At 48.6% G+C, this 235,256-nt stretch overlaps 6 protein-coding genes and 5 long non-coding RNA genes across 35 annotated transcripts; 5 read left to right on the top strand and 6 right to left on the bottom strand.

Moving 5' to 3' along the window:
- Nucleotides 1-21,055: 21,055 nt before the first annotated feature.
- On the top strand, nucleotides 21,056-61,266 carry LOC149122058 (uncharacterized). 2 transcript variants are annotated; one of them, XR_016221023.1, is made up of 3 exons: nucleotides 21,056-21,274; nucleotides 34,399-36,170; nucleotides 59,685-61,266. It is a non-coding gene; the product is annotated as an uncharacterized LOC149122058 (long non-coding RNA). The 2 variants fall into 2 exon arrangements; XR_016221022.1 differs by lacking the exon at nucleotides 59,685-61,266 and having other exon boundaries at nucleotides 34,399-39,670.
- Nucleotides 36,137-44,659, bottom strand: LOC149122060 (uncharacterized). Of its 2 annotated transcripts, none has more exons than XM_089313535.1 (3): nucleotides 44,306-44,659; nucleotides 39,828-40,019; nucleotides 36,137-38,721 (listed from the first exon to the last, which is right to left on the bottom strand). In XM_089313535.1, the coding sequence occupies exon 3, from the start codon at nucleotides 38,653-38,655 to the stop codon at nucleotides 37,534-37,536; it is 1,122 nt and encodes a 373-aa protein (XP_089169661.1). In that variant the 5' UTR covers nucleotides 38,656-38,721; nucleotides 39,828-40,019; nucleotides 44,306-44,659; the 3' UTR covers nucleotides 36,137-37,533. The 2 variants fall into 2 exon arrangements, with proteins under 2 accessions (XP_089169661.1, XP_089169660.1); XM_089313534.1 differs by having other exon boundaries at nucleotides 39,841-40,019; nucleotides 44,306-44,655.
- On the top strand, nucleotides 48,971-59,378 carry LOC149122059 (uncharacterized). Its single transcript, XR_016221030.1, has 3 exons — nucleotides 48,971-49,532; nucleotides 50,748-50,851; nucleotides 57,912-59,378. It is a non-coding gene; the product is annotated as an uncharacterized LOC149122059 (long non-coding RNA).
- A 3,180-nt stretch (nucleotides 61,267-64,446) lies between the features above and the next one.
- On the top strand, nucleotides 64,447-134,601 carry LOC127482741 (transmembrane protein 254). Of its 9 annotated transcripts, XR_016221012.1 has the most exons (5): nucleotides 64,775-65,032; nucleotides 66,252-66,355; nucleotides 67,156-67,215; nucleotides 72,446-73,370; nucleotides 133,461-134,601. XR_016221012.1 is itself a non-coding variant. In XM_089313587.1 (4 exons), the coding sequence occupies exons 1-4, from the start codon at nucleotides 64,558-64,560 to the stop codon at nucleotides 90,714-90,716; spliced, it is 264 nt and encodes an 87-aa protein (XP_089169713.1). In that variant the 5' UTR covers nucleotides 64,447-64,557; the 3' UTR covers nucleotides 90,717-90,959. The 9 variants fall into 9 exon arrangements, 8 of the variants coding, with proteins under 8 accessions (XP_089169713.1, XP_089169712.1, XP_069914041.1 ...); XM_089313587.1 differs by lacking the exons at nucleotides 64,775-65,032; nucleotides 72,446-73,370; nucleotides 133,461-134,601 and adding exons at nucleotides 64,447-64,653; nucleotides 90,713-90,959; XM_089313586.1 differs by lacking the exons at nucleotides 64,775-65,032; nucleotides 133,461-134,601 and adding an exon at nucleotides 64,447-64,653 and having other exon boundaries at nucleotides 73,137-74,417.
- Nucleotides 107,352-117,262, bottom strand: LOC149122057 (cytoplasmic polyadenylated homeobox-like protein 2). The gene is made up of 3 exons (XM_089313547.1): nucleotides 116,936-117,262; nucleotides 112,494-112,672; nucleotides 107,352-111,331 (listed from the first exon to the last, which is right to left on the bottom strand). The coding sequence occupies exons 1-3, from the start codon at nucleotides 117,012-117,014 to the stop codon at nucleotides 110,486-110,488; spliced, it is 1,104 nt and encodes a 367-aa protein (XP_089169673.1). The 5' UTR covers nucleotides 117,015-117,262; the 3' UTR covers nucleotides 107,352-110,485.
- Nucleotides 124,658-134,601, top strand: LOC103352281 (transmembrane protein 254). 9 transcript variants are annotated; one of them, XM_070057928.2, is made up of 5 exons: nucleotides 124,959-125,239; nucleotides 126,459-126,562; nucleotides 127,360-127,419; nucleotides 132,626-132,748; nucleotides 134,147-134,601. In XM_070057928.2, exons 1-4 carry the CDS (start codon nucleotides 125,135-125,137, stop codon nucleotides 132,744-132,746), a joined length of 390 nt encoding a protein of 129 aa, XP_069914029.1. In that variant the 5' UTR covers nucleotides 124,959-125,134; the 3' UTR covers nucleotides 132,747-132,748; nucleotides 134,147-134,601. The 9 variants fall into 9 exon arrangements, with proteins under 9 accessions (XP_089169700.1, XP_069914027.1, XP_089169701.1 ...); XM_089313574.1 differs by lacking the exons at nucleotides 124,959-125,239; nucleotides 132,626-132,748; nucleotides 134,147-134,601 and adding exons at nucleotides 124,658-124,861; nucleotides 129,764-132,314; XM_070057926.2 differs by lacking the exons at nucleotides 124,959-125,239; nucleotides 132,626-132,748 and adding an exon at nucleotides 124,660-124,861.
- A 20,825-nt stretch (nucleotides 134,602-155,426) lies between these two features.
- On the top strand, nucleotides 155,427-195,518 carry LOC138845397 (uncharacterized). Of its 2 annotated transcripts, XR_016221031.1 has the most exons (3): nucleotides 155,439-155,841; nucleotides 185,810-185,913; nucleotides 192,587-195,518. It is a non-coding gene; the product is annotated as an uncharacterized LOC138845397 (long non-coding RNA). The 2 variants fall into 2 exon arrangements; XR_011382475.2 differs by lacking the exons at nucleotides 185,810-185,913; nucleotides 192,587-195,518 and adding an exon at nucleotides 169,206-174,098 and having other exon boundaries at nucleotides 155,427-155,841.
- LOC149122056 (uncharacterized) lies at nucleotides 171,957-179,603 on the bottom strand. Of its 2 annotated transcripts, none has more exons than XR_016221011.1 (3): nucleotides 179,396-179,595; nucleotides 174,941-175,132; nucleotides 171,957-173,838 (listed from the first exon to the last, which is right to left on the bottom strand). XR_016221011.1 is itself a non-coding variant. In XM_089313553.1 (3 exons), the coding sequence occupies exons 1-3, from the start codon at nucleotides 179,472-179,474 to the stop codon at nucleotides 173,116-173,118; spliced, it is 981 nt and encodes a 326-aa protein (XP_089169679.1). In that variant the 5' UTR covers nucleotides 179,475-179,603; the 3' UTR covers nucleotides 171,957-173,115. The 2 variants fall into 2 exon arrangements, 1 of the variants encoding a protein (XP_089169679.1); XM_089313553.1 differs by having other exon boundaries at nucleotides 174,954-175,132; nucleotides 179,396-179,603.
- LOC138845394 (uncharacterized) lies at nucleotides 195,338-202,966 on the bottom strand. 2 transcript variants are annotated; one of them, XM_089313537.1, is made up of 4 exons: nucleotides 202,497-202,966; nucleotides 198,030-198,208; nucleotides 196,628-196,912; nucleotides 195,338-196,558 (listed from the first exon to the last, which is right to left on the bottom strand). In XM_089313537.1, exons 1-4 carry the CDS (start codon nucleotides 202,573-202,575, stop codon nucleotides 195,725-195,727), a joined length of 1,377 nt encoding a protein of 458 aa, XP_089169663.1. In that variant the 5' UTR covers nucleotides 202,576-202,966; the 3' UTR covers nucleotides 195,338-195,724. The 2 variants fall into 2 exon arrangements, with proteins under 2 accessions (XP_089169663.1, XP_089169662.1); XM_089313536.1 differs by having other exon boundaries at nucleotides 195,338-196,912; nucleotides 202,497-202,965.
- A 4,573-nt stretch (nucleotides 202,967-207,539) lies between these two features.
- Nucleotides 207,540-215,510, bottom strand: LOC149122055 (uncharacterized). Its single transcript, XR_016221026.1, has 2 exons — nucleotides 215,046-215,510; nucleotides 207,540-212,672 (listed from the first exon to the last, which is right to left on the bottom strand). It is a non-coding gene; the product is annotated as an uncharacterized LOC149122055 (long non-coding RNA).
- Nucleotides 215,511-218,229: 2,719 nt separating this feature from the next.
- LOC149122054 (uncharacterized) lies at nucleotides 218,230-231,139 on the bottom strand. Of its 4 annotated transcripts, none has more exons than XR_016221017.1 (3): nucleotides 230,673-230,777; nucleotides 221,173-221,432; nucleotides 218,230-218,370 (listed from the first exon to the last, which is right to left on the bottom strand). It is a non-coding gene; the product is annotated as an uncharacterized LOC149122054 (long non-coding RNA). The 4 variants fall into 4 exon arrangements; XR_016221018.1 differs by lacking the exon at nucleotides 218,230-218,370 and adding an exon at nucleotides 220,527-220,788; XR_016221019.1 differs by lacking the exon at nucleotides 218,230-218,370 and adding an exon at nucleotides 220,527-220,788 and having other exon boundaries at nucleotides 221,201-221,432.
- Nucleotides 231,140-235,256: the final 4,117 nt, after the last annotated feature.

The raw sequence follows: 235,256 nt of genomic DNA, 5'->3' as shown, positions 1-235,256 counted from the left end.
TTCTCTCTGTCTCTCTCTCTCACTGTCCACTCTGCCTGTCAAAAAAATAAATTAAAAAAAAAAATTAAAAAAAAAAAAAGAAAGAAATGGATTAATTTAAATAAAATGCTGTGAGTTATCTCTTCAACCAAGTGCTTTTTTGTGTTTCTCAGTTTTGATATATTATCACATATTTGATTCTGTCTCAAATAGACTTTATGGGACTGTTTGTACGGTTCAAATATCAGTTTTTCACTGACAGAGAAATGCAGAATGCTGTGGTTTCGGGGTATATCCCTCTTAGGTTTATAGAGGCCCACTTTTTTTTTTTTTTTTTTTTTTGACAGGCAGAGTGGACAGTGACAGAGAGAGAAACAGAGAGAGGTCTTCCTTTGCCGTTGGTTCACCCTCCAATGGCCGCCGCGGCCGGTGTGCTGTGGCCGGCGCATCGCGCTGATCCGATGGCAGGAGCAGGTACTTATCCTGGTCTCCCATGGGGTGCAGGGCCCAAGCACTTGGGTCATCCTCCACTGCACTCCTGGGCCACAGTAGAGAGCTGGCCTGGAAGAGGGGCAACCGGGACAGAATCCGGCGCCCCAACCGGGACTAGAACCTGGTGTGCTGGTGCCGCAAGGCAGAGGATTAGCCTAGTGAGCCATGGCGCCGGCCAGAGGCCCACTTAACTCTTGCACACACACTGAGGCACTGGGGTGGACACCAGTGTATTTGAATTATAGGACTTCCTCTTGTTTTCATTTCATTCAGCATTTGATAGAAACTCTGCAGCAAGTGAAGAATGTTCAGGCATTTTCTTTCAGTGCCAGAAGTATAAAATCATGCCATCTTATGTGGGATTTTACTATGGTGGGGTCTTAGCAGATGGTGCTGGCTGTTCAGGTCATAGACCCATCCACAGCCTCACAGTGAGGGGAAGTCACACAGCAGCATCACACAGGAAGAGGCCGATTCTGGGCCTTGGGACGCTCCCTCCCTTGCAGCCCAGGAGCTTTGATGTCTGTGAAGGAAAAAATAAAAATGGAGGCATCTTTATGTTGTAGTCTTAGCAATGATATGAGAAAAAAAAAAAAAAAAAAAAGCTTTGAGTCTGAGAAAAAAATCAGAGGCATCTTACTGGAATCGACTTGGAAGGCAAATGGACTAAATTGTTTTCTTCCCCACCCTAAAGATTTTCAGAGCGTGCATACTTTGGAAAAATAGAAAAAAGGACCAAAGCAAAACAAATTGCTTCACAATTTACTAACAGGCCCGATTTATAAACTAACAGTATTTCCTACATTCAATATGCTATGACTCAATAGAGCTCAAGTCTAAACATGTTTGATCAGCCACAGTGTTAACAGCCTTGAGTTTAAGAGGTCGTGTTCCAGATAGGTGAAGTTTTTGTTTTAGCAAACAGCTTGCTTTTCAGAGGCCCTTTATGTCTTTACACTGAGAGTCCGAAAACTGCAGAGAAGTTAGGGAGCCTGCAGTTGAGGTATAAAACAGTGGAACAGAAGAAAACAGCCCAGAAATAAACCTGGACATTTAGCAGTCAATGGATCATCGACAGAGAGGCCAGGAACACACAGGAAAGGACAGTCTCTTCACTCAATGCTGCTGAGAAGAAATGGATGTCCACATGCTGAAGGATGAAATTGGTCCCTTGCCACATGCCATTTGCAAAAATAAAAATGCATTGAAGACTTAAATCTAAGATCTCAATTACTAGAGGAAAATAGAGGGGGCAAGTTCTATAACGTTAATCTGGGTGATGGTTTTATGGCTCTAATCCCAAAAGTCCAGGCAACAAAAGATAAAATAGACAAACTGAAAAGCTTCAGCACAGCCAAGAAAATGATTAACAGAGCAAAGAGAAAAACCTACAGAATGGGAGAAAAATTTTTGCAAAGCATACATCTAATAATATCCAAAATATGCGGGAACTATACAACTCAATAGCAACAAAGCATGCGCCAGTTACTAACGGTCAAAGGACCTGGATAGACATTTCTGAAAAGAAGACATAGAAATGGCTCAGCATCATTGTTCTAAACACTGATAATAAAATATCCAAAGCCCACAGCTTTTTAAGGCAACCATTGTCCCCATTTTACAGTTAGTGAGTTAGAGACATGAAGGGAGTTCCTGCCAAAGATGACTGACTAGCTCAGGTGGAGGACTCCCCCGCTCCTGCGATGGACCTGAAGAAATAGAAGCTTCAGGTTGTAACCTGATCCTTGCACCTCGTTAGCGACAGCACAGGCCATGTGCGTGAGTGTTAGCAACATAAAACCCCACTGGGGATGGGATGTAGTTTATAGAAACAAATAGGCAGCCCTCAGGCATTTGCTGCACCAGGCTCCCAGCCCAAATGTGGATTGTATTATTATTTTTCCTTCAGGGTTTAGAGGTGAAAATCTCTGGACTAGTGGATGGGCCTCAAACAGGGACACACTAGTGGGGTTCACAGGAGCCTGGAACTCCATCCAGTCTCCCACATGGGTAGCAAGAGCCCAGGTACTTGGGTCATCTTAGTCTGTTTTACCAGGTGCATTAGCAGGGAGCTGGACTGGGAGTAGAGCAGTGAGGACTGGAACCAGCACTCTCATGGAATGCCAGATCACAGGTGGTGGCTTAGCCCACAGCGCAATGGTGCTAGCCCCTAATTCCACTTTTCTATAAGCTTTTTGAAGTATCCTGGTAGGCAAGGGCCTGGCCTTGGCCCTGTCCCAGTGCCGAACATCAGATATCGTGGTTGATTCCCCAAGGGCAGTAGGTGGATTGGCCTCACGAGAGGAGCTCTGAGGACATCAAGTCGGCTCACTGACTTAAGCCAATTTTCACTTAATTCTTGACAATTTGCCAACAAGCATTGGGTTGCCTACATTCCATGTTGCTCTTTTAGGAGGAAAAAATCTGAATCCAAAACAGTGTGGAGAGCCAACTGAAATCTACACGGGTTTGTAAACATGACAAGTCATTACCAGGGGAGAGAAAGGCCCAATCTGGCCAACTGCGGAGCTCAACTTGGATGCCTTAAAAAGCTTGCTTTATTTCACTCAACGTAACTAGAAATGCATTAGACTCCACAGGATTTGAGATGATATCATGTTTGCTGTTCACTTTAGAATACTGAGAGAGACTGCAGAAACCCACACACACCGCCTCGTTTTACTCTGGGAGATGATCGGAGGACGTTGAGGATAGCAGTCACCAGTGTAGTGGTGGCAGACCTAGGTCCCAGACCCCTTGCTGTTTCACCAAGCTGCAGTGTTGCATGAGACATCCAAAGTAATACTCTCAGCTCCCAAATATTCTACAGATGCTGTCCAAGAATGATGCATTCAGAATGAGAATAGTTTCTGTCATCGTTAGCTGCCTCAGACCCCCACATCCTGTTCATGTTATTGACATCTGCCTTTCCTATGCAGTGTCCATAGCAATGCACAAATATTGGAAACCCTCCTCAGACCCTGGGGTTTTCTTGCCGTTGGATAACGATGCAGCAGTACTATGTTGCACATGTACACAGAATGGGGGGTATTTATAGCATTTATGGAGCTTTACCATCTGCACAGCCAGGGAGTTTGAAAGCTGGGTTCTGGGTGTTACAGAGTATTTCCTAGGAAACTGAAAAATAAATACATTATGAAATTTTGGTTTTCAATGTGTTACTGATGGTGTCTTGGCATCCCGTCAAGCCTGCTGCAAAATACACTTTGCACCAGAAGGGGCATTTCTTGTGTAATCCATTGTGTCCTTGGAATCCGCAAGAACCCCACCAAATGACTTCTGTGTTAATAAGAGCATATAATAATTGAACACTCACTGTGTGCGAGGCATTATGCTAAGAGTCTTGGTTGCATTCTTCCATTTAATCTTCACTTTAACCCCTGGGAGGTAGGTGATGCTGTCCCTTTTTTCCTAGTTAGAAAACAGGCCTGGGCTGGTGCCACAGCTCACTAGGCTAATCCTCCGCCGGCGGCGCTGGTACCCTGGGTTCTAGTCCTGGATGGGGTGCCGGGTTCTGTCCCGGTTGCTCCTCTTCCAGGCCAGCTCTCTGCTGTGGCCCAGGAAGGCAGTGGAGGATGGCCCAAGTGCTTGGGCCCTGCACCCGCATGGGAGACCAGGAGGAAGCACCTGGCTCCTGGCTTCAGATCGGCGCAGCGCGCCGGCCGTCCATAGCAGCCATTTAGGGGGTGAACCAACGGAAGGAAGACCTTTCTCTCTGTCTCTCTAACTCTGCCTGTCAAAAAAAAAAAAAAGAAAAGAAAAGAGAAAACGGGCCTGATAAATGAAGTAGCTTGTTTATTTCAGAACTAGTGAATGGTAGCACCAGGATTCAAACCTACATCCCTGTGACTCCGAAGGGCCTGTTTGTAACATGTGTCCAGAGGCTACATAAATAACAGAGGCAACCACAGCATAAAATCACTCTGCAATATCAATAGAGTTACAGTGAAGTATGTTTTCCTGGGAAATACACTTTTAAAACGAACTCTAACCTCTGATTCCTTCTATGACTATAGAAATTATTCCATCTCTCCCTCAAACAACAGATCCATTTGAAATGTCTCTCCAAAATGGCATCTGTTAAGAAACTACAGCACTTTACTTTGAGCATAAACAAAGTTCTTACCAGAAGGGGTTAATGCAAGAAGAGGAGGAAAGGTCAGCCCAGGAATACAGGGTTGGGTGAGAGGTTTGCTATGGCTAGCAGGCATCAGTGGCACTGAGGGCCTCTGGTTGGGCATGATCAGGCCTTTCCCCTGAGCAGATATGTGTGACATTCCCCCACCCCACCCGGGCTCTGTCACTATGGGGGAGATTGGACTGAGCAGGTCAGTTGTAACTGCCCACCAGGTGTGTCTATCCAGACTTAGTGGGGCAAGTCAGTAAACGGACGTTGACCTTTAGGGAAGGTGAAACAGACACCAGGTATCTTCAAATAAGATCAAGGTGGAGAGTAGGAGGCTGCTAAGCCTGGAGGTGGCGCGGCAGCCAAAGCCGTGTGCCCAGGAGTGGGCGGACTAAGTCCTCCATGGGGCAGCACGGTGTGGGGCGAAGCCAGTTAGCTTGCAGCAAGCTAACTCGGCCTCCATATTTAGAAGTTCTAAAGCAAAGGTTCTTACCCTGGGGTCCACTGATGGGTCAGCAGACCTGAGGATTGGTTTGTTTGATGAAACCCCTCTACATTCTTCAAACATGAAGGGCAGCTCTTTCTATGATTATCATTGTTGTTAATTACTCTATTAGAAGTTGAAATTGAAGGGCCTTAAGCTGCCGCCTTCAACACTGCCATCTCATTTGAGCTCTGGCTGCAGACCCAGCTGCTCCACTTCCAAGCTGACGATCCACCTGGGAAAGTGGAAGAAGGTGGCCCAAGTCCTTGGGCCCCTGCCACCCACATGGGAGACCCTAGTGTAAGATCCTAATGTAAGTTCCAGGCTCCCACGTTCCAGGCTTTGGCCTGGTCCAGCCCTGTGCATTGCAGCCATTTGGGGAGTTAACCTGTGAATGGGAAATGGATCTCTCTCTCTCTCTCTTTCTTCATAACTCCACTTTTCAAATAATTAACAAGCAAATCTTTCAAATCTTTTAAATATTTTAAGAATTGAAACTGAGAACATTTTTAAAAGCTTGTTTAATGATTCATTTGAAAATAGCAACAGTGAATGAATTGCCATGAACACATCTCAGCAGTAGTATGAAATTAGCTCTCACCTAATGGGCCCCTTGAGATCGGCCTTAAAGTACAAGTTGTAGGATATGAAAGGGCATAATGAAATACTTAAGATAAAGTTTGCTATGCTTTATAATATCTGATGTAAAGTGTGTTAACCACTATGGAATATGTTAAAAATCTTATAAAAATTTGTTTTTATTACATGATGTATTTTATCATATAAAATATTACTATATATAAAATACACATAAAATATACCCTGAATTTTGATATTATGAAATGTGTTAAATATCTTAGAAAAGTTTGCCTAATATGGACAGCTTTGTTTCCTTGGTTAACTGTTTACTGTCTCCACCTACTACAGAAAGAGTTAGTTTTTTTTCCTATATAATCTGCCTAGAGAGCAAAGATCCTGTTTCACCAGAATAATTTTCTGGCCTTTGTGTTGATTTTATTATGCAGCTGATTATTTGATTTAAGAAAACAAGATTTTTAAATTAGGAGACAGCTGAAGTTCATTCCACTCATGTTACTCTCTGGGTTTATTTTTAATTGTTTTATTTTTCCCTTTCAAATGGGTAGACAAATATCATTTCTCACAAGTACCTATGATCCTAATGTAAGTGTTCAAATGCCCTGTTGGTTTTGGATTATTGCTCTCCCAAAATCAATCCTAAATATTAAATAAAATTTCAAGGATAGCTTTCCTAGGAAGTCCACTGGAAATCCAGAAAGCTTTGATACTGAATCCCCATAGAAAGAGAGGTGCCAGAAATAATTAGATTTATTTGGTGTTACCATTGATGAATTTCACAGGAATAAATAAAATTAGTTTTGATCAAAAGAAGAAACTGTAGGACAAACTTGCTTTCTGTGGCCAACTAAGCATTGTCTGCAGCACACCCTACCTGCTGATGCCTTGGGAAAGTAGCTGATAGAAATGCAAAATAGGCCGGCGCCTTGACTCACTAGGCTAATCCTCTGCCTAGCGGCGCAGGCACACCAGGTTCTAGTCCCGGGCGGGGCGCCAGATTCTGTCCCGATTGCCCCTCTTCCAGGCCAGCCCTCTGCTGTGGCCAGGGAGTGCAGTGGAGGATGGCCCAAGTGCTTGGGCCCTGCACCCGATGGAAGACCAGGAAAAGCACCTGGCTCCTGGCTCCTGCCATCGGATCAGCGCGGTGCGCCGGCCGCGGCGGCCATTGGAGGGTGAACCAAAGACAAAAGGAAGACCTTTCTCTCTGTCTCTCTCTCTCACTGTCCACTCTGCCTGTCAAAAAAAAAAAAAAAAAAAAAAAAAAAGAAATGCAAAATAATTCTTGTCTCTAGACACATCCCTTCTGTCCTCACCAGTGAAGCTTCTATTGACTTCCTGGCCCTACTCTGAAAGAAGCTGGCTTGGGCTCCATGTGTACATTGGTTTCAACATTCCTTTGCTTCATATGAATTCCCACTTTTTTTTACTTCCCTTTTGAGTTAGTTATAATCTGCCTGGTTCCCTCATTGATTCATTGAAATTAAATCCTTAGCACATGTTTTGTTAGAGTAGACCACCCGAAAAACATCACCAAGAGACATGTCTCTTATGCAAACAGCACGGGGAAGTTTTATTGATTATCCAGCATGCTGGGGCTGTCTGATCATCATGAACACAGCAGCCCCGAATAACCAAAGGTTAGGGTTTATAAAGGGAAAAACCGCAAAACCAGGAAGGGAGGAATACACGGTTGCTATGCACGGTTGCTATACACAATTGCTAAGATCAAAAGAGAGTACATAAAATCAAAAGAGTATATGGTTACTGGGGTCAACATAACCTAAAACCTAAGTGAAATTAATATTCATCATAATCTTGACAATACCAGTTACAATCTTACAATTAGCAATTAGGACTTGACATTAATGTAAGACACAGACAAATCACATCTTCATTATGAACCCAGGTAACCCAGGGGCAACTTTTTGTGCTTGTAAGCTTGAGCAATCATGCTAGGGGGGTTTTGTGCTCTGCCAAGGGTGATATAGTGTACTGCTATTGTTTGACTATTTGAAACCATAGTTTCAGACCAGAGTCTCACGGTGGGGGGGGGGGGTGTTGGAGTCTCAAGGACTCCAAAATGGAGTCCCTACTGTCAGGGGGCTACTTCAGTTTGTTTTATATCTGTTTGAGAGTCATAATTTTACTTTAAAAAAAAATCTTAATGCATAGAATAGACATCAGTTCTGTATAAACAAGGGAAGCCCTGGGCATCAGGGTTTAATTCTTTCCCTTAACCATGGTTGAAAATACATAGAAGACCAAGATTACGTGGAAGGCAATAACTGGGAACTGGCATTAACTTTCAGCAGTTCAATTATTTGACCTTCTCTGCATGCAGTAGCCTTGGGGGTAGGTTGCTCTCCTCTCCTACACCTGTGTACCCTTCTTAGGTGGAGCTCAAATAATCCCTTCTCACCTTATAGCAGCAGGCAGGACTGAGTTAAAGATACAGGCCTGGAAGAGTAATATCAAAGGTATGTGGTATAATCAAGGAAGGCTCAGAAACAGGGTGGGCTAAAGGTCAGTCCTGGGTCAGGCCTTTGGGCTCCCGGGTAAGTCATTGGTTAGGACGCCCAGTGTCTCAGACCTGAGTGCCTGGGTCCAATGCCCGCCTCCATGCTGACCGCAGCGTTCCTGCTAAACGCAGGCCCTGGGAGGGGGCGGTGATGGCTCAGGAGGTTGGGTTCCTGCCATTCATGTGGAAGACCAAGATTGCACTCCAGCTCCCGGCTTTCGCCCCAGCCATCAAAGGCACTAGGGAGTGAGCCAGTGGATGGAGTTTCTCTCTCCCTCCCTCCTTCCTCCCTCTCCCTCCCTCTCAAATAAATAAATAGTTAATCAAAAATAATGATAAAGGTTGGTCCTATGCAGTTAAGCAGTTGCTATAGCACTGAGTTAAAATGAAGATAACACTGAGGTTTAAAGACAGGTTTAAATACTGAGGTTTAATGAATTCTTTAAAAACTTTTTACTGAAGTATAACATATATACGTTTAAAGAACTAAATTCACCAAAGGAACCAGCAGTGTCTGGTGCTATGATACGGCAGGTTAAGCCAACACTTGGGACACCCACATCCCATATTGGAGTGCCAGTTTGAGTCCTGGATACTCCACTTCCCATCCAGCTTCCTGCTAATACACCTGGGAAGGCAGCCAGGATGAAATTCTTGGCTCCTGGCTTCAGCCTGGCCCAGAAGTCGCTGCTGTGGCCATTTGGAGGGTGCACCAGTAGGTGGAAGATCTCTCTCTCTCTCTCTCTCTCCCACCCCCACCCCCACTGCATCCTCCCATTCCCCATCCTGCCTTTCAAATAAATACATCTTTTTTAAAAAGTTGAATTATAGATTTTTTTTGTGTGAAAGTCTTTCATTAATTATACTTGCATCCATAATGTTGTATGTAGTGGTGAATCATTCATTACCTAATCTGATGTTGGTGGGAATTTAGATCGTTTCTAGTTTAGAACTATTATGGTGGGTAAAGCCGCCACCTACAGTGCCGGCATCCCATATGGCCGCTGGTTCAAGTCCGGCTGCTCCACTTCCTTCCAGCTTTCTGCTGTGGCCTGGGAAAGTAGTGGAAGATGGGCCAAGTGTTTGCACTCCTGCACCCACGTAGGGGACCAGGAAGAAGCTCCTGGCTCCTGGCTTCGGATCAGCCCAACTCCGGCCATTGTGGCCATTTTGGGAGTGAACCAGGGGGTGGAAGCCCTTTCTGTTTCTCTGCCTCTGCCTCTCTGTAACTCTGCCTTTCCAATAAATAAATAAATCTTTTTATAAAAAAAGAACTATTATGATAGTGCAGTTATAAACATTCATTTTTTTTCTGAGACTTAGTTATTTGAAAGGCAGAGTGACAGAGAGAGATAGAAAGAGATCATCTGCTGCTTCACTCCTCAAGAGGCCACAATGGCCTAGGCTGTGCCACGCCAAAGCCAGGAGCCTGGAATTCCATGCAGGTCTCCCATGTGGGTGGCAGGGGTCCAAGCACTTGGGCCATCTTCTGCTGCTTTTCCAAGGCCATTAGCAAGGAGCTGGATCAAAAGTGAAACAGCCAGGACTTGAACGGGCACCCATATGGGGAGCTGGTGCTGCAGGTGGTGGCTTTACCTGCTACACCACAGCACTGAACCCACAGAAAAGTTTTTTGAACCAAAACAAACTCATACTTTTAATTCTATTTTGCATGTATACTTAGGCTTGGAATTGGTAGAGTGTTTTTATTTATTTATTTATTTTTAAAGATTTATTTATTTATTTGAAAGACAGAGTTACACAGAGAGAGGAGAAGCAGAGAAAGAGAGAGGTCTTCCATTCGATGGTTCACTCCCCAACTGGCTGCAACAGCTAGAATTGTGCCAATCCAAAGCCAGGAGCTTCTTCCGGGTCTCCCACGCGGGTGCTGGGGCCCAAGGACTTCGGCCATCTTCTTATTGCTTTCCCAGGCCATGGGGAGAGCTGGATAGCAGAGAGCTAGATCAGAAGTGGAGCAGCCAGGTCTCGAACCGGCGCCCATGTGGGATGCCGGCACTTTAGGCTAGGGCGTTAATCTGCTGTGCCACAGTGCCGGCCCCAGTAGAGTGTATTTATATCCGTATGTATATTAAAAATCTTGTGCTAGAGTTGTGGTACAACAGGTCAAGCTGCCACCTGCAAAGCTAGTCTCATATAAGCATGGGTTTGAGTTCCGGCTGCTCTACTTCCAATTCAGCTCTCTGCTAATGTGCTTGGGAAAAGCAGCAGATGATGGCCCAAGTGCTTTGGCCCAGGCCACCCATGTGAGAAACCCAAGTGGAGTTCCTGGCTTCTGGCTTCAGTCTGGCCCAGCCCTGGCTGTTGTAGCCATTTGAGGAGTGAACTAACATATGAAAGTCTCTCTCTCTCTCTCTCTCTCTCTCTCTCTCTCCCCTCTTCCCCCTCTCTTCCTCTCTTCCTCTCTTCCTCTTTCTCTGTAACTCTGCATTTTAAATAAATAAATAAATCTTTTTTTTTTTTTTTACCGTCTTGTATCTCTGAGTCTAATCCAACATAGCAGGGTTCACTTTATCCTTTTCCCTTTCCTTGCTGTGGTTTCTGTGACAGAAACCAAGCATATTTATTTTCTCCATCCTAGAATATCCATATTACGAAGCCTCATTCCCCAGCTCTGTCTGCTGAAAGGGCCTAGAGCCGGGACAGCCCAGGTCTGGATTTCCAAGAGGAAGCAGGCTTCCTTGGAGCCATGGCTGAGTCCAGGATGGAAGCTGGGGAATGACAGGATGAGTGCTGAGTATCAGAAAGGAAAGAAGCACTCAAAGTGGGGATAACTCAGACAGACAGGAACCCTCTTACCTGGCCTTATCTGGGACAGTTTGACCAAAAAACAATGTTAGGAATAGATTATAACTGGCAAACTAACTTCCCATAAGGCTGAAATAGACAAGGGAGCCCATATATGGAGAGAAGAGAGTTCTTTACAGTTGAATTCCAACTAATAAATGTAGAAGAAATTATGGAAATAGAAAATCGACCACCAGAGAATGCAGTGGGAATGAATGTTGCAAATAAAGAGCCAAATGAATGCTCAAACTGGTGAAAGTGTGATGCTAAACAAGATATTTGCATAATGTACTTACAGGTGTATTTCAAAAAGATTGTGGAAAATGGAATTAAAAGGTACATTTTCATGCAAAAAAGTCTGTGAAACCATGCACTTGTATTAATCACAGAAGAAGAAGAAGAAAAAAAAAACAGTGATTGTATAGTGAAGAAATGTGACAGACATCGTATTCCAGGGCTCATGTGGGACACAGTGTCCTGGAGGGGTGCAGTGGGAAGGGCGCATGTGGGACACAGTGTCCTGGAGGGGTGCAGTGGGAAGGGCGCAATAGCACTTCTGTGGTGTTCCCACACAAAACGCAGCTCTTGAGGTCATGAGCAGGGCAATCCTGGCAACGTCCCAGGCAGACCTGTGACTTTCCAATAGTATTGTACTAATGTCAGTTACTTGGCTTTCCCAACTCCTGTGAAGTTATGTAAGGTGTTAATATTTGGGAACACCGGTGGAGTGTATATAGGAATCCACTGTCTGGTTTTCGTAAGCATAAAGTTACTTCAGAAGAAAAAGAAAGAGAGGAGTCAGTTGTGATTGTGCCATCCTTAAGACAGAAACCCTGGCCAGCACCTCTGCTGCAGGTACAAAGTGCTCCCCTGACAGAGGCAGTCAAGGTCCTCAATAATGAATCCAGACTTTTCCCCACATTTATATTAGCTCCGCCCACGTCCATCAGCCGCCCATGCCCTGCCAATTTCTCTGGCACAGGCTTAGAAAAGCCTGACTCATGTCCTAGGACCCCTTTCATGGGGCCTTCACCTTACACCCAGAGTCAGCTGCTAGGCAACCCTGCAGTGCAGTCAGCCCTGGGTCGTGACCTTGGAAACCTTGAACTCCCTTGGGGGGTTGGGGATGTAGGCTCTGCGGGTCTGTCATTCCCTACACCCTGTCTGCCCTTAGGAAGCTTCTGACTTGCAAATAAACACAGCCAGGAGAAGGGAAAGCAGATCAGAGGTGGGTAGGGTGGGTAAGGGAGCCTGCACAGCTCTTCGGGGCTGTGGTTTTCCTTTGGCCTCTTCTGCTCAGAGCGGGCTGGTCTGCCCAAAGCTATGCAGCTGTTAAGAACAAAAATCCCCATTTGAACACAGCCTTCTGCCTCCTTTACTAAGGGCTGCTAGCTCCAAAAAGGCTTGGAATAGCCAACCATGTAGCATCTTCATACAGTTTTCATTTCACCCTGACACACCTCAAGGTCATCTCTGGGGACAGCCTTGCAGAGAAGGTTCCCAAAGAGCTGGCAGGAAATGCGACTGACTCCCCTCTCCCCAGGCCTGCAGAGCGTCCCAGTATCACAGCTGAATGCATTCTGGGGAAACAGCCACGGACGTGACAACGAACTGAATGCACACTTAACAGTGTGAACCTGCAGCAAAGTCATCTCAACCCTGAGCAGCTAGAATACCAGCACCACAGTGGGCTGGGGCTGAGCTCATTTGCTGGACCCCTTTATTCCTGATCCCGCTCCTTGAAATGTGGATTTATCGGGGCTGAGGCTGTAGCATAGTAAGCTAAGCCACGGGTTTGTGTCCCGGCTGCTCCTCTTCCGATCCGGCTCCCTGGTAATGGGCTCCCTTGGAGGCTTCAAGTGATGTCTCAAGTGCTTAGGTCCTTGCCTCCCTGCCATCCATGTGGGAAACTCTGACTGAGTTCTGGGCTCCTGGTTTCACTGACCCAGCCCCAGCCGTTGTGGTTACTTGGGGAGTGAACTAACAGATGGGAGATTTCTCTGTCTCTTTTCCTCTCAAATGAATTAATTAAGTAAATAGAAACAACATCTTAAAACCACTGGCTGGGAAACTTCTCTTGCCAAGCTCTAGAATAACTACAGAAGCCATCCAACGCCTGCAGTATTGGCTGAGGTCAACTGAGAAGCTAACTACACAGTGTTTCACAGGGTGTTGAAATCCATGAACGTTAGCTGCTAGGACTATCATTATTGATATCCTAATGGGTAATAGTGAACCGCTGCCCTCACCCTGCACCTCCCTTCTCCCTGTACCAAGCAGACCTACTCATCTACATCCTCTGTAAGCTGGGAGGATTTGGGACTGCCTGCAAGAAAGGCAGAGGGCTCAAAAACAAAAAACTTCTTAAATACCAACTTGTGAAGACACCACACTGCTTTTCCTGGGACCCAGCAGAGAGATCCACATCACATTTTCCTGGTTCCCTTTCTCTGGCTATGATCCGTGCACCGCGTGCTAGCAGTCCTCTCCATCTGTGAGAGAGGCAGTGGGCCTTGGCCACGGGGCCTGGATCTTTCTGCTGGTGGCTCTGGAAATACTGGCTGGTGCCAGAAGGAGAAGAGAAAGAGGCTTTGTGCAGCCCAGACCCTCCCAGCCAGCGAGACTGGTCCAAGTGGCCTCCATCTCCATCCCCAGAGGGGTGGCCAGCCCCTATTTCCTGTTTCCTTGGCCCCTCGCCCTTGGAAATGCCAACAGAACCTGCCAGCTCCTCAGCACAGCCAGCCTCAGAGGATGCAGCCCACAGCCCAGGGACTGGCACGGGCACACATCCCAGATTCCTAAATGGCCCCTGTGTACCTTGGGCCACCTCCTCAGTTCTCCAAGCCTCACATGGTGTTCAGCGTGGATCCTGGTGCTACCTGCCAGGGTAAAGGGAGCACTAAACGAGAAGGAAGCTCCTGCACATTGGGGCACATCATTCATGCAGCCGGTGCTGGGTGTTCCCCCTAGCTACAGCAGTTGTCACCCTGAGCCCCTAAGTAGCCCACTTGCCCCTTCTCAGCACACCCCCTGCTCCAGAACCCCTCACTATCTAGAGACTTTGCTGAGGCCTCAGAGTCAAGAGGTCTGGGAATATTGAAGAGCACAGATTATGCAATTAGCAGCTGGCACTGCAACGCAGCAGATTAAATTGCTGCTTGAGACTGGAATCCTATGTCAGAATGCCTGTTTGAATCCTGGCTGCTCCACCTCTGATCCAGCTCCCTAAACATGCTCCTACTTGGATTCTTGCAACTTATATGGGAGACCTAGATGGAGTTCCTGGCTCCTGGCTACAGCCTGCCCTGGCTGTTATGGCCATTTGGGGAGTGAACCAGTAGATGGAAGATTCTCATTCTCTCTCTCTCTCATTCTCTCTCTCTCTGTCTCTCTACTCCTCCCCCTTCTCCCTCCCTCACTGTTGTTCAATCAATCAATCAATCAATATTAAAAAAAAAAAAAGATCCTGGCTGCTGCTGCGGCTCACTAGGCTAATCCTCCACCTGCGGCACCAGCACCCCAGGTTCTAGTCCTGGTTGGGGTGCCAGATTCTGTCCCCGTTGCTCCTCTTCCAGTCCAGCTCTCTGCTGTGGCCTGGGAAGGCAGTGGAGGATGGCCCAAGTGCTTGGGCCCTGCACCCGCATGGGAGACCATGAGGAAGCACCTGGCTCCTGACTTCGGATCAGCATAGCGCGCTGGCTGTAGCAGCCATTTAGGGGGTGAACCAACAGAACGAAGACCTTTCTCTCTGTCTCTCTCTTTCTGTCTAACTCTGCCTGTCAAAAAAAGATCCTGGAACCAGATCCACCTGTAACCCTGGATGAAATATATTTAACAAATCTTATCTGAAAGATGCACATGAAGAAACTTAAATATAATTAGTACTGCAAAGACTAATAAAGATATTGCATATACAGCCTTTGAAGAATGCCTGGTTCAGAGATAAGTTCAGTTATTCAGGGATAAGTTTAGCAAATCACAGAACAAAAGTAAATAATGAAGCTCTTTTATAATTAGCCCCAGCTGGCCATCAACATGCTTTGAAGCCCAACATATGGTTGGCATATTTCCCTGATTCCTGCTGCTGGTTCCAGTGCCCCTATTAATTTCACTGTTCGTTTCCCGTTTCCTTTCTCTTGCCATGATCCGTGCACCGTGTGCTAGCAGCCCTCTCCGTCTGTGAGAGAGGCAGTGGGCCTTGGCCACGGGGCCTGGATCTTTCTGCTGGTGGCTCTGGAAATACTGGCTGGTGCCAGAAGGAGAAGAGAAAGAGGCTTTGTGCAGCCCAGACCCTCCCAGCCAGCGAGACTGGTCCAAGTGGCCTCCATCTCCATCCCCAGAGGGGTGGCCAGCCCCTATTTCCTAGGACATAGTGAACTGGATCCCTGTTATCTTCTTGCTCAGTTTTCTTCTACATGTTTGGGCTGGTTTCCATTGGCACAAGGAAATAAGTTGATTTCCAAATAGCTATCTCTCTCTCTTTTTAAGATTTATTTGTTTATATATGTAAGAGTCAGAGCTACAGAGAGGGAGAGACAGAGAGAGAGCTCTTCCATCTGCTGGCTCAGATAACGCTCCTGGCTCCTGACGTTCGCCTGGCCCAGCCGCAGTCATTGAGGCCATCTGGGGAGTGACCCAGCAGCTGGAAGCTCTCTCTGTCTCTCTCATTCTGCCTTTCAGATGGATAAATATATACATATTTTTTAAAAAGGTAACATTAATTATCTTAGTAAGAAAATGTCCCTTTATTTCTATTTTTAAAAGATTTATTTATTTATTTGAAAGGCAGAATTACAGAGAGGCAGAGGCAGAGAGAGAGAGGGAGAGAGGTCTTCCATCCGCTGGTTCACTCCCAGATGACCACAACGGCTGGAGCTGTGCCAATCCAAAGCCAGGAGCCAGGAGTTTCTGCTGGGTCTTCCATGTGGACGCAGGGCCCAAGGACTTGGACCATCTTCTGCTGCTTTCCCAGGCCATAGCAGAGAGCTGGATCAAAAGTGGAGCAGCCAGGACTCAAACTGGCGCCCATACGGGATGCTGGCACTGCAGACAGCGGCTTTACCCACTAGGCCACAGCGCCAGCCCCTACTTCTACATCTTTGAATTTGTTGTTTTACTGTCGGGGTCTGCTCATCAGATAACACTTTCAGGATTAATTGAAAATATAAGGCTATGTTGATTTTTGTTTCTTTGACCTTAGCACAGATGTGATGACTTTTTTTCCAGTCCTCACTAAATAGCCAGCCAATAATTTATGTCATGTTCAAATTAGTGGCTAAATGAGACAGGATGTGATAAAGCATATTAGGATATTTGGATGTCCATTTGGGAAAAAATGTTTTATGTTTGAATCTTTCCTCCCAACCACATAGAAATTCTAGATGGGTTAGAGATTTTGTCTTTAAGAAACCTTAAAACTATTTGGAGAAAATATTGGAAAATATTTTTATAGTCTCGATGTGAAGAATCATAAGTAAGTTGTGATAAACTTATATAAGCCATAAAAGAAAACACAGAGATTTCGCCACATGATATCTAAAACTTCTCTATGATGAAAGAGACCACAAAGTTCACGACAATGGGAGGCAGAAAGAAAACATTGCCAACATATAGGAGAGGACTTAAAAAAGTTTGTGGAAAAATGGAATTAGAAAATAAATTTGTTTGGCAAAACAAATTTTGAAATCCATGCAGTTTTTTTCATAATATGCATAATATCCATGAGCTTTTCAAAGATGCTTGGAACAACAGGCAGTAGACTAATAATCAAAGTATGTAAAGGGGAGAAGTGGGGGGAAAAAGAACATTTGAATAGGCAAATAAAGCTCAACCCTCACTCTAAATAGCAAATAAATAAAAACAAGGTAAAATCATCAAAATCTCAAAACGTAAATATCCGGCACTGCAGAATGCACAGGGCCACAGCTCTTCCACCTCCAGGCTCTTCCGCGCCAAAAGTATTGTCTGTGAATGGCACTCCTGCAGTGCGGTTCCAGTACAGGTTCCCATGGAGCGGGGTGCACCTGGAGCTCAGTTCTCTGTGCCCTGCCACTCCAGTGTTTGGGGGACAGTTTGTGATATATTCAGCAAAATATCAAAGACCCTCTGACTCAATGATTCTTCTTCCAAGAATCTAGCCTTTCAGAAATATATGAATATCTAATAGTGCATAAAGATATATGCAAAAAAGATATTCTTTGAGGCACATTTTATTTTGGGGAGAAAAAGGAAATACCCTATGTGTCCATCATGAAAATAAAAATAATGATGTAAATAAGGATGCATCTACTCATGGGATATTTTGCAACTCTTCCTATTCTTAAATGTTTGTTTTCATATATTTGGAAGGTAAAGTGACAGGCAGGGAGAGAGAGCTCCCATCTGCCTGCTCACTCTCCAACTACCTGCCACAGCCTGAGCTAATCAAGGCTGACACCAAGCACCTGGAGCACCATCCAGGCCTCCCCCAAGCTGCCGGAGCCCAAGCACTTGAGCTATCTTCTGCTGCCTCCCAGGATGCACTAGCAGGAATCTGGATTGGAAATGCAGTAGCCAGGACTCAAACTGGTGCTCTCAGGGAGATGGGAGCACCCTGGGCAGCAGGCTAACATGCTCCAGATAATTTGCAACTCTTTAAAGGATTTGTACTCACGTTCAACAATCTTCAGTATTTGATGCTACAGCAGAGATAAACATGAACATAAAAAATATTAAAATTATCTCGTGTCGGAGCCAGCACTACAGTGTAGAAGTTTAAAGCCGCCATCTGCAGTGCCGGCATCCCATGCAGGCGCTGGTTTGAGACCCGGCTGCTCCATTTCCTATTCAGCTCCCTGCTGACCTGCCTGGGAAGGGAGAGGGGGATGGCCCAAGTGCTTGGACCCCTGCACCCCCATGGGAGGCCAGGAAGAAGCTCCTGATCCCTGGCTTAGTCCCCCAGCCATCGAGGCCATTGGGGGAGTGAACCAGCAGATGGAAGATATCTATGTGTGTGTGTCCCCCTCTCTCTCTGTAACTCTGCTTCTCAAATAAATAAAATAAAATTTTTTAAATAAAATCTCATGTTGCATTCCAATGTCTACATGTTTATGTCTTAATCTGCATTATACAGATGGGCAACACAAGATGGGTAAGGAAAAGCCTGCTAAACCAAGAGGCCTGAACGGGACCCTTGAGCATGGGGAGTGTAGTGAGTGGCAGTTTTCATGCTATACTCCATATACTCACTCCGTGCTCCACCACAAGGAAGCATTGTATACAGTTTTATAACATTAAATTCAAAATATTTTCTGAAGCCCACTGGCTGTGTGCGTTGTAAGAATCCTTGTGGGTTTGGCTGTTCTTTGACAACTTTCCACCTGGCTAAACTACCCAGGAGTGTCCTACCACATTCTTGGCATTCCTGGAATAAACCGTTTCTTTTTCTAAACCAGCTCATCTGGGCATCATAATTCCCAGGAGAATTTTTTTTTTTAAATTGTAGATCCAAATCTCCTTCACTGACTCAGAATTTCTTATTTTGCTGTGGAGGAGGAAGTGCGAGTTACGGTTCATGTGGCAGCCACACAGCCACAGCCACGGCCACGGCCACAGCCACAGCCACAGCCATGGCCACAGCCCAGGAGAAGGTGGAGAGGGAGGCTGGATCCTCAGGGCCGCCCCAAGGCATGAGATGAAAGTGCTCCATTTGGAGCTGCAAAACAACAACAGATGCATTAGGGCTGGGCCTTTTGTTTTCCCCAAAACTCAACCTTTTCTAATGCATTTGTTGTTCTGTAAAGGGGGTGGGGAATTTCCACTTGTTCTCTTCTAAACCACTGCAGGATGCTTTGAAGCTGCCTTAAAATCCCATCCAGTTCTTAGAATTAAGAAACCCACAAAGTCTGCTTCCAGAGGAAGAAGGTAACAGAGTTGCAAGGTGTGTGTGTGCTTTGTATTGTTATCTCAGGGCTTCAAATCAGACTGCACAGCTGATCTGTAGAAAGGGGCCTGTGAGGGTCTCCAGGGCAGATCAGAGAGGCCAGACATGCATACTCCTACCCTAGGTGCATGCATACTCCTACCCTAGGTGAGGTCTGTTAAGATTATAAGCCTTACTGCTTTGTGAATGCCCTAAAGGCAGATGTGAGTTTACCTATCTAATGCAAGGCTTAAGCCTCTGCTGAACACTCTGATTTTGATTGTATTGGGGCCTTTTACTTTTACAGAGCTGCAAACTGTCCACAACTGATAGCAATGCAAAATAGTTCTTTTGTCTCTAGATAGGCCAGTCCTGCCACTTGTACAGGTTCAGGTGACTCCAGGCCTTCCTGCCTCTATTTGCACCATATCACAGTCTATATCAGATAAGGTACAGGGCAGCAGGTGAGGCCCAACTGTTGCCCTTGAGGCCATATAGGGAGGGAAGATCTCTCTCTCTCTCTCTCACTCTGCCTTTCAAATAACTAAACAAAAACTTTGATGAAAAGTATTTCAGGCTGGCACCGAGGCTCAATAGACTAATCCTCCACCTGCGGCGCCAGCACACCGGGTTCTAGTCCCGGTTGGGGTGCCAGGTTCTGTCCCGGTTGCTCCTCTTCCAGTTCAGCTCTCTGCTGTGGCCTGAGAAGGCAGTGGAGGATGGCCCAAGTGCTTGGGCCCCTGCACCCCATGGGAGACCAGGAGGAAGCACCTGGCTCCTGGCTTCGGATCAGCGCGGCCATTGGGGGGTGAACCAACGGGGGAAAAAAAAAAAGGAAGATCTTTTGTTAGAGTCCGAAAAAGCCCACCACCCGAGGAACGACTCCAAGAGACCTTTCTCTCATGCAACCAGCAAAGGGTTAAAGATTTATTGATTATCCAGCATGCTGGGGCTGTCCGATCATACATGAGCAGAGCAGCCCCGAATAACCAAAGGTTAGGGTTTATAAAGACAAAAACCACAAAACCGGGAAGGGGGGGAATACATGGTTGCTATGCATGGTTGCTATACACAGTTGCTAAAATCAAAAGAGAGTACATAAAATCAAAAGAGAGTATATGGTTACTGGGGTCAACATAACCTAAAACCTAAGTGAAATTAATATTCATCATAATCTTGACAATACCAGTTACAAGATTACAATTAGCAATTAGGACTTGACATTAATGTAAGACACAGACAAATCACATCTTTATTATTAGCCCAGGTAACCCAGGTGCCACTTGAGCAATCATGCTAGGGGGTTTTTGTGCTCTGCCAAGGGTGATGTAGTGCACTGCTATTGTCCGACTATTTGAGATCATAGTTTCAGACCAGAGTCTCACGGTGGGGGGGTGCTTTCTCAGAATGGAGTCTCAAGTGCTCCAAAATGGAGTCCCTACTGTCAAGGTGCTACTTCACTCTGTCTTATTTTTACAGCTGTACCAGGAATGTTATAACCTGTAAGCTTAAGCTTAACTTTTTACACCCGCACATATACAATTTTAACTTTTCACTTTCTCTCTGTCTCTCTCTCTCACTGTCCACTCTGCCTGTCAAAAAAATAAAAATAAATAAAGAAAAATATTACAGATCTGTGTCTGTTTTTTGGACTGATAGTGACTTTCTAGGGTGCATCCCTTATTAATGAGTTCGATAAAATCTTTAGCTCCTGATTTAACGTTTTTTTGGAAAAGCATCTTTTCACATCACTGTCCCTTCTTTCCCGGAAGAAGGACTTCCTACAGAAGACCCAACAGCAAGCCTGCGATCCCACAGACGCTGTCTGAGGCCATCGGAGCCCTTTCTTGTTCCTCGTGGAGAAAAGCTTCTTCGCACCTGGGGGGAGGGGGGGGCTTTGGCGCCTGTGCCACAGCTGTGGGTGACAGCGGACTCAGTCTACCCGTCTGTGCAAGGAGCTCACAGCGACTGCCTGAACCCCGGAGCTGCCGCCCAGCCTCCCCTTGCGCCCTGCACCCCGCGCCCGGGGCCCCGGCATGCAGCCGCTGCCTGGGAACGCTCCCAGTCCCGCACGACTGCCCCTCCGCCCGCGGGGGGTCTCTGGGCTCCGCGCCGCTCCTGGGGTGCGGAGGGACTCGGGAGGGGGCGGGTTCACTCGAGCCAGAAAGCCCGGAGCCGCCCAGGAATTTTGGCTCGGGCTGGGAGCATTTCCTCCCGGGCTGGCCCGGCGCGATCCCGCGGAGGGCTGTCGCTGGCAGACGCGCACAGCGCTCGGTCCCGCCGGCATCATGCGGCCCCTGCTGTGCGCGCTGGCCGGGCTCGCCCTGCTCCGCGCCGCGGGCGCTCTGGCCGGTGAGTAGGGGCCGCGGGCCCGCGATGCGGGCAGGGGACTGGGAGCCCGGGAGGCCCGCCGAGGGCAAGGTGGGGATGAGCGAGTGAGAGAGATGCCAGGCAGGGAGGGAGGGAAGGAGGGAGTGACAGAACTGAACCGGCGGGGAACAGAGGCACAGAGAGAGACAGGGGAGAGGGGAAATAAGGGATTAGAAAGAGGTTTTGGAGAAACACAGATACCAGTTAGGGCAGAAAACAAAAGCAGTTGAGAGCAACAGAGCAAGAAACAAGGATTGAAATGGAGAGAGACGGAGACCGATGTTTTCAGAAAAACCTATTGAGAAAGTTGAGAAAAGCTGGGGGGGGGGTGCCAAACTGCTGGTGAAAGGAGACAGGAAGGGGTAAAAGGTCAAGTTTGTAGGGTGGGGCAGCCCTGAGGCCAGCTGGGAGCAGGCCTGGCTTTCCAGGGCCATGCACTGGAAGCTGAGCTCCAAGGCCAGTGACCCAGGCAGGGCCCCACACGGCCATCCGGCCATCCTGGAGCCAGGCAGACGGCCCCTGCCGTGTGGGGACAGAGTCAGATTCCAGGTTTGTTTCTTTAAAAGATGTATTTATTTATTTGAAAAAAGAAGGAGATCTTCCATCCACTGGTTCACTACCCAGTTGCCTGCAACAGGCAGAGCTGGGCCAGGCCGATGAGGAGCCGGGAACTCCATCGGGGTCTCCCATGTGGGTGGCAGGGACCCAAGCACTTGGACCAATGGTCCACTGCTTTCCCAGGCTAGCAGGGAGCTTGTTTGGAAGTGGAGCAGCCAGGATTCAACCCGGCGTCCTGATATGGGGTGCTGGCGTCACAGACAGCACCTTAATCCATAATGCAGGCCCCCAGGATCCAGCTTGCCGGAGAGCTTTCCTGAAGGCTGAGCTGCCTTGAGTGGAGGAACAGGGAACGAGCACCCCCACCCCCACCCCCATGCGTGCGCCCCTGGCTGAGTTCCAAGCTTTGCATTGTCCGCTTAATTCCCCTTCTCATGCCGGTGGTCTTCAGGCTGCCCCTGCACAGGTGGGGCACAGACAGGATGACAGTGACAGAGAGGTCACTCCAGAACTGCACATTCCACAGCACTGTGCAGGGTGCAAGCCAGAGAGTGCTTGTGGCTCATCCGAGTGCCCAGGGGAGGGAAGGCTCAGAGCCCTCACCAAGCACCCAGCCCTCCTGTCCCCTCGCTGGGCCCTGTGCTGGGACAGAAGCCTCCCGGGGCCCTGTTGGGGCCCCATGACCTGTGTAGGTGGGCACTCCAGGAAAGGCCCCGGGCCCTAGGCAGGGCTCATCGAGGAGGAGTGACACACACCTGCTGCTGACCCCGGGATGTGCCCGGCCAAGAGCAGGCATCCACACACAGGACGCTGGCTCTCTTGGACAACCCCAGGGCTCTCTCTGAGCCTCCGTTTCTGCACCTGTTCAGGAGAATCAGCCGTTTCATCACAAGGCTGCCGACGAGTGCCTGCCCAGGCCCTCGGTACAAATCCTCCTTGGCCCAGCTCCTCTCTGCCCGGCCTCACACTCCCAGAGCTGAGGGCACCCAGCAGAGCCTGCGACTGGCTGACTTTCTGTGGCCCCTGTAGCCGCAATTGGTATATACACTTTAATGTGAATTTCCTTTAAAATATTTTTTTTCTTCTGATTATGTATGTTTAGAAGCTACAGATTAAGAAAAAATAAAGAGGAAAGTATAAATACATGCATGAATATAAGTTCACTTTTTAAAGATTTATTTATTAGAAAGGCAGAGCAACATAGAGAGAGGGGAGGAGAGAGAGAGACAGAGACAGAGAGAGAGAGAGAGAGAGAGAGAGAAAGAGAGAATCTTCCATCAGCTGGTTCACTCCCCAGGCCTGCAAGAATCCGGACTGCGCTGGGTTGAAGCTATAAACTTGGAATTCCATCCAGGTCTCCCACATAGGTAGCAGGAATAAAGTGCTTGAACCTTCATCCGTTGCTTCCCAAGAGCATCAGCAGGGAGCTGGACCAGAAGTGGAATAACCAGTACTCAAACTGGCACTTCCATACAGGAGGCAGTGGCTTAACCACTGGACCACACCACTCACTCCTCTATTCACACATTTCGTGTATAACCTTCAGGTTGAAGATAATATCCATTTTTTTCTTACTTTTGTTTATAAAATTTTCTAAAAGATTTTATTTATTTATTTATTTATTGAGAGGTAGAGTTATAGACAGTGAGAGGGAGAGACCGAGAGAAAGGTCTTCCTTCCGTTGGTTCACACCCCAGATGTCCGCAACAGCCGGAGCTGTGCTGATCTGAAGCCAGGAGCCAGGTGCTTCCTCCCAGTCTCCCACATGGGTGCAGGGGCCCAAGCACTTGGGTCATCTTCTACTGCTTTCCCAGGCCATAGCATTGAGCTGGATCAGAAGAGGGGCAGGTGGGACTAGAACCGGCGCCCATAGGGATGCAGGCAGAGGATTAACCTACTGCACCACAACACCGGCCCCTACAAAAAAATTTTTGATTCAAAAATATACTGCACAGGGCTGATGCTATCGTGTAGTAAGGTAAGCTTCTGCCTGCGGTGCCTGCGTCCCATATGGAGCCTATTCTTGTCCTGGCTGCATCTGTTCTAATCCAGCACTCTGCTAATGCACCTGAGAAAGTAGTAGAAGATGGCCCAAGTGCTTGGGCCCCTGCACCTGCATGGGAGACCCGGAGGAAGCTCCTGGCTCCTGGCTTTGAATGGTCTCGGCTCCAGCCATTGTGGCCATTTAGGGAGTGAACCAGTGGATGGAAGAACTTTCTCTCTGTCTCTCTCTGTCTGTATCTCTACCTCTCAAAAAATAAACAAATTTTTTAAAAAATGTACTACAAAAAATAGAACAGTATAATGTATCTGCCAACCCTGTTTCAACAAGTACAATTCAGGTTGAGCATTCCTAATCTGAAAATCTGAAATCCTCCAAAAATCTGTAATTTTTAAAAAAGATTTATTTACTTATTTGAAAGTCAAAGTTGCAGAGAGAGGGAGGGAAAGGCAAGGAGAGAGATCTTCCATCTGCTGGTTCATTCCTCAAATGGCCACAATGTAATTCCAACCCCAAGCATTTAGGTAAGGGCCTCCCAACTTGTATAATCTCTACTCTGTCTCATTTCCCTTAGATATTATAAAGGAAATTCAGGCACACATATTTTCATCTATAAATATGTCTTTGTGTATTTCTAAAAGATCAGTACTCTTGTAATGAACATAACTGCACTACCATTATCACTCCAAAAATGGACGATAATTCCTTAGTATCATCAAATACTTAATCAATATTCAAAAGCATTCTGGTTGTGCTATATATTTTAGCATTTCATTTGTTTGGTTCAAATAAGGTGTGCGTTTGGTAATATGTCTGTTAAATCTGTTTAAATAAGTTCTCACTCCATTCTTTTTCCTTAAAATCCATTTGTTGAAGAAGCTAAGCTTGTCCTGTAAATTTCTCCACATAGACTTGGCTAATTGCAACCCCATGTGGTCATTTAAGTGTTTCTGTGCCCCTTGTGTTTTCTAACTTATAGCTAAATCTAGAAGCTGGAACTAATTCAAAAGAGTTTTCATTTGTTTGTTGTTCATTCATTCATTCATTCATTCATTTGAAAGGCAGAGCAACAGAAAAGGAAAGAGAGACAGACAAACGGACAGAAAGATCTTCCATATGCTAGTTCACTCCCCAAATGACCACAACAGCAGCTGGGGCTGAGCCAGGCTGAAGTCAAGAGCCTAGAACTCCTTCAGTCTCCTACGTAGGTGGCCAGGGCTGAAGGACTTGGACCATCCTTTGCTGCTGTTAGACCGGTGTCGGATCGGACTCAGTTAACCCAACGAGAGATTTGGTGATGCCAAAGCAAAGAGGTTTATTGTTCTGGCCCAGGCTAGGGTCCACACCTCCAACTGTCCCGGCAGTCTTCTGACAAGGACCCATCCCGTTTCCTTTGCGGGGTTTATATAGGGTTTTCAGAGACATTCTATACATTATAGCACCATTCAGCAAATCATCTCATCCCGTGGGAAATTCAAAAAACCTCTCTTAAGCTGATTAGTGCGTCCAGTGGTGGGAATGGACCTAGTAAAGGTGGTTAGATGGCTTTGGGGTTGATGCTTTTTAAAATGATTGGCTAAAGTCTAGGGTCCGAGCCGCTAGGGTGAACCTGCCAAACTGCAGGGTCTCGGGATAGAATCAGTCACCTTAACTGCCTGAAAAGACACCTGGAACTTTAGAGATTTCCCTGCTATCTGCTGATTGGCTGTTGCTAGGGGAGCTTATCACAAGGAGAGTTTATTTCTCTTTTATTAGGAGCTTTTAGCTTAGGGTCCAGGGCCCGGTTAGGCCTAGTCTAAAATAGCTGCACCTTGATCCGGGCAGGTTCTTCACTGCCTTCTCAGGTGTATAAACAGGTAGCTATATTAGAAGTGGAGCAGCTAGGGGCCAGCGCTGTGGCGCAGCAGGTTAAAGCCCCAGCCTGTGGCACCAGCATCCCATATGGGTGCCAGTTCAAATCCCAGATGCTCCACTTCCAATCCAGCTGTCTGCTATGACCTGGAAAAGCAGTAGAAGATGGCCCAAGTCCTTGGGCCCCTACACCCACATGAGAGACCCAGAAGAAGCTCCTGGGTTTGGATCAGTTCAGCCCTGGCTGTTGTGGTCATTTGGGGAGTGAACTGGTGGAATGGAAGACCTCTTTCTGTAACTCTTTCAAATAAAATAATTCTTAGAAGAAGAGGCCGCCACCACGGCTCACTAGGCTAATCCTCCACCTATGACGCCGGCACACAGGGTTCTAGTCCTAGTTGGGGTGCCGGATTCTGTCCTGGTTGCCCCTCTTCCAGGCCAGCTCTCTGCTGTGGCCCGGGAGTGCAGTGGAGGATGGCCCAAGTGCTTGGGCCCTGCACCACATGGGAGACCAGGAGAAGCACCTGGCTCCTGGCTTTGGATCAGTACAGTGCACCAGCTGCAGCGGCCATTGAGTGTGAACCAATGGAAAAAGGAAGACCTTTCTCTCTGTCTCTCTCTCTCACTGTCCACTCTGCCTGTCAAAAATAATAATAATAATAATAATAATAATAATAAAATAATAAATAAACTGCAAAAAAAAAGAAGAAGAAGAAGGGGAAGAGAAGCAGAAGAAAAGTGGAGCAGCTACAGCGCATAGTGGCCCTCTGGTTTGGGATGCTGCATTGTAAGTGGCTGCTTAACCCTCTGCACCACAGTGCCAGCTCCTGGAGTTTTTGTGAGAATACTTTAGAGTCTTTATTATTTTTATTTGTATCTCTTTGATTGTTACTGGAGTTGAACTTTTTTTAAGCTTTATTTATTTATTTACTTATTTGAAAGAGTTGCACAGAGAGAGAAGGAGAGGCAGAGAGAATGAGAGAGAGAGCGAGAGAGAGGTCTTCCATCTGCTGGTTCACTCCCCAATTGGCTGCAATGGCTGGAGCTGTGCCGATCTGAAGCTAGGAACCAGGAGCTTCCTCCAGGTCTCCCATACAGGTGCAGGGGCCCAAGAATTTGGGCCATCTTCTGCTGCTTTCCCAGGCCACAGCAGAGAGCTGGATGGTAAGTGGAGCAGCAGGACTGGAACCGGTGCCTATACGGGATGCCAGCCCTGCAGGCAGCAACTTTACCTGCTACGCCACCGTGCTGACTCTGGTGTTAAATTGTTTTTTTTAATTAAAGGCATACTGGTCATTTCTATTAATTCTCACTAATTGTCAGTTTTCTTCTTTTGTGCATTGGGATTTTTTCTTATTGATTTGTACATGCTCCTTACATATTAAGTGAAGTAAAATGGATTGTGTGTTTCTTGAGACCTTTTTTGAAGGTAAAGCTTTAATTGAGCTCCTATTTTGCTATCAGAGGGATCTTAAATCCTGAGATCCTAGATCTTTTAACTAGTGTAGCCATTCCCACGAGCGTCTCAGGTTCCACTGGGGAAGCTGTCAGGGTCCAGCACCATCCAGGTCCCCAGGGACCAAAATCAGGCTTCTGCTTTTGTTTTGGGTGAAAGAGGATGATGCAGTGGCCTGTGGTGAGGATTGTGGTATTTCTTACAAAAATGGGTATATCTATCTATATATATATAGATATAGATATAGATATCCACCAAAATCCATACACACACACACATATACACACACACAGGCAGCATCCTGCGGTGTTTTTTGTTTGTTTTGTTTTGTTTGTTTGTTTGTTTTGACAGGCAGAGTTAGAGAGGAAGAGATACAGACAGAAAGGTCTTCCGTCTGCTAGTTCAGCCCCCAAATGGCTGCTACAGCCAGCACGCTGTGCCAATCCGAAGCCAGGAAGCAGGCGCTTCCTCCCGGTCTCCCATGCGGTGCAGGGCCCAAGGACTTGGGCCATCCTCCACTGCACACCCAGGCCACAGCAAGAGCTGGCCTGGAAGAGGAGGAACTGGGAAAGAACCCGGCACCTCAAGCGGGACTAGAACCCGGTGTGCCGGCACCGCAGGCAGAGGATTAGCCTAGTGAGCCGTGGCGCAATCCTGTGGTTTTTGAAGTGTTTTACTACATTGTAACTCATTGGAACTCATTCAGTGGATTAAGATCAATGTTTCAGGGCAGGTGTCTGGCCTAGCTGTTCAGATGCCTGTGTCCCATACCAGAGGGGCTGGGTTCTGTTCCCGATTCCAGCTTCCTCTAATGCACACCCTGGGAGGCAGCAGGGGATGGCTCAAGTAATTGGGTCCCTGCCATCCATGTGAGAGGCCTCGATTGAGTTCCTGGCTCCTGGTTTCAGCCTGGTCCAGCCCTGACCATCGCTGGCCAAGAGTAAACCAGCTTGCTCTCTCGCTCTCTCACTCCCTCACTAAGTACCCTAGGTTTCCTGTATGTTCAGAGAGCAAACTGCCTCAGCAGCCCCGGCCACCAGCTGATCTGCCTCTGCATTGACGGAAGGGAAACTAATGCAGGTAACCGAGGCAGGCTCTTCGTCAGGGCAGCTTTCTCGTGCCCTGAGTAAAACATCGGCACAGCAGACACTCACTGTGCTGGAGTGACATCCATAAGCGCTCAGAGCAGTCTGCAAGGCTCATAGCAGGTCTAGAAAGTGACACAAGGGAGAGACCCCTTCCCTCCCCCAGAAAACGCAACACAAATGCTCCTCCACTCCCAGCTCGCCCGTGGGAGGCTTAAGCCTCCTCCTCCAGCTTCAGCCAGGACAGCTGTCTGTAGATTGGAGTTCCTCATGCAATCACTTGAATATGCTTCAAAATGACACTGATGGTTTGGATCGAATCACAAGTGTTTATGCAGACAGTGGATGTGGTGAGTGCTATTATCCTATGACATCAAATGCGGTCAACGGGAAGTAGGCCCCAGGTGGCCCCAGGTGGCCAGAGCTGCTGGCCAGCGCAGGGCGTGACTGGTGATGCTGAGGTCTCCCGACACCTTTCAGAGTCGCACCCAGTACACAGAAATCTTTTACGTTGCGGGCATGTCCTTACTGACCGGGTCCCAGACACAAAAGATCTCCCCCTAAGACCTGGAAGCAGGAGGGGAGCCGCAGAGGACAGGACCCAGGGCCACGTCTCAAACTGGGGCAGCCAGCCCGGCGCCTCCCCCGACCCCGGCCCCTGGGCTCCGCCCTGCAGTCTTCCCTCACCAGCGCCCAGTGCTGCTCCTCCACCCGTGGCCACTGTCCAGGGCGTACATCAGGAGCCAGGGCAGAAACAACCCAGCACCAGGGAGGTCCGGGGTGGGGAGGGGAGGCTGGGGAGCCTCGGGCTTAGCTGCTCAGGGTCCGTCCTAGTAATCCTTCTGCCGCTCCCATTCCTCTTGTTTCCTGACAGCCTCGTGTGTGTGTGCACGCACGTGCACGGGGAAGGCCCCCAGTTACGGTCTTGCTGGAATTTCTGGTCCTAGAAGCAACCTCTCCTTTCCTTTCTCTGTCTCTGTCCTGGGAGCTCCTCCCTGAGGCTTCTCAGCAGGCTCCGGAAGCCCAGGGAGCCTCCTGGGGGAGCCACAGCTGGGAGGGGGCGCCACGCGGCCACCCGCACGCTGAGACAGCAGAGGCTGAGAGAGGAGAGGACAGCTGCTCCCCACCCCGCAGTGAGAGGCTGTCGTAATGCCTCCCAGCCAGTGCTGGGGGGGGCCCCCCGGGGAAGGGGAGGTGGCTGGGGAAGGGGCTGCTGGCAGGCTGGCTTGTTAGGGCCCTGTTCCAAGCCTTCTCTCTCAGATGACCTCCTGGGGCCTGGCTGAGCTCATCGGCAGTTGCACCTGGGTGCTCAGCGCGCAGTTCTGTGCAGATGTGAGGGGTTCGGCTGTGCCTCGGCCCGGCCTTTTCCCTGGAGGAATTTGGCGGCCAAGTTAGAGCTCATCGCAGACACACAGAGCACAGGGTGTTTTCAGCCGAGGAAGAGGAATGAATTCACGTTGTGGGAGACTGCCAAAGCCAGCTGATCCCCACTTGACCGGCAGGGTTGCTAAGCCGGGGATAGGGTATGAGCGGGAGGGCTATGGGGGCTTGGGCGGACAGGTGTGGCTCCAGGGAACAGATGAGTGAGAGGCTCTTGGGCACAGCTGCAGAGGTGTGTACATACCCGGACTCACACCAAGGAGGCCCCTCCTCCCCCCAGCTGCCCACCCTGCGGGTGAGAACAGCTCTTCCCGCTCCTTGGAAGTCTCCCCTACAGGCTGCGCACCCCAGCTCCAAATGAGACAAATGAGTCACAGCATGGCTTCCCTTCACCACAGCCACCTCCAGACCTGCCCCAGTGGGGTCTCTCACACCTCCTCCTCCCCCCTAGTTCTGAGCATTTTATGTGGGTGCACTCCGCCCACGATTGTGTGTGCTTTTTGCCAACAATCCCATCAGACAATTGGCTTTTAGAATGGAACATTCCAGAGCCGGCGCCGTGGCTCAATAGGCTAATCCTCCACCTTGCGGCGCCGGCACACCGGGTTCTAGTCCCGGTTGGGGCGCCGGATTCTGTCCCGGTTGCCCCTCTTCCAGGCCAGCTCTCTGCTATGGCCAGGGAGTGCAGTGGAGGATGGCCCAGGTGCTTGGGCCCTGCACCCCATGGGAGACCAGGAAAAGCACCTGGCTCCTGGCTCCTGCCAGGATCAGTGCGGTGCGCCGGCTGCAGCGGCGGCCATTGGAGGGTGAACCAACGGCAAAGGAAGACCTTTCTCTCTCTGTCTCTCTCTCTCACTGTCCACTCTGCCTGTCAAAAAAAAAAAAAAAAAAAAGAATGGAACATTCCAGACCATACAAGGAGCCTTCAAAAAGGTCATGGAAAATGTGTATTAAAAAAAAAAACCTGGCCGGCACCGCGGCTCACTAGGCTAATTCTCCGCCTTGAGGTGCCGGCACACCGGGTTCTAGTCCCGGTCAGGGCGCCAGATTCTGTCTCGGTTGCCCCTCTTCCAGGCCAGCTCTCTGCTGTGGCCCGGGAGTGCAGTGGAGGATGGCCCAAGTCCTTGGGCCCTGCACCCCATGGGAGACCAGGAGAAGCAACTGGCTCCTGCCTTTGGATCAGCGCGGTGCGCCGGCCGTGGCAGCCATTGGGGGGTGAACCAACGGCAAAGGAAGACCTTTCTCTCTGTCTCTCTCTCTCACTGTCCACTCTGTCAAAAAAAATTAAAAAAAAAAAACCTGCAGAATTCAAAATTTTTTGCACGCAAACAAATTTACCTTTTCATTTCCATTTTCCACGAACTTTGTGAAGTACCCTCGTGCACGCAAAAACAGAATGGTCGGACCATCCATCCTCACGCTCTCATCACACAGCTTCAACAACAGGCAACTCTCGGCCAATCTCATTGACCTTTTACACCCACCCACGCCTCTCTCCCAGCCCCATCCCAGGCCTGCATTATCCCCAAGTAAATCCAAGACATCATAGCATTTCTTCCATAAATATTTCAATATGGGTCTCTAAAAGACTCACTTTAACAAAATAACCAAAGAGCCATTATTACATACTCTTCCCTCCCCAAATTCCACAATAATACTGTCGTCTTTTGACCGGGCTTCTCTCTCTTTTTAGAAATTTGTGTTTATTAATTTTGGGCAAGATCTCCCATCTGCTGGTCACTCCCCAAATGCCCACAACAGCCAGGACGAGGCTGAGCCGAAACTGGGAGCCAGGAATCCTGTCCGGGTCTCCCACGTGGGTGGCAGGGACCCAACTGCTTGAGCCATCCATCGACTTTTGCCTCCCAGTGTCCGCATCAGCAGGAGACTGGAACTGAGGGTGGAGCCAGGACTTGAAGCCTAGCACCAGTGTCATATGGGATGGCGCTATCCTAAGTGTCCCAACCATTGCACCAAATGCCAGGCCCACCACACTGGTGTCTTTCGAAGAGGCTTTTATCTTTTTAAATTTTTATTTATTTGAGAAGTAGACAGATGGTGGCTGAGGGCAGGGACTCAATCCTGGTGGCCCACATGGGTGGCAGGAATCCAGTGACTGAAGCTATTACTGCCACCGCTCCCTGCCCACGGTCTGCATTAACAGGAAGCCAGAGGCTGGTGCCACGGCTCAATAGGCTAGTCCTCCGCCTGCAGCGCTGGCACACCAGGACCTAGTCCCGATCGGGATGCCGGATTCTGTTCTGGTTGCCCCTCTTCCAGGCCAGCTCTCTGCTATGGTCTGGGAGTGCAGTGGAGGATGGCCCAAGTGCCTGGGCCCTGCACCCCATGGGAGACCAGGAGAAGCACCTGGCTCCTGGCTTCGGATCAGCGCAATGCGCTGCTGCAGTGTGCTGGCCATGGCGGCCATTGGAGGGTGAACCAATTGCAAAGGAAGACCTTTCTCTCTGTCTGTCTCTTTCACTGTCCACTCTGCCTGTCAAAAATAAATATATAAATAAATATTAAAAAAATTAAAAAACAGGAAGCTAGAATTGCGAACAGAGTCAGTTATCAAAACCAAGCACTCCATAATGGGGCACTGGCACCATAACCACTAGGCTTAGCAGTCACTGCTGAAGGCAGCGGAAGATGACCCAAGTGCTTGGGCCCTTGCACCCATGTGGGACACCCAGAAGAAGATTCTGGCTCCTGGCTTTGGTCTGGCCTAGTTCTGGCCATTGCAGCCTTTGAGGAGTGTACCAGCTGAGGGAATCTCTCTCTCTCTCTCTCTCTATATCTGCCTCTCTCTGTCTGTAACTCTACCTCTCAAATAAATAAAACTCTTTGAAAAAATAAAATAAAAAATAATTTTTCCCCACGGGTTAGCAAAGTGTCCTGGCTCCTCCACTTCCCATCCAGCTCCCTGCTAATGGTTTGGGAAAGCAGAGGAAGATGGCCCAAGTCCTTGGGCCCCTGCAGCTGTGTGGCAGACATGGAGGAAGCTCCTGGCTCCTGGCTTCGGGTTGGTGTAGCTCCGGCCATTGTGAAAATAGAGAGTGAACCAGCAGCTGGAGGACTTCTCTCTCTCTCTCTCTCTCTCTCTCTCTCTCTCTCTCTCTCTCTCTGCCTCTCCTCTCTCTGTATAACTCTGATTTTGAAATAAATAAATAAGAATCTTAAAAAAAATAAAAGAAACTCATGCCTTTGTCACGTTCCGGCTGGCTGTTGCTTAGCCTTTCTGCATCGGTTTCCTTCCCCATCAAGGGAGATTAGCCTATTCCTTGTAAGACCTTTAAGAGGATTAAATGAACTACTCCACTGAATGCCCCAGCATAGGGCCAAGCAAAGAAATGTGAGCTTCCCTTCTCCCCCTGTAATGTGTTAGGGAAAACCCTTTTGATTAGGCCTGAGTGTTTGCCCACTTTTCATGTGGTGAAGTTTAATTAAATATTGAAGATATTTAACACTCTGCGTAGGCATCATTTAGTCAATGAACACCTGTTAGCTATCTGAAAAGGGCTCTAGAGGGCCCTAAATATCAGTAATTTACCAACTATTTGGGGTAATTTACTATTTGCTTGTTCTTAGGGAGGGAGCCAGCTGGGGCCTTGGGGAGGAACCCGGAGGGTTGGGTGATACAGGGAGGCAGTTGGGGGCTCAGGAAGGCTGCTCACTTGCCAGCCGATGGAATGGACATGGTGCTGCAGAAGAGGGAACCAACCCCCTGGAAGGAAGATCCCATCTCCGGGTTTTCCGTCACAAGCTATCCAGATGGGCTGGATTGGTGACAATTCCAACGCCCACCCCGCCCACCAGGACAAGCCCTGGTCCCAGCTCCACCTGGATCCCCCTTCTCACCCTGGGGGCCCTCTCTGCCATCCTGTCCATCTCGACCAGGAAGGCTGTCTTCCACTGGGCCACACATGACCAGGGTGCAGGCGTTGCTCACTGTCCTCTGGGAGTAGGTCCTCATCTCTTCTTCCAGGCATCCCCGGGGCTGGGCACGCAGGAACAGTGGGGTCAGGAGGAGGAGCAGCATGGCCTGGGGAGAAGAACAGAGAGGAAAGGACATGATTTCGGCTCTAGGACACGGTATAGGGCATGGCCCAGCTCCTGAAGGTCAGAAGCAGCCACTCCTTACCCCTCCCACTTCCTGCTATGGAGCTCAAAGCAGCCAGATGCTCAAAGTGGTTTGGAGACAAGATGGGCACACGGTCCAGCCTCGGAGAGCACTGGGACTCTCACATGGGTTGATCACAATGTCCTCGTTCTCACGTCCCCCATGCCATCCTCCATTCTGCCTTTTCTTGGGCACTGCCATTGAAACAGTGGCCAGCATGGACAGTCCTCACTGAGGCTGTGTGTTCCATCCCCAAGGACCCAATGAGTGCTCCCTCCAGGCAGGACTTTTGCCTTCTTGGACTCCTTCACCTTCTCTGTAACAGGAGGTGGTTGGCTCAGCTCAGACAGGCAACCTTCTACTCCCTCACTGACTTGCTGCCTTGAGTGGGTTAGCAATGGCAACTCACAGTGTTGTTGGAAAATGAATGGGGGAGGGGGGTGGGGTGGGAGGGAAGGGCACTGTGGCATAGCGGGTAAAGTCTGGCTGCAGTGCTGACATCTCACATGGCAGCCGGTTCAAGTCTCAGATACTCCACTTCCGACCCAGCTCTCTGCTGTGGCCTGGAAAAGCAGATGAAGATGGCCCAAGTCCATGGAAAGTCCAAAGAAAGGTGGTTTTAAAAAATATTTATTCTCTTTTTTTGAAAAGCAGAGTTACAACAGAGGCAGAGACAGAGGAAGAAGTCTTCCATCCACTGGCTCACTCTCCAAATGGCAGCAATCACCGGTGCTGGGCCAGGCTGAAGCCAAGAGCCAGGAGCTTCTTCCAGGTCTCCCACAAGGATGCAGGGGCCATCCTCTGCTGTTTTCTCAGGTGTATTAGGAGGGAGCGGGATCAGAAGTGGAGCAGCTGGGACTCGAACCCAGGGTCCACTCTGGCGCACGGCTCAGGTGGGGTGGCCTTGAGGATGGGTGGCAGTGGCCAAGTCTTCTCAGGAACTACTTTCCACTGGAGGACCAGGAGCTGAGCCCTGAGGTGGCCCCACAGGCGTCCATGCCCGATGCTTCGATGGGGCTCAGTGTGATTTTGGGACATTGTAGGAAGGGCATGCAAAGAGGAAGATGTGCCCCCCACCCCCACCCAGACTCTCCTGTGGGTCTGGATCACACAGTCTCTGTTGAGGAAACCATCAGCATGTCTGTGGCTGCAGTGAATCTACTGTGGTGGCGATTGGACAACCAGGCTCACCAAGCTAAGGGGGACCTCGGTGGAGACGGAGCACTTAAAAATACCTTTGAAATGTCCTCTAGGAGTTGATTTTGACCACATCTCACCTGAGTCAATGAATAATGCATTTCTAAGGTACACTATGTCACCTGAAAATTCTGCAGTACAACCACCGGCCAGCAGAGGTCGCAGAGGAACATCAAAGACCTTAAAGGGGAGGCACAGAGCTGACCAGAAACTGCCCCAATCCCCCAGCAGGTCAACACCGCAGCTGCCCTGACACCTGTCACCCTGCTGTTCCTGATTCTGGCTCCCTGCTGGAAGTATTGCACTGTGCCGCACTGCACAGTGGGCCCCTTGGAGCCTCCACACACCAGACAGAGTGAAGGTCTGTAGTAGCCAGACACAAAGTCCCAGTTCCCACCAGAAACAATGCTTGGGCTTTTCTCTGCACAGTTTCAGATGCAAGGTGCTAGAGCCAGAGACTGGGTGCCCGCTGCCAGATTCGGTCACTGGGTGGTGCCTGACAACCAAGTGACCAGGACTGGACATGACACACTTGCATACTTCCGGTCCCCAGTCCTGCTTTGAAAGAGGTCGCAGGAAATGACTGGCTGGCTTTCCAGGGTTCTGGGTGTAGGGAGCAACTGTGTATTGAGAAGGCCCCAAACTACAGGACAAATATGGCCGCATGCCCACCCCTCTAGCTTGGAGTGGACACTTCTCATCAAGTCCTAGAGCAGCTCCCCTGCCCCTCCATATATCAGACAAAAGGGGTCCATTTGCCTGGGGAGTCAACAAATGATCGGTCTCCCACGGCAGTTCAAAGGAGAGCTTTATTGTGCCAAAGAGACTGGGAAAGTACAGCTCCCTAAAACTACTGCCTCTGTGAGAAGCCATTTTTGAGGGATTGTAGAGTGAGGGCGTGGCTGGGATAGAGGAAAAAGAGAAGCAAGAGGGCCCTACCTGCTCAAGCAACCCACAGCAGCACGCATCGTGTGTTCAAAACCCAACTCCTGCTGGGCTCTTGCAGCTCTCCTTGCTGTGAGGCCCAATCCCTGGGGGTACAGCATTGCAAGATCACCCTTCTTGGAATATTCTTGGGAAAACAAGCCAAGAGAATAAATTGTTAGATGCTGTGCCCCTGCCCATGCCCCTGCCTGTTGTCTAAATCCTACTCTCTGAGTTACAGATTTTTTTTTAAAGATGTATTTATTTGAAAGGCAGAATGACAGAGAGACAGACAGGCAGACAGAGTCTTCCATCCACTGGTTCACTCCCCCAAAAGGCCGCAACAGCTGGAGCTATACCAGGAGGAGGAGCTTCTTTCGGGTCTCACACATAGGTGTAGGGGCCCAAGGACTTGGACCATCTTCCACGACTCTCCCAGGTGCATTAGCTGGGAGCTAGATCAGAAGTGGAACAGTTGAGACTTGAACTGGCAACCATATAGGATGGCGGCTTTACCCGCTGCACCAGAGCACCAGCACCTGTAGAGATCTTTTTTTTTAATATTTATTTTTTATTTGAAAGTCAGAGTTTCACAGAGAGAGAGAGAGAGAGAGAGAGAGAGAGGACTTCCATGTGGTGGTTCACTCCCCAGTTGGCTGCAATGGCCTGAACTGTGCTGATCCAAAGCTGGGAGGCAGGAGTTTCTTCTGGGTCTGCCACACAGGTGCAGGGGCTCAAGGACAAGGGCCATCTTCTGCTTTCCCAGGCCATAGCAGAGAGCTGGATTGGAAGCAGAGCACCAGGTTTCATACCGGTGCCCATATGGGATGCCAGTGCTCAGGCCAGAGTGTTAACCCGCTGTGCCACAGTGCCGGCCTGGGAAGTAATGTTTTTTCACATTTCCCTACTGGGAGGCAGCAACATACACTGCTCAAGACCAGGGACCGCACCCATGGTGAAATTTAAAGGACTCCATGCAATCTGGGTTTTTCTCCAAACTTTTCTTCCAAGGGACAAATAGCTGGCAATAAAACACCAAGATTAGAAGATGCGAGTCTAAAACTTGAAAATGACACATTTTACATACACAAATACTCTAGGAATGAAAGCCCTAATGGTACTTCAGATGATTTATAGCAGTAAATTTAAAACCCTAGATGAAATGGAATTAGTATTAGCAAACATAATCACAAATTTTACTCAAGGAGAAATGATAGTTTTCTAATCACCTATAATGAGATCAGGAGGCAAAATCTCCCTATAATGAATCTATCAGAGCCGTCATTGTAAAATCCAAATGTTTAATGAAGGGCTAAGTGCAGTGTTGTACAAAATTATAGAAAATAGTAAGAAAGGTAGCATAATTGACTCCTTTAATCCTAGTTTAACGTGACACAAACCCCTACAATAACTACCAGTACAAAATGTCCTTCAAGAATATAAATGCCAACATGATAGAAAATACGTCCAAAACCCTAACCAGCCACACACACAAAGGATGTACACTATGAGCTAGTTCCTTTCTTTCAAGAACCTTCGACTCCCAGGTACACAATTGTAGTATGACAGCCATCTGCTGACTCAAAAGCCCAACGCCATTTCCTGCAGCCACATTTCTAGTCCCAGAAGTTGGCACCGGTGTGTTCCTCTTTCAAAATGTCCTGGATTTCAGAACTGGGCATCTCGGGCACCTTCTTGCTGCGTATCTTGCTCGTGAGGTTCTGTTGGAGAACCGAGTACCCACAGAGCTGTGCTCAACACCTGCAAGAACGTGAGCTCTCCATCACCTTGACGATCTCCAGGCTGCTGCTGGGACAGAGGAAAAGGCACCCTGTTCTCTGCGCTGTTGTGATTCGGCTGCATTGGAAACTGGTCCTGGGAGGGCAGCTCCTGCCAGTAATCCGGAGGCTGCTGGGGCTGCTGAGGGTGTGTTCCCCAGCCATTCTGCTGCCATTCTTCACATGGTGGGTAACGAAAAGAGCTCTGCTCCTGCAGCTGTTGCATTGCTCCCTGAGCACTGGGAACACCGGGTAGCAGGGAAGGCCAATCAGGCTGCATGACCCTCATCTCTGACCTGGAACTCCCAAAATACGGTGCGTATGAAAAAGAATGAATAAACCTTGCTCCTGGAATGCCACGGGGAAAAGATCCACCTCCTACGTTCCCTTGATTCTCCAGAGCATAGCTTGGTGCCTCTTGAGCACCTCGAACCCCAGAATCCCAGGAGCCGTAGAGCGGGCTGGAAACCTCCCATGTGGGTGGAGTGGAGTAGACAGCTCCGCCCAGCAGGGCTGCCTGGGCAGCGTTGGGAGACCAATCCTGGGCACGTGGAGTGGAGTAGACAGCTCTGTCCAGCACAGCTGCCTGGGCAGCGTTGGGAGACCACTCCTGGGCACATGGAGCGGTGTAGACAGCTCCGCCCAGCACAGCTACCTGGGCAGCGTTGGGAGACCACTCCTGGGCATGTGGAGTGGGGTAGACAGCTCCGTCCAGCACAGCCACCTGGCCAGCATTGGGAGACCACTCCTGGGCTCGTGGAGTGGTGTAGACAGCTCCGCCCAGCACAGCCACCTGGGCAGTGTTGGGAGACCACACGTGGGCACATGGAGTGGTGTAGACAGCTCCACCCAGCACAGCTGCCTGGGCAAAGTTGGGAGACCACACCTGGGCACGTGGAGTGGCGTAGACAGCTCCGCCCAGCACATCCGCCTGGGTAGTGTTGGGAAACCGCTCCTGGGAATTCTGCAGTCTTACACCTGGGGGACCTTGGACAGGGAGTGCATACGGCATTCTGACTTCAAGCACTTTGCGTCTCTTCTTGGCTGCTAGTCTGGCTCTTTTATTTTGGAACCAGTTCTAAAAAAGAAACAAAACAGAAATTACTTTCGAGTCTATATATTCGCCAATGTAGGAGAATTTTGTAGTTCATCTTAGGATCAGCGTCATCACTGATTTCCTTCGTGACCTTGAATAAGACATGAAAAATGCAAGCACGCTTTCCAGGGGCTTCCTGTGTTATTATATTTATAATATGAGAATGCATTTATAGTAAATATGATATGTAAATGTATATATAAATATACGTTTTTAATAATTAAAATCGTAATTGTGCACAATTCTGGATTCCCATCTGACTTCAAAGGAGGCACGGGCCCTTATGTATGAGCAAATCCCTACTTTTCCAAATCTTCTACCAACCTATTTGCACCCTCTGCATTTAGACGTGAAGCAGCTGTTCTCAAAATATGTTCCCTTAGCTTGCTTATTTTACTCCAACTGCTTTTCCAGAATGAATTCCTAATTCAACGTATTCTAAATCGTATTCTAAATGTCATTTTCTTCAAAGGCCATACCCAAAACAAACAAGCGTCTGCCATAACTTAGCGGTATTACTTTATACCTTACCCTAAGTGTTTTGTGGAACCTCTACTCTACTTTTTCTCCTTTGTAAAGTGAGAGTAATTGGGGCCAGTGCTGTGGCATAGGAGGTAAAACCGCCACCTGCAGAGCCGGCATTCCATATGGACACCAGTTCAAGTCCTGGCTGCTCCACTTCTGATCCACCTCTCAACTATGGCCTGGGAAAGCAGTGGAAGATGACCCAAGTGCTTGGGCCCCTATACCCACATGAGAGACCCAGAAGAAGCTCCTGGCTGCTGACTTCGAATCAACATAGCTCCGGCCGTTGAGGCCAGGTGGGGAGTGAACCAGCAGATGGGAGACCTTGCTCTCTCTCTCTGCCTCTCCTTCCCTCTCTCTGTGTAACTCTGATTTTCAAATAAATAAATCTGTTTCAAAAATAACACATAACATGCTTTAATATAGTCACATCCACAATGACATGAAGAAGAAATGGGAACAAATGTCAACGCTGTCTTATGTGATGAAATGCTGTTATACTTTTTCATAATTAGTTGCTTTTTTATTATTGTCCACAAAGACATATTCATGTAAATACCTACGTAGTTTATGTACCTCAATTGTGTAAAACGAACAATGGAGTTTTTTGGCCAGTTCCTCCTTGGTCGTAAAGTCAGGATAAGGACTCTCTGCAAATGATTGATTCAGTATGTGCAGTTCCTCAGGTGTAAATTGATGGCGTGCTTTTCCTTTTCTTCTTCCATGTTGTGTTTCTATGTTGTCATGACCATCTCCTGAAAAATACAGAGAGAAAAAACATGAGAATATTAGCAAGATCCAGAAAAACAAAAGACCTCTGTGATAGAGTAAAATTTTAGAAAGGTGATACCTTCCCTCTTACCTAGTCATAATAAAATGAATAATGGACTGTGGGCATATCTTTTGAAACTTATGGTGAGAAGATGATAGTATTTAGGTCATAAAGGTAACAGGAGTGAAGAAGGTTTTCTTTAGTGAAAATTGATATACTACAAAGACAGAGATGGTGGGAAAACACTCAGCCACACTAGTAATTGAGGTAATGCAAATAAACCAGCTGACAACAATCTGGTAAACAATAATTTAAATATATGGGGGCAAAGTGCAAAAGGACTGAAACAGATTGACGAGGATAGGTCTGGTACCCCTATTGCTTGTTATCACTGCGTGGGCTTTTTTGCTCAATGGAATGAAGTCGAAAGTGGCCATACCCTCCACTGTGTCAATCAACTAAATGGCGCTAGAAGATTTAACACCAAGTCCACAGGTCATATCCTTCACCCATGTCAGACATGCCAGTGGGAGGAAAGCACCGAAGGTCTAATCCTGTCCTCCGGTATGTGCTCATCTCCTGGATGCTGGAAGGGGAGAAGACCTTATGGACAAACCAACGTTGGCACAGTTCTCTACTGCAGAGGCCACCAGAAGAACTGACACGAGGCAATCCTGTTTTTCTTAAATCAGAATTTAAGTGAAAAAACTTACAAGGACTGCAAACCAAATTCACAACCTTCATATGTCTGCTTCAAAGGGTATAACCTAGCTGCTGGGGGTTGGGCTGCAGTATGTTAAGTTGCCCCTGAGGACATCAGCATCCCATATGAGCAATGATTTGAGTCCATCTGCTCTACCAGTCCAGCCCCCGCTGAAGCCCCTGGGAAAGCAGTGGAAAACTGGCCAAGTGCTTGGGCCCCCACCACCCATGTGGGAGACCCAGATGGAGTTCCATGCTCCTGGCTTCTGCCTGGCCCAGCCCTGGCCATTGCAGCCATTTGGGGAGTGAACCAGAGGATGGCAGTTCTCTGTGTGTCTCTCTCTCTCTGTCACTCTGTCTTTTAAATAAATCTTTTTAAAAAGGTCAATCTGAACATACTATAGACTACCTAAGGCAAAACCGGAGACACTTCATCACAGAAACTGTGACATTCAAAATATAGTGTGGACATCGCTAATGAGCAGGTGTGGAGAGAGACAGACAGGGAGAGAGGGAGAGAGGGGGAGAGGGAGGGGGCAGGGGAATGAAGAAGGAGAGATAAGGAGATGGGGAGAGAGGGAGAGACAAAAAGGGAGAGGGGGGAGAGGGAGAGAGGGAGAGAGAAGGGGGGAGAGCGAGAGCAGAGCTGAGGAAAGGGTCAGAAAGTCAGCCACCAAACCTCCAAATACACAAATCCCGAAAGCCCCTTGCTGTTCTCCTCGACTCCCCTTCCTTCAGCTTTCTCTAGCCTCTGCTCCCAGAGCACACCTGCACACCTGCACACCGAGTAGCTACCAGAGCAGGACTGTGGGGGACAGCATGACAGAGAGGTGCCTGTAAGAAGTGCTGGATTGGGCTGGCACTGTGGAGTAGCAGGTAAAGCTGCTGCCTGCAGTGCTGGCATCCCATATGGGCACCGGTTCAAGTCCCAGCTGCTCCACTTCTGATCCAGCTCTCTGCCACAGCCTGGGAAAGCAGATGATGGCCCAAGTCCTTGGGCCCCTGCACCCACATGGGAGATCTGGAAAGAGCTCCTGGTCAGGTTGGCACAGCTCTGGTCATTGCAGCCATCTGGGGAGTTAACAAGCAGATGGAAGGACCTTCACCCTATTTTCTTTCTCTCCCTCTCTCTCTGTCTGCCTCTCTGTAATTCTGCCTTTTAAAAATAAAATAAACCTTCAAATAAAATTTTAAGAAGTATCTTAAGCATTTGGCAGTGAAATGGAGCTATGTGTATTTTTTAAAAATATTTATTTATTTATTTGAAAGAGTTACACAGAGAGAGGAGAAGCAGAGAGAGAGAGAGGTCTTCCATCCAATGCTTCACTCCCCAAGTGGCTTCAATGGCTGAGCTGTGCTGATCCGAAGCCAGGAGCCTGGAGCTTCTTCCAGGTCTCCCACGTGGGTGCAGGGGCCCAAGGACTTGGGCCATCTTCCACTGCTTTCCCAGGCCATAGCAGAGAGCTGGATTGGACGTGGAGCAGCCAGTTCTCAAAATGGCACCCATATGGGATACTGGTGCTTCAGGGGAGGGCGTTAACCCACTGTGCCACAGCGCCAGCCCCCCCAAAATTTTCAAAAATTGTGATAGTGCTAGGGCCCGAGGCTCACTTGACTAATCCTCCACCTGCAGCGCCGGCACCCCAGGTTCTAGTCCCGGTTGGGGCACCGGATTCTGTCTCCATTACCCCTCTTCCAGTCCAGCTCTCTGCTGTGGCTCGGGAAGGCAGTGAAGGATGGGCCAAGTGCTTGGGCCCTGCACCCACATGGGAGACCAGGAGGAAGCACCTGGCTTCGGATTGCAACAGCGCGCCGGCCGCAGCGCCCATTTTGGGGGTGAACCAACGGAAAAGGAAGACCATTCTTTCTGTTTCTCTCTCACTGTCTAACTCTGCCTGTCCAGAAAAAAACTTATACATTCAGGGCTGGTGTTGTTTCATGGCAAGTTAAGCCTCTGCCTCCAGTCCAGCATCCCATATGCTGTCAGTTGAAGTCCCCCCAGTTGCTCCACTTGCCATCCAGCTCCCTGCTAAAGCCCTGGGAAAGCAGCAGAGGATGACCCGAGTGCTTGGGCCCCTGCACCCATGTGGGAGGCTGGGAAGAAGATCCTGGCTTTGGCCTGGCCCAGCCCTGGCCATTTGCTGCCATTTGGGGAGTGAACCAGTAGATGGAAGATCCCTCTCTCTATCTCTCTGTAACTATGCCTTCCAAATGAATATAAATAAATGTTTTTAAACATATTGATTATATGAATAATTGGTGTAAAGCATTTTGTATAAACCCAAATTCAAACAGAGAACACACTGTTGGTTGGAACTCTTTCCTTCAGAACAGGCAAAGAGGGGATAAGAGCGCTTTCTGCTCCCAGCAAAACTTCCCTGGGGAGCATCTATCGCTGAGGTGCTCCAGGGTATCTGGTCCCTACCCCCAGCCCGGCCACTCACTAGAACTCCACAGGAAAAGTTCCCAGTATTTCTGACCAGCAATTTGTATACCTAAACACACATTTTAAAAATACACTGGTTGTTGTTTTGTTTTAAATCAAATTTGTTTGTTTAAATAAAATCTCAGCAGTAAAACTGGCAGCTGAGCCCACAATCTTCACCTGGGAGGCCCCTCCCTCCCCTGTGGTCCAGAGCAGCTTCTGGAAGGGCTTCACACCCTAAGGGCACCATTGTTCTGGGGCCTTGGATTTTGCCTCCAGGACAGAGTGAGGAGCTGAGAGGGCTCCCCCTCCACCATGGGCACTTTCCAAGGATTTTCTGAAGACCTCCTAGAGCTGGGAGGCCTCTGAGAGTTGATTGAGATGTCACACTCATAAGCTGCAAGACAGACTGGCGCTGACCCAGGACTTCTCTCACCCAGTGCTTGTTTAGAGAAAGAAGTCAGGGCCAGAATCCAAGACTTCAGAACTCCAGCATTTATATTATTTTATTTTATTTTTTGACAAGCAGAGTTACTCAGTGAGAGAGAGAGACAGAGAGAGAGAGAGAGCGTGAGCGAGAAAGGTCTTCCATCTGTTGCTTCACTACCCAAATGGCCACAACGGCCGGTGCTGCCTGAGAATCTAACTCGGCTCCTATAGAAGAAGTCCTCAGAGAAATGAATATCATGAAACACCTATTCTTGGTTTCAAAGTGTTTTTTTGCATGAAAACATTTCTGAATTCCACTTTTCCACCGACACTGTGAAGTTCCCTGCTCCAGCATTACACGACCAAAGCTGGTTCCTCCCCCTACCCTTCCCATCTTTCCCCACACCTCCCACCCCTTCATTCTGAAGGGAACCCAAGACACTGTTCTACCTAAACTACTTCCAGGTACATCTTTAAAATGCAGAAAACTTTTTAAGGCAACCCCAAGTTGGGTTAATTTTTTAGCACCTGAGCCTTTGGGAAATCCTACCCCTGCATTCAGCCATTCGGTTGCCAGAGACAGTGACACCTGTGACACTAGTGGCCCCTGGACCACGAGCCTGCACTTCTGAAAGAGGAAAGCTCAAACCCCCACAGAACACCAGGACAGAAAGAACCCAGCCTTGCTGACAAAGCCGCACATGGAAACTCACCATTGGAAGCCATGTCTGGGAGCCCTCCTGAGACACTCTTCCTGGTTAGTGAAGTGAGGGCTACTGGCACAGCATTCATTTAATATAAACCTGAGATGGCCACCCTAGGCACGTCTTAGACCCAGCCCTTCTCCAGCACCTGCCACACCCTACACACAGCTCCCCCTAGGCACAACTGGCTTTCCAGAATCTCCATTTTTAAATCCTAGCTTCCATTCACTGAACACCCATGGTAACTAATTTTCTCATTTAGCCCTGGCCAGGCCCCAGGTGATCTGCATCACTGACAGCACTGATAACTGAGAGTTTGGAGGCTGCTGAGGCCAGAGACTCACAGCGAATGAGGACGTTAAAGAATATAAGACTGCAGGCATTGTGGCAAAGCTTGTTAAGCTGCCACGTAGGATGCCCCCAGCCCATAGCAGAGTGTGGGTTCCAGTCCCAGTTACTCTGCTCCCAATGGGCTTCACACCAAGTAGCCGGGGAAGCAGCAAGTGATGGCTCAGGTGCATGGGCCCTATAGCCTACACTGGGAGACCTGGATGCATTTCTAGGTTCCTGGCTTCAGCCTGACCCAGCTTTGGCTGTTGTAGACATTTGGGGAGTGAACCAGCAAACAGAAGGTTTCTCTCTCTCTTGCTCTCTCTCACTCAGCCTCTCAGGTACACAAAAATAAATGGTTTTCAGAAGTCAGCATAAGGGGCCAGCATTAAGGTATAGTGGGTATGGCAGCATCCCACACGGGTGCTGGCTCATGTCCTGGCTGCTGCACTTCCCATGCAGCTCCCTGCTAATGGCTTGGGAAAGCAGTGGAAGATGGCCCAAGGGCTTTGGACCCTGCCACCCACATGGGAGACTCAGAAGAAGCTCTAGACTCCTGGCTTTGGCCTGGCCCAGCCTTGCCTGTTGCAGCCATCTGGGAAGAAGATCTCTCTCTCTCTCTCTCTCTCTCTCTCTCTGTCTTTCTCTGTGTAACTATTTCAAATAAAAAGAAATCTTAAAAAAAGTCAATATAAGTCTAACATCATACAGTAATTAAATCATTGAAATAATTCATTTTATTCTCAAAACAGTCACCTCCATAGAATAGTTTGAGAACTGGATGTCTGAAAGGAGACAGCGGCTCAGACAGAACAAACTAAAATTATGTTGGGGAGCCGATGCGTAGCGGGTAAAGCAGTGGGTGAAGCTGCCGCCTGCAGTGCCGGCATCCCATATGGACACTGGTTCATGTCCAGGCTGCTCCATTTCCGATCCAGCTCTCTGCTATGGCCTGGGAAAGCAGTAGAGGATGGCCCAAGTGCTTGGGTCCCTGCACCGCATGGGAGGCCTGGAAGAAGCTCCTGGCTCCTGGCTCCTGGCTCCTGGCTTCAGATCAGTGCAGCTCCAGCCATTGCGGCCAGTTGGGGAGTGAATCAGAGGATGGAAGATCTCTCCCTCTCTCTCTTCCCCTCTTCTTCTCTCTCTGTGAAGCTCTGACTTTCAAATAAATAAATAAATCTTTAAAATATTAAGTTGGCCTAGCCTGGTTTCCCTGGCCTTTTTTTTTTTTTTTTTAATTCCTGTTAAGTCAAAGTTCAGTACCTCAGCACCATGAATTTCCACTAGATGGTGCCTTTCCCTCTTTCATTAAACTTGTTTCAAAGAATATTTTGACCAGGTAAATTCACTTGCTTTTATGCTCTCCCCAACTCCAGGCAGTCACTTCTATTCTCATGCCATTATTTAGACATCACTGGCAAAGGTCAACATACCAGCTCCCACACTGCCCAATCGTAGGGTTCACCTTTTAAATAACAACCTTTATTGGACAATCTCTCTTTTTCTTCCTGAACAACTCAGGAGAGTTTACATATTTTTCCTGTGGACCTTCGCTTCGCAGGATGTTCACGGAGTAGTGCATTGACCTTGCTTTGTTAAGATTTACAGGTGTTGCTGGGGCATAGTAGGCTGAGCCTCTACCTGCATCACCAGCATCCCAGTTCCAGTCCCAGCTGCTCATCTTCCGATGTGGATCTGTGCTGTGGCCTGGGAAAGCAGTGGAAGATGACCCAAGTGCTGGGGCCCCAGCACCCGCATGGGAGACCAGGAAGAAGCTCCAGGCTCCAGGCTTTGGATTGGCACAGCTCTTGGTGTTTCACCCGTTTGGAGAGGAAACCAGCAGATGGAAGACTTTTCTCTCTGTCTCTCCCTCTCTCTGTCTGTAACTCTGTCTCTCAAATAAAGAAATAAAACCTTTAAAATTTTATTTATTTATTTATTTGAAAGCCAGAAAGAGAGAGAGAAAGAGATCTTGCCTATGTTGGTTCACTCCCCAGATGTCCACAGCAGCTGGAGCTGGGCCAAGACAATGCCAGGAACCAGGAGTTTCTTCCGTGCCTCCCACATTGGTTGCAGGGGCGCAAGCACTTGGGCCATCTTCCACTGCTTTTCCGAGGGCATTAGCAGGGATTTGGATCAAAAGTGGAGCAGCTAGAACTTAAACCGGTATTGACATAGCATGGAAACTTTACCTGCTACATCAAATGGTTGGCCCCCGTACTGATTTTTTTTAAAAATAGCTCTTACACCAGTAAGATCCCAAGGTAATCAGAGACAGACCTCTTAAAGGTCCCATCTGAGGTGCCATCTTTTATTGGAGTAGGGGGTGCCAATTATATTACCATTTGCTTCTTAATGAATTCACAATATTAATGAGCATCATGGGTTCTTGCCTAAGAAATCTGGATTTATACCAAGTACCAGGAGCCAGCCATGTCGAGGAAAATGTCTGCCAGAAAGCAAGGAGCAGGTGGCCCAAAGACGATGTGCAAGCCTGCAATGGTGAAAGAGACAGAGGGCCAAAAATGGCTGGGCCCACCAGGTCCCAGGCCTTTAATCAACTTCCAAAGGGGAGTGGTTAATTACCCTGATAGGCAGGTGGGCACAGGGGTGTGGTCAGGTAGGGGCATACCCATCCTGTTCTGCAAACATCTCATCACAACTGCTGTGGTGCTACTGCACAGCCCTCTACTGCTGCACTACGTGTGAATTTACATGTGGGAGAGGAGAGTTCGAGTCCTGGCTGCTCTGCTTCCAACCCAGCTTCCTGCTAATGTGCCTGGGAGGCAGCAGAGGGTCCAAGTACTTGGGTTCCTCTTCTCCACATGGGAAACTCAGATGGAGTCTTCCTGACTGTGGCTTCAGTCTGGTGCTGGCCCCACCCCAGCTGTTGTGAGCTTTTGGGGAATGCACCAGAAGATGCAATGGTTGTCTCTCTCCCTCCTCCCATCTCTGTCACTCTGCCTATGGTAACTAAGAGTACCTAAAACGTTATCTATAGAAGTGAAATTGCCACTTTGAGATGCAATGATGGTTTACAGCCCTTGTCTCTACTGTTTGTTGAACTCTTTACTTAGTGTAGGGATAATGAGTATAAAGTAAACTGAAAATAAATCTTTGTAAAAATTAAGACTGGGACTAGGAGAGGGAGGAGGAAGAAGTGGGAGCATGGGTGGGAAGGATCACCATGCTGCTAAATCTGTATATATGAAATACATGAAATTTGTATACCTTACATAAAATTAAACTCGTTGCTGGAGGCCAGCCTTACCCTGAACTCAAGCCAGACAAGAATACAACAAGAAACGATAGGTGAACATCTCTGATGAACATATATGGAAAATTTTTAACATACTGCCAAATCAAAACTGACAGCAATCATAAAGATCCATCATGGTCAAGTGGTCATAGTTCTGTTAGAGTCGACCGCCCGAAAAACGTCACCAAGAGACACGTCTCTTATGCAAACAGCAAGGGGAAGCTTTATTGATTATCCAGCATGCTGGGGCTGTCTGACCATACAAGAGCAGAGCAGCCCTGAAAAACCAATGGTTAGGGTTTATAAAGGGAAAAACCGCAAAACTGGGGAAGGGGGAATACACGGTTGCTATGCACAGTTGCTATACACAGTTTCTAAGATCAAAAGAGAGTACATAAAATCAAAAGAGAGTATATGGTTACTGGGGTCAACATAACCTAAAACCTAAGTGAAATTAATATTCATCATAATCTTGACAATACCAGTTACAATATTACAATTAGCAATTAGGACTTGACATTAATGTAAGACACAGACAAATCACATCTTCATTATTACCCCAGGTATCCCAGGTGCCACTTGAGCAATCATGCTAGGGGGTTTTTGTGCTCTGCCAAGGGTGATGTAGTGCACTGCTATTGTCCGACTATTTGAGATCATAGTTTCAGACCAGAGTCTCATGGCGGGGGCGGGGGGGGGGGTGCTTTCTCAGAATGGAGTCTCAAGTGCTCCAAAATGGAGTCCCTACTGTCAAGGTGCTACTTCACTCTGTCTTATTTTTACAGCTGTACCAGGAATGTTATAACCTGTAAGGTTAAGCTTTACTTTTACACCCGCACATATACAATTTTAACTCTTCAGTTCAAGGATGCCTATATGTGGATGCCAGGGCCACAGGTGGTGGCCTATTCCACTGCACCCAGCGCCGGCCCCTATTTATCTTTCTTTAAAAAACATGTATGTATTGGAAAGACAGCGTTACAGAGAGCGACGCTTGGAAAGGGTGTCCCCTACAGATAATGACCAGGCCAAGACGGGGCTAGTCGGGCCACCCCCTTGCTTGGCAAGCCCGGGGCCCTCCTCCCTCCTCGCGGGTTGGGCGGAGCAGCCGCCCAGGCCCGCCCCTGCTGGTCCTACATCCACTGCACTGGGAGCAGAGCCGGCCGCGCACCCCAGAAAGGAGCTGCAGCGATGGCGATGGCGATGGCGATGGAGGCAGGCAACGCGGCCTACTTCCAGAGGGGCAGTGTGTTCTGGTTCGCGGTCCTCACGCTCTCCTTTGGCTACTACACGGTTGGGACAACCGCCTGGAGAGAGCACTCCTGTCACCCAGGCCTCCGCCTCCACTTAGAGGAGAGGCCGCGCAGGCGCAGTTCCAGCTCGTGTGCCTGGGAGCAGAGGGAAAGACGGGAACCCAGAAGGAGGCGCAGGCGCAGTAGGCTGCCAAGGCTTTTGGCAGGTGTTCCAGGCCTTGGGAAACCGGTTTGCCTGGCTTTCCTCACGTGGGGGCGGGAACGACTCCCCACCTGACCACTGAGAGCCATGGTGCTTGCGAACACGAAGGCCGGAAGGGTTGCTACCGCCTACTTCGCTACGGCCAGACGTTTGCCCTCGCTGGTCACGGGGCTGAGGCTGGGATACTTTGCGGTGAGGGGCGCGGGCGCGGGCGCCTGTGTTTGGGCCTTCCGGGCTGTCGTAGCGCCAGGGGCGCCGTGGGAACGGGGTCGGTGCGCATGCGCACCGTGCGGTTGCCTAGGTTACGAATGCCTGCGGACGCTAAGCGGGGTTTTAGAAGCTTTAGAGTGTTTGAAGCAGGGGGAGTTGCTTGGAAAACAGCGGATAAACCCAAGGGACGGCTAGGATTTCACTGGTGAGCAAGAACCGGTGTGACAGCAGGAGGACAGCTCTACTGCGGGGAGGAGTGACTTTCGTCTCACTTCCAGGATAACGAACGGGAAAGACGCCCGGAAACAGGTTGGGGTAAACCGGTATCATGTAGGAGGAAGGAGAAGCTATTTTGGATCTTTCCCGGGAGATCCTGGAACCTGGACGGGTGTCATTTCCACAGCGGCGTCGCTCTGACCACCTCCGCCCTCCTTTCGCCGTGTGCAGGATGGAGGCGTGGGACTCTAGTTTTCCCGAGTGCCCTTTCTGTGCCAGGATCCCGCGACCCTGTTCGAACAGACAAGCTGGGAAACTGAAGATTCGAGTTGGAATTTAGTGGAACTGGCAGATGCCAGCCCCTCTCCACCACGCGGTTAGGAGGCCGCAGTGATATGTTGTAGTTTATTGGAATATTGACTTTAAACAGCATCCTGGGAGAAGTAGTGTTGCCTTTGGTGCAGATCTAAGTGGAGCACTAAACTTTGGAGGGGTTGACAGTGATTCACAGAAAGGCTTGTAACAGAGCCTGAGGAGGAGTTGGTAAGGTCACCACAAAAACCTTACATGAACGAGGAGTTGCTGTTAAACCTTCGCGAGTCTGATTTTCCGAGTGTGTCTGCGTGGTGTGCAAGAGTGGAAGAGCATGATTCTAACTGCGAGATTGAGCTCAAGCCACCGTTTGCAGGACAGAAGCTGGCCAAAGCACGCAGACTCCTACAAGTCTAGGAAATAATGTTTGGGGTGGAATTCATGAAAAATCGGATCCGTTCCGCCAGTGCACGGAGCCTGATCATCACCTCGTTTCTTTGTGGCATACGTCCATTGGAGCTGCTTTTTAGAAATAGAGGATGGAGATTCAGGTGTCCTCCTTCAGACCCTCTTTCCCCGGAAGTTACTTTGGTAGAATCGGTGTTCTTTCCTACCTGCTGGTCTTTCAGGTGCCCTAATGGTTTCTTTGTGCCTCTGGTTCTCTTTCAGTGGGTTGTCCTCTGGCCGCAGAGCATCCCTTATGAGAGCCTTGGGCTCCTGGGCTCGTTCACTCAGTCCCTGGTGGACCATCATCACACCCTCCTGCACAACAGGTAAGGAGAGCTGCAGAAACGACACGCTGGTCTCGCTGGAGACCTTGAAGGCCTGCAGTTGCCTTTAGGTATTGAAAATGGCACTAGTTCACGTTTAGGAATCTTTCCAGATTTCTGTTAGATTTTATCATTAGAAATCCCCCTTAAACTAGACTGTTTCCTGCTGCCACTCTAACCGCAGGTGAAACTTCAAGCAGATGCATAGGTAATCCCAGTCACTCTGAGATGTCAGGAAGTCCAGTTGGTAAAGCCATAAACTTTTTTTCTTTTTCTTTTTCTTTTTTTTTTTTTTTTTTTTTGACAGGCAGAGTGGACAGTGAGAGAGAGAGACAGATAGAAAGGGCTTCCTTTGCCGTTGGTTCACCCTCCAATGGCTGCTGCAGCCAGCGCACTGCGGCTGGTGCACCGTGTTGATACGAAGGCAGGAGCCAGGTGCTTCTCCTGGTCTCCCATGGGGTGCAGGGCCCAAGCACTTGAGCCATCCTCCACTGCACTCCTGGGCCATAGCGGAGAGCTAGCCTGGAAGAGGAGCAACCGGGAGAGAATCCGGCACCCCGACTGGGACTAGAACCCAGTGTGCTGGCGCCGCTAGGTGGAGTATTAGCCTGTTGAACCATGGCACCGGCCAACTTTTCTTCTAAAATAGATAATGCAATCTCATCCAGGAGGGGCTGAGGAGCCTGGCTTGGGGAACAGGGTGCAGCTGGTGCCTTCTCTCTCGTTCTTTTTTCCCTTGTTCCCCAGCAACAGCTGCTTTTGGACCCCTTGGAATGGTGGGAATAGTTAGGGGAAGGTGGGTGTAGTCTTCAGTGGGTGCTGCCTGGGGACCAGGCGTCTGGGAGCTGGGTATGTTGCAGACACAGTGCTGACTGTTTGTCTCTGGGAGGTCCTCAGAGGGATCCTCCTGTGCAGTTCTCTATGGCTGCTGCACGTGCCTCCTCCAGCCTGCCTCTTGCAGTTCCATCCTTGGCATTTGTGTTTAGGGGAAATCATCCTCTTAGTGAGGTTACCTTTGTGTTGGGCCTCCAGGTCGGATTACCTTTTAACCCTCCCCACCCCCCATATCAAGTGCCCTCCTGCAAGACCTGCAAGGCTCACAGTAAGCAGCCTCCAGTTCTCCCCCCGGACCATCTACAAGTGGGGTCCTCAGGGTATCACTGTTCCTTTGCTCTCCCTCTGTGCAGGCTGAACCCATCTCTATGCTTTGGAGTGACACAGTTGCCCTTTGCCAGAGTGCAAGTGGATTTCCAGGTGGCTTGGTTGAAACTGTTCTCTGGGCTTGAGACTGTGGTAGGAAAGCCCAAGCGTTCTGAGACTCCTTCCCAGTGGCCTCTTGGGCCTCCCTGAGGTCTTAGCCGAGGATGTTTGGCCCAGCCCTGCAGCTTGACAGCTGTTGTGACTGGCATTTGGAGCCTCTAATGAAAACCAAAAGACTGTGTTGTGTTGTACACTTCTTTGAAGGGAGAAGGAGAACAAGCCCAGGGAGGTTGCGTCTCTCTTACTGTGTTCCTAAAATCAGTGCTTTAAGGATCTAACGTGTTAGAATGTGCCATAGCTCACTATAAATCAGAATTAATACTCCTTTTGATTTGTGAGATCAATGAAAGAGTAAATAAATTTGAATGCATGAATACATGAAGACATGGTATAAATTTGGAGCTTCCTAAATCCTACTGCCCAGGAATAACTACTTGTAATATTTTGTTGAGTTCCCTTTTGTTTTAATCCATACCTGGTAATTTTTAATTCAGTCATCATCCTGTAGGAAAGAGTACTTTGTGCTGTATGTAGATACAGAACTGACCTTGGAGGTGGCAGGAAACTAACATTTACTAAGCACCTTCCATGTGCCAGTCCCTAAACAGGAGCTCACGGACACAATCAGGCTATAAAATAATCTCTTAAATCCCATGTTTTAAAAATACATACCTTTCTGTATTTCTTTTAACCAGAGATAAGATTGGACTATATGTTTGACTTTATATCTGCTATCATCATACAATTAATGACTATGCCATTGTTTTGTTTTGCTTTGTTTTGTATTTCATTTTAAAGATTTATTGTATTTATTTGAAAGAGTTGCACAGAGAGAGAAGCAGACACACACACACACAGAGAAGGGTTTTCCATCCTCTGGTTCACTCCCCAGTTGACTGCAATGGCCAGTACTGCACTGATCCAAAAAAAGGAACCAGGAGCTTCTTCCGTGTCTCCCATGTGGGTACAGGCCCAAGCACTTGGGCCATCTTCTACTGCTTTCGCAGGCCATAGCAGAGACCTGTATGGGAAGTGGAGCAGCAGGGACACAGCACCGGCCCTGCCATGGTGTTTGTTTTTGTTTTTTTCCATCGTGCCATGTTTTTAAAATAACCTTGAAGGCAGGCACTTGGCCTTGCAGTTAAGATGCTACTTGAGGGACGACACTGTGGTGTAGCAGGTAAAGCCTTCGAGACCTGCAATGGCAGCATCTCATATGGGTGCTGGTTGGAGTCCTGGCTCCTCCACTTCCGATCCAGCTCCCTGCTAATGGTTTGGGAAAGCAGAGGAAGATGGCCCAAGGCCTTGGGCCCCTGCAGCTGTGTGGCAGACATGGAGGAAGCTCCTGGCTCCTGGCTTCGGGTTGGTGTAGCTCCGGCCATTGTGAAGATAGAGAGTAAACCAGCAGATGAGGACTTTCTCTCTCTCTCTCTCTCTCTCTCTCTCTCTCTCTCTCTGCCTCTCCTCTCTCTGTATAACTCTGATTTTGAAATAAATAAATAAGAATCTTAAAAAAAATAAAAGAAACTCATGCCTTTGTCACATTCTGGTTGGCTGTTGCTTAGCCTTTCTGCATCAGTTTCCTTCCCCATCAAGGGAGATTAGTCTATTCCTTGTAAGACCTTTAAGAGGATTAAATGAACTACTCCACTGAATGCCCCAGCATAGGGCCAAGCAAAGAAATGTGAGCTTCCCTTCTCCCCCTGTAATGTGTTAGGGAAAACCCTTTTGATTAGGCCTGAGTGTTTGCCCACTTTTCATGTGGTGAAGTTTAATTAAATATTGAAGATATTTAACACTCTACGTAGGCATCATTTAGTCAATGAACACCTGTTAGCTATCTGAAAAGGGCTCTAGAGGGCCCTAAATATCAGTAATTTACCAACTATTTGGGGTAATTTACTAACTATTTGCTTGTTCTTGGGGAGGGAGCCAGCTGGGGACTTGGGGAGGAACCAGGAGGGTTGGGTGATACAGGGAGGCAGCTGGGGGCTCAGGAAAGCTGCTCACTTGCCAGCCGATGGAATGGACATGGTGCTGCAGAAGAGGGAACCAACCCCCTGGAAGGAAGATCCCATCTCCTGGTTTTCCGTCACAAGCTATCCAGATGCGCTGGATCGGTGACAATTCCAACGCCCACCCCTGCCATCAGGACAAGCCCTGGTCCCAGCTCCACCTGGATCCCCCTTCTCACACTGGGGGCCCTCTCTGCCATCCTGTCCATCTCGACCAGGAAGGCTGTCTTCCACTGGGCCACACATGACGTGGGTGCAGGCGTTGCTCACTGTCCTCTGGGAGTAGGTCCTCATCTCTTCTTCCAGGCATCCCCGGGGCTGGGCAAGCAGGAACAGTGAGGTCAGGAGGAGGAGCAGCATGGCCTGGGGAGAAGAACAGAGAGGAAAGGACATGATTTCGGCTCTAGGACACGGTATAGGGCATGGCCCAGCTCCTGAAGGTCAGAAGCAGCCACTCCTTACCCCTCCCACTTCCTGCTATGGAGCTCAAAGCAGCCAGATGCTCAAAGTGGTTTGGAGACAAGATGGGCACACGGTCCAGCCTCGGAGAGCACTGGGACTCTCACATGGGTTGATCACAATGTCCTCGTTCTCACGTCCCCCATGCCATCCTCCATTCTGCCTTTTCTTGGGCACTGCCATTGAAACAGTGGCCAGCATGGACGGTCCTCACTGAGGCTGTGTGTTCCATCCCCAAGGACCCAGTGAGTGCTCCCTCCAGGCAGGACTTTTGCCTTCTTGGATTCTTTCACCTTCTCTGTAACAGGAGGTGGTTGGCTCAGCTCAGACAGGCAACCTTCTACTCCCTCACTGACTTGTCGCCTTGAGTGGGTTAGCAATGGCAACTCACAGTGTTGGAAAATGAATGGGGGAGGGGGGTGGGGTGGGAGGGAAGGGCACTGTGGCATAGCGGGTAAAGTCTCCGGCTGCAGTGCTGACATCTCATATGGCAGCTGGTTCAAGTCTCAGATACTCCACTTCCAATCCAGCTCTCTGCTGTGGCCTGGAAAAGCAGTGGAAGATGGCCCAAGTCCATGGGCCCCTGCACCCATGCAGGAGGCCCAGAAGAAGCTCCTGACTTCGGGTCATCACAGCTCTGGCTGTTGCATCCATCTGGGAAGTGAACCAGCAGATGAAAGACCTCTCTCTTTGTCTCGGCCTCTACCTCTCTGGAACTCTGCCTTTCAATTAAGGAAGAAAGGAGGGAGGGAGGGAGAGAGGAAGGGAGAGAGGAAGGGAGAGAGGAAGGAAAGAAGGAAGATGAACCAGGGTTCTCAATGCCTAGTGACGTCTGACTGAGCTCAGTCTGCAAGTGCAGCAGCATATGCCAGGCGATTTGCCAGTTCTGAACCAGAGGTGGCCCCCAAGCAGAAGAAAGCCCCCGAGGGAACCCAGGGCACGTTTTCACCCAAGTTTCACCCACCAAGTTAGCAGCTGCAGAGACTCAGCCCCTGCAGTTCTTCCCAGTGTACCTGAGAGGGCTGGAAGAGGGGACTTATGAGGGAAGGTGATACACCAGGTGGCCCCGGCCAGGGGAAAGGGCTTGTGGGACGTATGAGCAACTACCCAACAGGACATCCAGTTACCACCTGACAGGAGATGGTAACAGAGCACAGGGTAAGTGCAGGACCCGGGCCACTCTCTGCATCTGGGTGTCTTCCTGCCAAAGAGAGAAACCGTGAAGTAATGAGGGTGGAAGTGGGAGTCTCAGAGGCTGGACACAGAGCCAAAGGGTGCCCTGCAAAGAAAAAAGGGTCAGCAGGCCAGCTCGGTCAATGTCAGGAGAGGGGCTACCTGGCCAGAGGCGCGCCTCTCCAACAGCTGATGATGCGCCGTGTAGGCGAACCCTGTAACTCACGAGCCTCTTGCGCTGTTGAATTTGCCACCTCCTCAGGTGCCCCGCAAACCTCTAGAAACACTAAGCTGAGCTCACAGGCTTGCACTCATCCCTGTAGAGCCTTCCTGATCACTCAGGGGCCGACCCAGGCCAGTACGTGAGCAATGTCCCCTGTCCCACAACTGCGTCAACTCTGGGACCTTGAGACTGATTTGGGGAAAAAATGAAAGCAATACACCTTCTCCCACCAGCTCAAGACGGCTCAGAAATGCCATCACCCATTGCTGAAGGAAGGATCCAGACACAGGCAGGCTCAGAGGTCTCAGACCTGAGATTCAGATGGATAAGGCAGCCACCGCCCCTCAACCCATGCAGGGTTCACTTTAAGCTAAGCCTCCAGAGTAAGATTTTATAGGAAAAAAAGGACACCTCTGGACACATGGTTGGAAAGCCAGAGTCCTAATTCATTAAGAATCATTTTAAGTCAAGTCTAGAGGCCAAGAGAGAAGCATCGGGATGGGTGTCGAACCCAAGCCTGTGAATGCCGGATCTGTTTCTCCTCCACTTCTCTTTCTGAAGAAACCAGGAGCAGACAAGGAGCCAAGAGAGAAGGTGGAATTGCACTGCCCACCTGAGGCTTCCAGGCAAGAGCATCTAAGAGAGGGTGTCCCATCCTACTCACCCACCGCACCCCCGTTCAGCAAGTAGGTGCCCTGCTGGTTCCATGCCGCTTAGTGGAGGGCAGACGGGCACCTCCCCACCCCGTGTGCCCCCACCTCCCAAACCCAACTACAAGACCAGAAGAGCTGCAGACCCTCCTCCCTTCAACTCCAGCATGGTACACTGTCCAGATGGCCACAGGATATTCATAGGCCACAGGGAAAAGAAAACGAGACACTCACAGGCTGCTTCCTCTGGGGCCCCAGGAGCTCCAGACAAACTGGTGCTGGCTTGGCAGGTGCGCACTCTTTATGCCTGTCCTGTAAGCTGAGCTGCCAGGCCCTGGTCTTCTGAGAACTCCCTTCAAGAAGTAGAGGAAGTTTTCTTCCTTGTTGACTCACTCCCTCTTACCCCCAACTGTGTGCTAAAACCCTGATGCTGAGAAACAGAACACTTCCCACATCATCACGTTAGGGTGATTCCCATCTGCACCCCACTGAGGCTCTGGGAGCCCAAAACAACCCCCTCAGTGTCCGAATTTTAGAGATGTCCATGAATCTGAGGTCCAGACATTACTGAGTTGCACAATGACCTAAAGTGACTTCAAAAAGGAAGCTCACATCTGCAGATCTCAAGAGCCAGGGCCTGCCGTGTGCAATTTCTCTTCTCCATCTCAACAGCCCGGATTGTGAAAGAGCTGCTTGGCATATCCGGGCAGGGGTGAGGCAGGTGCAGGAGCTGCAGAAGCAGCAGCCTTGGGTGGGGGGAGGGGAGTGACTCGTGGAGCTGCCACCTGTCCCTCTTTGGCAACCTGCTCCAGGCCTCAGAGAGCCCCCGTTTTCCTCTTGTGAGAGTGACTTCACAAGCAGGCCTTGACCTTGCCTTTGTTCAGACTTGTATTTTCCACTTCCTCCCCTGGTGTCTGCCTTGTGCGTTGAGATAAATTAGGACCCCTGAGCTGTGAACACTCTTGTCACAGACCTGCGGGAGGGAGCTATTAACTTACAGTGCTTGGGGGGTAGTGGTCCACCCTCTGCCACTGCTGTCATCTTTGCTCCTGTCTTGAGTCTTGTGACTTGATCTTTTGCGTCAGTTTTGCCTAATTTTGCATGCAAGCAGACCTATTTCTCCAATATCCTCCCTTGACCACCCACAGGTGCTGCTCACTTGCTCCTGCCTTTGGATACTCCTGGTAGCATCTCCTTGCATAATGTTAAATCTACAATGTCACATTTCCCAGACTGGCAAAGAAAGGTGGTTTTAAAAAATATTTATTCTCTTTTTTTGAAAGGCAGAGTTACAACAGTGGCAGAGACAGAGGAAAATCTTCCATCCACTGGCTCATTCCCCAAATGGCAGCAATGACCGGTGCTGGGCCAGGCTGAAGCCAAGAGCCAGGAGCTTCTTCCAGGTCTCCCACAAGGATGCAGGGGCCCTCCTCTGCTGTTTTCTCAGGTGTATTAGGAGGGAGCGGGATCAGAAGTGGAGCAGCTGGGACTCAAACCCAGGGTCCACTCTGGCGCACGGCTCAGGTGGGGTGGCCTTGAGGATGGGTGGCCGTGGCCAAGTCTTCTCAGGAACCACTTTCCACTGGAGGACCAGGAGCTGAGCTCTGGGGTTGCCCCACAGGTGTCCATGGCTGATGCTTTGATAGGGCTCAGTGTGACTTTGGGACATTGTAGGAAGGGCATGCAAAGAGGAAGATGTGCCCCCCACCCCCACCCAGACTCTCCTGTGGGTCTGGATCACACAGTCTGTGTTGAGGAAACCATCAGCATGTCTGTGGCTGCTGTGAATCCACTGTGGTGGCAATTGGACAACCAGGCTCACCAAGCTAAGGGGGACCTCGGTGGAGATGGCGCACTTAAAAATACCTTCAAAATGTCCTCTAGGAGTTGATTTTGACCACATCTCACCTGAGTCAATGAATAATGCATTTCTAAGGTACACTATGTCACCTGAAAATTCTGCAGTACAACCACCGGCCAGCAGAGGTCGCAGAGGAACATGCAAAGACCTTAAAGGGGAGGCACAGAGCTGAGCAGGGACTGCCCCAACCCCTTAGCAGGCTCCCCAGTGCAGCTGCCCAGACACACGTCACCCTGCTGTTCCTGATTCTGGCTCCCTGCTGGAAGTATTGCACCGTGCTGCACTGCACAGTGGGCCCCTTGGAGCCTCCACACACCAGACAGAGTGAAGGTCTGTAGTAGCCAGACACAAAGTCCCAGTTCCCACCAGAAACAATGCTTGGGCTTTTCTCTGCACAGTTTCAGATGCAAGGTGCTAGAGCCAGAGACTCAGTGCCTGCTGCCTCAGGTTGTCACTGGGTGGTGCCTGACAGCTCAAGTGACCAGGACAGGACCTGACACACTTGCATACTTCTGGTCACCATTGCTGCTTTGAAAGAGGTCGCGGGAAATGACTGGCTGGCTTTCCAGGGTTCTGTGCATAAGGAGCAACTGTGTATTGAGAAGGCCCCAAACTACAGGACAAATATGGCCAAATGCCCACCCCTCTAGCTTGGAGTGGACACCTCTCATCAAGTCCTAGAGCAGCTCCCCTGACCCTCCATATATCAGACAAAAGGGGTCCATTTGCCTGGGGAGTCAACAAATGATCGGTCTCCCACGGCAGTTCAAAGGAGAGCTTTATTGTGCCAAAGAGACGGGGAAAGTACAGCTCCCCAAAACTACTGCCTCTGTGAGAAGCCATTTTTGAGGGATTGTAGAGTGAGGGCGTGGCTGGGATAGAGGAAAAAGAGAAGCAAGAGGGCCCTACCTGCTCAAGCAACCCACAGCAGCACGCATCGTGTGTTCAAAACCCAACTCCTGCTGGGCTCTTGCAGCTCTCCTTGCTGTGAGGCCCAATCCCTGGGGTGCAGCATTGCAGGATCACCCTTCTTGGAATATTCTTGGGAAAACAAGAAAGAGAATAAATTGTTAGATGCTGTGCCCCTGCCCATGCCCCTGCCTGTTGTCTAAATCCTACTCTCCGAGTTACAGAATTTTTTTAAAGATGTATTTATTTGAAAGGCAGAATGACAGAGAGACAGACAGGCAGACAGAGTCTTCCATCCACTGGTTCACTCCCCCAAAAGGCCGCAATGGCTGGACCTGTACCAGGATGAGGCGCTTCTTCCGCGTCTCACACATAGGTGTAGGGGCCCAAGGACTTGGACCATCTTCCACCACACTCCCAGGTGCATTAGCTGCTGGTGCATTAGCTAGATCAGAAGTGGAACAGCCGAGACTTGGACTGGCAACCATATGGGGTAGTAGCTTTACCCGCTACACCACAGCACCGGACTCTGGAGAGATGTCGCTTTTTTTTTCATATTTATTTATTTATTTGAAAGTCAGAGTTTCACAGAGAGGAAAGTCAGAGAGAGAGAGAGAGAGAGGTAACAAATGAACTTGAGATTCTGGTGCTCTACAGAGTGGACTTGTGTTTCCTAAATGTCTTTTCTCTGGACTTTTTATTATTATTATTATTTCCCAGAAGTTTGGAATTTTTTCACTTTTGGGATCAATGACTTATATATTCATTTCCCCCATTGTTTCTGTGATGTCAACAGTTTAACTTAAAGTCCAAACCTATGTTCAGTTCTTGGTTTACCTGTTCAAAATGTAGCATTTTCAGGGCTAGAGTTGGGTGCAGTGGGTTAGGCTGCTGCTGTCTGCAATGCCAGCATCCCACATGGACATCAATTTGATTCCTGGCTGCTCCACTTCTGATTCAGCTCCCTATTAATGTGCCTGGAAAAGCAGTGCAAGAAGGCCCAAGGCTTTGGGCCTCTGCACCCACTTAGGATACTAGAAGAAGCTCCTGGCTTCAGCCTGGCTCAGCTCTGGCCATTGTGCCCATTTGGGGCATGCACTGGTAGATGAAAGATCTCGACCTCCATCTCTCTCCCTTCCCCCCGCTTCGTCTCTGTAACTCTGCCTTCAACTAAATAAATAAATCTTTATTATTATTTGAAAGGTAGACTTACATAGAGAGAGGGAAAGACAGATCTTCCATCTGCTGGTTTACTCCTAAAAGGCTGCAACAGCCAAGCCTGGGCCAGGCAGAAGCCAGGAGCTTCATCCAGGTATCCCGTGTGGGTGCAGGTGAAGTAACACCTTGACAGTAGGGATTCCATTTTGGGGAACCTGAGACTCCATTCTGGGAAGGTGCCCCACCCACACACACACACACCGTGAGGCTCTGCTCTGAAACTATGGTCTAAAACAGTTGAACAATAGCAGTCCACTACATCACACTAGGCAGAGCATAGAAACCCCTAGCATGATCGCTCAAGCTTGGAAGTGGATAGGCTGCACCTGGGTTAATAATAAAAATGTAATTTGTCTATGTCCTACATATGATTAAAACCAATACCTGGATTAATGTCAAGATTATAATTGAAATTGTTAAGATTGCAACTGGCATTGTCAAGATTATAATTGATACTCGTTTCGCATCGGTTTTAGGTCAGCTTGATCCCCATAACCATGTATTCCCCCCGATCCTAGCAACCATGTATTCCCATCCCAATTTTCAGTTTTTACCTTTATAAACCCTGTTGCTTTGGGCTTCAGGGTCAAGAGTTCTTTTGGGCATGAGCCCACTCTCCACCGCCGGCAATAAAGGACCATCAAATTTTATCAATGTGTGGTGCTCCTTTGTTTACACTCACTCAGGTACAACACAGGGGCCCAAGCAACTGGATCACCCTCTGCTGCTTTCCCAGGCACATTAGCAGGGAGCTGGATCAGAAGCAGAGTTCCAGCTGTTGAGGCCATCTGGGGAGAGGACCAGCGGATGGAAGACCTCTCTTTCTCTCCCTCTCTGCCTCTGCCTCTCTGCCTTTCAAATAAATAAATACATCGTTAATAATAAGTGGCACCACTGGGAAACAAATGGATGCCCATATGGGATGCGAGTATCACAAGCAGCAGCTTAACCTAGTGAACAACACTGGCCCTAATAAATCTTTTTTTCTTTTAACGTAGCATTTTTTTTCCATGACCTGACATGTTAAAGCCACAGCCCATCAGTTTGGTGAATCTGGTAAACTGTAAACTGGTGATTCATCAAACTGACTTTCAGCACACTGAGTTTTCCTAATGATTTTCTGTCAAATGCCCACTTAATGAGATTGGAGTTTCTTTTTCTCTTTCTTTTCTTTCTTTTCTTATTTTTTTTTTTACAAGCAGAGTTAGACAGTGAGGGAGACAGAGAAAGGTCTTCCTTCCGTTGGTTCACCCTACAAAGGCCACTACAGCCAGAGCACTGCGCCGATCCAAAGCCAGGAGCCAGGCGCTTCTCCTGGCCATCCTCCACTCTCTACTCGGGCCACACCAGAGAGCTGGACTGGAAGAGGAGCAACTGGGACAGAATCCGGCACTCCAACTGGACTAGAACCTGGAGTACCAGCGCCACAGGCAGAGGATTAGCCTAGTGAGCCGTGGCGCCAGCAATGAATGTGCATTTTCCCAAACCGAACTTTAGCTACCTGCTTGACCCTTTCTCAGACATCTCAATGCTTAATCCACTAGACTGCAACAATAGTAAGAACAACAGCCAACATTACTTTTTTACTCTGTGCCGCCTCTCACCTAACCATGAAGCAGTTATGAACGAATGTCCTCTATACCCAATTCCTGCAGGAAACCTACTGAGCATCATCATCATCAGTCATCACAATGATTTGAGCTTTACACCCTTGGGCAAGAAACCGCCCTGGTCCCACCCACATCTCAATACCACCTCCTGGGGCCAGCGCTGTAGCACAGTAGGCTAAGGACCTGGCCTGGAGTGCAGTATCACATATGGGCGCCAGTTTCAGAACTGGCTACTCCACTTCCGATCCAGCTCTCTACTATGGCCTTGGAAGGCAGTGGAGGATGGAGCAAGTCCTTGGGTCCCTGGACCCGATGAGACTGGGGGTGGGGTGTTGGGGGAGATTCTGGCTCCTGGCTTCATATCAGCACAGCTATGGCCATTGTGGCCAATTAGGGAGTGAAACCAGCAATGGAAGCTCGCTCTCTCTCTCTCTCTCTTTCTGCCTCTCCTCTCTCTGTGTAACTCTGACTTTCAAATAAATAAATAAATAAAATTGAGAAATAAATAAAAATTGATCACATTTGTGAGCTGGAAGATCAGGCCTCCACCCCACCCCGAGTGACCTCATGCCCCTATCTGACCACACCTCTGTGCCCACCTGCCAATCAGGGTAATTAACCTCTTGTCTGGAAAGGCAGGGACAGCCCTGCATTGAGTGGAATATGGAATCAGAAGAGTTTTGATCTGCAGACAATTTCACAGTTTCTTCTAGCAACGAAATTTAATTTCACATTGTTTCTTCTGGCAACCAAAAACTACCCTAATTCTCCAGATGCACGATGCTTTCTTCATGTTGTTCTCCCCATCCGATGACACTGGGAGAGTGTGGGGTGTTTGCTGTGACTCAGCACATGCCCATCCTGCTCTGTAGACATCTCATCACACTCCTCTGGCGCTACTGGACAGCCCTCTACTGCTGCACTACGTGTGAATTTACATGTGGGAGAGGAGAGTTCGAGTCCTGGCTGCTCTGCTTCCAACCCAGCTTCCTGCTAATGTGCCTGGGAGGCAGCAGATGGTCCAAGTACTTGGGTTCCTCTTCTCCACACGGGAAACTCAGATGGAGTCTTCCTGACTGTGGCTTCAGCCTGGTGCTGGCCCCATCCCAGCTGTTGTGAGCATTTGGGGAATGCACCAGAACATGGAATGGTTGTCTCTGTCTCTCTCTCTCTCCCTCCTCCCATCTCTGTCACTCTGCCTATGGTAACTAAGCATACCTAAAAGGTAATCTATAGAAGTGAAATGGACACTCTGAGATGCAATGATGGTTTACAGCCCTTGTCTCTACAGTTTGTTGAACTCTTTACTTACTGTAGGGATAATGAGTATAAAGTAAACTGAAAATAAATCTTTGTAAAAATTAAGATTGGATGGCTGGCGCCGTGGCTCACTAGGCTAATCCTCCACCTTGTGCGCCGGCACACCGGGTTCTAGTCCCAGTCAGGGCACCGGATTCTGTCCCAGTTGCCCCTCTTCCAGGCCAGCTCTCTGCTGTGGCCAGGGAGTGCAGTGGAAGATGGCCCAAGTGTTTGGGCCCTGCACCCCATGGGAGACCAGGAAAACTACCTGGCTCCTGCCATCGATCAGCGTGGTGCGCCAGCCGCAGTGCGCCACCTATGGCGGCAATTGGAGGGTGAACCAACGGTAAAGGAAGATCTTTCTCTCTTTCTCTCTGTCCACTCTGCCTGTCAAAAAAAAAAAATTAAGATTGGGACTAGGAGAGGGAGGAGGAAGAAGGATGGGAGCGTGGGTGGGAAGGATCACCATGCTCCTAAATCTGTATATATGAAATACATGAAATTTGTATACCTTACATAAAATTAAACTCGTTGCTGGAGGCCAGCCTTACCCTGATACTCAAGCCAGACAAGAACACAACAACAAAAAACTACAGACAAATATCTCTGATGAACATAGAATGAAAATTTTTAACATACTGCCAAATCAAAATTGACAGCAATCAAAAACATCCGTCATGGTCAAGTGGTCATAGTTCAGGGATGCCTATATGTGGATGCCAGGGCCACAGGTGGTGGCCTATTCCACTGCACCCAGCGCCGGCCCCTATTTATCTTTCTTTAAAAAACATGTATGTATTGGAAAGACAGCGTTACAGAGAGCGACGCTTGGAAAGAGTGTCCCCTACAGATAATGACCAGGCCAAGACGGGGCTGGTCTGGCCACCACCTGTGCTTGGCAAGCCCGGGGCCCTCCTCCCTCCTCGCGGGTTGGGCGGAGCTGCCGCCCAGGCCCGCCCCTGCTGGCCCTACATCCACTGCACTGGGAGCAGAGCCGGCCGCGCACCCCAGTAAGGAGCTGCAGCGATTGCGATGGCGATGGCGATGGCGGCAGGCAACGCGGCCTACTTCCAGAGGGGCAGTGTGTTCTGGTTGGCGGTCCTCACGCTCTCCTTTGGCTACTACACGGTAGGGGCAACCGAGTTGGGACAACCGCCTGGAGCGAGCGCTCCTGTCACCCAGGCCTCCGCCTCCACTTGGAGGAGAGGCCGCGCAGGCGCAGTTCCCGATCTCTCGCCTCCCAGCGGGGAGCGAAGACAGAACCCGGAAGGAGGCGCAGGCGCAGTCGGCTGCCAAGGCTTTTGGCAGGTGTTCGAGGCCCTGCGAAACCGGTTGGCCTACTTTCCTCAGGTGGGGGCGGGCACACTCCCCACCTGAGGACTGAGCGCCTGGGTCTTTCACGATGGTGCTGGCGAACTCGAAGGCCACAAGGGATGCTACCGCCTACTTCCGGACGGCCAGCCCTTTGCCCTCGCTGGTCACGGGGCTGGGGCTGGGATACTTTGCGGTGAGGCGCGGGGCGCGGACGCGGGCGCCTGTGTTTTGGCCCTGCGGGCTGTCGTAGCGCGAGGGGCGCCGTGGGAACGGCGTCGGTGCGCATGCGCGCCGTGCGGTTGCCTAGGTTACGAACGCCAGCGGACGCTAAGCCGGGTTTTAGAAGGTTTAGAGTGTTTGAAGCAGGGGCAGTTGCTTGGAAAACAGCAGATAAAGCCAAGGGATGGCTAGGATTTCACTGGTGAGCAAGAACCGGTGTGACAACAGGAGGACAGCTCTACTGCGGGGAGGAGTGACTTTCGTCTCACTTCCAGGATAAGGAAGGGGAAAGACGCCCGGAAACAGGTTGGGGGTAAACCGGTATCATGTAGGAGGAAGGCGAAGCTACTTTGGATCTTTCCCGGGAGATCCTGGAACCTGGACGGGTGTCATTTCCACAGCGGCGTCGCTCTGACCACCTCCGCCCTCCTTTCGCCGTGTGCAGGATGGAGGCGTGGGACTCTAGTTTTCCCGAGTGCCCTTTCTGTGCCAGGATCCCACGACCCTGTTCGAACACACAAGCTGGGAAACTGAAGATTCGAGTTGGGATTTAGTGGAACTGGCAGATGCCAGCCCCTCTCCACCGCGTGGTTAGGAGGCCGCAGTGATATGTTGTAGTTTATTGGAATATTGACTTTAAACAGCATCCTGGGAGAAGTAGTGTTGCCTTTGGTGCAGATCTAAGTGGAGCACTAAACCTTGGAGGGGTTGACAGAGATTCACAGAAAGGCTTGTAACAGAGCCTGAGGAGGAGTTGGTAAGGTCACCACAAAAACCTCACATGAACGAGGTGTTGCCGTTAATCCTCGCGAGTCTGATTTTCCGAGTGTGTCTGCGTGGTGTGCAAGAGTGGAAGAGCATGATTCTAACTGCGAGACTGAGCCCAAGCCACCGTTTGCAGGACAGAAGCTGGCCAAAGCACGCAGACTCCTACAAGTCTAGGAAATAATGTTTGGGGTGGAATTCATGAAAAATCGGATCCGGTCTGCCAGTGCACGGAGCCTGATCATCACCTCGTTTCTTTGTGGCACACATCCATTGGAGCTGCTTTTTAGAAATAGAGGATGGAGATTCAGGTGCCCTCCTTCAGACCCTGTTTCCCCGGTAGTTAGATTGGTAGAATCGGTGTTCTTTCCTACCTGCCGGTCTTCAGGTGCCCTAATGGTTTCTCTGTGCCTCTGGTTCTCTTTCAGTGGGTTGTCCTCTGGCCGCAGAGCATCCCTTATGGGAGCCTTGGGCTCCTGGGCTCGTTCACTCAGTACCTGGTGGACCATCATCACACCCTCCTGCACAACGGGTAAGGAGAGCTGCAGAAACGACACGCTGGTCTCGCTGGAGACCTTGAAGGCCTGCAGTTGCCTTTAGGTAGTGAAGAATGGCACTAGTTCACGTTTAGGAATCTTTCCAGATTTCTGTTAGATTTTATCATCAAACAATCCCCCCCCCTTAAACTAGACTGACTTGTAGAAATAGGTTTGGGGCCGGCATTAGCAGGTAAAGCCGCCACCTGCAGTGTCGGCATCCATTATGGATGCCGGTTGGAGTCCCGGCTGCTGTACTTCCAATCCAGCTCTCTTCTATGGCCTGGGAAAGCAGCAGAAGATGGCCAAGTGCTTGGGCCCCTACACCCATGTGGGGGACCTGGAAGAAGCTCCTGGCTCCTGGCTTGTGATTGGCCCGGTTTCAGCTATTGTAGGTATTTGGAGAGTGAACCAGCACATGGAAGGCTTCTACCTCGCTCTTTCTCTCTCAGCCTCTGCCTCTCTGTAACCCTGCCTTTCAAATAAATAAATAAATCCTTATAAAAATTTTCTTTTTCTTTGGTACAGAGAAATTTTCCATACACTGATTTCGCTCCCCCTGATGCCCACAACAGCCAGAGTTGGACTAGGCCAAAGCCAGAGCCAGAAACTCCATTCAGGTCTCCCACGTGATGGCAAGAATCCAAGTACTTGAGCCATCACCTGCTGTCTGTCAGGGTGTGCATTGGCCAGAAGCTGAATCAGAAACAGAGTTACCGAGACTCGAATCATACACCTGAATGTAGGATGCTGGTGTGCCAAGGGCAACTTAACCTCTTTGTTGTTGTTGTTTCAGGTATTGGTTTGCCTGGATGATTCACGTGGCAGAGTCCTTGTATGCCATGGTGCTGTGCAAGTAAGTCATTATTTAAGTCCTGGTCACCTTTCTCGTGGTATCTGGTAGAAGCTGAGCCACCACATTTAAATAATTCATGCACGCCTAGGCTGAGAGCACTCTGAGGTAGTGTGGAGTACCCATGCCTGATACTGGGCCTGACGCAGGAATACTCAGTAAATGTTCGGTGAGTGAGTCCATTTAGTTTGTGGTAGTTATTATTTACTCCGTTAGTGCATTAGGCTGACTGTTATTTTGTTTTTTTTTTTTTTTAAACTTTATTTAATTGTCTGTACAGCAGCACCTAGAACAAAAGATTAGGAGTCTGCCTCCTAGTGTGCGAAAGAGCTGAGTTACTTTCCTAGGCCGGTAATCTCCTATCTTGATGCCACAGTGAACCACCTGAGGAGCTGTTTCACTGTACATGTCTGGTTTCCACCAGAAAAATTGATCTGGCAGGTCTTGCTTCAGACCTACAAGTCTGTTCTTTCTGGAAGGTCTGCAGGTAATTCTGGAGCTAAATGCAAGTTAAAAGCCCCCAAACAGACCCTACTCAGCAGATGCTACTGTAGGTGACTACTATGTGAGAGTACTGAAAAAGATTCTTTGTACTTTTGGACAATTTGTTCTCCCCTCCGGGACCGTCTGCTAGTGGGGTCCTCCGTGAAGTCCTGTTCCTTTGTTCTCCCACTGGGCAGGCTGAACCCATCTCTACGCTTTGGAGTGACACAGTCGCCCTTTGCCAGAGTGCAAGGGGATTTCCAGGTGGCTTTGTTGAAACTGTTCTCTGGGCTTGAGACTGTGGTAGGAAATGCCCAAGCGTTCTGAGACTCCTTCCCAGTGGCCTCTTGGGCCTCCCTGAGGTCTTAGCCGAGGATGTTTGGCCCAGCCCTGCAGCTTGACAGCTGTTGTGACTGGCATTTGGAGCCTCTAATGAAAACCAAAAGACTGTGTTGTGTTGTACACTTCTTTGAAGGGAGAAGGAGAACAAGCCCAGGGAGGTTGCGTCTCTCTTACTGTGTTCCTAAAACCAGTCCTTTAAGGATCTAACGTGTTAGCATGTGCCATAGCTCACTATCAATCAGAATTAATACTCCTTTTGATTTGTGAGATCAATGAAAGAGTAAATAAATTTGAATGCATGAATACATGAAGACATGGTATAACTTTGGAGCTTCCCAAATCCTACTGCCCAGGAATAACTACTTGTAATATTTTGTTGAGTTCCCTTTTGTTTTAATCCATACCTGTAAACTTTTAATCCAGTCATCATCCTGTAGGAAAGAGTACTTTGAGCTGTATGTAGATACAGAAATGACCTTGGAGGTGGCAGGAAACTAACATTTACTAAGCACCCTCCATGTGCCAGTCCCTAAGCAGAAGGTCAAGGACACAATCAGGCTATAATATAGTCTCTTAAATCCCATGTTTTAAAAATACATACCTTTCTGAATTTCTTTTAACCAGAGATAAGATTGGACTATATGTTTTACTTTATATCTGCCATAATCATACACTTAAGCACTTTGCCATGTTTTTATTTTTTTGTTTTTCTTTTTAAAGATTTATTGTGTTTATTTGAAAGAGTTGCACAGAGAGAGAAGCAGACACACAGAGAGAGAGAGGGGTTTTCCATACTCTGGTTCACTCCCCAGTTGGCTGCAATGGCCAGTACTGCACTGATCCAAAAAAAAAAAGGAACCAGGAGCTTCTTCCGGGTCTCCCATGCGGGTGCGGGCCCAAGCACTTGGGCCATCTTCTACTGCTTTCGCAGGCCATAGCAGAGACCTGGATGGGAAGTGGAGCAGCGGGGACACAGCACCAGCCCCGCCATGTTTTTTTTTTTTTTTTCCCTGCCATGTTTTTAAAATAACCTTGAAGGCAGGCACTTGGCCCTGCAGTTAAGATGCTACTTGAGGGACGACACTGTGGTGTAGCAGGTAAAGCCTCCGAGACCTGCAATGCCGGTGTCTCATATGGGTGCTGGTAGGAGTCCTGGCTCCTCCATTTCCCATCCAGCTCTCTGCTCTGGCCTGGGAAAGCAGTGGAAGATGGCCCAAGTCCTTGGGCCCCTGCAGCTGTGTGGGAGACCCGGAGGAAGTTCCTGGCTCCTGGCTTCGGATCGGTGCAGCTCCGGCCGTTGCAGCCAAATGAGGAGTGATCCATCGGATGGAAGACCTCTCTGCCTCTCCTCTCTCTGTGTAACTCTGACTTTCAAATAAATACTTTTTTTTTTAAATGATGCTACATGGGACAGCCCCATCCTATATCAAAGTGCCAGGAATCAGATCCTGGCTCTGGTCTTAATTCCAATTTCCTGCTGATGCACACCCTCGGAGGCCTCAGATGATGCCTCAAGCCCATGGGTCCCTACCACTCATGTGACAGACCCAGATACTGACCGAGTTCTCAGCTCCTGGCTTCAGCCTGCTCCAGTCCTGGCTGTTGGTGGCATTTGAGAGTGATCCAGCAGGTAGGAAATCAGTTTCTTTCTCTCTCTCCCTCTCAGCCTTTCTGCCTTTATTTCAAATAAAATAATTTTTTATAAAGTTTGGTGAATAGTTTTAAATTTTGGAAACTATTCCTCTAGTTGTATATTCCAGAATTCATTTAGCTAAACTAGCAGTGAATATTTAACTTTAAAAAACATTTTTCTTTTGTTAATGATTGTTTAGTTTTATTTGAGAGAGAGAACTCCACTCCACTCACTCATGCTCCAGATATCTCCAGTAGCTGGAGCTGGGCCAGGGCCAAAGTTAGGCTCCAGGAAAGCAATCCAGGTCTGCCTTTGCAATCCAGGTCTCCCACAAGGCAGGGACCCTACTGCTTGAGCAATCAGCACTGTGATGTGGGAGGCAGATTTTTTATCACTGGGCTAAATGTCTACTCCCTGGGTCTTAGGTCTTTAATCTACCTGGAACTGACTTTTTGTGAGAGACAAGTATTCAACATTATCTTGATATTTCTATATGGATGCCCTGTTTTCCCCAAGCCACTTCTTGAGACTTTCACTCTTCATTAATGTGCTGTGGCTTATAGCCACATATATGTCTGTGTTTCTGAACTCACTGTTCTTTTCTGTTGGTTTGCTTCTTTGTCTTGGGCCAGCATAACATTATCTTACAGTAGTAGCTTTGTAATCACTGACACCTGATGGAGCACGTCCTCTCACCTTGTTCAGAGTTACCTGTTCCTGGGCCTTTGCACAGCCTTATGCATTGTCATGTGCTTCAAAGATGAAAAATTTATCTGTTGGCATTTTTATTAGATTGACCATATGAATTAATTTGTAGCAGAATGGCATATTTCCGTTATTAAGTCTTCTAAACCAGGAAAAATGATTTGTCTCCATTTCCTTAGAGTTTTGTGATGTTTTTCCTATTCTTTATTTGGTTAATATCCAGCTTCCTGTACTTTCAGATGTTGTTATAAGTGACTTTTCCTTCATTTTATCATTGTTTGATGGTAGCATATATGCATATAGTCAGTTTTATATATTGACCTTATACGTAGCAACCTTAAAAATTCATTTATTAATTCTAATAGTTCATCTATAGATTATTTTTAGTTTTCTAGTCATCATTCAAGTGTCTCTAGAAACAGTTTTATTTTTTCTTCTCAGTTCAGTCCCTTTGCTTTGTGTTTCTTCCCTGTTGTACTAACTCATACTTCCAGTGCGTGTTGCCTAGAAGTGGACATGATGCCTGGTTCCTGATCGCCAAGCTGTCAGTGTCCTTGCATCATGTTTATTCTAGAGTTTCATAGATCTCCTCTGTCAAAATGAGGATGTTCGACTGTATATCTAAGTCTGCTAAGAACTTTGAAGAATGGATGTTGAAACTTATCAGATATTTTTGCATTTTTTTGGATTTATTAGTTTATTTGAAAGTCAGAGTTACACAGAAAGAGAGGCAGAGAGAGAGAGAGAGAGTCTTCCATCCGCTGATTCACTCCCCAGTTGGCCACAACAGCTGGAGCTGGGCCTATCCAAAGCCAGGACAGGAACTTCTTCTGGGTCTCCCACGTGGGTAAAGAGGCCCAAGGAGTTGGGCCATCTTCTACTGCTTTCCCAGGCCACAGCAGAGAGCTGGATCTGAAGTGGAGCAGTCGGGACTCCAACCTGTGCCCATATGGGATATCAGCTCTGCAGGCGGCAGCTTTACCCACTATGCCACAGCACTGACCCCTATTTTTTGCATTATTAAAATGTATAATCTTTATCCTTTAATTTATTGATAGAAAAAACCATTTGTATATATGCATATAAAGTTTGCTTTAAATAAAAGGTTTATGCAAGTGAGACTTAATTACATACACATGAGCCTGCAGCAAGCCGTTCACTTAAGCTGAATCATTTTCTGTTGAGCTTTCAGACAGTTGAATGACTGTATAGTAACACTATGTTCCAGTTTCTTTCCTAAGCACTTTGTGTATATATCTCATAAACCAAGTGGGACAGATACTACTACTATGACTGTTTTTCACATGAGAATACTGTTTCTGAGAGCTACTAGTGATGTGCCCAGGAAACAGCTGGCGGTGGCCAAGCTGGGATTCACATCTGGTACAAATCTTCACATCTTCAGACACTTGCTCTGAAGCCATACCAGTGCCCATCTCCTTTCAGTCATCTCATGAGAAACCGTGTTATAATGCTCTACCCTGCTCTACCTGGACAGTAGCCAGACTAGTTCCAAGGAATAGTGTACCATCCTAAATACATTTATTAGGAAGCAAGGAAGAGAAAAAATAAATTGCCCCTTTAAGTTAAAAAACCAGGGTGGGGAGGTGGTAGACAGATGGAAGTATAGAAAAAGTATAAAAATTAAAAAAGAATAAGGCCAGCGCCGCAGCACACTGGGCTAATCCTCTGCCTGCGGTGCCGGTGCCCCAGATTCTGGCCCCAGTCTGAGCGCCGGTTCAGTCCTGGTTGCTCCTCTTCCAGGCCAGCTCTCTGCTGTGGCCCGGGAGTGCAGTGGAGGATGGCCCAAGTGCTTGGGCCCTGCGCCCACATGGGAGACCGGGAGAAGCACCTGTCTCCTGGCTTCGGATCAGCGCGGTGCGCCCACCGCAGCGGCCATTGGGGGGTGAACCAACAGAGGAAGGAAGACTTTTCTCTCCGTCTCTCTCTCACTGTCCACTCTGCCTGTCAAATAAATAAATAAATAAACAATGCTTCCTGTGAAACCATAAGATCAAAATTATGGTGCTTATATTTTGTTCTTCTTTTTTTTTTTTTTTTTTTTTTTAGGTATAAAGGAATCACAAATGGTCGGGCTCAGCTACTCTGGTTCCTACAGACTTTCTTCTTTGGGATAGCATCTCTTTCCATCTTGATTGCTTACAGACCAAAGCGCCAAAAACAAAATTAAAAGCAAATATACAGAAGTTTCCTCTACTTAATTCAGACACCTTTCCAGGGTGACGGGGACTGCCATTTTCACTCAATGATATTTCTGTTTTGTAAAAAGTTTCCCTCAAAGCTATCTAGGACCCTGCAGTTACTCATTTTTCGTATAATATGCTGTGGTTGAGCTTGAATAGACCAGTTAGTTAACAAGGAAATAGGAAAAGTAAATACAAGTTTACAAGTAAATTAAGGAACTAGGAAAAGATTTTAGCCTTCAGCTCTGCATACTCAGCACAGAAGAGGGCTTCCCCCCAACCTTCTTAAGGGCCTCTGGCATTGTGGGCTCTGCTGTCATCTGGGCTGAGACACACGCTTGCTAGATTTGCTTGTTGGTTTTTCTTTGCTCCTTTCCTTCTTGTTAAAACATCTTGGCCGCACTACCACCATGTTAGCTCTCCTTCCCTTAAATTCTCTCCATCTTTCTGGACCAAGATGTAGGGACACTTCTACAATACATCAGTTCCTTATACATTTGTTAGGCACCTCTAAGGCAGAATCTTACCCTTTCAAACTTCTGTTTCTCAAATTACAGAGAAAAATAAGGAAGTTGGAACGGGCAGACTGAGTGATCACATAGAGGCACGCTGAGAATCAGGGCTGGTGGCCTTCCCTGCTGCTGACCGAAGTGTCCTTTCCCTACACTGGACCCCGGGACACGGTGCCCTGTGGCTCGCAGGGGTTGATTGCTGCTCCAGCTCAGGGTGCAGCTTAGCTCTACTTCCCCCACCTTACCTGTCCCCCTGCCGTGCACGGAGTTGTTTGACCAGTGTTGATTGCTGACTTCACTTTCTACTCGTTCATTATCATTCCAATTTTTATGTGAAAACTACAGGACTCATTGCATACACTGTCCTCTCAAAAGACAGCCGCAAGACCTTTGGCTAACTGTGTCACCGCTTGGTGAGACTCCTGGTGGGAAACCTGTCTCTTTTTCATGCTTTCATGTTCTCCATCACTGTCTCCAGACTCCAAGTGTCTTCCTCCAGCTCTGAAGAGTCTAGCTCACGGTTTATCCATCAAGTTAGTGTCTTCCATTCTGGTGGATATATCTTACTACTGTTGACTGGTGGGATGACTCTGTCACCATTAGGAGCCATTAGGCCTCCTTCCCTAGAGGATGGCTTACTTGTTCTCTTTGGACTAGTCTTCATACCCCTTCCATAATATGGGGAGGGGGCAAGTTATTTGTATTAAGCAGACATTTATGAGAAACAACTACCTCCCCCAAAAGAGAGCTTCCAATTGAAACCACAATATAAAAGATTATGGACTGGGGCCACCGACCCTGTTGCATAGCACGTTAAACCTCCACATCACACATGGGCACTGGTTCCAGACCCAACTGCTCCATTTCTGATCCAGCTCTCTGCTAATAATGTGCCTGGGAAAGCAGCAGTGGATGGCCCAAGTCCTTGGCCTGCAGCCTCGTGGGAGACCCAAAAGAAGTTCTGGGCCTGGCTTCAGCTTGGCTCCGCCCCAGCCACTGTGGTTATTTGAAGAGTGAACCAGTGGATGGAAGATTGCTGTCTTGCTTGCTCTTTTAAAGAAAAAAGAATATGGACTATGAATTGTTTCTGGTGGTATTTGTCTTAAAGTTTTTCTCTAGTTCTCTTGTGATTATGAGTTGCTTTTCACTAAGGAACCCCATTTTTGACCATGGAGTTAAGCATCATGGAAATCAAACCCAGTTTTTAAGAAGTCCTTTCCAAAGAGAAATAATAATGACTAATATTGGTGGTGCTGGGGACCGTGCTATCAGGTTATTGAAAGAAATGGATTAATTTAAATAAAATGCTGTGAGTTATCTCTTCAACCAAGTGCTTTTTTGTGTTTCTCAGTTTTGATATATTATCACATATTTGATTCTGTCTCAAATAGACTTTATGGGGCTGTTTGTACGGTTCAAATATCAGTTTTTCACTGACAGAGAAATGCAGAATGCTGTGGTTTTGGGGTATATCCCTCTTAGGTTTATAGAGGCCCACTTTTTTTTTTTTTTTGACAGGCAGAGTGGACAGTGAGAGAGAGAGAGACAGAGAGAAAGGTCTTCCTTTGCCGTTGGTTCACCCTCCAATGGCCGCCGCAGCCAGCGCACGGCGCTGATCCGATGGCAGGAGCCAGGTACTTATCCTGGTCTCCCATGGGGTACAGGGCCCAAGCACTTGGTCATCCTCCACTGCACTCCTGGGCCACAGCAGAGAGCTGGCCTGGAAGAGGGGCAACCGGGACAGAATCCGGCACCCCAACCAGGACTAGAACCTGGTGTGCTGGCGCTGCAAGGCAGAGGATTAGCCTAGTGACCCGTGGCGCCGGCCAGAGGCCCACGTAACTCTTGCACACACACTGAGGCACTGGGGTGGACACCAGTGTATTTGAATTATAGGACTTCCTCTTGTTTTCATTTCATTCAGCATTTGATAGAAACTCTGCAGCAAGTGAAGAATGTTCTGGCATTTTCTTTCAGTGCCAGAAGTATAAAATCATGCCATCTTATGTGGGATTTTACTATGGTGGGGTCTTAGCAGATGGTGCTGGCTGTTCAGGTCATAGACCCATCCACAGCCTCACAGTGAGGGGAGGTCACTTACGCAGCATCACACAGGAAGAGGCCTATTCTGGGCCTTGGGACGCTCCCTCCCTTGCAGCCCAGGAGCTTTGATGTCTGTGAAGGAAAAAATAAAAATGGAGGCATCTTTATGTTGTAGTCTTAGCAATGATATGAGAAAAATAAAAAAAAAAAACAGCTTTGAGTCTGAGAAAAAAATCAGAGGCATCTTACTGGAATCAACTTGGAAGGCAAATGGACTAAATTGTTTTCTTCCCCACCCTAAAGATTTTCAGAGCGTGCATACTTTGGAAAAATAGAAAAAAGGACCAAAGCAAAACAAATTGCTTCACAATTTACTAACAGGCCAATGCCATCTCACTACTCCAAGTGATCAATTTCAGTTCACAATTGATCATAATGAAAGGACTAAGAGTCAAAGGGAGCACATAAACAAGTCTAGTATCTGCTAACACCAACCGATAGAATAAATAAAGGGGAGAGTGATCCAACATGGGAAGTGAGATACTCAGCAGACTCATAGAATGGCGGATGTCCTAAATAGCACTCTGGCCTCAGAATCAGCCCTAAAGGCACTCGGATCTGGCTGAAAAGCCCATGAGAGTATTTCAGGCATGGAAAGCCAAGACACTCTGGCAAAAAGATCTCTGTGAGTGAGATCCCAGTGGAAAGAACAGGTCTTCAAAGAGGGAGGTGCCTTTCTCTGAAGGGAGGAGAGAACCTCCACTTTGACTATGACCGTGTCTAAACAAGATAAGAGTCGGAGAACTCAAGGGGCTTCCATAGCCTTGGAAACTCATAACTGGTGCATAGGGAGATTACTGATGCCATAAACAGGAGTGTCAATTGGTAAAGTCAACAACAGGAGTCACTGTGCACTTACTCCTCATGTAGGATCTCGGTCCTTAACGTGCTGTACACTGAGGCTTAATGCTATAACGAGTACTCAAACAGTATATTTCACTTTGTGTTTCTATGGGGGTGCAAACGACTGAAATCTTTACTTAATGTACACTAAACTGATCTTCTGTAAAAAAAAAAAAAAAAAAAAAGAAAGAAAGAAAGAAATTTTCAATTCCCAACTTGACTCTCACTGGGATTAAACATGACAATAGTTCTGATCTGATTTCATCATCATTTTAAAAAAATCATCTATTATTTTTCACTTTATGTTTCTGTGTGGGAGCAAACTGTTGAAATACTTACTTAAGGTATACTAAGCTGATCTTCTGTATATTAAGATAATCGAAAATGAATCTTGATGTGAATGGAAGGGGAGAGGGAGTGGGAAAGGGGAGGGTTGTTGGTGGGAGGGACGGTATGGGGGGGGAAGCCATTGTAACCCATGAGTCGTACTTTGGAAATTTATATTCATTAAATAAAAGATAAAAAAAAAAAAAAAAAAAAAAAGAAACAAATAGGCAGCCCTCAGGCATTTGCTGCACCAGGCTCCCAGCCCAAATGTGGATTGTATTATTATTTTTCCTTCAGGGTTTAGAGGTGAAAATCTCTGGACTAGTGGATGGGCCTCAAACAGGGACACACTAGTGGGGTTCACAGGAGCCTGGAACTCCATCCAGTCTCCCACATGGGTAGCAAGAGCCCAGGCACTTGGGTCATCTTAGTCTGTTTTACCAGGTGCATTAGCAGGGAGCTGGACTGGGAGTAGAGCAGTGAGGATTGGAACCAGCACTCTCATGGAATGCCAGATCACAGGTGGTGGCTTAGCCCACAGCGCAATGGTGCTAGCCCCTAATTCCACTTTTCTATAAGCTTTTTGAAGTATCCTGGTAGACAAGGGCCTGGCCTTGGCCCTGTCCCAGTGCCGAACATCAGATATCGTGGTTGATTCCCCAAGGGCAGTAGGTGGATTGGCCTCACGAGAGGAGCTCTGAGGACATCAAGTCGGCTCACTGACTTAAGCCAATTTTCACTTAATTCTTGACAATTTGCCAGCAAGCATTGGGTTGCCTACATTCCATGTTGCTCTTTTAGGAGGAAAAAATCTGAATCCAAAACAGTGTGGAGAGCCAACTGAAATCTACACGGGTTTGTAAACATGACAAGTCATTACCAGGGGAGAGAAAGGCCCAGTCTGGCCAACTGCGGAGCTCAACTTGGATGCCTTAAAAAGCTTGCTTTATTTCACTCAACGTAACTAGAAATGCATTAGACTCCACAGGATTTGAGATGATATCATGTTTGCTGTTCACTTTAGAATACTGAGAGAGACTGCAGAAACACACACACACCCCGCCTCGTTTTACTCTGGGAGATGATCGGAGGACGTTGAGGATAGCAGTCACCAGTGTAGTGGTGGCAGACCTAGGTCCCAGACCCCTTGCTGTTTCACCAAGCTGCAGTGTTGCATGAGACATCCAAAGTAATACTCTCAGCTCCCAAATATTCTACAGATGCTGTCCAAGAATGATGCATTCAGAATGAGAATAGTTTCTGTCATCGTTAGCTGCCTCAGACCCCCACATCCTGTTCATGTTATTGACATCTGCCTTTCCTATGCAGTATCCATAGCAATGCACAAATATTGGAAACCCTCCTCAGACCCTGGGGTTTTCTTGCCTTTGGATAACGATGCAACATGTACACAGAATGGGGGGTATTTATAGCATTTATGGAGCTTTACCATCTGCACAGCCAGGGAGTTTGAAAGCTGGGTTCTGGGTGTTACAGAGTATTTCCTAGGAAACTGAAAAATAAATACATTATGAAATTTTGGTTTTCAATGTGTTACTGATGGTGTCTTGGCATCCCGTCAAGCCTGCTGCAAAATACACTTTGCACCAGAAGGGGCATTTCTTGTGTAATCCATTGTGTCCTTGGAATCCGCAAGAACCCCACCAAATGACTTCTGTGTTAATAAGAGCATATAATAATTGAACACTCACTGTGTGCGAGGCATTATGCTAAGAGTCTTGGCATAATTTAATCTTCACTGTAACCTCTAGGAGGTAGGTGATGCTGTCCCTTTTTTCCTAGTTAGAAAAAGGCCTGGGCTGGTGCCACAGCTCACTAGGCTAATCCTCCGCCGGCGGCGCTGGTACCCTGGGTTCTAGTCCCGGATGGGGCGCCGGGTTCTGTCCCGGTTGCTCCTCTTCCAGGCCAGCTCTCTGCTGTGGCCCGGGAAGGCAGTGGAGGATGGCCCAAGTGCTTGGGCCCTGCACCCCATGGGAGACCAGGAGGAAGCACCTGGCTCCTGGCTTCAGATTGGCGCAGTGCGCCTGCCGGCTATAGCAGCCATTTAGGGGGTGAACCAACGGAAGGAAGACCTTTCTCTCTGTCTCTCTCTCTCTAACTCTGCCTGTCAAAAAAAAAAAAAAAAAAAAAAAAAAAAGGAAAAGAGAAAACGGGCCTGATGAATGAAGTAGCTTGTTTATTTCAGAACTAGTGAATGGTAGCACCAGGGTTCAAACCTACATCCCTGTGACTCCTGAGGGCCTGTTTGTAACATGTGTCCAGAGGCTACATAAATAACAGAGCTAACCACAGCATAAAATCACTCTGCAATATCAATAGAGTCACAGTGAAGTATGTTTTCCTGGGAAGTACACTTTTAAAACGAACTCTAACCTCTGATTCCTTCTATGACTATAGAAATTATTCCATGTTTCCCTCAAACAACAGATCCATTTGACACGTCTCTCCTAAATGGCATCTGTTAAGAAACGACTGCACTTGAGTCTGAGCATAAACAAAGTTCTTACCAGAAGGGGTTAATGCAAGAAGAGGAGGAAAGGTCAGCCCAGGAATGCAGGGTTGGGTGAGAGGATTGCTATGGCTAGCAGGCATCAGTGGCACTGAGGGCCTCTGGTTGGGCATGATCAGGCCTTTCCCCTGAGCAGATATGTGTGACATTCCCCCACCCCACCCGGGCTCTGTCACTATGGGGGAGATTGGACTGAGCAGGTCAGTTGTAACTGCCCACCAGGTGTGTCTATCCAGACTTAGTGGGGCAAGTCAGTAAACGGACGTTGACCTTTAGGGAAGGTGAAACAGACACCAGGTATCTTCAAATAAGATGAAGGTGGAGAGTAGGAGGCTGCTAAGCCTGGAGGTGGCGGGGCAGCCAAAGCGGTGTGCCCAGGAGTGGGCGGACTAAGTCGTCCATGGGGCAGCATGGTGTGGGGTCAAGCCAGTTAGCTTGCAGCAAGCTAACTCGGCCTCCATATTTAGAAGTTCTAAAGCAAAGGTTCTTACCCTGGGGTCCACTGATGGGTCAGCAGGCCTAAGGATTGGTTTGTTTGATGAAACCCCTCTACATTCTTCAAACATGAAGGACAGCTCTTTCTATGATTATCATTATTGTTAATTACTCTATTAGAAGCTGAAATTGAGGGGCCTTAAGCTGCCGCCTTCAACACTGCCATCCCATTTGAGCTCTGGCTGCAGACCCAGCTGCTCCACTTCCAAGCCGGCACCCTGACGATCCACCTGGGAAAGTGGAAGAAGGTGGCCCAAGTCCTTGGGCCCCTGCCACCCACATGGGAGACCCTAGTGGAGTTCCAGGCTCCCACGTTCCAGGCTTTGGCCTGGTCCAGCCCTGTGCATTGCAGCCATTTGGGGAGTTAACCTGTGAATGGGAAATGGATCTCTCTCTCTCTCTCTCTCGCTCTCGCTCTCGCTCTCGCTCTTTCTCTGTCTCTTTCTTCATAACTCCACTTTTCAAATAATTAACAAGCAAATCTTTCAAATCTTTTAAATATTTTAAGAATTGAAACTGAGAACACTTTTAAAAGCTTGTTTAATGATTCATTTGAAAATAGCAACAGTGAATGAATTGCCATGAACACATCTCAGCAGTAGTATGAAATTAGCTCTCACCTAATGGGCCCCTTGAGATCGGCCTTAAAGTACAAGTTGTAGGATATAAAAGGGCATAATCAAATACTTAAGATAAAGTTTGCTATGCTTTATAATATCTGATGTAAAGTGTGTTAACCACTATGGAATATGTTAAAAATCTTATAAAAATTTGTTTTTATTACATGATGTATTTTATCATATAAAATATTACTATATATAAAATACACATAAAATATACCCTGAATTTTGATATTATGAAATGTGTTAAATATCTTAGAAACGTTTGCCTAATATGGAGAGCCTTGTTTCCTTGGTTAACTGTTTACCGTCTCCACCTACTACAGAAAGAGTTAGTTTTTTTTCCTATGTAATCTGCCTAGAGAGCAAAGATCCTGTTTCACCAGAATAATTTTCTGGCCTTTGTGTTGATTTTACTATGCAGCTGATTATTTGATTTAAGAAAACAAGATTTTTAAATTAGGAGACAGCTGAAGTTCATTCCACTCATGTTACTTTCTGGGTTTATTTTTAATTGTTTTATTTTTCCCTTTCAAATGGGTAGACAAATATCATTTCTCACAAGTACCTATGATCCTAATGTAAGTGTTCAAATGCCCTGTTGGTTTTGGATTATTGCTCTCCCAAAATCAATCCTAAATATTAAATAAAATTTCAAGGATAGCTTTCCTAGGAAGTCCACTGGAAATCCAGAAAGCTTTGATACTGAATCCCCATAGAAAGAGAGGTGCCAGAAATAATTAGGTTTACTTGGTGTTACCATTGATGAATTTCACAGGAATAAATAAAATTAGTTTTGATCAAAAGAAGAAACTGTAGGACAGACTTGCTTTCTGTGGCCAACTAAGCATTGTCTGCAGCACACCCTATCTGCTGATGCCTTGGGAAAGTAGCTGATAGAAATGCAAAATAATTCTTGTCTCTAGACACATCCCTTCTGTCCTCACCAGTGGAGCTTCTGTTGACTTCCTGGCCCTACTCTGAAAGAAGCTGGCTTGGGCTCCATGTGTACATTGGTTTTAACATTCCTTTGCTTCATATGAATTCCCACTTTTTTTACTTCCCTTTTGAGTTAGTTATAATCTGCCTGGTTCCCTCATTAATTCATTGAAATTAAATCCTTAGCACATGTTTGTTTTATATCTGTTTGAGAGTCATAATTTTACTTTTAAAAAAAAATCTTAATGCATAGAATAGACATCAGTTCTGTATAAACAAGGGAAGCCCTGGGCATCAGAGTTTGATTCTTTCCCTTAACCATGGTTGAAAATACATAGAAGACCAAGATTACGTGGAAGGCAATAACTGGGAACTGGCATTAACTTTCAGCAGTTCAATTATTTGACCTTGTCTGCATGCCTTGGGGATAGGTTGCTCTCCTCTCCTACACCTGTGTACCCTTCTTAGGTGGAGCTCAAATAATCCCTTCTCACCTTATAGCAGCAGGCAGGACTGAGTTAAAGATACAGGCCTGGAAGAGTAATATCAAAGGTATGTGGTATAATCAAGGAAGGCTCAGAAACAGGGCGGGCTAAAGGTCAGTCCTGGGTCAGGCCTTTGGGCTCCCGGGTAAGTCATTGGTTAGGACGCCCAGTGTCTCAGACCTGAGTGCCTGGGTCCAATGCCCGCCTCCATGCTGACCGCAGCGTTCCTGCTAAACGCAGGCCCTGGGAGGGGGCGGTGATGGCTCAGGAGGTTGGGTTCCTGCCATTCATGTGGAAGACCAAGATTGCACTCCAGCTCCCGGCTTTCGCCCCAGCCATCAAAGGCACTAGGGAGTGAGCCAGTGGATGGAGTTTCTCTCTCCCTCCTTCCTTCCTCCCTCTCCCTCCCTCTCAAATAAATAAATAGTTAATCAAAAATAATGATAAAGGTTGGTCCTATGCAGTTAAGCAGTTGCTATAGCACTGAGTTAAAATGAAGATAACACTGAGGTTTAAAGACAGGTTTAAATACTGAGGTTTAATGAATTCTTTAAAAACTTTTTACTGAAGTATAACATATATACGTTTAAAGAACTAAATTCACCAAAGGAACCAGCAGTGTCTGGTGCTATGATACGGCAGGTTAAGCCAACACTTGGGACACCCACATCCCATATTGGAGTGCCAGTTTGAGTCCTGGATACTCCACTTCCCATCCAGCTTCCTGCTGATACACCTGGGAAGGCAGCCAGGATGAAAATCTTGGCTCCTGGCTTCAGCCTGGCCCAGAAGTCGCTGCTGTGGCCATTTGGAGGGTGCACCAGTAGGTGGAAGATCTCTCTCTCTCTCTCTCTCTCTCTCTCTCTCCCACCCCCACCCCCACTGCATCCTCCCATTCCCCATCCTGCCTTTCAAATAAATACATCTTTTTTAAAAAGTTGAATTATAGATTTTTTTTTGTGAAAGTCTTTCATTAATTATACTTGCATCCATAATGTTGTATGTAGTGGTGAATCATTCATTACATAATCTGATGTTGGTGGGAATTTAGATCGTTTCTAGTTTAGAACTATTATGGTGGGTAAAGCCGCCACCTACAGTGCCGGCATCCCATATGGCCGCTGGTTCAAGTCCGGCTGCTCCACTTCCTTCCAGCTTTCTGCTGTGGCCTGGGAAAGTAGTGGAAGATGGGCCAAGTGTTTGCACTCCTGCACCCACGTAGGGGACCAGGAAGAAGCTCCTGGCTCCTGGCTTCGGATCAGCCCAACTCCGGCCATTGTGGCCATTTTGGGAGTGAACCAGGGGGTGGAAGCCCTTTCTGTTTCTCTGCCTCTGCCTCTCTGTAACTCTGCCTTTCCAATAAATAAATAAATCTTTTTATAAAAAAAGAACTATTATGATAGTGCAGTTATAAACATTCATTTTTTTTCTGAGACTTAGTTATTTGAAAGGCAGAGTGACAGAGAGAGAGAGAAAGAGATCATCTGCTGCTTCACTCCTCAAGAGGCCACAATGGCCTAGGCTGTGCCACGCCAAAGCCAGGAGCCTGGAATTCCATGCAGGTCTCCCATGTGGGTGGCAGGGGTCCAAGCACTTGGGCCATCTTCTGCTGCTTTTCCAAGGCCATTAGCAAGGAGCTGGATCAAAAGTGAAACAGCCAGGACTTGAATGGGCACCCATATGGGGAGCTGGTGCTGCAGGTGGTGGCTTTACCTGCTACACCACAGCACTGAACCCACAGAAAAGTTTTTTGAACCAAAACAAACTCATACTTTTAATTCTATTTTGCATGTATACTTAGGCTTGGAATTGGTAGAGTGTTTTTATTTATTTATTTATTTTTAAAGATTTATTTATTTATTTGAAAGACAGAGTTACACAGAGAGAGGAGAAGCAGAGAAAGAGAGAGGTCTTCCATTCGATGATTCACTCCCCAACTGACTGCAACAGCTAGAATTGTGCCAATCCGAAGCCAGGAGCTTCTTCCGGGTCTCCCACGTGGGTGCTGGGGCCCAAGGACTTCGGCCATCTTCTTATTGCTTTCCCAGGCCACGGGGAGAACTGGATAGCAGAGAGCTAGATCAGAAGTGGAGCAGCCAGGTCTCGAACCGGCGCCCATGTGGGATGCCGGCACTTTAGGCTAGGGCGTTAATCTGCTGCGCCACAGTGCCGGCCCCAGTAGAGTGTATTTATATCCGTATGTATATTAAAAATCTTGTGCTAGAGTTGTGGTACAACAGGTCAAGCTGCCACCTGCAAAGCTAGTCTCATATAAGCATGGGTTTGAGTTCCGGCTGCTCTACTTGCAATTCAGCTCTCTGCTAATGTGCTTGGGAAAAGCAGCAGAAGATGGCCCAAGTGCTTTGGCCCAGGCCACCCATGTGAGAAACCCAAGTGGAGTTCCTGGCTTCTGGCTTCAGTCTGGCCCAGCCCCCCTGGCTGTTGTAGCCATTTGAGGAGTGAACTAACATATGAAAGTGTCTCTCTCTCTCTCTCTCTCTCTCTCTCTCTCTCCCCTCCTCCCCCTCTCTTCCTCTCTTCCTCTTTCTCTGTAACTCTGCATTTTAAATAAATAAATAAATAAATTTTTTTTTTTTTACCGTCTTGTATCTCTGAGTCTAATCCAACATAGCAGGGTTCACTTTATCCTTTTCCCTTTCCTTGCTGTGGTTTCTGTGACAGAAACCAAGCATATTTATTTTCTCCATCCTAGAATATCCATATTACGAAGCCTCATTCCCCAGCTCTGTCTGCTGAAAGGGCCTAGAGCCGGGACAGCCCAGGTCTGGATTTCTGAGAGGAAGCAGGCTTCCTTGGAGCCATGGCTGAGTCCAGGATGGAAGCTGGGGAATGACAGGATGAGTGCTGAGTATCAGAAAGGAAAGAAGCACTCAAAGTGGGGATAACTCAGGCAGACAGGAACCGTCTTACCTGGTCTTATCTGGGACAGTTTGACCAAAAAACAATGTTAGGAATAGATTATAACTGGCAAACTAACTTCCCATAAGGCTGAAATAGACAAGGGAGCCCATAACTGGAGAGAAGAGAGTTCTTTACAGTTGAATTCCAACTAATAAATGTAGAAGAAATTATGGAAATAGAAAATCGACCACCAGAGAATGCAGTGGGAATGAATGTTGCAAATAAAGAGCCAAATGAATGCTCAAACTGGTGAAAGTGTGATGCTAAACAAGATATTTGCATAATGTACCTACAGGTGTATTTCAAAAAGATTGTGGAAAATGGAATTAAAAGGTACATTTTCATGCAAAAAAGTCTGTGAAGCCATGCACTTGTATTAATCACAGAAGAAGAAAAAAACAAAACAGTGATTGTATAGTGAAGAAATGTGACAGACATCGTATTCCAGGGCTCATGTGGGACACAGTGTCCTGGAGGGGTGCAGTGGGAAGGGCGCATGTGGGACACAGTGTCCTGGAGGGGTGCAGTGGGAAGGGCGCAATAGCACTTCTGTGGTGTTCCCACACAAAACGCAGCTCTTGAGGTCATGAGCGGGGCAATCCTGGCAACGTCCCAGGCAGACCTGCGACTTTCCAATAGTATTGTACTAATGTCAGTTACTTGGCTTTCCCAACTCCCGTGAAGTTATGTAAGGTGTTAATATTTGGGAACACCGGTGGAGTGTATATAGGAATCCACTGTCTGGTTTTCGTAAGCATAAAGTTACTTCAGAAGAAAAAGAAAGAGAGGAGTCAGTTGTGATTGTGCCATCCTTAAGACAGAAACCCTGGCCAGCACCTCTGCTGCAGGTACAAAGTGCTCCCCTGACAGAGGCAGTCAAGGTCCTCAATAATGAACCCAGACTTTTCCCCACATTTATATTAGCTCCGCCCACGTCCATCAGCCGCCCATGCCCTGCCAATTTCTCTGGCACAGGCTTAGAAAAGCCTGACTCATGTCCTAGGACCCCTTTCATGGGGCCTTCACCTTACACCCAGAGTCAGCTGCTAGCCAACCCTGCAGTGCAGTCAGCCCTGGGTCGTGACCTTGGAAACCTTGAACTCCCTTGGGGGGGTGGGGATGTAGGCTCTGTGGGTCTGTCATTCCCTACACCCTGTCTGCCCTTAGGAAGCTTCTGACTTGCAAATAAACACAGCCAGGAGAAGGGAAAGCAGATCAGAGGTGGGTAGGGTGGGTAAGGGAGCCTGCACAGCTCTTCGGGGCTGTGGTTTTCCTTTGGCCTCTTCTGCTCAGAGCGGGCTGGTCTGCCCAAAGCTATGCAGCTGTTAAAAACAAAAATCCCCATTTGAACACAGCCTTCTGCCTCCTTTACTAAGGGCTGCTAGCTCCAAAAAGGCTTGGAATAGCCAACCATGTAGCATCTTCATACAGTTTTCATTTCACCCTGACACACCTCAAGGTCATCTCTGGGGACAGCCTTGCAGAGAAGGTTCCCAAAGAGCTGGCAGGAAATGCGACTGACTCCCCCCCTCCCCAGGCCCGCAGAGCGTCCCAGTATCACAGCTGAATGCATTCTGGGGAAACAGCCACGGACGTGACAACGAACTGAATGCACACTTAACAGTGTGAACCTGCAGCAAAGTCATCTCAACCCTGAGCAGCTAGAATACCAGCACCACAGTGGGCTGGGGCTGAGCTCATTTGCTGGACCCCTTTATTCCTGATCCCGCTCCTTGAAATGTGGATTTATCGGGGCTGACACTGTAGCATAGTAAGCTAAGCCACGGGTTTGTGTCCCGGCTGCTCCTCTTCCGATCTGGCTCCCTGGTAATGGGCTCCCTTGGAGGCTTCAAGTGATGTCTCAAGTGCTTAGGTCCTTGCCTCCCTGCCATCCATGTGGGAAACTCTGACTGAGTTCTGGGCTCCTGGTTTCACTGACCCAGCCCCAGCCTTTGTGGTTACTTGGGGAGTGAACTAACAGATGGGAGATTTCTCTGTCTCTTTTCCTCTCAAATGAATTAATTAAGTAAATAGAAACAACATCTTAAAACCACTGGCTGGGAAACTTCTCTTGCCAAGCTCTAGAATAACTACAGAAGCCATCCAATGCCTGCAGTATTGGCTGAGGTCAACTGAGAAGCTAACTACATGGTGTTTCACAGGATGTTGAGTTGAAATCCATGAACGTTAGCTGTTAGGACTATCATTATTGATATCCTAATGGGTAATAGTGAACCGCTGCCCTCACCCTGCACCTCCCTTCTCCCTGTACCAAGCAGACCTATTCATCTACATCTTCCATAAGCTGGGAGGATTTGGGACTGCCTGCAAGAAAGGCAGAGGGCTCAAAAACAAAAAACTTCTTAAATATCAACTTGTGAAGACGCCACACTGCTTTTCCTGGGACCCAGCAGAGAGATCCACATCACATTTTCCTGGTTCCCTTTCTCTGGCTATGATCTGTGCACCGTGTGCTAGCAGCCCTCTGCATCTGTGAGAGAGGCAGTGGGCCTTGGCCACGGGGCCTGGATCTTTCTGCTGGTGGCTCTGGAAATACTGGCTGGTGCCAGAAGAAGAGAAAGAGGCTTTGTGCAGCCCAGACCCTCCCAGCCAGCGAGACTGTTCCAAGTGGGCTCCATCTCCATCCCCAGAGGGGTGGCCAGCCCCTATTTCCTGTTTCCTTGGCCCCTCGCCCTTGGAAATGCCAACAGAACCTGCCAGCTCCCACACCGGCTGTCTTCTCAGCACAGCCAGCCTCAGAGGATGCAGCCCACAGCCCAGGGACTGACACGGGCACACATCCGATTCCTAAATGGCCCCTGTGTACCTTGGGCCACCTCCTCAGTTCTCCAAGCCTCACGTGGTGTTCAGCATGGATCCTGGTGCTATCTGCCAGGGTAAAGGGAGCACTAAACGAGAAGGAAGCTCCTGCACATTGGGGCACATCATTCATGCAGCCGGTGCTGGGTGTTCCCCCTAGCTACAGCAGTTGTCACCCTGAGCCCCTAAGTAGCCCACTTGCCCCTTCTTGCACACCCTGCTCCAGAACCCCTCACTATCTAGAGACTTTGCTGAGGCCTCAGAGTCAAGAGGTCTGGGAATATTGAAGAGCACAGATTATGCAATTAGCAGCTGGCACTGCAACGCAGCAGATTAAATTGCTGCTTGAGACTGGCATCCTATGTCAGAATGCCTGTTTGAATCCTGGCTGCTCCACCTCTGATCCAGCTCCCTAAACATGCTCCTACTTGGATTCTTGCAACTTATATGGGAGACCTAGATGGAGTTCCTGGCTCCTGGCTACAGCCTGCCCTGGCTGTTATGGCCATTTGGGGAGTGAACCAGTAGATGGAAGATTCTCATTCTCTCTCTCTCTCATTCTCTCTCTCTCTCTGTGTCTCTCTACTCCTCCCCCTCCTCCCTCCCTCTCTGTTGTTCAATCAATTAATCAATAAATATTAAAAAAAAAAAAAAAGATCCTGGCTGCTGCTGTGGCTCACTAGGCTAATCCTCCACCTGCGGCACCAGCACCCCAGGTTCTAGTCCTGGTTGGGGTGCTAGATTTTGTCCCGGTTGCTCCTCTTCCAGTCCAGCTCTCTGCTGTGGCCTGGGAAGGCAGTGGAGGATGGCCCAAGTGCTTGGACCCTGCACCCGCATGGGAGACCATGAGGAAGCACCTGGCTCCTGACTTCGGATCAGCATAGCGCGCTGGCTGTAGCAGCCATTTAGGGGGTGAACCAACAGAAGGAAGACCTTTCTCTCTGTCTCTCTCTTTCTGTCTAACTCTGCCTGTCAAAAAAAAGATCCTGGAACCAGATCCACCTGTAACCCTGGATGAAATATGTTTAACAAATCTTATCTGAAAGATGCACATGAAGAAACTTAAATATAATTATTACTGCAAAGACTAATAAAGATATTGTATATACAACCTTTGAAGAATGCCTAGTTCAGAGATAAGTTCAGTTATTCAGGGATAAGTTTAGCAAATCACAGAACAAAAGTAAATAATGAAGCTCTTTTATAATTAGCCCCAGCTAGCCATCAACATGCTTTGAAGCCCAACATATGGTTGGCATATTTCCCTGATTCCTGCTGCTGGTTCCAGTGCCCCTATTAATTTCACTGTTCGTTTCCCATTTCCTTTCTCTTGCCATGATCCGTGCACCATGTGCTAGCAGCCCTCTCCGTCTGTGAGAGAGGCAGTGGGCCTTGGCCACGGGGCCTGGATCTTTCTGCTGGTGGCTCTGGAAATACTGGCTGGTGCCAGAAGGAGAAGAGAAAGAGGCTTTGTGCAGCCCAGACCCTCCCAGCCAGCGAGACTGGTCCAAGTGGCCTCCATCTCCATCCCCAGAGGGGTGGCCAGCCCCTATTTCCTAGGACATAGTGAACTGGATCCCTGTTATCTTCTTGCTCAGTTTTCTTCTACATGTTTGGGCTGGTTTCCATTGGCACAAGGAAATAAGTTGATTTCCAAATAGCTATCTCTCTCTCTTTTTAAGATTTATTTGTTTATATATGTAAGAGTCAGAGCTACAGAGAGGGAGAGACAGAGAGAGAGCTCTTCCATCTGCTGGTTCAGATAAAGCTCCTGGCTCCTGACGTTAGCCTGGCCCAGCCGCAGTCATTGAGGCCATCTGGGGAGTGAACCAGCAGCTGGAAGCTCTCTCTGTCTCTCTAATTCTGCCTTTCAGATGGATAAATATATACATATTTTTTTAAAAGGTAACATTAATTATCTTAATAAGAAAATGTCCCTTTATTTCTATTTTTTAAAAGATTTATTTATTTATTTGAAAGGCAGAATTACAGAGAGGCAGAGGCAGAGAGAGAGGGAGAGAGGTCTTCCATCCGCTGGTTCACTCCCCAGATGACCACAACGGCTGGAGCTGTGCCAATCCCAAGCCAGGAGCCAGGAGTTTCTTCTGGGTCTTCCATGTGGATGCAGGGCCCAAGGACTTGGACCATCTTCTGCTGCTTTCCCAGGCCATAGCAGAGAGCTGGATCAAAAGTGGAGCATCCAGGACTCAAACTGGCGCCCATACGGGATGCTGGCACTGCAGACAGCGGCTTTACCCACTAGGCCACAGCGCCAGCCCCTACTTCTACATCTTTGAATTTGTTGTTTTACTGTCAGGGTATCTGCTCATCAGATAACACTTTCAGGATTAATTGAAAATATAAGGCTATGTTGATTTTTGTCTTTGACTTTAGCACAGATGTGATGACTTTTTTTCCAGTCCTCACTAAATAGCCAGCCAATAATTTATGTCATGTTCAAATTAGTGGCTAAATGAGACAGGATGTGATAAAGCGTATTAGGATATTTGGATGTCCATTTGGGAAAAAATTTTTTATGTTTGAATCTTTCCTCCCAACCACATAGAAATTCTAGATGGGTTAGAGATTTTGTCTTTAAGAAACCTTAAAACTATTTGGAGAAAATATTGGAAAATATTCTTATAGTCTTGATGTGAAGAATCATAAGTTGTGATAAACTTACATAAGCCATAAAAGAAAACACAGAGATTTTGCCACATGATATCTAAAACTTCTTTATGATGAAAGAGACCACAAAGTTCACGACAATGGGAGGCAGAAAGAAAACATTGCCAACATATAGGAGAGGACTTAAAAAAGTTTGTGGAAAAATGGAATTACAAAATAAATTTGTTTGGCAAAACAAATTTTGAAATCCATGCAGTTTTTTTCATAATATGCATAATATCCATGAGCTTTTCAAAGACGCTTGGAACAACAGGCAGTAGATTAATAATCAAAATATGTAAAGGGGAGAAGTGGGGGAAAAAGAACATTTGAATAGGCAAATAAAGCTCAACCCTCACTCTAAATAGCAAATAAATAAAAACAAGGTAAAATCATCAAAATCTCAAAATGTAAATATCCGGCATTGCAGAATGCACAGGGCGACAGCTCTTTCACCTCCAGGCTCTTCCGCGCCAAAAGTATTGTCTGTGAATGGCACTCCTGCAGTGCGGTTCCAGTACAGGTTCCCATGGAGCGGGGTGCACCTGGAGCTCAGTTCTCTGTGCCCTGCCACTCCAGTGTTTGGGGGACAGTTTGTGATATATTCAGCAAAATATAAAAGACCCTCTGACTCAATGATTCTTCTTCCAAGAATCTAGCCTTTCAGAAATATATGAATATCTAATAGTGCATAAAGATATATGCAAAAAAGATATTCTTTGAGGCACATTTTATTTTGGGGAGAAAAAGGAAATACCCTATGTGTCCATCATGAAAATAAAAATAATGATGTAAATAAGGATGCATCTACTCATGGGATATTTTGCAACTCTTCCTATTCTTAAATGTTTGTTTTCATATATTTGGAAGGTAAAGTGACAGACAGGGAGAGAGAGCTCCCATCTGCCTGCTCACTCTCCAATTACCTGCCACAGCCTGAGCTAATCAAGGCTGACACCGAGAACCTGGAGCACCATCCAGGCCTCCCCCAAGCTGCCGGAGCCCAAGCACTTGAGCTATCTTCTGCTGCCTCCCAGGATGCACTAGCAGGAATCTGGATTGGAAATGCAGTAGCCAGGACTCAAACTGGTGCTCTCAGGGAGATGGGAGCACCCTGGGCAGCAGGCTAACATGCTCCAGATAATTTGCAACTCTTTAAAGGATTTGTACTCACGTTCAACAGTCTTCAGTATTTGATGCTACAGCAGAGATAAACATGAACATAAAAAATATTAAAACTATCTCGTGTCGGAGGCAGCACTACGGTGTAGAAGTTTAAAGCCGCCATCTGCAGTGCCGGCATCCCATGCAGGCGCTGGTTTGAGACCCGGCTGCTCCATTTCCTATTCAGCTCCCTGCTGACCTACCTGGGAAGGGAGAGGGGGATGGCCCAAGTGCTTGGGCCCCTGCACCCCCATGGGAGGCCAGGAAGAAGCTCCTGATCCCTGGCTTAATCCCCCAGCCATTGAGGCCATTGGGGGAGTGAACCAGCAGATGGAAGATATCTATGTGTGTGTGTCCCCCTCTCTCTCTGTAACTCTGCTTCTCAAATAAATAAAATAAAATTTTTTAAATAAAATCTCATGTTGCATTCCAATGTCTACATGTTTATGTCTGAATCTGCATTATACAGATGGGCAACACAAGATGGGTAAGGAAAAGCCTGCTAAACCAAGAGGCCTGAACGGGACCCTTGAGCATGGGGAGTGTAGTGAGTGGCGGTTTTCATGCTATACTGCATATACTCACTCCGTGCTCTACCACAAGGAAGCATTGTATACAGTTTTATAACATTAAATTCAAAATATTCTGAAGCCCACTGGCTGTGTGCGTTGTAAGAATCCTTGTGGGTTTGGCTGTTCTTTGACAACTTTCCACCTGGCTAAACTACCCAGGAGTATCCTACCACATTCTTGGCATTCCTGGAATAAACCGTTTCTTCTTCTAAACCAGCTCATCTGGGCATCATAATTCCCAGGAGAATTTTTTTTTTTTTTAAATTGTAGATCCAAGTCTCCTTCACTGACTCAGAATTTCTTATTTTGCTGTGGAGGAGGAAGTGCGAGTTACGGTTCATGTGGCAGCCACACAGCCACAGCCACGGCCACGGCCATGGCCACAGCCACAGCCATGGCCACAGCCCAGGAGAAGGTGGAGAGGGAGGCTGGATCCTCAGGGCCGCCCCAAGGCATGAGATGAAAGTGCTCCATTTGGAGCTGCAAAACAACAACAGATACATTAGGGCTGGGCCTTTTGTTTTCCCCAAAACTCAACCTTTTCTAATGCATTTGTTGTTCTGTAAAGGAGGTGGGGAATTTCCACTTGTTCTCTTCTAAACCACTGCAGGATGCTTTGAAGCTGCCTTAAAATCCCATCCAGTTCTTAGAATTAAGAAACCCACCCAGTCTGCTTCCAAAGGAAGAAGGTAACAGAGTTGCAAGGTGTGTGTGTGCTTTGTATTGTTATCTCAGGGCTTCAAATCAGACTGCACAGCTGATCTGTAGAAAGGGGCCTGTGAGGGTCTCCAGGGCAGATCAGAGAGGCTGGACATGCATACTCCTACCCTAGGTGCATGCATACTCCTACCCTAGGTGCGGTCTGTTAAGATTATAAGCCTGACTGCTTTGTGAATGCCCTAAAGGCAGATGTGAGTTTACCTATCTAATGCAAGGCTTAAGCCTCTGCTGAACACTCTGATTTTGATTGTATTGGGGCCTTTTGCTTTTACAGAGCTGTAAACTGTCCACAACTGATAGCAATGCAAAATAGTTCTTTTGTCTCTAGATAGGCCAGTCCTGCCACGTGTACAGGTTCAGGTGACTCCAGGCCTTCCTGCCTCTATTTGCACCATATCACAGTCTATATCAGATAAGGTACAGGGCAGCAGGTGAGGCCCAACTGCTGCCCTTGAGGCCATATAGGGAGGGAAGATAACTCTCTTTCTCACTCTGCCTTTCAAATAACTAAACAAAAACTTTGATGAAAAATATTTCAGACTGGCACCAAGGCTCAATAGGCTAATCCTCCACCTGCAGTGCTGGCACCCTGGGTTCTAGTCCTGGTTGGGGCGCCGGGTTCTGTCCCGGTTGCTCCTCTTCCAGTTCAGCTCTCTGCTGTGGCCTGAGAAGGCAGTGGAGGATGGCCCAAGTGCTTGGGCCCTGCACCCGCATGGGAGACCAGGAGAAGCATCTGACTCCTGGCTTCGGATCAGCGCGGCCATTGGGGGGTGAACCAACGGGGAAAACAAAAAAAAAAAGGAAGATCTTTTGTTAGAGTCCGAAAAAGCCCACCTCCCAATGAAAGACTCCAAGAGACCTTTCTCTCATGCAACCAGCAAAGGGTTAAAGATTTATTGATTATCCAGCATGCTGGGGCTGTCCGATCATACATGAGCAGAGCAGCCCCAAATAACCAAAGGTTAGGGTTTATAAAGGCAAAAACCGCAAAACCGGGAAGGGGGGGAATACATGGTTGCTATGCATGGTTGCTATACACAGTTGCTAAAATCAAAAGAGAGTACATAAAATCAAAAGAGAGTATATGGTTACTGGGGTCAACATAACCTAAAACCTAAGTGAAATTAATATTCATCATAATCTTAGACAATACCAGTTACAATATTACAATTAGCAATTAGGACTTGACATTAATGTAAGACACAGACAAATCACATCTTTATTATTAGCTCAGGTAACCCAGGTGCCACTTGAGCAATCATGCTAGGGGGTTTTTGTGCTCTGCCAAGGGTGATGTAGTGCACTGCTATTGTCCGACTATTTGAGATCATAGTTTCAGACCAGAGTCTCACGGTGGGGGGGTGCTTTCTCAGAATGGAGTCTCAAGTGCTCCAAAATGGAGTCCCTACTGTCAAGGTGCTACTTCACTCTGTCTTATTTTTACAGCTGTACCAGGAATGTTATAACCTGTAAGCTTAAGCTTAACTTTTTACACCCGCACATATACAATTTTAACTTTTCACTTTCTCTCTGTCTCTCTCACTGTCCACTCTGCCTGTCAAAAAAATAAAAATAAATAAAGAAAAATATTACAGATCTGTGTCTGTTTTTTGGACTGATAGTGACTTTCTAGGGTGCATCCCTTATTAATGAGTTCGATAAAATCTTTAGCTCCTGCTCATTTTATATCTGTGTGAGTCCTGATTTAACGTTTTTCTGGAAAAGCATCTTTTCACATCACTGTCCCTTCTTTCCCGGAAGAAGGACTTCCTACAGAAGACCCACCAGCAAGCCTGCGATCCCACAGACGCTGTCTGAGGCCATCGGAGCCCTTTCTTGTTCCTCGTGGAGAAAAGCTTCTTCGCACCTGGGGGGGGGGGGCTTTGGCGCCTGTGCCACAGCTGTGGGTTTCAGCGGACTCAGTCTACCCGTCTGTGCAAGGAGCTCACAGCGACTGCCTGAACCCCGGAGCTGCCGCCCAGCCTCCCCTTGCGCGCTGCACCCCGCGCCCGGGGCCCCGGCAGTGCAGCCGCTGCCTGGGAACGCTCCCAGTCCCGCACGACTGCCCCTCCGCCCGCGGGGGGTCTCTGGGCTCCGCGCTGCTCCCGGGGTGCGGAGGGACTCGGGAGGGGGCGGGTTCACTGGAGCCAGAAAGCCCGGAGCCGCCCAGGAATTTTGGCTCGGGCTGGGAGCATTTCCTCCCGGGCTGGCCCGGCGCGATCCCGCGGAGGGCTGTCGCTGGCAGACGCGCGCAGCGCTCGGTCCCGCCGGCATCATGCGGCCCCTGCTGTGCGCGCTGGCCGGGCTCGCCCTGCTCCGCGCCGCGGGCGCTCTGGCCGGTGAGTAGGGGCCGCGGGCCCGCGATGCGGGCAGGGGACTGGGAGCCCGGGAGGCCCGCCGAGGGCAAGGTGGGGATGAGCGAGTGAGAGAGATGCCAGGCAGGGAGGGAGGGAAGGAGGAGTGACAGAACTGAACCAGCGGGGAACAGAGGCACAGAGACAGGGGAGAGGGGAAATAAGGGATTTAGAAAGAGGTTTTGGAGAAACACAGATACCAGTTAGGGCAGAAAGCAAAAGCAGTTGAGAGCAACAGAGCAAGAAACAAGGATTGAAATGGAGAGAGACGGAGACCGATGTTTTCAGAAAAACCTATTGAGAAAGTTGAGAAAAGCTGGGGGGGGGGGGTGCCGAACTGCTGGTGAAAGGAGACAGGAAGGGGTAAAAGGTCAAGTTTGTAGGGTGGGGCAGCCCTGAGGCCAGCTGGGAGCAGGCCTGGCTTTCCTGGGCGATGCACTGGAAGCTGAGCTCCAAGGCCAGTGACCCAGGCAGGGCCCACACGGCCATCCGGCCATCCTGGAGCCAGGCAGACGGCCCCTGCCGCATGGGGACAGAGTCAGATTCCAGGTTTGTTTCTTTAAAAGATGTATTTATTTATTTGAAAAAAGAAGGAGATCTTCCATCCACTGGTTCACTACCCAGTTGCCTGCAACAGGCAGAGCTGGGCCAGGCCGATGAGGAGCCAGGAACTCCATCGGGGTCTCCCATGTGGGTGGCAGGGACCCAAACACTTGGACCAATGGTCCACTGCTTTCCCAGGCTAGCAGGGAGCTTGTTTGGAAGTGGAGCAGCCAGGATTCAACCCGGCGTCCTGATATGGGGTGCTGGCGTCACAGACAGCACCTTAATCCATAACGCAGCCCCAGGATCCAGCTTGCTGGAGAGCTTTCCTGAAGGCTGAGCTGCTTTGAGTGGAGGAACAAGGGGCGAGCACCCCCCACCCCCGTGTGCACGCGCCCCTGGCTGAGTTCCAAGCTTTGCATTGTCTGCTTTATTCCCCTTCTCATGCCAGTGGTCTTCAGGCTGCCCCTGCACAGGTGGGGCACAGACAGGATGACAGTGACAGAGAGGTCACCCCCGAACTGCACATTCCACAGCACTGTGCAGGGTGCAAGCCAGAGAGTGCTCGTGGCTCATCCGAGTGCCCAGGGGAGGGAAGGCTCAGAGCCCTCACAAAGCACCCAGCCCCTCGCTGGGCCCTGTGTTGGGACAGAAGCCTCCCGGGTCCCTATTACGGCCCCATGACCTGTGTAGGCGGGCACTCCAGGAAAGGCCCTGGGCCCTAGGCAGGGCTCATCGAGGAGGAGTGACACACACCTGCTGCTGACCCCGGGATGTGCCCGGCCAAGAGCAGGCATCCACACACAGGACGCTGGCTCTCTTGGACAACCCCAGTGCTCTCTCTGAGCCTCCGTTTCTGCACCTGTTCAGGAGAATCAGCCGTTTCATCACAAGGCTGCCGACGAGTGCCTGCCCAGGCCCTCGGTACAAATCCTCCTTGGCCCAGCTCCTCTCTGCCCGGCCTCACACTCCCAGAGCTGAGGGCACCCAGCAGAGCCTGCGACTGGCTGACTTTCTGTGGCCCCTGTAGCCGCAATTGGTATATACACTTTAATGTGAATTTCCTTTAAAATATTAAGTTTTTTCTTCTGATTATGTATGTTTAGAAGCTACAGATTAAGAAAAAATAAAGAGGAAAGTATAAATACATGCATGAATATAAGTTCACTTTTTAAAGATTTATTTATTAGAAAGGCAGAGCAACATAGAGAGAGGGGAGGAGAGAGAGAGAGAGAAAGAGAGAATCTTCCATCAACTGGTTCACTCCCCAGGCCTGCAAGAATCCGGACTGCGCTGGGTTGAAGCTATAAACTTGGAATTCCATCCAGGTCTCCCACATAGGTAGCAGGAATAAAGTGCTTGAACCCTCATCTGTTGCTTCCCAAGAGCATCAGCAGGGAGCTGGACCAGAAGTGGAGTAACCAGTACTCAAACTGGCACTTCCATACAGGAGGCAGTGGCTTAACCACTGGACCACACCGCTCACTCCTCTATTCACACATTTTGTGTATAACCTTCAGGTTGAAGATAATATCCATTTTTTTTTCTTAGCTTTTGTTTATAAAATTTTCTAAAAGATTTTATTTATTTATTTATTTATTTATTGAAAGGTAGAGTTATAGACAGTGAGAGGGAGAGACCGAGAGAAAGGTCTTCCTTCCATTGGTTCACACCCCAGATGTCCGCAACAGCCGGAGCTGTGCTGATCTGAAGCCAGGAGCCAGGTGCTTCCTCCCAGTCTCCCACATGGGTGCAGGGGCCCAAGCGCTTGGGTCATCTTCTACTGCTTTCCCAGGCCATAGCATTGAGCTGGATCAGAAGAGGAGCAGGCGGGACTAGAACCGGCGCCCATAGGGATGCAGGCAGAGGATTAACCTACTGCACCACAACACTGGCCCCTACAAAAAAATTTTTGATTCAAAAATATACTGCACAGGGCTGATGCTATTGTGTAGTAAGGTAAGCTTCTGCCTGCGGTGCCTGCGTCCCATATGGAGCCTATTCTTGTCCTGGCTGCATCTCTTCTAATCCAGCACTCTGCTAATGCACCTGAGAAAGTAGTAGAAGATGGCCCAAGTGCTTGGGCCCCTGCACCTGCATGGGAGACCCGGAGGAAGCTCCTGGCTCCTGGCTTTGAATGGTCTCGGCTCCAGCCATTGTGGCCATTTAGGGAGTGAACCAGTGGATGGAAGAACTTTCTCTCTGTCTCTCTCTGACTGTATCTCTACCTCTCAAAAAATAAATAATTTTTTTAAAAAATGTACTACAAAAAATAGAACAGTATAATGTATCTGCCAACCCTGTTTCAACAAGTACAATTCAGGTTGAGCATTCCTAATCTGAAAATCTGAAATCCTCCAAAAATCTATAATTTTTAAAAAAGATTTATTTACTTATTTGAAAGTCAAAGTTGCAGAGAGAGGGAGGGAAAGGCAAGGAGAGAGATCTTCCATCTGCTGGTTCATTCCTCAAATGGCCACAATGTAATTCCAACCCCAAGCATTTAGGTAAGGGCCTCCCAACTTGTATAATCTCTACTCTGTCTCATTTCCCTTAGATATTATAAAGGAAATTCAGGCACACATATTTTCATCTATAAATATGTCTTTGTGTATTTCTAAAAGATCAGTACTCTTGTAATGAACATAACTGCACTACCATTATCACTCCAAAAATGGACGATAATTCCTTAGTATCATCAAATACTTAATCAATATTCAAAAGCATTCTGGTTGTGCTATATATTTTAGCATTTCATTTGTTTGGTTCAAATAAGGTGTGCATTTGGTAATATGTCTGTTTAAATAAGTAAGTTCTCACTCCATCCTTTTTCCTTAAAATTCATTTGTTGAAGAAGCTAAGCTTGTCCTGTAAATTTATCCACATAGACTTGGCTAATTGCAACCCCATGTGGTCATTTAAGTGTTTCTCTGCCCCTTGTATTTTCTAACTTATAGCTAAATCTAGAAGCTGGAACTAGTCCAAAAAGAGTTTTCATTTGTTTGTTGTTCATTCATTCATTCATTCATTCATTTGAAAGGCAGAGCAACAGAAAAGGAAAGAGAGACAGACAAACGGACAGAAAGATCTTCCATATGCTAGTTCACTCCCCAAATGGCCACAACCGCAGCTGGGGCTGAGCCAGGCTGAAGTCAAGAGCCTAGAACTCCTTCAGTCTCCTACGTAGGTGGCCAGGGCTCAAGGACTTGGACCATCCTTTGCTGCTGTTAGACCGGTGTCGGATTGGACTCCGTTAACCCAACAAGAGATCTGGTGATGCAAAAGCAAAGAGGTTTATTGTTCTGGCCCAGGCTAGGGTCCACACCTCCAACTGTCCCAGCAGTCTTCTGACAAGGACCCATCCCGTTTCCTTTGCGGGGTTTATATAGGGTTTTCAGAGACATTCTATACATTATAGCACCATTCAGCAAATCATCTCATCCCGTGGGAAATTCAAAGAACCTCTCTTAAGCTGATTAGTGCGTCCAGTGGTGGGAATGGACCTGGTAAAGGTGGTTAGATGGCTTTGGGGTTGATGCTTTTTAAAATGATTGGCTAAAGTCTAGGGTCCGAGCCGCTAGGGTGAACCTGCCAAACTGCAGGGTCTCGGGATCTAATCAGTCACCTTAACTGCCTGAAAAGACACCTGGAACTTTAGAGATTTCCCTGCTATCTGCTGATTGGCTGTTGCTAGGGGAGCTTATCACAAGGAGAGTTTATTTCTCTTTTTTTAGGAGCTTTTAGCTTAGGGTCCAGGGCCCGGTTAGGCCTAGTCTAAAATAGCTGCACCTTGATCCGGGCAGGTTCTTCACTGCCTTCTCAGGTGTATAAACAGGTAGCTATATTAGAAGTGGAGCAGCTAAGGGCCAGCGCTGTGGCGCAGCAGGTTAAAGCCCCAGCCTGTGGCACCAGCATCCCATATGGGTGCCGGTTCAAATCCCAGATGCTCCACTTCCAATCCAGCTGTCTGCTATGACCTGGAAAAGCAGTAGAAGATGGCCCAAGTCCTTGGGCCCCTGCACCCACATGGGAGACCCAGAAGAAGCTCCTGGCTTTGGATCAGTTCAGCCCTGGCTGTTGTGGTCATTTGGGGAGTGAACCGGTGGAATGGAAGACCTCTTTCTGTAACTCTTTCAAATAAAATAATTCTTAGAAGAAGAGGCCGGCACCGCGGCTCACTAGGCTAATCCTCCACCTACGACGCTGGCACACAGGGTTCTAGTCCCAGTTGGGCGCTGGATTCTGTCCCGGTTGCCCCTCTTCCAGGCCAGCCCTCCGCTGTGGCCAGGGAGTGCAGTGGAGGATGGCCCAAGTCCTTGGGCCCTGCACCCCATGGGAGACCAGGAGAAGCATCTGGCTCCTGGCTTTGGATCAGCGCGGTGACCCGCTGCAGCGGCCATTGAGTGTGAACCAATGGAAAAAGGAAGACCTTTCTCTCTGTCTCTCTCTCACTGTCCACTCTGCCTGTCAAAAATAATAATAATAATAATAATAATAAATAAACTGCAAAAAAAAAGAGAAGAAGGGGAAGAGAAGCAGAAGAAAAGTGGAGCAGCTACAACGCACAGTGGCCCTCTGGTTTGGGATGCTGCATTGTAAGTGGCTGCTTAACCCTCTGCACCACAGTGCCAGCTCCTGGAGTTTTTGTGAGAATACTTTAGAGTCTTTATTATTTTTATTTGTATCTCTTTGATTGTTACTGGAGTTGAACTTTTTTTAAGCTTTATTTATTTACTTATTTATTTATTTGAAAGAGTTGCACAGAGAGAGAAGGAGAGGCAGAGAGAATGAGAGAGAGAGAGAGAGAGAGCGAGAGAGAGGTCTTCCATCTGCTGGTTCACTCCCCAATTGGCTGCAATGGCTGGAGCTGTGCCGATCTGAAGCTAGGAACCAGGAGCTTCCTCCAGGTCTCCCATACAGGTGCAGGGGCCCAAGAATTTGGGCCATCTTCTGCTGCTTTCCCAGGCCACAGCAGAGAGCTGGATGGTAAGTGGAGCAGTCAGGACTCGAACCGGTGCCTATACGGGATGCCAGCCCTGCAGGCAGCAACTTTACCTGCTACGCCACAGTGCTGACTCTGGTGTTAAATTGTTTTTTTTTTTAATTAAAGGCATACTGGTCATTTCTATTAATTCTCACTAATTGTCAGTTTTCTTCTTTTGTGCATTGGGATTTTTTCTTATTGATTTGTACATGCTCCTTACATATTAAGTGAAGTAAAATGGATTGTGTGTTTCTTGAGACCTTTTTTGAAGGTAAAGCTTTAATTGAGCTCCTATTTTGCTATCAGGGAATCTTAAATCCTGAGATCCTAGATCTTTTAACTAGTGTAGCCATTCCCACGAGCGTCTCAGGTTCCACTGGGGAAGCTGTCAGGGTCCAGCACCATCCAGGTCCCCAGGGACCAAAATCAGGATTCTGCTTTTGTTTTGGGTGAAAGAGGATGATGCAGTGGCCTGTGGTGAGGATTGTGGTATTTCTTACAAAAATGGGTATATCTATCTATCTATATAGATATAGATATAGATATAGATATAGATATAGATATCCACCAAAATCCATACACACACACACATACACACACACACAGGCAGCATCCTGCGGTGTTTTTTGTTTGTTTTGTTTTGTTTGTTTGTTTGTTTTGACAGGCAGAGTTAGAGAGGAAGAGATACAGAAAGAAAGGTCTTCCGTCTGCTAGTTCAGCCCCCAAATGGCTGCTACAGCCAGCACGCTGTGCCAATCCGAAGCCAGGAACCAGGCGCTTCCTCCCGGTCTCCCATGCGGTGCAGGGCCCAAGGACTTGGGCCATCCTCCACTGCACACCCAGGCCACAGCAGAGAGCTGGCCTGGAAGAGGAGGAACTGGGAAAGAACCCGGCACCCCAAGCGGGACTAGAACCCGGTGTGCCGGCACCGCAGGCAGAGGATTAGCCTAGTGAGCCGTGGCGCAATCCTGTGGTTTTTGAAGTGTTTTACTACATTGTAACTCATTGGAACTCATTCAGTGGATTAAGATCAATGTTTCAGGGCAGGTGTCTGGCCTAGCTGTTCAGATGCCTGTGTCCCATACCAGAGGGGCTGGGTTCTGTTCCCGATTCCAGCTTCCTCTGATGCACACCCTGGGAGGCAGCAGGGGATGGCTCAAGTAATTGGGTCCCTGCCATCCATGTGAGAGGCCTCGATTGAGTTCCTGGCTCCTGGTTTCAGCCTGGTCTAGCCCTGACCATCGCTGGCCAAGAGTAAACCAGCTTGCTCTCTCGCTCTCTCACTCCCTCACTAAGTACCCTAGGTTTCCTGTATGTTCAGAGTGCAAACTGCCTCAGCAGCCCCGGCCACCAGCTGATCTGCCCCTGCATTGACGGAAGGGAAACTAATGCAGGTAACCGAGGCAGGCTCTTCGTCAGGGCAGCTTTCTCGTGCCCTGAGTAAAATCGGCACAGCAGACACTCACTGTGCTGGAGTGACATCCATAAGCGCTCAGAGCAGTCTGCAAGGCTCATAGCAGGTCTAGAAAGTGACACAAGGGAGGGACCCCTTCCCTCCCCCAGAAAACGCAACACAAATGCCCCTCCACGTCCCAGCTCGCCCGTGGGAGGCTTAAGCCTCCTCCTCCAGCTTCAGCCAGGACAGCTGTCTGTAGATTGGAGTTTGTCATGCAATCATTTGAATATGCTTCAAAATGACACTGATGGTTTGGATCAAATCACAAGTGTTTATGCAGACAGTGGATGTGGTGAGTGCTATTATCCTATGACATCAAATGCGGTCAACGGGAAGTAGGCCCCAGGTGGCCAGAGCTGCTGGCCAGCGCAGGGCGTGACTGGTGATGCCGAGGTCTCCCGGCACCTTTCAGATCGCACCCAGCACACAGAAATCTTTTACGTTGCGGGCATATTCTTACTGGCCGGGTCCCAGACACAAAAGATCTCCCCCTAAGACCTGGAAGCAGGAGGGGAGCCGCAGAGGACAGGACCCAGGGCCACGTCTCAAACTGGGGCAGCCAGCCCGGCGCCTCCCCCCGACCCCGGCCCCTGGGCTCCGCCCTGCAGTCTTCCCTCACCAGCGCCCAGTGCTGCTCCTCCACCCGTGGCCACTGTCCAGGGCGTACATCAGGAGCCAGGGCAGAAACAACCCAGCACCAGGGAGGTCCGGGGTGGGGAGGGGAGGCTGGGGAGCCTCGGGCTTAGCTGCTCAGGGTCCGTCCTAGTAATCCTTCCGCCGCTCCCATTCCTCTTGTTTCCTGACAGCCTCGTGTGTGTGTGCACGCACGTGCACGGGGAAGGCCCCCAGTTACGGTCTTGCTGGAATTTCTGGTCCTAGAAGCAACCTCTCCTTTCCTTTCTCTGTCTCTGTCCTGGGAGCTCCTCCCTGAGGCTTCTCAGCAGGCTCCGGAAGCCCAGGGAGCCTCCTGGGGGAGCCACAGCTGGGAGGGGGCGCCACGCGGCCACCCCCACGCTGAGACAGCAGAGGCTGAGAGAGGAGAGGACAGCTGCTCCCCACCCCGCAGTGAGAGGCTGTCGTAATGCCTCCCAACCAGTGCTGGGGGGGCCCCCCGGGGAAGGGGAGGCGGCTGGGGAAGGGGCTGCTGGCAGGCTGGCAAGTTAGGGCCCCATTCCAAGCCTTCTCTCTCAGATGACCTCCTGGGGCCTGGCTGAGCTCATCGGCAGTTGCACCTGGGTGCTCAGCGCGCAGTTCTGTGCAGATGTGAGGGGTTCGGCTGTGCCTCGGCCCGGCCTTTTCCCTGGAGGAATTTGGCGGCCAAGTTAGAGCTCATCGCAGACACACAGAGCACAGGGTGTTTTCAGCCGAGGAAGAGGAATGAATTCACGTTGTGGGAGACTGCCAAAGCCAGCTGATCCCCACTTGACCGGCAGGGTTGCTAAGCCGGGGATAGGGTATGAGCGGGAGGGCTATGGGGGCTTGGGCGGACAGGTGTGGCTCCAGGGAACAGATGAGTGAGAGGCTCTTGGGCACAGCTGCAGAGGTGTGTACATACCCGGACTCACACCAAGGAGGCCCCTCCTCCCCCCAGCTGCCCACCCTGTGGGTGAGAACAGCTCTTCCCGCTCCTTGGAAGTCTCCCCTACAGGCTGCGCACCCCAGCTCCAAATGAGACAAATGAGTCACAGCATGGCTTCCCTTCACCACAGCCACCTCCAGACCTGCCCCAGTGGGGTCTCTCACACCTCCTCCTCCCGCCTAATTCTGAGCATTTTATGTGGGTGCACTCCGCCCACGATTGTGTGTGCTTTTTGCCAACAATCCCATCAGACAATTGGCTTTTAGAATGGAACATTCCAGACCATACAAGGAGCCTTCAAAAAGGTCATGGAAAATGTGTATTAAAAAAAAAAACCTGGCCGGCACCGCGGCTCACTAGGCTAATTCTCCGCCTTGAGGTGCTGGCACACCGGGTTCTAGTCCCGGTCAGGGCGTCAGATTCTGTCTCGGTTGCCCCTCTTCCAGGCCAGCTCTCTGCTGTGGCCCGGGAGTGCAGTGGAGGATGGCCCAAGTCCTTGGGCCCTGCACCCCATGGGAGACCAGGAGAAGCAACTGGCTCCTGCCTTTGGATCAGCGCGGTGCGCCGGCCGTGGCAGCCACTGGGGGGTGAACCAACGGCAAAGGAAGACCTTTCTCTCTGTCTCTCTCTCTCACTGTCCACTCTGTCAAAAAAAATTAAAAAAAAAAAACCTGCAGAATTCAAAATTTTTTGCACGCAAACAAATTTACCTTTTCATTTCCATTTTCCACGAACTTTGTGAAGTACCCTCGTGCACGCAAAAACAGAATGGTCGGACCATCCATCCTCACGCTCTCATCACACAGCTTCAACAACAGGCAACTCTCGGCCAATCTCATTGACCTTTTACACCCACCCACGCCTCTCTCCCAGCCCCATCCCAGGCCTGCATTATCCCCAAGTAAATCCAAGACATCATAGCATTTCTTCCATAAATATTTCAATATGGGTCTCTAAAAGACTCACTTTAACAAAATAACCAAAGAGCCATTATTACATACTCTTCCCTCCCCAAATTCCACAATAATACTGTCGTCTTTTGACCGGGCTTCTCTCTCTTTTTAGAAATTTGTGTTTATTAATTTTGGGCAAGATCTCCCATCTGCTGGTCACTCCCCAAATGCCCACAACAGCCAGGACGAGGCTGAGCCGAAACTGGGAGCCAGGAATCCTGTCCGGGTCTCCCACGTGGGTGGCAGGGACCCAACTGCTTGAGCCATCCATCGACTTTTGCCTCCCAGTGTCCGCATCAGCAGGAGACTGGAACTGAGGGTGGAGCCAGGACTTGAAGCCTAGCACCAGTGTCATATGGGATGGCGCTATCCTAAGTGTCCCAACCATTGCACCAAATGCCAGGCCCACCACACTGGTGTCTTTCGAAGAGGCTTTTATCTTTTTAAATTTTTATTTATTTGAGAAGTAGACAGATGGTGGCTGAGGGCAGGGACTCAATCCTGGTGGCCCACATGGGTGGCAGGAATCCAGTAACTGAAGCTATTACTGACACCGCTCCCTGCCCACGGTCTGCATTGACAGGAAGCTAGAGGCTGGTGCCACGGCTCAATAGGCTAGTCCTCCGCCTGCAGCGCCGGTACACCAGGTTCTAGTCCCGATCGGGATGCCGGATTCTGTTCTGGTTGCCCCTCTTCCAGGCCAGCTCTCTGCTATGGTCTGGGAGTGCAGTGGAGGATGGCCCAAGTGCCTGGGCCCTGCACCCCATGGGAGACCAGGAGAAGCACCTGGCTCCTGGCTTCGGATCAGCGCAATACGCTGGCTGCAGTGTGCTGGCCATGGCGGCCATTGGAGGGTGAACCAATTGCAAAGGAAGACCTTTCTCTCTGTCTGTCTCTTTCACTGTCCACTCTGCCTGTCAAAAATAAATAAATAAATAAATATTAAAAAAATTAAAAAACAGGAAGCTAGAATTGCGAACAGAGTCAGTTATCAAAACCAAGCACTCCATAATGGGGCACTGGCACCGTAACCACTAGGCTTAGCAGTCACTGCTGAAGGCAGCAGAAGATGACCCAAGTGCTTGGGCCCTTGCACCCATGTGGGACACCCAGAAGAAGATTCTGTCTCCTGGCTTTGGTCTGGCCTAGTTCTGGCCGTTGCGGCCTTTGAGGAGTGTACCAGCTGAGGGAATCTCTCTCTCTCTCTCTCTCTCTCTGTATCTGCCTCTCTCTGTAACTCTACCTCTCAAATAAATAAAACTCTTTAAAAAAATAAAATAAAAAATAATTTTGCCCCAGGGGTTAGCAAAGTGTCCTGGCTCCTCCACTTCCCATCCAGCTCCCTGCTAATGGTTTGGGAAAGCAGAGGAAGATGGCCCAAGTCCTTGGGCCCCTGCAGCTGTGTGGCAGACATGGAGGAAGCTCCTGGCTCCTGGCTTCGGGTTGGTGTAGCTCCGGCCATTGTGAAAATAGAGAGTGAACCAGCAGCTGGAGGACTTCTCCCTCTCTCTCTCTCTCTCTCTCTCTGCCTCTCCTCTCTCTGTATAACTCTGATTTTGAAATAAATAAATAAATAAGAATCTTAAAAAAAATAAAAGAAACTCATGCCTTTGTCACATTCTGGTTGGCTGTTGCTTAGCCTTTCTGCATCAGTTTCCTTCCCCATCAAGGGAGATTAGCCTATTCCTTGTAAGACCTTTAAGAGGATTAAATGAACTACTCCACTGAATGCCCCAGCATAGGGCCAAGCAAAGAAATGTGAGCTTCCCTTCTCCCCCTGTAATGTGTTAGAGAAAACGCTTTTGATTAGGCCTGAGTGTTTGCCCACTTTTCATTTGGTGAAGTTTAATTAAATATTGAAGATATTTAACACTCTACGTAGGCATCATTCAGTCAATGAACACCTGTTAGCTATCTGAAAAGGGCTCTAGAGGGCCCTAAATATCAGTAATTTACCAACTATTTGGGGTAATTTACTATTTGCTTGTTCTTAGGGAGGGAGCCAGCTGGGGCCTTGGGGAGGAACCAGGAGGGCTGGGTGATACAGGGAGGCAGTTGGGGGCTCAGGAAAGCTGCTCACTTGCCAGCCGATGGAATGGACATGGTGCTGCAGAAGAGGGAACCAACCCCCTGGAAGGAAGATCCCATCTCCGGGTTTTCCGTCACAAGCTATCCAGATGCGCTGGATCGGTTACAATTCCAACGCCCACCCCTGCCATCAGGACAAGCCCTGGTCCCAGCTCCACCTGGATCCCCCTTCTCACCCTGGGGGCCCTCTCTGCCATCCTGTCCATCTCGACCAGGAAGGCTGTCTTCCACTGGGCCACACATGACCAGGGTGCAGGCGTTGCTCACTGTCCTCTGGGAGTAGGTCCTCATCTCTTCTTCCAGGCATCCCCGGGGCTGGGCAAGCAGGAACAGTGGAGTCAGGAGGAGGAGCAGCATGGCCTGGGGAGAAGAACAGAGAGGAAAGGACATGATTTCGGCTCTAGGACACGGTATAGGGCATGGCCCAGCTCCTGAAGGTCAGAAGCAGCCACTCCTTACCCCTCCCACTTCCTGCTATGGAGCTCAAAGCAGCCAGATGCTCAAAGTGGTTTGGAGACAAGATGGGCACACGGTCCAGCCTCGGAGAGCACTGGGACTCTCATGTGGGTTGACCACAATGTCCTCGTTCTCACGGCCCCCATGCCATCCTCCATTCTGCCTTTTCTTGGGCACTGCCATTGAAACAGCGGCCAGCATGGACAGTCCTCACTGAGGCTGTGTGTTCCATCCCCAAGGACCCAATGAGTGCTCCCTCCAGGCAGGACTTTTGCCTTCTTGGACTCCTTCACCTTCTCTGTAACAGGAGGTGGTTGGCTCAGCTCAGACAGGCAACCTTCTACTCCCTCACTGACTTGTCGCCTTGAGTGGGTTAGCAATGGCAACTCACAGTGTTGTTGGAAAATGAATGGGGGAGGGGGGTGGGGTGGGAGGGAAGGGCACTGTGGCATAGCGGGTAAAGTCTCTGGCTGCAGTGCTGACATCTCATATGGCAGCCGGTTCAAGTCTCAGATACTCCACTTCCGACCCAGCTCTCTGCTGTGGCCTGGAAAAGCAGATGAAGATGGCCCAAGTCCATGGAAAGTCCAAAGAAAGGTGGTTTTAAAAAATATTTATTCTCTTTTTTTGAAAAGCAGAGTTACAACAGAGGCAGAGACAGAGGAAGAAGTCTTCCATCCACTGGCTCACTCTCCAAGTGGCAGCAATGACCGGTGCTGGGCCAGGCTGAAGCCAAGAGCCAGGAGCTTCTTCCGGGTCTCCCACAAGGATGCAGGGGCCCTCCTCTGCTGTTTTCTCAGGCGTATTAGGAGGGAGCGGGATCAGAAGTGGAGCAGCTGGGACTCGAACCCAGGGTCCACTCTGGCACACGGCTCAGGTGGGGTGGCCTTGAGGATGGGTGGCAGTGGCCAAGTCTTCTCAGGAACCACTTTCCACTGGAGGACCAGGAGCTGAGCCCTGAGGTGGCCCCACATCGTCCATGCCCTATGCTTCGATGGGGCTCAGTGTGACTTTGGGACATTGTAGGAAGGGCATGCAAAGAGGAAGATGTGCCCCCCACCCCCACCCAGACTCTCCTGTGGGTCTGGATCACACAGTCTGTGTTGAGGAAACCATCAGCATGTCTGTGGCTGCTGTGAATCCACTGTGGTGGCGATTGGACAACCAGGCTCACCAAGCTAAGGGGGACCTCGGTGGAGACGGAGCACTTAAAAATACCTTCGAAATGTCCTCTAGGAGTTGATTTTGACCACATCTCACCTGAGTCAATGAATAATGCATTTCTAAGGTACACTATGTCACCTGAAAATTCTGCAGTACAACCACCGGCCAGCAGAGGTCGCAGAGGAACATCAAAGACCTTAAAGGGGAGGCACAGAGCTGACCAGAAACTGCCCCAATCCCCCAGCAGGTCAACACCGCAGCTGCCCTGACACCTGTCACCCTGCTGTTCCTGATTCTGGCTCCCTGCTGGAAGTATTGCACTGTGCCGCACTGCACAGTGGGCCCCTTGGAGCCTCCACACACCAGACAGAGTGAAGGTCTGTAGTAGCCAGACACAAAGTCCCAGTTCCCACCAGAAACAATGCTTGGGCTTTTCTCTGCACAGTTTCAGATGCAAGGTGCTAGAGCCAGAGACTGGGTGCCCGCTGCCACATGCGGTCACTGGGTGGTGCCTGACAACCAAGTGACCAGGACTGGACATGACACACTTGCATACTTCCAGTCCCCAGTCCTGCTTTGAAAGAGGTCGCAGGAAATGACTGGCTGGCTTTCCAGGGTTCTGGGCGTAGGGAGCAACTGTGTATTGAGAAGGCCCCAAACTACAGGACAAATATGGCCGCATGCCCACCCCTCTAGCTTGGAGTGGACACTTCTCATCAAGTCCTAGAGCAGCTCCCCTGCCCCTCCATATATCAGACAAAAGGGGTCCATTTGCCTGGGGAGTCAACAAATGATCGGTCTCACACGGCAGTTCAAAGGAGAGCTTTATTGTGACAAGGAGATTGGAAAGTACAGCTCCCTAAAACTACTGCCTCTGTGAGAAGCCATTTTTGAGGGATTGTAGAGTGAGGGAGTGGCTGGGATAGAGGAAAAAGAGAAGCAAGAGGGCCCTACCTGCTCAAGCAACCCACAGCAGCACGCATCGTGTGTTCAAAACCCAACTGCTGCTGGGCTCTTGCAGCTCTCCTTGCTGTGAGGCCCAATCCCTGGGGGTACAGCATGCAAGATCACCCTTCTTGGAATATTCTTGGGAAAACAAGCCAAGAGAATAAATTGTTAGATGCTGTGCCCCTGCCCATGCCCCTGCCTGTTGTCTAAATCCTACTCTCTGAGTTACAGATTTTTTTTTAAAGATGTATTTATTTGAAAGGCAGAATGACAGACAGACAGGCAGACAGAAGTCTTCCAACCACTGGTTCACTCCCCCAAAAGGCCGCAATGGCTGGACCTGTACCAGGATGAGGCGCTTCTTCCGCGTCTCACACATAGGTGTAGGGGCCCAAGGACTTGGACCATCTTCCACCACACTCCCAGGTGCATTAGCTGGGAGCTAGATCAGAAGTGGAACAGCCGAGACTTGAACTGGCAACCATATGGGGTAGTAGCTTTACCCGCTACACCACAGCACCGGACTCTGGAGACATGTCGCTTTTTTTTCATATTTATTTATTTATTTGAAAGTCAGAGTTTCACAGAGAGGAAAGTCAGAGAGAGAGAGAGAGGACTTCCATCTGGTGGTTCACTCCCCAGTTGGCTGCAACGGCTGGAACTGTGCAGATCTAAAGCTGGGAGCAAGGAGTTTCTTCTGTGTCTCCCATATAGGTGCAGGGGCCCAAAGACAAGGGCCATCTTCTGATTTCCCAGGCCGTAGCAGAGAGCTGGATTGGAAGTGGAGCAGCCGGGTTTTAAACCGGTGCCCATATGGGATGCCGGCACTCAGGCCAGAGTGTTAACCCGTTTCGCCACAGCGCCGGCCCGGGGAGAGCTGTTTTTTCACATTTCCCTCCCTCCCTGGAGGCAGCAACATACACTGCTCAGAACGAGGGACCGCACCCATGGTGAAATTTAAAGGAGTCCATGCAACCTGGGTCTTTCTCCAAACTTTTCTTCCAAGGGACAAATAGCTGGCAATTAAACACCAAGATTAGAAGATGTGAATCTAAAACTTGAAAATAACACATTTTACATACACAAATACTCTACGAATGAAAGCCCTAATGGTACTTCAGATAATTTATAGCAGTAAATTGAAATCCCTAGATGAAATGAACTTAGTATTAGAAATCATAATCTCAAAAGTTACTCAAGGAGAAATGATAGTTTCTAATCAACGATAATGAGATCAGGAGGCAAAATCTCCCTCTAATGAATCTATCAGAGCCGTCATTGTAAAATCCAAACGTTTAATGAAGGGCTAAGTGTAGTGTTGTACAAAATTATAGAAAATAGTAAGAAAGGTAGCATAACTAACTCCTATAATCCTAGTTTAACATGACACAAACCCCTACAATAACTACCAGTACAAAATGTCCTTCAAGAATATAAATGCCAACATGATAGAAAATACGTTCACAACCCTAACCAGCCACACACACAAAGGATGTACACTATGAGCTAGTTCCTTTCTTTCAAGAACCTTCGACTCCCAGGTACACAATTGTAGTATCACAGGCATCTGCTGACTCAAAAGCCCAACGCCATTTCCTGCAGCCACATTTCTAGTCCCAGAAGTTGGCACCGGTGTGTTCCTCTTTCAAAATGTCCTGGATTTCAGAACTGGGCATCTCGGGCACCTTCTTGCTGCGTATCTTGCTCGTGAGGTTCTGTTGGAGAACTGAGTACCCGCAGAGCTGTGCTCAACACCTGCAAGAACATGAGCTCTCCATCACCTTGACGATCTCCAGGCTGCTGCTGGGACAGAGGAAAAGGCACCCTGTTCTCTGCGCTGTTGTGATTCTGCTGCATTGGAAACTGGTCCTGGGAGGGCAGCTCCTGCCAGTAATCCGGAGGCTGCTGGGGCTGCTGAGGGTGCGTTCCCCAGCCATTCTGCTGCCACTCTTCACATGGTGGGTAACGAAGAGAGCTCTTCTGCTCCTGCAGCTGTTGCATCGCTCCCTGAGCACTGGGAACACCGGGTAGCAGGGAAGGCCAATCAGGCTGCATGACCCTCATCTCTGACCTGGACCTCCCAAAATACGGTGCAGATGAAAAAGGATGAATAAACCTTGCTCCTGGAACGCCACGGGGAAAAGATCCACCTCCTACGTTCCCTTGATTCTCCAGAGCATAGCTCGGTGCCTCTTGAGCACCTCGAACCCCAGAATCCCAGGAGCCGTAGAGCGGGCTGGGAACCTCCCATGTGGGTGGAGTGGAGTAGACACCTCCGCCCAGCACAGATGCCTGGGCAGCGTTGAGAGTCCGCTCCTGGGCATGTGGAGCAGTGTAGAGAGCTCCGCCCAGCACAGATGCCTGGGCAGCGTTGGGAGACCACTCCTGGGAATTCTGCAGGCTTACACCTGGGGGACCTTGGACAGGGAGTGCATATGGCATCCTGGCTTCAAGCACTTTGCGTCTCTTCTTGGCTGCTAGTCTGGCTCTTTTATTTTGGAACCAGTTCTAAAAAAGAAACGAAACAGAAATTACTTTCAAGTCTATATATTCCCCAATGTAGGAGAATTTTGTAGTTCATCTTAGGATCAGCGTCATCACTGATTTGCTTCGTGACCTTGAGTAAGACATGAAAAATGCAAGCATGCTTTCCTGGGGCTTCCTGTGTTATTATATTTATAATATGAGAATGCATTTACAGTAAATATGATATGTAAATGTATATATAAATATACATTTATAATAATTAAAATCATGCAATCGTGCACAATTCCAGATTCCCATCTGCCTTCACAGGAGGCACGGGCCCTTATGTATGAGCAAATCCCTACTTTTCCAAATCTTCTACCAACCTATTTGCACCCTCTGCATTTAGACGTGAAGCAGCTGTTCTTAAAATACATTCCCTTAGCTTGCTTATTTTACTCCAACTGCTTTTCCAGAATGAATTCCTAATTCAACATATTCTAAATCATATTCTAAATGTCATTTTCTTCAAAGGCCATACCCAAAACAAACAAGCGTCTGCCATAACTTAGCAGTATTACTTCATACCTTACCCTAAGTGTTTTGTGGAACCTCTACTCTTTACTTTTTCTCCTTTGTAAAATGAGAGTAATTGGGGTCAGCGCTGTGGCATAGTAGGTAAAGCTGCCACCTGCAGAACTGGCATTCCATATGGGCACCAGTTCAAGTCCTGGCTGCTCCATTCCAATCCAGCTCTCTGCTATGGCCTGGGAAAGCAGTGGAAGATGGCCCAAGTGCTTGGGCCCCTGTACCCACATGAGAGACCCAGAAGAAGCTCCTGGATCCTGGCTTTGGATCAACATAGCTCCGGCTGTTGAGGCCAGGGGGGGAGTGAACCAGCAGATGGGAGACCTTGCTCTCTCTCTCTGCCTCTCCTTCTCTCTCTCTGCCTCTCCTTCTCTCTCTCTGCCTCTCCTTCTCTCTCTGTGTGTAAATCTGACTTTCAAATAAATAAATCTTTTTCAAAAATAACACACACTATACTTTAATATAGTCACATCCACAATGTGATGAAGAAGAAATGGGACCAAATGTCAACGCTGTCTTAAGTGATGAAATGCTGTTATACTTTTTCATAATTAGTTGATTTTTTATTATTGTCCACAAAGACATATTCATGTAAATATCTACGTAGTTTATGTACCTCGATTGTGTAAAACGAACAATGGAGTTTTTTGACCAGTTCCTCCTTGGTCGTATAGTCGGGATAAGGACTCTCTGCAAATGATTGATTCAGTATGTGCAGTTCCTCAGGTGTAAATTTATGGCGTGCTTTTCCTTTTCTTCTTCCATGCTGTGTTTCTATGTTGTCATGGCCATCTCCTGAAAAATACAGAGAGAGAAAACACAAGAATATTAGCAAGATCCAGAAAAACAAAAGACCTCTGTGAGAGAATAAAATTTTAGAAAGGTGATACCTTCCCTCTTACCTAGTCATAATAAAATGAATAATGGACTGTGGGCATATCTTTTGAAACTTATGGTGAGAAGATGATAGTATTTAGGTCATAAAGGTAACAGGAGTGAAGAAGGTTTTCTTTAGTGAAAATTGATATACTACAAAGACAGAGATGGTGGGAAAACACTCAGCCACACTAGTAATTGAGGCAATGTAAATAAACCAGCTGACGACAATCTGGTAAACAATAATTTAAATATATGGGGGCAAAGTGTCAAAGGACTAACACGGATTGACAAAGATAGGTCTGGTACCCCTATTGCTTGTTATCACTGCGTGGGCTTTTTTGCTCAATGCAATGAAGTCGAAAGTGGCCATACCCTCCACTGTGTCAATCAACTAAATGGCACTTAAAGATTTAACACCAAGTCTACAGGTCATTTTTCCTTCACCCGTGTCAGACATGCCAGCAGGAGGAAAGCACTGAGGGTCTAAACCTGTCCTCTGGTGTGTGCTCATCTCCCGGATGCTGGAAGGGGAGCAGACCTTACAGACAAACCAACGTTGGCACAGTTCTCTACTGCAGAGGCCACCAGAAGAACTGACATGAGGCAATCCTGTTTTTCTTAAATCAGAATTTAAGTGAAAAAACTTACAAGGACTGCAAACCGAATTAACAACCTTCATATGTCTGCTTCAAAGGGTATAACCTAGCTGCCGGGGGTTGGGCTGCAGTATGTTAAGTTACCCCTGAGGACATCAGCATCCCATATGAGCAATGATTTGAGTCCATCTGCTCTACCAGTCCAGCCCCCCGCTGAAGCCCCTGGGAAAGCAGTGGAAAACTGGCCAAGTGCTTGGGCCCCCACCACCCATGTGGGAGACCCAGATGGAGTTCCATGCTCCTGGCTTCTGCCTGGCCCAGCCCTGGCCATTGCAGCCATTTGGGGAGTGAACCAGAAGATGGCAGTTCTCTGTGTGTGTCTCTCTCTGTCACTCTGTCTTTTAAATAAATCTTTTTAAAAAGGTCAATCTGAACATACTATAGACTACCTAAGGCAAAACCGGAGACACTTCATCACAGAAACTGTGACATTCAAAATATAGTGTGGACATCGCTAATGAGCAGGTGTGGAGAGAGACAGAGAGGGAGAGAGGGAAAGAGGGGGCAGGGGAGAGAAGAAGGAGAGATAAGGAGATGGGGAGAGAGGGAGAGAGAGGAGGGAGAGGGGGGAGAGGGAGAGAGGGAGAGAGAAGGGGGGAGAGCGAGAGCAGAGCTGAGGAAAGGGTCAGAAAGTCAGCCACCAAACCTCCAAATACACAAACCCCGAAAGCCCGTTGCTGTTCTCCTCGACTCCCCTTCCTTCAGCTTTCTCTAGCCTCTGCTCCCAGAGCACACCTGCACACCAAGTAGCTACTAGAGCAGGACTGTGGGGGACAGCGCGACAGAGAGGTGCCAGTAAGAAGTGCTGGATTGGGCTGGCACTGTGGAGTAGCAGGTAAAGCTGCTGCCTGCAGTGCTGGCATCCCATATGGACACTGGTTCTGATCCAGCTCTCTGCCACAGCCTGGGAAAGCAGATGATGGCCCAAGTCCTTGGGCCCCTGCACCCACATGGGAGATCTGGAAGGAGCTCCTGGCTTCAGGTTGGCACAGCTCTGGTCATTGCAGACAACTGGGTAGTGAACCAGCAGATGGAAGGACCCTCTCCCTATTCTCTTTCTCTCCCTCTCTGTTTGTCTGCCTCTCTGTAATTCTGCCTTTCAAATAAATAAAATAAACCTTCAAATAAAATTTTAAGAAGTATCTTAAGCATTTGGCAGTGAAATGGAGCTATGTGGGTTTTTTTAAATACATTTATTTATTTGAAAGTCAGAGTTACACAGAGAGAGGAGAAGCAGAGAGAGAGAGAGGTCTTCCATCTGATGGTCACTCCCCAATTGGCTGCAATGCCTGAGCTGTGCTGATCCCAAGCCAGGAGCCTGGAGCTTCTTCCAGGTCTCCCACGTGGGTGCAGGGGCCCAAGGACTTGGGCCATCTTTCACTGCTTTCCCAGGCCATAGCAGAGAGCTGGATTGGACGTGGAGCAGCCAGTTCTCAAAATGGCACCCATATGGGATACCGATGCTTCAGGATAGAGCATTAACCCACTATGCCACAGCGCCAGCCCCCCCCCCCAAAGATTTTTTTAAAAGTATTATAGGGCCGGGGCCCAAGGCTCACTTGGCTAATCCTCCACCTGCAGAGCCGGCACCCCAGGTTCTAGTCCCAGTTGGGGCACCGGATTCTGTCCCCATTGCCCATCTTCCAGTCCAGCTCTCTGCTGTGGCCCAGGAAGGCAGTGAGGATGTCCCAAGTGCTTGGGCCCTGCACCCACATGGGAGACCAGGAGGAAGCACCTGGCTCCTGGCTTCGGATTGGCACAGCGCGATGGCCGCAGCGCCCATTTTGGGGGTGAACCAAAGGAAAAGGAAGACCTTTCTCTCTGTTTCTCTCTCACTAACTCAGCCTGTCCAGGAAAAAAAAAAAAATTATACATTCAGGGCTGGTGTTGTTTCATGGCAAGTTAAGCCTCTGCCTCCAGTGCCAGCATGCCATATGGGTGCCAGCTCAAGTCCCAGTTGCTCCACTTCCCATCCAGCTCCCTGCTTAGCCCTGGGAAAGCAGCAGAGGATGACCCGAGTGCTTGGGCCCCTGCACCATGTGGGAGGCCGGGAAGAAGCTCCTGGCTTCAGCCTGGCCCAACCCTGGCCGTTTGCTGCCATTTGGGGAGTGAACCAGTAGATGGAAGATCCCTCTCTCTATCTCTCTGTAACTATCCCTTTCAAATAAATATAAATAAATGTTTTTAAACATATTGATTATATGAATAATTGGTGTAAAGCATTTTGTATAAACCCAAATTCAAACAGAGAACACACTGTTGGTTGGAACTCTTTCCTTCAGAACAGGCAAAGAGGGGATAAGAGTGCTTTCTGCTCCCAGCAAAACTTCCCTGGGGAGCATCTATCGCTGAGGTGCTCCAGGGTATCTGGTCCCTACCCCCAGCCCGGCCACTCACTAGAACTCCACAGGAAAAGTTCCCAGTATTTCTGACCAGCAATTTGTATACCTTTAACACACATTTTAAAAACACACTGGTTGTTGTTTTGTTTGAAATCAAATTTGTTTGTTTAAATAAAATCTCAGCAGTAAAACTGGCAGCTGAGCCCACAATCTTCACCTGGGAGGCCCCTCCCTCCCCTGTGGTCCAGAGCAGCTTCTGGAAGGGCTTCACACCCTAAGGGCACCATTGTTCTGGGGCCTTGGATTTTGCCTCCAGGACAGAGTGAGGAGCTGAGAGGGCTCCCCCTGCACCATGGGCACTTTCCAAGGATTTTCTGAAGACCTCCTAGAGCTGGGAGGCCTCTGCGAGTTGACTGAGATGTCACACTCACAAGCTGCCAGACAGACTGGCGCTGACCCAGGACTTCTCTCACCCAGTGCTTGTTTAGAGAAAGAAGTCAGGGCCAGAACCCAAGACTTCAGAACTCCAGCTTTTATTTTATTTTATTTTATTTTATTTTATTTTATTTTATTTTATTTTATTTTTTGACAAGCAGAGTTACTCAGTGAGAGAGAGACAGAGAGAAAGGTCTTCCGTCCATTGGTTCATTCCCCAAATGGCCACAACGGCCGGTGCTGACTGAAGAATCTAACTTGGCTCCAATAGAAGTCCTCAGAGAAACGAATATCATGAAACACCTATTCTTGGTTTCAAAGTTTGTTTGCACCAAAACATTTCTGAATTCCACTATTCCACTGACACTGTGAAGTTCCCTGCTCCAGCATTACACCACCAAGGCTGTTTCCTCCCCCTACCCTTCCCATCTTTCCCCACATCTCCCACCCCTTCATTCTGAAGGGAACCCAAGACACTGTTCTACCTAAACTACTTCCAGGTACATCTTTAAAATGCAGAAAACTTTTTAAGGCAACCCCAAGTTGGGTTAATTTTTAAACACCTGAGCCTTTGGGAAATCCTACCCTTGCATTCAGCCAGGCGGTAGCCAGAGACAATGACACCTGTGACACTAGTGGCCCCTGGACCACGAGCCTGCACTTCTGAAAGACGAAAGCCCAAACCCCCACAGAACACCAGGACAGCGAGAACCCGGCCTTGCCGAAAGCCGCACATGGAAACTCACCATTGGTAGCCATGTCTGGGAGCCCTCCTGAGACCGTCTTCTTGGGCAGTGAAGTGAGGGAGGCTGGCACAGTATTCATTTAATATAAACCTGGGATGGCCACCCTAGGCACGCCTTAGACCCAGCCCTTCTCCAGCCCCTGCCACACCCTACACACAGCTCCCCCTAGGCACAACAGGATTTCCAAAATCTCCATTTGTATCTCCAGTCACTGAACACCCATGGGAACTAATTTTCTCATTTAGCCCTGGCCAAATGATAACTGATAACTGAGAGTTTGGAGGCTGCTGAGGCCAGAGACTCACAGCGAATGAGGACGTTAAAGAATATAAGACTGCAGGCATTGTGGCAAAGCTTGTTAAGCTGCCATGTAGGATGCCCCCAGCCCATAGCAGAGTGTGGGTTCCAGTCCCAGTTACTCTGCTCCCAATCCGGCTTCACACCAAAGTAGCCGGGGAACCAGCAGGTGATGGCTCAGGTGCATGGGCCCTATAGCCTACACTGGGAGACCTGGATGCATTTCTAGGTTCCTGGCTTCAGCCTGACCCAGCTTTGGCTGTTGTAGACATTTGGGGAGTGAACCAGCAAACAGAAGGTTTCTCTCTCTCTTGCTCTCTCTCACTCAGCCTCTCAGGTACACAAAAATAAATGGTTTTCAGAAGTCAGCATAAGGGGCCAGCATTAAGGTATAGTGGGTATGGCAGCATCCCACACGGGTGCTGGCTCATGTCCTGGCTGCTGCACTTCCCATGCAGCTCCCTGCTAATGGCTTGGGAAAGCAATGGAAGATGGCCCAAGGGCTTGGGACACTGCCACCCACATGGGAGACTCAGAAGAAGCTCCAGGCTCCTGGCTTTGGCCTGGCCCAGCCTTGCCTGTTGCAGCCATCTGGGAAGAAGATTCTCTCTCTCTCTCTCTCTCTCTCTCTCTCTCTCTCTCTCTCTCTCTGTAGCTCTTTCAAATAAAAGAAATCTTAAAAAGTCAATATAAGTCTAACATCATACAGTAATTAAATCATTGAAATAATTCATTCAAAACAGCCAAAACCTCCATAGAATAGTTTGAGAACTGGACATCTGAAAGGAGACTAGGGCTGAGAGAAAACAAACTAAAATTAAGTTGGGGAGCCGATGCTGTGGCATAGTGGGGAGAGCTGCCGCCTGCCGTGCCGGCATCCCATATGGACACTGGTTCATGTCCAGGCTGCTCCACTTCTGACCCAGCTCTCTGCTACAGCCTGGGAAAGCAGTAGAGGATGGCCCAAGTGCTTGGGTCCCTGCACCGCATGGGAGGCCTGGAAGAAGCTCCTGGCTCCTGGCTTCAGATCAGTGCAGCTCCAGCCATTGCGGCCAGTTGGGGAGTGAACCAGAGGATGGAAGATCTCTCTCTCTTCCCCCCTTCTTCTCTCTCCGTGTAGCTCTGACTTTCAAATAAATAACTAAATCTTTAAAAAAATTAAGTTGGACCTAGCCCGGTTTCCCTGGCTTTTTTTTTTTTTTTTTTTTTTCATGTAATTCAAAGTTCATTACCTCAGCACCGTGAATTTCCACTAGATGGTGCCTTTCCCTCTTCCATCAAACTTGTTTCAAAGAATATTTTGACCAGGTGAATTCACTTGCTTTTATGCTCTCCCCAACTCCAGGCAGTCACTTCTATTCTCATGCCATTATTTAGACATCACTGGCAAAGGTCAACATACCAGCTCCCACACTGCCCAATCTTAGGGTTCACCTTCTAAATCATCAACCTCTATTGCACAATCTCTCTTTTTCTACCTGAACAACTCAGGAGAGTTTACATATTTTTCCTGTGGACCTTGACTTCGGGGGATGTTCACGGAGTAGTGCATTGACCTTGCTTTGTTAAGATTTACAGGCGTTGCTGGGGCATAGTAGGCTGAGCCTCTACCTGCATCACCAGCATCCCAGTTCCAGTCCCAGCTGCTTCTCTTCAGATCTGGCTCTGTGCTGTGGCCTGGGAAAGCAGTGGAAGATGACCCAAGTGCTGGGGCCCCAGCACCCGCATGGGAGACCAGGAAGAAGCTCCAGGCTCCTGGCTTTGGATTGGCCCAGCTCTTACTGTTTCAGCCATTTGGGGAGGAAACCAGCAGATGGAAGACTTTTCTCTCTGTCTCTCCCTCTCTCTCTCTGTAACTCTATCTCTCAAATAAATAAATAAAACCTTTAAAATGTGATTTATTTATTTGAAAGCCAGAGAGAGAGAGAGAAAGAGATCTTGCCTCTGTTGGTTCACTCCTCAGATGGCTGCAATGGCCGGAACTGCGCAGATCCAAAGCCAGGAGCCAGGAGCTTCCTACAGGTCTCCCACACTTATGCAGGGCCCAAGGACATGGGCCATCCTCCACTGCTTTCCCAGCCCACAGCAGAGAGCTGGATCAGAAGTGGAGCAGCCAGTTCTCAAACTGGAACCCATATGGGATGTCAGTGCTTCAGGCTAGGGCGATAACCTGCTAAGCCACAGCTTATCCTATATGCCTGCCTATGACACCAACACACACCCAATCCTGTGTATTGAGCCCTGCCGTGTAGGTGTGACCAGCACAAACATAGTCCTTGAAATCAGTATTCAGGTGAACTTTAGAAACACATGCCTCCCAATTATCACCTACAAGGAAAAGCCAGAACTTGGGGGAACTCCTGGCAGCTCTATGACCTGGCTCCCACTCCCGTTCAGCTTGGCCTTGGAGAATCCCCACTGGCCAACTGTGAGCTCCCACCAGGCTTGTACATGTCTGAGAACTGAAAAACTCTGTCCTGCCAGCCTGACACCTGTTTCAAGTGCTACAGGAAGAGTTCCCAGTGATGCTGGAAGAAAATGCTTTGACCACAATCAAGTTATCAGCATGACAATTTTGATAAAGATCATCAGTTTAAAAAAGAATAGCTGGCGCCGCGGCTCACTAGGCTAATCCTCCGCCTTGTGGCGCCGGCACACCGGGTTCTAGTCCCGGTCGGGGCCCCGGATTCTGTCCCGGTTGCCCCTCTTCCAGGCCAGCTCTCTGCTGTGGCCAGGGAGTGCAGTGGAGGATGGCCCAAGGTGCTTGGGCCCTGCACCCCATGGGAGACCAGGAGAAGCACCTGGCTCCTGGCTCCCGCCATCGGATCAGCGCAGTGCGCTGGCCACAGCGAGCCAGCCGCGGCGGCCATTGGAGGGTGAATCAATGGCAAAGGAAGACCTTTCTCTCTGTCTCTCTCTCTCACTGTCCACTCTGCCTGTAAAAAAAAAAAAAAAAAAAAAAAAAAAAAAAAAAAAAAGAATAAAACAAAGTGCGGTAACAAATGAACTTGAGATTCTGGTGCTCTACAGAGTGGACTTGTGTTTCCTAAATGTCTTTTCTCTGGACTTTTTATTATTATTATTTCCCAGAAGTTTGGAATTTTTTTCACTTTTGGGATCAATGACTTATATATTCATTTCCCCCATTGTTTCTGTGATGTCAACAGTTTAACTTAAAGTCCAAACCTATGTTCAGTTCGTGGTTTACCTGTTCAAAATGTAGCATTTTCAGGGCCAGAGTTGGGTGCAGTGGGTTAGGCTGCTGCTGTCTGCAATGCCAGCATCCCACATGGACATCAATTTGATTCCTGGCTGCTCCACTTCTGATTCAGCTCCCTATTAATGTGCCTGGAATGCAGTGCAAGAAGGCCCAAGGCTTTGGGCCTCTGCACCCACTTAGGATACTAGAAGAAGCTCCTGGCTTCAGCCTGGCTCAGCTCTGGCCATTGTGCCCATTTGGGGCATGCACTGGTAGATGAAAGATCTCGACCTCCATATCTCTCCCTTCCCCCCACTTTGTCTCTGTAACTCTGCCTTCAAATAAATAAATAAATCTTTATTATTATTTGAAAGGTAGACTTACATAGAGAGAGGGAAAGACAGATCTTCCATCTGCTGGTTTACTCCTAAAAGGCTGCAACAGCCAAGCCTGGGCCAGGCAGAAGCCAGGAGCTTCATCCAGGTATCCCATGTGGGTGCAGGTGAAGTAACACCTTGACAGTACGGATTCCATTTTGGGGAACCTGAGACTCCATTCTGGGAAGGTGCCCCCCCCCACACACACACCGTGAGGCTCTGCTCTGAAACTATGGTCTAAAACAGTTGAACAATAGCAGTCCACTACATCACACTGGCAGAGCATAGAAACCCCCTAGCATGATCGCTCAAGCTTGGAAGTGGATAGGCTGCACCTGGGTTAATGATAAAAATGTAATTTGTCTATGCCCTACATATGATTAAAATGAATACCTGGATTAATGTCAAGATTATAATTGAAATTGTTAAGATTGCAACTGGCATTGTCAAGATTATAATTGATACTCGTTTCGCATCGGTTTTAGGTCAGCTTGACCCCCATAACCATGTATTCCCCCCGATCCTAGCAACCATGTATTCCCATCCCAATTTTGCAGTTTTTGCCTTTATAAACCCTGTTGCTTTGGGCTTCAGGGTCGAGAGTTCTTTTGGGCATGAGCCCACTCTCCACCGCCGGCAATAAAGGACCATCAAATTTTATCAATGTGTGGTGCTCCTTTGATTACACTCACTCAGGTACAACACAGGGGCCCAAGCAACTGGATCACCCTCTGCTGCTTTCCCAAGCACATTAGCAGGGAGCTGGATCAGAAGCGGAGTTCCAGCCGTTGTGGCTATCTGGGGAGAGGACCAGCGGATGGAAGACCTCTCTTTCTCTCCCTCTCTGCCTCTGCCTCTCTGCCTTTCAAATAAATAAATACATCTTTAACAATAAGTGGCACCACTGGGAAACAAATGGATGCCCATATGGGATGCTAGTATCGCAAGCAGCAGCTTAACCTAGTGAACAACACTGGCCCTAATAAATCTTTTTTTCTTTTAATGTAGCATTTTTTTCCATGACCTGACATGTTAAAGCCACAGCCCATCAGTTTGGTGAATCCGGTAAACTGTAAACTGGTGATTCATCAAACTGACTTCCAGCACACTGAGTTTTCCTAATGATTTTCTGTCAAATGCCCACTTAATGAGATTGCAGTTTCTTTATCTTTTTCTCTTTCTTTCTTTCTTTCTTTCTTTCTTTTTTTTTTTTTTTTTTTTTGACAAGCAGAGTTAGACAGTGAGAGAGGGACACAGAGAAAGGTCTTCCTTCCATTGGTTCACCCTACAAAGGCCACTACAGCCAGAGCACTGCGCCGATCCAAAGCCAGGAGCCAGGCGCTTCTCCTGGCCATCCTCCACTCTCTACTAGGGCCACAGCAGAGAGCTGGACTGGAAGAGGAGCAACTGGGACAGAATCCGGTGCTCCAACCAGACTAGAACCTGGAGTACCAGCGCCACAGGCAGAGGATTAGCCTAGTGAGCCGTGGCGCCAGCAATGAATGTGCATTTTCCCAAACCCAACTTTAGCTACCTGCTTGACCCTTTCTCAGACATCTCAATGCTTAATCCACTAGACTGCAACAATAGTAAGAACAACAGCCAACATTACTTTTTTACTCTGTGCCGCCTCTCACCTAACCATGAAGCAGTTATGAACGAATGTCCTCCATACCCAATTCCTGCAGGAAACCTACTGAGCATCATCATCATCAGTCATCACAATGATTTGAGCTTTATACCCTTGGGCAAGAAACCGCCCTGGTCCCACCCACATCTCAATACCACCTCCTGGGGCCAGCGCTGTAGCACAGTAGGCTAAGGACCTGGCCTGGAGTGCAGTATCCCATATGGGCGCCAGTTTCAGAACTGGCTACTCCACTTCCGATCCAGCTCTCTACTATGGCCTTGGAAGGCAGTGGAGGATGGAGCGAGTCCTTGGGTCCCTGGACCCGATGAGACTGGGGGTGGGGTGTTGGGGGAGATTCTGGCTCCTGGCTTCAGATCAGCACAGCTATGGCCATTGTGGCCAATTAGGGAGTGAAACGGGCAATGGAAGCACTCTCTCTCTCTCTCTCTCTCTCTCTCTCTTTCTGCCTCTCCTCTCTCTGTGTAACTCTAACTTTCAAATAAATAAATAAATAAAAATTGATCACATTTGTGAGCTGGAAGATCAGGCCTCCACCCCACCCCGAGTGACCTCATGCCCCTATCTGACCACACCTCTGTGCTCACCTGCCAGTCACGGTAATTAACCTCTTGTCTGGAAAGGCAGGGACAGCCCTGCATTGAGTGGAATATGGAATCAGAAGAGTTTTGATCTGCGGACAATTTCACAGTTTCTTCTAGCAACAAAATTTAATTTCACATTGTTTCTTCTAGCAACCAAAAACTACCCTAATTCTCCTGATGCACGATGCTTTCTTCATGTTGTTCTCCCCATCCGATGACACTGGGAGAGTGTCGGGTGTTTGCTGTGACTCAGCACATGCCCATCCTGCTCTGCAGACATCTCATCACACTCCTCTGGCGCTACTGCACAGCCCTCTACTGCTGCACTACGTGTGAATTTACATGTGGGAGAGGAGAGTTCCAGTCCTGGCTGCTCTGCTTCCAACCCAGCTTCCTGCTAATGTGCCTGGGAGGCAGCAGATGGTCCAAGTACTTGGGTTCCTCTTCTCCACACGGGAAACTCAGATGGAGTCTTCCTGACTGTGGCTTCAGCCTGGTGCTGGCCCCATCCCAGCTGTTGTGAGCATTTGGGGAATGCACCAGAACATGGAATGGTTGTCTCTGTCTCTCTCTCTCCTGCCTCCCATCTCTGTCACTCTGCCTATGGTAACTAAGAGTACCTAAAAGGTAATCTATAGAAGTGAAATTGACACTCAGATGCAATGATGGTTTACAGCCCTTGTCTCTACAGTTTGTTGAACTCTTTACTTAGTGTAGGGATAATGAGTATAAAGTAAACTGAAAATAAATCTTTGTAAAAATTAAGATTCGATGGCTGGTGGCGCAGCTCACTAGACTAATCCTCCAGCTTGTGCGCCGGCACACTGGGTGCTAGTACCGGTCAGGGCACCGGATTCTGTCCCAGTTGCCCCTCTTCCAGGCCAGCTCCCTGCTGTGGCCAGGGAGTGCAGTGGAAGATGGCCCAAGTGCTTGGGCCCTGCACCCCATGGGAGACCAGGAGAAGTACCTGGCTCCTGCCATCGGATCAGCGCGGTGTGCCACCTATGGCGGCCATTGGAGGGTGAACCAACGGTAAAAGAAGACCTTTCTCTCTTTCTCTCTGTCCACTCTGCCTGTCAAAAAAAAAAAAAAAAATTAAGATTGGGACTAGGAGAGGGAGGAGGAAGAAGGATGGGAGCGTGGGTGGGAAGGATCACCATGCTCCTAAATCTGTATATATGAAATACATGAAATTTGTATACCTTACATAAAATTAAACTCGTTCCTGGAGGCCAGCCTTACCCTGATACTCAAGCCAGACAAGAACACAACAACAAAAAACTACAGACAAATATCTCTGATGAACATAGATGGAAAATTTTTAATATACTGACAAATCAAAATTGACAGCAATCAAAAACATCCGTCATGGTCAAGTGGTCATAGTTCAGGGATGCCTATAATATGTGGATGCCAGGGCCACAGGTGGTGGCCTATTCCACTGCACCCAGCGCCGGCCCCTATTTATCTTTCTTTAAAAAACATGTATGTATTTGAAAGACAGCGTTACAGAGAGCGACGCTTGGAAAGGGTGTCCCCTACAGATAATGACCAGGCCAAGACGCGGCTGGTCGGGCCACCCCCTTGCTTGGCAAGCCCGGGGCCCTCCTCCCTCCTCGCGGGTTGGGCGGAGCAGCCGCCCAGGCCCGCCCCTGCTGGTCCTACATCCACTGCACTGGGAGCAGAGCCGGCCGCGCAGCCCAGTAAGGAGCTGCGGCGATGGCGATGGCGATGGCGATGGCGGCAGGCAACGCGGCCTACTTTCAGAGGGGCAGTGTGTTCTGGTTGGCGGTCATCACGCTCTCCTTTGGCTACTACACGGTAGGGGCAACCGAGTTGGGACAACCGCCTGGAGCGAGCGCTCCTGGCACCCAGGCCTCCGCCTCCTTTGGAGGAGAGGCCGCGCAGGCGCAGTTCCAGCTCTCTCGCCTCCCAGCGGGGAGGGAAGACAGAACCCGGAAGGAGGCGCAGGCGCAGTGGGCTGCCAAGGCTTTTGGCAGGTGTTGGAGGCCCTGCGAAACCGGTTGGCCTACTTTCCTCAGGTGGGGGCGGGCACACTCCCCACCTGAGGACTGAGCGCCTGGGTCTTTCACGATGGTGCTGGCGAACTCGAAGGACGCAAAGGATGCTACCGCCTACTTCCGGACGGCCAGCCCGTTGCCCTCGCTGGTCACGGGGCTGGGGCTGGGATACTTTGCGGTGAGGCGCGGGGCGCGGACGCGGGCGCCTGTGTTTTGGCCCTCCGGGATGTCCTAGCGCGAGGGGCGCCGTGGGAACGGCGTCGGTGCGCATGCGCGCCGTGCGGTTGCCTAGGTTACGAACGCCAGCGGAAGCTAAGCCGGGTTTTAGAAGGTTTAGAGTGTTTGAAGCAGGGGTGTTGCTTGGAAAACGGCGGATAAAGCCAAGGGATGGCTAGGATTTCACTGGTGAGCAAGAACCGGTGTGACAGCAGGAGGACAGCTCTACTGCGGGGAGGAGTGACTTTCGTCTCACTTCCAGGATAAGGAAGGGGAAAGACGCCCGGAAACCGGTTGGGGAAAACCGGTATCATGTAGGAGGAAGGCGAAGCTATTTTGGATCTTTCCCGGGAGATCCTGGAACCTGGACGGGTGTCATTTCCACAGCGGCGTCGCTCTGACCACCTCCGCCCTCCTTTCACCGTGTGCAGGATGGAGGCGTGGGACTCTAGTTTTCCCGAGTGCCCTTTCTGTGCCAGGATCCCGCGACCCTGTTCGAACACACAAGCTGGGAAACTGAAGATTCGAGTTGGGATTTAGTGGAACTGGCAGATGCCAGCCCCTCTCCACCGCGCGGTTAGGAGGCCGCAGTGATATGTTATACTTTATTGGAATATTGGGCTTTAAACAGCATCCTGGGAGAAGTAGTGTTGCCTTTGGTGCAGATCTAAGTGGAGCACTAAACTTTGGAGGGGTTGACAGTGATTCACAGAAAGGCTTGTAACAGAGCCTGAGGAGGAGTTGGTAAGGTCACCACAAAAACCTTACATGAACGAGGAGTTGCTGTTAATCCTTCGCGAGTCTGATTTTCCGAGTGTGTCTGCGTGGTGTGCAAGAGTGGAAGAGCATGATTCTAACTGCGAGATTGAGCCCAAGCCACCATTTGCAGGACAGAAGCTGGCCAAAGCACGCAGACTCCTACAAGTCTAGGAAATAATGTTTGGGGTGGAATTCATGAAAAATCGGATCCGCTCCACCAGTGCACGGAGCCTGATCATCACCTCGTTTTTTTGTGGCACACATCCATTGGAGCTGCTTTTTAGAAATACAGGAGGGAGATTCAGGTGCCCTCCTTCAGACCCTGTTTCCCCAGTAGTTACTTTGGTAGAATCAGTGTTCTTTCCTACCTGCCGGTCTTCAGGTGCCCTAATGGTTTCTCTGTGCCTCTGGTTCTCTTTCAGTGGGTTGTCCTCTGGCCGCAGAGCATCCCTTATGAGAGCCTTGGGCTCCTGGGCTCGTTCACTCAGTACCTGGTGGACCATCATCACACCCTCCTGCACAACGGGTAAGGAGAGCTGCAGAAACGACACGCTGGTCTCGCTGGAGACCTTGAAGGCCTGCAGTTGCCTTTAGGTAGTGAAGAATGGCGCTAGTTCACGTTTAGGAATCTTTCCAGATTTCTGTTAGATTTTATCATCAGACAATCCCCCCCTTAAACTAGACTGACTTGTAGAAATAGGTTTGGGCCGGCATTAACAGGTAAAGCCGCCACCTGCAGTGTCGGCATCCCTTATGGTTGCCGGTTCGAGTCCCGGCTGCTGTACTTCCAATCCAGCTCTCTTCTATGGCCTGGGAAAGCAGCAGAAGATGGCCAAGTGCTTGGGCCCCTACACCCATGTGGGGGACCTGGAAGAAGCTCCTGGCTCCTGGCTTGTGATTGGCCCGGTTTCAGCTATTGTAGGTATCTGGAGAGTGAACCAGCACATGGAAGGCTTCTACCTCGCTCTTTCTCTCTCAGCCTCTGCCTCTCTGTAACCCTGCCTTTCAAATAAATAAATAAATCCTTATGAAAATTTTCTTTTTCTTTGATACAGAGAAATTTTCCATACACTGATTTCGCTCCCCCTGATGCCCACAACAGCCAGAGTTGGACTAGGCCAAAGGCAGAGCCAGAAACTCCATTCAGGTCTCCCACGTGATGGCAAGAATCCAAGTACTTGAGCCATCACCTGCTGTCTGTCAGGGTGTGCATTGGCCAGAAGCTGAATCAGAAACAGAGTTACCGAGACTCGAATCATACACCTGAATGTAGGATGCTGGTGTGCCAAGGGCAACTTAACCTCTTTGTTGTTGTTGTTTCAGGTATTGGTTTGCCTGGATGATTCACGTGGCAGAGTCCTTGTATGCCATGGTGCTGTGCAAGTAAGTCATTATTTAGGTCCTGGTCACCTTTCTCGTGGTATCTGGTAGAAGCTGAGCCACCACATTTAAATAATTCATGCACGCCTAGGCTGAGAGCACTCTGAGGTAGTGTGGAGTACCCATGCCTGATGCTGGGTTTGACGCAGGAATACTCAGTAAATGTTCGGTGAGTGAGTCCATTTAGTTTGTGGTAGTTATTATTTACTCCGTTAGTGCATTAGGCTGACTGTTATTTTTTTTTTTTAACTTTTTTTAATTGTCTGTACAGCAGCACCTAGAACAAAAGATTAGGAGTCTGCCTCCTAGTGTGCGAAAGAGCTGAGTTACTTTCCTAGGCCGGTAATCTCCTATCTTGATGCCACAGTGAACCACCTGAGGAGCTGTTTCACTGTACATGTCTGGTTTCCACCAGAAAAATTGATCTGGCAGGTCTTGCTTCAGACCTACAAGTCTGTTCTTTCTGGAAGGTCTGCAGGTAATTCTGGAGCTAAATGCAAGTTAAAAGCCCCCAAACAGACCCTACTCAGCAGATGCTACTGTAGGTGACTACTATGTGAGAGTACTGAAAAAGATTCTTTGTACTTTTGGACAATTTGTTCTCCCCTCCGGGACCGTCTGCTAGTGGGGTCCTCAGGGAAGTCCTGTTCCTTTGCTCTCCCACTGGGCAGGCTGAACCCATCTCTGTGCTTTGGAGTGACACAGTCGCCCTTTGCCAGAGTGCAAGGGGATTTCCAGGTGGCTTTGTTGAAACTGTTCTCTGGGCTTGAGACTGTGGTAGGAAATGCCCAAGCGTTCTGAGACTCCTTCCCAGTGGCCTCTTGGGCCTCCCTGAGGTCTTAGCTGAGGACATGTGTTTGGCCCAGCCCCACAGCTTGACAGCTCTAGTGACTGGCATTTGGAGCCTCTAATGAAAACCAAAAGACTGTGTTGTGTTGTACACTTCTTTGAAGGGAGAAGGAGAACAAGCCCAGGGAGGTTGCGTCTCTCTTACTGTGTTCCTAAAACCGGTCCTTTAAGGATCTAACGTGTTAGAATGTGCCATAGCTCACTATAAATCAGAATTAATACTCCTTTTGATTTGTGAGATCAATGAAAGAGTAAATAAATTTGAATGCAAGAATACATGAAGACATGGTATAACTTTGGAGCTTCCCAAATCCTACTGCCCAGGAATAACTACTTGTAATATTTTGTTGAGTTCCCTTTTGTTTTAATCCATACCTGTTAACTTTTAATCCAGTCATCATCCTGTAGGAAAGAGTACTTTGTGCTGTATGTAGATACAGAAATAACCTTGGAGGTGGCAGGAAACTAACATTTACTAAGCACTCTCCATGTGCCAGTCCCTAAGCAGAAGCTCAAGGACACAATCAGGCTATAATATAGTCTCTTAAATCCCATGTTTTAAAAATACATACCTTTCTGAATTTCTTTTAACCAGAGATAAGATTGGACTATATGTTTGACTTTATATCTGCAATAATCATACACTTAAGCACTTTGCCATGTTTTTATTTTTTTTGTATTTCATTTTAAAGATTTATTGTATTTATATGAAAGATTTGCACAGAGAGAGAAGCAGACACAGAGAGAGAGGGGGGGGTTTTCCATCCTCTGGTTCACTCCCCAGTTGGCTGCAATGGCCAGTACTGCACTGATCCAAAAAAAGGAACCAGGAGCTTCTTCCGGGTCTCCCATGCGGGTGCGGGCCCAAGCACTTGGGCCATCTTCTACTGCTTTCCCAGCCATAGCAGAGACCTGGATGGGAAGTGGAGCAGCAGGGACACAGCACCGGCCCCGCCATGTTTTTTTTTTTTTTTTTCCCCTGCCATATTTTTAAAATAACCTTGAAGGCAGGCACTTGGCCCTGCAGTGAAGATGCTACTTGAGGGACGACACTGTGGTGTAGCAGGTAAAGCCTCCGAGACCTGCAATGCTGGCGTCTCATATGGGTGCTGGTTGGAGTCCTGGCTCCTCCACTTCCCATCCAGCTCTCTGCTCGGGCCTGGGAAAGCAGTGGAAGATGGCCCAAGTCCTTGTGGGAGACCCGGAGGAAGTTCCTGGCTCCTGGCTTCGGATCGGTGCAGCTCCAGCCGTTGCAGCCAATTGAGGAGTGATCCATCGGATGGAAGACCTCTCTGCCTCTCCTCTCTCTGTGTAACTCTGACTTTCAAATAAATACTTTTTTTAAAAAATGATGCTACATGGGACAGCCCCATCCTATATCAAAGTGCCAGGAATCAGATCCTGGCTCTGGTCTTAATTCCAATTTCCTGCTGATGCACACCCTCAGAGGCCTCAGATGATGCCTCAAGCCCATGGGTCCCTACCACTCATGTGACAGACCCAGATACTGACCGAGTTCTCAGCTCCTGGCTTCAGCCTGCTCCAGTCCTGGCTGTTGGTGGCATTTGAGAGTGATCCAGCAGGTAGGAAATCAGTTTCTTTCTCTCTCTCCCTCTCAGCCTTTCTGCCTTTATTTCAAATAAAATAATTTTTTATAAAGTTTGGTGAATAGTTTTAAATTTTGGAAACTATTCCTCTAGTTGTATATTCCAGAATTCATTTAGCTAAACTAGCAGTGAATATTTAACTTTAAAAAACATTTTTCTTTTGTTAATGATTGTTTAGTTTTATTTGAGAGAGAGAACTCCACTCCACTCACTCATGCTCCAGATATCTCCAGTAGCTGGAGCTGGGCCAGGGCCAAAGTTAGGCTCCAGGAAAGCAATCCAGGTCTGCCTTTGCAATCCAGGTCTCCCACAAGGCAGGGACCCTACTGCTTGAGCAATCAGCACTGTGATGTGGGAGGCAGATTTTTTATCACTGGGCTAAATGTCTACTCCCTGGGTCTTAGGTCTTTAATCTACCTGGAACTGACTTTTTGTGAGAGACAAGTATTCAACATTATCTTGATATTTCTATATGGATGCCCTGTTTTCCCCAAGCCACTTCTTGAGACTTTCACTCTTCATTAATGTGCTGTGGCTTATAGCCACATATATGTCTGTGTTTCTGAACTCACTGTTCTTTTCTGTTGGTTTGCTTCTTTGTCTTGGGCCAGCATAACATTATCTTACAGTAGTAGCTTTGTAATCACTGACACCTGATGGAGCACGTCCTCTCACCTTGTTCAGAGTTACCTGTTCCTGGGCCTTTGCACAGCCTTATGCATTGTCATGTGCTACAAAGATGAAAAATTTATCTGTTGGCATTTTTATTAGATTGACCATATGAATTAATTTGTAGCAGAATGGCATATTTCCGTTATTAAGTCTTCTAAACCAGGAAAAATGATTTGTCTCCATTTCCTTAGAGTTTTGTGATGTTTTTCCTATTCTTTATTTGGTTAATATCCAGCTTCCTGTACTTTCAGATGTTGTTATAAGTGACTTTTCCTTCATTTTATCATTGTTTGATGGTAGCATATATGCATATAGTCAGTTTTATATATTGACCTTATACGTAGCAACCTTAAAAATTCATTTATTAATTCTAATAGTTCATCTATAGATTATTTTCAGTTTTCTAGTCATCATTCAAGTGTCTCTAGAAACAGTTTTATTTTTTCTTCTCAGTTCAGTCCCTTTGCTTTGTGTTTCTTCCCTGTTGTACTAACTCATACTTCCAGTGCATGTTGCCTAGAAGTGGACATGATGCCTGGTTCCTGATCGCCAAGCTGTCAGTGTCCTTGCATCATGTTTATTCTAGAGTTTTATAGATCTCCTCTGTCAAAATGAGGATGTTCGACTGTATATCTAAGTCTGCTAAGAACTTTGAAGAATGGATGTTGAAACTTATCAGATATTTTTGCATTTTTTTGGATTTATTAGTTTATTTGAAAGTCAGAGTTACACAGAAAAAGAAAGAGAGGCAGAGAGAGAGAGAGAGTCTTCCATCCGCTGATTCACTCCCCAGTTGGCCACAACAGCTGGAGCTGGGCTATCCAAAGCCAGGACAGGAACTTCTTCTGGGTCTCCCACATGGGTAAAGAGGTCCAAGGAGTTGGGCCATCTTCTACTGCTTTCCCAGGCCACAGCAGAGAGCTGGATCTGAAGTGGAGCAGTCGGGACTCAAACCTGTGCCCGTATGGGAAAGCAGCTCTGCAGGCAGCGGCTTTACCCACTATGCCACAGCACTGACCCCTATTTTTTGCATTATTAAAATGTATAATCTTTCTCCTTTCATTTATTGATAGAAAAAAAACCATTTGTATATATGCATATAGAGTTTGCTTTGAATAAAAGGTTTATGCAAGTGAGACTTAATTCCATACACATGAGCCTGCAGCAAGCCATTCACTTAAGCTGAATCATTTTCTGTTGAGCTTTCAGACAGTTGAATGACTGTATAGTAACACTATGTTCCAGTTTCTTTCCTAAGCACTTTGTGTATATATCTCATAAACCAAGTGGGACAGATACTACTACTATGACTGTTTTTCACATGAGAATACTGTTTCTGAGAGCTACTAGTGATGTGCCCAGGACACAGCTGGCGGTGGCCATGCTGGGATTCACATCTGGTACAAATCTTCACATCTTCAGACACTTGCTCTGAAGCCATACCAGTGCCCATCTCCTTTCCAGTCATCTCATGAGAAACCGTGTTATAATGCTCTACCCTGCTCTACCTGGACAGTAGCCAGACTAGTTCCAAGGAATAGTGTACCATCCTAAATACATTTATTAGGAAGCAAGGAAGAGAAAAAATAAATTGCCCCTTTAAGTTAAAAAACCAGGGTGGGGAGGTGGTAGACAGATGGAAGTATAGAAAAAGTATAAAAATTAAAAAAGAATAAGGCCAGCGCCGCAGCACACTGGGCTAATCCTCTGCCTGCGGTGCCGGTGCCCCAGATTCTGGCCCCAGTCTGAGCGCCGGTTCAGTCCTGGTTGCTCCTCTTCCAGGCCAGCTCTCTGCTGTGGCCCGGGAGTGCAGTGGAGGATGGCCCAAGTGCTTGGGCCCTGCGCCCACATGGGAGACCGGGAGAAGCACCTGTCTCCTGGCTTCGGATCAGCGCGGTGCGCCCACCGCAGCGGCCATTGGGGGGTGAACCAACAGAGGAAGGAAGACTTTTCTCTCTGTCTCTCTCTCACTGTCCACTCTGCCTGTCAAATAAATAAATAAATAAACAATGCTTCCTGTGAAACCATAAGATCAAAATTATGGTGCTTATATTTTGTACTTTTTTTTTTTTTTTTTTTAGGTATAAAGGAATCACAAATGGTCGGGCTCAGCTACTCTGGTTCCTACAGACTTTCTTCTTTGGGATAGCATCTCTTTCCATCTTGATTGCTTACAGACCAAAGCGCCAAAAACAAAATTAAAAGCCAATATACAGAAGTTTCCTCTACTTAATTCAGACACCTTTCCAGGGTGACGGGGACTGCCATTTTCACTCAATGATATTTCTGTTTTGTAAAAAGTTTCCCTCAAAGCTATCTAGGACCCTGCAGTTACTCATTTTTCGTATAATATGCTGTGGTTGAGCTTGAATAGACCAGTTAGTTAACAAGGAAATAGGAAAAGTAAATACAAGTTTACAAGTAAATTAAGGAACTAGGAAAAGATTTTAGCCTTCAGCTCTGCATACTCAGCACAGAAGAGGGCTTCCCCCCCACCTTCTTAAGGGCCTCTGGCATTGTGGGCTCTGCTGTCATCTGGGCTGAGACACACGCTTGCTAGATTTGCTTGTTGGTTTTTCTTTGCTCCTTTCCTTCTTGTTAAAACATCTTGGCCGCACTACCACCATGTTAGCTCTCCTTCCCTTAAATTCTCTCCATCTTTCTGGACCAAGAGGTAGGGACACTTCTACAATACATCAGTTCCTTATACATTTGTTAGGCACCTCTAAGGCAGAATCTTACCCTTTCAAACTTCTGTTTCTCAAATTACAGAGAAAAATAAGGAAGTTGGAACGGGCAGACTGAGTGATCACATAGAGGCACGCTGAGAATCAGGGCTGGTGGCCTTCCCTGCTGCTGACCGAAGTGTCCTTTCCCTACACTGGACCCCGGGACACGGTGCCCTGTGGCTCGCAGGGGTTGATTGCTGCTCCAGCTCAGGGTGCAGCTTAGCTCTACTTCCCCCACCTTACCTGTCCCCCTGCCGTGCACGGAGTTGTTTGACCAGTGTTGATTGCTGACTTCACTTTCTACTCGTTCATTATCATTCCAATTTTTATGTGAAAACTACAGGACTCATTGCATACACTGTCCTCTCAAAAGACAGCCGCAAGACCTTTGGCTGACTGTGTCACCGCTTGGTGAGACTCCTGGTGGGAAACCTGTCTCTTTTTCATGCTTTCATGTTCTCCATCACTGTCTCCAGACTCCAAGTGTCTTCCTCCAGCTCTGAAGAGTCTAGCTCACGGTTTATCCATCAAGTTAGTGTCTTCCATTCTGGTGGATATATCTTACTACTGTTGACTGGTGGGATGACTCTGTCACCATTAGGAGCCATTAGGCCTCCTTCCCTAGAGGATGGCTTACTTGTTCTCTTTGGACTAGTCTTCATACCCCTTCCATAATATGGGGAGGGGGCAAGTTATTTGTATTAAGCAGACATTTATGAGAAACAACTACCTCCCCCAAAAGAGAGCTTCCAATTGAAACCACAATATAAAAGATTATGGACTGGGGCCACCGACCCTGTTGCATAGCACGTTAAACCTCCACATCACACATGGGCACTGGTTCCAGACCCAACTGCTCTGTTTCTGATCCAGCTCTCTGCTAATAATGTGCCTGGGAAAGCAGCAGTGGATGGCCCAAGTCCTTGGCCTGCAGCCTCGTGGGAGACCCAAAAGAAGTTCTGGGCCTGGCTTCAGCTTGTCCCCGCCCCAGCCACTGTGGTTATTTGAAGAGTGAACCAGTGGATGGAAGATTGCTGTCTTGCTTGCTCTGTCTTTTAAAGAAAAAAGAATACGGACTATGAATTGTTTCTGGTGGTATTTGTCTTAAAGTTTTTCTCTAGTTCTCTTGTGATTATGAGTTGCTTTTCACTAAGGAACCCCATTTTTGACCATGGAGTTAAGCATCATGGAAATCAAACCCAGTTTTTAAGAAGTCCTTTCCAAAGAGAAATAATAATGACTAATATTGGTGGTGCTGGGGACCGTGCTATCAGGTTATTGAAAGAAATGGATTAATTTAAATAAAATGCTGTGAGTTATCTCTTCAACCAAGTGCTTTTTTGTGTTTCTCAGTTTTGATATATTATCACATATTTGATTCTGTCTCAAATAGACTTTATGGGGCTGTTTGTATGGTTCAAATATCAGTTTTTCACTGACAGAGAAATGCAGAATGCTGTGGTTTCAGGGTATATCCCTCTTAGGTTTATAGAGGCCCACTTTTTTTTTTTTTTTTTTTTGACAGGCAGAGTGGACAGTGAGAGAGAGAGAGACAGAGAGAAAGGTCTTCCTTTGCCGTTGGTTCATCCTCCAATGGCCGCCGCAGCCCACGCACGGCGCTGATCCGATGGCAGGAGCCAGGTACTTATCCTGGTCTCCCATGGGGTGCAGGGCCCAAGCACTTGGGTCATCCTCCACTGCACTCCCTGGCCACAGCAGAGAGCTGGCCTGGAAGAGGGGCAACCGGGACAGAATCCGGCACCTCAACCGGGACTAGAACCTGGTGTGCTGGTGCCGCAAGGCAGAGGATTAGCCTAGTGAGCCATGGCGCCAGCCAGAGGCCCACTTAACTCTTGCACACACACTGAGGCACTGGGGTGGACACCAGTGTGTTTGAATTATAGGACTTCCTCTTGTTTTCATTTCATTCAGCATTTGATAGAAACTCTGCAGCAAGTGAAGAATTTTCTGGCATTTTCTTTCAGTGCCAGAAGTATAAAATCATGCCATCTTATGTGGGATTTTACTATGGTGGGGTCTTAGCAGATGGTGCTGGCTGTTCAGATCATAGACCCATCCACAGCCTCACAGTGAGGGGAGGTCACTTACACAGCATCACACAGGAAGAGGCCGATTCTGGGCCTTGGGACGCTCCCTCCCTTGCAGCCCAGGAGCTTTGATATCTGTGAAGGAAAAAATAAAAATGGAGGCATCTTTATGTTGTAGTCTTAGCAATGATATGAGAAAAATAAAAATAAAAAAAAACAGCTTTGAGTCTGAGAAAAAAATCAGAGGCATCTTACTGGAATCGACTTGGAAGGCAAATGGACTAAATTGTTTTCTTCCCCACCCTAAAGATTTTCAGAGCGTGCATACTTCGGAAAAATAGAAAAAAGGACCAAAACAAAACAAATTGCTTCACAATTTACTAACAGGCCCGATTTATAAACTAACAGTATTTCCTACATTCAATATGCTATGACTCAATAGAGCTCAAGTCTAAACATGTTTGATCAGCCACAGTGTTAACAGCCTTGAGTTTAAGAGGTCGTGTTCCAGATAGGTGAAGTTTTTGTTTTAGCGAACAGCTTGCTTTTCTTTTTCTTTCTTTTTATGTCTTTACACTGAGAGTCCGAAAACTGCAGAGAAGTTAGGGAGCCTGCAGTTGAGGTATAAAACAATGGAACAGAAGAAAACAGCCCAGAAATAAACCTGAGCATTTACCAGTCAATGGATCATCGACAGAGAGGCCAGGAACACACAGGAAAGGACGGTCTCTTCACTCAGTGCTGCTGAGAAGAAATGAATGTCCACATGCTGAAGGATGAAATTGGTCCCTTGCCACATGCCATTTGCAAAAATAAAAATGCATTGAAGACTTAAATCTAAGATCTCAATTACTAGAGGAAAATAGAGGGGGCAAGTTCTATAACGTTAATCTGGGTGATGGTTTTATGGCTCTAATCCCAAAAGTCCAGGCAACAAAAGATAAAATAGACAAACGGAAAAGCTTCAGCACAGCCAAGAAAATGATTAACAGAGCAAAGAGAAAAACCTACAGAATGGGAGAAAAATTTTTGCAAAGCATACATCTAATAATATCCAAAATATGCGGGAACTATACAACTCATAGAAACAAAGCATGCGCCAATTACTAACGGTCAAAGGACCTGGATAGACATTTCTGAAAAGAAGACATAGAAATGGCTCAGCATCATTGTTCTAAACACTGATAATAAAATATCCAAAGCCCACAGCTTTTTAAGGCAACCATTGTCCCCATTTTACAGCTAGAGAGTTAGAGACATGAAGGGAGTTCCTGCCAAAGATGACTGACTAGCTCGGGTGGAGGACTCCCCCCGCTCCTGCGATGGACCTGAAGAAATAGAAGCTTCAGGTTGCAACCTGATCCTTGCACCAGGTTAGCGACAGCACAGGCCATGTGCGTGAGTGTTAGCAACATAAAACCTCACTGGGGATGGGATGTAGTTTATAGAAACAAATAGGCAGCCCTCAGGCATTTGCTGCACCAGGCTCCCAGCCCAAATGTGGATTGTATTATTATTTTTCCTTCAGGGTTTAGAGGTGAAAATCTCTGGACTAGTGGATGGGCCTCAAACAGGGACACACTAGTGGGGTTCACAGGAGCCTGGAACTCCATCCAGTCTCCCACATGGGTAGCAAGAGCCCAGGCACTTGGGTCATCTTAGTCTGTTTTACCAGGTGCATTAGCAGGGAGCTGGACTGGGAGTAGAGCAGTGAGGATTGGAACCAGCACTCTCATGGAATGCCAGATCACAGGTGGTGGCTTAGCCCACAGCGCAATGGTGCTAGCCCCTAATTCCACTTTTCTATAAGCTTTTTGAAGTATCCTGGTAGACAAGGGCCTGGCCTTGGCCCTGTCCCAGTGCCGAACATCAGATATCGTGGTTGATTCCCCAAGGGCAGTAGGTGGATTGGCCTCACGAGAGGAGCTCTGAGGACATCAAGTCGGCTCAGTGACTTAAGCCAATTTTCACTTAATTCTTGACAGTTTGCCAGCAAGCATTGGGTTGCCTACATTCCATGTTGCTCTTTTAGGAGGAAAAAATCTGAATCCAAAACAGTGTGGAGAGCCAACTGAAATCTACACGGGTTTGTAAACATGACAAGTCATTACCAGGGGAGAGAAAGGCCCAGTCTGGCCAACTGCGGAGCTCAACTTGGATGCCTTAAAAAGCTTGCTTTATTTCACTCAACGTAACTAGAAATGCATTAGACTCCACAGGATTTGAGATGATATCATGTTTGCTGTTCACTTTAGAATACTGAGAGAGACTGCAGAAACACACACACACACACACACCCTGCCTCGTTTTACTCTGGGAGATGATCGGAGGACGTTGAGGATAGCAGTCACCAGTGTAGTGGTGGCAGACCTAGGTCCCAGACCCCTTGCTGTTTCACCAAGCTGCAGTGTTGCATGAGACATCCAAAGTAATACTCTCAGCTCCCAAATATTCTACAGATGCTGTCCAAGAATGATGCATTCAGAATGAGAATAGTTTCTGTCATCGTTAGCTGCCTCAGACCCCCACATCCTGTTCATGTTATTGACATCTGCCTTTCCTATGCAGTATCCATAGCAATGCACAAATATTGGAAACCCTCCTCAGACCCTGGGGTTTTCTTGCCATTGGATAACGATGCAGCAGTACTATGTTGCACATGTACACAGAATGGGGGGTATTTATAGCATTTATGGAGCTTTACCATCTGCACAGCCAGGGAGTTTGAAAGCTGGGTTCTGGGTGTTACAGAGTATTTCCTAGGAAACTGAAAAATAAATACATTATGAAATTTTGGTTTTCAATGTGTTACTGATGGTGTCTTGGCATCCCGTCAAGCCTGCTGCAAAATACACTTTGCACCAGAAGGGGCATTTCTTGTGTAATCCATTGTGTCCTTGGAATCCGCAAGAACCCCACCAAATGACTTCTGTGTTAATAAGAGCATATAATAATTGAACACTCACTGTGTGCGAGGCATTATGCTAAGAGTCTTGGTTGCATTCTTCCATTTAATCTTCACTTTAACCCCTGGGAGGTAGGTGATGCTGTCCCTTTTTTCCTAGTTAGAAAACAGGCCTGGGCTGGTGCCACAGCTCACTAGGCTAATCCTCCGCCTGCGGCGCTGGTACCCTGGGTTCTAGTCCTGGATGGGGCGCCGGGTTCTGTCCCGGTTGCTCCTCTTCCAGGCCAGCTCTCTGCTGTGGCCCAGGAAGGCAGTGGAGGATGGCCCAAGTCCTTGGGCCCTGCACCCCATGGGAGACCAGGAGGAAGCACCTGGCTCCTGGCTTCAGATCGGCGCAGCGCGCCGGCCGTCCATAGCAGCCATTTAGGGGGTGAACCAACGGAAGGAAGACCTTTCTCTCTGTCTCTCTCTCTAACTCTGCCTGTCAAAAAAAAAAAAAAAGAAAAGAAAAGAAATGAAAAGAAAAGAGAAAACGGGCCTGATGAATGAAGTAGCTTGTTTATTTCAGAACTAGTGAATGGTAGCACCAGGATTCAAACCTACATCCCTGTGACTCCGAAGGGCCTGTTTGTAACATGTGTCCAGAGGCTACATAAATAACAGAGGCAACCACAGCATAAAATCACTCTGCAATATCAATAGAGTTACAGTGAAGTATGTTTTCCTGGGAAATACACTTTTAAAACGAACTCTAACCTCTGATTCCTTCTATGACTATAGAAATTATTCCATCTCTCCCTCAAACAACAGATCCATTTGAAATGTCTCTCCAAAATGGCATCTGTTAAGAAACTACAGCACTTTACTTTGAGCTTAAACAAAGTTCTTACCAGAAGGGGTTAATGCAAGAAGAGGAGGAAAGGTCAGCCCAGGAATACAGGGTTGGGTGAGAGGTTTGCTATGGCTAGCAGGCATCAGTGGCACTGAGGGCCTCCGGTTGGGCATGATCAGGCCTTTCCCCTGAGCAGATATGTGTGACATTCCCCCACCCCACCCGGGCTCTGTCACTATGGGGGAGATTGGACTGAGCAGGTCAGTTGTAACTGCCCACCAGGTGTGTCTATCCAGACTTAGTGGGGCAAGTCAGTAAACAGACGTTGACCTTTAGGGAAGGTGAAACAGACACCAGGTATCTTCAAATAAGATCAAGGTGGAGAGTAGGAGGCTGCTAAGCCTGGAGGTGGCGGGGCAGCCAAAGCCGTGTGCCCAGGAGTGGGCGGACTAAGTCCTCCATGGGGCAGCACGGAGTGGGGCGAAGCCAGTTAGCTTGCAGCAAGCTAACTCGGCCTCCATATTTAGAAGTTCTAAAGCAAAGGTTCTTACCCTGGGGTCCACTGATGGGTCAGCAGACCTGAGGATTTGTTTGTTTGATGAAACCCCTCTACATTCTTCAAACATGAAGGGCAGCTCTTTCTATGATTATCATTGTTGTTAATTACTCTTTAGAAGTTGAAATTGAGGGGCCTTAAGCTGCCGCCTTCAACACTGCCATCTCATTTGAGCTCTGGCTGCAGACCCAGCTGCTCCACTTCCAAGCTGACGATCCACCTGGGAAAGTGGAAGAAGGTGGCCCAAGTCCTTGGGCCCCTGCCACCCACATGGGAGACCCTAGTGGATTTCCAGGCTCCCACGTTGCAGGCTTTGGCCTGGTCCAGCCCTGTGCTTTGCAGCCATTTGGGGAGTTAACCTGTGAATGGAAAATGGATCTCTCTCTCTCTCTCTCTCTCTCTTTCTTCATAACTCCACTTTTCAAATAATTAACAAGCAAATATTTCAAATCTTTTAAATATTTTAAGAATTGAAACTGAGAACATTTTTAAAAGCTTGTTTAATGATTCATTTGAAAATAGCAACAGTGAATGAATTGCCATGAACACATCTCAGCAGTAGTATGAAATTAGCTCTCACCTAATGGGCCCCTTGAGATCGGCCTTAAAGTACAAGTTGTAGGATATGAAAGGGCATAATGAAATACTTAAGATAAAGTTTGCTATGCTTTATAATATCTGATGTAAAGTGTGTTAACCACTATGGAATATGTTAAAAATCTTATAAAAATTTGTTTTTATTACATGATGCATTTTATCATATAAAATATTACTATATATAAAATACACATAAAATATACCCTGAATTTTGGTATTATGAAATGTGTTAAATATCTTAGAAAAGTTTGCCTAATATGGAGAGCCTTGTTTCCTTGGTTAACTGTTTACTGTCTCCACTTACTACAGAAAGAGTTAGTTTTTTTTCCTATGTAATCTGCCTAGAGAGCAAAGATCCTGTTTCACCAGAATAATTTTCTGGCCTTTGTGTTGATTTTATTATGCAGCTGATTATTTGATTTAAGAAAACAAGATTTTTAAATTAGGAGACAGCTGAAGTTCATTCCACTCATGTTACTCTCTGGATTTATTTTTAATTGTTTTATTTTTCCCTTTCAAATGAGTAGACAAATATCATTTCTCACAAGTACCTATGATCCTAATGTAAGTGTTCAAATGCCCTGTTGGTTTTGGATTATTGCTCTCCCAAAATCAATCCTAAATATTAAATAAAATTTCAAGGATAGCTTTCCTAGGAAGTCCACTGGAAATCCAGAAAGCTTTGATACTGAATCCCCATAGAAAGAGAGGTGCCAGAAATAATTAGGTTTACTTGGTGTTACCATTGATGAATTTCACAGGAATAAATAAAATTAGTTTTGATCAAAAGAAGAAACTGTAGGACAGACTTGCTTTCTGTGGCCAACTAAGCATTGTCTGCAGCACACCCTATCTCCTGATGCCTTGGGAAAGTAGCTGATAGAAATGCAAAATAGGCCGGCACCTTGACTCACTAGGCTAATCCTCAGCCTGGTGGAGCCGGCACACCAGGTTCTAGTCCCGGTTGAGGTGCCGGATTCTGTCCCGGTTGCCCCTCTTCCAGGCCAGCTCTCTGCTGTGGCCAGGGAGTGCAGTGGAGGATGGCCCAGGTGCTTGGGCCCTGCACCCCATGGGAGACCAGGAAAAGCACCTGGCTTCTGGCTCCTGCCATCGGATCAGCGCGGTGTGCCGGCCGCGGGGGCCATTGGAGGGTGAACCAACGGCAAAAGGAAGACCTTTCTCTCTGTCTCTCTCTCTCACTGTCCACTCTGCCTGTCAAAAAAATAAATAAATAAATAAAAGAAATGCAAAATAATTCTTGTCTCTAGACACATCCCTTCTGTCCTCACCAGTGGAGCTTCTGTTGACTTCCTGGCCCTACTCTGAAAGAAGCTGGCTTGGGCTCCATGTGTACATTGGTTTCAACATTGCTTTGGTTCATATGAATTCCCACTTTTTTTTACTTCCCTTTTGAGTTAGTTATGATCTGCCTGGTTCCCTCATTGATTCATTGAAATTAAATCCTTAGCACATGTTTTGTTAGAGTAGACCACCTGAAAAACGTCACCAAGAGACATGTCTCTTATGCAAACAGCACGGGGAAGTTTTATTGATTATCCAGCATGCTGGGGCTGTCTGATCATCATGAACAGAGCAGCCCCGAATAACCAAAGGTTAGGGTTTATAAAGGCAAAAACCGCAAAACCGGGAAGGGGGGAATACACGGTTGCTATGCACGGTTGCTATACACAATTGCTAAGATCAAAAGAGAGTACATAAAATCAAAAGAGTATATGGTTACTGGGGTCAACATAACCTAAAGCCTAAGTGAAATTAATATTTATCATAATCTTGACAATACCAGTTACAATCTTACAATTAGCAATTAGGACTTGACATTAATGTAAGACACAGACAAATCACGTTCTCATTATGAACCCAGGTAACCCAGGGGCAACTTTTTGTGCTTGTAAGCTTGAGCAATCATGCTAGGGGGTTTTTGTGCTCTGCCAAGGGTGATATAGTGTACTGCTATTGTTTGACTATTTGAAACCATAGTTTCAGACCAGAGTCTCACGGTGAGGGGGGTGTTGGAGTCTCAAGGACTCCAAAATGGAGTCCCTACTGTCAGGGGGCTACTTCAGTTTGTTTTATATCTGTTTGAGAGTCATAATTTTACTTTAAAAAAAATTTTAATGCATAGAATAGACATCAGTTCTGTATAAACAAGGGAAGCCCTGGGCATCAGGGTTTAATTCTTTCCCTTAACCATGGTTGAAAATACATAGAAGACCAAGATTACGTGGAAGGCAATAACTGGGAACTGGCATTAACTTTCAGCAGTTCAATTATTTGACCTTCTCTGCATGCAGTAGCCTTGGGGGTAGGTTGCTCTCCTCTCCTACACCTGTGTACCCTTCTTAGGTGGAGCTAAAATAATCCCTTCTCACCTTATAGCAGCAGGCAGGACTGAGTTAAAGATACAGGCCTGGAAGAGTAATATCAAAGGTATGTGGTATAATCAAGGAAGGCTCAGAAACAGGGCGGGCTAAAGGTCAGTCCTGGGTCAGGCCTTTGGGCTCCCGGGTAAGTCATTGGTTAGGACGCCCAGTGTCTCAGACCTGAGTGCCTGGGTCCAATGCCCGCCTCCATGCTGACCGCAGCGTTCCTGCTAAACGCAGGCCCTGGGAGGGGGCGGTGATGGCTCAGGAGGTTGGGTTCCTGCCATTCATGTGGAAGACCAAGATTGCACTCCCAGCTCCCGGCTTTCGCCCCAGCCATCAAAGGCACTAGGGAGTGAGCCAGTGGATGGAGTTTCTCTCTCCCTCCCTCCTTCCTCCCTCTCCCTCCCTCCCTCTCAAATAAATAAATAGTTAATTAAAAATAATGATAAAGGTTGGTCCTATGCAGTTAAGCAGTTGCTATAGCACTGAGTTAAAATGAAGATAACACTGAGGTTTAAAGACAGGTTTAAATACTGAGGTTTAATGAATTCTTTAAAAACTTTTTACTGAAGTATAACATATATACGTTTAAAGAACTAAATTCACCAAAGGAACCAGCAGTGTCTGGTGCTATGATACGGCAGGTTAAGGCAACACTTGGGACACCCACATCCCATATTGGAGTGCCAGTTTGAGTCCTGGATACTCCACTTCCCATCCAGCTTCCTGCTGATACACCTGGGAAGGCAGCCAGGATGAAATTCTTGGCTCCTGGCTTCAGCCTGGCCCAGAAGTCGCTGCTGTGGCCATTTGGAGGGTGCACCAGTAGGTGGAAGATCTCTCTCTCTCTCTCTCCCCCACCCCCACCCCCACTGCATCCTCCCATTCCCCATCCTGCCTTTCAAATAAATACATCTTTTTTAAAAAGTTGAATTATAGATTTTTTTTGTGAAAGTCTTTCATTAATTATACTTGCATCCATAATGTTGTATGTAGTGGTGAATCATTCATTACCTAATCTGATGTTGGTGGGAATTTAGATCGTTTCTAGTTTAGAACTATTATGGTGGGTAAAGCCGCCACCTACAGTGCCGGCATCCCACATGGCCGCTGGTTCAAGTCCGGCTGCTCCACTTCCTTCCAGCTTTCTGCTGTGCCTGGGAAAGCAGTGGAAGATGGGCCAAGTGTTTGCACCCCTGCACCCACGTAGGGGACCAGGAAGAAGCTCCTGGCTCCTGGCTTCGGATCAGCCCAACTCCGGCCATTGTGGCCATTTTGGGAGTGAACCAGAGGGTGGAAGACCTTTCTGTTTCACTGCCTCTGCCTCTCTGTAACTCTGCCTTTCCAATAAATAAATAAATCTTTTTATTAAAAAAAGATCTATTATGATAGTGCAGTTATAAACATTCATTTTTTTTTCTGAGACTTAGTTATTTGAAAGGTAGAGTGACAGAGAGAGATAGAAAGAGATCATCTGCTGCTTCACTCCTCAAGAGGCCACAATGGCCTAGGCTGTGCCACGTCAAAGCCAGGAGCCTGGAATTCCATGCAGGTCTCCCATGTGGGTGGCAGGGGTCCAAGCACTTGGGCCATCTTCTGCTGCTTTTCCAAGGCCATTAGCAAGGAGCTGGATCAAAAGTGAAACAGCCAGGACTTGAACGGGCACCCATATGGGGAGCTGGTGCTGCAGGTGGTGGCTTTACCTGCTACACCACAGCACTGAACCCACAGAAAAGTTTTTTGAACCAAAACAAACTCATACTTTTAATTCTATTTTGCATGTATACTTAGGCTTGGAATTGGTAGAGTGTTTTTATTTATTTATTTATTTTTAAAGATTTATTTATTTATTTGAAAGACAGAGTTACACAGAGAGAGGAGAAGCAGAGAAAGAGAGAGGTCTTCCATTCGATGGTTCACTCCCCAACTGGCTGCAACAGCTAGAATTGTGCCAATCCGAAGCCAGGAGCTTCTTCCAGGTCTCCCACACGGGTGCTGGGGCCCAAGGACTTCGGCCATCTTCTTATTGCTTTCCCAGGGCACAGGGAGAGCTGGATAGCAGAGAGCTAGATCAGAAGTGGAGCAGCCAGGTCTCGAACCGGCGCCCATGTGGGATGCCGGCACTTTAGGCTAGGGCGTTAATCTGCTGCGCCACAGTGCCGGCCCCAGTAGAGTGTATTTATATCCGTATGTATATTAAAAATCTTGTGCTAGAGTTGTGGTACAACAGGTCAAGCTGCCACCTGCAAAGCTAGTCTCATATAAGCATGGGTTTGAGTTCCGGCTGCTCTACTTCCAATTCAGCTCTCTGCTAATGTGCTTGGGAAAAGCAGCAGATGATGGCCCAAGTGCTTTGGCCCAGGCCACCCATGTGAGAAACCCAAGTGGAGTTCCTGGCTTCTGGCTTCAGTCTGGCCCAGCCCTGGCTGTTGTAGCCATTTGAGGAGTGAACTAACATATGAAAGCGTCTCTCTCTCTCTCTCTCTCTCTCTCTCTCTCCCCTCCTCCCCCTCTCTTCCTCTTTCTCTGTAACTCTGCATTTCAAATAAATAAATAAATTTTTTTTTTACCGTCTTGTATCTCTGAGTCTAATCCAACATAGCAGGGTTCACTTTATCCTTTTCCCTTTCCTTGCTGTGGTTTCTGTGACAGAAACCAAGCATACTTATTTTCTCCATCCTAGAATATCCATATTACGAAGCCTCATTCCCCAGCTCTGTCTGCTGAAAGGGCCTAGAGCCGGGACAGCCCAGGTCTGGATTTCTGAGAGGAAGCAGGCTTCCTTGGAGCCATGGCTGAGTCCAGGATGGAAGCTGGGGAATGACAGGATGAGTGCTGAGTATCAGAAAGGAAAGAAGCACTCAAAGTGGGGATAACTCAGACAGACAGGAACCGTCTTACCTGGCCTTATCTGGGACAGTTTGATCAAAAAACAATGTTGGTAATAGATTATAACTGGCAAACTAACTTCCCATAAGGCTGAAATAGACAAGGGAGCCCATAACTGGAGAGAAGAGAGTTCTTTACAGTTGAATTCCAACTAATAAATGTAGAAGAAATTATGGAAATAGAAAATCGCCCACCAGAAAATGCAGTGGGAATGAATGTTGCAAATAAAGAGCCAAATGAATGCTCAAACTGGTGAAAGTGTGATGCTAAACAAGATATTTGCATAATGTACCTACAGGTGTATTTCAAAAAGATTGTGGAAAATGGAATTAAAAGGTACATTTTCATGCAAAAAAGTCTGTGAAGCCATGCACTTGTATTAATCACAGAAGAAGAAGAAGAAAAAAAAACCAGTGATTGTATAGTGAAGAAATGTGACAGACATCATGTTCCAGGGCTCATGTGGGACACAGTGTCCTGGAGGGGTGCAGTGGGAAGGGTGCATGTGGGACACAGTGTCCTGGAGGGGTGCAGTGGGAAGGGCTCATGTGGGACACAGTGTCCTGGAGGGGTGCAGTGGGAAGGGCGCATGTGGGACACAGTGTCCTGGAGGGGTGCAGTGGGAAGGGCACAATAGCACTTCTGTGGTGTTCTCACGCAAAACGCAGCTCTTGAGGTCATGAGCAGGGCAATCCTGGCAACGTCCCAGGCAGACCTGCGACTTTCCAATAGTATTGTACTAATGTCAGTTACTTGGCTTTCCCAACTCCCGTGAAGTTATGTAAGGTGTTAATATTTGGGAACACCGGTGGAGTGTATATAGGAATCCACTGTCTGGTTTTCGTAAGCATAAAGTTACTTCAGAAGAAAAAGAAAGAGAGGAGTCAGTTGTGATTGTGCCATCCTTAAGACAGAAACCCTGGCCAGCACCTCTGCTGCAGGTACAAAGTGCTCCCCTGACAGAGGCAGTCAAGGTCCTCAATAATGAACCCAGACTTTTCCCCACATTTATATTAGCTCCGCCCACGTCCATCAGCCGCCCATGCCCTGCCAATTTCTCTGGCACAGGCTTAGAAAAGCCTGACTCGTGTCCTAGGACCCCTTTCATGGGGCCTTCACCTTACACCCAGAGTCAGCTGCTAGCCAACCCTGCAGTGCAGTCAGCCCTGGGTCGTGACCTTGGAAACCTTGAACTCCCGGGGTGGGGCGGGGCGGGGGGGAGGGGGGGGCTCTGCAGGTCTGTCATTCCCTACACCCTGTCTGCCCTTAGGAAGCTTCTGACTTGCAAATAAACACAGCCAGGAGAAGGGAAAGCAGATCAGAGGTGGGTAGGGTGGGTAAGAGAGCCTGCACAGCTCTTCGGGGCTGTGGTGTTCCTTTGGCCTCTTCTGCTCAGAGCGGGCTGGTCTGCCCAAAGCTATGCAGCTGTTAAGAACAAAAATCCCCATTTGAACACAGCCTTCTGCCTCCTTTACTAAGGGCTGCTAGCTCCAAAAAGGCTTGGAATAGCCAACCATGTAGCATCTTCATACAGTTTTCATTTCACCCTGACACACCTCAAGGTCATCTCTGGGGACAGCCTTGCAGAGAAGGTTCCCAAAGAGCTGGCAGGAAATGCGACTGACTCCCCCCTCCCCAGGCCCGCAGAGCGTCCCAGTATCACAGCTGAATGCATTCTGGGGAAACAGCCACGGACGTGACAACGAACTGAATGCACACTTAACAGTGTGAACCTGCAGCAAAGTCATCTCAACCCTGAGCAGCTAGAATACCAGCACCACAGTGGGCTGGGGCTGAGCTCATTTGCTGGACCCCTTTATTCCTGATCCCACTCCTTGAAATGTGAATTCATCGGGGCTGAGGCTGTAGCATAGTAAGCTAAGCCACGGGTTTGTGTCCCGGCTGCTCCTCTTCCGATCCGGCTCCCCGGTAATGGGCTCCCTTGGAGGCTTCAAGTGATGTCTCAAGTGCTTAGGTCCTTGCCTCCCTGCCATCCATGTGGGAAACTCTGACGGAGTTCTGGGCTCCTGGTTTCACTGACCCAGCCCCAGCCGTTGTGGTTACTTGGGGAGTGAACTAACAGATGGGAGATTTCTCTGTCTCTTTTCCTCTCAAATGAATTAATTAAGTAAATAGAAACAACATCTTAAAACCACTGGCTGGGAAACTTCTCTTGCCAAGCTCTAGAATAACTACAGAAGCCATCCAATGCCTGCAGTATTGGCTGAGGTCAACTGAGAAGCTAACTACACGGTGTTTCACAGGGTGTTGAAATCCATGAACGTTAGCTGTTAGGACTATCATTATTGATATCCTAATGGGTAATAGTGAACCGCTGCCCTCACCCTGCACCTCCCTTCTCCCTGTACCAAGCAGACCTACTCATCTACATCTTCCGTAAGCTGGGAGGATTTGGGACTGCCTGCAAGAAAGGCAGAGGGCTCAAAAACAAAAAACTTCTTAAATATCAACTAGTGAAGACACCACACTGCTTTTCCTGGGACCCAGCAGAGATCCACATCACATTTTCCTGGTTCCCTTTCTCTGGCTATGATCTGTGCACCGCGTGCTAGCAGCCCTCTCCGTCTGTGAGAGAGGCAGTGGGCCTTGGCCACGGGGCCTGGATCTTTCTGCTGGTGGCTCTGGAAATACTGGCTGGTGCCAGAAGGAGAAGAGAAAGAGGCTTTGTGCAGCCCAGACCCTCCCAGCCAGCGAGACTGGTCCAAGTGGGCTCCATCTCCATCCCCAGAGGGGTGGCCAGCCCCTATTTCCTGTTTCCTTGGCCCCTCGCCCTTGGAAATGCCAACAGAACCTGCCAGCTCCCCCACCGGCTGTCTTCTCAGCACAGCCAGCCTCAGAAAATGCAGCCCACAGCCCAGGGACTGACACGGGCACACATCCCAGATTCCTAAATGGCCCCTGTGTACCTTGGGCCACCTCCTCGGTTCTCCAAGCCTCACGTGGTGTTCATCGCGGATCCTGGTGCTACCTGCGAGGGTAAAGGGAGCACTAAACGAGAAGGAAGCTCCTGCACATTGGGGCACATCATTCATGCAGCCGGTGCTGGGTGTTCCCCCTCGCTACAGCAGTTGTCACCTGAGCCCCTAAGTAGCCCACTTGCCCCTTCTCGCACACCCTGCTCCAGAACCCCTCACTATCTAGAGACTTTGCTGAGGCCTCAGAGTCAAGAGGTCTGGGAATATTGAAGAGCACAGATTATGCAATTAGCAGCTGGCACTGCAACGCAGCAGATTAAATTGCTGCTTGAGACTGGCATCCTATGTCAGAATGCCTGTTTGAATCCTGGCTGCTCCACCTCTGATCCAGCTCCCTAAACATGCTCCTACTTGGATTCTTGCAACTTATATGGGAGACCTAGATGGAGTTCCTGGCTCCTGGCTACAGCCTGCCCTGGCTGTTATGGCCATTTGGGGAGTGAACCAGTAGATGGAAGATTCTCATTCTCTCTCTCTCATTCTCTCTCTCTCTGTCTCTCTACTCCTCCCCCTCCTCCCTCCCTCCCTCTCTGTTGCTCTGCCTTTCAATCAATCAATAAATATTAAAAAAAAAAAAAAGATCCTGGCTGCTGCAGCGGCTCACTAAGCTAATCCTCCACCTGCGGCACCAGCACCCCAGGTTCTAGTCCCGGTTGGGGTGCCGGATTCTGTCCCGGTTGCTCCTCTTCCAGTCCAGCTCTCTGCTGTGGCCTGGGAGGGCAGTGGAGGATGGCCCAAGTGCTTGGGCCCTGCACCCGCATGGGAGACCAGGAGGAAGCACCTGGCTCCTGACTTCGGATCAGCGTAGTGCGCTGGCTGTAGCAGCCATTTAGGGGGTGAACCAACAGAAGGAAGACCTTTCTCTCTGTCTCTCTCTTTCTGTCTAACTCTGCCTGTCAAAAAAAAAGATCCTGGAACCAGATCCACCTGTAACCCTGGATGAAATATATTTAACAAATCTTATCTGAAAGATGCACATGAAGAAACTTAAATATAATTAGTACTGCAAAGACTAATAAAGATATTCCATATACAACCTTTGAAGAATGCCTGGTTCAGAGATAAGTTGTTATTCAGAGATAAGTTTAGCAAATCACAGAACAAAAGTAAATAATGAAGCTCTTTTATAATTAGCCCCAGCTGGCCACCAACATGCTTTGAAGCCCAACATATGGTTGGCATATTTCCCTGATTCCTGCTGCTGGTTCCAGTGCCCCTATTAATTTCACTGTTCGTTTCCTGTTTCCTTTCTCTTGCCATGATCCGTGCACCGTGTGCTAGCAGCCCTCTCCATCTGTGAGAGAGGCAGTGGGCCTTGGCCACGGGGCCTGGATCTTTCTGCTGGTGGCTCTGGAAATACTGGCTGGTGCCAGAAGGAGAAGAGAAAGAGGCTTTGTGCAGCCCAGACCCTCCCAGCCAGCGAGACTGGTCCAAGTGGGCTCCATCTCCATCCCCAGAGGGGTGGCCAGCCCCTGTTTCCTAGGACATAGTGAACTGGATCCCTGTTATCTTCTTGCTCAGTTTTCTTCTACATGTTTGGGCTGGTTTCCATTGGCACTAGGAAATAAGTTGATTTCCAAATAGCTATCTCTCTCTCTTTTTAAGATTTATTTGTTTATATATGTAAGAGTCAGAGCTACAGAGAGGGAGAGACAGAGAGAGAGCTCTTCCATCTGCTGGCTCAGATAAAGCTCCTGGCTCCTGACATTCGCCTGGCCCAGCCCCAGTCATTGAGGCCATCTGGGGAGTGAACCAGCAGCTGGAAGCTCTCTCTGTCTCTCTCATTCTGCCTTTCAGATGGATAAATATATACATATTTTTTAAAAAGGTAACATTAATTATCTTAGTAAGAAAATGTCCCTTTATTTCTATTTTTTAAAGATTTATTTATTTATTTGAAAGGCAGAATTACAGAGAGGCAGAGGCAGAGAGAGAGAGGGAGAGAGGTCTTCCATCCGCTGGTTCACTCCCCAGATGACCACAATGGCTGGAGCTGTGCCAATCCAAAGCCAGGAGCCAGGAGTTTCTTCTGGGTCTTCCATGTGGACGCAGGGCCCAAGGACTTGGACCATCTTCTGCTGCTTTCCCAGGCCATAGCAGAGAGCTGGATCAAAAGTGGAGCAGCCAGGACTCAAACTGGCGCCCATACGGGATGCCAGCACTGCAGACAGAGGCTTTACCCACTAGGCCACAGCGCCAGCCCCTACTTCTACATCTTTGAATTTGTTGTTTTACTGTCGGGGTATCTGCTCATCAGATAACACTTTCAGGATTAATTGAAAATATAAGGCTATGTTGATTTTTGTTTCTTTGACCTTAGCACAGATGTGATGACTTTTTTTCCAGTCCTCACTAAATAGCCAGCCAATAATTTATGTCATGTTCAAATTAGTGGCTAAATGAGACAGGATGCAATAAAGCGTATTAGGATATTTGAATGTCCATTTGGGAAAAAAAATTTTTATGTTTGAATCTTTCCTCCCAACCACATAGAAATTCTAGATGGGTTAGAGATTTTGTCTTTAAGAAACCTTAAAACTATTTGGAGAAAATATTGGAAAATATTTTTATAGTCTTGATGTGAAGAATCATAAGTAAGTTGTGATAAACTTACATAAGCCATAAAAGAAAACACAGAGATTTCGCCACATGATATCTAAAACTTCTCTATGATGAAAGAGACCACAAAGTTCACGACAATGGGAGGCAGAAAGAAAACATTGCCAACATATAGGAGAGGACTTAAAAAAGTTTGTGGAAAAATGGAATTAGAAAATAAATTTGTTTGGCAAAACAAATTTTGAAATCCATGCAGTTTTTTTCATAATATGCATAATATCCATGAGCTTTTCAAAGATGCTTGGAACAACAGGCAGTAGATTAATAATCAAAGTATGTAAAGGGGAGAAGTGGGGGAAAAAGAACATTTGAATAGGCAAATAAAGCTCAATCCTCACTCTAAATAGCAAATAAATAAAAACAAGGTAAAATCATCAAAATCTCAAAATGTAAATATCTGGCACTGCAGAATGCACAGGGCCACAGCTCTTCCACCTCCAGGCTCTTCCGCGCCAAAAGTATTGTCTGTGAATGGCACTCCTGCAGTGCGGTTCCAGTACAGGTTCCCATGGAGCGGGGTGCACCTGGAGCTCAGTTCTCTGTGCCCTGCCACTCCAGTGTTTGGGGGACAGTTTGTGATATATTCAGCAAAATATCAAAGACCCTCTGACTCAATGATTCTTCTTCCAAGAATCTAGCCTTTCAGAAATATATGAATATCTAATAGTGCATAAAGATATATGCAAAAAAGATATTCTTTGAGGCACATTTTATTTGGGGGAGAAAAAGGAAATACCCTATGTGTTCATCATGAAAATAAAAATAATGATGTAAATAGTGATGCATCTACTCATGGGATATTTTGCAACTCTTCCTATTCTTAAATGTTTGTTTTCATATATTTGGAAGGTAAAGTGACAGGCAGGGAGAGAGAGCTCCCATCTGCCTGTTCACTCTCCAATTACCTGCCACAGCCTGAGCTAATCAAGGCTGACACCGAGAACCTGGAGCACCATCCAGGCCTCCCCAAAGCTGCCAGAGCCCAAGCACTTGAGCTATCTTCTGCTGCCTCCCAGGATGCACTAGCAGGAATCTGGATTGGAAATGCAGTAGCCAGGACTCAAACTGGTGCTCTCAGGGAGATAGGAGCACCCTGGGCAGCAGGCTAACATGCTCCAGATAATTTGCAACTCTTTAAAGGATTTGTACTCACGTTCAAGGATCTTCAGTATTTGATGCTACAGCAGAGATAAACATGAACATAAAAAATATTAAAATTATCTCGTGTCGGAGCCAGCACTGCGGTGTAGAAGTTTAAAGCCGCCATCTGCAGTGCCGGCATCCCATGCAGGCGCTGGTTTGAGACCCGGCTGCTCCATTTCCTATTCAGCTCCCTGCTGACCTGCCTGGGAAGGGAGAGGGGGATGGCCCAAGTGCTTGGGCCCCTGCACCCCCGTGGGAGGCCAGGAAGAAGCTCCTGATCCCTGGCTTAGTCCCCCAGCCATTGAGGCCATTGGGGGAGTGAACCAGCAGATGGAAGATATCTATGTGTGTGTGTCCCCCTCTCTCTCTGTAACTCTGCTACTCAAATAAATAAAATAAAATTTTTAAATAAAAATCTCATGTTGCATTCCAATGTCTACATGTTTATGTCTTAATCTGCATTATACAGATGGGCAACACAAGATGGGTAAGGAAAAGCCCGCTAAACCAAGAGGCCTGAACGGGACCCTTCAGCATGGGGAGTGTAGTGAGTGGCAGTTTTCATGCTATACTCCATATACTCACTCCGTGCTCCACCACAAGGAAGCATTGTATACAGTTTTATAACATTAAATTCAAAATATTCTGAAGCCCACTGGCTGTGTGCGTTGTAAGAATCCTTGTGGGTTTGGCTGTTCTTTGACAACTTTCCACCTGGCTAAACTACCCAGGAGTGTCCTACCACATTCTTGGCATTCCTGGAATAAACCGTTTCTTCTTCTAAACCAGCTCATCTGGGCATCATAATTCCCAGGTAGATCCAAGTCTCCTTCACTGACTCAGAATTTCTTATTTTGCTGTGGAGGAGGAAGTGCGAGTTACGGTTCATGTGGCAGCCACACAGCCACAGCCACGGCCACGGCCACAGCCACAGCCACAGCCACAGCCATGGCCACAGCCCAGGAGAAGGTGGAGAGGGAGGCTGGATCCTCAGGGCAGCCCCAAGACATGAGATGAAAGTGCTCCATTTGGAGCCACAAAACAACAACAGATACATTAGGGCTGGGCCTTTTGTTTTCCCCAAAACTCAACCTTTTCTAATGCATTTGTTGTTCTGTAAAGGGGGTGGGGAATTTCCACTTGTTCTCTTCTAAACCACTGCAGGATGCTTTGAAGCTGCCTTAAAATCCCATCCAGTTCTTAGAATTAAGAAACCCACCCAGTCTGCTTCCAGAGGAAGAAGGTAACAGAGTTCCAAGGTGTGTGTGTGCTTTGTATTGTTATCTCAGGGCTTCAAATCAGACTGCACAGCTGATCTGTAGAAAGGGGCCTGTGAGGGTCTCCAGGGCAGATCAGAGAGGCCAGACATGCATACTCCTACCCTAGGTGCATGCATACTCCTACCCTAGGTGCGGTCTGTTAAGATTATAAGCCTGACTGCTTTGTGAATGCCCTAAAGGCAGATGTGAGTTTACCTATCTAATGCAAGGCTTAAGCTTCTGCTGAACACTCTGATTTTGATTGTATTGGGGCCTTTTGCTTTTGCAGAGCTGTAAACTGTCCACAACTGATAGCAATGCAAAATAGTTCTTTTGTCTCTAGATAGGCCAGTCCTGCCACATGTACAGGTTCAGGTGACTCCAGGCCTTCCTGCCTCTATTTGCACAATATCACAGTCTGTATCAGATAAGGTACAGGGCAGCAGGTGAGGCCATATAGGGAGGGAAGATATCTCTCTCGCACGCTCTGCCTTTCAAATAACTAAACAAAAACTTTGATGAAAAATATTTCAGGCTGGCACCAAGGCTCAATAGGCTAATTCTCCACCTGCAGTGCTGGCACCCTGGGTTCTAGTCCTGGTTGGGGCGCCGGGTTCTGTCCCGGTTGCTCCTCTTCCAGTTCAGCTCTCTGCTGTGGCCTGAGAAGGCAGTGGAGGATGGCCCAAGTGCTTGGGCCCTGCACCCCATGGGAGACCAGAAGCACCTGGCTCCTGGCTTCCGATCAGCGTGGCCATTGGGGGGTGAACCAACGGGGGAAAAAAAAAAAAGGAAGATCTTTTGTTAGAGTCCGAAAAAGCCCACCTCCCAATGAAAGACTCCAAGAGACCTTTCTCTCATGCAACCAGCAAAGGGTTAAAGATTTATTGATTATCCAGCATGCTGGGGCTGTCCAATCATACATGAGCAGAGCAGCCCCGAATAACCAAAAGTTAGGGTTTATAAAGGCAAAAACCACAAAACCGGGAAGGGGGGGAATACATGGTTGCTATGCATGGTTGCTATACATAGTTGCTAAAATCAAAAGAGAGTACATAAAATCAAAAGAGAGTATATGGTTACTGGGGTCAACATAACCTAAAACCTAAGTGAAATTAATATTCATCATAATCTTGACAATACCAGTTACAAGATTACAATTAGCAATTAGGACTTGACATTAATGTAAGACACAGACAAATCACATCTTTATTATTAGCCCAGGTAACCCAGGTGCCACTTGAGCAATCATGCTAGGGGGTTTTTGTGCTCTGCCAAGGGTGATGTAGTGCACTGCTATTGTCCGACTATTTGAGATCATAGTTTCAGACCAGAGTCTCACGGTGGGGGGGTGCTTTCTCAGAATGGAGTCTCAAGTGCTCCAAAATGGAGTCCCTACTGTCAAGGTGCTACTTCACTCTGTCTTATTTTTACAGCTGTACCAGGAATGTTATAACCTGTAAGCTTAAGCTTAACTTTTTACACCCGCACATATACAATTTTAACTTTTCACTTTCTCTCTGTCTCTCTCTCTCTCACTGTCCACTCTGCCTGTCAAAAAAATAAAAATAAATAAAGAAAAATATTACAGATCTGTGTCTGTTTTTTGGACTGATAGTGACTTTCTAGGGTGCATCCCTTATTAATGAGTTCGATAAAATCTTTAGCTCCTGCTCAGTTTATATCTGTGTGCGTCCTGATTTAACGTTTTTTTGGAAAAGCATCTTTTCACATCACTGTCCCTTCTTTCCCGGAAGAAGGACTTCCTACAGAAGACCCAACAGCAAGCCTGCGATCCCACAGACGCTGTCTGAGGCCATCGGAGCCCTTTCTTGTTCCTCATGGAGAAAAGCTTCTTCGCACCTGGTGGTTGGGGGGGGGAGGGCTTTGGCGCCTGTGCCACAGCTGTGGGTGACAGCGGGACTCAGTTTACCCGTCTGTGCAAGGAGCTCACAGCGACTGCCTGAACCCCGGAGCTGCCGCCCAGCCTCCCCTTGCGCCCTGCACCCCGCGCCCGGGGCCCCGGCAGTGCAGCCGCTGCCTGGGAACGCTCCCAGTCCCGCACGACTGCCCCTCCGCCCGCGGGGGTCTCTGGGCTCCGCGCTGCTCCCGGGGTGCGGAGGGACTCGGGAGGGGGCGGGTTCACTGGAGCCAGAAAGCCCGGAGCCGCCCAGGAATTTTGGCTCGGGCTGGGAGCATTTCCTCCCGGGCTGGCCCGGCGCGATCCCGCGGAGGGCTGTCGCTGGCAGACGCGCGCAGCGCTCGGTCCCGCCGGCATCATGCGGCCCCTGCTGTGCGCGCTGGCCGGGCTCGCCCTGCTCCGCGCCGCGGGCGCTCTGGCCGGTGAGTAGGGGCCGCGGGCCCGCGATGCGGGCAGGGGACTGGGAGCCCGGGAGGCCCGCCGAGGGCAAGGTGGGGATGAGCGAGTGAGAGAGATGCCAGGCAGGGAGGGAGGGAAGGAGGGAGTGACAGAACCGGCGGGGAACAGAGGCACAGAGAGAGACAGGGGAGAGGGGAAATAAGGGATTAGAAAGAGGTTTTGGAGAAACACAGATACCAGTTCGGGCAGAAAGCAAAAGCAGTTGAGAGCAACAGAGCAAGAAACAAGGATTGAAATGGAGAGAGACGGAGACCGATGTTTTCAGAAAAACCTATTGAGAAAGTTGAGAAAAGCTGGGGGGGTGGGGGGGTGCCGAACTGCTGGTGAAAGGAGACAGGAAGGGGTAAAAGGTCAAGTTTGTAGGGTGGGGCAGCCCTGAGGCCAGCTGGGAGCAGGCCTGGCTTTCCAGGGCGATGCACTGGAAGCTGAGCTCCAAGGCCAGTGACCCAGGCAGGGCCCCACACGGCCATCCGGCCATCCTGGAGCCAGGCAGGCGGCCCCTGCCGTGTGGGGACAGAGTCAGATTCCAGGTTTGTTTCTTTAAAAGATGTATTTATTTATTTGAAAAAAGAAGGAGATCTTCCATCCACTGGTTCACTACCCAGTTGCCTGCAACAGGCAGAGCTGGGCCAGGCCGATCAGGAGCCAGGAACTCCATCGGGGTCTCCCATGTGGGTGGCAGGGACCCAAACACTTGGACCAATGGTCCACTGCTTTCCCAGGCTAGCAGGGAGCTTGTTTGGAAGTGGAGCAGCCAGGATTCAACCCGGCGTCCTGATATGGGGTGCTGGCGTCACAGACAGCATTTAATCCATAACGCAGCCCCAGGATCCAGCTTGCCGGAGAGCTTTCCTGAAGGCTGTGTTGCTTTGAGTGGAGGAACAGGGGGCGAGCACCCCCCACCCCCGTGTGCACGCGCCCCTGGCTGAGTTCCAAGCTTTGCATTGTCCGCTTAATTCCCCTTCTCATGCCAGTGGTCTTCAGGCTGCCCCTGCACAGGTGGGGCACAGACAGGATGACAGTGACAGAGAGGTCACCCCAGAACTGCACATTCCACAGCACTGTGCAGGGTGCAAGCCAGAGAGTGCTCGTGGCTCATCCGAGTGCCCAGGGGAGGGAAGGCTCAGAGCCCTCACCAAGCACCCAGGCCCTCGCTGGGCCCTGTGTTGGGATAGAAGCCTCCCGGGGCCCTGTTGGGGCCCCATGACCTGTGTAGGCGGGCACTCCAGGAAAGGCCCTGGGCCCTAGGCAGGGCTCATCGAGGAGGAGTGACACACACCTGCTGCTGACCCCGGGATGTGCCCGGCCAAGAGCAGGCATCCACACACAGGACGCTGGCTCTCTTGGACAACCCCAGTGCTCTCTCTGAGCCTCCGTTTCTGCACCTGTTCAGGAGAATCAGCCGTTTCATCACAAGGCTGCCGACGAGTGCCTGCCCAGGCCCTCGGTACAAATCCTTGGCCCAGCTCCTCTCTGCCCGGCCTCACACTCCCAGAGCTGAGGGCACCCAGCAGAGCCTGTGACTGGCTGACTTTCTGTGGCCCCTGTAGCCGCAATTGGTATATACACTTTAATGTGAATTTCCTTTAAAATATTAAGTTTTTTCTTCTGATTATGTATGTTTAGAAGCTACAGATTAAGAAAAAATAAAGAGGAAAGTATAAATGCATGCATGAATATAAGTTCACTTTTTAAAGATTTATTTACTAGAAAGGCAGAGCAACATAGAGAGAGGGGAGGAGAGAGAGAGAGAGACAGAGAGAGAGAGAGAGAAAGAATCTTCCATCAGCTGGTTCACTCCCCAGGCCTGCAAGAATCCGGACTGCGCTGGGTTGAAGCTATAAACTTGGAATTCCATCCAGGTCTCCCACATAGGTAGCAGGAATAAAGTGCTTGAACCCTCATCTGTTGCTTCCCAAGAGCATCAGCAGGGAGCTGGACCAGAAGTGGAGTAACCAGTACTCAAACTGGCACTTCCATACAGGAGGCAGTGGCTTAACCACTGGACCACACCGCTCACTCCTCTATTCACACATTTTGTGTATAACCTTCAGGTTGAAGATAATATCCATTTTTTTTCTTAACTTTTGTTTATAAAATTTTCTAAAAGATTTTATTTATTTATTTATTTATTTATTGAAAGGTAGAGTTATAGACAGTGAGAGGGAGAGACCGAGAGAAAGGTCTTCCTTCCGTTGGTTCACACCCCAGATGTCCGCAACAGCCGGAGCTGTGCTGATCTGAAGCCAGGAGCCAGGTGCTTCCTCCCAGTCTCCCACATGGGTGCAGGGGCCCAAGCGCTTGGGTCATCTTCTACTGCTTTCCCAGGCCATAGCATTGAGCTGGATCAGAAGAGGAGCAGGCGGGACTAGAACCGGCGCCCATAGGGATGCAGGCAGAGGATTAACCTACTGCACCACAACACTGGCCCCTACAAAAAAATTTTTGATTCAAAAATATACTGCACAATATACTGATGCTACCGTGTAGTAAGGTAATCTTCTGCCTGCGGTGCCTGCGTCCCATATGGAGCCTATTCTTGTCCTGGCTGCATCTCTTCTAATCCAGCACTCTGCTAATGCACCTGAGAAAGTAGTAGAAGATGGCCCAAGTGCTTGGGCCCCTGCACCTGCATGGGAGACCCGGAGGAAGCTCCTGGCTCCTGGCTTTGAATGGTCTCGGCTCCAGCCATTGTGGCCATTTAGGGAGTGAACCAGTGGATGGAAGAACTTTCTCTCTGTCTCTCTCTGACTGTATCTCTACCTCTCAAAAAATAAATAATTTTTTTAAAAAATGTACTACAAAAAATAGAACAGTATAATGGATCTGCCAACCCTGTTTCAACAAGTACAATTCAGGTTGAGCATTCCTAATCTGAAAATCTGAAATCCTCCAAAAATCTGTAATTTTTAAAAAAGATTTATTTACTTATTTGAAAGTCAAAGTTGCAGAGAGAGGGAGGGAAAGGCAAGGAGAGAGATCTTCCATCTGCTGGTTCATTCCTCAAATGGCCACAATGTAATTCCAACCCCAAGCATTTAGGTAAGGGCCTCCCAACTTGTATAATCTCTACTCTGTCTCATTTCCCTTAGATATTATAAAGGAAATTCAGGCACACATATTTTCATCTATAAATATGTCTTTGTGTATTTCTAAAAGATCAGTACTCTTGTAATGAACATAACTGCACTACCATTATCACTCCAAAAATGGACGATAATTCCTTAGTATCATCAAATACTTAATCAATATTCAAAAGCATTCTGGTTGTGCTATATATTTTAGCATTTCATTTGTTTGGTTCAAATAAGGTTTGCGTTTGGTAATATGTCTGTTAAGTCTGTTTAAATAAGTAAGTTCTCACTCCATCCTTTTTCCTTAAAATCCATTTGTTGAAGAAGCTAAGTTTGTCCTGTAAATTTCTCCACATAGACTTGGCTAATTGCAACCCCATGTGGTCATTTAAGTGTTTCTCTGCCCCTTGTATTTTCTAACTTATAGCTAAATCTAGAAGCTGGAACTAATCCAAAAAGAGTTTTCATTTGTTTGTTTATCATTCATTCATTCATTCATTTGAAAGGCAGAACAACAGAAAAGGAGAGAGAGACAGACAAACGGACAGAAAGATCTTCCATATGCTAGTTCACTCCCCAAATGGCCACAACCGCAGCTGGGGCTGAGCCAGGCTGAAGTCAAGAGCCTAGAACTCCTTCAGTCTCCTACATAGGTGGCCAGGGCTGAAGGACTTGGACCATCCTTTGCTGCTGTTAGACCGGTGTCGGATCGGACTCAGTTAACCCAACGAGAGATGTGGTGATGCAAAAGCAAAGAGGTTTATTGTTCTGGCCCAGGCTAGGGTCCACACGTCCAACTGTCCCAGCAGTCTTCTGACAAGGACCCATCCCGTTTCCTTTGCGGGGTTTATATAGGGTTTTCAGAGACATGCTATACATTATAGCATCATTCAGCAAATCATCTCATCCCGTGGGAAATTCAAAGAACCTCTCTTAAGCTGATTAGTGCGTCCAGTGGTGGGAATGGACCTGGTAAAGGTGGTTAGATGGCTTTGGGGTTGAGCTTTTTAAAATGATTGGCTAAAGTCTAGGGTCCGAGCCGCTAGGGTGAACCTGCCAAACTGCAGGGTCTCGGGATATAATCAGTCACCTTAACTGCCTGAAAAGACACCTGGAACTTTAGAGATTTCCCTATCTGCTGATTGGCTGTTGCTAGGGGAGCTTATCACAAGGAGAGTTTATTTCTCTTTTTTTAGGAGCTTTTAGCTTAGGGTCCAGGGCCCGGTTAGGCCTAGTCTAAAATAGCTGCACCTTGATCCGGGCAGGTTCTTCACTGCCTTCTCAGGTCTATAAACAGGTAGCTATATTAGAAGTGGAGCAGCTAGGGGCCAGTACTGTGGCGCAGCAGGTTAAAGCCCCAGCCTGTGGCACCAGCATCCCATATGGGTGCCGGTTCAAATCCCAGATGCTCCACTTCCAATCCAGCTGTCTGCTATGACCTGGAAAAGCAGTAGAAGATGGCCCAAGTCCTTGGGCCCCTGCACCCACATGGGAGACTCAGAAGAAGCTCCTGGCTTTGGATCAGTTCAGCCCTGGCTGTTGTGGTCATTTGGGGAGTGAACCGGTGGAATGGAAGACCTCTCTCTGTAACTCTTTCAAATAAAATAATTCTTAGAAGAAGAGGCCGGCACCGCGGCTCACTAGGCTAATCCTCCACCTACGGCGCTGGCACACAGGGTTCTAGTCCCAGTTGGGGTGCAGGATTCTGTCCTGGTTGCCCCTCTTCCAGGCCAGCTCTCTGCTGTGGCCAGGGAGTGCAGTGGAGGATGGCCCAAGTGCCTGGGCCCTGCGCCCACATGGGAGACCAGGAGAAGCACCTGGCTCCTGGCTTTGGATCAGCGCGGTGCGCCAGCTGCAGCGGCCATTGGGGGGTGAACCAACGGAAAAAAAGAAGACCTTTCTCTCTGTCTTCTCTCTCACTGTCCACTCTGCCTGTCAAAAAAATAATAATAAAAATAAAATAAAAAATAAACTAAATAAATTGCAAAAAAAAAAAAAAAACAAAAAGAAGAAGAAGGGGAAGAGAAGAAGAAGAAGAAAAGTGGAGTAGCTACAACTCATAGTGGCCCTCTGGTTTGGGATGCTGGCATTGTAAGTGGCTGCTTAACCCTCTGCACCACAGTGCCAGCTCCTGGAGTTTTTTGTGAGAATACTTTAGAGTCTTTATTATTTTTATTTGTATCTCTTTGATTGTTACTGGAATTGAACTTTTTTAAGCTTTATTTATTTACTTATTTATTTATTTATTTATTTGAAAGAGTTGCACAGAGAGAGAAGGAGAGGCAGAGAGAATGAGAGAGAGAGAGAGAGAGAGAGAGGTCTTCCATCTGCTGGTTCACTCCCCAATTGGCTGCAATGGCTGGAGCTGTGCCGATCTGAAGCTAGGAACCAGGAGCTTCCTCCAGGTCTCCCATACAGGTGCAGGGGCCCAAGAATTTGGGCCATCTTTTGCTGCTTTCCCAGGCCACAGCAGAGAGCTGGATGGTAAGTGGAGCAGTCAGGACTCGAACCGGTGCCTATACGGGATGCCAGCCCTGCAGGCAGCAACTTTACCTGCTACGCCACCGTGCTGACTCTGGTGTTAAATTGTTTTTTTTAATTAAAGGCATACTGGTCATTTCTATTAATTCTCACTAATTGTCAGTTTTCTTCTTTTGTGCATTGGGATTTTTTCTTATTGATTTGTACATGCTCCTTACATATTAAGTGAAGTAAAATGGATTGTGTGTTTCTTGAGACCTTTTTTGAAGGTAAAGCTTTAATTGAGCTCCTATTTTGCTATCAGAGGGATCTTAAATCCTGAGATCCTATATCTTTTAACTAGTGTAGCCATTCCCACGAGCGTCTCAGGTTCCACTGGGGAAGCTGTCAGGGTCCAGCACCATCCAGGTCCCCAGGGACCAAAATCAGGCTTCTGCTTTTGTTTTGGGTGAAAGAGGATGATGCAGTGGCCTGTGGTGAGGATTGTGGTATTTCTTACAAAAATGGGTATAGTGAGGAGTAAACTACTCAAAGACACTTTGGTGAATATCTATATGTATGTATATGTATATATATACAGATCCACCAAAATCCATACACACACACACACACACAGGCAGCATCCTGCAGTGTTTTTTGTTTGTTTTGTTTTGTTTGTTTGTTTGTTTTGACAGGCAGAGTTAGAGAGGAAGAGAGACAGAGAGAAAGGTCTTCCCTCTGCTAGTTCAGCCTCCAAATGGCTGCTACAGCCAGCACGCTGCGCCGATCCGAAGCCAGGAACCAGGCGCTTCCTCCCGGTCTCCCATGCGGGTGCAGGGCCCAAGCACTTGGGCCATCCTCCACTGCACTCCCGGGCCACAGCAGAGAGCTGGCCTGGAAGAGGAGCAACTGAGACAGAACCCGGCGCCCCAAGCGGGACTAGAACCCGGTGTGTTGGCGCCGCAGGCAGAGGATTAGCCTAGTGAGCCGTGGCGCAATCCTGTGGTTTTTGAAGTGTTTTACTACATTGTAACTCACTGTAACTCGTTCAGTGGATTAAGATGAATGTTTAGGGCAGGTGTCTGGCCTAGCTGCTCAGATGCCTGTGTCCCATACCAGAGGGGCTGGGTTCTGTTCCCGATTCCAGCTTCCTCTAATGCACACCCTGGGAGGCAGCAGGGGATGGCTCAAGAAATTGGGTCCCTGCCATTCAGGTGAGAGGCCTCGATTGAGTTCCTGGCTCCTGGTTTCAGCCTGGTCCAGCCCTGACCATCGCTGGCCAAGAGTAAACCAGCTTGCTCTCTCGCTCTCTCACTCCCTCACTAAGTACCCTAGGTTTCCTGTATGTTCAGAGTGCAAACTGCCTCAGCAGCCCCGGCCACCAGCTGATCTGCCCCTGCATTGACGGAAGGGAAACTAATGCAGGTAACCGAGGCAGACTCTTCGTCAGGGCAGCTTTCTCGTGCCCTGAGTAAAATCGGCACAGCAGACACTCACTGTGCTGGAGTGACATCCATAAGCGCTCAGAGCAGTCTGCAAGGCTCGTAGCAGGTCTAGAAAGTGACACAAGGGAGGGACCCCTTCCCTCCCCCAGAAAACGCAACACAAATGCTCCTCCGCGTCCCAGCTCGCCCGTGGGAGGCTTAAGCCTCCTCCTCCAGCTTCAGCCAGGACAGCTGTCTGTAGATTGGAGTTTGTCATGCAATCATTTGAATATGCTTCAAAATGACACTGATGGTTTGGATCAAATCACAAGTGTTTATGCAGACAGTGGATGTGGTGAGTGCTATTATCCTATGACATCAAATGCGGTCAACGGGAAGTAGGCCCCAGGTGGCCAGAGCTGCTGGCCAGCGCAGGGCGTGACTGGTGATGCCGAGGTCTCCCGGCACCTTTCAGATCGCACCCAGCACACAGAAATCTTTTACGTTGCGGGCATATTCTTACTGGCCGGGTCCCAGACACAAAAGATCTCCCCCTAAGACCTGGAAGCAGGAGGGGAGCCGCAGAGGACAGGACCCAGGGCCACGTCTCAAACTGGGGCAGCCAGCCCGGCGCCTCCCCCCGACCCCGGCCCCTGGGCTCCGCCCTGCAGTCTTCCCTCACCAGCGCCCAGTGCTGCTCCTCCACCCGTGGCCACTGTCCAGGGTGTACATCAGGAGCCAGGGCAGAAACAACCCAGCACCAGGGAGGTCCGGGGTGGGGAGGGGAGGCTGGGGAGCCTCAGGCTTAGCTGCTCAGGGTCCGTCCTAGTAATCCTTCCGCCGCTGCCATTCCTCTTGTTTCCTGACAGCCTCGTGTGTGTGTGCACGCATGTGCACGGGGAAGGCCCCCAGTTACAGTCTTGCTGGAATTTCTGGTCCAAGAAGCAACCTCTCCTTTCCTTTCTCCGTCTCTGTCCTGGGAGCTCCTCCCTGAGGCTTCTCAGCAGGCTCCGGAAGCCCAGGGAGCCTCCTGGGGGAGCCACAGCTGGGAGGGGGCGCCACGCGGCCACCCCCACGCTGAGACAGCAGAGGCTGAGAGAGGAGAGGACAGCTGCTCCCCACCCCGCAGTGAGAGGCTGTGTAATGCCTCCCAGCCAGTGCTGGGGGGGCCCCCCGGGGAAGGGGAGGTGGCTGGGGAAGGGGCTGCTGGCAGGCTGGCAAGTTAGGGCCCTGTTCCAAGCCTTCTCTCTCAGATGACCTCCTGGGGCCTGGCTGAGCTCATCGGCAGTTGCACCTGGGTGCTCAGCGCGCAGTTCTGTGCAGATGTGAGGGGTTCAGCTGTGCCTCGGCCCGGCCTTTTCCCTGGAGGAATTTGGCGGCCAAGTTAGAGCTCATCGCAGACACACAGAGCACAGGGTGTTTTCAGCCGAAGAAGAGGAATGAATTCACATTGTGGGAGACTGCCAAAGCCAGCTGATCCCCACTTGACCGGCAGGGTTGCTAAGCCGGGGACAGGGTATGAGCGGGAGGGCTATGGGGGCTTGGGCGGACAGGTGTGGCTCCAGGGAACAAATGAGTGAGAGGCTCTTGGGCACAGCTGCAGAGGTGTGTACATACCCGGACTCACACCAAGGAGGCCCCTCCTCCCCCCAGCTGCCCACCCTGTGGGTGAGAACAGCTCTTCCCGCTCCTTGGAAGTCTCCCCTACAGGCTGCGCACCCCAGCTCCAAATGAGACAAATGAGTCACAGCATGGCTTCCCTTCACCACGGCCACCTCCAGACCTGCCCCAGTGGGGTCTCTCACACCTCCTCCTCCCCCCTAGTTCTGAGCATTTTATGTGGGTGCACTCCGCCCATGAGTGTGTTTTTGCCAACAATCCCATCAGACAATTGGCTTTTAGAATGGAACATTCCAGACCATACAAGGAGCCTTCAAAAAGGTCATGGAAAATGTGTATTAAAAAAAAAAACCTGGCCGGCACCGCGGCTCACTAGGCTAATTCTCCGCCTTGAGGTGCCGGCACACCAGGTTCTAGTCCCGGTCAGGGCGCCGGATTCTGTCTCGGTTGCCCCTCTTCCAGGCCAGCTCTCTGCTGTGGCCCGGGAGTGCAGTGGAGGATGGCCCAAGTCCTTGGGCCCTGCACCCCATGGGAGACCAGGAGAAGCAACTGGCTCCTGCCTTTGGATCAGCGCGGTGCGCCGGCCGTGGCAGCCACTGGGGGGTGAACCAACAGCAAAGGAAGACCTTTCTCTCTGTCTCTCTCTCTCACTGTCCACTCTGTCAAAAAAAATTAAAAAAAAAAAAAACCTGCAGAATTCAAAATTTTTTGCACGCAAATAAATTTATCTTTTCATTTCCATTTTCCACGAACTTTGTGAAGTACCCTCGTGCACGCAAAAACAGAATGGTCGGACCATCCATCCTCACGCTCTCATCACACAGCTTCAACAACAGGCAACTCTCGGCCAATCTCATTGACCTTTTACACCCACCCACGCCTCTCTCCCAGCCCCATCCCAGGCCTGCATTATCCCCAAGTAAATCCAAGACATCATAGCATTTCTTCCATAAATATTTCAATATGGGTCTCTAAAAGACTCACTTTAACAAAATAACCAAAGAGCCATTATTACATACTCTTCCCTCCCCAAATTCCACAATAATACTGTCGTCTTTTGACCTGGCTTCTCTCTCTTTTTAGAAATTTATGTTTATTAATTTTGGGCCAGATCTCCCATCTGCTGGTCACTCCCCAAATGCCCACAACAGCCAGGACGAGGCTGAGCCGAAACTGGGAGCCAGGAATCCTGTCCGGGTCTCCCACGTGGGTGGCAGGGACCCAACTGCTTGAGCCATCCATCGACTTTTGCCTCCCAGTGTCCGCATCAGCAGGAGACTGGAACTGAGGGTGGAGCCAGGACTTGAAGCCTAGCACCAGTGTCATATGGGATGGCGCTATCCTAAGTGTTCCAAGCATTGCACCAAATGCCAGGCCCACCACACTGGTGTCTTTCGAAGAGGCTTTTATCTTTTTAAATTTTTATTTATTTGAGAAGTAGACAGATGGTGGCTGAGGGCAGGGACTCAATCCTGGTGGCCCACATGGGTGGCAGGAATCCAGTGACTGAAGCTATTACTGACACCGCTCCCTGCCCAGGGTCTGCATTAACAGGAAGCCAGAGGCTGGTGCCACGGCTCAATAGGCTAGTCCTCCGCCTGCAGCGCCGGCACACCAGGACCTAGTCCCGATCGGGATGCCGGATTCTGTTCTGGTTGCCCCTCTTCCAGGCCAGCTCTCTGCTATGGTCTGGGAGTGCAGTGGAGGATGGCCCAAGTGCCTGGGCCCTGCACCCCATGGGAGACCAGGAGAAGCACCTGGCTCCTGGCTTCGGATCAGCGCAATGCGCCGGCTGCAGTGTGCTGGCCATGGCGGCCATTGGAGGGTGAAGCAACGGCAAAAGAAGACCTTTCTCTCTGTCTGTCTCTTTCACTGTCCACTCTGCCTGTCAAAAATAAATATATAAATAAATATTAAAAAAAATTAAAAAACAGGAAGCTAGAATTGCGAACAGAGTCAGTTATCAAAACCAAGCACTCCATAATGGGGCACTGGCACCATAACCACTAGGCTTAGCAGTCACTGCTGAAGGCAGCGGAAGATGACCCAAGTGCTTGGGCCCTTGCACCCATGTGGGACACCCAGAAGAAGATTCTGGCTCCTGGCTTTGGTCTGGCCTAGTTCTGGCCGTTGCGGCCTTTGAGGAGTGTACCAGCTGAGGGAATCTCTCTCTCTCTCTCTCTCTCTCTCTGTATCTGCCTCTCTATGTCTGTAACTCTACCTCTCAAATAAATAAAACTCTTTAAAAAAATAAAATAAAAAATAATTTTGCCCCAGGGGTTAGCAAAGTGTCCTGGCTCCTCCACTTCCCATCCAGCTCCCTGCTAATGGTTTGGGAAAGCAGAGGAAGATGGCCCAAGTCCTTGGGCCCCTGCAGCTGTGTGGCAGACATGGAGGAAGCTCCTGGCTCCTGGCTTCGGGTTGGTGTAGCTCCGGCCATTGTGAAAATAGAGAGTGAACCAGCAGCTGGAGGACTTCTCTCTCTCTCTCTCTCTCTCTCTCTCTCTCTCTCTCTCTCTGCCTCTCCTCTCTCTGTATAACTCTGATTTTGAAATAAATAAATAAGAATCTTAAAAAAAATAAAAGAAACTCATGCCTTTGTCACGTTCCGGCTGGCTGTTGCTTAGCCTTTCTGCATCGGTTTCCTTCCCCATCAAGGGAGATTAGCCTATTCCTTGTAAGACCTTTAAGAGGATTAAATGAACTACTCCACTGAATGCCCCAGCATAGGGCCAAGCAAAGAAATGTGAGCTTCCCTTCTCCCCCTGTAATGTGTTAGGGAAAACCCTTTTGATTAGGCCTGAGTGTTTGCCCACTTTTCATGTGGTGAAGTTTAATTAAATATTGAAGATATTTAACACTCTGCGTAGGCATCATTTAGTCAATGAACACCTGTTAGCTATCTGAAAAGGGCTCTAGAGGGCCCTAAATATCAGTAATTTACCAACTATTTGGGGTCATTTACTATTTGCTTGTTCTTAGGGAGGGAGCCAGCTGGGGCCTTGGGGAGGAACCAGGAGGGTTGGGTGACACAGGGAGGCAGTTGGGGGCTCAGGAAAGCTGCTCACTTGCCAGCCGATGGAATGGACATGGTGCTGCAGAAGAGAGAACCAACCCCCTGGAAGGAAGATCCCATCTCCGGGTTTTCCGTCACAAGCTATCCAGATGCGCTGGATCGGTTACAATTCCAACGCCCACCCCTGCCATCAGGACAAGCCCTGGTCCCAGCTCCACCTGGATCCCCCTTCTCACCCTGGGGGCCCTCTCTGCCATCCTGTCCATCTCGACCAGGAAGGCTGTCTTCCACTGGGCCACACATGACCAGGGTGCAGGCGTTGCTCACTGTCCTCTGGGAGTAGGTCCTCATCTCTTCTTCCAGGCATCCCCGGGGCTGGGCACGCAGGAACAGTGGGGTCAGGAGGAGGAGCAGCATGGCCTGGGGAGAAGAACAGAGAGGAAAGGACATGATTTCGGCTCTAGGACACGGTATAGGGCATGGCCCAGCTCCTGAAGGTCAGAAGCAGCCACTCCTTACCCCTCCCACTTCCTGCTATGGAGCTCAAAGCAGCCAGATGCTCAAAGTGGTTTGGAGACAAGACGGGCACACGGTCCAGCCTCGGAGAGCACTGGGACTCTCACTGAAGAGTTAAAATTGTATATGTACAGGTGTCAAAAGTTAAGCTTAAGCTTACAGGTTTAAACCTTCCTAGTGCAGCTGTAAAAATAAAACAGTAAAGTAGCACCTTGACAGTAGGGACTCCATTTTGGAGCACTTGAGACTGCATTCTGGGAAAGCAACCCCCCCACCGTGAGACTCTGGTCCGAAACTATGATCTCAAATAGTCGGACAATAGCAGTGCACTACATCACCCTTGGCAACACACAAAAACCCCCTAGCATGATTGCTCAAGCTTAAAAGTAGAAAGGTTGCACCTGGGTTACCTGGGCTAATAATGAAGATGTGATTTGTCTATGTCTTAAGATCATAATTGTGGATTGTAAGACTTTAGCAACCCCTTAACAACCGTGTATTCTCTTCCCCTTCCCGGTTTTGCGGTTTTTGCCTTTATAAACCCTAACCTTTGGTTATTCGGGGCTGCTCTGCTCATGATGATCAGACAGCCCCAGCATGCTGGATAATCAATAAAGCTTCCCCTTGCTGTTTGCATAAGAGATGTCTCTTGGTGACGTTTTTCGGGTGGTCGACTCTAACATCACGTGGGTTGACCACAATGTCCTCGTTCTCACGGCCCCCATGCCATCCTCCATTCTGCCTTTTCTTGGGCACTGCCATTGAAACAGTGGCCAGCATGGACGGTCCTCACTGAGGCTGTGTGTTCCATCCCCAAGGACCCAATGAGTGCTCCCTCCAGGCAGGACTTTTGCCTTCTTGGACTCCTTCACCTTCTCTGTAACAGGAGGTGGTTGGCTCAGCTCAGACAGGCAACCTTCTACTCCCTCACTGACTTGCTGCCTTGAGTGGGTTAGCAATGGCAACTCACAGTGTTGTTGGAAAATGAATGGGGGAGGGGGGTGGGGTGGGAGGGAAGGGCACTGTGGCATAGCGGGTAAAGTCTCTGGCTGCAGTGCTGACATCTCACATGGCAGCCGGTTCAAGTCTCAGATACTCCACTTCCGACCCAGCTCTCTGCTGTGGCCTGGAAAAGCAGATGAAGATGGCCCAAGTCCATGGAAAGTCCAAAGAAAGGTGGTTTTAAAAAATATTTATTCTCTTTTTTTGAAAAGCAGAGTTACAACAGAGGCAGAGACAGAGGAAGAAGTCTTCCATCCACTGGCTAACTCTCCAAATGGCAGCAATCACCGGTGCTGGGCCAGGCTGAAGCCAAGAGCCAGGAGCTTCTTCCAGGTCTCCCACAAGGATGCAGGGGCCATCCTCTGCTGTTTTCTCAGGCGTATTAGGAGGGAGCGGGATCAGAAGTGGAGCAGCTGGGACTCGAACCCAGGGTCCACTCTGGCGCACGGCTCAGGTGGGGTGGCCTTGAGGATGGGTGGCAGTGGCCAAGTCTTCTCAGGAACCACTTTCCACTGGAGGACCAGGAGCTGAGCCCTGAGGTGGCCCCACAGGCGTCCATGCCCGATGCTTCGATGGGGCTCAGTGTGACTTTGGGACATTGTAGGAAGGGCATGCAAAGAGGAAGATGTGCCCCCCACCCCCACCCAGACTCTCCTGTGGGTCTGGATCACACAGTCTGTGTTGAGGAAAGCATCAGCATGTCTGTGGCTGCTGTGAATCTACTGTGGTGGCGATTGGACAACCAGGCTCACCAAGCTAAGGGGGACCTCGGTGGAGACGGAGCACTTAAAAATACCTTCGAAATGTCCTCTAGGAGTTGATTTTGACCACATCTCACCTGAGTCAATGAATAATGCATTTCTAAGGTACACTATGTCACCTGAAAATTCTGCAGTACAACCACCGGCCAGCAGAGGTCGCAGAGGAACATGCAAAGACCTTAAAGGGGAGGCACAGAGCTGAGCAGAAACTGCCCCAATCCCCCAGCAGGTCAACACCGCAGCTGCCCTGACACCTGTCACCCTGCTGTTCCTGATTCTGGCTCCCTGCTGGAAGTATTGCACTGTGCCGCACTGCACAGTGGGCCCCTTGGAGCCTCCACACACCAGACAGAGTGAAGGTCTGTAGTAGCCAGACACAAAGTCCCAGTTCCCACCAGAAACAATGCTTGGGCTTTTCTCTGCACAGTTTCAGATGCAAGGTGCTAGAGCCAGAGACTGGGTGCCCGCTGCCACATGCGGTCACTGGGTGGTGCCTGACAACCAAGTGACCAGGACTGGACATGACACACTTGCATACTTCCGGTCCCCAGTCCTGCTTTGAAAGAGGTCGCAGGAAATGACTGGCTGGCTTTCCAGGGTTCTGGGCGTAGGGAGCAACTGTGTATTGAGAAGGCCCCAAACTACAGGACAAATATGGCCGCATGCCCACCCCTCTAGCTTGGAGTGGACACTTCTCATCAAGTCCTAGAGCAGCTCCCCTGCCCCTCCATATATCAGACAATAGGGGTCCATTTGCCTGGGGAGTCAACAAATGATCGGTCTCCCACGGCAGTTCAAAGGAGAGCTTTATTGTGCCAAAGAGACTGGGAAAGTACAGCTCCCAAAAACTACTGCCTCTGTGAGAAGCCATTTTTGAGGGATTGTAGAGTGAGGGCGTGGCTGGGATAGAGGAAAAAGAGAAGCAAGAGGGCCCTACCTGCTCAAGCAACCCACAGCAGCACGCATCGTGTGTTCAAAACCCAACTGCTGCTGGGCTCTTGCAGCTCTCCTTGCTGTGAGGCCCAATCCCTGGGGGTACAGCATGAAAGATCACCCTTCTTGGAATATTCTTGGGAAAACAAGCCAAGAGAATAAATTGTTAGATGCTGTGCCCCTGCCCATGCCCATGCCTGTTGTCTAAATCCTACTGTCTGAGTTACAGAATTTTTTTAAAGCTGTATTTATTTGAAAGGCAGAATGACAGAGAGACAGACAGGCAGACAGAGTCTTCCATCCACTGGTTCACTCCCCCAAAAGGCCGCAACAGCTGGAGCTATACCAGGAGGAGGAGCTTCTTTCGGGTCTCACACATAGGTGTAGGGGCCCAAGGACTTGGACCATCTTCCACGACTCTCCCAGGTGCATTAGCTGGGAGCTAGATCAGAAGTGGAACAGTTGAGACTTGAACTGGCAACCATATAGGATGGCGGCTTTACCCGCTGCACCAGAGCACCAGCACCTGTAGAGATCTTTTTTTTTAATATTTATTTTTTATTTGAAAGTCAGAGTTTCACAGAGAGAGAGAGAGAGAGAGAGAGAGAGAGAGAGGACTTCCATCTGGTGGTTCACTCCCCAGTTGGCTGCAATGGCCTGAACTGTGCTGATCCACAGCTGGGAGGCAGGAGTTTCTTCTGGGTCTGCCACACAGGTGCAGGGGCCCAAGGACAAGGGCCATCTTCTGCTTTCCCAGGCCATAGCAGAGAGCTGGATTGGAAGCAGAGCACCAGGTTTCATACCGATGCCCATATGGGATGCCGGTGCTCAGGCCAGAGTGTTAACCCGCTGTGCCACAGTGCCGGCCTGGGAAGTAATGTTTTTTCACAGTTCCCTACTGGGAGGCAGCAACATACACTGCTCAAGACCAGGGACCGCACCCATGGTGAAATTTAAAGGACTCCATGCAATCTGGGTTTTTCTCCAAACTTTTCTTCCAAGGGACAAATAGCTGGCAATAAAACACCAAGATTAGAAGATGCTAGTCTAAAACTTGAAAATAACACATTTTCCATACACAAATACTCTAGGAATGAAAGCCCTAATGGTACTTCAGATGATTTATAGCAGTAAATTTAAAACCCTAGATGAAATGGACTTAGTATTAGCAAACATAATCACAAATTTTACTCAAGGAGAAATGATAGTTTTCTAATCACCTATAATGAGACCAGCAGGCAAAATCTCCCTATAATGAATCTATCAGAGCCGTCATTGTAAAATCCAAACCTTTAATGAAGGGCTAAGTGCAGTGTTGTACAAAATTATAGAAAATAGTAAGAAAGGTAGCATAACTAACTCCTATAATCCTAGTTTAACATGACACAACCCCCTACAATAACTACCAGTACAAAATGTCCTTCAAGAATATAAATGCCAGCCGGCGCCGTGGCTCAATAGGCTAATCCTCCACCTTGCGGCGCCGGCACACCGGGTTCTAGTCCCGGTTGGGGCGCCGGATTCTGTCCCGGTTGCCCCTCTTCCAGGCCAGCTCTCTGCTATGGCCAGGGAGTGCAGTGGAGGATGGCCCAGGTGCTTGGGCCCTGCACCCCATGGGAGACCAGGAAAAGCACCTGGATCCTGGCTCCTGCCATCGGATCAGCGCGGTGCGCCGGCTGCAGCGGCGGCCATTGGAGGGTGAACCAACGGCAAAAGGAAGACCTTTCTCTCTCTGTCTCTCTCTCTCACTGTCCACTCTGCCTGTAAAAAAAAAAAAAAAAAAAAAAAAAAAAAAAAAAAGAATATAAATGCCAACATGATAGAAAATACGTCCACAACCCTAACCAGCCACACACACAAAGGATGTACACTATGAGCTAGTTCCTTTCTTTCAAGAACCTTCGACTCCCAGGTACACAATTGTAGTATGACAGCCATCTGCTGACTCAAAAGCCCAACGCCATTTCCTGCAGCCACATTTCTAGTCCCAGAAGTTGGCACCGGTGTGTTCCTCTTTCAAAATGTCCTGGATTTCAGAACTGGGCATCTCGGGCACCACCTTGCTGCGTATCTTGCTCGTGAGATTCTGTTGGAGAACCGAGTACCCGCAGAGCTGTGCTCAACACCTGCAAGAACATGAGCTCTCCATCACCTTGACGATCTCCAGGCTGCTGCTGGGACAGAGGAAAAGGCACCCTGTTCTCTGCGCTGTTGTGATTCTGCTGCATTGGAAACTGGTCCTGGGAGGGCAGCTCCTGCCAGTAATCCGGAGGCTGCTGGGGCTGCTGAGGGTGCGTTCCCCAGCCATTCTGCTGCCATTCTTCACATAGTGGGTAACGAAAAGAGCTCTTCTGCTCCTGCAGCTGTTGCATCGCTCCCTGAGCACTGGGAACACCGGGTAGCAGGGAAGGCCAATCAGGCTGCATGACCCTCATCTCTGACCTGGAACTCCCAAAATACGGTGCAGATGAAAAAGGATGAATAAACTTGCTCCTGGAACGCCACGGGGAAAAGATCCACCTCCTACGTTCCCTTGATTCTCCAGAGCATAGCTCGGTGCCTCTTGAGCACCTCGAACCCCAGAATCCCAGGAGCCGTAGAGCGGGCTGGAAACCTCCCATGTGGGTGGAGTGGAGCAGACAGCTCCGCCCAGCACAGATGCCTGGGCAGTGTTGGGAGACCACTCCTGGGCACGTGGAGCGTTGTAGACAGCTCCGCCCAGCACAGCTTCCTGGGCAGCATTGGGAGACCACTCCTGGGCACGTGGAGTGGGGTAGACAGCTCTGTCCAGCACAGCCACCTGGCCAGCGTTGGGAGACCACTCCTGGGCTTGTGGAGTGGTGTAGACAGCTCCGCCCAGCACAGCCACCTGGGCAGTGTTGGGAGACCACACCTGGGCACATGGAGCGGTGTAGACAGCTCCACCCAGCACAGCTGCCTGGGCAAAGTTGGGAGACCACACCTGGGCACGTGGAGTGGCGTAGACAGCTCCACCCAGCACAGCTGCCTGGGTAGTGTTGGGAAACCGCTCCTGGGAATTCTGCAGGCTTACACCTAGGGGACCTTGGACAGGGAGTGCATATGGCATCCTGGCTTCAAGCACTTTGCGTCTCTTCTTGGCTGCTAGTCTGGCTCTTTTATTTTGGAACCAGTTCTAAAAAAGAAATGAAACAGAAATTACTTTCGAGTCTATATATTCGCCAATGTAGGAGAATTTTGTAGTTCATCTTAGGATCAGCGTCATCACTGATTTCCTTCGTGACCTTGAGTAAGACATGCAAAATGCAAGCACGCTTTCCAGGGGCTTCCTGTGTTATTATATTTATAATACGAGAATGCATTTATAGTAAATATGATATGTAAATGTATATATAAATATACGTTTATAATAATTAAAATCTTAATTGTGCACAATTCTGGATTCCCATCTGACTTCAAAGGAGGCACGGGCCCTTATGTATGAGCAAATCCCTACTTTTCCAAATCTTCTAGCAACCTATTTGCACCCTCTGCATTTAGACCTGAAGTAGCTGTTCTCAAAATATGTTCCCTTAGCTTGCTTATTTTACTCCAACTGCTTTTCCAGAATGAATTCCTAATTCAACGTATTCTAAATCGTATTCTAAATGTCATTTTCTTCAAAGGCCATACCCAAAACAAACAAGCATCTGCCATAACTTAGCAGTATTACTTTATACCTTACCCTAAGTGTGTCATGGAATCTCTACTCTACATTTTCTCCTTTGTAAAATGAGAGTAATTGGGGCCAGTGCTGTGACATAGGAGGTAAAACCGCCACCTGCAGAGCCGGCATTCCATATGGACACCAGTTCAAGTCCTGGCTGCTCCACTTCTGATCCACCTCTCAACTATGGCCTGGGAAAGCAGTGGAAGATGGCCCAAGTGCTTGGGCCCCTGAACCCACATGAGAGACCCAGAAGAAGCTCCTGGCTGCTGACTTCGAATCAACATAGCTCCGGCCATTGAGGCCAGGTGGGGAGTGAACCAGCAGATGGGAGACCTTGCTCTCTCTCTCTGCCTCTCCTTCTCTCTCTCTGTGTAACTCTGATTTTCAAATCAATAAATCTGTTTCAAAAATAACACATAACATGCTTTAATATAGTCACATCCACAATGACATGAAGAATGGGAACAAATTTCAACGCTGTCTTATGTGATGAAATGCTGTTATACTTCTTCATAATTAGTTGCTTTTTTATTATTGTCCACAAATACATATTCATTTAAATACCTACGTAGTTTATGTACCTCGATTGTGTAAAACGAACAATGGAGTTTTTTGGCCAGTTCCTCCTTGGTCGTATAGTCGGGATAAGGACTCTCTGCAAATGATTGATTCAGTATGTGCAGTTCCTCAGGTGTAAATTGATGGCGTGCTTTTCCTTTTCTTCTTCCATGTTGTGTTTCTATGTTGTCATGACCATCTCCTGAAAAATACAGAGAGAGAAAACATGAGAATATTAGCAAGATCCAGAAAAACAAAAGACCTCTGTGATAGAGTAAAATTTTAGAAAGGTGATACCTTCCCTCTTACCTAGTCATAATAAAATGAATAATGGACTGTGGGCATATCTTTTGAAACTTATGGTGAGAAGATGATAGTATTTAGGTCATAAAGGTAACAGGAGTGAAGAAGGTTTTCTGTAGCAAAAATTGATATACTACAAAGACAGAGATGGTGGGAAAACACTCAGCCCCACTAGTAATTGAGGTAATGCAAATAAACCAGCTGACAACAATCTGGAAAACAATAATTTAAATATATGGGGGCAAAGTGTGAAAGGACTAACACGGATTGACGAGGATAGGTCTGGTACCCCTATTGCTTGTTATCACTGTGTGGGCTTTTTTGCTCAATGGAGTGAAGTCGAAAGTGGGCATACCCTCCACTGTGTCAATCAACTAAATGGCACTTGAAGATTTAACACCAAGTCCACAGGTCATATCCTTCACCCATGTCAGACATGCCAGTGGGAGGAAAGCACCGAAGGTCTAATCCTGTCCTCCGGTATGTGCTCATCTCCTGGATGCTGGAAGGGGAGCAGACCTTATGGACAAACCAACGTTGGCACAGTTCTCTACTGCAGAGGCCACCAGAAGAACTGACACGAGGCAATCCTGCTTTTCTTAAATCAGAATTTAAGTGAAAAAACTTACAAGGACTGCAAACCAAATTAACAACCTTCATATGCCTGCTTCAAAGGGTATAACCTAGCTGCTGGGGGGTTGAGGTGCAGTATGTTAAGTTACCCCTGAGGACATCAGCATCCCACATGAGCAATGATTTGAGTCCATCTGCTCTACCAGTCCAGCCCCCGCTGAAGCCCCTGGGAAAGCAGTGGAAAACTGGCCAAGTGCTTGGGCCCCCACCACCCATGTGGGAGACCCAGATGGAGTTCCATGCTCCTGGCTTCTGCCTGGCCCAGCCCTGGCCATTGCAGCCATTTGGGGAGTGAACCAGCGATGGCAGTTCTCTGTGTGTGTCTCTCTCTGTCACTCTGTCTTTTAAAAAGGTTAATCTGAACATACTATAGACTACCTAAGGCAAAACCGGAGACACTTCATCACAGAAACTGTGACATTCAAAATATAGTGTGGACATCGCTAACGTGCAGGCATGGGGAGAGAGAGAGAGGGAGACAGGGGGAGAGGGAGGGGGAGGGAGAGGGGGAGGGGAGAGAAGAGGGAGAGATAGGGAGATGGGGAGAGAGGGAGAGAGAAAGAGGGAGGGGGGAGAGGGAGAGAGGGAGATAGAAGGGGGGAGAGCGAGAGCAGAGCTGAGGAAAGGGTCAGGGAGTCAGCCACCAAACCTCCAAATACACAAACCCCGAAAGCCCCTTGCTGTTCTCCTCGACTCCCCTTCCTTCAGCTTTCTCTAGCCTCTGCTCCCAGAGCACACCTGCACACCTGCACACCAAGTAGCTACCAGAGCAGGACTGTGGGGGACAGCATGACAGAGAGGTGCCAGTAAGAAGTGCTGGATTGGGCTGGCACTGTGGAGTAGCAGGTAAAGCTGCTGCCTGCAGTGCTGGCATCCCATATGGACACCGGTTCAAGTCCCAGCTGCTCCACTTCTGATCCAGCTCTCTGCCACAGCCTGGGAAAGCAGATGAAGGCCCAAGTCCTTGGGCCCCTGCACCCACATGGGAGATCTGGAAGGAGCTCCTGGCTTCAGGTTGGCACAGCTCTGGTCATTGCAGACAACTGGGGAGTGAACAAGCAGATGGAAGGACCTTCACCCTATTTTCTTTCTCTCCCTCTCTCTCTGTCTGCCTCTCTGTAATTCTGCCTTTTAAAAATAAAATAAACCTTCAAATAAAATTTTAAGAAGTATCTTAAGCATTTGGCAGTGAAATGGAGCTATGTGTATTTTTTAAAAATATTTATTTATTTATTTGAAAGTCAGAGTTACACAGAGAGAGGAGAGGCAGAGAGAGAGAGAGGTCTTCCATCCAATGCTTCACTCCCCAATTGGCTGCAAAGCCTGAGCTGTGCTGATCCGATGCCAGGAGCCCGGAGCTTCTTCCAGGTCTCCCACGTGGGTGCAGGGGCCCAAGGACTTGGGCCATCTTCCACTGCTTTCCCAGGCCATAGCAGAGAGCTGGATTGGACGTGGAGCAGCCGGTTCTCAAAATGGCACCCATATGGGATACTGGTGCTTCAGGGGAGGGCGTTAACCCACTGTGCCACAGCACCAGCCCCCCCAAAATTTTCAAAAAGTGTTATAGTGCCGGGGCCTGAGGCTCACTTGACTAATCCTCCACCTGCAGCGCCGGCACCCCAGGTTCTAGTCCCGGTTGGGGCACCGGATTCTGTCCCCATTGCCCCTCTTCCAGTCCAGCTCTCTGCTGTGGCTCTGGAAGGCAGTGAAGGATGGGCCAAGTGCTTGGGCCCTGCACCTGCATGGGAGACCAGGAGGAAGCACCTGGCTTTGGATTGCAACAGCGCGCCGGCCACAGCGCCCATTTTGGGGGTGAACCAACGGAAAAGGAAGACCATTCTTTCTGTTTCTCTCTCACTGTCTAACTCTGCCTGTCCAGAAAAAAAACTTATACATTCAGGGCTGGTGTTGTTTCATGGCAAGTTAAGCCTCTGCCTCCAGTCCAGCATCCCATATGGTGTCAGCTGAAGTCCCAGTTGCTCCACTTCCCTTCCAGCTCCCTGCTAAAGCCCTGGGAAAGCAGCAGAGGATGACCCAAGTGCTTGGGCCCCTGCACCCATGTGGGAGGCTGGGAAGAAGATCCTGGCTTCGGCCAGGCCCAGCCCTGGCCGTTTGCTGCCATTTGGGGAGTGAACCAGTAGATGGAAGATCCCTCTCTCTATCTCTCTGTAACTATGCCTTCCAAATGAATATAAATAAATGTTTTTAAACATACAGGTTATATGAATAATTGGTGTAAAGCATTTTGTATAAACCCAAATTCAAACAGAGAACACACTGTTGGTTGGAACTCTTTCCTTCAGAACAGGCAAAGAGGGGATAAGAGCTATTTCTGCTCCCAGCAAAACTTCCCTGGGGAGCATCTATCGCTGAGGTGCTCCAGGGTATCTGGTCCCTACCCCCAGCCCGGCCACTCACTAGAACGCCACAGGAAAAGTTCCCAGTATTTCTGACCAGCAATTTGTATACCTAAACACACATTTTAAAAACACACTGGTTGTTGTTTTGTTTTAAATCAAATTTGTTTCTTTAAATAAAATCTCAGCAGTAAAACTGGCAGCTGAGCCCACAATCTTCACCTGGGAGGCCCCTCCCTCCCCTGTGGTCCAGAGCAGCTTCTGGAAGGGCTTCACACCCTAAGGGCACCATTGTTCTGGGGCCTTGGATTTTGCCTCCAGGACAGAGTGAGGAGCTGAGAGGGCTCCCCCTCCACCATGGGCACTTTCCAAGGATTTTCTGAAGACCTCCTAGAGCTGGGAGGCCTCTGAGAGTTGATTGAGATGTCACACTCAAAAGCTGCAAGACAGACTGGTGCTGACCCAGGACTTCTCTCACCCAGTGCTTGTTTAGAGAAAGAAGTCAGGGCCAGAACCCAAGACTTCAGAACTCCAGCATTTATATTATTTTATTTTATTTTTTGACAAGCAGAGTTACTCAGTGAGAGAGAGAGAGAGAGAGAGAGCGAGAAAGGTCTTCCGTCTGTTGCTTCACTACCCAAATGGCCACAACGGCCGGTGCTGCCTGAGAATCTAACTCGGCTCCTATAGAAGAAGTTCTCAGAGAAATGAATATCATGAAACACCTATTCTTGGTTTCAAAGTTTTTTTTTGCCCCAAAACATTTCTGAATTCCACTTTTCCACCGACACTGTGAAGTTCCCTGCTCCAGCATTACATGACCAGTGCTGTTTCCTCCCCCTACCCTTCCCATCTTTCCCCACACCCCCCACGTCTTCATTCTGAAGGGAACCCAAGACACTGTTCTACCTAAACTACTTCCAGGTACATCTTTAAAATGCAGAAAACTTTTTAAGGCAACCCCAAGTTGGGTTAATTTTTAAGCACCTGAGCCTTTGGGAAATCCTACCCCTGCATTCAGCCATTCGGTTGCCAGAGACAGTGACACCTGTAACACTAGAGGCCCCTGGACCACGAGCCTGCACTTCTGAAAGACGAAAGCTCAAACCCCCACAGAACACCAGGACAGAGAGAACCCAGCCTTGCCGAGAAAGCCGCACACAGAAACTCACCATTGGAAGCCATGTCTGGGAGCCCTCCTGAGACAGTCTTCCTGGTTAGTGAAGTGAGGGCTGCTGGCACAGCGTTCATTTAATATAAACCTGAGATGGCCACCCTAGGCACACCTTAGACCCAGCCCTTGCCACACCCTACACACAGCTCCCCTTAGGCACAACTGGCTTTCCAGAATCTCCATTTTTAAATCCTAGCTTCCATTCACTGAACACCCATGGTAACTAATTTTCTCATTTAGCCCTGGCCAGGCCCCAGGTGATCTGCATCACTGACAGCACTGATAACTGAGAGTTTGGAGGCTGGTGAGGCCAGAGACTCACAGCGAATGAGGACGTTAAGAATATAAGACTGCAGGCATTGTGGCAAAGCTTGTTAAGCTGCCACGTAGGATGCCCCCAGCCCATAGCAGAGTGTGGGTTCCAGTCCCAGTTACTCTGCTCCCAATCCGGCTTCACACCAAAGTAGCCAGGGAACCAGCAGGTGATGGCTCAGGTGCATGGGCCCTATAGCCTACACTGGGAGACCTGGATGCATTTCTAGGTTCCTGGCTTCAGCCTGACCCAGCTTTGGCTGTTGTAGACATTTGGGGAGTGAACCAGCAAACAGAAGGTTTCTCTCTCTCTCTTGCTCTCTCTCACTCAGCCTCTCAGGTACACAAAAATAAATGGTTTTCAGAAGTCAGCATAAGGGGCCAGCATTAAGGTATAGTGGGTATGGCAGCATCCCACACGGGTGCTGGCTCATGTCCTGGCTGCTGCACTTCCCATGCAGCTCCCTGCTAATGGCTTGGGAAAGCAGTGGAAGATGGCCCAAGGGCTTGGGACCCTGCCACCCACATGGGAGACTCAGAAGAAGCTCTAGACTCCTGGCTTTGGCCTGGCCCAGCCTTGCCTGTTGCAGCCATCTGGGAAGAAGATCTCTCTCTCTCTCTCTCTCTCTCTCTTTCTCTGTGTAACTATTTCAAATAAAAAGAAATCTTAAAAAAAGTCAATATAAGTCTAACATCATACAGTAATTAAATCATTGAAATAATTCATTTTATTCTCAAAACAGTCACCTCCATAGAATAGTTTGAGAACTGGATGTCTGAAAGGAGACAGCGGCTCAGACAGAACAAACTTAAATTATGTTGGGGAGCCGATGCGTAGCGGGTAAAGCAGTGGGTGAAGCTGCCGCCTGCAGTGCCGGCATCCCATATGGACACTGGTTCATGTCCAGGCTGCTCCACTTCTGACCCAGCTCTCTGCTATGGCCTGGGAAAGCAGTAGAGGATGGCCCAAGTGCTTGGGTCCCTGCACTGCATGGGAGGCTTGGAAGATGCTCCTGGCTCCTGGCTCCTGGCTCCTGGCTTCAGATCAGTGCATCTCCAGCCATTGCGGCCAGTTGGGGAGTGAACCAGAGGATGGAAGATCTCTCTCTTTCTCTTTTTTTCCCCCTTCTTCTCTCTCTGTGAAGCTCTGACTTTCAAATAAATAAATAAATCTTTAAAAAAATTAAGTTGGCCTAGCCTGCTTTCCCTGGCCTTTTTTTTTTAAATTCCTGTTAAGTCAAAGTTCAGTACCTCAGCACCATGCATTTCCATTAGATGGTGCCTTTCCCTCTTCCATTAAACTTGTTTCAAAGAATATTTTGACCAGGTAAATTCACTTGCTTTTATGCTCTCCCCAGCTCCAGGCAGTCACTTCTATTCTCATGCCATTATTTAGACATCACTGGCAAAGGTCAACATACCAGCTCCCACACTGCCCAATCGTAGGGTTCACCTTCTAAATCATCAACCTTTATTGGACAATCTCTCTTTTTCTACCTGAACAACTCAGGAGAGTTTTCATATTTTTCCTGTGGACCTTCGCTTCGCAGGATGTTCACGGAGTAGTGCATTGACCTTGCTTTGTTAAGATTTACAGGCGTTGCTGGGGCATAGTAGGCTGAGCCTCTACCTGCATCACCAGCATCCCAGTTCCAGTCCCAACTGCTCCTCTTCCGATGTGGCTCTGTGCTGTGGCCTGGGAAAGCAGTGGAAGATGACCCAAGTGCTTGGGCCCCAGCACCCACATGGGAGACCAGGAAGAAGCTCCAGGCTCCAGGCTTTGAATTGGCCCAGTTCTTGCTGTTTTGGCCATTTGGAGAGGAAACCAGCAGATGGAAGACTTTTCTCTCTGTCTCTCCCTCTCTCTGTCTGTAACTCTGTCTCTCAAATAAAGAAATAAAACCTTTAAAATTTTATTTATTTATTTATTTGAAAGCCAGAAAGAGAGAGAGAAAGAGATCTTGCCTCTGTTGGTTCACTCCCCAGATGTCCACAACAGCTGGAGCTGGGCCAAGACAATGCCAGGAACCAGGAGCTTCTTCCAGGCCTCCCACATTGGTTGCAGGGGCTCAAGCACTTGGGCCATCTTCCACTGCTTTTCCGAGGGCATTAGCAGGGATTTGGATCAAAAGTGGAGCAGCTAGAACTTAAACCGGTGCTCACATAGCATGGAAACTTTACCTGCTACATCACATGGCTGGCCCCTGTACTGATTTTTTTAAAAATAGCTCTTACACCAGTAAGATCCCAAGGTAATCAGAGACAGACCTCTTAAAGGTCCCATCTGAGGTGCCAACTTTTATTGGAGTATGGGGTGCCAATTATATTACCATTTGCTTCTTAATGAATTCACAATATTAATGAGCATCATGGGTTCTTGCCTAAGAAATCTGGATTTATACCAAGTACCAGGAGCCAGCCATGTCGAGGAAAATGTCTGCCAGAAAGGAAGGAGCAGGTGGCCCAAAGACGATGTGCAAGCCTGCAATGGTGAAAGAGACAGAGGGCCAAAAAGGGCTGGCCCACCAGGTCCCAGGCCTTTAATCAACTTCCAAAGGGGAGTGGTTAATTACCCTGATAGGCAGGTGGGCACAGGGGTGTGGTCAGGTAGGGGCATACCCATCCTGCTCTGTAGACATCTCATCACAACTCCTGTGGTGCTACTGTACAGCCCTCTACTGCTGCACTACGTGTGAATTTACATGTGGGAGAGGAGAGTTCGAGTCCTGGCTGCTCTGCTTCCAACCCAGCTTCCTGCTAATGTGCCTGGGAGGCAGCAGATGGTCCAAGTACTTGGGTTCCTCTTCTCCACATGGGAAACTCAGATGGAGTCTTCCTGACTGTGGCTTCAGCCTGCTGCTGGCCCCACCCCAGCTGTTGTGAGCATTTGGGGAATGCACCAGAACATGGAATGGTTGTCTCTGTCTCTCTCTCTCCTGCCTCCCATCTCTGTCACTCTGCCTATGGTAACTAAGAGTATCTAAAACGTTATCTATAGAAGTGAAATTGCCACTTTGAGATGCAATGATGGTTTACAGCCCTTGTCTCTACTGTTTGTTGAACTCGTTACTTAGTGTAGGGATAATGAGTATAAAGTAAACTGAAAATAAATCTTTGTAAAAATTAAGATTGGGACTAGGAGAGGGAGGAGGAAGAAGTGGGAGCGTGGGTGGGAAGGATCACTATGCTCCTAAATCTGTATATATGAAATACATGAAATTTGTATACCTTACATAAAATTAAACTCGTTGCTGGAGGTCAGCCTTACCCTGATACTCAAGCCAGACAAGAACACAACAAGAAACGATAGGTGAATATCTCTGATGAACATAGCTGAAAAATTTTAACATACTGCCAAATCAAAACTGACAGCAATCAAAAAGATCCATCATGGTCAAGTGGTCATAGTTCAAGGATGCCTATATGTGGATGCCAGGGCCACAGGTGGTGGCCCAGCCCACTGAACCCAGCGCCGGCCCCTATTTATCGTTCTTTAAAAAAGATTTATGTATTGGAAAGACAGCGTTACAGAGAGCGACGCTTGGAAAGGATGTCCCCTACAGATAGTGACCAGGCCAAGACAGGGCTGGCCGGGCCACCACCTGTGCTTGGCGAGCCCGGGGCCCTCCTCCCTCCCCGTGGGCTGGGCGGAGCTGCCGCCCAGGTCCGCCCCTGCTGGCCCCGCGTCCACCACACTAGTAGCGCAGCTGGCCGCGACACCAAGAACGGAGCTGCAGCGATGGCGATGATGGCAGGCAACGCGGCCTGCTTCCAGAGGGGCAGTCTGTTCTGGTTCGCGGTCCTCACGCTCTCCTTTGGCTACTGCATGGTAGGGGTCTCGGAGTTGGGACAACAGCCTGCAGCCAGCGCTCTGTCATCCAGGCGTCCGCCTCCACTTGGAGGATGGCCGCGCAGGCACAGTTGCTGCTTGGATCCTCCCAGTAGAAAGGAGAGGAGAACACGGAAGGTGGCACAGGCGCAGTCCACTGCCAAGGCTTTTGGCAGGTGTTCCAAGCCCTGCGAAAACAGTTGGCCTGGCTTTCCTCACGTGGGGGCGGGCACGACACCGCACCAGACCACTGAGAGCCATGGTGCTTGCGAACACGAAGGCCGGAAGGGTTGCTACCGCCTACTTCCCTACGGCCAGCCATTGCCCTCGCTGGTCACGGGGCTGGGGCTGGGATACTTTGCGGTGAGGGGCGGGGCGCGGGCGCTGGTGTTTTGGCCCTCCGGGCTGTCGTAGCGCCAGGGGCGCCGTGGGAACGGCGTCGGTGCGCATGCGCACCGTGCGGTTGCCTAGGTTACGAATGCCAGCGGACGCTAAGCCGGGTTTTAGAAGGTTTAGAGTGTTTGAAGCAGGGGGAGTTGCTTGGAAAACGGCGGATAAAGCCAAGGGATGGCTAGGATTTCACTGGTGAGCAAGAACCGGTGTGACAGCAGGAGGACAGCTCTACTGCGGGGAGGAGTGACTTTCGTCTCACTTCCAGGATAAGGAAGGGGAAAGACGCCCGGAAACCGGTTGGGGTAAACCGGTATCATGTAGGAGGAAGGCGAAGCTATTTTGGATCTTTCCCGGGAGATCCTGGAACCTGGACGGGTGTCATTTCCACAGCGGCGTCGCTCTGACCACCTCCGCCCTCCTTTCGCCGTGTGCAGGATGGAGGCATGGGACTCTAGTTTTCCCGAGTGCCCTTTCTGTGCCAGGATCCCGCGACCCTGTTCGAACACACAAGCTGGGAAACTGAAGGTTCGAGTTGGAATTTAGTGGAACTGGCAGATGCCAGCCCCTCTCCACCGCGTGGTTAGGAGGCCGCAGTGATATGTTGTACTTTATTGGAATATTGACTTTAAACAGCATCCTGGGAGAAGTAGTGTTGCCTTTGGTGCAGATCTAAGTGGAGCACTAAACCTTGGAGGGGTTGACAGTGATTCACAGAAAGGCTTGCAACAGAGCCTGAGGAGGAGTTGGTAAGGTCACCACAAAAACCTTACATGAACGAGGAGTTGCTGTTAAACCTTCGCGAGTCTGATTTTCCGAGTGTGTCTGCGTGGTGTGCAAGAGTGGAAGAGCATGATTCTAACTGCGAGATTGAGCCCAAGCCACCGTTTGCAGGACAGAAGCTGGCCAAAGCACGCAGACTCTTACAAGTCTAGGAAATAATGTTTGGGGTGGAATTCATGAAAAATCGGATCCATTCCGGCTGAAAAGCCCATGAGAGTATTTCAGGCATGGAAAGCCAAGACACTCTGGCAAAAAAAAAAAAAAAAAAAGAAACAAAACAGCAACAACAACAACAAACAAAACCTAAATGAAAGATTTCTGTGAGTGAGATCCCAGTGGAAAGAACAGGTCTTCAAAGAAGGAGGTACCTTTCTCTGAAGGGAGGAGAGAACTTCCACTTTGGCTATGACCTTGTCTAAATAAGATAAGAGTCAGTGAACTCAAAAGACTTCCATAGCCTTGGCAACTCATGTCTGGAGCATAGAGAGATTACTGATGCCATAAACAGGAGTGTCACTTTGTAAAGTCAACAACAGGAGTCACTGTGCACTTACTCCTCATGTAGGATCTCTGTCCTTAATGTGCTGTACATTGAGATTTAATGCTATAACAAGTACTCAAACAGTATTTTTCACTTTGTTTCTATGGGGGTGCAAACTGTTGGATTCTTTACTTAATGTATACTAAACTGATCTTCTGTATATAAAGAAAATTGAAAATGAACCTTGATAAGAATGGAAGGGGAGAGGGATCAGGAAAGGGAAGGGTTGCGGGTGGGATGGAAGTCATTGCGGGGGGGAGGGGAGAAGCCAATGTAATCCATAAGCTGTACTTCAGAAATCTATATTCATTAAATAAAAGTTAAAAGAAAAAGAAAAATAGGATCCATTTCACGCGTCCATGGAGCCTGATCATCACCTCGTTTCTTCTGCGTAAGCTTCCATTGGAGCTACTTTTTACAAATAGAGGATGGAGATTCAGGTGCCCTCCTTCAGACCCTCTTTCGCCGGTAGTTAGTTTGGTAGAATCGGTGTTCTTTCCTACCTGCCAGTCTTCAGGTGCCCTAATGGTTTCTCTGTGCCTCTGGTTCTCTTTCAGTGGGCTGTTCTCTGGCCACACAGCATCACTTATGAGAGCCTTGGGCTCCTGGGCTCGTTCACTCAGTCTCTGGTGGACCATCATCACACCCTCCTGCACAACAGGTAAGGAGAGCTGCAGAAATGACACGCTGGTCTCACTGGAGACCTTGAAGGCCTGCAGTTGCCTTTAGGTATTGAAGAGTGGCGCTAGTTCATGTCAGGCAATCTTTCCAGATATCTGTTAGATTTTATCATCAGTCACCCCCTTAAACTAGACTGTTCCCTGCTGCCACTCTAACTGCAGGTGAAACTTCAAGCAGATGCATAGGTAATCCCAGTCACTCTGAGATGTCAGGAAGTCCAGTTGGTAAAGCCATAACCCATAAGCTTTGTTCTAAATCAGATCATCTAGTCTCATCGAGAAGGGGCTGAGGAGCCTGGCTTGGGGAAGAGGGTGCAGTTGGTGCCTTCTCTCTCGTTCTGCTTTTTTCCCTTGTTCCCCAGCAACAGCTGCTTTTGGACCCCTTGGAATGGTGGGAATAGTTAGGGGAAGGTGGGTGTAGTCTTCAGTGGGTGCTGCCTGGGGACCAGGCGTCTGGGAGCTGGGTATGTCGCAGACACAGTGCTGACTGTTTGTCTCTGGGAGGTCCTCAGAGGAATCCTCCTGTGCAGTTCTCTATGGCTGCTGCAGGTGCCTCCTCCAGCCTGCCTCTTGCAGTTCCATCCTTGGCATTTGTGTTTAGGGGAAATCATCCTCTTAGTGAGGTTACCTTTGTGTTGGGCCTCCAGGTCAGATTACCTTTTAACCCTCCCCACCCCCCATATCAAGTGCCCTGCTGCAAGACCTGCAAGGCTCACAGTAAGCAGCCTCCAGTTCTCCCCGTAGGACCTTCTGCAAGTGGGGTCCTCAGGGTATCCCTGTTCCTTTGCTCTCCCTCCGTGCAGGCTGAACCCATCTCTATGCTTTGGAGTGACACAGTCGCCCTTTGCCAGAGGGCAAGGGGATTTCCAGGTGGCTATGTTGAAACTGTTCTCTGGGCTTGAGACTGTGGTAGGAAAGCCCAAGTGTTCTGAGACTCCTTCCCAGTGGCCTCTTGGGCCTCCCTGAGGTCTTAGCCGAGGATGTTTGGCCCAGCCCTGCAGCTTGACAGCTCTTGTGACTGGCATTTGGAGCCTCTAATGAAAACCAAAAGACTGTGTTGTGTTGTACACTTCTTTGAAGGGAGAAGGAGAACAAGCCCAGGGAGGTTGCGTCTCTATTACTGTGTTCCTAAAACCAGTCCTTTAAGGATCTAATGTGTTAGAATGTGCCATAGCTCACTATCAATCAGAATTAATACTCCTTTTGATTTGTGAGATCAATGAAAGAGTAAATAAATTTGAATGCATGAATACATGAAGACATGGTATAAATTTGGAGCTTCCCAAATCCTACTGCCCAGGAATAACTACTTGTAATATTTTGTTGAGTTCCCTTTTGTTTTAATCCATACCTGGTAATTTTCAGTCCAGTCATCATCCTGTAGGAAAGAGTACTTTGTGCTGTTTGTAGATACAGAAATGACCTTGGAGGTGGCAGGAAAGTAACATTTACTAAGCACCTTCCATGTGCCAGTCCCTAAACAGGAGCTCACGGACACAATCAGGCTATAAAATAATCTCTTAAATCCCATGTTTTAAAAATACATACCTTTCTGAATTTCTTTTAACCAGAGATAAGATTGGACTATATGTTTGACTTTATATCTGCTATCATCATACAATTGATGACTATGCCAGTGTTTTGTTTTGCTTTGTTTTGTATTTCATTTTAAAGATTTATTGTATTTATTTGAAAGAGTTGCACAGAGAGAGAAGCAGACACACACACACAGAGAGAGAAGGGTTTTCCATCCTCTGGTTCACTCCCCAGTTGGCTGCAATGGCCAGTACTGCACTGATCCAAAAAAGAACCAGGAGCTTCTTCCGTGTCTCCCATGTGGGTACAGGCCCAAGCACTTGGGCCATCTTCTACTGCTTTCGCAGGCCATAGCAGAGACCTGTATGGGAAGTGGAGCAGCAGGGACACAGCACTGGCCCCGCCATGGTGTTTGTTTTTGTTTTTTTCCACCGTGCCATGTTTTTAAAATAACCTTGAAGGCAGGCACTTGGCCTTGCAGTTAAGATGCTACTTGAGGGACGACACTGTGGTGTAGCAGGTAAAGCCTTCGAGACTTGCAATGCCAGCATCTCATATGGGTGCTGGTTGGAGTCCTGGCTCCTCCACTTCCGATCCAGCTCCCTGCTAATGGTTTGGGAAAGCAGAGGAAGATGGCCCAAGTCCTTGGGCCCCTGCAGCTGTGTGGCAGACATGGAGGAAGCTCCTGGCTCCTGGCTTTGGGTTGGTGTAGCTCCGGCCATTGTGAACATAGAGAGTAAACCAGCAGATGAGGACTTTCTCTCTCTCTCTCTCTCTCTCTCTCTCTCTCTCTCTCTCTGCCTCTCCTCTCTCTGTATAACTCTGATTTTGAAATAAATAAATAAGAATCTTAAAAAAAATAAAAGAAACTCATGCCTTTGTCATGTTCCGGCTGGCTGTTTTTTAGCCTTTCTGCATCAGTTTCCTTCCCCATCAAGGGAGATTAGCCTATTCCTTGTAAGACCTTTAAGAGGATTAAATGAACTACTCCACTGAATGCCCCAGCATAGGGCCAAGCAAAGAAATGTGAGCTTCCCTTCTCCCCCTGTAATGTGTTAGGGAAAACCCTTTTGATTAGGCCTGAGTGTTTGCCCACTTTTCATGTGGTGAAGTTTAATTAAATATTGAAGATATTTAACACTCTGCGTAGGCATCATTTTAGTCAATGAACACCTGTTAGCTATCTGAAAAGGGCTCTAGAGGGCCCTAAATATCAGTAACTTACCAACTATTTGGGGTAATTTACTAACTATTTGCTTGTTCTTGGGGAGGGAGCCAGCTGGGGCCTTGGGGAGGAACCAGGAGGGTTGGGTGATACAGGGAGGCAGCTGGGGGCTCAGGAAAGCCGCTCACTTGCCAGCCGATGGAATGGACATGGTGCTGCAGAAGAGAGAACCAACCCCCTGGAAGGAAGATCCCATCTCCGGGTTTTCCGTCACAAGCTATCCAGATGCGCTGGATCGGTGACAATTCCAACGCCCACCCCGCCCACCAGGACAAGCCCTGGGTCCCAGCTCCACCTGGATCCCCCTTCTCACCCTGGGGGCCCTCTCTGCCATCCTGTCCATCTCGACCAGGAAGGCTGTCTTCCACTGGGCCACACATGACGTGGGTGCAGACGTTGCTCACTGTCCTCTGGGAGTAGGTCCTCATCTCTTCTTCCAGGCATCCCCGGGGCTGGGCACGCAGGAACAGTGAGGTCAGGAGGAGGAGCAGCATGGCCTGGGGAGAAGAACAGAGAGGAAAGGACATGATTTCGGCTCTAGGACATGGTATAGGGCATGGCCCAGCTCCTGAAGGTCAGAAGCAGCCACTCCTTACCCCTGCCCCTTCCTGCTATGGAGCTCAAAGCAGCCAGATGCTCAAAGTGATTTGGAGACAAGATGGGCACACGGTCCAGCCTCGGAGAGCACTGGGACTCTCACATGGGTTGACCACAATGTCCTCGTTCTCACGTCCCCCACGCCATTCTGCTTTTTCTTGGGCACTGCCATTGAAACAGCGGCCAGCATGGAGGGTCCTCACTGAGGCTGTGTGTTCCATCCCCAAGGACCTAGTGAGTGCTCCCTCCAGGCAGGACTTTTGCCTTCTTGGACTCCTTCACCTTGTCTGTAACAGGAGGTGGTTGGCTCAGCTCAGACAGGCAACCTTCTACTCCCTCACTGACTTGCCGCCTTGAGTGGGTTAGCAATGGCAACTCACAGTGTTGGAAAATGAATGGGGGAGGGGGGTGGGGTGGGAGGGAAGGGCACTGTGGCATAGCGGGTAAAGTCTCCGGCTGCAGTGCTGACATCTCATATGGCAGCTGGTTCAAGTCTCAGATACTCCACTTCTGATCCAGCTCTCTGCTGTGGTCTGGAAAAGAAGTGGAAGATGGCCCAAGTCCATGGGCCCCTGCACCCATGCAGGAGGCCCAGAAGAAGCTCCTGACTTCGGGTCGTCACAGCTCTGGCTGTTGCGTCCATCTGGGAAGTGAACCAGCAGATGAAAAACCTCTCTCTTTGTCTCGGCCTCTACCTCTCTGGAACTCTGCCTTTCAATTAAGGAAGGAAGGAGGGAGGGAGGGAGGGAGAGAGGAAGGAAAGAAGGAAGATGAACCAGGGTTCTCAATGCCTAGTGACGTCTGACTGAGCTCAGTCTGCAAGTGCAGCAGCATATGCCAGGCGATTTGCCAGTTCTGAACCAGAGGTGGCCCCCAAGCAGAAGAAAGCCCCCGAGGGAACCCAGGGCACGTTTTCACCCAAGTTTCACCCACCAAGTTAGCAGCTGCAGAGACTCAGCCCCTCAGCTCTTCCCAGTGTACCTGAGAGGGCTGGAAGAGGGGACTTATGAGGGAAGGTGATACACCAGGTGGCCCTGGCCAGGGGAAAGGGCCTGTGGGACGTATGAGCAACTACCAAACAGGACATCCAGTTACCACCTGACAGGAGATGGTAACAGAGCACGGGGTAAGCGCAGGACCCGGGCCACTCTCTGCATCTGGGTGTCTTCCTGCCAAAGAGAGAAACCGTGAAGTAATGAGGGTGGAAGTGGGAGTCTCAGAGGCTGGACACAGAGCCAAAGGGAGCCCTGCAAAGACAAAAGGGTCAGCAGGCCAGCTCGGTCAATGTCAGGAGAGGGGCTACCTGGCCAGAGGGCCCCTCTCCAACAGCTGATAATGCGCCGTGTAGGCGAACCCTGTAACTCACAAGCATCTTGCGCTGTTGAATTTGCCACCTCCTCAGGTGCCCCACAAGCCTCTAGAAACACTAAGCTGAGCTCACAGGCTTGCACTCGTCCTGGTAGAGCCTTCCTGATCACCCAGGGGCCGACCCAGGCCAGAACGAGGGCAATGTCCCCTGTCCCACAGCTGCGTCAACTCTGGGACCCTGAGACTGATTTGGGGGAAAAATGAAAGCAATAGACATTTTCACACCAGCTCAAGACGGCTCAGAAATGCCATCACCCATTGCTGAAGGAAGGATCCAGACACAGGCAGGCTCAGAGGTCTCAGACCTGAGATTCAGATGGACAAGGCAGCCACAGCCCCTCAACCCATGCAGGGTTCACTTTAAGCTAAGCCTCCAGAGTAAGATTTTATAGGAAAAAAAGGACACCTCTGGACACATGGTTGGAAAACCAGAGTCCTAATTCATTAAGAATCATTTTAAGTCAAGTCTAGAGGCCAAGAGAGAAGCATCGGGATGGGTGTCGAACCCAAGCCTGTGAATGCCGGATCTGTTTCTCCTCCACTTCTCTTTCTGAAGAAACCAGGAGCAGACAAGGAGCCAAGAGAGAAGGTGGAATTGCACTGCCCACCTGAGGCTTCCATGCAAGAGCATCTAAGAGAGGGTGTCCCATCCTACTCACCCACCGCACCCCCGTTCAGCAAGCCAGTGCCCTTCCGGTTCCAGGCAGCTTAGTGGAGGGCAGACGGGCACCTCCCCACCCCGTGTGCCCCCACCTCCCAAACCCAACTACAAGACCAGAAGAGCTGCAGACCCTCCTCCCTTCAACTCCGGCATGGAACACTGTCCAGACGGCCACAGGATATTCATAGGCCACAGGGAAAAGAAAACGAGACACTCACAGGCTGCTGCCTCTGGGGTCCCAGGAGCTCCAGACAAACTGGTCCTGGCTTGGCAGGTGCGCACTCTTTATGCCTGTCCTGTAAGCTGAGCTGCCAGGCCCTGGTCTTCTGAGAACTCCCTTCAAGAAGTAGAGAAGTTTTCTTCCTTGTTGACTCACTCCCTCTTACCCCCAACTGTGTGCTAAAAACCTGATGCTGATAAACGGAACACTTCCCACATCATCACGTTAGGGTGATTCCCATCTGCACCCCACTGAGGCCCTGGGAGCCCAAAACAACCCCCTCAGTGTCCGAATTTTAGAGATGCCCAGGAATCTGAGGTCCTGTCATTACTGAGTTGCACAACGACCTAGAGTGACTTCAAAAAAGAAACTCACATCTGCAGATCTCAAGAGCCAGGGCCTGCCGTGTGCAATTTCCTTCTCCATCTCAACAGCCCGGATTGTGAAAGAGCTGCTTGGCATATCCGGGCAGGGGTGAGGCAGGTGCAGGAGCTGCAGAAGCAGCAGCCTTGGGCGGGAGTGGGAGGGAGTGACTCGTGGAGCTGCCACCTGTCCCTCTTTGGCAACCTGCTCCAGGCCTCAGAGAGCCCCCGTTTTCCTCTTGTGAGAGTGACTTCACAAGCAGGCCTTGACCTTGCCTTTGTTCAGACTTGTATTTTCCACTTCCTCCCCTGGTGTCTGCCTTGTGCGTTGAGATAAATTAGGACCCCTGAGCTGTGAACACTCTTGTCACAGACCTGCGCGAGGGAGCTATTAACTTACAGGGTCTGGGGGGTAGTGGTCCACCCTCTGCCACTGCTGTCATCTTTGCTCCTGTCTCAAGTCTTGTGACTTGATCTTTTGCATCAGTTTTGCCTAATTTTGCATGCAAGCAGACCTATTTCTCCAATATCCTCCCTTGACCAACCACAGGTGCTGCTCACTTGCTCCTGCCTTTGGATACTCCTGGTAGCATCTCCTTGCATAATGTTAAATCTACAATGTCACATTTCCCAGACTGGCAAAGAAAGGTGGTTTTAAAAAATATTTATTCTCTTTTTTTGAAAGGCAGAGTTACAACAGTGGCAGAGACAGAGGAAAATCTTCCATCCACTGGCTCATTCCCCAAATGGCAGCAATGACCGGTGCTGGGCCAGGCTGAAGCCAAGAGCCAGGAGCTTCTTCCAGGTCTCCCACAAGGATGCAGGGGCACTCCTCTGCTGTTTTCTCAGGCGTATTAGGAGGGAGCGGGATCAGAAGTGGAGCAGCTGGGACTCAAACCCAGGGTCCACTCTGGCACACGGCTCAGGTGGGGTGGCCTTGAGGATGGGTGGCCGTGGCCAAGTCTTCTCAGGAACCACTTTCCACTGGAGGACCAGGAGCTGAGCCCTGAGGTGGCCCCACAGGCGTCCATGCCCGATGCTTCGATGGGGCTCAGTGTGACTTTGGGACATTGTAGGGAGGGCATGCAAAGAGGAAGATGTGCCCCCCACCCCCACCCAGACTCTCCTGTGGGTCTGGATCACACAGTCTGTGTTGAGGAAAGCATCATCATGTCTGTGGCAGCTGTGAATCCACTGTGGTGGCGATTGGACAACCAGGCTCACCAAGTTAAGAGGGACCTCGGTGGAGATGGAGCACTTAAAAATACCTTCGAAATGTCCTCTAGGAGTTGATTTTGACCACATCTCACCTGAGTCAATGAATAATGCATTTCTAAGGTACACTGTGTCCACCTGAAAATTCTGCAGTACAACCACCGGCCAGCAGAGGTCGCAGAGGAGCATGCAAAGACCTTAAAGGGGAGGCACAGAGCTGAGCAGGGACTGCCCCAACCCCTTAGCAGGCTCCCCATTGCAGCTGCCCAGACAGACGTCACCCTGCTGTTCCTCATTCTGGCTCCCTGCTGGAAGTATTGCACTGTGCCGCACTGCACAATGGGCCCCTTGGAGCCTCCACACACCAGACAGAGTGAAGGTCTGTAGTAGCCAGACGCAAAGTCCCAGTTCCCACCAGAAACAATTCTTGGGCTTTTCTCTGCACAGTTTCAGATGCAAGGTGCTAGGGCCAGAGACTCAGTGCCTGCTGCCTCAGGTTGTCACTGGGTGGTGCCTGACAACTCAAGTGACCAGGACAGGACCTGACACACTTGCACACTTCCGGTCCCCAGTCCTGCTTTGAAAGAGGTCGCAGGAAATGACTGGCTGGCTTTCCAGGGTTCTGTGCATAAGGAGCAACTGTGTATTGAGAAGGCCCCAAACTACAGGACAAATATGGCCGCATGCCCACCCCTCCAGCTTGGAGTGGACACCTCTCATCAAGTCCTAGAGCAGCTCCCCTGCCCCTCCATATATCAGACAAAAGGGGTTCATTTGCCTGGGGAGTCAACAAATGATTGGTCTCCCACGACAATTCAAAGGAGAGCTTTATTGTGCCAAAGAGACTGGGAAAGTACAGCTCCCTAAAACTACTGCCTCTGTGAGAAGCCATTTTTGAGGGATTGTAGAGTGAGGGCGTGGCTGGGATAGAGGAAAAAGAGAAGCAAGAGGGCCCTACCTGCTCAAGCAACCCACAGCAGCACACATCGTGTGTTCAAAACCCAACTCCTGCTGGGCTCTTGCAGCTCTCCTTGCTGTGAGGCCCAATCCCTGGGGGTGCAGCATTGCAAGATCACTCTTCTTGGAATATTCTTGGGAAAACAAGCCAAGAGAATAAATTGTTAGATGCTGTGCCCCTGCCCATGCCCCTGCCTGTTGTCTAAATCCTACTGTCTGAGTTACAGAATTTTTTTAAAGCTGTATTTATTTGAAAGGCAGAATGACAGAGAGACAGACAGGCAGACAGAGTCTTCCATCCACTGGTTCACTCCCCCAAAAGGCCGCAACAGCTGGAGCTATACCAGGAGGAGGAGCTTCTTTCGGGTCTCACACATAGGTGTAGGGGCCCAAGGACTTGGACCATCTTCCACGACTCTCCCAGGTGCATTAGCTGGGAGCTAGATCAGAAGTGGAACAGTTGAGACTTGAACTGGCAACCATATAGGATGGCGGCTTTACCCGCTGCACCAGAGCACCAGCACCTGTAGAGATCTTTTTTTTTAATATTTATTTTTTATTTGAAAGTCAGAGTTTCACAGAGAGAGAGAGAGAGAGAGAGAGAGAGGACTTCCATCTGGTGGTTCACTCCCCAGTTGGCTGCAATGGCCTGAACTGTGCTGATCCAAAGCTGGGAGGCAGGAGTTTCTTCTGGGTCTGCCACACAGGTGCAGGGGCTCAAGGACAAGGGCCATCTTCTGCTTTCCCAGGCCATAGCAGAGAGCTGGATTGGAAGCAGAGCACCAGGTTTCATACCGGTGCCCATATGGGATGCCAGTGCTCAGGCCAGAGTGTTAACCCGCTGTGCCACAGTGCCGGCCTGGGAAGTAATGTTTTTTCACAGTTCCCTACTGGGAGGCAGCAACATACACTGCTCAAGACCAGGGACCGCACCCATGGTGAAATTTAAAGGACTCCATGCAATCTGGGTTTTTCTCCAAACTTTTCTTCCAAGGGACAAATAGCTGGCAATAAAACACCAAGATTAGAAGATGCGAGTCTAAAACTTGAAAATGACACATTTTACATACACAAATACTCTAGGAATGAAAGCCCTAATGGTACTTCAGATGATTTATAGCAGTAAATTTAAAACCCTAGATGAAATGGAATTAGTATTAGCAAACATAATCACAAATTTCACTCAAGGAGAAATGATAGTTTTCTAATCACCTATAATGAGATCAGGAGGCAAAATCTCCCTCTAATGAATCTATCAGAGCCGTCATTGTAAAATCCAAACGTTTAATGAAGGGCTAAGTGCAGTGTTGTACAAAATTATAGAAAATAGTAAGAAAGGTAGCCTAATTGACTCCTTTAATCCTAGTTTAACGTGACACAACCCCCTACAATAACTACCAGTACAAAATGTCCTTCAAGAATATAAATGCCAACATGATAGAAAATACGTCCACAACCCTAACCAGCCACACACACAAAGGATGTACACTATGAGCTAGTTCCTTTCTTTCAAGAACCTTCGACTCCCAGGTACACAATTGTAGTATGACAGCCATCTGCTGACTCAAAAGCCCAACGCCATTTCCTGCAGCCACATTTCTAGTCCCAGAAGTTGGCACCGGTGTGTTCCTCTTTCAAAATGTCCTGGATTTCAGAACTGGGCATCTCGGGCACCACCTTGCTGCGTATCTTGCTCGTGAGGTTCTGTTGGAGAACTGAGTACCCGCAGAGCTGTGCTCAACACCTGCAAGAACATGAGCTCTCCATCACCTTGACGATCTCCAGGCTGCTGCTGGGACAGAGGAAAAGGCACCCTGTTCTCTGCGCTGTTGTGATTCTGCTGCATTGGAAACTGGTCCTGGGAGGACAGCTCCTGCCAGTAATCCGGAGGCTGCTGGGGCTGCTGAGGGTGTGTTCCCCAGCCATTCTGCTGCCATTCTTCACATGGTGGGTAACGAAAAGAGCTCTGCTCCTGCAGCTGTTGCATTGCTCCCTGAGCACTGGGAACACCGGGTAGCAGGGAAGGCCAATCAGGCTGCATGACCCTCATCTCTGACCTGGAACTCCCAAAATACGGTGCGTATGAAAAAGAATGAATAAACCTTGCTCCTGGAATGCCACGGGGAAAAGATCCACCTCCTACGTTCCCTTGATTCTCCAGAGCATAGCTTGGTGCCTCTTGAGCACCTCGAACCCCAGAATCCCAGGAGCCATAGAGCGGGCTGGAAACCTCCCATGTGGGTGGAGTGGAGCAGACAGCTCCGCCCAGCAGGGCCGCCTGGGCAGCGTTGGGAGACCAATCCTGGGCACGTGGAGTGGAGTAGACAGCTCTGCCCAGCACAGCTGCCTGGGCAGCGTTGGGAGACCACTCCTGGGCACATGGAACGGTGTAGACAGCTCCTCCCAGCACAGCTACCTGGGCAGCGTTGGGAGACCACTCCTGGGCATGTGGAGTGGGGTAGACAGCTCCGTCCAGCACAGCCACCTGGCCAGCGTTGGGAGACCACTCCTGGGCTCGTGGAGTGGTGTAGACAGCTCCACCCAGCACAGCCACCTGGGCAGTGTTGGGAGACCACACGTGGGCACATGGAGTGGTGTAGACAGCTCCACCCAGCACAGCTGCCTGGGCAAAGTTGGGAGACCACACCTGGGCACGTGGAGTGGCGTAGACAGCTCCACCCAGCACAGCCACCTGGGTAGTGTTGGGAAACCGCTCCTGGGAATTCTGCAGTCTTACACCTGGGGGACCTTGGACAGGGAGTGCATATGGCATCCTGGCTTCAAGCACTTTGCGTCTCTTCTTGGCTGCTAGTCTGGCTCTTTTATTTTGGAACCAGTTCTAAAAAAGAAACAAAACAGAAATTACTTTCGAGTCTATATATTCGCCAATGTAGGAGAATTTTGTAGTTCATCTTAGGATCAGCGTCATCACTGATTTCCTTCGTGACCTTGAGTAAGACATGCAAAATGCAAGCACGCTTTCCAGGGGCTTCCTGTGTTATTATATTTATAATACGAGAATGCATTTATAGTAAATATGATATGTAAATGTATATATAAATATACGTTTATAATAATTAAAATCGTAATTGTGCACAATTCTGGATTCCCATCTGCCTTCACAGGAGGCACGGGCCCTTATGTATGAGCAAATCCCTACTTTTCCAAATCTTCTACCAACCTATTTGCACCCTCTGCATTTAGACGTGAAGCAGCTGTTCTCAAAATATGTTCCCTTAGCTTGCTTATTTTACTCCAACTGCTTTTCCAGAATGAATTCCTAATTCAACGTATTCTAAATCGTATTCTAAATGTCATTTTCTTCAAAGGCCATACCCAAAACAAACAAGCGTCTGCCATAACTTAGCGGTATTACTTTATACCTTACCCTAAGTGTTTTGTGGAACCTCTACTCTACTTTTTCTCCTTTGTAAAGTGAGAGTAATTGGGGCCAGTGCTGTGGCATAGGAGGTAAAACCGCCACCTGCAGAGCCGGCATTCCATATGGACACCAGTTCAAGTCCTGGCTGCTCCACTTCTGATCCACCTCTCAACTATGGCCTGGGAAAGCAGTGAGATGGCCCAAGTGCTTGGGCCCCTGTACCCACATGAGAGACCCAGAAGAAGCTCCTGGCTGCTGACTTCGAATCAACATAGCTCCGGCCGTTGAGGCCAGGTGGGGAGTGAACCAGCAGATGGGAGACCTTGCTCTCTCTCTCTGCCTCTCCTTCCCTCTCTCTGTGTAACTCTGATTTTCAAATAAATAAATCTGTTTCAAAAATAACACATAACATGCTTTAATATAGTCACATCCACAATGACATGAAGAAGAAATGGGACCAAATGTCAACGCTGTCTTATGTGATGAAATGCTGTTATACTTTTTCATAATTAGTTGCTTTTTTATTATTGTCCACAAAGACATATTCATGTAAATACCTACGTAGTTTATGTACCTCAATTGTGTAAAACGAACAATGGAGTTTTTTGACCAGTTCCTCCTTGGTCATAAAGTCAGGATAAGGACTCTCTGCAAATGATTGATTCAGTATGTGCAGTTCCTCAGGTGTAAATTGATGGCGTGCTTTTCCTTTTCTTCTTCCATGTTGTGTTTCTATGTTGTCATGACCATCTCCTGAAAAATACAGAGAGAGAAAACATGAGAATATTAGCAAGATCCAGAAAAACAAAAGACCTCTGTGATAGAATAAAATTTTAGAAAGGTGATACCTTCCCTCTTACCTAGTCATAATAAAATGAATAATGGACTGTGGGCATATCTTTTGAAACTTATGGTGAGAAGATGATAGTATTTAGGTCATAAAGGTAACAGGAGTGAAGAAGGTTTTCTTTAGTGAAAATTGATATACTACAAAGACAGAGATGGTGGGAAAACACTCAGCCACACTAGTAATTGAGGTAATGCAAATAAACCAGCTGACAACAATCTGGTAAACAATAATTTAAATATATGGGGGCAAAGTGCGAAAGGACTGAAACAGATTGACGAGGATAGGTCTGGTACCCCTATTGCTTGTTATCACTGCGTGGGCTTTTTTGCTCAATGGAATGAAGTCGAAAGTGGCCATACCCTCCACTGTGTCAATCAACTAAATGGCGCTAGAAGATTTAACACCAAGTCCCCAGGTCATATCCTTCACCCATGTCAGACATTCCAGTGGGAGGAAAGCACTGAGGGTCTAAACCTGTCCTCTGGTGTGTGCTCATCTCCCGGATGCTGGAAGGGGAGCAGACCTTATGGACAAACCAACGTTGGCACAGTTCTCTACTGCAGAGGCCACCAGAAGAACTGACACGAGGCAATCCTGTTTTTCTTAAATCAGAATTTAAGTGAAAAAACTTACAAGGACTGCAAACCAAATTAACAACCTTCATATGTCTGCTTCAAAGGGTATAACCTAGCTGCCGGGGGTTGGGGTGCAGTATGTTAAGTTACCCCTGAGGACATCAGCATCCCATATGAGCAATGATTTGAGTCCATCTGCTCTACCAGTCCAGCCCCCGCTGAAGCCCCTGGGAAAGCAGTGGAAAACTGGCCAAGTGCTTGTGTCCCCACCACCCATGTGGGAGACCCAGATGGAGTTCCATGCTCCTGGCTTCTGCCTGGCCCAGCCCTGGCCATTGCAGCCATTTGGGGAGTGAACCAGAGGATGGCAGTTCTCTGTGTGTCTCTCTCTCTCTGTCACTCTGTCTTTTAAATAAATCTTTTTAAAAAGGTCAATCTGAACATACTATAGACTACCTAAGGCAAAACCGGAGACACTTCATCACAGAAACTGTGACATTCAAAATATAGTGTGGACATCGCTAATGAGCAGGTGTGGAGAGAGACAGAGAGGGAGAGAGGGAGAGAGGGGGAGAGGGAGGGGGCAGGGGAATGAAGAAGGAGAGATAAGGAGATGGGGAGAGAGGGAGAGACAAAAAGGGAGAGGGGGGAGAGGGAGAGAGGGAGAGAGAAGGGGGGAGAGCGAGAGCAGAGCTGAGGAAAGGGTCAGAAAGTCAGCCACCAAACCTCCAAATACACAAACCCCGAAAGCCCCTTGCTGTTCTCCTCGACTCCCCTTCCTTCAGCTTTCTCTAGCCTCTGCTCCCAGAGCACACCTGCACACCTGCACACCGAGTAGCTACCAGAGCAGGACTGTGGGGGACAGCATGACAGAGAGGTGCCAGTAAGAAGTGCTGGATTGGGCTGGCACTGTGGAGTAGCAGGTAAAGCTGCTGCCTGCAGTGCTGGCATCCCATATGGGCACCGGTTCAAGTCCCAGCTGCTCCACTTCTGATCCAGCTCTCTGCCACAGCCTGGGAAAGCAGATGATGGCCCAAGTCCTTGGGCCCCTGCACCCACATGGGAGATCTGGAAAGAGCTCCTGGTCAGGTTGGCACAGCTCTGGTCATTGCAGCCATCTGGGGAGTGAACAAGCAGATGGAAGGACCTTCACCCTATTTTCTTTCTCTCCCTCTCTCTCTGTCTGCCTCTCTGTAATTCTGCCTTTTAAAAATAAAATAAACCTTCAAATAAAATTTTAAGAAGTATCTTAAGCATTTGGCAGTGAAATGGAGCTATGTGTATTTTTTAAAAATATTTATTTATTTATTTGAAAGAGTTACACAGAGAGAGGAGAAGCAGAGAGAGAGAGAGGTCTTCCATCCAATGCTTCACTCCCCAATTGGCTGCAATGCCTGAGCTGTGCTGATCCGAAGCCAGGAGCCTGGAGCTTCTTCCAGGTCTCCCACGTGGGTGCAGGGGCCCAAGGACTTGGGCCATCTTCCACTGCTTTCCCAGGCCATAGCAGAGAGCTGGATTGGACGTGGAGCAGCCAGTTCTCAAAATGGCACCCATATGGGATACTGGTGCTTCAGGGGAGGGCGTTAACCCACTGTGCCACAGCGCCAGCCCCCCCAAAATTTTCAAAAATTGTTATAGTGCTAGGGCCCGAGGCTCACTTGACTAATCCTCCACCTGCAGCGCCGGCACCCCAGGTTCTAGTCCCGGTTGGGGCACCGGATTCTGTCTCCATTACCCCTCTTCCAGTCCAGCTCTCTGCTGTGGCTCGGTAAGGCAGTGAAGGATGGGCCAAGTGCTTGGGCCCTGCACCCACATGGGAGACCAGGAGGAAGCACCTGGCTTCGGATTGCAACAGCGCGCCGGCCGCAGCGCCCATTTTGGGGGTGAACCAACGGAAAAGGAAGACCATTCTTTCTGTTTCTCTCTCACTGTCTAACTCTGCCTGTCCAGAAAAAAACTTATACATTCAGGGCTGGTGTTGTTTCATGGCAAGTTAAGCCTCTGCCTCCAGTCCAGCATCCCATATGCTGTCAGTTGAAGTCCCAGTTGCTCCACTTGCCATCCAGCTCCCTGCTAAAGCCCTGGGAAAGCAGCAGAGGATGACCCGAGTGCTTGGGCCCCTGCACCCATGTGGGAGGCTGGGAAGAAGATCCTGGCTTTGGCCTGGCCCAGCCCTGGCCATTTGCTGCCAACTGGGGAGTGAACCAGTAGATGGAAGATCCCTCTCTCTATCTCTCTGTAACTATGCCTTCCAAATGAATATAAATAAATGTTTTTAAACATATTGATTATATGAATAATTGGTGTAAAGCATTTTGTATAAACCCAAATTCAAACAGAGAACACACTGTTGGTTGGAACTCTTTCCTTCAGAACAGGCAAAGAGGGGATAAGAGCGCTTTCTGCTCCCAGCAAAACCTCCCTGGGGAGCATCTATCGCTGAGGTGCTCCAGGGTATCTGGTCCCTACCCCCAGCCCGGCCACTCACTAGAACTCCACAGGAAAAGTTCCCAGTATTTCTGACCAGCAATTTGTATACCTTTAACACACATTTTAAAAATACACTGGTTGTTGTTTTGTTTGAAATCAAATTTGTTTGTTTAAATAAAATCTCAGCAGTAAAACTGGCAGCTGAGCCCACAATCTTCACCTGGGAGGCCCCTCCCTCCCCTGTGGTCCAGAGCAGCTTCTGGAAGGGCTTCACACCCTAAGGGCACCATTGTTCTGGGGCCTTGGATTTTGCCTCCAGGACAGAGTGAGGAGCTGAGAGGGCTCCCCCTCCACCATGGGCACTTTCCAAGGATTTTCTGAAGACCTCCTAGAGCTGGGAGGCCTCTGAGAGTTGATTGAGATGTCACACTCAAAAGCTGCAAGACAGACTGGCGCTGACCCAGGACTTCTCTCACCCAGTGCTTGTTTAGAGAAAGAAGTCAGGGCCAGAATCCAAGACTTCAGAACTCCAGCATTTATATTATTTTATTTTATTTTTTGACAAGCAGAGTTACTCAGTGAGAGAGAGAGACAGAGAGAGAGAGAGAGAGCGTGAGCGAGAAAGGTCTTCCATCTGTTGCTTCACTACCCAAATGGCCACAACGGCCAGCGCTGCCTGAGAATCTAACTCGGCTCCTATAGAAGAAGTCCTCAGAGAAATGAATATCATGAAACACCTATTCTTGGTTTCAAAGGTTTTTTTTTGCCCCAAAACATTTCTGAATTCCACTTTTCCACCGACACTGTGAAGTTCCCTGCTCCAGCATTATATGACCAGTGCTGTTTCCTCCCCCTACCCTTCCCATATTTCCCCACACCTCCCACCCCTTCATTCTGAAGGGAACCCAAGACACTGTTCTACCTAAACTACTTCCAGGTACATCTTTAAAATGCAGAAAACTTTTTAAGGCAACCCCAAGTTGGGTTAATTTTTTAGCACCTGAGCCTTTGGGAAATCCTACCCCCTGCATTCAGCCATTCGGTTGCCAGAGACAGTGACACCTGTGACACTAGTGGCCCCTGGACCACGAGCCTGCACTTCTGAAAGACGAAAGCTCAAACCCCCACAGAACACCAGGACAGAAAGAACCCAGCCTTGCTGACAAAGCCGCACATGGAAACTCACCATTGGAAGCCATGTCTGGGAGCCCTCCTGAGACACTCTTCCTGGTTAGTGAAGTGAGGGCTACTGGCACAGCATTCATTTAATATAAACCTGAGATGGCCACCCTAGGCACGTCTTAGACCCAGCCCTTCTCCAGCCCCTGCCACACCCTACACACAGCTCCCCCTAGGCACAACTGGCTTTCCAGAATCTCCATTTTTAAATCCTAGCTTCCATTCACTGAACACCCATGGGAACTAATTTTCTCATTTAGCCCTGGCCAGGCCCCAGGTGATCTGCATCACTGACAGCACTGATAACTGAGCGTTTGGAGGCTGCTGAGGCCAGAGACTCACAGCGAATGAGGACGTTAAAGAATATAAGACTGCAGGCATTGTGGCAAAGCTTGTTAAGCTGCCACGTAGGATGCCCCCAGCCCATAGCAGAGTGTGGGTTCCAGTCCCAGTTACTCTGCTCCCAATCCGGCTTCACACCAAAGTAGCCAGGGAACCAGCAGGTGATGGCTCAGGTGCATGGGCCCTATAGCCTACACTGGGAGACCTGGATGCATTTCTAGGTTCCTGGCTTCAGCCTGACCCAGCTTTGGCTGTTGTAGACATTTGGGGAGTGAACCAGCAAACAGAAGGTTTCTCTCTCTCTTGCTCTCTCTCACTCAGCCTCTCAGGTACACAAAAATAAATGGTTTTCAGAAGTCAGCATAAGGGGCCAGCATTAAGGTATAGTGGGTATGGCAGCATCCCACACGGGTGCTGGCTCATGTCCTGGCTGCTGCACTTCCCATGCAGCTCCCTGCTAATGGCTTGGGAAAGCAGTGGAAGATGGCCCAAGGGCTTGGGACCCTGCCACCCACATGGGAGACTCAGAAGAAGCTCTAGACTCCTGGCTTTGGCCTGGCCCAGCCTTGCCTGTTGCAGCCATCTGGGAAGAAGATTCTCTCTCCCTCCCTCTCTCTCTCTCTCCCTCTCTCTCTTTCTCTGTGTAACTATTTCAAATAAAAAGAAATCTTAAAAAAAGTCAATATAAGTCTAACATCATACAGTAATTAAATCATTGAAATAATTCATTTTATTCTCAAAACAGTCACCTCCATAGAATAGTTTGAGAACTGGATGTCTGAAAGGAGACAGCGGCTCAGACAGAACAAACTAAAATTATGTTGGGGAGCCGATGCGTAGCGGGTAAAGCAGTGGGTGAAGCTGCCGCCTGCAGTGCCAGCATCCCATATGGACACTGGTTCATGTCCAGGCTGCTCCATTTCCGATCCAGCTCTCTGCTATGGCCTGGGAAAGCAGTAGAGGATGGCCCAAGTGCCTGGGTCCCTGCACCGCATGGGAGGCCTGGAAGAAGCTCCTGGCTCCTGGCTCCTGGCTCCTGGCTTCAGATCAGTGCAGCTCCAGCCATTGCGGCCAGTTGGGGAGTGAATCAGAGGATGGAAGATCTCTCCCTCTCTCTCTTCCCCTCTTCTTCTCTCTCTGTGAAGCTCTGACTTTCAAATAAATAAATAAATCTTTAAAATATTAAGTTGGCCTAGCCTGGTTTCCCTGGCCTTTTTTTTTTTTTTTTTAATTCCTGTTAAGTCAAAGTTCAGTACCTCAGCACCATGAATTTCCACTAGATGGTGCCTTTCCCTCTTTCATTAAACTTGTTTCAAAGAATATTTTGACCAGGTAAATTCACTTGCTTTTATGCTCTCCCCAACTCCAGGCAGTCACTTCTATTCTCATGCCATTATTTAGACATCACTGGCAAAGGTCAACATACCAGCTCCCACACTGCCCAATCGTAGGGTTCACCTTTTAAATAACAACCTTTATTGGACAATCTCTCTTTTTCTTCCTGAACAACTCAGGAGAGTTTTCATATTTTTCCTGTGGACCTTCGCTTCGCAGGATGTTCACGGAGTAGTGCATTGACCTTGCTTTGTTAAGATTTACAGGTGTTGCTGGGGCATAGTAGGCTGAGCCTCTACCTGCATCACCAGCATCCCAGTTCCAGTCCCAGCTGCTCGTCTTCCGATGTGGATCTGTGCTGTGGCCTGGGAAAGCAGTGGAAGATGACCCAAGTGCTGGGGCCCCAGCACCCGCATGGGAGACCAGGAAGAAGCTCCAGGCTCCAGGCTTTGGATTGGCCCAGCTCTTGGTGTTTCACCCATTTGGAGAGGAAACCAGCAGATGGAAGACTTTTCTCTCTGTCTCTCCCTCTCTCTGTCTGTAACTCTGTCTCTCAAATAAAGAAATAAAACCTTTAAAATTTTATTTATTTATTTATTTGAAAGCCAGAAAGAGAGAGAGAAAGAGATCTTGCCTCTGTTGGTTCACTCCCCAGATGTCCACAGCAGCTGGAGCTGGGCCAAGACAATGCCAGGAACCAGGAGTTTCTTCCGTGCCTCCCACATTGGTTGCAGGGGCGCAAGCACTTGGGCCATCTTCCACTGCTTTTCCGAGGGCATTAGCAGGGATTTGGATCAAAAGTGGAGCAGCTAGAACTTAAACCGGTATTGACATAGCATGGAAACTTTACCTGCTACATCAAATGGTTGGCCCCTGTACTGATTTTTTTTAAAAATAGCTCTTACACCAGTAAGATCCCAAGGTAATCAGAGACAGACCTCTTAAAGGTCCCATCTGAGGTGCCATCTTTTATTGGAGTAGGGGGGGGCAATTATATTACCATTTGCTTCTTAATGAATTCACAATATTAATGAGCATCATGGGTTCTTGCCTAAGAAATCTGGATTTATACCAAGTACCAGGAGCCAGCCATGTCGAGGAAAATGTCTGCCAGAAAGCAAGGAGCAGGTGGCCCAAAGACGATGTGCAAGCCTGCAATGGTGAAAGAGACAGAGGGCCAAAAAGGGCTGGGCCCACCAGGTCCCAGGCCTTTAATCAACTTCCAAAGGGGAGTGGTTAATTACCCTGATAGGCAGGTGGGCACAGGGGTGTGGTCAGGTAGGGGCATACCCATCCTGTTCTGCAAACATCTCATCACAACTGCTGTGGTGCTACTGCACAGCCCTCTACTGCTGCACTACGTGTGAATTTACATGTGGGAGAGGAGAGTTCGAGTCCTGGCTGCTCTGCTTCCAACCCAGCTTCCTGCTAATGTGCCTGGGAGGCAGCAGAGGGTCCAAGTACTTGGGTTCCTCTTCTCCACATGGGAAACTCAGATGGAGTCTTCCTGACTGTGGCTTCAGTCTGGTGCTGGCCCCACCCCAGCTGTTGTGAGCTTTTGGGGAATGCACCAGAAGATGCAATGGTTGTCTCTCTTTCTCCCTCCTCCCATCTCTGTCACTCTGCCTATGGTAACTAAGAGTATCTAAAACGTTATCTATAGAAGTGAAATTGCCACTTTGAGATGCAATGATGGTTTACAGCCCTTGTCTCTACTGTTTGTTGAACTCTTTACTTAGTGTAGGGATAATGAGTATAAAGTAAACTGAAAATAAATCTTTGTAAAAATTAAGACTGGGACTAGGAGAGGGAGGAGGAAGAAGTGGGAGCATGGGTGGGAAGGATCACCATGCTGCTAAATCTGTATATATGAAATACATGAAATTTGTATACCTTACATAAAATTAAACTCGTTGCTGGAGGTCAGCCTTACCCTGAACTCAAGCCAGACAAGAATACAACAAGAAACGATAGGTGAACATCTCTGATGAACATATATGGAAAATTTTTAACATACTGCCAAATCAAAACTGACAGCAATCATAAAGATCCATCATGGTCAATTGGTCATAGTTCTGTTAGAGTCGACCGCCCGAAAAACGTCACCAAGAGACACGTCTCTTATGCAAACAGCAAGGGGAAGCTTTATTGATTATCCAGCATGCTGGGGCTGTCTGACCATACAAGAGCAGAGCAGCCCTGAAAAACCAATGGTTAGGGTTTATAAAGGGAAAAACCGCAAAACTGGGGAAGGGGGAATACACGGTTGCTATGCACAGTTGCTATACACAGTTTCTAAGATCAAAAGAGAGTACATAAAATCAAAAGAGAGTATATGGTTACTGGGGTCAACATAACCTAAAACCTAAGTGAAATTAATATTCATCATAATCTTGACAATACCAGTTACAATATTACAATTAGCAATTAGGACTTGACATTAATGTAAGACACAGACAAATCACATCTTCATTATTACCCCAGGTATCCCAGGTGCCACTTGAGCAATCATGCTAGGGGGTTTTTGTGCTCTGCCAAGGGTGATGTAGTGCACTGCTATTGTCCGACTATTTGAGATCATAGTTTCAGACCAGAGTCTCATGGCGGGGGCGGCGGGGGGGGGTGCTTTCTCAGAATGGAGTCTCAAGTGCTCCAAAATGGAGTCCCTACTGTCAAGGTGCTACTTCACTCTGTCTTATTTTTACAGCTGTACCAGGAATGTTATAACCTGTAAGGTTAAGCTTTACTTTTACACCCGCACATATACAATTTTAACTCTTCAGTTCAAGGATGCCTATATGTGGATGCCAGGGCCACAGGTGGTGGCCTATTCCACTGCACCCAGCGCCGGCCCCTATTTATCTTTCTTTAAAAAACATGTATGTATTGGAAAGACAGCGTTACAGAGAGCGACGCTTGGAAAGGGTGTCCCCTACAGATAATGACCAGGCCAAGACGGGCTAGTCGGGCCACCACCTGTGCTTGGCAAGCCCGGGGCCCTCCTCCCTCCTCGCGGGTTGGGCGGAGCAGCCGCCCAGGCCCGCCCCTGCTGGCCCTACATCCACTGCACTGGGAGCAGAGCCGGCCGCGCCGCCCAGAAAGGAGCTGCAGCGATGGCGATGGCGATGGCGATGGAGGCAGGCAACGCGGCCTACTTCCAGAGGGGCAGTGTGTTCTGGTTCGCGGTCCTCACGCTCTCCTTTGGCTACTACACGGTTGGGACAACCGCCTGGAGAGAGCACTCCTGTCACCCAGGCCTCCGCCTCCACTTAGAGGAGAGGCCGCGCAGGCGCAGTTCCAGCTCGTGTGCCTGGGAGCAGAGGGAAAGACGGGAACCCAGAAGGAGGCGCAGGCGCAGTAGGCTGCCAAGGCTTTTGGCAGGTGTTCCAGGCCTTGGGAAACCGGTTTGCCTGGCTTTCCTCACGTGGGGGCGGGAACGACTCCCCACCTGACCACTGAGAGCCATGGTGCTTGCGAACACGAAGGCCGGAAGGGTTGCTACCGCCTACTTCGCTACGGCCAGCCGTTTGCCCTCGCTGGTCACGGGGCTGAGGCTGGGATACTTTGCCGTGAGGGGCGCGGGCGCGGGCGCCTGTGTTTGGGCCTTCCGGGCTGTCGTAGCGCCAGGGGCGCCATGGGAACGGGGTCGGTGCGCATGCGCACCGTGCGGTTGCCTAGGTTACGAATGCCTGCGGACGCTAAGCGGGGTTTTAGAAGCTTTAGAGTGTTTGAAGCAGGGGGAGTTGCTTGGAAAACAGCGGATAAACCCAAGGGACGGCTAGGATTTCACTGGTGAGCAAGAACCGGTGTGACAGCAGGAGGACAGCTCTACTGCTGTCTCACTTCCAGGATAACGAACGGGAAAGACGCCCGGAAACAGGTTGGGGTAAACCGGTATCATGTAGGAGGAAGGAGAAGCTATTTTGGATCTTTCCCGGGAGATCCTGGAACCTGGACGGGTGTCATTTCCACAGCGGTGTCGCTCTGACCACCTCCGCCCTCCTTTCGCCGTGTGCAGGATGGAGGCGTGGGACTCTAGTTTTCCCGAGTGCCCTTTCTGTGCCAGGATCCCGCGACCCTGTTCGAACACACAAGCTGGGAAACTGAAGATTCGAGTTGGAATTTAGTGGAACTGGCAGATGCCAGCCCCTCTCCACCACGCGGTTAGGAGGCCGCAGTGATATGTTATACTTTATTGGAATATTGACTTTAAACAGCATCCTGGGAGAAGTAGTGTTGCCTTTGGTGCAGATCTAAGTGGAGCACTAAACCTTGGAGGGGTTGACAGTGATTCACAGAAAGGCTTGTAACAGAGCCTGAGGAGGAGTTGGTAAGGTCACCACAAAAACCTTACATGAACGAGGAGTTGCTGTTAAACCTTCGTGAGCCTGATTTTCCGAGTGTGTCTGCGTGGTGTGCAAGAGTGGAAGAGCATGAGTCTAACTGCGAGATTGAGCTCAAGCCACCGTTTGCAGGACAGAAGCTGGCCAAAGCACGCAGACTCTTACAAGTCTAGGAAATAATGTTTGGGGTGGAATTCATGAAAAATCGGATCCGTTCCGCCAGTGCACGAGCCTGATCATCACCTCGTTTCTTTGTGGCACACATCCATTGGAGCTGCTTTTTAGAAATAGAGGATGGAGATTCGGGTGCCCTCCTTCAGACCCTGTTTCCCCGGTAGTTACTTTGGTAGAATCAGTGTTCTTTCCTACCTGCTGGTCTTTCAGGTGCCCTAATGGTTTCTTTGTGCCTCTGGTTCTCATTCAGTGGTTGTCCTCTGGCCGCAGAGCATCCCTTATGAGAGCCTTGGGCTCCTGGGCTCGTTCACTCAGTCCCTGGTGGACCATCATCACACCCTCCTGCACAACAGGTAAGGAGAGCTGCAGAAACGACACGCTGGTCTCGCTGGAGACCTTGAAGGCCTGCAGTTGCCTTTAGGTATTGAAAATGGCACTAGTTCACGTTTAGGAATCTTTCCAGATTTCTGTTAGATTTTATCATTAGAAATCCCCCTTAAACTAGACTGTTTCCTGCTGCCACTCTAACCGCAGGTGAAATCAAGCAGATGCATAGGTAATCCCGGTCACTCTGAGATGTCAGGAAGTCCAGTTGGTAAAGCCATAAACTTTTTTTCTTTTTCTTTCTTTCTTTTTTTTTTTTTGACAGGCAGAGTGGACAGTGAGAGAGAGAGACAGATAGAAAGGGCTTCCTTTGCCGTTGGTTCACCCTCCAATGGCTGCTGCAGCCAGTGCGCTGCAGCTGGTGCACCGTGTTGATACGAAGGCAGGAGCCAGGTGCTTCTCCTGGTCTCCCATGGGGTGCAGGGCCCAAGCACTTGAGCCATCCTCCACTGCACTCCTGGGCCATAGCGGAGAGCTAGCCTGGAAGAGGGGCAACCGGGAGAGAATCCGGCACCCCGACTGGGACTAGAACCCAGTGTGCTGGCGCCGCTAGGTGGAGTATTAGCCTGTTGAACCGTGGCACCGGCCAACTTTTCTTCTAAAATAGATAATGCAATCTCATCCATGAGGGGCTGAGGAGCCTGGCTTGGGGAACAGGGTGCAGCTGGTGCCTTCTCTCTCGTTCTTTTTTCCCTTGTTCCCCAGCAACAGCTGCTTTTGGACCCCTTGGAATGGTGGGAATAGTTAGGGGAAGGTGGGTGTAGTCTTCAGTGGGTGCTGCCTGGGGACCAGGCGTCTGGGAGCTGGGTATGTTGCAGACACAGTGCTGACTGTTTGTCTCTGGGAGGTCCTCAGAGGGATCCTCCTGTGCAGTTCTCTATGGCTGCTGCACGTGCCTCCTCCAGCCTGCCTCTTGCAGTTCCATCCTTGGCATTTGTGTTTAGGGGAAATCATCCTCTTAGTGAGGTTACCTTTGTGTTGGGCCTCCAGGTCGGATTACCTTTTAACCCTCCCCACCCCCCATATCAAGTGCCCTCCTGCAAGACCTGCAAGGCTCACAGTAAGCAGCCTCCAGTTCTCCCCCCGGGACCATCTACAAGTGGGGTCCTCAGGGTATCGCTGTTCCTTTGCTCTCCCTCCGTGCAGGCTGAACCCATCTCTATGCTTTGGAGTGACACAGTCGCCCTTTGTCAGAGGGCAAGGGGATTTCCAGGTGGCTTTGTTGAAACTGTTCTCTGGGCTTGAGACTGTGGTAGGAAAGCCCAAGTGTTCTGAGACTCCTTCCCAGTGGCCTCTTGGGCCTCCCTGAGGTCTTAGCCGAGGATGTTTGGCCCAGCCCTGCAGCTTGACAGCTCTTGTGACTGGCATTTGGAGCCTCTAATGAAAACCAAAAGACTGTGTTGTGTTGTACACTTCTTTGAAGGGAGAAGGAGAACAAGCCCAGGGAGGTTGCGTCTCTCTTACTGTGTTCCTAAAATCAGTCCTTTAAGGATCTAACGTGTTAGAATGTGCCATAGCTCACTATAAATCAGAATTAATAATACTCCTTTTGATTTGTGAGATCAAGGAAAGAGTAAATAAATTTGAATGCATGAATACATGAAGACATGGTATAAATTTGGAGCTTCCTAAATCCTACTGCCCAGGAATAACTACTTGTAATATTTTGTTGAGTTCCCTTTTGTTTTAATCCATACCTGGTAATTTTCAGTCCAGTCATCATCCTGTAGGAAAGAGTACTTTGTGCTGTATGTAGATACAGAACTGACCTTGGAGGTGGCAGGAAACTAACATTTACTAAGCACCTTCCATGTGCCAGTCCCTAAACAGGAGCTCACGGACACAATCAGGTTATAAAATAATCTCTTAAATCCCATGTTTTAAAAATACATACCTTTCTGAATTTCTTTTAACCAGAGATAAGATTGGACTATATGTTTGACTTTATATCTGCTATCATCATACAATTGATGACTATGCCATTGTTTTGTTTTGCTTTGTTTTGTATTTCATTTTAAAGATTTATTGTATTTATTTGAAAGAGTTGCACAGAGAGAGAAGCAGACACACACACACAGAGAGAGAAGGGTTTTCCATCCTCTGGTTCACTCCCCAGTTGGCTGCAATGGCCAGTACTGCACTGATCCAAAAAAAGGAACCAGGAGCTTCTTCCGTGTCTCCCATGTGGGTACAGGCCCAAGCACTTGGGCCATCTTCTACTGCTTTCGCAGGCCATAGCAGAGACCTGTATGGGAAGTGGAGCAGCAGGGACACAGCACCGGCCCCGCCATGTTTTTTTTTTTTTTTTTTCCCCTGCCATGTTTTTAAAATAACCTTGAAGGCAGGCACTTGGCCTTGCAGTTAAGATGCTACTTGAGGGACGACACTGTGGTGTAGCAGGTAAAGCCTTCGAGACCTGCAATGGCAGCATCTCATATGGGTGCTGGTTGGAGTCCTGGCTCCTCCACTTCCCATCCAGCTCCCTGCTAATGGTTTGGGAAAGCAGAGGAAGATGGCCCAAGTCCTTGGGCCCCTGCAGCTGTGTGGCAGACATGGAGGAAGCTCCTGGCTCCTGGCTTCGGGTTGGTGTAGCTCCGGCCATTGTGAAAATAGAGAGTGAACCAGCAGCTGGAGGACTTCTCTCTCTCTCTCTCTCTCTCTCTCTCTCTCTCTCTCTCTCTCTCCCTCTCCTCTCTCTGTATAACTCTGATTTTGAAATAAATAAATAAGAATCTTAAAAAAAATAAAAGAAACTCATGCCTTTGTCACATTCTGGTTGGCTGTTGCTTAGCCTTTCTGCATCAGTTTCCTTCCCCATCAAGGGAGATTAGCCTATTCCTTGTAAGACCTTTAAGAGGATTAAATGAACTACTCCACTGAATGCCCCAGCATAGGGCCAAGCAAAGAAATGTGAGCTTCCCTTCTCCCCCTGTAATGTGTTAGGGAAAACCCTTTTGATTAGGCCTGAGTGTTTGCCCACTTTTCATGTGGTGAAGTTTAATTAAATATTGAAGATATTTAACACTCTGCGTAGGCATCATTTAGTCAATGAACACCTGTTAGCTATCTGAAAAGGGCTCTAGAGGGCCCTAAATATCAGTAATTTACCAACTATTTGGGGTAATTTACTAACTATTTGCTTGTTCTTAGGGAGGGAGCCAGCTGGGGCCTTGGGGAGGAACCAGGAGGGTTGGGTGATACAGGGAGGCAGCTGGGGGCTCAGGAAAGCTGCTCACTTGCCAGCCGATGGAATGGACATGGTGCTGCAGAAGAGGGAACCAACCCCCTGGAAGGAAGATCCCATCTCCTGGTTTTCCGTCACAAGCTATCCAGATGCACTGGATCGGTGACAATTCCAACGCCCACCCCTGCCATCAGGACAAGCCCTGGGTCCCAGCTCCACCTGGATCCCCCTTCTCACCCTGGGGGCCCTCTCTGCCATCCTGTCCATCTCGACCAGGAAGGCTGTCTTCCACTGGGCCACACATGACGTGGGTGCAGGCGTTGCTCACTGTCCTCTGGGAGTAGGTCCTCATCTCTTCTTCCAGGCATCCCCAGGGCTGGGCAAGCAGGAACAGTGAGGTCAGGAGGAGGAGCAGCATGGCCTGGGGAGAAGAACAGAGAGGAAAGGACATGATTTCGGCTCTAGGACACGGTATAGGGCATGGCCCAGCTCCTGAAGGTCAGAAGCAGCCACTCCTTACCCCTCCCACTTCCTGCTATGGAGCTCAAAGCAGCCAGATGCTCAAAGTGATTTGGAGACAAGATGGGCACACGGTCCAGCCTCGGAGAGCAATGGGACTCTCACATGGGTTGACCACAATGTCCTCGTTCTCACGTCCCCCACACCATTCTGCTTTTTCTTGGGCACTGCCATTGAAACAGCGGCCAGCATGGAGGGTCCTCACTGAGGCTGTGTGTTCCATCCCCAAGGACCCAGTGAGTGCTCCCTCCAGGCAGGACTTTTGCCTTCTTGGATTCTTTCACCTTGTCTGTAACAGGAGGTGGTTGGCTCAGCTCACACAGGCAACCTTCTACTCCCTCACTGACTTGTCGCCTTGAGTGGGTTAGCAATGGCAACTCACAGTGTTGGAAAATGAATGGGGGAGGGGGGTGGGGTGGGAGGGAAGGGCACTGTGGCATAGCGGGTAAAGTCTCCGGCTACAGTGCTGACATCTCATATGGCAGCTGGTTCAAGTCTCAGATACTCCACTTCCGATCCAGCTCTCTGCTGTGGCCTGGAAAAGCAGTGGAAGATGGCCCAAGTCCATGGGCCCCTGCACCCATGCAGGAGGCCCAGAAGAAGCTCCTAACTTCGGGTCATCACAGCTCTGGCTGTTGCATCCATCTGGGAAGTGAACCAGCAGATGAAAGACCTCTCTCTTTGTCTCAGCCTCTACCTCTCTGGAACTCTGCCTTTCAATTAACGAAGAAAGGAGGGAGGGAGGGAGGGAGGGAGGGAGGGAGGGAGGGAGGGAGGGAGGAAGGAAAGAAGGAAGATGAACCAGGGTTCTCAATGCCTAGTGACGTCTGACTGAGCTCAGTCTGCAAGTGCAGCAACATATGCCAGGCGATTTGCCAGTTCTGAACCAGAGGTGGCCCCCAAGCAGAAGAAAGCCCCCGAGGGAACCCAGGGCATGTTTTCACCCAAGTTTCACCCACCAAGTTAGCAGCTGCAGAGATTCAGCCCCTGCAGTTCTTCCCAGTGTACCTGAGAGGGCTGGAAGAGGGGACTTATGAGGGAAGGTGATACACCAGGTGGCCCCAGCCAGGGGAAAGGGCTTGTGGGACGTATGAGCAACTACCCAACAGGACATCCAGTTACCACCTGACAGGAGATGGTAACAGAGCACAGGGTAAGTGCAGGACCCGGGCCACTCTCTGCATCTGGGTGTCTTCCTGCCAAAGAGAGAAACCGTGAAGTAATGAGGGTGGAAGTGGGAGTCTCAGAGGCTGGACACAGAGCCAAAGGGTGCCCTGCAAAGAAAAAAGGGTCAGCAGGCCAGCTCGGTCAATGTCAGGAGAGGGGCTACCTGGCCAGAGGCGCGCCTCTCCAACAGCTGATGATGCGCCATGTAGGCGAACCCTGTAACTCACGAGCCTCTCGCGCTGTTGAATTTGCCACCTCCTCAGGTGCCCCGCAAGCCTCTAGAAACACTAAGCTGAGCTCACAGGCTTGCACTCATCCCTGTAGAGCCTTCCTGATCACTCAGGGGCCGACCCAGGCCAGAACGAGGGCAATGTCCCCTGTCCCACAACTGCGTCAACTCTGGGACCTTGAGACTGATTTGGGGAAAAAATGAAAGCAATACACCTTCTCCCACCAGCTCAAGACGGCTCAGAAATGCCATCACCCATTGCTGAAGGAAGGATCCAGACACAGGCAGGCTCAGAGGTCTCAGACCTGAGATTCAGGTGGATAAGGCAGCCACCGCCCCTCAACCCATGCAGGGTTCACTTTAAGCTAAGCCTCCAGAGTAAGATTTTATAGGAAAAAAAGGACACCTCTGGACACATGGTTGGAAAGCCAGAGTCCTAATTCATTAAGAATCATTTTAAGTCAAGTCTAGAGGCCAAGAGAGAAGCATCGGGATGGGTGTCGAACCCAAGCCTGTGAATGCCAGATCTGTTTCTCCTCCACTTCTCTTTCTGAAGAAACCAGGAGCAGACAGGGAGCCAAGAGAGAAGGTGGAATTGCACTGCCCACCTGAGGCTTCCATGCAAGAGCATCTAAGAGAGGGTGTCCCATCCTACTCACCCACCGCACCCCCATTCAGCAAGCAAGTGCCCTGCTGGTTCCAGGCAGCTTAGTGGAGGGCAGACGGGCACCTCCCCACCCCGTGTGCCCCCACCTCCCAAACCCAACTACAAGACCAGAAGAGCTGCAGACCCTCCTCCCTTCAACTCCAGCATGGAACACTGTCCAGACAGCCACAGGATATTCATAGGCCACAGGGAAAAGAAAATGAGACACTCACAGGCTGCTGCCTCTGGGGTCCCAGGAGCTCCAGACAAACTGGTGCTGGCTTGGCAGGTGCGCACTCTTTATGCCTGTCCTGTAAGCTGAGCTGCCAGGCCCTGGTCTTCTGAGAACTCCCTTCAAGAAGTAGAGGAAGTTTTCTTCCTTGTTGACTCACTCCCTCTTACCCCCAACTGTGTGCTAAAACCCTGATGCTGATAAACGGAACACTTCCCACATCATCACGTTAGGGTGATTCCCATCTGCACCCCACTGAGGCCCTGGGAGCCCAAAACAACCCCCTCAGTGTCTGTATTTTAGAGATGCCCAGGAATCTGTGGTCCAGACATTACTGAGTTGCACAACGACCTAGAGTGACTTAAAAAAGAAACTCACATCTGCAGATCTCAAGAGCCAGGACCTGCCGTGTGCAATTTCCTTCTCCATCTCAACAGCCCGGATTGTGAAAGAGCTGCTTGGCATATCCGGGCAGGGGTGAGGCAGGTGCAGGAGCTGCAGAAGCAGCAGCCTTGGGCGGGAGTGGGAGGGAGTGACTCGTGGAGCTGCCACCTGTCCCTCTTTGGCAACCTGCTCCAGGCCTCAGAGAGCCCCCATTTTCCTCTTGTGAGATTGACTTCAGAACCAGGCCTGACCTTGCCTTTGTTCAGACTTGTATTTTCCACTTCCTCCCCTGGTGTCTGCCTTGTGCGTTGAGATAAATTAGGACCCCTGAGCTGTGAACACTCTTGTCACAGACCCACGCGAGGGAGCTATTAACTTACAGTGCTTGGGGGGTAGTGGTTCACCCTCTGCCACTGCTGTCATCTTTGCTCCTGTCTTGAGTCTTGTGACTTGATCTTTTGCATCAGTTTTGCCTAATTTTGCATGCAAGCAGACCTATTTCTCCAATATCCTCCCTTGACCACCCACAGGTGCTGCTCACTTGCTCATGGCTTTGGATACTCCTGGTGGCATCTCCTTGCATAATGTTAAATCTACAACGTCACGTTACCCAGACTGGCGAAGAAAGGTTGTTTTAAAAAATATTTATTTCTCTTTTTTTGAAAGGCAGATTTACAACAGAGGCAGAGACAGAGGAAGAAGTCTTCCATCCACTGGCTCACTCCCCAAATGGCAGCAATGACCGGTGCTGGGCCAGGCTGAAGCCAAGAGCCAGGAGCTTCTTGCGGGTCTCCCACAAGGATGCAGGGGCTCTCCTCTGCTGTTTTCCCAGGCATATTAACAGGGAGCGGGATCAGAAGTGGAGCAGCTGGCACTTGAACCCAGGGTCCACTCTGGTGCCTGGCTCAAGTTGGGAGGCCTTGAGGATGGGTGGCAGTGGCCAAGTCTTCTCAGGAACCACTTTCCACTGGAGGACCAGGAGCTGAGCTCTAGGGTGGACCCACAGGCTTTCATGAATGACGCTTTGAAAAGGCACCCTGTTCTCTGCGCTGTTGTGATTCTGCTGCATTGGAAAGTGGTCCTGGGAGGGCAGCTCCTGCCAGTAATCCGGAGGCTGCTGGGGCTGCTGAGGGTGCGTTCCCCAGCCATTCTGCTGCCTTTCTTCACATGGTGGGTAACGAAGAGAGCTCTTCTGCTCCTGCAGCTGTGGCATCGCTCCCTGAGCACTGGGAACACCGGGTAGCAGGGAAGGCCAATCAGGCTGCATGACCCTCATCTCTGACCTGGACCTCCCAAAATACAGTGCGGATGAAAAAGGATGAATAAACCTTGCTCCTGGAATGCCACGGGGAAAAGATCCACCTCCTACGTTCCCTTGATTCTCCAGAGCATAGCTCGGTGCCTCTTGAGCACCTCGAACCCCAGAATCCCAGGAGCCGTAGAGCGGGCTGGGAACCTCCCATGTGGGTGGAGTGGAGTAGACAGCTCCGCCCAGCACAGCGGCCTGGGCAGCGTTGGGAGACCACTCCTGGGCATTCTGCAGGCTTACACCTGGGGGACCTTGGACAGGGAGTGCATACGGCATCCTGACTTCAAGCACTCTGCGTCTCTTCCTGGCTGGTAGCCTGGCTCTTTTATTTTGGAACCAGTTCTAAAAAAGAAACAGAAATTATTTTCGAGTCTATATATCCCACAATGTAAGAGAATTTTGTAGTTCATCTTAGGATCAGTGTCATCACTGATTTGCTTCGTGACATTGAGTAAGACATGAAAAATGCAAGCATGCTTTCCTAGGGCTTCCTGTGTTATTATATTTATAATATGAGAATGCATTTACAGTAAATATGATATGTAAATGTATATATAAATATACATTTATAATAATTAAAATCATGTAATTGTGCACAATTCTGGATTCCCATCTGCCTTCACAGGAGGCACGGGCCCTTATGTATGAGCAAATCCCTACTTTTCCAAATCTTCTACCAACCTATTTGCACCCTCTGCATTTAGATGTGAAGCAGCTGTTCTCAAAATACATTCTCTTAGCTTGCTTATTTTACTCCAACTGCTTTTCCAGAATGAATTCCTAATTCAACGTATTCTAAATCATATTCTAAATGTCATTTTCTTCAAAGGCCATACCCAAAACAAACAAGCGTCTGCCATAACTTAGCAGTGTTACTTCATACCTTACCCTAAGTGTTTCGTGGAACCTCTACTCTACTTTTTCTCCTTTGTAAAATGAGAGTAATTGGGGCCAGCACTGTGGCGTAGTGGGTAAAGCTGCCACCTGAAGAGCTGGCATTCCTTATGGGCACCAGTTCAAGTCCTGGCTGCTCTACTTCCAATCCACCTCTCAGCTATGTCCTGGGAAAGCAGTGGAAGATGGCCCAAGTGCTTGGGCCCCTGAACCCACATGAGAGACCCAGAAGAAGCTCCTGGCTGCCGACTTCGGATCAACATAGCTCTGGCCGTTGAGGCCAGTGGGGGAGTGAACCAGTAGATGGGAGACCTTTCTCTCTCTGCCTCTCCTTCTCTCTCTCTGTGTAACTCTGACTTTCAAATAAATAAATCTTTTTCAAAAATAACACATAATATGTTTTAATATAGTCACATCCACAATGAGATGAAGAAGAAATGGGACCAAATGTCAACGCTGTCTTATGTGATGAAATGCTGTTATACTTTTTCATAATTAGTTGCTTTTTTATTATTGTCCACAAAGACATATTCATGTAAATACCTACGTAGTTTATGTACCTCAATTGTGTAAAACGAACAATGGAGTTTTTTGACCAGTTCCTCCTTGGTCGTAAAGTCAGGATAAGGACTCTCTGCAAATGATTGATTCAGTATGTGCAGTTCCTCAGGTGTAAATTGATGGCGTGCTTTTCCTTTTCTTCTTCCATGTTGTGTTTCTATGTTGTCATGACCATCTCCTGAAAAATACAGAGAGAGAAAACATGAGAATATTAGCAAGATCCAGAAAAACAAAAGACCTCTGTGATAGAATAAAATTTTAGAAAGGTGATACCTTCCCTCTTACCTAGTCATAATAAAATGAATAATGGACTGTGGGCATATCTTTTGAAACTTATGGTGAGAAGATGATAGTATTTAGGTCATAAAGATAACAGGAGTGAAGAAGGTTTTCTTTAGCAAAAATTGATATACTACAAAGACAGAGATGGTGGGAAAACACCCAGCCACATTAGTACTTGAGGCAATGCAAATAAAGCAGCTGACAACAATGTGGTAAACAATAATTTAAATGTATGGGGCCAAAGTGTGAAAGGACTAACACAGATTGACGAGGATAGGTCTGGTACCCCTATTGCTTGTTATCACCGCGTGGGCTTTTTTGCTCAATGCAATGAAGTTGAAAGTGGGCATACCCTCAAATGTGTCACTAAATGGCACTTGAAGATTTAACACCAAGTCTACAGGTCATTTTTCCTTCACCCGTGTCAGACATGCCAGCGGGAGGAAAGCACTGAGGGTCTAAACCTGTCCTCCGGTATGTGCTCATCTCCCGGATGCTGGAAGGGGAGTAGACTTTACGGACAAACCAATGTGTGCACAGTTCTCTACTGCAGAGGCCACTAGAAGAACTGACACGAGGCAATCCTGTTTTTCCTAACTCAGAATTTAAGTGAAAAAACTTACAAGGACTGCAAACCGAATTAACAACCTTCATATGCCTGCTTCAAAGGGTATAACCTAGCTGCCAGGGGTTGGGCTGCAGTATGTTAAGCTGCCCCTGGGGACATCAGCATCCCACATGAGCAATAATTTGAGTCCATCTGCTCTACCAGTCCAGCCCCCCGGCTGAATACCCTGGGAAAGCAGTGGAAAACTGGCCAAGTGCTTGTGCCCCCACCACCCATGTGGGAGACCCAGATGGAGTTCCATGCTCCTGGCTTCTGCCTGGCCCAGCCCTGGCCATTGCAGCCATTTGGGGAGTGAACCTGCAGATGGAAGACCCCTCTCTCTTTTCTCTTTATCTCTCTCTCTCTCTGCCTCTCTGTAACTCTGCCTTTCAAATAAATAAAACACATATTCAAAAAAATTTTTAAAGAAATATCTTAAGCATTTGGCAGTGAAATGGGGTTTTGTGGGTTTTTAAAAAATATTTATTTATTTATTTGCAAGTCAGGGTTACTCAGAGAAAGGAGAGGCAGAGAGAGAGATCTTCCATCTGATGGTTCACTCCTCAATTGGCCTCAATGGCTGGAGCTGCACTGACCCAGAGCCAGGAGCCAGGAGCTTCTTCCTGGCTTGCGTGCAGGGGCCCAAGAACTTGGGCCATCTTCTACTGCATTCCCAGGCCATAGCAGAGAGCTGGATTGGAAGTGGAGCAGCCACTTCTCAAAGTGGCACCCATATGGTATTCCACCGCTTCAGGCCAGGGCACTAAACTACTGAACCTTAGCACCAGCCCCCAAAAGGTATACAAGCAATTTGTATCCCTTTAACATACATTTAGAAACACACTTGTTGTTGTTTTGTTTTAAATTCGGGGCTGGTGTTGTGACATGGCAAGTTAAGCCTCTGCCTCCAGTCCAGCATCCCATATGGGTGCAGCTCAAGTCCCAGTTGCTCCACTTCCCATCCAGCTCCCCGCTAAAGCCCTGGGAAAGCAGCAGAGGATGACCCAAGTGCTTGGGCCCCTGCACCATGTGGGAGGCTGGGAAGAAGCTCCTGGCTTCGGCCTGGCCCAGCCCTGGCCATTTGCTGCCAACTGGGGAGTGAACCAGTAGATGGAAGATCCCTCTCTCTATCTCTCTGTAACTGTGCCTTTCAAATAAATATAAATAAATATTTTTAAACATATAGATTATATGAGTAATTTGTGTAAAGCATTTTGTATGAACCCAAATTCAAACAGAGAACACACTGTTGGTTGGAACTCTTTCCTTCCAGAAGAGGCAAAGAGGGGATAAGGGCACTTTCTGTTCCCAGCAAAACTTCCCTGGGGAGCATCTATCTCTGAAATGCTCCAGGGTATCTGGTCCCTATCCCTGTTACCGGAAGAAATGCAGGGTTCTTGTCTTCATGCAAGAAGAATTCAGGCGTGAGTCAGAGTGTAGTGGGAGGTAAAATAGCAAGGTTTATTAGGGAAGGGGCATCCATAAGGATGGATGGGCACCTCTCCAGACAGGACCTGGGAAAGAGTGCAGTCGCTGGGACTGGGCGGGGGGAGGGGAGGAAAGAGTGAGGTTACATGGTTGAGTGGAGAGAGTATACCTGGCCAGACCAGGCGGGCAGCTCAGCAGAGAGGCAGAGGGCTGAGTGTGCAGTCTGGTTGAGGCCAGGGGTTTTTAAGGAGATGGGTCTTTGTCTTCACACATCTCCTCCTGAAACAAAGGATTTTATGGCTGTAAATATTAAGAAGCTCCTATCTGAGTTTTCCCTTGAAGGTATCAGACAGGAGGAAGCCTAGCTAGCACCATCCTGAGTTCAGAGGAAGGGTGAGGAGGACCCCCTAGAGAATGGGGATCCGGAGCAGGGTGTTTGAAATGCAGACACTGGGCTGCATCTGGGAGATTGTGGATTTGTCAGGCAGAAGGGGTGGGGACCCCCCCCCACCTGGAAGGTTATCAGGAAGAAGGGGGTAGGGCAGAATGTGAATACCGGGCTGCCCCTGAAACATTGTCAGCAGATGCATATGCTGAACATAGATGTCTTCTCTTTAGGCCTTTATGTCACACACACACATAAGCTCATAACTGACTTCCTACCTAACATTCTCCCCTCAAGAGGCAATACCCAAAATTCTTCTTTGGGATTATGGGTGGAGTTCCATTTTCTGTAACTTCTTCGAAGCTGGCATGTGAGCATCGAGGAGGATTTGGGTATTTCCTCTTGCTATTTGTCTTATGGTGTGCAACAGTGGCCTTGGAAAGACTGTCCTGCTCGGTCCAGAGGGCTGCTCAGGTCGTCCAGTGGAATGGGCTGGAAGCCTTGTCTGACGACCATTTGGAATTTGACAGCTTTTAGTCTGTTAGAGACAAAACAAACAAGGGCATTAAAAACACACAGTCCAAAGAGAAGCAGCAAGATTACAGAGTTATTGGGCCAAGGAGAGGAAATAGCCAGGATTTCCATGACCAGATGTCAGGCCAGAAATCCCAGTCCTGCTTGGCCTGGTCCCGGAGCTGTTTGGCTTTATCCAGAAAAAGTACAAATTTGGGTCTGTACCTGTCCAGTCTGATTGACCCAGAGACAACATTCTTCCTGGAACATGGCACAGATACCTCTCAGAGAAGCAGTTAGCATGTCCAATATGTCTTTCTTTTATAACCTTTTGTAACTTCCACGCACCCTCTTCAACTTACTTGAAACATTCCATCATTTCCATTCCAGTCTAGAGTAAACTAGCCATCAGGATAAAGTCATTCTTACAAACCATGTCCTTTCCTCATTTTAAAAAAACTCTTTGCTTCTTAACCTTTCTTACCAAGAACACTCTTTCCTTCTTAACCTTTCTTACCAAGCACACATTTCTATACTCGTGATGTTTTCCATAGAGCCTCGTTGGCTCTTTCTACCTTACTGGAAGACTGAGGTCTCCATGCAGAGTGAAGGGATCAGGTTATTCCTAGGGCCTTACAAATCCCTTGTGTAACCTGGGAGATGAGGGAAGACCCATTGTCGCTTTGTAAAGATTTTGGAAGACCAAAGCATGGGATAACTTCCTTCAGGACAGTTTTGCTCACTTCCTGAGCTCTTTTAGTTCTGGCTGGGAAGGCTTCTACCCATCCAGTAAAGGTGCCTATAAGTACAAGCAGGCAGGTACCTATAGCATTGACAGAGGCTGTGTAAAATCTGTTTGCCAGCCTTCCTTGCGGTAAGTTCCCTTTTGCTGTATAGACCCCTGGGAGTTATTTTCTCTTGTCCTTACCTAGTTCTAGAGCTCTAGTTAAGTGATCAGTTCTGCTAACTGAGCAGAACTTCCTGGGGGCAGAGCACGCTTCAGTAACGTGCCATGCCATAACTGTTGCATACCCTGAGAAGCAGGTCCCGTCTGACAAAGCTGCTTCCATCTATGAACCAAACTTCATCTGTGAAAGTCAGGGAGCTGTCTTTTAGGTCCCTTCTGCTGGCATAGATCAAGTCTATAGTCTCAGCACAGGAGTGGAGGAGACCCCTTTCTCCTGGAACTGGCATTAAAGTAGCTTGGTTAGATTAGAGCAATGCCTTATTTTTACCTGAGGGTTTTCTAGAAGGAGGACCTGATATTTTAGTATTCTGCTATCTGCGAGCCAGTGAGAGCCCTTTTGCTCTAATAGAGAATTTATTTGATGTGGGGTATAAAGGGCGATGTCTTGTCCCACTGTAATTCTAGATACCTCCTCTGTCAGCAAGGCAGCTGCTGCCATTGTCTTTAGGCAGAGAGGCCATCCTTGTGCAACCATGTCTAAGGTTTTAGAAAAGTAGCCCACAGGTTGCTTAACAGGTCCCAGATCCTGAGTTAACCCTCCTAAGGTGCCTCCCTGCCTCCCAGTGATGTACAGCTGGGAGGGTCTCTTTGGATTTGGCAGTCCTAGCACAGGGGCTTTAGTCATAGCATCCTTTTGCTGAGCAAAGGCTGTGGTTTCTCTTTCCCTCAAAGGAGGGGGCTCTGCTTTGGCTGCCTGTCAGGAGCCTGGTTTAGGAACTGTGCTGTTTCCCTGTATCTAGGAACCTGATAGAGAAAACTGGGACTGCCTGAAGTTTGCAGAAGTAGGAATTTGCTGCATGGCCCATATCCTCTCTAGGGCTGGTTTTCTCTCCCCAGGGGTGAGGATAAGGGTTAAATAATTAAAACTCTAATGGACTAGCAATGCTTTGTTTTCCTCTTGTCGCTCCCCCTCTTCATGGAGGAATGACACAGGACCCTGCGCTGTTCTTTTGTCTGCTCGGCCCTTCCCGGGTTTGCTGCTGGTCCTTCCTGGGTTGGCTACCGTCCCTTCCACCTCTGTGGAAGGGCGGCTCCCCCTGCCACTTTCCCCACTTCAGCGGGGGAGCGGCACACCGCCGGCCGGCTCTCTCGGGGGCTGCTCAGGTGTTCCTTCAGATAGATGTTCCTGGTGCATGTTGTCTCTCTCCTCCTTTATAGTCCTCTTCCACCAATCCCAACTCTGCTACCCACACGCCGAGTACGCTGCTCTCCTCCAATCAGGAGCAGGTCCTACAATTTATTGGTTGAACTGGAGGCAGCTGTGTAGAAGCTGTTTCCTCCTCTCCCAGCGCCATATTGTGGGAGAGCAGATGCATAGAATAAGTCTTAATTCCAGTAACTTAGTCTAGTCCGAGTTGCTCCCAGTTGCTCCCCACACCTCTGGATACCTAATCGCTAGTTTTGCTAGGAAGTTAAGCCAATGTACAAGACTAGAGTCTCAGGCTGGGAAAAGACAAACCAACAAATCATTTACATTTAACCATCTACATTATGGGTTATTGTGCACCCCCCTCAAGAGATAGGCCCTTTAAGTCCTCAGTGGGGACCTGTCCAAATAGGTGCAGGACTATCTGAGTTAGCTGTTACTAAAAGCCCTGTTTTTAGGAACTGGCAGGGAGGGCTTTCTAAGCTTAATACTGTTGGATAGACTTTTAAGGCCTGGCTGGGTGTGTGAGGCCCAGACCTATCCATGAGGTGCTGGAAGAGAATCACAAGAGATGCAAATCTCCTTTAAGGGAGGCACCCTGTTGACTTGCATTACATGGCTGGAGTAGGAGGAGAGCTGAATAGGAGGCTGATAGAAATAGGCAACTTACGTTTCACTGACCCTAAGCCATCCCCAATAGCAGTGGCTGGAGCTGGAAGCTGGGCAGAGGCTGGGCAGAGCCAATGGCTTTTTAGCTCAGGGCCACAAGGTCCGCAGTTCTGAACCAGGAGTCCTTCGACACCCAGGGCCGTTCCGTGTCCAGTGGCCTTGCTCTTGGCAGAGCTGACAGAAGGCAGTTGCTGTCATGACAGCTGCTTGCCCAATACCCTGGCTCCTTATATCAGCAACAGGTGCCATTTGGGGTGCACTGGCCTTGCTGGGTCTCCTTGATGGCAGATCACCATGCAGAACAGCTATTGATTGGCCTGTTGCCCATCCCTACATCACTCCTGCTGCTAGCTTGCTCCTCATTCTCCTGGTCTCTAATAAAGTAGACCATGGAGGCAGCCTCTATGATGTCAGTCAAGGGGGTGCTCAACCCATCCCTGATTTTTGAAGATTTCTTTAATATCAGGGTGAGCTAAAAAACTATGGTCATGGGCAAATTCTGACACTTAGTATTTTCCTGCAAGTTAAGACCATACCCATGAGGAGAACTATGACCTTTTAGGGAAGATCAACTGTGGTGACCTGCTTGCATACTTTGAGGTCATCAGTGCAATTTCCTATCTATCCCTCAGTTTGGTGTAAAGGGGAAGTTCTGCCCATTTACCGCATACACTGAAAAATCAATCTAGCTGTCACATTATTTCATAGTTTAACCTATTTTTCTGGCGATGCTGTTTGGTCCTCTATACTGTGGCCAGGCATTATTATAGAAAAGGTCAGTCATCCCTTACATAAGGTCTGGGGATCAAACTGTACATCACAATGGAGAGTCCTGCAGAACTATAGTAACTTCCCTTCTGGAAGAGAAAAGAGAAGTGAGGCAGCAAATTGGGTCTCTAGCCTGACTTCCTGGGCTTTCAGATTTAACTGGCATTTGACCAGTGTTTACTGCATAGCCTGACTTAGAGGAGAAGTTGTGGCAGACGTCTCTGCCATCCTTTGGCTTCCAGATATTTACCATGTAGCCAGTGGGTTATGGGCCTGGGTTTCCGGGTTTAACTAGTCTTACCGTGTAACCCATAAGTTTAAGTTTTTGGGCTTCTGGGCTTTCACTGTGTAGCCTGTGGACACTAGAGCTTCTTGGGCTCCTGGAACCCAGTTCTCTAGCATCTGCCGCATAACCATCCCCCGTCGTCTCTAAGTCTCTTTTGGAACACTTTCTCCCTTTTGGCTAGACCTCCCATTTGATGCACCTTTGAACTAGCAATACATTTGAACTAGCAATGCCTGGTTGTTCAGCATTAGCTGGACAGAGACTTTGTCAGTCCCTCTTTAAAGGATCTGGCTTCTGAGCCAGAGACTGGAGCAGCTAGAAAGAAACACGTTTATAACTGAAGTTTAGCATCATTTCACATCTTGGCACCACTTTTAATCTAAACAGCTGATTGGTTATTATCTCTGCAAGATGAGAGATATCTCTTTCGACATCTCCAGGGGCCCTCTGGGGATGTCAAAAGTCCAGATAATTTAGAACTTTTATTTTCAGAACGTCTGTTAAAGGTGCCAAGAGAACTTAGAGTATCTGGTCAAAATTCCTTAACATCCTGAAATGATAGTCATTCAATAGTCAGGGTGATTTTAACACTTTTAGACCAGATCTAATCATAATGATATTTAACAATGCTTTTCATCAATCTGAACTTAACAGAGACAGTAGAGTACACAATAGATTACTTTGGCAGAACATGAATGCTATGTCTCTTGTTGTCGAATAAACCAGAAATAAAAACCTTGAACATTAGAGTTAGCACACAAAATCATCACATAACTCAGAATTATTTAACAGAGTCAAAAAGAGCTTACAGGACCTAACTTTAGAAATGGCAGAGTAACCGATTAAGCAGACACTGTTAAAAAGAGACGTTACAGTTTTTGCAAAAACAGATTTAAGATTTACGATTGAGACCATTTACTAACATTAGTACACATTTTTTAAAAGCCCCATTGTTGGCCGGCACCGTGGCTCACTAGGCTAATCCTCCACCTTGCGGCGCCGGCACCCCGGGTTCTAGTCCCAGTTGGGGCGCCGGATTATGTCCCAGTTGCCCCTCTTCCAGGTCAGCTCTCTGCTGTGGCCAGGGAGTGCAGTGGAGGATGGCCAAAGTACTTGGGCCCTGCACCCCATGGGAGACCAGGATAAGTACCTGGCTCCTGCCGTCGGATCAGCGCGGTGCACCAGCCGCAGCACTCCAGCCACGGTGGCCATTGGAGGGTGAACCAATGGCAAAGGAAGACCTTTCTATCTGTCTCTCTCTCTCACTGTCCACTCTGCCTGTCAAAAAATAAAAATAAAATAAAATAAATGAAAATCCCATTGTTATAATAGAAGATCAGACTTCAACTTTAGGTCAGTGTAATTTTGGCATTAACACTCAACTTAAAGAAAACTCTGTAAACAATTTTAAAATTGTAAACCTTTTAAAACTTTTCATGACTTGCTCACACCTTCTGAAACTTTACATGCGTAGTTACTTTTACATAGTCTTGAATTGTCATGTATGGACAACCTATGAGAATACATGCTAACAAACTCAGTCTCTCTTATCAAATTTGAGATGTTAAAAGTACACATAATACATTTTCCCAAGTTTTACTTAGCACCAATGCCTAGATAACTTAAAACAGAGTTATTGATGAATACCACACCATTATCTGAATTAAAAGTCAAAATTACATTTCCCATGCTTTTAAGTAACATAAGGATAACACCTGAACAGCAACAGGGACACTAGTGCATGTTTACAACTTTGAAAAGATCTTCATCATTAAGAGAAACAAGTTTAAAGCATATCAAAGACATGTAAAACTGAGCAAGTGAGCCAATGAGCAAACCTAAGGGTGTTTGCATTAACTCAATTCTCTGAACCAATCTGTATTGGCTTACTTTAGTTAACAACATAAAGGCCTGTATACACAGAATTTACTTCTCATTTTCATAAGACCACTCTAGCTGGAAAGCAAAAACATGAATACAGCATAGGTCTGACACCATTTACAACATTTTAATACATTTCACATAATCTGAGTTGACTCAAACAGCTGTTACTTTAACAAATTTTAGAGTCTCGTCCTTTGAGAGTTCCAGGGATCTGACTGGAAGCTCAAAGTTGGAAGACTTGGTTTAGAATTTAAGCTGTCAGAGAGTCAAGTGGTTTAGTCAACAATTAGTATGTTTCTGATCAGTTGGGTAATCACTCAAACATTAAAACAGACAAATAATGTAAACAACTTCGTGTTGCAGTTTTCCCAATCAAGACTCATAATGGCAATAGAAAAACACAAAACCTTCAAGGCACGTGAACGAATGCTCTCATCAGATAAGTCAGGGACAGCAGCACAGAAAAGAACTAGTCATCAGCATATGAGCCCATTGCTTAGGCTTCCATGAACTGCAAAGAGAAACCCATCAGGTTGGAAAGGGTTAATGGATTACGTGTTCTGGCTCCCTTAGATAAGGCCAGCAGTAGTATTGAATTGGAAATTCCTCCAGGGGAGAAAAAAAGCAGCCCTGGGTGGGTGGGGGGAGTGCTCTCCCTAGAGATATCTGGCTATGCCTGCCTGGGTGCAGCAGGCCACAAGGACTGGAATAGAGTGCAGAGAAAGGCTGGGATCCCCCATTTACAGGGAAGACTGCGCACGCCGGGGCCTAGCAGGACTGGCCGTGGGGTTGGGTAGGTGTGCCATTTCACCAAGAGTGCTGGGAACCTCCTATAATTCAACCAAATCCAGATCAATCAGGACTACTGCAGACACTCAGTCAATTAAAACAGATGGTTAACTTCAGCTCCTTTCCAGATTCAGTCCTCAGGCAATCAAAGCTTAGCAACAGTAATGGTTCACAAAAACTTTAAGACGCACCAGAGCTACCATAAGCTGCAAAGACAGAAAACCTTCTACCAGGTTGGAAAAGGTTAACATGTAACAGCTTTTCCCTAGGTGGAGAGACCTGTGGAATTCCCTCTCCCTTTCTCCAGGCCAGCAGTGTAGGAATGGAGATGAGCAGAGCCTAGCCAAGAGTGGGGGAGGGAGACGGAAAGCTACAGAGGATGAGACTTGAGCGACTGCCCTCACCTTCCCCTACAAATCCCAGCTGGAGGAGAGCATAGGGAAAAGCCCTGATGTCTGGGGCTGAGTGGGTGTTTGAAATCTCCTATCACTCAAGATTGCCCACTACCTAGTTGTCCGAGTTTACCTGGAGGGCCAATATTAGCCTCGGCCGAAGCTAAGCCCTGCTCGCGTAGCAGTAGGCAGCGTGACCAGGCATCCCTCTGAGAGAGAGACCTGGTCCTCGGGTCACAGTCCGGCTGCCGGGAAGCCAAAGAAAGCTCAGGGGGTCTCCAGGCTCTCAGCCAACTGCCCTTCCTAATTTCCCTCCCGTTCCTTACAATCCCTCTGGAGTTTTGGCCATAGCTAAGCCGTAGCCTGGGGGACTCCGTGTTCTCAGAGAGCTGTGGGGTGCTGGACACTCAATGGTCACTTCCACAGATCCGGTCCCGCTTGAGGGAAGGAATACTGACCTCCAATGTCTTCTCAAAGTCCCTCCGTGGTCACCAAAATGTTACTGGAGAAAATGCAGGGTTCTTGTCTTCACGCAAGAAGAATTCAGGCATGAGACAGAGAGTAGTGGGAGGTAAAATAGCAAGGTTTATTAGGGAAGGGGCATCCATAAGGATGGATGGGCACCTCTCCAGACAGGACCTGGGAAAGAGAGCAGTCGCTGGGACTTGGGGGGGGAGGGGAGGAAGGAGCGAGGTTACATGGTTGAGTGGAGAGAGTACACCTGGCCAGACCAGGCGGGCAGCTCAGCAGAGAGGCAGAGGGCTGAGTGTGCAGTCTGGTTGAGGCCGGGGGGGGGGGGGATAGGGTTAAGGAGATGGGTCTTTGTCTTCACACATCTCCTCCTGAAACAAAGGATTTTATGGCTGTAAATATTAAGAAGCTCCTATCTGAGTTTTCCCTTGAAGGTATCAGACAAGAGGAGCCTAGCTGGTACCATCCTGGGTTCACAGGAAAGGTGAGTAGGACCCTCTAGAGAATGGGGATCCGGAGCAGGGTGTTTGAAATGCAGACACTGGGCTGCATCTGGGAGATTGTGGAAGATTTGTCAGGCAGAAGGGGTGGGGACCCCCCCCCCACCTGGTAGGTTATCAGGTAGAAGGGGGTAGGGCAGAATGTGAATACCGGGCTGCCCCTGAAACATTGTCAGCAGATGCATATGCTGAACATAGATGTCTTCTCTTTAGACCTTTATGTCACACACACACATAAGCTCATAACTAACTTCCTACCTAACACCCCCAGCCCGGCCACTCACTAGAGCTCCACAGGAAAAGTTCCCAGTATTTCTGACCAGCAATGTGTATACCTTTAACACACATTTTAAAAACACACTGGTTGTTGTTTTGTTTTAAATCAAATTTGTTTCTTTAAATAAAATCTCAGCAGTAAAACTGGCAGCTGAGCCCACAATCTTCACCTGGGAGGCCCCTCCCTCCCCTGTGGTCCAGAGCAGCTTCTGGAAGGGCTTCACACCCTAAGGGCACCATTGTTCTGGGGCCTTGGATTTTGCCTCCAGGACAGAGTGAGGAGCTGAGAGGGCTCCCCCTCCACCATGGGCACTTTCCAAGGATTTTCTGAAGACCTCCTAGAGCTGGGAGGCCTCTGCGAGTTGATTGAGATGTCACACTCACAAGCTGCCAGACAGACTGGCGCTGACCCAGGACTTCTCTCACCCAGTGCTTGTTTAGAGAAAGAAGTCAGGGCCAGAACCCCAAGACCTTGCAACTCCAGGTTGTTTTTTTTTTTTTTTTTTTTTTTCACAGGCAGAGGTAGAAAGAGAGAGAGAGAGAGACAGAGAGAAAGGTCTTCCGTCCATTGGTTCATTCCCCAAATGGCCATAACGGCCGGCGCTGCCTGAAGAATCTAACTCGGCTCCAATAGAAGAAGTCCTCAGAGAAACGAATATCATGAAACACCTATTCTTGGTTTCAAAGTGTTTTTTTGCATGAAAACATTTCTGAATTCCACTTTTCCACCGACACTGTGAAGTTCCCTGCTCCAGCAATACACGACCAAAGCTGGTTCCTACCCCTACCCTTCCCATCTTTCCCCACACCTCCCACCCCTTCATTCTGAAGGGAACCCAAGACACTGTTCTACCTAAACTACTTGCACGTACATCTTTAAAATGCAGAAAACTTTTTAAGGCAACCCCAAGTTGGGTTAATTTTTAAACACCTGAGCCTTTGGGAAATCCTACCCCTGCATTCAGCCAGGCGGTAGCCAGAGACAATGACACCTGTGACACTAGAGGCCCCTGGACCACGAGCCTGCACTTCTGAAAGACGAAAGCTCAAAGCCCCACAGAACACCAGGACAGAGAGAACCCAGCCTTGCGGACAAAGCCGCACACGGAAACTCACCATTGGAAGCCATGTCTGGGAGCCCTCCTGAGACTGTCTTCCTGGGCAGTGAAGTGAGGGAGGCTGGCACAGTATTCATTTAATATAAACCTGGGATGGCCACCCTAGGCACGCCTTAGATCCAGCCCCTCTCCAGCCCCTGCCACACCCTACACACAGCTCCCCCTAGGCACAACTGGCCTTCCAAAATCTCCATTTGTATCTCCAGTCACTGAACACCCACTGGAACTAATTTTCTCATTTAGCCAAATTATAACTGATAACTGAGAGTTTGGAGGCTGGTGAGGCCAGAGACTCACAGCGAATGAGGACGTTAAAGAATATAAGACTGCAGGCATTGTGGCAAAGCTTGTTAAGCTGCCACGTAGGATGCCCCCAGCCCATAGCAGAGTGTGGGTTCCAGTCCCAGTTACTCTGCTCCCAATCCGGCTTCACACCAAAGTAACCAGGGAACCAGCAGGTGATGGCTCAGGTGCATGGGCCCTATAGCCTACACTGGGAGACCTGGATGCATTTCTAGGTTCCTGGCTTCAGCCTGACCCAGCTTTGGCTGTTGTAGACATTTGGGGAGTGAACCAGCAAACAGAAGGTTTCTCTCTCTCTTGCTCTCTCTCACTCAGCCTCTCAGGTACACAAAAATAAATGGTTTTCAGAAGTCAGCATAAGGGGCCAGCATTAAGGTATAGTGGGTATGGCAGCATCCCACACGGGTGCTGGCTCATGTCCTGGCTGCTGCACTTCCCATGCAGCTCCCTGCTAATGGCTTGGGAAAGCAGTGGAAGATACCCCAAGGGCTTTGGACCCTGCCACCCACATGGGAGACTCAGAAGAAGCTCCAGGCTCCTGGCTTTGGCCTGGGCTAGCCTTGCCTGTTGCAGCCATCTGGGAAGAAGATTCTCTCTCTCTCTCTCTCTCTCTCTCTCTCTCTCTCTGTAGCTCTTTCAAATAAAACAAATCTTAAAAAGTCAATATAAGTCTAACATCATACAGTAATTAAATCATTGAAATAATTCATTCAAAACAGCCAAAACCTCCATAGAATAGTTTGAGAACTGGACGTCTGAAAGGACACTAGGGCTGAGAGAAAATGAACTAAAATTAAGTTGGGGAGCCGATGCTGTGGCATAGTGGGGAAAGCCATGGCCTGCCGTGCTGGCATCCCATATGGACACTGGTTCATGTCCAGGCTGCTCCACTTCCGATCCAGCTCTCTGTTACAGCCTGGGAAAGCAGTAGAGGATGGCCCAAGTGCTTGGGTCCCTGCACCACATGGGAGGCCTGGAAGAAGTTCCTAGCTCCTGGCTTCAGATCAGTGCAGCTCCAGCCATTGCAGGCAATTGGGGAGTGAACCAGAGGATGGAAGATCTCTTTCTCTCTCTCTCTTCCCCCCTTCTCCTTCTCTCTCCGTGTAGCTCTGACTTTCAAATAAATAAATAAATCTTTAAAAAATTTAAGTTGGACCTAGCCTGGTTTCCCTGGCTTTTTTTTTTTTTGTCTGTAATTCAAAGTTCAGTACCTTAGCACCGAGAATTTCCACTAGATGGTGCCTTTCCCTCTTCCATCAAACTTGTTTCAAAGAATATTTTGACCAGGTAAATTCACTTGCTGTTATGCTCTCCCCAACTCCAGGCAGTCACTTCTATTCTCATGCCATTATTTAGACATCACTGGCAAAGGTCAACATACCAGCTCCCACACTGCCCAATCGTAGTGCTCACCTTCTAAATCATCAACCTCTATTGGACAATCTCTCTTTTTCTACCTGAACAACTCAGGAGAGTTTTCATATTTTTCCTGTGGACCTTGACTTCGGGGGATGTTCACGGAGTAGTGCATTGACCTTGCTTTGTTAAGATTTACAGGCGTTGCTGGGGCATAGTAGGCTGAGCCTCTACCTGCATCACCAGCATCCCAGTTCCAGTCCCAGCTGCTTCTCTTCAGATCTGGTTCTGTGCTGTGGCCTGGGAAAGCAGCGGAAGATGACCCAAGTGCTGGGGCCCCAGCACCCGCATGGGAGACCAGGAAGAAGCTCCCAGCTCCTGGCTTTGGATTGGCCCAGCTCTTACTGTTTCAGCCATTTGGGGAGGAAACCAGCAGATGGAAGACTTTTCTCTCTGTCTCTCCCTCTCTCTCTCTATAACTCTATCTCTCAAATAAATAAATAAAACCTTTAAAATGTTATTTATTTATTTATTTGAAAGCAAGAGAGTGAGAGAAAGAGATCTTGCCTCTGTTGGTTCCCTCCTCAGATGGCTGCAATGGCTGGAACTGTGCAGATCCTAAGCCAGGAGCCAGGAGCTTCCTACAGGTCTCCCACACGTATGCAGGGCCCAAGGACTTGGGCCATCCTCCACTGCTTTCCCAGCCCACAGCAGAGAGCTGGATCAGAAGTGGAGCAGCCAGTTCTCAAACTGGCACCCATATGGGATTTCAGTGCTTCAGGCTAGGGTGATAACCTGCTAAGCCACAGCTTATCCTATATGCCTGCCTATGACACCAACACACACCCAATCCTGTGTATTGAGCCCTGCAGTGTAGGTGTGACCAGCACAAATATAGTCCCTGAAATCAGTATTCAGGTGAACTTTAGAAACACATGCCTCCCAATTATCACCTACAAGGAAAAGCCAGAACTTGGGGGAACTCCTGGCAGCTTTATGACCTGGCTCCCACTCCCGTTCAGCTTGGCCTTGGAGAATCACCACTGGCCAACTGTGAGCTCCCACCAGGCTTGTACATGTCTGAGAACTGAAAACCTCTGTCCTGCCAGCCTGACACCTGTTTCAAGTGCTACAGGAAGAGTTCCCAGTGATGCTGGAAGAAATTTGACCACAATCAAGTTATCAGCATGGCAATTTTGATAAAGGTCATCGGTTTAAAAAAGAATAAAACAAAGTGTGGTAACAAATGAACTTGAGATTCTGGTGCTCTACAGAGTGGACTTGTGTTTCCTAAATGTCTTTTCTCTGGACTTTTTATTATTATTATTATTATTTCCGAGATGTTTGGAATTTTTTTCACTTTTGGGATCAATGACTTATATATTCATTTCCCCCATTGTTTCTGTGATGTCAACAGTTTAACTTACAAGTCCAAACCTATGTTCAGTTCGTTGTTTACCTGTTCAAAATGTAGCATTTTCAGGCCAGAGTTGGGTGCAGTGGGTTAAGCTGCTGCTGTCTGCAATGCCAGCATCCCACATGGACATCAATTTGATTCCTGGCTGCTCCATTTCTGATTCAGCTCCCTATTAATGTGCCTGGAAAAGCAGTGCAAGAAGGCCCTGCACCCACTTAGGATACTAGAAGAAGCTCCTGGCTTCAGCCTGGCTCAGCTCTGGCCATTGTGCCCATTTGGGGCATGCACTGGTAGATGAAAGATCTCGACCTCCATATCTCTCCCTTCCCCCCACTTTGTCTCTGTAACTCTGCCTTCAAATAAATAAATAAATCTTTATTATTATTTGAAAGGTAGACTTACATAGAGAGAGGGAAAGAAAGATCTTCCATCTGCTGGTTTACTCCTAAAAGGCTGCAACAGCCAAGCCTGGGCCAGGCAGAAGCCAGGAGCTTCATCCAGGTATCCTGTGTGGGTGCAGGTGAAGTAACACCTTGACAGTAGGGACTCCATTTTGGGGAACCTGAGACTCCATTCTGGGAAGGTGCCTCCCCAACACACACATACACCATGAGGCTCTGCTCTGAAACTATGGTCTAAAACAGTTGAACAATAGCAGTCCACTACATCACACTAGGCAGAGCATAGAAACCCCCTAGCATGATCGCTCAAGCTTGGAAGTGGATAGGCTGCACCTGGGTTAATGATAAAAATGTAATTTGTCTATGTCCTACATATGATTAAAACCAATACCTGGATTAATGTCAAGATTATAATTGAAATTGTTAAGATTGCAACTGGCATTGTCAAGATTATAATTGATACTCGTTTCGCATCGGTTTTAGGTCAGCTTGACCCCCATAACCATGTATTCCCCCCGATCCTAGCAACCATGTATTCCCATCCCAATTTTGCAGTTTTTGCCTTTATAAACCCTGTTGCTTTGGGCTTCAGGGTCGAGAGTTCTTTTGGGCATGAGCCCACTCTCCACCGCCGGCAATAAAGGACCATCAAATTTTATCAATGTGTGGTGCTCCTTTGTTTACACTCACTCAGGTACAACACAGGGGCCCAAGCAACTGGATCACCCTCTGCTGCTTTCCCAGGCACATTAGCAGGGAGCTGGATCAGAAGCGGAGTTCCAGCCGTTGTGGCCATCTGGGGAGAGGACCAGCGGATGGAAGACCTCTCTTTCTCTCCCTCTCTGCCTCTGCCTCTGCCTCTCTGCCTTTCAAATAAATAAATACATCTTTAACAATAAGTGGCACCACTGGGAAACAAATGGATGCCCATATGGGATGCTAGTATCGCAAGCAGCAGCTTAACCTAGTGAACAACACTGGCCCTAATAAATCTTTTTTTCTTTTAATGTAGCATTTTTTTTCCATGACCTGACATGTTAAAGCCACAGCCCATCAGTTTGGTGAATCCGGTAAACTGTAAACTGGTGATTCATCAAACTGACTT

The sequence above is a fragment of the Oryctolagus cuniculus genome, chromosome 15 (genome assembly GCF_051225735.1).
Source record: "Oryctolagus cuniculus isolate XC-2025 breed Fujian yellow rabbit chromosome 15, ASM5122573v1, whole genome shotgun sequence".
NCBI classification, from domain to species: domain Eukaryota; kingdom Metazoa; phylum Chordata; class Mammalia; order Lagomorpha; family Leporidae; genus Oryctolagus; species Oryctolagus cuniculus.
Note: the sequence above shows the minus strand (reverse complement) of the source record. Positions and strands in the feature narration are given on the sequence as shown.

Excerpts from the sequence above, each read along its gene's own strand:
- LOC149122057 (XM_089313547.1), bottom strand. The coding sequence starts at position 117,014 with ATGAATACTGTGCCAGCCTCCCTCACTTCACTGCCCAAGAAGACGGTC. Across the intron at positions 112,673-116,935 it reads CCCAGACATGGCTACCAATG|GAGATGGCCATGACAACATA; the intron begins GTGAGTTTCCAT and ends TGTATTTTTCAG. Across the intron at positions 111,332-112,493 it reads GTTCGTTTTACACAATCGAG|AACTGGTTCCAAAATAAAAG; the intron begins GTACATAAACTA and ends TTTCTTTTTTAG.
- LOC138845394 (XM_089313536.1), bottom strand. The coding sequence starts at position 202,575 with ATGAATGCTGTGCCAGTAGCCCTCACTTCACTAACCAGGAAGAGTGTC. Across the intron at positions 198,209-202,496 it reads CCCAGACATGGCTTCCAATG|GAGATGGTCATGACAACATA; the intron begins GTGAGTTTCCAT and ends TGTATTTTTCAG. Across the intron at positions 196,913-198,029 it reads GTTCGTTTTACACAATTGAG|AACTGGTTCCAAAATAAAAG; the intron begins GTACATAAACTA and ends TTTCTTTTTTAG.
- LOC103352281 (XM_070057925.2), top strand. The coding sequence starts at position 125,135 with ATGGTGCTGGCGAACTCGAAGGACGCAAAGGATGCTACCGCCTACTTC. Across the intron at positions 125,240-126,458 it reads TGGGGCTGGGATACTTTGCG|TGGGTTGTCCTCTGGCCGCA; the intron begins GTGAGGCGCGGG and ends GTTCTCTTTCAG. Across the intron at positions 127,420-134,146 it reads TATGCCATGGTGCTGTGCAA|CTCTCTGCTAATAATGTGCC; the intron begins GTAAGTCATTAT and ends TTTCTGATCCAG.
- LOC149122060 (XM_089313534.1), bottom strand. The coding sequence starts at position 44,384 with ATGAATGCTGTGCCAGTAGCCCTCACTTCACTAACCAGGAAGAGTGTC. Across the intron at positions 40,020-44,305 it reads CCCAGACATGGCTTCCAATG|GAGATGGTCATGACAACATA; the intron begins GTGAGTTTCCAT and ends TGTATTTTTCAG. Across the intron at positions 38,722-39,840 it reads GTTCGTTTTACACAATTGAG|AACTGGTTCCAAAATAAAAG; the intron begins GTACATAAACTA and ends TTTCTTTTTTAG.
- LOC149122056 (XM_089313553.1), bottom strand. The coding sequence starts at position 179,474 with ATGAACGCTGTGCCAGCAGCCCTCACTTCACTAACCAGGAAGACTGTC. Across the intron at positions 175,133-179,395 it reads CCCAGACATGGCTTCCAATG|GAGATGGTCATGACAACATA; the intron begins GTGAGTTTCTGT and ends TGTATTTTTCAG. Across the intron at positions 173,839-174,953 it reads GTTCGTTTTACACAATCGAG|AACTGGTTCCAAAATAAAAG; the intron begins GTACATAAACTA and ends TTTCTTTTTTAG.
- LOC127482741 (XM_070057938.2), top strand. The coding sequence starts at position 64,928 with ATGGTGCTGGCGAACTCGAAGGCCACAAGGGATGCTACCGCCTACTTC. Across the intron at positions 65,033-66,251 it reads TGGGGCTGGGATACTTTGCG|TGGGTTGTCCTCTGGCCGCA; the intron begins GTGAGGCGCGGG and ends GTTCTCTTTCAG. Across the intron at positions 67,216-73,966 it reads TATGCCATGGTGCTGTGCAA|CTCTCTGCTAATAATGTGCC; the intron begins GTAAGTCATTAT and ends TTTCTGATCCAG.